Source organism: Artemia sp. Qi Xiang Cuo, chromosome 2, assembly GCF_049724085.1.
Source record: "Artemia sp. Qi Xiang Cuo chromosome 2, ASM4972408v1, whole genome shotgun sequence".
Taxonomy (NCBI): Eukaryota; Metazoa; Arthropoda; class Branchiopoda; order Anostraca; family Artemiidae; genus Artemia; species Artemia sp. Qi Xiang Cuo.
The window spans coordinates 65,920,231-66,168,948 of NC_142795.1; the positions used below are offsets into that span (position 1 = coordinate 65,920,231).

The 248,718-nt window shown below is 35.8% G+C and overlaps 4 protein-coding genes across 13 annotated transcripts; 3 read left to right on the plus strand and 1 right to left on the minus strand.

The window, feature by feature from the left end:
• Positions 1–15,731: 15,731 nt before the first annotated feature.
• LOC148955511 (uncharacterized) lies at positions 15,732–24,240 on the plus strand. The gene is made up of 3 exons (XM_089102628.1): positions 15,732–15,757; positions 19,993–20,135; positions 23,947–24,240. The coding sequence occupies exons 2-3, from the start codon at positions 20,010–20,012 to the stop codon at positions 24,127–24,129; spliced, it is 309 nt and encodes a 102-aa protein (XP_088958754.1). The 5' UTR covers positions 15,732–15,757; positions 19,993–20,009; the 3' UTR covers positions 24,130–24,240.
• A 25,150-nt stretch (positions 24,241–49,390) lies between these two features.
• Positions 49,391–175,732, minus strand: LOC148955512 (uncharacterized). 5 transcript variants are annotated; one of them, XM_089102547.1, is made up of 8 exons: positions 175,645–175,732; positions 119,929–120,167; positions 97,763–97,917; positions 75,211–75,355; positions 72,888–73,148; positions 55,156–55,374; positions 52,528–52,635; positions 49,391–49,644 (listed from the first exon to the last, which is right to left on the minus strand). In XM_089102547.1, exons 3-8 carry the CDS (start codon positions 97,849–97,851, stop codon positions 49,468–49,470), a joined length of 999 nt encoding a protein of 332 aa, XP_088958673.1. In that variant the 5' UTR covers positions 97,852–97,917; positions 119,929–120,167; positions 175,645–175,732; the 3' UTR covers positions 49,391–49,467. The 5 variants fall into 5 exon arrangements, with proteins under 5 accessions (XP_088958673.1, XP_088958668.1, XP_088958679.1 ...); XM_089102542.1 differs by lacking the exon at positions 175,645–175,732 and adding an exon at positions 169,468–169,802; XM_089102553.1 differs by lacking the exon at positions 175,645–175,732 and adding an exon at positions 169,468–169,802 and having other exon boundaries at positions 75,211–75,363.
• On the plus strand, positions 107,793–192,901 carry LOC148955513 (uncharacterized). 2 transcript variants are annotated; one of them, XM_089102648.1, is made up of 4 exons: positions 107,793–107,994; positions 180,429–180,667; positions 185,957–186,194; positions 192,775–192,901. In XM_089102648.1, the coding sequence occupies exons 1-3, from the start codon at positions 107,985–107,987 to the stop codon at positions 185,963–185,965; spliced, it is 258 nt and encodes an 85-aa protein (XP_088958774.1). In that variant the 5' UTR covers positions 107,793–107,984; the 3' UTR covers positions 185,966–186,194; positions 192,775–192,901. The 2 variants fall into 2 exon arrangements, with proteins under 2 accessions (XP_088958774.1, XP_088958766.1); XM_089102640.1 differs by lacking the exons at positions 107,793–107,994; positions 185,957–186,194; positions 192,775–192,901 and adding an exon at positions 170,239–170,972 and having other exon boundaries at positions 180,429–180,545.
• Positions 192,577–211,985, plus strand: LOC148955514 (uncharacterized). Of its 5 annotated transcripts, none has more exons than XM_089102585.1 (6): positions 192,577–193,013; positions 198,890–199,106; positions 199,667–199,847; positions 204,499–204,776; positions 207,587–208,099; positions 211,706–211,985. In XM_089102585.1, the coding sequence occupies exons 1-3, from the start codon at positions 192,738–192,740 to the stop codon at positions 199,684–199,686; spliced, it is 513 nt and encodes a 170-aa protein (XP_088958711.1). In that variant the 5' UTR covers positions 192,577–192,737; the 3' UTR covers positions 199,687–199,847; positions 204,499–204,776; positions 207,587–208,099; positions 211,706–211,985. The 5 variants fall into 5 exon arrangements, with proteins under 5 accessions (XP_088958711.1, XP_088958719.1, XP_088958726.1 ...); XM_089102593.1 differs by having other exon boundaries at positions 207,587–208,008; XM_089102600.1 differs by lacking the exon at positions 207,587–208,099.
• The last annotated feature ends 36,733 nt before the right edge of the window (positions 211,986–248,718 follow it).

The window sequence follows — 248,718 nt, forward strand, 5'->3', positions numbered from 1 at the left end:
TTTAATACGCAATTATTGAACACCTGATAGAAAATACAATTTTCTTTCTGGAACATTTTTAACCCCCCCCCCAAAAAAAAACAGCCAACGGTTGAGACAAAATTTAGCTATAGACTAAGCTATGTACAAGGTTGGGGAATTAAAGATTGAACCGGAAGTTACCCCAAAAATATGATTCATAAATAAATTTTAAATTACTGCCTATAGGGGGGGGGGATGGGGGCTGTTATTTTTAAATGATATTACCTCATTTTTTTATTGAAATCAGGGATGCCAAAAAGATAATTATTTTTTCATTTAAAGTGGAGACAGAAGAAAATGATATCAAATTCCCTGGGAAACCATTGAAATATTTTGATAGACCCATGGCCCCCCATTAGGACTTGTTCATTGTCTTGGGTATTTTGCAATTTCTCATAGGCTACTGGCCTTGTTTGGCTTTTGTGTGTGCTCCCTTTTAATTAGATTCTTTGGATCTTATGGAATACCATGGCGAGTCAATCACTCATTTTTACAATAATTTGATGTATTTATAAATAATTTATTCATTTTTGTTGTTTTCTATGTACCCCTTTACTTATACACTCATTTTTTTTTTCAAGTAACACTAAGCTGTTTAGAGTTATTTTGCGTGTTCGTTTGAACCGTATAGTGACCTTGTTAATTATTCAGTAAATTATTTTTCCAATGAAAGCTGAGACGGTATCCTATCAAGGTGGTAGCCTATCCAGAGAGAGGGGGGTAGGGAGGTATTATATTTAAATGATAATAGCTCGAAATTTTATTTATTGAAAGCAGGGATCCCAAAAAGTTCATTTTTTTTAATTTAAAGCAGAGACGGCATCCTATCAAGGTGGTATCCAGAGGGGGGGGGGAGTATTGAGCTATCATATTTAAATGATAATACCTTGATTTTGTTTTAAAGCAGAGGTGCCAATAAGTTAATTATTTTTTTTTATTTAAAGCAGAGACGGTATCCTATCAAGATGGTATTCAGAAGGGGGCATAGGGAGTTATTATATTTAAGTGATAGTACCTTGATTTTTTTTTATTGAAAGCAGGGATGCCAAAAAGTTGAAAAGTTGACAAAGTTAACAAGATTTTCGTGAGTAATAGTTGATACAGCACTTGCATGGTTTTATCGTTCAAAGGGAAAGGGACATATGCGTCCAATCCGGTTTTTTTTCCTATTGATGAAACGGGTTTACTTTGAAAACATTCATTCATATACCAGGCAGATTCACACTAAAACGAATTGGTGTGACGAAAGCGATATCGACATCCCCACCTAACGTTGCGCTCGAGTAACAATGACCTTGGTCCAGTGCCCAAGTTACATTAAAAGTCCAGGTCATAATAAAAGCTTTCAATTTGGGAGGTTCAAGGAGGAGTCTTTGACAGTCTTGTGACCTCAGGGTACTAGATGTTGCAACGTTCTTACGTATCTATAGTGGTTTAGGAAATTCGATCACCCCACAAATGATTACCAAAAATATGCACAAATTTAACATTCGGAATATTATAACACTTTTTTCAAAGCTTTGAAGAAAAGAAAAAGTCTAAATACCCCTAACTACGCTTGAAAGCTATTTCAAAAAGAAACTCTTTGGAGATTTCCATGGAAATGACCATAGCAGAAGCTTTGAGTCTGGGTGGGGATCAAAGAGGTGTCTAAGTATTTTCGCCACAGGTGACTTATTGTTGTGACTTTCTTAAATTTGGTAATTCTTGTGAGCACTTGGAAATCAAAGCTTAAACTCAATAACTGATACTAAGCGTCTTAACATTTTGCTTGGATTAAAAGTGACGAACTAGGATAAACATTTCAACATCTTCCTGGAGCTACTTCAGTCTGCATATTATTTCATTTAATTACACTTAAAACGGATGAGCTTTTCATTTTTACCTAAGAAAATAGCTGGCACTTCATTTTTCTTCATAGCAAATAAACTATTAAGTGTTTTTTTGTGTCATTGTAATTGAAGTGTTCTTATGTGAAGTGTCTATCATGTATTTTTCAATTTGATAAATTTACTCCTTTTAGATGCAGTTTATAATTTGACTGATATTAGGTATTTATCAGTTTATAATTTGGAATGGATCCCCAAAAGAAAAAAATGAATAATATCCAAAAAAGCTGTCAAAACCGATAAAAAAGCAGCAGTTTAGACTTACCCTACATGACATATATTCTATAAAGAAGCAAAAAAAATCTTTAAATACGTTTTTTTAAAATTGTTATTATAAGCCAGTTTTTAGCAAAAGAAGGCCTTTTAGGAATCCAAAAAAAAAACAAAAAAAAATCAAAGTCGCCCATTTCAACTGTTTTAAATGTGACAAAACAGATATAGGCAAAGGCCATTATGAAAAAATTAAGCTTCTAAGTTCAAAGTTATATTCAAAGTTTTTACCCAGATAACTGACGAATTTTGTGATACGTTATTTGAAGTTTTGTATGCAGTAATGCTCGATGAAAAAAAATACTAATTTTGATAATTATTTATGTTAATAATACATAGCTAATAGATACTTCAACTACTCGTATTATGCAAGGGTTCTGAAACGCCACAGCCATTTCGTTTCCACCACATTTCTACTTCTCTTAATGAATAACGAAGAAGACCAGTTTCCAGCCAGCGGCTTGTGAATTTTTGAACTCATGAACAGGCTCGAATCTGTTGTAAATTGAAGCTGTGATTTGAGAAAGACTGATGAAAACATTAATGTTTGCGGTCAACATTGTCGCGCTGGCGGCGCGCCGCCGACATCTTACCGGTGGCGCGCCGCCAGCATCTTACCGGCGATGCGGCGCGGTGTGCTGTTTTTCGCCCCACCATCGCCGGTCTTCCCTCATCGGCGCGGCGCTGGGGTCTAATTTTATCCCTAAAGACATAGTTATTGGGCCTTCAAAATATGTTGAAGAAAAAGACTATTTCAAATTTTTGATTGGACGATTTTAGGAAAAGGGTGGCGTGGGTGGGGGCCTATTTGCCTCCAATTGTTTTGGTCACTTAAAAAGGGTACTAGAACCTTTCATTTTCATTAGAACGAACCCTCTCTCGACGGTCTAGGCCCATTGGATCAATACAAGCACCCCTAGGGAAAAAATAAACAAACAAAAAACAAATAAACACGCATCCGTGATCTTTCTTCTGGCAAAAATTACGAAATTCTACATTTTAGCAGGTATGAGCTTGAAACCTCTACAGTAGTGTTCTTTGATACGCTGAATCTGAAGGTGTGATTTTCATTAAAGTTCTATGACTTCGAGGGGGTTTTTCCCCCTTTTTTTTTAGAAAATCAGGCAAATTTTCTCAGGTTCGTAGGTTTTGATGGGTAAAACTAAACTTAATGAAACTTATATATTTGGAATCAGCATAATAAACCAATTCTTTTGATATATCAATTGGTATGAAAATTCAGTTTTTTAGAGTTACGATTATTATTGAGCCGGGTTGCTCCGTACTTATTTACCACGAACATTACCACGAACTGTTTGATTGTCCATCAAAATCCAAACAAAGATCTTTGAAATATGAAATATTTTGTTTTTCTTTTGCTATTGTATTTTTTTTTAATGTCTGAATATATTAGGGATATAAGTTCGAGGGGGAGAATTATCCTGTTCGGAAACAGGTACATTTTACATGACTGTTATAAAATCAACACGTGGTATATGTTGAGGCAGGATGATTTTTTTTTTTTAGTATCTCTACTCCTTCTGTAAACTATTCTAAGGTGTAGGAAATTGCATAAAGACAAGTCTACATCTATTATAATCTACGGAAGCCATCTTTCTGTAATTTAGGTTTGAGTATGGTTTTAATTTAAGATTAAATACATTACAATTAAATATATTATTGATTAAACAAATTGATCTGTTTGCCAGGAATCCTTGCGGTTTTAAATTTACTGTATTTTGTTTCATTTTGCATGCACTTTAATTGCTCTTTTTATTTGAGAATTTTCCTAAAAGTATTTAAAAATAAACTTATTCCAACGTAAAAAATACTTGAAATTTATTTCCTGTCATCCAACCGCCACTGATATTTTGGCATTTGTCCCCCCCCCGTAATTTTCCGCCTAGGCCCTTGGTGTCTAGGGTTAATTTAAAGCTGGGATTTCGGAAGGATAACTACCTCCCGAGAGGTTATTACGTTGGTAGACTCCAGGATGAAAATTTGAGAGAAACTTTCCAGGAACTGTAGAATACTAAACTTAAAAGTTTAAAATCCGAAAATGTGGAACATGGTTAGAATAAAATTAGAAAAATAATTTGTGAAGTTGGTGAAGGTGTCTTGGGGAAGAAAGCTAGGATTGCAGCTAAGAATATTAGTGAAAAAGCTTTATGTTTAATTGAAAGATTCATCCTATTTATTTTTATTTCCTTAGTATTAACAAAACTTGACTTTATAGAAAGGCCCATATAATGCCTAAGTATAAGAGAGATATTTATTTCTAGAAATTGCTATCACAAGCCCTGAAGGGCCGAATTCGAATTTCGAAGTCCATAAAAAACAAACAAGCAAGAAAATCATAACAAAAGCACAACAACTTAAAGATTGGCAACCAATGAAAAAAAAAATTAAAATAAATAATCAAATATCGGAATGCTATATGATTCCTTTGTCACTTATATTAAAAACTTCAAAATGGCAACTAGTTAACAAGATACAAAAATAATAAAACTGAAAAAAAAAATAAATAATATACACATTAGCAAATGTTTAAAAAACAACATAAAAAGGGGATAGGGAACAAAAAAAAGAGTATAGAGGAAACTAAGCTTTTTCTTTTATTATATAAAAGAAAATACAGAATTTATGTTCATATTAACCACTATTTATTAAATCGGTAAAAAAAGGGATAAAAGATTATTTATACCGCAAGGTAGTACAAAGACTGGGAGATAAGGTGGGGATAGGCTGGGACACAGTTCGTGGAGGACGATTTCTATCAGGTACATGGTATTCAGGGAAAAGGTTCGCAGTACGGGGGTTCAAAAGTGCCAACTTACCAAAACGGAGGCACAAATTAATTCTTTGTCTCTCGAGGGTCTCTAGGTTTGAAATATTTAACAAATACAAATACGGTATCTTGCCCTCTTTAAAAATAATTCTTAGAGCTCTCTTTTGGACATTTTCAATTTTTCGTGTTGCTTCATTAGAGAGGCCAGGGTGCCACACAAGACAAGCGTACTCAATAAGGGACGCACAAAAGAAATGTATACTTGTAGTAAATGTGATTGGGGGCAACTGAATTTATTTAAAAGTTTAAGGAGGGAAAGCGAGGAGTTTGCTTGTTGTAGGATATTGTTTATATGAGCATCCCATTTCAAATTAGAAGAAATTGTATAACCAAGGAGTTTAAGATATGTGATAGAGGTTTCAGGAGGTATAGAAGCAAGAAAAAGCTGAGAGGATTTAAGAAGAGTTCCTGAAACTGTTTCGGATCTAGAAGGGCTAACTGTCATGTCAAGGGACAAGGCCTTACAGGCAATATCTTGGAGTATGCCCATTGGGTTGCTAAAGATGTTTTTATGACATATCTCTAAAACTGTCAAGTCATCGACAAATTTCCATCTATTGTCATAAAAGATTGAAAGGCTATTAATCAAAAGAGAAAAATGGAGAGGGCCTAGAATAGTCCCCTGAGGAATGTCATTAAATATGGGGAGACGATCTGAGAAACAATTTAGATATTTTACTGCTTGAGATCTATTAGAAAGAAAAGAGGCAACGAGTTGAACAAGGAAAGTTTCAATGTGAAATTCATTTATAAGTTTATCAATGGGTAAATTGTGGTTAATCAAATCAAAAGCTTTTTGAAGATCAATAGAAATCAGATTAAGTATAGTATTAGAGTTTTCAAGTAACTTCCCCATGGAATCAACAAGATTGATTAGTTACTGAAAGGTTGACGCGGATTTGAGATTACTAAAATGACTAAGATCAATTAGAGAGAGGACTTTCACCTTAAGCCAGTCTACGAGAAAACTTACATACAAACGTAGCTCAACTACTTCCCAAGACACCAATAAGCCTCTCAATGAGAACTTAACCAGAAGTTTACTTATAAATATTCTAGCATTAATTGACAGCCAAAAAATCAACTTTCTGTCTTAATTTTTTCTATGTGACTTAAGAATACTAAGGTCGATAACATTGACGAAGGCAATTTTAAGCATTTTTTGCTCTGTTTGCTAACATCAGTGAGCTGTAAAAGATCAAACAGTTCGTGGTAACGAACTGTAAGTAAGGAGCGACCCGGCTCAATGTTAACCGAAACTCTAAAAAACGTCAATTTTGAATCAGATTTTGATACATCAAAAGAATCAGATTTTAATTCTGATTTCAAATATATAAGTTTCATCAAGTTTAATTTTACCTATCAAAAGTTACGCGCCTGAGAAAATTTTGGCTGATTTTCGAAAAAAAAGTGAAAGACCCCCTAAAAGTTATAGAACCTTAATGAAAATCACACCATCATATTCAGCGTATCAGAGAACCCTACTGTAGAGGTTTCAAGCTCCTATCTACAAAAATGTGGAATTTTTCATTTTTTGCCAGAAGAAAGATCACGGATGCCGTGTTTATTTATTTTTTTTTTTTTTTCCCAGGGATGATCGGATCGACCCAGTGGTCCTAGAATATCGTGGGAGGGCTCATTGGAACGGAAATTAAAAGTTCTAGTGCCCATTTTAAGTGACCAAAAAAATGGAGGGCAACTAGGTCCCCTCCCACACTCATTTTTTTCCCAAAGTCATCTGATCAAAATTTTGAGATAGCCATTTTGTTCAGCATTGTCGAAAATATGATAAATATGTCTTTTAGGATGACTTAATCCCTCAAAGCCCCCAGGAGGAGGGCTGAAAGTTATGAACTTTACCCATTGTTAACATATATAGCCTATTGGTTATTGGGACCTGGCTCAATGGTAACCGAAACTCTAGAGAACGGTATTTTGATACAAATAGATACATCAACAGAATTGAATTTTAATGCTGATTTCAAATATATAAGTTTCATCAAGTTTAATCCTACCCATCAAAAGTTACGCGCCTGAGAAAATTTGGCTGATTTTCAAAAAAAGGGGGAAAGACCCCCTAAAAGTTATAGAACCTGAATGAAAATCACACCATTATTTTTTTTCCCAGGGGTGATTGTATCGACCCAGTGGTCCTAGAATATTGTGGGATGGCTCATTGGAATGGAAATTAAAAGTTCTAGTGCCCTTTTTAAGTGACCAAAAAAATGGAGGGCAACTAGGCCCCCTCCCACGCTCCTTTTTTTCCCAATGTCACCCGATCAAAATTTTGAGATAGCTATTTTGTTCAGCATGGTTGAAAATATGATAACTATGTCTTTTAGGATGACTTAATCCCCCGAAGTTCCCGGGAGGAGGGCTCAAAGTTATGAACTTTACCCAATGTTAACACATAGTATTGGTTATTGGGAAGTATACAGTACAGACGTTTTCAGGGGACATTTTTCCTGGTAGTGGGGGGGGGGGGTCGGGCAGGGACGTACGCAGGGGGGGCCTCCGGCCCCCCCCCCCCCGAAATCACACGATTTTTTTCATTTACCCATAATTTTCTAATTTTTCTCACAGAATAATGGGTTTGAAGGATTTGGCCCCCCCTCGAAACAAATTGCCCCCCGAAACAAATTCATGCGTACGTGCCTGGGGTTGGGGGTTATGCAGGTGGATCTTTCCATGAAGGACGTTTTCATGTGGGACGGGACATTTCTCTGACGGGGACGCCGGACATCCCAGCATTATTTAAAAAAAGATCAGAAATTAAATATAAAAAAACAAGTTTTTCAACTGCAACAGCAGCAACATCAAAACTTTAAACGAACAGAAAATATTACATATATGATTGGGTTCACCCCCTAGTCAATACCTCACTCTTTAAGCCAGAGATTTTTAGTACTTTCATAAGAGCTATTTATTCTAATTAACAGCCTTTGTGATTAAGCGGTCATTTTTAAAGAACTGGAACAAAATTCGAACTTTAGCTTAATGAGCAAGGTATTGACTAGGGGGCGAACCTTCTAATATATATATTGAAAATATATGAATATAGAAGTTCGTTATGTAAATTAATTCGGAAGGTACGTATATTTATTACTAATAATAACGTTCGTAAATAAAATGAAACAACTTTCGAGAAAGCCATTTAACCAAATAAAAGTAAATTAATATGAAAATTTTGTTTTAGTTATTCATGTAATGTGAGCCAAGATCAAAACCTGCATTTATTCAAAAACTTTCACAAATTAAATAAAAAAAACAAGTTTTTTTTAACAGAAAGTAAGGAGCGACATTAAAACTTAAAACGAACAGAAATTATTCCGTATATGAAAGGGGCTGTCCCCTCCTCAACGCCTCGCTCTTTACGCTAAAGTTTGACTTTCTCACGACTCTATTTTTTTTTAACAATAAAAAACTTTAGCGTAAAGAGCTAAAGTTAAAGGGAAAGGGACATATGCGTCCAATCCGGTTTTTTTTCCTATTGATGAAACGGGTTTACTTTGAAAACATTCATTCATATACCAGGTAGATTCACACTAAAACGAATTGGTGTGACGAAAGCGATATCGACATCCCCACCTAACGTTGCACTCGAGTAACAATGGCACCCTTGGTCCAGTGCCCAAGTTACATTAAAAGTCCAGGTCATAATATAAGCTTTCAATTTGGGAGGTTCAAGGAGGAGTCTTTGACAGTCTTGTGACCTCAGGTTACTAGATGTTGCAACGTTCTTACGTATCTATAGTTGCTTAGAAAATTCGATCACCCCACAAATGATTACCAAAAATATGCATAAATGTAACATTTGGAATATTATAACACTTTCTTCAAAGCTTTGAAGAAAAGCAAAAAGTCTAAATACTCCTAACTACACTTGAAAGCTATTTTAAAAAGAAACTCTTTGGAGATTTCCATGGAAATGACCATAGCAGAAGCTTTGAGCCTGGGTGGGGATCAAAGAGGAGTCTAAGTATTCTGACCACAGGTGACTTATTGTTGCGACTTTCTTAAATTTGGTAATTCTTGTGAGCACTTGGAAATCAAAGCTTAAACTCAATAACTGATACTAAGTGTCCTAACATTTTGCTTGGATTAAAAGTGACGAACTAGGATAAACATTTCAACATCTTCCTGGAGCTACTTCAGTCTGCATATTATTTCATTTAATTACAGTTAAAACGGATGAGCTTTTCATTTTTTACCTAAGAAAATAGCTGGCACTTAATTCTTCTTCATAGCGAATAAACTATTAAGTGTTTTTTGTGTCATTGTAATTGAAGCGTTCTCATGTGAAGTGTACATAATGTATTTTTCAATTTGATAAATTTACTCCTTTTAGATACAGTTTATAATTTGACTGATATTAGGTATTTATCATTTAGTAATCTAGAATGAATCCCCAAAATAAAAAATGAATAATATCCAAAAGAGCAGCCAAAAGCGATAAAAAAGCAGCAGTTCAGCCTTAGCCTACATGACATATATTCTATAAAGAAGCCAAAAAAAAACTTTAAAATGCATTTTTTTAAATTGTAATTAAAAACCAGTTTTTAATACAAGCAGGCGTCTTAGGAATCCAAAAGAGCAAAAAAAACAATCAATATCAAAGTCGCCCATTTCAACTGTTTTAAATGTGACAAAACAGATATAGGCAAAGGCCATTATGAAAAAATTAAGCTTCTAAGTTCAAAGTTATATTCAAAGTTTTTACCCAGATAACTGACGAATTTTGTGATACGTTATTTGAATTTTTTTATTCAGTAATATTAGATGAAAAAAAAATACTAATTTTGATAATTATTTATGTTAATAATACATAGCTAATAGGTACTTCAACTACTCGTATTATGCAAGGGTTCTGAAACGCCACAGCTATTTCGTTTCTATCAGATTTCCACTTCTCTTGATGAATAACGAAGAAGACCAGTTTCCAGCCAGCGACTTGTGAATTTTTGAACTCATGAATAGGCTCGAATCTGTTGTAAATTGAAGATGTGATTTGAGAAAGACTGATGAAAACATTAATGTTTGCAGTCAACATTGGTCGCGCTGGCGGCGCACCGCAAACATCTTACCGGTGGCGCGCCGCCGGCGTCTTACCGGCGATGCGGCACGGTGCTGTTTTTTGCCCCGCCGCTGCCGGTCTTCCCTCATCGGCGCGGCGCCGGGGTCTAATTTTATCCCTAAAGACATAGTTATTGGGCCTTCAAAATATGTTGAAGAAAAGGACTATTTCAAATTTTTGATTGGACGATTTTAGGAAAAGGGTGGCGTGGGTGGGGGCCTAGTTGTCCTCCAATTATTTTGGTCACTTAAAAAGGGTACTAGAACCTTTCATTTCCATTAGAACGAACCCTCTCTCGACGGTCTAGGCCCATTGGGTCAATACAAGCACCCCTAGGGAAAAAATAAACAAACAAAAAACAAATAAACACGTATCCGTCATCTTTCTTCTGGCAAAAATTACAAAAACCTCTACATTAGGGTTCTTTGATACTCTGAATCTGATGGTGTAATATTCATTAAAATTCTATGACTTTCTATGACTTCGAGGGGGTCTTTACCCCTTTTTTTTAAGAAAATCAGGCAAATTTTCTCAGGTTCGTAGGTTTTGATGGGTAAAACTAAACTTAATGAAACTTATATATTTGGAATCAGCATAATAAACCAATTCTTTTGTTATATCTACTAGTATCAAAATTCAGTTTTTTAGTGTTACGGTTATTATTGAGCCGGGTCGCTCCGTACTTATTTACCACGAACATTACCAGGAACTGTTTGATTGTCCATCAAAATCCAAACAAAGATGTTTGAAATATGAAATATTTTGTTTTTCTTTTGCTATTGTATTTTTTTTTTAATGTCTGAATATATAAGGGATATAAGTTCGAGGGGGAGAATTGTCCTGTTGGGAAACAGGTAAATTTTATATGACTGTTATAAAATCAAAACGTGGTATATGTGGAGGCAGGATGATTTTTTTTAGTATCTCTACTCCTTCTGTAAACTATTCTAAGGTGTAGGAAATTGCATAAAGACAAGTCTACATCTATTATAATCTACGGAAGCCATCTTTCTGTAATTTTGGTTTGAGTATGGTTTTCTTTTAAGATTAAATACATTACAATTAAATATATTATTGATTAAACAAATTGATCCGTTTGCCAGGAATCCTTGCGGTTTTAAATTTACTGTATTTTGTTTCATTTTGCATGCACTTTAATTGCTCTTTTTATTTGAGAATTTTCCTGAAAGTATTTAAAAATGAACTTATTCCAACGTAAAAAATACTTGAAATTTATTTCCTGTCATCCAACCGCCACTGATATTTTGGCATTTGTCCCCCCGTAAAATTTTCTGCCTAGACCCTTGGTGTCTAGGGTTAATTTAAAGCTGGAATTTCGGAAGGATAACTACCTCCCGAGAGGTTATGACGTTGGTAGACTCCAGGATGAAAATTTGAGAGAAACTTTCCAGGAACTGTCGAATACTAAACTTAAAAGTTTAAAATCTGAAAATGTGGAACATGGTTAGAATAAAATTAGAAAAATAATTTGTGAAGTTGGTGAAGGTGTCTTGGGGAAGAAAGCTAGGATTGCAGCTAAGAATATTAGTGAAAAAGCTTTATGTTTAATTGAAAGATTCATCCTATTTATTTTTATTTCCTTAGCATTAACAAAACTTGACTTTATAGAAAGGCCCATATAATGCCCAAGTACCAATTTGATTTAAGGTAATAAACTGGAATGGATATGAAAGTGACCTAGTTTAGAGGGTAGAAATTTCCCAAAGAAGCAATTATGATTGACTTTACCAAAGGTTATTCAAAAGTATAAGAAGGGAATTAGGTCTTGTGAAGGAGATTAATTGAGAAAAGGAGATTTTGCAAATTTTTTTACTAACAAGAAAATATGAGTAAAATATAGATTAGTGGCTTCTGCTGATCTTAGAAAGCAATTAAGTAGGATATATAAAACTCAGCAATGAATCCAGAGAACTAACGATTTTTAGAAAATAGCTACATACACATCTACTCCTTCTCCATCAAAGTAAACTTATCTTTTCTAGCACTATACTATAAAAGACAAATCTTAAGAAAAAGATCTGCTGCTAAATTGCAGCACAAGTAAAAATTCTTGTGCCTCAAATGTTTGATAAATTCTGATTTATAAGGATTTTTATATCTATTTATTAAATTGTTGAAAAAGATCCTTAATATGGCTCAAAGTTCTATAAAAATAATGAAACTGGATGTATCTGTCAAAAGTTAGACCTACTTAAAAAGAAACACCATAAAATCATGAAAGCATCATTACAAGCCCTATAGTAGGCTACTTACCTCCATCATTTATACAACCACTTCACTTTACTTTACAAACACTCCCTCCCTAATGTGCAAATATATAGCCTATATTTTCAATAGTTTTTCATTTTTTAATTTTTTTAATTTTTCTTCTTTGCTGCTTAATCAATAAAAAAAAGTATTTATTCATGGCAAAATCTATGGAAGATAAATAATTTGAGCAATAAATTTGTACAATAGGGGGGGGGGGTGAAGTATTTTCAGGGATGATCCAGGCTAAGCAAGTATTTTATAATTCTATTTATATTTAAAAAAAAAAACAGAAGTCTAAATGGGAAATTGAAAACCCAAAAATTGGTATAAATTTTTATTTTGCTAAAATTTAAATAAATAGGCTAGTGACTTAGGCTATCATATATGCAGTCCTTGAAAAGAGATGTTAGCTTGGCAATACCTTCCTGAATACATTTCATACCTCAGATCCTGAAAGTCTTATTTGCGCAGCTCAACTACTTCCCAAGACACCAATAAGCCTCTCAATGAGAACTTAACCAGAAGTTTACTTATAAATATTCTAGCATCAATTGACAGCCAAAAAATCAACTTTCTGTCTTAATTTTTTTCTATATGACTTAAGATTTTAAGAATACTAAGGTCGATAACATTGACAAAGGCAATTTTAAGCATTTTTTGCTCTTTTTGCTAACATCAGTGAGCTGTAAGATCAAACAGTTCGTAGTAACGAACTGTAAGTAAGGAGCGACCCGGCTCAATGGTAACCGAAACTCTAAAAAACGGAATTTTGATACCAATAGATATATCAAAAGAATCAGATTTTAATTTTGATTTCAAATATATAAATTTCATCAAGTTTAAATTTATCTATCAAAAGTTACGCGCCTGAGAAAATTTGGGTGATTTTCGGAAAAAGGCGGAAAGACCCCTAAAAGTTATAGAACCTTAATGAAAATTACACCATCATATTCAGCGTATCAGAGAACCCTAGTGTAGAGGTTTCAAGCTCCTATCTACAAAAATGTGGAATTTTTCATTTTTTGCCAGAAGAAAGATCACTGATCCGTGTTTATTTGTTGTTTTTTTTGTTTTTCCCCAGGGGTGATCGTATCGACCCAGTAGTTCTAGAATATCGTGGGAAGGCTCATTGGAACGGAAATTAAAAGTTCTAGTGCCCTTTTAAAGTGACCAAAACAAATGGAGGGCAACTAGGCCCTCTCCCACGCTCATTTTTTCCCCAAAGTCACCTGATCAAAATTTTGAGATAGCTATTTTGTTCAGGATGGTCGAAAATATTATAACTATGTCTTTTAGGATGATTTAATTACTCAAAGCCCCCAGGAGGAGGGCTGAAAGTTATGAACTATACCCAATGTTAACATATAGTGACCAATTGGTTATTGGGACCCGGCTCAATGGTAACCGAAACTCTAGAAAACGGTATTTTGATACAAATAGATACATCAAAAAAATTGAATTTTAATGCTGATTTCAAATATATAAGTTTCATCAAGTTTAATTCTACCCATCAAACGTTACGTGCCTGAGAAAATTTGGCTGATTTTCGAAAAAAGGGGGAAAGACCCCTAAAAATTATAGAACCTGAATGAAAATCACACCATCATATTCCGCGTATCAGAGAACCCTAATGTAGAGGTTTCAAGCTCCTATCTACAACAATGTGGAATTTTGCATTTTTTGCCAGAAGAAAGATCACGGGCGCGTGTTTATTTTTTTTTGCCCCAGGGGTGATGATATCAACCCAGTGGTCCTAGAATATCATGGGATGGCTCATTGGAATGGAAATTAAGTTCTAGTGCCCTTTTTAAGTGACCAAAAAAAATGGAAGGCAACTAGGCCCCCTCCCACGCTCTTTGTTTTCCCAAAGTCACCTGATCCAAATTTTGAGATAGCCATTTTGTTCAGCATGTTCGAAAATATTATAAGTATGTCTTTTAGGATGACTTAATCCCCCGAAGTTCCCGGGAGGAGGGCTGAAAGTTATGAACTTTACCCAATGTTAACACATAGTATTGGTTATTGGGAAGTATACAGTACAGACGTTTTCAGGGGAGATTTTTCCTGGTAGTGGGGGGGTCGGGCAGGGACGTACGCAGGGGGGGCCTCCGCCCCCTCCCAGAAATCTCACTATTTTTTTCATTTTCCCATAATTTTCTCATTTTTCTCACAGAATAATGGGTTTGAAGGATGTGCCCCCCCCCCGAAACAAATTCCTGCGTACGTGCCTGGGGTCGGGGGTTTTGTAGGAGGATTTTTTCATGAAGGAAGTTTTCATGGTGGAAGGCACATTGCTATGAAGGGGACACCGGACTTCCCAGCATTATTTAAAAAAAGATCAGAAATTAAATAAAAAAACAAGTTTTTCAACTGCAACAGCAGTAACATCAAAACTTTAAACGAACAGAAAATATTACATATATGATTGGGTTCACCCTCTAGTCAATACCTCACTCTTTAAGCCAGAGATTTTTTAGTACTTTCATAAGAGCTATTTATTCTATTTAACGGCCTTTGTGATTAAGCGGTCATTTTTAAAGAACTGGAACAAAATTTGAACTTTCGCTTAAAGAGCAAGGTATTGACTAGGGGGCAAACCCCCTAATATACATATTAAAAATATATGAATATAGAAGTTCGTTACGTAAGTTAATTCGTAAGTTACGTATACTTATTACTAATAAAAACGTTCGTAAATAAAATGAAACAAGTTTCGAGAAAGCCATTTAACCAAATAAAAGTAAATTAATATGGAAATTTTGTTTTAATTATTCATGTACTGTGAGCCAAGATCAAAACCTGCATTTATTCAAAAATATTCAAAAATTAAATAAAAAAAACATTTTTTTTTAACTGAAAGTAAGGAGCGACATTAAAACGAACAGAAATTATTCCGTATATGAAAGGGGCTGTCCCCTCCTCAACGCCTTACTCTTTACGCTAAAGTTTGACTTTCTCACGACTATTTTTTTTAAACAATAAAAAACTTTAGCGTAAAGAGCGAGGCGTTGAAGAGGGGACAGCCCTTTCATATACGGAATAATTTCTGTTCGTTTTAAGTTTTAATGTCGCTCCTTACTTTCAGTTAAAAAAACTTGTTTTTTTTTATTTAATCTTAGAACAAAGATGAGTTAAAAAACGATAATCTTTGCTGAAAGATGCAAGATAAGTGCTAAAAAACGGGCCTATTTATTCAGGTTAACAATGCAAGCGGAAAAAAAGTAACTTCTAGTTTTTGAGATTTGAAGATGGACAATTTTTGCTAAGAATGAAGCACTTTTGGATACTCAGACTAGTTTATGATAACGCTGGTTTGAAAGACGCAAAAATATTAAAAATATATTTAATGATTTTGGACCTTTATTTATAAATAATTTGGCACAGGTAGTTCAACATAGTAACATCAAAATGATGTAAAGATTTACAGGGGCACATCTTCCCTAAATAATGTTGCTCTTCTACAGGATGATTTAAAAGTGTTGGTTAATTGGGTTAACTTAAATTCAATGACAAAGCCAGTGGTTGGCAAACTTATTAGCCTAAGAGTCAAATGTGAACATTACAAAAAAATTTAAGGAATTGTTAGCCATACCTGCTTGTTTAGTGAACTTTTTTTGCACTAAATAAGTAAGCCTAATTGGCTACACTAAATAAAACTAAATTTCAAAGATTCCAAGTTCTCATCAATAAGATGACTTCTCAGTTTATTCTTGATAATATTTATGCTTAAAAACAAAATGTTTGCATATACATGCAAGACCAAAAAAGGAGAGACCACAAATGCTCATTTTATTGTAAGAGTCAGGAATAGGCCTACTATTCAAAACATTGAAACTAGGCTACTTGTGTCTTCCTTCTCCGGGTCATTTAAAGCAGACCACTTGTGCTGTAAACTAAGACTATGTTTTTTGTTCTCGAATATTTCCAATTCAACACAGAGACATTTGAATTTAGAGTGCCATATCTCCTTGTTTTTTTCAGTTAATTAAAAAAACTTTTTCCACAAAATAAGTTTTTCAAAGAAATGTAGCTTAGAGCTCCATTAAACCAAAAATGAGCAAAAATAAAATCAAATAATCTACCAAGCATGACACTACCACAAATCAGCATCAATAAATAAATGAAACCCAAAACAAACAGAAATTACAATAAATAACCAAGTCAAACTCAAAACATGCATAAATTAACATGAGAAATGCTCAAAACCCCTATGCCTTCCCAAGGCCAGAACAAAATTTGCACTTTACTGAGAAAATATAAATGTTTTTACTTTTATAACTTTAATAAATTAAGTAATATTAATATTTTCATTATTAAATATCAGTATAATAATAATAATAATAATTTTATTATAAGCCAAAAAACAGGCCATACAGAACAGTATTCTTAATTACACTCCACAAGAAAAATAACATAAATATCAAGTTTCACTCATTGATGTCAACACTTCATTTACATATTTACATAACTGCCTGATTGACCTTTTTACTGTCGTTTTCAGGATCCCCGGGAACTCCAAGTTACCACCCTCAAAATATTTTCCCTTAATATAGAAAGTTGCTGGCACTCGGTGAGAATATGGGCCACATCCTCAATACCTAGGTTACATCTGGGGCAAGAGTAATCCGCATTTGCATCTGGGGCCACTCTATTTCTTTCAAATACTCTTTTTCTATTTTTTAGTGGCAGGCAATTCGCTCGAATCCGAAACCAAGTCCTCAATGTCTCCCCCAGTAATCCTAGTTTAAAATAATATTCCAATCCAAATATCTCTTTTACATGGGAATAAAACTTCAATGTTTCAGATGTTTTAACTGCCTGGGTCCACATTTGGACTTCCTGGTCTTTTATTCTTTCTACAATCATAGCCAAAAACGTATCACCCTGATCTGAGGGTCCTAGCCCCTCATTCCAAATATATGATAATCCTAATCCATCTAAAACATTTTTTATTTGATTTATATATATATATATATATATATATATATATATATATATATATATATATATATATATATATATATATATATATATATATATATATATATATATATATATATATATATATATATATATATATATATATATATATTATATATATATATAAATCAGACAATGGACATTCATTTGTATTTTTTTGTGCATTCACTATTATTGAATACATAATAGACATCCTTCAAGGAACTGGGCACCCGAAAGACATTTCTAATTTCCCTTTGAAGGAGCTGTCAAATGTCTCCCTGATTTTGTGTTAGCCTGTTAGCCCTACTAATGTTGCAGTAGCCTACTGGTGAACAAACAATTTTTGAAACTTAAAAAGGGGGCTGGGAGGGGGATAAGGACCTACAGACAAACCATTTCTAATATAATCAACAGCCTTCCTTATTGCAGCCAACTCAATTGAAAAAAATGACAATTTTCCCTTCTTTTAAAACTACAAGCAACATTTAGTCTTGGTATGGTAAAAGCACACCCAGAGTTAGTATCAGTCTTAGAGCCATCAGTAAAAATTTTAGTATGTCCAGTCCATTGTTAGGCCCATCTAAACCAAAGATTTCTTATTTATAATCTAAGCTCATCAAGTCTCTTACCTAATGGTGGCATAACCTTAATTAACCTACCAAACCCCTTAGATCCCTGACTACTAATATCCACAAAATGTTCCACCTTTGGCAGGGGGAGACCACATTGGGTTATGTTTTTTATCATTTGGTAAAATGGGGGACTCTGTTCTTGGGGTACTGATGCTAGCTTTTGTGTGTCTACTATGGTTACCCTATAATTCTTTGCTCTTCACTTTTGAAATGTTCTGATTCCTGCTCTGCTGTTGCTTGTAATTCTTGTTACTGCTTATCTTCTAACTACACATATTTCTTTGTTCTCACTGCCACATATCTTCTAAACACATATTTATTTGTTCTTCTTTTTCATTTTTGATTTGTTCTGATCATTATTGTTGCATTTTTTTGTTGCATTATAGTAGATTGAGAAGCAGTTGTATAGCCTAAGTTGATGAGGAAGGGTTAGTTGGTAAGACACTATGTGTCTTTGTTTTGAAGCTAGTCTTCAAACACTTTCACCATGGAAATAAGCATAGCCAAGGCTACTTGATACTCCTTAGAATAAATTTGTTATATTATTTATTCTATATCAATTGGAATAACCATTTTTGAGGAAAAAGTAGGTGTTAAGTCTATCCTGTAACAAAGAAAGAATATATACATATAGATCCCGGTGCCACGCTGATGAGGGAAGACTTGTGGTGGAGGGGCTAAAAAAAACCACGGCGGTGCGCCACTGGTAAGATGTCGGCAGCACGCCGCCAGTGCAATCAATGTTGACCACAAACATTAATGTTTTCGTCAGTCGTTCTCAAATCACAGCTTAAATTTACAAGTTTAATTTCTCTACTCATTGACAGTACACTTTCATAGGATACTCCACCTAGTAGCTACTGGTAGCAACCAAACTGTCATATTCTTCCCTAATACTTCCCTCGCCCCTTCTCCCCTGTGGATAACACCTTGATAGGAAACCGTCTCTGCTTTAATTCAAATGATAATTAACTTTTTGGCATCCCTGCTTGAAAAAATAAATAAATTTGAGATATTATCAATTAAATATATATATATATATATATATATATATATATATATATATATATATATATATATATATATATATATATATATATATATATATATATATATATATATATATATATATATATATATATATATATATATATATATATATATATATATATGTATATATAAAACAGGGTACATCTTCATTTGGATCAAGAAAAAAAAAAAAACAAAGCACCTTTTCTTCCAGATGTCATTTTGGTCTTGGAAAGGGTTTTTTAGAACCATTCTTGTGTAGTTTTTTTTTATTACTAATTCATTGTTTATCATCCCTAATTTTTACTTTTACTATTGTAAATTTTTACTTTGTTTCCCCCTTGACATGGTAATAGTAAAATAATTTGTAAGTTGGAAAAACCCAACATAACATCAAATCTGACCATGCTGCATGGAAACCTATCGGATTCATTTGTTTACTAATTTTTGCCCTATCATCCTTTAGTTTGTCTCTTTAGTTAATTTTATTGTTGTATAATTATTGTGTATTTTCTCTTTTCTCATTATTTTACTCCACAGATGTCATCTTTGTATGTGACATGGGTGAAAAAAAATAACTAATCAGACAATTATTACTTAAATAATTTCACGATATGCTCCGTATCTCACAGGGATATATGGCGGGAGAAGGATCTTGAAGTTTTTTACTGTTTGTTTCCAAAATACCTAAAATTTTAATTCAAGGTAGCCTCCTACCAGTGTGCAAAAAAAAAAAAAAACAATCAGGAAAACATTTGCGGGATAGAACAGCTGACCCGAAAAGGTTATGCACTTTCTGTCTAAGATCAACCTGAAAATTTAGGAAAGCAATTTCTAAACAAAAATTTTGATATAAAAAATGCTGAAAGATTATAATTCAGCGAGCTCAAAATGTGTAAGCTATATGAGTAATTATTGTGACTTTAGTGATGTTTGGTTTCTTTTTTTGACTAAATATTATTGCTCTTATTTTTAGTTCATATATTTTAATCATAGATTTTTAGTTCCTCATTATGCCCAAAGTTCCAATGAAAAAAGCCATGGTCCAGAAGAATGAAGATGATCTTAGCATTGAAATGGGTTATCCTGAACTACTGAAGATCCAAATGAATTTCGATAATGCAGAAGAAGAGAAGAAGGTATTTATGAATTTGACCTAATATTTTGCCAACATTTTTTTTCTAAGCGTAGAGAAATGATGACTATTAACAAAATAGTAATAATGTACTAAAAACTGCTGGCTCTAGAATCTTTTGAGGTTTACTACTATCTCTTTGGTGATAAATAAAAATAATAATTTGTTCCTCATCTTAAGAAATGATTTTGAATCAGGAGCTATATAGCTTGCACTTATGTAATTGGCAAGACTAGCAATATATTACTTAGTGTAAATCTATCTTTGCTGTAAGGTTAGCTAAAATTTTGCGTATATGCCTGGTCTTATTTTTATTTATATCAAAACAATTTTAGAGCCTGATTAAGATACACCAGAAAAAATCAATTCAGCAAAGAAGATGCTATTGCAAAACTGAATATAGAAATTACCTTAATATTTTTGTCGACTTAAGGGAAAGGAGCAAAGGAAGGAACTAGGCTAGTCTAAATTGACAATGTGCAGATCATTAAATGTCGAAGCTTTTACTGAACTTCCCTAAGAATTTTATAAAAAAAAAAAACCACCAAAATTATCAATAGGGATCAATCTCTTATTATCGATTCAAATGTTCCATAATATGGCTGCTAATCAGCTGCCTTGTTATTGTGGTTTCAAACAGTTCGTGGTAACAAACTGTCAGTAAGGAGCAATGCTGCTCAATAGTAACCGAATCTCTAAGAAGCAGAGTCTTGATAACAATGGATACATCAATTGAATCAAATTTTGATGCTTATTCAAAATATGTAAAACTAATCAAGTTTAATGTTACCCATCATAACTTCAAAGCTTGAGAGAATTTGCCCAAGTCTTGGAAAAAGGGATGAAACACCCTAAAATAATCAAGTGATCTTAATGAAAATCACACCATCAGATTCAGCATATCAGAGAACCCTAATTTAGAGGTTTCAAGCTCCTATATACAAAAATACGAAATTTCGCACTGTTTGCGAGAAACAAGATCATAGACGCGCGTTTATTATTTATTTTTTTTTGGTGTGTGTTTTTCCCTGTTGTGATCGCAGCAAACCAGTGATCTTAGAAGATCGGGAGAGGGTTCATTTGATCGGAAATCTAAATTTCTAGTGCCTTTCTGAAGTAATCAAAAATATTGGAGGGCAGCTAGCCACCCTCCGTGCTCCTTTTTTTCCCAAAGTTGACCGATCAAAATTTTTAGATATCTATTTTGTTCAGCATAGTCAAAGATCTAGTCTTTGAGGATGACCCCCCACAGCCCTCGGGGGAAGGGCTGCAAGCTACGAATTAACCTATTTATTACATATAGTATAGACTATTGTGAAGTATACATATGGGCGTACGTAGATTTTTCTCTAGGGGGGGGGGAGCCAATGTTGTGATGAAGGGCGGGGTCTGAAGTAACATTGGTAGTTCACAAAACCTTACATTGCCAGCAAGTTCTATCATACTTATGAAATCTTTATTAATAAGTAATCACTAAAAATCATAAATCATCAATAAGCTTCAGCATTAATCAATCTTCTTGGATTAGAGCTAAATTTTTCCAAGACATTATTGATAGTTGCTTTTTGTTTGACTTTTATTCTGTCATTCCATTTTTTCAGCCATCTACCTTTTATCAACTGTTTTTTTAGCCATCTACCTTTTTTCAACAGCTTTTTCAGCCATATCTAGTGTAAATTTTAAGTTCTGGGGGGGCAGCTGCCCTCCTTCCCTACGCCCTTGAGTATACGGATATATATATGTATATTTTTTTGGGGGGGGGGATTCTGGCAGGGGAAGGGGGGGGGGGGGTAAGTCGGAGGATCATTCCATGGAGAATTTTTTCGTGGGGTAAGGAAATTTTCAATGGAGGGGGAGCTGGATTTCTCGGCATTATTCAAAAAAGTGATCAGAAATTGAATTAAAAACAAACACGTTTTTTTAATTGAAAGTAAGGAGCATCATTAAAACTTAAAACGAACATATATTATCATGGATGTGATGGGGTTTGTCCCCTCCACAATACTTTGCTCTTTACGCTAAAATGTTTTTTAGAACTTTAAAAAAGCTTATTACGGTACCTAATTAAACTTTTCTTATTGTGTTTCAGGAGACATTCTTAAATAATTGCAATAAAAAGTCAAACTTTAGTGGAAAGAGCAAGGTGTTGAGAAGGGGGCAGCCTCCTTCATATCCGTAATGATTTCGGATCGTTTTAAGTTTTAATGTTTCTCCTTACTTTCGGTTGAAAAAACTTGTTTCTTTATCTAATGCCACCATAACACTACCTAGTTAGGTAGCACTGCTTCATGTAAATTGGTGTTCATAAATTTAATAAATCATAAAGGGTTATAATAAATATTCTTCAATCCACTAACAAGCCTTTTTGTTGTGTTGATCTTTCCTGCTGGTCCTGTAAATAAAGACAACCCTTTAAGGACGAACTTGTAGTCATTGATATGATTTTTTTTAACACCAATGGGCTCCCGAAAATAGAAAATCACAAAAATATTCACACAGAAACAATTCATTGCAGCCGTTGAAGCGCAAAAACTACTAGTGACACACTAATGAGACATATGAGATATACATTTATTAAAAAAGAAAAAAACACTATTCGCCTGCCAAGAGAGGCAATATGCTTGGAATAGTAATATTTATTTTTAGTATAGGAATGTTAACAGACTAAATAAACTTCTTGATTCAACAAAAATATTCAAAAGGCTAGCCTGTATTAGGTTAGGCCCGCTATGCCAAATCGTTTTTCCCAAATATAATTTTCCAGGTTAACTCTTTTCTATCAAGAGACTAAAACAGTATCAACTATATGCATTTTTATGGAGTTTGCCCAAGCCTACGGCTGTTTATATATATATATATATATATATATATATATATATATATATATATATATATATATATATATATATATATATATATAAATAAAACCCCAACAGCATATACCTTCACATTATGATTATTATGAGAACCAAAAGATCCTCCCTCTTCCTTTTATTATATCTAAAAGCATCAAAGCGAATTTTTCTGATGTTGTTTTGTTATACATTCAATTATAATAGAATGTTCCGTTTTTGCAAAATAAAATTGACTGCAAAAAAAAAAAATTAACGTTTAGAATTTGATTTCAAAAACTGTGAAGAACTTAATTTCAAAGAACGAGCAATCGACGTAACCACTGCAAAAATGAATCCGTCAGTTTTTAGAGCTGCCTTAAAAAAAAAAATAATGATGCCAAGGGAAAGAATACATGCAACTTGTGTTGTCTTGTCGTGTGGCATGCCACGCTCATTAGCAGCTGAAAAGAGGCAGTTTTTGTTGCTCATTAATATTAAGACCAAATTATGAAATCACTCTCTGATGCAAACAACTAGCTGTTTAATGCTTGTAAAGCAACTTATCTGGCACTCTGAAACGCCATTTGACTCCAAAATTGTACCTCCTGACGTTCACAAAGAACACTCTGATTAGCATAGAGATAGAAAAGAATGTAAAAATACTGACGTTGATGCTGATCATACCCATCAAGAGGAATTTTGGCTGGAAGATGAGCCTTAGGTTTCAAAGCCACTTTTCTTGATTTTCAAGCTGATATATTTTCCTGGTTATTCAGGGTTTCGGACAGGTCGGTTCTAATATAATACTTCTTGTTTTGAATTGACTCTATTTTTAGGAGTTATTACATTTCTTAGAACAGACGTAATCGTCTATTACTAGGTTACTATCTACCGCTGCAACCTGGATAGAACGATTACCTGTCGAATAAAAAGATTTGTCCTTATTGAACTGTTATTTGTAGATCTTTTATTTCTTTTCAGATTGAAGCATTGGTTTGCGTAGCACGTCCAGACGCATATGTTAAAATGGAAAATGATCTTTCAATCCAAGTGGAGCGATTTAGTAACTATCAAACTACAGTTTGCTTGATTGCAATAATTGCCGTTGTTTTTATTTTTATTTCTGCCGTTGTTGTGTATTATTTTATATTACATAAAAATTAAATGATGTTTTTTTTTAGTTTTTTTCCCTCTTAATTTTATTATATGTAAAAGCATCAAAGCGAATTTTTCTGATGTTGTTTTGTTATACATTCAATTATAATAGAATGTTCCGTTTTTGCAAAATAAAATTGACTGCAGTATTTTTCCTTCAGTTTTTTCATAATACTATAATTATAGGCTAATTTATATTGGCAATTTATATATTGGCAATTTCAAAAGATTTACGCATTGGTTGAGAGCATGGCAAAAATTGTAATTTTTTTCTTTTAAGTTGAAAAAAAAGGATTTTTAGAGGAAAGACTTGATGATAAAGGTTCTCCCATTGGATAATATGTTAATTAGGAGCATTATACATATTTTAAAGTAAGAATTGTTTTCTTGACATGTCTCCTTGTCATAAGTACCAATTCTAAATTTATACCGCCTAATTACTTTTAGGTCTCCTTTATCTGCCCATTTCTCTGTTATTCTAACCATATATCAGTCGACAGTATTTCCAAATAATAGTGGTAAACTTGAGGAAAACCATCAGACAATGGTTCCGGATTTTTGCTCACTACAAAAAAATGGGCACTTCCTCGTCAGTGTGCTCATGCAGACTTCTCTTCCAGTACTCTTCAATACCACTTTACCTTCAGAACAGAATAATTCAATCAAATTTCAGAATGTTTACTATCCATGTGCCGAAGATTCTAAACTTTTTGCGAAATCCAAAAGGGCGCACATAATTGCGTTCGTTATCGCCGTCCGTCGTTCTTAGTTCAAACTAAGATGTCTCCGTTTTACTCGTAGTACGTTTTATTTCTTCATCCTACCAACGGCGTTCTAAATTCAAAAAACGTCTTATAATGCAACTTATCCACAAACACAGATACAAAAGATATCTTACCCTAGTAAAGAAAAAATATCCTACTCAGAAATTACCTCAAAGTCAAACAAAGGAAAATCTCTCACTATTTGTTAGTCTATTTGAAAGTTAGCGCCAAAAGTAAAACTAAACAAGTAAAACCGATATAAACGCTCAGTTCTTCATCCATACGACGACGGCTGGATGAAGTTTCAAACAACGGCTTATAAGCGCGAACTGAAACGTCGTTTTACAAAAAAAAACGGCTTATTAGAAAGCCGAGGTTTTGATGGCAGCTGGATGGCGAAAACGAACGCAGCTCATGTGAAGGTTTTGAAAAAATTGGACTTAGGTCCTTTCGGCGTAACGCTTTTTCACGAATTTGAAATTATGCCCTTTTGGCAAAATTTTTATCTCGGTCAGAACTGAAGATATGCTCATTTTGAATAGACGAATCGATAGATCTCTTCGAACCATGTGCTTAACTCATTTTCGAAAAAAAGTGGACTTACGCCCATTTTGCTTAACGCCACAGATATATGTCTCCCTTAAATTACGGGTAATAGGTAGCGAGGACCTACGCTTGTGCTCAACATGGCACAGACGTCTCTATATCTCAAACCAATCCTGAACTTTCTCCAGTCAAACAAAAAGTTGGATCTAACGTTGCTGTCGAAAATGACATGCGACTTCTTTGATTTAGCAGCATTACGCGACGCTAAACTCGAACTCTTTCAACTAGCATTTCCTGAAAGAGTAGCTTTAGCCACAAGAAGCCGCACAAAAAACCCAGCAACATCGGAAATAATAGATTTGCTAGCTGAATGTGATAGGAATATCCCACTTTCGTCATCACTCACCCATCTCAAGTTCCACAGGTCCCCAAGACCAACTTCTCTATTCTGCTAGGTGAAATTTGAGATCTGAAGAGCTCAGTGTCCGTGATAAAGCAGTATACGATGGGTGTTAAATTGACAACTTGCCCAGATGCTTGAGCTACAGCCTTAGCGAACAACAAGCCTCCAACGTGTACTGTCAAGGAGGCACACTTGCTAGCATGCCTCTATAAAGAGGTGACCCACCACAATGTTAAGCGATTTCCGGTCCTAGAGGTCGCAGAGAGACAGCGGTAATTACATTTTGTAGCCCAAGCTCAAACTAAGAAACATGCAAAATTTCACCCCCCTGCGACTTTATCTTCATGGGTAAAAGTGGGCCGGAAGTTTCGACCCTCCGACTACAGCCCCCCTTTAAAGTTGTCCGATTGAAATTTATAGGATAAGCTTTCTTAGGGTCCGGGAGCTTATCCTCGAGATTTAAGATAAATCCGATTATTTCTACCCTGTTTTCCAAAAAACAAACATATCCACTTAATGTTAATTTTTTTTTCTTGTTAGCCTCTCGTACAGGTCACATTTGGAAACTGATCCGGGTGAACGAGGACTCATTCGATGCAGAACTCGACTTTTTAGGCCCTATTGATATTTTCAGACCGAAAAAATTATCTTCTAAATTTACATTAGCGAAAAACCTCGTTTACCTATAAGAGCCCATGTTAAATTTTCCCACCACAGCCCCCCTTTAACTTTGTTTGACTGGGCTGAAATTTAAAGGATAAGCTTTTCTGGGGCGTGGGAGCTTATCCTCGAAATTTCAGCTCAATCTGATCACTCCTTCCCTGTTTTCCAAAAACAAAACCTAAATTTTCGTGTGGGTGTGCGTGTCTCAAATGTAGAGTCCGCATGCTAAAAATATAAGTAAGCGTGTGTGTTTTTGGTGCCGGGATCGAGCCTGCAGAAAATTAGAGTGACGACCCAGATTCAATAGCCTGTCTGAGGAAAATCTTTGTATAGCGAAAACAAAATCTAAAAAAGAAGCTCGATTTCTTTTGAATATTATTTGAAAAAAATTACGTTTTCTAAAGAGTTAAAGAGGCTGAGTTACAAGGTCGAACCTTAAAGCACCCTGTCGAGAAAGAAAAGAATAATACACAATCATCTAACAGTTAGTCAAGCAATAATAGGTAATAAACGATACAAAAACGTGCAAAAATTATTTGAAAAAAAATATGTTTTCAGAAGAGATAAAGAGGCTGAGTCATACGTTTGAACCTTGAAACGTCCAGGGATTAGCAGGTCGAGTTTGGGGGGTGGCCCCCCCTAAACCCCCCCTTTCGCAGCCTTTAAAAAAAAAAAATTTTTTAAACTGAAAGTAAGGAGCGACATTAAAACTTAAAACGAACAGAAATTATTCCGTATGTGAAAGGGGCTGTGTCCTCCTCAACGCCTTGCTCTTTACGCTAAAGTTTTTATTGTTTAAAAAAAAGAGTTGTGAGAAAGTCAAACTTTAGCGTAAAGAGCGAGGCGTTGAGGAGGGCACAGCCCCTTTCATATACGGAATAATTTCTGTTCGTTTTAAGTTTTAATGTCGCTTCTTACTTTCAGTTTAAAAATTTTTTTTTATTTAAAGGCTGCGAAAGCGGGGGGTTTGGGGGGCGGTACCTTCTAATCAACTGTACCTTCTAATCCCTGTACGTTTTAAGGTTCGAACTTGTGACTCAGCCTCTTTAACTCTTTAGAAAACGTAGTTTTTTTCAAATAATAATTATAGAAGACGCTTTGTCAATGGATCCCCTGACTAGACTACAAACACTTAGTCAACTTCAGTCCAAAGATGGGATTCAGGAGGTCAGGCAATTAAGAAACAATAAACTACAAGTTAAATTCAGCGATGTTGTAAAAGCAAAAGCTTTTTGTGTTGAAGCTCCTAGTGTCCTTTCGGAAAATTTACCAAGTGGCAGCAGCATCAAATGCAAAATCAGGGAAGAATAATCTTATGGCATAATAAGAGGACTTCCTATAGAAGGGGATGCTCACGAAGTGGCCAAACATAATCCAGGCCTCATCGAGGAAGCTTTCCGTTTTGGACAAAGTAAAACGATCAGACTGATTTTCAAAAATAGACAGACCATGAGCTTAGTAATGTCTAACAGAATTAAGCTTGGATACGACTTTTCCCGGGTAGATAAGTACATGGAGGCCCCTCGAAGGTGATTCAGATGCCAGAGCTTCGATCATCTCATTGAAAACTGCAAAAACAGTCCCAGATGCGCAAGATGTTCCGGACCACACTCTAGTAACAAGGATAAACCCTGTAACGGAGGTCTCAAATGCTTTTCTTGCAATGGACCTCATGTATGCTTTAGCCTAAGATACCCTAAATTGAGAGAGATTCTGGGAAACAAAAATAATCAATGGATAGATCTTCTAAAGTTTTTAGTCTGAATATCAATGGTTGTCGCAACAAAGGCCCAGAAACTATTTCTTCATATGAAATATTTCTGTATATGAAAAGAACCCCACACGGGTTAATTAGATTCCTCTATAATAAAATATCTATCAAAAAGGGGTACAAGTATCATTTTGGCTTACTCAGTCATTGAAAGCTAAATCCCCTGGCAACAGTTCTCTTTCCATGCTTATAGTTTTATCCATAATATCTTTTTTTAAGGTTAAAAATTGACCTTTTCGGTCAAGAGCCAATTATCAACTTCATACACTGTTAAACTAAAACTGGGTTCAAACCTAAAGCTGCATGCAACTGTGATTCAAAACCGAAAAGGATTTATCTCCAAATTATTGTAGTGAGGAACGAAAGGGTTCAATTCCGCCCTCCTGCCTTTAAATATGATACAAAATAATATAAGGGAATTCTTTCTACGTTGGTTTGTTACAAATTTTTGCAACATAGAATAACTGCCACAAAAAAAAACAAAGTTTACAAAACTGTGGAGATTTGACTTGAACAATTTAAATATCCGGATTAAAATCTATCCGGTTTTTGGGTTTGGCATTTGATTCCAAAGAGAGAAAAATATTCTAAGAAAATCGCTTTCTAGGTTTAACGTCATGTTTTCATGTTCTAGCTATGATGTAAATTCAGTTTCCAAGAATTAAATTTAAAGAATAACGAAGGTATATTTGGTATTTATTATCCATATCGAAATGATCAGATGTGTGTTTTTTCCATGATTCATTTTAATAAGCCGATTTTTGAATGCCAAATCCCCAGACACCCCTTAATACCACAGATTACTTCTTAATACCACTTAGGTTTAGCTTCCTTGATTAATAATGCTTAAAATATTGGTCAATCAAAAAAACGAGGGAACTTTGAACCCAGTCCAAGACTTTGACGATTACTCTATGGATTTCAAATAGTTTTCATTTTATGAGCTTTCTTTAAGTCTTTTTAAATCTCACCCCCTCTCTTTCAAGACAAAACAACAGACATAAAGCCCGACTCATACCTTTTTCTAGATGAAAACCAAACATAAATGGTAAAACCAAACATGGAAAGGGGGGGGGGACAGAAGAACACGTTTATAAAAAAAAATCTTGTACTCAAAAGTTGATTCTTTTGGCGGGGCTAAGTTGTCACACAGAAAAATCAAGAAGCAGAATTCAACCTTTCACTCAATTAATTAGCTTAGCATATTACAGGTAACGTATACTATAAAGGTAGCTTGAAAATAAACTTATATCGAAAGTGAAAACTAAAATTCAAATCATATTCATAAGCTTAAAGATTATCAAGGGCTGTTTTTCTATTTCCCAAAATAGCAATTCAGAAAAAAATAAGAGCAATTGAAAATTTTTATTTTGCATATTGCTATAGATAAAGGTGTTCAACTCAAATTTCATCAAAAACCTTTAGACATTGAAAACTAGAAGGACATTATTTTACTTAACAATAGATTTCCCAAATTATCACAAACAGTTCAAGAACGAAAACACGGGTTAAGTTGTCACACAGAAAAATCAAGAAGCAGAATTCAACCTTTCACTCAATTAATTAGCTTAGCATATTACAGGTAACGTATACTATAAAGGTAGCTTGAAAATAAACTTATATCGAAAGTGAAAACTAAAATTCAAATCATATTCATAAGCTTAAAGATTATCAAGGGCTGTTTTTCTATTTCCCAAAATAGCAATTCAGAAAAAAATAAGAGCAATTGAAAATTTTTATTTTGCATATTGCTATAGATAAAGTTGTTCAACTCAAATTTCATCAAAAACCTTTAGACATTGAAAACTAGAAGGACATTATTTTACTTAACAATAGATTTCCCAAATTATCACAAACAGTTCAAGAACGAAAACATTAAAAGCTTAAAACTTAGCGAAATACTTAAAAACTTACTCTTCAATTTTCCTATTGCCATTTTCCTCCGTTTATTAAAGGTCCTGAAATGGATGAAACGACATTAATAAACATTGTAACAGTTGTGTTTCTGCAGCTAATAATACAAGAGAATCAGAGAGGTATTATAATCAAACAAGAAACATAAACACAGACCAAAATTAGAATCATCAGTAATTCCTTTTCTTAGCTAAATGGCCTACAGGCCAGCTAGGCTAGCTTGATTTTCAAAAATTTTCAGATGGTCTTGTTCGAGCAAAATATGTGAAGACACAAAAAGATTTATTTTTACCGCTATTTCTATCTTTCTTTTATTAGAAATGTGTGTTCGATTTTACTATTAGTTCTTTTTTCAGTTATTCACTTATTTTTTCTCCAATCTTGACTATTGTATTCGCAGAGAGCAACATGGAAATATCTAGGGCTAAGATGGAACAAATGAAGGTCCAAAACAATTCTTAACTATGTAAAAAGGAAACTGTTTAGGGCCAAACGAAAAGTGTGTAGTCCCTCATTAGGGTAGGAGGATGTCGCAAGGAAAGATTTAAGAGAATACAAGTTTCTTGGGAGGATGTAAAGAGAGAGGCTTTGAATAGATTAGGATGGAGGAAAGCGTGCGTAGCTATGTCGCCCTCAAGAGGTTTGGTGAGGTTTTGTTAGTAGTAGCTGCTTTGAGTTGTTAGTAGTAGTAGTAATATAGCTTCACAATTATAAGTCTAGAGATGAGAGTAGCATTAGTATTACAAGATTTGTATTTCAACATTAGTTTACATTTAAACTAGTTTTAGACATAGAATTTTCGGCGTGCATTCTCGCCAAAAACATTAATAAAATTTTAATCATTTTCACTTTGTACTGTTTATCTGGTTGTTAGTCAAAATGAATTAAGTTTTGCAGAAAACTTAAGGACCTTTAGAAGAGACAGGCAGAGATACCTCAGGTATATCGTATGCAACCAAACAGAAATAGACATTTAAACGAAAACTAAAGTGCCAAAGAATAGTCGGAAATTTATCTAGAAGAAAACTAGCATAGCGGTGTTAGAATCCACTTGGCATATACTATCATTCAGAGCTTAAACTCCATGAAAGGAATTTTAGAAAAAGACTCATACTTTAATCCCCATAAAATGCCATGAAAACTTTCGATATTCGATTGGCTATATAAGACATATATCTAAATATATCAATAGAAATGGATAAAAGAAACTCAAGATTAACCTCATAGAACAGAATTTCAAACAAAGAAAGTTATGAAGTCCTTAGCAAGAAATTAAATCAACGTACCAAATTATAATAAGAAATAACTTATTATTCATATTTAACAAGCAAAAGCTTTACAAAATCGCAACTTCCTTTCTAATTTCTTTCAAGTTCAATTGCTCGTTAATACCACCTCGCACTAAAGTTATAGCAATGGTAATATATGACTCAAAACCAAATTTCAAACAAAATCCCATAAAACGACCGTTCGTAGTTGTAGTATATTCAAAAATAAATTTTGCCTTGAGAGCAAAACTTTTAGGATGTACTTTTAGGATGAAAGGAAAGGACCCACCCTCACCTCCCACAACGGTACGAGAAAAAAAAACTGAAAGTACGATTTAAAGATATTTGAGAGCCCTCACACCATCAGAAATATCATGATCTCCTTCCCCAAGTGAATAACTTTGGCTGCGCCCAAAAAAAAGGCTGGAAATAAACAGAAATTTCCAAATATCGTTTGCGATATCAACATTTACGTTTCGATCTTCAATATTGATTTTCGGTCCGATATACAGATAGGAGACTGGCCCACGATCAGCTGATTTTGACTTGATTAATTCTCCATGAATTGATTCAAATGATAAGTTGCTGAGCATGTCAAAGCAAAAGTAACTCATTCAATACCATCCTTGAAAAAGACAATTAGAAATACTCCGCCATTTTTCCACCTGGATGTCTCTCTATCCAAGTGGTCAAGAGTGCCAAACCTGGGCCATCCCAGCACTGGTTCAGTCGTCTCGGCCTTACGTTTGGCCTCCGGACAAAAGAAAAAGAAAAGTGACCAGGGGAACATTAAAGCTTGTTTTTTCGGCTATAAAATTAAGAAAGAATATGGTCAGCAAAAAAAACTACAAAATGAATTTCATTAAGGTTTTAAAAAAAAATGAAGAGTATTAATTTCAAATCATACATTGAATGATTGACACCAAAAGTAAGCCGCTCCGCTATTCTTGGTGTTCTACCTTTCAGTGGAGGCAGTTTTATTTCAACTTCTGTCTTTAAGACACTATTCATCTCGTCAGTTAGCACAAAGTCTCTTGCTTCAGTCATCTTCCAAAAGAGGACCTTACGTTCTTCAGTTGCTACTTTTAATAATGATAACATTGTGAACAGAATTCCCTTTCTTGCTCTTCTGCTCAATCAGAATGTAATCACCAGCCTTGACTTTCTCAGTGTCAAATTAGAAGTTACTGGTAGGGGGCTTGTCTTCAATGTCTATGCTAGGGCCTGAAGAGTTGTTGCATACAGGATCATCTATGTCAGAATTGTCACTCTAACTGTAACTCTTGTTGGAAAAGACACGCCTTTTGCTTTTTAGTCTTTTCACTTGTCTGACTTTCTTCTGTTCCAGGACTAGGGCTTTTTGGCAGATACAGCTTTTATCCTAGCAGTAATGCATTCTTTCATAGGGGTGTCAGTGAGCACATTTGAGTTTTTCATATTTTTTTTCCCGTTGATTTTTTGGGTTTGGGTTGATTGATAAAATGCTGCAAGTAAAGCAAATAATGAGAGGCAGTCATCCAGCCAGAAGTATTTTCTAAGCTGATCATGATGGTTCCTGGTAAAGCTCCCCTGAGTAAAATTTCCGGACCCTGTTTTTGTGGGGAAATAAGTAGAGGAGGGACTGTGTTCCCAACACATTAACACCAGCACAAATCGTGGTCAACTGACCTCTTTCTGCTGACGTGACCTTCCCAACTCACTTCTAACCTCGCTGTGCAATGATTTTACCAGGCTTGTAGATTTTTTCAGACCTGAATCGTCAAAACTTCCAATGTCTTGTGGTCTGAACATGTGTTTATATAGGCCTCAATCCTGGTTGTTAAAGAAAGCTCCTACGCTGTGACAGTTGAAAGCAGTTGTCCGTCATAGGCTTGTACTTATTGGCGTTCTTACTGATAGAGTTTTAAGTCAATCCATAAAACCACGGAACCAATCTTTACCTGTAATTCCTCCACTGTTTCGACTACCTTTGCAGTTCCTTTATCCGGTACTTTTATGCTCTTAATAATGGCATAAGTGTATGCAAATTTTCACGCTTCTAGGGGAATACAGTCGAAAACATATAAGCTATCGTTTTCAAGTAAGTTTTTAGTCTTTGTGCTTGTTCCTCTGTACATAGTGATAATGGGTTGTAACAGGGTGTAAGGAAATTCAGGTCCAGACTTTTTAGAGGGATATTCAGCTTCTCAACTTTTCTTTTTATGTTGTCTTGAAGGATGAAAAAATACTAACAGCAAACTGTTGAAGATGGCACGTCTCGGACGCTGCCAAAAACAGGCAAATAATAGGAGAATACAATGTGAGTTTACAACGCGAGTTTTCTAGTATTCGTAACTAGACGTAGGCTTTCAGACAAAATTGAACAAAATTCTAGAGTTAATCACTATAAAACCTGATCCAATCTGAAATTTTTGGTAAAACTATTAATTAAGGTCAGACTTTCTAAAAAAATACACTACAATCTGTCAGAGCGTTTATAATCCACCAGAAGCCCCAGAGGTTTTGTATTGAAACTGTTTGCTTTGGCTAGAAGTGGGCCGGTCTCCCCTATACTAATTTTAATATTTAATTTTGCCCAACTGTAAACTTTTGAGTTGAATTCTTAGAAGAAGCTTTTATCCAACCATAATGTGATTTGTGTCAAATCGGTTTTGTGGTGTCTAAGTTTTCTGGAAATTGGAAGTAGGATAGTGGGTCTCTTATGTTATACTGTTGCAGGAAAAGTAGAACATGGAGAATGTTAAAGGCCGAGTTTTAGTGAAATATAGAATGACTATTTTCTAAAGACCTATATTCAAAGGACCTCGGGAAGTATTAGTAAGATCCCTCCCCCCTCCATCACAGAAGCGGCTGCCCCCCTCTCCCTACACAAGATGCTGCCTACGTCCATGCTATTGACATATCAGTCCTTTTCTTCTTCTGATTCAAAAAATATTCCTTTTCTTACTTAATTTTGACTTATTTTACTGGCCAATATTTATTCGATTGAAAAGGGTTGTATTGAGCAAAGGGTTGTATTGACTATTCACATATTTGAGTATATGATGAAGTAGTAAATTTGGCGGTACAATCGTTCGGTTTGGCTTTTTGTGTAAACAGGAAAATTCCGCTCGTTTCTTTTCATGATTTAGTGTGACAACAAAGAGAATTTAATAGCTGTATAAAAATCAAAAGAAAAATAGCAGAAAATAGTTCAGGTATGAATACACCGAAAATGGAGCCAGGGGAGCAAAAATTGTTTTCAGTTCGATGTCAAAAGTACTTTAATTGTAAATTCTTTAATTGTTGCATCTGCCCCCCCCTAAACCTTCAAATTTACATTAGATATGGCTGAAAAAGCAGATGGTTGGAAAATCAGTTGATAAAAGGCCCTCCATCACACTATCGACTGCTTCCCCCCCCCCTAGACAATATGCTGGCTACGCCCATGGTCAGGTTCAATTTTTTTTTTATCAAGTTCAGTCAGGTAATGCATGCAAAATATATCATTCAAGAAGCTAAAGACAAATGTCTTTTCTTGGAAGAGCAGGTCAATATTAACTATTTGACATCCTTCGGTCATAGCTAACATCGGACAAACCGGTCAAAGATCACTCTTTTTCGGAGTCACGAAAAGCAATTAGTAACGAAGTTAATTAATAAAAACAGTAATAATCTTGAAGCATGTCTATCTGAAAGAGCATGTCTATCCGAAATAATGGTTAACATTCCTGAGGCAGTGTCAGATGGGAAATTTTTTCACTAGGCAGTTTTTCTCAAAACGCATTTTTTAACTTTTGGCTACTATGTGCTGTGGTTCACTCTTTACTAGGTTGCAGCTACCGCTGCAACCATGATACCTTGCCGGGACATGCTTTAAAAAATGAACCTAGAAAATTACTGAAAAAAAAAACAAAACAACAACAGATGCCGATACCAATAATCTTGATACGATAAATGCGATACCAATACGCGCAACATCGATACCACATAAAACCGTTCCCCAGGGACTATGGAGGGCCATATCATCATCAAAACCATATATATTGGACATTTGGACTATGTTAAACAAACTGGCTATCTCAATATTTTTTTTGGACTAGTTTGGGGGGAGGGGGCCTGCAGGGAGGGGGGCTATTTGCCCTCCAATCTTTTTGATCACTGAAAAGGGGCACTTACAAATTTAATTCGTTTTCAAATGAGCTATTGCACACCTCTCTATGATGCTCTGGCCACCCCCTAGCTCTTCTAGAAAAAAAAACGAAAGTAAAAAAATAAAAAAAAAACGACCACTCTGATTCCAATGGTGCACTTTTAATTTTGATCTGATGCTATTTTCGATGGGTTTCAGGCTCTTTTTCGAAATCACCATAAATATTTTTTCGCAATAAACTTTTACTTCTAGGATTAATCGAAACAATAGCTACCATTCCTGATTCAGTCTCAGATGGCAATTTTTTCTCACCAGACAGTTTTTTTTTAAAACACATTTTTCAAATTTTGATTACTATGGGCTGTGGCTCGCTCTTTACTAGGTTGCAGCTGCCGCTGCAACCATGACAACTAAATTCAGTTCATTAATCTTGCCTACATAAGCCCTAGGCATATTTATGTATCCAATCGAGGTCATTATGTTGCAACTACTGCCGCGACCATGATGCAAGACTGAAGGTCTAGCTAAAATGATTTGGCCATGGAATGTCGAACAACTATCTCGGAATGTCCCCTGGTCTAAATTTTAGCCCTATTTGTAAATTTCTATTTTGTGACGCGAAACGGTATTAAATCATCACTTTGCTGTATCTTGGATGTCTTTCGTTACTTAGAAAGGGTTAGCATTTCAAACATACTTTTCAGATGAACCTTCTCCAGACATTCTACGAGCAAGAGTTCCATACAATCATATCAAAAAAAAAAATGATACAGAACATTTCTACCTATACCCAAATACAAATTTCTTTGGTTTGAAAAGTTGCAAGACAGTAAACCTTCAATTTAATGGTGCAAGGAAAAATGAAAAAAAAAATACCTTTTAGCTCAAATTAATGACTAGAAACAATTGCGTTTCGTCGGTACAAGTGATGGTAGTGATAAGAAACATTTTTTAGGGAAGTCGGATTTCTTGAAACTGATCCCGAATGGGACAAGCTGATTTTATTAATGAGCTAAATGGACTTATGTTCCAAAGTTTCACTTTTTTCCTCGCCTGCTGGAAGATTCATTCATTTTATAGAAGAGGAAGTTGATACAAATGTTTATTTCTTCCACAGTGCCTCGGAAAGGGAAATGCTTATTTATTTGGATCCGCTTTAAACACAAAAGTTTTTAGTTCAATTGTCGAAAGGCAATACATATAGTCGCTCCTTACTTTCAGTTGAAAAAACTTGTTGTTTTTTTTTAATTTCTGAACGTTTTTGAATTAATGCATCTTTGATTTTGGCTCACCGCAGATGAATAAATAAAACGAAATGTGCATATTATTTATGCTTTTTTTTTGCTAAATGGCTTAGTTGAAATTTCGTTCCGACGGAACTTTCGAATTAACTTACGTAACGAATTTCTATATTCGTGTGTTTTTATTACGAATATAAAGGAGCTTGCCCCTTAGTCAATTCCTCGCCTTTTACACGCAAGTTCAAATTTTGTTCGAATCGCAAACCCCTAAGTCACAAAGGCCGGTTAATTAGAATAGATAGCTCTTTTGAAAGTACTAAAAAAAAAAATAGCGTAAAGAGCAAGTTATTGACTTGAGGGTAAAACCCCCTCATATACGTAATATTTTCTGTTCGTTTAAAGTTTTAATGTTGCTCCTTACTTTCAGTGGAAAAAACTTGTTTCTTTTTAATTTTAAAATTAAAAAGGAATCCGACACCCCTTCATAGAAATGTCCCTTCCCCCAAGGAAACATGCTCCATGAAAAGATCATCCCCCGTAAACCCCTTCTCCACCCGCCCACCCCCCCCCCGCCTGAAAAAAATCCCTCCTGAAAACGTCTGGATACTTCCCATTAACCAATACTGTATGTAAACAATGGGAGAAGTTCATAAATTGCAGCCCTTCCCCCGATAACTTTGGGGTATTAAGTCATCCTCAAAGACATATTTATTAGATTTTCGACTATGTTGAACAAAATGGCTATCTAAAACTGCTATTGGGTGACTTCGGGAAAAAATGAGCGTGGGAGGGGGCCAAGTTGTCCTCTAAATTTTTTGGGTTACTTAAAAAAAACACTAGAACTTTTAATTTTCGTTCGAATGATCCCTCTCACGATATTCGAGGAATACTGGATCGATATGATCAACCTTTTCATCAAAGCTCTTTGAATTCTAGGGGTTGTTTCCCCCTTTTTTCGAAAATAAGGCAAATTTTCTCCGGTTCCGGAACTTTTGAATGATAAGACTAAGACGGATGAAATATATGTATTTGAAATCAGCATGGAAATGTGATTCTTTTGATGTATCTATTGGTATCAATATTTCGTTTTTTAGAGTTTCAGTTACTATTGAGCCGGGCCGCTCCTTACTTACAGTTCATTAGCATGAACTGTTTGATAGGATACTATTACGGATTCTGGAAATAGGCTATATAAAAAGAAGCGTCAGTTGAACTACACCCAGTTTATCTCGGTTCGAATCTAGTATTCATACTTTAAAATAATTTTGGCTGAATTTGAATCATGTCAATATGGAGGTGATGTTTATCCTGGATATGAATTCGATTGCAATCTACTTAATTCTGAAAATCTTCTATTAATTCTTCTCAAAATCTAACTAGGAAGTTTTATGACCAGCTTTATGTTTTGACCAGGATTCGAACCATTTCCAGGGAGAGGGCGTTAAGCTCTCCCCTAGCTTGGTCAATTCGGGTAGAAACGGTAATTACACCTCGGTAACTGTGGGAGGGGGGTTCAAATCGCTCAAGAATTCTTGAACTGAAGAAACATTCAAAACATCTGTTTTCTAAAATCTATTGCGAAAAGGGAGCAGAGGTTGTTGTGGTCTTAACTAGTGGTTGCAGCAACCCAGAAGGAGTTACGTTTCACAAGAGACTGGAAAGTTTGAGAAAAAATTGAAAGTGCAATTGGATTTTTAGGAGTATTGCTGACGAGCAGTGGTTTGTTGAAGAATGTTATCTAGCCTTCTAGACAAGACAAATCGAATGTGAACATCAACAGCTGATTATTCCAATTTTTATGTATTTTAGAAAAAAGGATACATGAAGCATTTTGGGGAAATATTTTCTATTTCGAAATCCAAGAAATTCGGATTCGAACAATCAATAAAGCGCATTTGGTATAGACTGAAACTAGTTTTCTGAAATATAAGGAATTTTTAGGGTTAGATGGACGTCATTTTTGAGGCATTTAGTTTAGTATCTCAAAACTACAACACATAGGAATCTTCAAAATAAGGTAATTGGAGCTTTAATTTCCAATCCAAGATAAAAGTAGAATATCTAGTCTTACTTCAGTCTTATTGGCATAACTCCAGCAGTTTCTTATTTTTTGATGATCAATTTAATCATCCTTATGAGAGGTTCCATTTTACTTTAAATCCATTATTACGACCTATTCCCGCCTAATTTGGGGACGACCTGCTTTTTGATTGGCTCTGGATGTTCACTTGATATTTTCGGAACTGGCGAGAGAAAGTCAAATAATGTAAACCTTCACTATTTGCGATGAATGAGAAAATTAATTCAGAGATTGGTTCTTAGAAATAATCAGGAATCAGCAATAGCCTCTAGATTGTCATCACATTAACTAAAATAGACATTACCATAATTAGTTTCTGCAGAACAACTGGAATATTGGGAAAGAATAGAATTTGGGGAAATCTAAAAATCTATACTTCTATTGTATTCTAAAATCTATTCTATACTTTATAACGTGAGTTTCGATAGGCAGGTTAGGTTTGCCTTCGATATACAGGTTAGGGATACTATGATTCAAAGTATTTCAAGACATTTCAGGGATATGACCCAAACTTATGCAAATGATTAATTTCAAATGAAAACGTTTACCAGGTTTGAGACTGGAAAAGTGAAAATTCATCTTATTTGTAATTTATATCTCAGATATGAATTTTATCGAAAAAATTTTAGGAGCCAAGAATTGCTTCTTTCTTACGCAAGATAAAGAATTCCGCAAATTTCATATTCTAGACCTAAGAGCTAATTAATATCCTTATGAAGAAACATCACCATTCTGTAAATTGTGTTATATACCCCTTAAATTGTGGAAAACATTGAACATGTTATACGTATTCATTAAATGAAGTGAATTTACAATCGATGTATATATATATATATATATATATATATATATATATATGAACGGTTTTATGTGGTATCGATGTTGCGCGTATTGGTATCGCATTTATCGTATCAAGATTATTGGTATCGGCATCTGTTGTTGTTTTTTTTTTTTTTCAGTTATTTTCTAGGTTCATTTTTTAAAGCATGTCCCGGCAAGGTATCATGGTTGCAGCGGTAGCTGCAACCTAGTAAAGAGTGAACCACAGCCCATAGTAGCCAAAAGTTAAAAAATGCGTTTTGAGAAAAACTGCCTAGTGAAAGAAATTCCCATCTGACACTGCCTCAGGAATGTTAACCATTATTTCGGATAGACATGCTCTTTCAGATAGACATGCTTCAAGATTATTACTGTTTTTATTAATTAACTTCGTTACTAATTGCTTTTCGTGACTCCGAAAAAGAGTGATCTTTGACCGGTTTGTCCGATGTTAGCTATGACCGAAGGATGTCAAATAGTTAATATTGACCTGCTCTTCCAATAAAAGACATTTGTCTTTAGCTTCTTGAATGATATATTTTGCATGTATTACCTGACTGAACTTGATAAAAAAAATATTGAACCTGACCATGGGCGTAGCCAGCATATTGTCTAGGGGGGGGGGAAGCAGTCGATAGTGTGATGGAGGGCCTTTTATCAACTGATTTTCCAACCATCTGCTTTTTCAGCCATATCTAATGTAAATTTGAAGGTTTAGGGGGGGGGGCAGATGCAACAATTAAAGTATTTACAATTAAAGTACTTTTGACATCAAACTGAAAACAATTTTTGCTCCCCTGGCTCCATTTTCGGTGTATTCATACCTGAACTATTTTCTGCTATTTTTCTTTTGATTTTTATACAGCTATTAAATTCTCTTTGTTGTCACACTAAATCATGAAAAGAAACGAGCGGAATTTTCCTGTTTACACAAAAAGCCAAACCGAACGATTGTACCGCCAAATTTACTACTTCATCATATACTCAAATATGTGAATAGTCAATACAACCCTTTGCTCAATACAACCCTTTTCAATCGAATAAATATTGGCCAGTAAAATAAGTCAAAATTAAGTAAGAAAAGGAATATTTTTTGAATCAGAAGAAGAAAAGGACTGATATGTCAATAGCATGGGCGTAGGCAGCATCTTGTGTAGGGGGAGGGGGCAGCTGCTTCTGTGATGGAGGGGGGAGGGATCTTACTAATACTTCCCGAGGTCCTATGAATATAGGTCTTTAGAAAATAGTCATTCTATATTTCACTAAAACTCGGCCTTTAACATTCTCCATGTTCTACTTTTCCTGCAACAGTATAACATAAGAGACCCACTATCCTACTTCCAATTTCCAGAAAACTTAGACACCACAAAACCGATTTGACACAAATCACATTATGGTTAGATAACAGCTTCTTCTAAGAATTCAACTCAAAAGCTTACAGTTGGGCAAAATTAAATATTAAAATTGGTATAGGGGAGACCGGCCCACGTCTAGCCAAAGCAAACAGTGTCAATACAAAAACCTATGGGGCTTCTGGTGGATTATAAACGCTCTAACATATTGCAGTATATTTTTTAAAAAAGTCATTACCTTAATTAATACTTTTAACAAAAATTTCAGATTGGATCAGGTTTTATGGTGATTAACTCTGGAATTTTTTTCAATTTTGTCTGAAAGCCTACGCCTAATTACGAATACTAGAAAACTCGCGTTGTAAACTCACATTATATTCTCCTATTATTTGCCTGTTTTTGGCAGCGTCCGAGACGTGCCATCTTCAACAGTTTGCTGTTAGTATTTTTTCATCCTTCAAGACAACATAAAAAAAAAGTTGAGAAGCTGAATATCCCTCTAAAAAGTCTGGACCTGAATTTCCTTACACCCTGTTACAACCCATTATCACTATGTACAGAGGAACAAGCACAAAGACTAAAAACTTACTTGAAAACGATAGCTTATATGTTTTCGACTGTATTCCCCTAGAAGCGTGTAAATTTGCATACACTTATGCCATTATTAAGAGCATAAAAGTACCGGATAAAGGAACTGCAAAGGTAGTCGAAACAGTGGAGGAATTACAGGTAAAGATTGGTTCCGTGGTTTTATGGATTGACTTAAAACTCTATCAGTAAGAACGCCAATAAGTACAAGCCTATGACGGACAACTGCTTTCAACTGTCACAGCGTAGGAGCTTTCTTTAACAACCAGGATTGAGGCCTATATAAACACATGTTCAGACCACAAGACATTGGAAGTTTTGACGATTCAGGTCTGAAAAAATCTACAAGCCTGGTAAAATCATTGCACAGCGAGGTTAGAAGTGAGTTGGGAAGGTCACGTCAGCAGAAAGAGGTCAGTTGACCACGATTTGTGCTGGTGTTAATGTGTTGGGAACACAGTCCCTCCTCTACTTATTTCCCCACAAAAACAGGGTCCGGAAATTTTACTCAGGGGAGCTTTACCAGGAACCATCATGATCAGCTTAGAAAATACTTCTGGCTGGATGACTGCCTCTCATTATTTGCTTTACTTGCAGCATTTTATCAATCAACCCAAACCCAAAAAATCAACGGGAAAAAAAATATGAAAAACTCAAATGTGCTCACTGACACCCCTATGAAAGAATGCATTACTGCTAGGATAAAAGCTGTATCTGCCAAAAAGCCCTAGTCCTGGAACAGAAGAAAGTCAGACAAGTGAAAAGACTAAAAAGCAAAAGGCGTGTCTTTTCCAACAAGAGTTACAGTTAGAGTGACGATTCTGACGTAGATGATCCTGTATACAACAACTCTTCAGACCCCAGCATAGACATTGAAGACAAGCCCCCCTACCAGAAACTTCTAATTTGACACTGAGAAAGTCAAGACTGGTGATTACATTCTGATTGAGCTGAAGAGCAAGAAAGGGAATTCTGTTCACAATGTTATCATTATTAAAAGTAGCAACTGAAGAACGTAAGGTCCTCTTTTGGAAGATGACTGAAGCAAGAGACTTTGCGCTAACTGACGAGATGAATAGTGTCTTAAAGACAGAAGTTGAAATAAAACTGCCACCACTGAAAGGTAGAACACCAAGATTAGCGGAGCGGCTTACTTTTGGTGTTGATCAGTCAATGTATAATTTGAAATTAATACTCTTTATTTTTTTTTTAAACCTTAATGAAATTCATTTTGTAGTTTTTTATGCTGACCATATTCTTTCTTAATTTTATAGCCGAAAAACAGGCTTTAATGTTCCCCTGGTCACTTTTCTTTTTCTTTTGTCCGGAGGCCAAACGTAAGGCCGAGACGACTGAACCAGTGCTGGGATGGCCCAGGTTTGGCACTCTTGACCACTTGGATAGAGAGACATCCAGGTGGAAAAATGGCGGAGTATTTCTAATTGTCTTTTTCAAGGATGGTATTGAATGAGTTACTTTTGCTTTGACATGCTCAGCAACTTCTTATCGTTTGAATCAATTCATGGAGAATTAATCAAGTCAAAATCAGCCGATCGTGGGCCAGTCTCCTATCTGTATATCGGACCGAAAATCAATATTGAAGATCGAAACGTAAATGTTGATATCGCAAACGATATTTGGAAATTTCTGTTTATTTCCAGCCTTTTTTTTGGGCGCAGCCAAAGTTATTCACTTGGGGAAGGAGATCATGATATTTCTGATGGTGTGAGGGCTCTCAAATATCTTTAAATCTTACTTTCAGTTTTTTTTTCTCGTACCGTTGTGGGAGGTGAGGGTGGGTCCTTTCCTTTCATCCTAAAAGTACATCCTAAAAGTTTTGCTCTCAAGGCAAAATTTATTTTTGAATATACTACAACTACGAACGGTCGTTTTATGGGATTTTCTTTGAAATTTGGTTTTGAGTCATATATTCCCATTGCTATAACTTTAGTGCGAGGTGGTATTAACGAGCAATTGAACTTGAAAGAAATTAGAAAGGAAGTTGCGATTTTGTAAAGCTTTTGCTTGTTAAATATGAATAATAAGTTATTTCTTATTATAATTTGGTACGTTGATTTAATTTCTTGCTAAGGACTTCATAACTTTCTTTGTTTGAAATTCTGTTCTATGAGGTTAATCTTGAGTTTCTTTTATCCATTTCTATTGATATATTTAGATATATGTCTTATATAGCCAATCGAATATCGAAAGTTTTCATGGCATTTTATGGGGATTAAAGTATGAGTCTTTTTCTAAAATTCCTTTCATGGAGTTTAAGCTCTGAATGATAGTATATGCCAAGTGGATTCTAACACCGCTATGCTAGTTTTCTTCTAGATAAATTTCCGACTATTCTTTGGCACTTTAGTTTTCGTTTAAATGTCTATTTCTGTTTGGTTGCATACGATATACCTGAGGTATCTCTGCCTGTCTCTTCTAAAGGTCCTTAAGTTTTCTGCAAAACTTAATTCATTTTGACTAACAACCAGATAAACAGTACAAAGTGAAAATGATTAAAATTTTATTAATGTTTTTGGCGAGAATGCACGCCGAAAATTCTATGTCTAAAACTAGTTTAAATGTAAACTAATGTTGAAATACAAATCTTGTAATACTAATGCTACTCTCATCTCTAGACTTATAATTGTGAAGCTATATTACTACTACTACTAACAACTCAAAGCAGCTACTACTAACAAAACCTCACCAAACCTCTTGAGGGCGACATAGCTACGCACGCTTTCCTCCATCCTAATCTATTCAAAGCCTCTCTCTTTACATCCTCCCAAGAAACTTGTATTCTCTTAAATCTTTCCTTGCGACATCCTCCTACCCTAATGAGGGACTACACACTTTTCGTTTGGCCCTAAACAGTTTCCTTTTTACATAGTTAAGAATTGTTTTGGACCTTCATTTGTTCCATCTTAGCCCTAGATATTTCCATGTTGCTCTCTGCGAATACAATAGTCAAGATTGGAGAAAAAATAAGTGAATAACTGAAAAAAGAACTAATAGTAAAATCGAACACACATTTCTAATAAAAGAAAGATAGAAATAGCGGTAAAAATAAATCTTTTTGTGTCTTCACATATTTTGCTCGAACAAGACCATCTGAAAATTTTTGAAAATCAAGCTAGCCTAGCTGGCCTGTAGGCCATTTAGCTAAGAAAAGGAATTACTGATGATTCTAATTTTGGTCTGTGTTTATGTTTCTTGTTTGATTATAATACCTCTCTGATTCTCTTGTATTATTAGCTGCAGAAACACAACTGTTACAATGTTTATTAATGTCGTTTCATCCATTTCAGGACCTTTAATAAACGGAGGAAAATGGCAATAGGAAAATTGAAGAGTAAGTTTTTAAGTATTTCGCTAAGTTTTAAGCTTTTAATGTTTTCGTTCTTGAACTGTTTGTGATAATTTGGGAAATCTATTGTTAAGTAAAATAATGTCCTTCTAGTTTTCAATGTCTAAAGGTTTTTGATGAAATTTGAGTTGAACAACTTTATCTATAGCAATATGCAAAATAAAAATTTTAAATTGCTCTTATTTTTTTCTGAATTGCTATTTTGGGAAATAGAAAAACAGCCCTTGATAATCTTTAAGCTTATGAATATGATTTGAATTTTAGTTTTCACTTTCGATATAAGTTTATTTTCAAGCTACCTTTATAGTATACGTTACCTGTAATATGCTAAGCTAATTAATTGAGTGAAAGGTTGAATTCTGCTTCTTGATTTTTCTGTGTGACAACTTAACCCGTGTTTTCGTTCTTGAACTGTTTGTGATAATTTGGGAAATCTATTGTTAAGTAAAATAATGTCCTTCTAGTTTTCAATGTCTAAAGGTTTTTGATGAAATTTGAGTTGAACAACTTTATCTATAGCAATATGCAAAATAAAAATTTTCAATTGCTCTTATTTTTTTCTGAATTGCTATTTTGGGAAATAGAAAAACAGCCCTTGATAATCTTTAAGCTTATGAATATGATTTGAATTTTAGTTTTCACTTTCGATATAAGTTTATTTTCAAGCTACCTTTATAGTATACGTTACCTGTAATATGCTAAGCTAATTAATTGAGTGAAAGGTTGAATTCTGCTTCTTGATTTTTCTGTGTGACAACTTAACCCCGCCAAAAGAATCAACTTTTGAGTACAAGATTTTTTTTTTATAAACGTGTTATTCTGTCGTCCCCCTCTTTCCATGTTTGGTTTTACCATTTATGTTTGGTTTTCATCTAGAAAAAGGTATGAGTCGGGCTTTATGTCTGTTGTTTTGTCTTGAAAGAGAGGGGGTGAGATTTAAAAAGACTTAAAGAAAGCTCATAAAATGAAAACTATTTGAAATCCATAGAGTAATCGTCAAAGTCTTGGACTGGGTTCAAAGTTCCCTCGTTTTTTTGATTGACCAATATTTTAAGCATTATTAATCAAGGAAGCTAAACCTAAGTGGTATTAAGAAGTAATCTGTGGTATTAAGGGGTGTCTGGGGATTTGGCATTCAAAAATCGGCTTATTAAAATGAATCATGGAAAAAACACACATCTGATCATTTCGATATGGATAATAAATACCAAATATACCTTCGTTATTCTTTAAATTTAATTCTTGGAAACTGAATTTACATCATAGCTAGAACATGAAAACATGACGTTAAACCTAGAAAGCGATTTTCTTAGAATATTTTTCTCTCTTTGGAATCAAATGCCAAACCCAAAAACCGGATAGATTTTAATCCGGATATTTAAATTGTTCAAGTCAAATCTCCACAGTTTTGTAAACTTTGTTTTTTTTGTGGCAGTTATTCTATGTTGCAAAAATTTGTAACAAACCAACGTAGAAAGAATTCCCTTATATTATTTTGTATCATATTTAAAGGCAGGAGGGCGGAATTGAACCCTTTCGTTCCTCACTACAATAATTTGGAGATAAATCCTTTTCGGTTTTGAATCACAGTTGCATGCAGCTTTAGGTTTGAACCCAGTTTTAGTTTAACAGTGTATGAAGTTGATAATTGGCTCTTGACCGAAAAGGTCAATTTTTGACCTTAAAAAAAAGATATTATGGATAAAAACTATAAGCATGGAAAGAGAACTGTTGCCAGGGGATTTAGCTTTCAATGACTGAGTAAGCCAAAATGATACTTGTACCCCTTTTTGATAGATATTTTATTATAGAGGAATCTAATTAACCCGTGTGGGGTTCTTTTCATATACAGAAATATTTCATATGAAGAAATAGTTTCTGGGCCTTTGTTGCGACAACCATTGATATTCAGACTAAAAACTTTAGAAGATCTATCCATTGATTATTTTTGTTTCCCAGAATCTCTCTCAATTTAGGGTATCTTAGGCTAAAGCATACATGAGGTCCATTGCAAGAAAAGCATTTGAGACCTCCATTACAGGGTGTATCTTTGTTACTAGAGTGTGGTCTGGAACATCTTGCGCATCTGGGACTGTTTTTGCAGTTTTCAATGAGATGATCGAAGCTCTGGCATCTGAAACACCTTCGAGGGGCCTCCATGTACTTATCTGCCCGGGAAAAGTCGTATCCAAGCTTGATTCTGTTAGACATTACAAAGCTCATGGTCTGTCTATTTTTGAAAATCAGTCTGATCGTTTTACTTTGTCCAAAATGGAAAGCTTCCTCGACGAGGCCTGGATTATGTTTGGCCACTTCGCGAGCATCCCCTTCTATAGGAAGTCCTCTTATTATGCCATAAGATTATTCTTCCCTGATTTTGCATTTGATGCTGCTGCCACTTGGCAAATTTGCCGAAAGGACACTAGGAGCTTCAACACAAAAAGCTTTGCTTTTACAACATCGCTGAATTTAACTTGTAGTTTATTATTTCTTAATTGTTTGAACTCCTGAAGCTCGTCTTTGGACTGAGGTTGACTAAGTGTTTTTAGTCTAGTCATTGACGGAGCGTCTTCTATAATTACAGTACCCGTTGGGGGCTTGTTGTTCGCTAGGGCTGTAGCTCAAACATCTGGGCAAGTTGTCAATTTAACACCCATCGTATACTGCTTTATCACGGACACTGAGCTCTTCAGATCTCAAATTTCACTTAGCAGAATAGAGAAGTTGGTCTTGGGGACCTGTGGAACTTGAGATGTGTGAGTGATGACAAAAGTTGGAAGTGGGATGTTATTCCTATCACATTCAGCTAGCAAATCTATTATTTCCGATGTTGCTGGGTTTTTTGTGCGGCTTCTTGTGGCTAAAGCTACTCTTTCAGGAAATGCTAGTTGAAAGAGTTCGAGTTTAGCGTCGCGTAATGCTGCTAAATCAAAGAAGTCGCACGTCATTTTTGACAGCAACGTTAGATCCTACTTTCTGTTTGACTGGAGAAAGTTCAGGATTGGTTTGAGATATAAAGACGTCTGTGCCATGTTGAGCACAAGCGTAGGTCCTCGCTACCTATTACCCGTAATTTAAGGGAGACATATATCTGTGGCGTTAAGCAAAATGGGCGTAAGTCCACTTTTTTCGAAAATGAGTTAAGCACATGGTTCGAAGGGCTCGAAGAGATCTATCGATTCGTCTATTCAAAATGAGCATATCTTCAGTTCTGACCGAGATAAAAATTTTGCCAAAAGGGCATAATTTCAAATTCGTGAAAAAGCGTTACGCCGAAAGGACCTAAGTCCAAATTTTTTCAAAACCTTCACATGAGCTGCGTTCGTTTTCGCCATCCAGCTGCCATCAAAACCTCGGTTTTCTAATAAGCCGTTTTTTTTTGTAAAACGACGTTTCAGTTCGCGCTTATAAGCCGTTGTTTGAAACTTCATCCAGCCGTCGTCGTATGGATGAAGAACTGAGCGTTTATATAGGTTTTACTTGTTTAGTTTTACTTTTGGCGCTAACTTTCAAATAGACTAACAAATAGTGAGAGATTTTCATTTGTTTGACTTTGAGGTAATTTCTGAGTAGGATATTTTTTCTTTACTAGGGTAAGATATCTTTTGTATCTGTGTTTGTGGATAAGTTGCACTATAAGACGTTTTTTGAATTTAGAACGTCGTTGGTAGGATGAAGAAATAAAACGTACTATAAGAGTAAAACGGAGATATCTTGGTTTGAACTAAGAACGACGGACGGCGATAACGAACGCAATTATGTGCGCCCTTTTGGATTTCGCAAAAAGTTTAGAATCTTCGGCACATGGATAGTAAACATTCTGAAATTTTATTGAATTATTCTGTTCTGAAGGTAAAGTGGTATTGAAGAGTACTGGAAGAGAAGTCTGCATGAGCACACTGACGAGGAAGTGCCCATTTTTTTGTAGTGAGCAAAAATCCGGAACCATTGTCTGATGGTTTTCCTCAAGTTTATCACTATTTTTTGGAAATACTGTCGACTGATATATGGTTAGAATAACAGAGAAATGGGCAGATAAAGGAGACCTAAAAGTAATTAGGCGGTATAAATTTAGAATTGGTACTTATGACAAGGAGACATGTCAAGAAAACAATTCTTACTTTAAAATATGTATAATGCTCCTAATTAACATATTATCCAATGGGAGAACCTTTATCATCAAGTCTTTCCTCTAAAAATCCTTTTTTTCAACTTAAAAGAAAAAAATTACAATTTTTGCCATGCTCTCAACCAATGCGTAAATCTTTTGAAATTGCCAATATATAAATTGCCAATATAAATTAGCCTATAATTATAGTATTATGAAAAAACTGAAGGAAAAATACTGCAGTCAATTTTATTTTGCAAAAACGGAACATTCTATTATAATTGAATGTATAATAAAAGGAAGAGGGAAAAAAAAACGAAAAAAACATCATTTAATTTTTATGAAACAGAAAATAATACACAACAATGGCAGAAATAAACATAAGAACAGCGGCAATTATTGCAATCAAACAAACTGTCGTTTGATAATTGCTAAATCGCTCCACATGGATTGAGTTGTCCATTTTAACATATGCGTCTGGAGTTGCTACGCGAACAAGTGATTCAATCTGAAAAGAAATAAAAGATCTACAAATAACAGTTCAATAAGGACAAAGCTTTTTATTCGACAGGTATCCAGGTTGCAGCGGTAGCTAGTAACCTAGTAATAGACGATTACGTCCGTTCTAAGAAATGTAATAGGAAACTAAAAATAGTTTTTTACCCTCAAAACTCCTAATTGTCTCCTCCCTCAAAACAACGCCACTGATAGTATACTACCTCAATCACGTTAGCCTCTAGAGCGTTTTCAATGTATGTACATTGTGTCTTAAACAAAGTTACTTGGTTCAGAGAGATAATTGCCTGTGCGTGCACACAATATTTGAAATAGAAGAAGAAGAAAGAAACTAAAAAGGTGAGACAAAAAAGTAGATAAAAAGTAGATTCGACTCGACGAATTTGATCCAGCAGAGCCCATCCATTAAGATGGAAAATCAAATTTAACAAAGAAAATATTAAAAGTAAAATAAAAAATGCAGGGACTGCCTTGATTTTGAAGAAAATTGCGCACTGGGAACATTAGTTCAGATGGCCGTGACTCAACATATAACTTCCACATGAATATATATTATTATAATATTATTATAAAAATATATATATTTTTATATCCCCTGATGTTTTGCTATCGTTTGGTCGTTTTTTGTAGGGCCATAGGGCCGACCTTGTGCCTTCTAAAAAATTACTCAAGACTGCAATTGCCAAATCCCTCCGTAATTGCCAAATTACGGTTTGCGTCATAAATACATATCATAGGTCAATGTGTCATAAAGATACATCATATTAAAACATAAAAATACACAAATAAACATGAATAAAGATGCTGCTTTTTAGAGGGTAACATTGTACTCGTTCACGAAACTGGGAACATCCTTCGAAAAAAAAATCCCTCGAAAGTTCTTTCCAAGCTTTAAGTTTTACTGATAGTTGTTAATTAAACAATTTCAGCTCAGGGGTGCAAATTGGATGTGGGGGGGGGGGGCAAATGGCCTCCTAGGTTTTACTACTCCTTCTAGTTACAGAAAGGTGCAAATTTTGTATTTTCATTGAAAACAATCACCCTCCCCCAATATTTTGAAAAATACTTTTTTTTTTCATTATAAGTAAAAAAATCGACATTTGCGTGAACTGGGACTCATAAATTCAGCTATATGAATATTTCAGCTCACAGCTGGATTTTAGCAGAGTTCCTTGTTACTAATTATCAGTTTTACAGCCTATAACAACAAAAAGTTCATAAACAGAATTTATTCATACTTTTTAGCAAAATTGTATGTTCCAATCACCGATAACCTATAAGCCTGGAACCTAACTCCTAAAAATAGAGTCAATTCGAAACAAGAAGTATTATATTAGAACCGACCTGTCCGAAACCCTGAATAACCAGGAAAATATATCAGCTTGAAAATCAAGAAAAGTGGCTTTGAAACCTAAGGCTCATCTTCCAGCCAAAATTCCTCTTGATGGGTATGATCAGCATCAACGTCAGTATTTTTACATTCTTTTCTATCTCTATGCTAATCAGAGTGTTCTTTGTGAACGTCAGGAGGTACAATTTTGGAGTCAAATGGCGTTTCAGAGTGCCAGATAAGTTGCTTTACAAGCATTAAACAGCTAGTTGTTTGCATCAGAGAGTGATTTCATAATTTGGTCTTAATATTAATGAGCAACAAAAACTGCCTCTTTTCAGCTGCTAATGAGCGTGGCATGCCACACGACAAGACAACACAAGTTGCATGTATTCTTTCCCTTGGCATCATTATTTTTTTTTTTAAGGCAGCTCTAAAAACTGACGGATTCATTTTTGCAGTGGTTATGTCGATTGCTCGTTCTTTGAAATTAAGTTCTTCACAGTTTTTGAAATTAAATTCTAAACGTTAATTTTTTTTTTTTTGCAGTCAATTTTATTTTGCAAAAACGGAACATTCTATTATAATTGAATGTATAACATAACAACATCAGAAAAATTCGCTTCGATGCTTTTAGATATAATAAAAGGAAGAGGGAGGATCTTTTGGTTCTCATAATAATCATAATGTGAAGGTATATGCTGTTGGGGTTTTATTTATATATATATATATATATATATATATATATATATATATATATATATATATATATATATATATATATATATATATATATATATATATATAACAGCCGTAGGCTTGGGCAAACTCCATAAAAATGCATATAGTTGATACTGTTTTAGTCTCTTGACAGAAAAGAGTTAACCTGGAAAATTATATTTGGGAAAAACGATTTGGCATAGCGGGCCTAACCTAATACAGGCTAGCCTTTTGAATATTTTTGTTGAATCAAGAAGTTTATTTAGTCTGTTAACATTCCTATACTAAAAATAAATATTACTATTCTAAGCATATTGCCTCTCTTGGCAGGCGAATAGTGTTTTTTTTCTTTTTTAATAAATGTATATCTCATATGTCTCATTAGTGTGTCACTAGTAGTTTTTGCGCTTCAACGGCTGCAATGAATTGTTTCTGTGTGAATATTTTTGTGATTTTCTATTTTCGGGAGCCCATTGGTGTTAAAAAAAATCATATCAATGACTACAAGTTCGTCCTTAAAGGGTTGTCTTTATTTACAGCAGGATTACCAGCAGGAAAGATCAACACAACAAAAAGGCTTGTTAGTCCATTGAAGAATATTTATTATAACAGGTATTGAAAAAGCAAATAAAATTGCTGATACACTCCCCCTTGAAAGGTGAGAAACTATATTTTAATATTAGTGTTACTCTTCCTAGACTGGGAAACTGGGAACTGGGAAAGTGAGGGCTACCAATCTATTGACATGAGAGAGTGCACCTAGTACTGAAGGACAAGCACACAAAACAAGAAGAATGAAAAAAGGAAAATGTGATTCCTACTTACACAATCAAACCATCCTCGACGGTGATCAGACCTTGGCTCTTTGGGATCTCGGATCATGGCTCCTTGGCTCTTGGGGATCAGTTTTCCTTCAGGAACCGTTTCAATAACCTGGAAGGTAATTCAGTTTGATAATCTGAATCTTTTGCTCAAGGGTTTTACTGTTTATTTGGAAACATGCGTACATAACAAATGGACTGAACATAGAGAGAATTAAATAAAAAAACAAGTTTTTTAAGCTGAAAGTAAGGAGCGACATTAAAACCCAAAACGAACAGAAACTATTCCGTATATGAAAGGGGCTGTCCCCTCCTCAACCCCTCGCTCTTTACGCTAAATTTTTTTTTATTGTTTAACAAAAATATAGTTTTGAGAAATTCAAACTTTAGCGTAAAGAGCGAGGCGTTGAGGGAGCGAGGCATATAGGGAATAATTTCTGTTCGTTTTAAGTTTTAATGTCGCTGCTTACTTTCAGTTTAAAAAACTTGTTTTTTTATTTAATTTCTGATCGTTTTTAGTTAATGCAGCTTTTATTTAACTAAAAAAAAAAACTAAAATTATAACTGAAAAACCCCATCCTAAAATATATTTAGTTTTCAATATAGCGCAAATGACACTATGGCCTTTAGAAGGTTTAGAGACGTCCCCCAAACTGTTCCAAGATTTTGAAGATGAAGTATTACGATAAGCTAGAGGCTTATAGTGTCTTTTGAATTAGCAATACCCTCTCCCCCCACGATATAGCTAAACGTCCACTTGTATCTCATCCCTGCTTAAACCCTCCCTACTTTGCAGGCACAGCTAGTCTTAAAACTTTGCAGGCATAGCTAGTCTTAAAACTAGTTGTCTTAAAACTTTGACAAGACAAAGGGGGAACGTGAGCAAAACTGTTTTACAGTACGCTGGTCAACGATTAGATCATTTCGCTTTAGTGCATGTCTTTTTAATTTCTATAAGATTTACTTCAATTTCTATAAAGTTTGATATACAAAATATTTTACAGCAGAGGCCAGTTTAGTTCGAGCAGCATGAAAAGTGACACTGGTATAGCCCACACTGGAAAAATGATTCTACAATCGGCTAAATGGTTGCAGAGCCCTAACACATGGTTGGAAAGTTTTCCTGGATTGTATTAGCCTGAAAGGTAAGATTCTTCTGCCACAAATTGGCGCCTATTTCGTCCTTTTTTCTTCTTTTTCTATGGAACTGATTGTTTCCGAGTTGGACTAATTGCTAATGATTTCACCAGTCAAAAATTTTTTTCTAACCTAATTGACCACTGTATCGGAAAAATGATTTCTGTTGACCTCTCTTTCCCAATTACTGGTTAAGGGTAATTCGTCACCTGTGTCGACACCCCTAGTGTTTTATCACTATTTCTAGAGATTTTTTGTCTAGTGATCTTTTTCTTTTTTTGACTTGTCATTGTAAGTGATTTGTTCTAAAACAAGTGATTTTTATGGTTTAGCGTAGATTCAAGCAAATAAACCATATAGGAAGCTCATTATTGAAAACAAAAAGGGACGCTTTAGTGAAAACTTCACTGGCAGCCAATGAAATCCAAAAGCTATTCTCTTTGCTGTGTCTCAGAAACCATAGTTAACCGAGACTGGGTTAATAGAGTTTGACAGAAACTGGATTGACAAAATTTATGAACACCAATTTACATGAAGCAGTGCTACCTAACTAGGTAGTGTTATGGTGGCATTAGATAAAGAAACAAGTTTTTTCAACCGAAAGTAAGGAGAAACATTAAAACTTAAAACGATCCGAAATCATTACGGATATGAAGGAGGCTGCCCCCTTCTCAACACCTTGCTCTTTCCACTAAAGTTTGACTTTTTGTTGCAATTATTTAAGAATGACTCCTGAAGCACAATTAGAAAAGTTTAATTAGGTACCGTAATAAGCTTTTTTAAAGTTCTAAAAAACATTTTAGCGTAAAGAGCAAAGTATTGTGGAGGGGACAAACCCCATCACATCCATGATAATTTCTGTTCGTTTTAAGTTTTAATGATGCTCCTTACTTTCAATTAAAAAAACGTGTTTGTTTTTAATTCAATTTCTGATCACTTTTTTGAATAATGCCGGGAAATCCAGCTCCCCCTCCATTGAAAATTTCCTTACCCCACGAAAAAATTCTCCATGGAAAGATCCTCTGACTTAACCCCCCCCCTCCCTTCCCCTGCCAGAATCCCCCCCCCCCCCAAAAAAAATATACATATGGGAAAGCTAAATAATGCAAACATTTGAAAATAACTTTGGGAGCAGTACCTCAAAAGGCCATAAGTTACAATTCAAGGATATAATGGAAAACACTTTTATGGACGAAGGCAAGGCCGTATCCAGGGGGGATAGGAGGTTTTCACCCCATTGCCTTGAAAAAATGTTTGTTTGACTCGCAAAACATAACAAAAGGGAATTTAAACAAATTTTTAATGCATTTTTAATTGACCTTAGCTTAGTAATATGGGACCCAGCGATAGAACCTTGCTGTAGCAACAGACTGCAGGGCCGACGCAGGGACTATAGTAGTCAAGAAGCGTCGTTAATTCGATTACATTATATTACAAAGTTAAAATAAAATTAACAAACAGGCAACCTATATAAGATGAAAGCCAACAATCTTACCTGGATATCATTCAAGGACGGCACAGAAGAAATTGACGCCGCCGGTGCGGAAACAGGACCCAAGTCGGGAGAAAGTGATGTACTTTGAGAAGGTCTCTGAATCCTACTTACTCGATCAAACCATCCTCGACGGTGATCAGACCTTGGCTCTTTGGAATCTTGGATCTTGGCTCCTTGGCTCTTGGGGATCAGTTTTCCTTCAGGAACCGTTTCAATAACCTGGAAGGTAATTAAATTTGATAATCTGAATCTTTTGCTCAAGGGTTTTACTGTTTATTTGGAAACATGCGTACATAACAAATGGACTGAACATAGAGAGAATTAAATAAAAAAAACAAGTTTTTTAAGCTGAAAGTAAGGAGCGACATTAAAACTTAAAAAGAACAGAAATTATTCCGTATATGAAAGGGGCTGTCCCCTCCTCAACGCCTCGCTCTTTAAGCTAAAGTTTTTTTTTGTTTAACAAAAATATAGTTGTGAGAAAGTCAAACTTTAGCGTAAAGAGCGAGGCGTTGAGGGAGCGAGGCATATAGGGAATAATTTCTGTTCGTTTTAAGTTTTAATGTCGCTGCTTACTTTCAGTTTAAAAAACTTGTTTTTTTTTATTTAATTTATGATCGTTTTTAGTTAATGCAGCTTTTATTTAACTAAAAAAAAAACTAAAATTATAACTGAAAAACCCCATCCTAAAATATATTTATTTTTCAATATAGCGCAAATGACACTATGGCCTTTAGAAGGTTTAGAGACGTCCCCCAAACTGTTCCAAGATTTTGAAGATGAAGTATTACGACAAGCTAGAGGCTTTTCTCAGTGAGAATGAAAAAACAGGAATTTTCTCACTTGGAAAAACAGGAATTTTGTCACATTTATGGTTGTTTTCATGGATGGTTATGTGTGTTGTTCGATTTATTTGATGTTTTTCTCGGATGTCAACATCAAATTATGGATGTTTTATGGTTTTTGTCAGTGAGAATTTGAAAAACATGAACTTTCTCACATTTATGTCTGTTTTCATGGATGGTTATGTGTGTTGTTCGATTTATTTGATGTTTTTCATGTCTGTTTTATGGATGATCCAGAAATAGTATTTGATGTTGTCACGAGTCAGAACACCTGTGCTGTCGACCTCAATTCACCTATCGTGAATCAATAATTCCCCTTAGAAACAACAAATTAATTTCCCCTTTCTTGACAGATCAATCAATCAATGACATCATCTGTCAGACTTTAAAAATTTTCGCCTAGAAACGATTCTCTAGGAATAGATCCAAGTCATTAATGTCTTTGCCTCGGGAACAACTCTTTTGGTCGAACTCCAAAGGATATTAATAACCAAAGGCCATGGAAACAATTAGGCAAGAAACATCTTAGCGATAAATTATTTTAGCACGCGAAAAGGTTTCTTATTAATTTGAAATGCGTTGGCGCAGAGATGCCAATAACAAAGGAACACGCTGAATTTACGTTTAGGGATTATTTGGGCGAAACCGTTTTAGACAGGTTATGGAACTATTTCGGCGAAACAGATAGAGACATTTTAAAAGAAGATTTTTGAAGAGATTTTAGAAGAGAATTTAATGGTGAAACTCTGTGGTCGTTATAATACACAAGTTTCATTTGAACAGTGTTGTGAGGTCCTCTAACCCAACCCCAAAGGGTTCCAATCCTCCTACCCCAACCCCGAAGGAAGCCCCCGGTCCTCAAAGGCCCCCCAAGCTCCCACAGGGCCACCGGTGCCCCCAAAGGGCCCCCCAGACCCTCAAACGCCCTCCCCGGGCCCCCCAAAGGCCCATCGAGCTCCCAAAGGACCAACGGGGTCCCAAAGGCCCTCCACCGGTCCCCAAATGTCCCCCAGGCACCCACAGGCCCTCCCTGTGCCCCAAAGGTCCTCCCTGTGCCCCCAAAGGCCCTCCCTGTGCCCCAAAGGTCCTCCCCCGGCCTCCAAAGGTCCCCCGGACCAGAGAAGCGCTGCCGGGATGCGCCGTGGGCCAGGAAAGCGCCGCAGGGATGCGCCGCGGGTCAGGAAAGCGCCGCAGGGGATGTGCCGCAGGGAGGCACCGCAGGAAAGCGCCGCAGGATGCGCCGCAGGGATGCGCCGCAAAAAAAATAAACTAAAAAGTAAAAATTTCGATCACAGAAGGACACCCTCCCCCAAGGGTCCCCCAAACCTCCTCCCCGGGCCCCCCAAAGAGGTCTCGCTCCATTTTTTTTAATACTTTTTTATGGCTTTATTATATACTTTCTGAACAAGTTCCATTCATAATGTCATTCCTAAGCCCATTTTCCAACCTCAAAGAGTCCCCTCCCCAATTCATAAATACTTTCTTGAATTTTTTAACATGGTATTTTTTAACTTTTTACGTATCTTAAAATAACATGAAATATGCGTACGGCTCTACCAATCGTACTCTATGCTTGTTCATGGACACGACGCGGCTTTTCCACTGGTACTCTATGACAGGTTATCGACACTAGCGAGTTTATTGCATGCATTAAATCAATATTTTTTACGCAGTGGAAGGATCAACACACAATTCATATCTGTAAAAAGTGAAGATGAATTATTCGACGAAAGTATGTGCACATGAAAAAATCATTGTCGTGTTGAACGCTGACAAGGAGAAATACCTGAACTATGAAACGAGTGCAAGTGGAGATCTTATTGGCAATGTATGCATACGTTGTCATGACAGTGAGGAGTTAAATTCCTTTGGTATACCCAAGAATTTCCATCATGCAAGTGGTGGATATGCGAGAGTAACATTACCAGAGAAATTAGTAGTCAAAGAGAATGCCAACTTAAAAACAATAGTTGATGAAGAGGGACAACTTCTAGCTAATGGTTCTGGTAGCATGTTAGCCGTTGATAGATCTTATCGCAATTCTTCCGGTGTTAGCATTCGAATGAAAGCAAAAGAAAAAGAAGACATGCATACAGCTGCATCAACATCATAAATCATATCATGTCAATGTGCCAAAACTGCTATCTATGTAAAAATAATGTGACAATAGACAGTGAAATCGCAGGCAGAATAAAAAGGACATTAGCAGACAATATCATCAATGAATATAAAGATGAATTGACGGGAAGTGAAGCGCAAGTGTACTAATAATGTATAATAATGTATTTAACATATTTTTATATCATTATTCTACTTGTCCTTATTTCATTAAAAATATCTTATGCATTATTTTGTTAAGTGTTCATTATTTTTAGGGTATGCTAGAACGTCAAACGTTCAGAATATCTATTAAAAAGGTCAGAGATGTAAGAAAAATAATTTTAGAGATGATGATACTACTAGCAGGCTCAATTTTTCATAGAAGATAGAAAAGTTCAAGTTCTCTTCTGAATTTTACCAAAGAACACAATTCAATTCTAATTTCACCAGAGAAAATAAAAAGCTTACTCGTCACTTTTAAGTTCACCAAGACATAAAAAAATTAAAGTTCACTTCTAAATTTTTCCGTAGAAGATAGGAAAAGTTATAATATGATAGTGATTATTTTCCATGAAGATAGAAATTTTCACTTTAATTCTAAATAATCATAAATACAGTTCAAACCTGTCTCAAAGAAATGAGAAGGTTGAAATGTCTATTCCGAATACGTCACCACAATAATAAAATCTCGACTGAGAATCCTAATTTTCTCAATTAACATGACATATGTTATTGATCAATTACATTTCCCCACAGTAAAATAAAATTTTCCACTTCAATTCAGATTTTTCTCAAAGAGATGAAAAAATTTAAAATATTGTTCCAAATTTTTCTTAGAAGATAGAAAATTTCAAGTTCTAATCTGAATTTTACCAAAGAACAAAATTCAATACTAATTTCTACAGAGGAAATAAAAAGCTTCTACTTCAGTTTTAAGTTTACCAAGAAATTAAAAAATGTAAAGATCAGTTCTCAATTTTTCATTATAAGATAGGAATAGATATACTTTGATTGTGATTATTTTCTATGAAGATAAAAAGTTTCACTTTAATTCTAAATTTTCTTAAATTAAGTTCGGACCTTTCTCAAAGAGAGGGAAAAATTTAAAGTTCTGTTCAATATATTTTCTCGGAAGAAGAAAAGTTCAACTTCGATTCTGAATTTTCTCATTGAAAATGAAATAAGTTATTGATCAATTCTATTTTCCCAAAATAATATAAAAATTTTCCACTTCACTTCAGATTTTCTCAAAGAGATGAAAAATTTTAAATACTATTCCAAATTTTTCATAGAAGATAGAAAAGTTCAAGTTCTCTTCTGAATTTTACCAACAAACACAATTCAATTCTAATTTCTGCATAGAAGATAAAAAGCTTCCATTTCAGTTTTGTGTTCACCATGACATAAAAAATTTAAAGTTCTGTTCTAAATTTTTCTGTAGAAGATAGGAAAAGTTATACTATGATAGTGATTATTTTCCGTGAAGATAAAAAGTTTCACTTTAAAACTAAATTTTCTTAAATTCAGTTCAGACTTTTCACATAGAGATGAAAAAAATTTAAAGTTCTGTTCCAAATTTTTCATAGAATATTGGAAAAGTTATACTTTGATCGTGAATATTCAAGTTCTCTTCTGAATTTTACCAAAAAACACACTTCAATTCTAATTTCTCCAGAGAAAACAAAAATCTTCCACTTCAGTTCATTATTTCACAAAGACATAAAGAAATTTTAAGTTCAATTCTAATTTTTTCGGTGGAAGATGGAAAAAGTAATACCATACTTGTGAATATTTTCACGGAAGATAAAAAGTTCTAGTTCAATTTAAAATTTTCTCAACGAAGTCAAGGAAAGTTCAAGTTCTCTTCTGAATTTTCTCAATGAAAAAGAAATTAGTCATTGATTATTTCTATTTTTTCCAAATAATATAAAAATTTTACCCTTTAGTTCAGATCTGTCTCGAAGAAATGAAAAATCTAAAATACTGTTCCAAATTTTCTCAACGAAACGAAGAAAAGTTCATGTTCTCGTCTGAATTTTAGCAAAAAACACACTTCAATTCTAAATTTCTCCAGAGAAAATAAAAATCTTCTAGTTCAGTTCCTTATTTCACACAGACATAAATAAATTTAAAGTTCAAATTTAAATTTTTCTGTGGAAGATAGAAAAAGTAATACCATACTTGTGAATATTTTCCTGGAAGATAAAAAGTTCAAGTTCAATTTAAAATTTTCTCAAAGAAGTGAAGAAAAGTTCAAGTTCCCATTCTGAACTTTACCAAAGAACACACGTCAATTCTAATTTCTCCAGAGAAAACAAAAATCTACCACTTCAGTTCATTATTTCACAAAAACATAAAGACATTTAAAGTTCAATTGTAATTTTTTGGTGGAAGATAGAAAAAGTAATATCATACTTGTGAATATTTTCACAGATGATAAAAATTTCTAGTTCAATTTAAAATTTTCTGAACGAAGTCAAGGAAAGTTCAAGTTCTCTTCTGAATTTTCTCAATGAAAAAAAATTTAGTCATTGATCATTTCTATTTTTCCAAATAATATAAAAATTTTCCACTTTATTTCAGATCTGTCTCGAAGAGATGAAAAATTTAAAATACTGTTCCAAATTTTTCACGGAAGATAAAAAAGTTCAAGTTCTCGTCGGAATTTTATCAAAGAACACAATTCAATTCTAATTTCTAGAGAGAAAATAAAAATCTTCCACTTCAGTTCTTTATTTCACAAAGACATAAAGAAATTTAAAGTTCAATTCTAAATTTTTCGGTGGAAGATAGAAAAAGTAATACCAAACTTGTAAATATTTTCCTTGAAGATAAAAAGTTCTAGTTCAATTTAAAATTTTCTCAACGAAGTGAAGAAAAGTTCAAGTTCTCTTCTGAACTTTACCAAAGAACACACTTCAATTCTAATTTCTCCAGAGAAAACAAAAATCTTCCCCTTCAGTTCTTTATTTCACAAAGACATAAAGAAATTTAAAGTTCAATTCTAATTTTTCGGTGGAACATAAAAAAAGCAATAGCATACTTGTGAATATTTTCACGGAAGATAAAAAGTTATAGTTCAATTTAAAATTTTCTCAACAAAGTCAAGGGAAGTTCAAGTTCTCTTCTGAACTTTACCAAAGAACACACTTCAATTCTAATTTCTCCAGAGAAAACAAAAATCTTCCACTTCAGTTCTTTATTTCACAAAGACATAAATAAATTTAAAGTTCAATTATAAATTTTTCGGTGGGAGATAGAAAAATTAATACCATACTTGTTATTATTTTCACTGAATATAAAAATTTATAGTTCAATTTTAAATTTTCTCAATGAAGTGAAGAAAAGTTCGTGTTCTTTACTGAATTTTACCAAAGAACACAATTCAATTCTAATTTCTACAGAGAAAATAAAAATCTTCCACTTAAGTTCTTTATTTCACAAAGACATAATGAAATTTAAAGTTCAATTCTAAATTTTTCGGTGGAAGATAGAAAAAGTAATACCATACTTGTGAATATTTTCCCGGAAAATAAAAAGTTCTAGTTCAATTTAAAAGTTTCTCAACGAAGTGAAGAAAAGTTCAAGTTCTCTTCTGAATTTTACTAAAGAACACAATTCATTTCTAATTTCACCAGAGAAAATAAAAATCTTCCACTTCAATTCTTTATTTCACAAAAGACATAAAGAAATTTAAAGTTCAATTCTAAATTTTTCGGTGGAAGATAGAAAAAGTAATATCATACTTGTGAATATTTTCACGGAAGATAAAAAGTTCTAGTTCAATTTAAAATTTTCTCAACGAAGTGAAGAAAAGTTCAAGTTCTCTTCTGAACTTTACCATAGAACACACTTCAATTCTAATTTCTTCAGAAAAAATTAAAATCTTCCACTTCAGTTTTAAGTTCCCCGAAAAAATAAAGAAATTTAAAGTTCCATTCTAAATTTTTAGATGGAAGATAGAAAAAGTAATACTATGACTGTGATTGTTTTCCATGAAGATCAAAAGTTTCATTTTATTTATAATTTTTCTTAAATTCAGTTCTGATTTTTCTCAAAGAGATGAAAAATTTAAAGTTCATTTCTAAATTTTTCTCTATAAGATATGAAAAGTTATAATACGATTGTGATTATTTTCCAGTGAAGATACAAAGTTACACCTTAATTCTAATTTAATTAAGTTCACTTCCGATTGTTTGAGAAGAGATGAAAAATTTAATGTTCTGTTCCAAATTTTTAATAGAAGATAAAAACAGTTATGTATTATTTTGAATATTTGACATGAATATATGGACCATATCTTTATGGCTTTGTTGTATCGAATAAGTGCAAAAATCTCTTTTTATCTGCTGAATTTCCATAAATAAGTAAAAAAAGATGTCTCATTCAAGAATTTTAACAAGTAAAATGAAAAAAGATTAAAATTCAGTTCATAAGTCCTAAAAGACAGAAGAAATTCAGAGTTCTCTTTTAATTTTTCCAAGAATTCAGTTCTGATTTTTCTCAAAGAGATGAAAAATTTTAAGTTCATTTCTAAATTTTTCTCTAGAAGATAGGAAAAGTTATACTACGATTGTGATTATTTTCCAGTGAAGATAAAAAGTTACACTTTAATTCTAATTTTCTTAAGTTCACTTCCGATTTTTTGCAAAGAGATGAAAAATTTAAAGTTCTGTTCCAAATTTTTCATAGAAGATAGAAAAAGTTATACATTGATTTGAATATTCGACATGAAGATAAGGAGCATCACTTTATTTCTGAGTTTTCTCGAAGAATTGCAAAATGTTCAAGTTCTCTTCTGAATTTTCTTAAAGAAGTAAAAAAAGTTAGCTCAATTCTGAATTTTACCAATGAAAATGAAAAAAGCTTCCACTTCAGTTCTTAATTCCTCAAAGACATAAAAATTCAAAGTTCTCTTTTAATTTTTCCAAGAAAATAAAAAGGCTCCACTTCAGTTCTGTTTTTTTTTCTCAAAGAGATGAAAAATTTAAAGTTCTATTCTAATTTTAAATTAAATTTTGGTTCCCTTGTCTTATGGATTTAACCATCAAATTTTTAAATTAGAAAATGAGTGACTCGTTCTATTATTAAAGACAATCGTTCAAACTCCTTCATCTAACCTCCAAAACAATAGGTTAGGTTAAGTATAAATAAATATTAATAAATAAATAGAAACATTTCTACATGTTTAAGTTAGGTTAGGTTAACTTATCATGAGTGCTCTTGATAAGTTAACCTAACCTTTTCCGGCGAGTATGGTTAGGTTAGGTTAGATTAAATTAGGATAGATCAGGTTAGGTTAAGTTAGGTTAGGTTAGTCTACATACGCTTCACTTAGGATAGCTTAGGTTAGGTGAGAGACAGGCAAAAAGTTAGGTGTATGATTAGGTTAGATTAAGTTAGGTTAGGTTAAGTTAGGTTAGGCTAGGTTAGCCTACGTACGCGCGCGGCCTTAGGCTAACCTAGCCTAACCTAACTTAACCTAACCTAACTTAATCTATCCTAATCATACACATAACTTATTGCCTGTCTCTTACCTAACCTAAGCTAACCTAAGTGAAGCGTCCGTAGGCTCACCTAACCTAACTTAACCTAACCTGATCTATCCTAACTTAATCTAGCCTAACCTAACCTAACCATACTCGCCGGAAAAGGTTAGGTTAACTTATCATGAGCACTCATGATAAGTTAACCTAACCTAACTTAAACATGTAGAAATGTTCCTATTTATTTATTAATATTTGTTTATACTTAACCGAACCTATTGTTTTGGAGGTTAGATGAAGGAGTTTGAACGATTGTCTTTAATAATAGAACGAGTCACTCCTTTTCTAATTTAAAAATTTGATGGGTAAATCCATAAGACAAAGGAGCCAAAATTTAATTTAAAATTAGAATAGAACTTTAAATTTTTCATCTCTTTGAGAAAAAAAAACACAACTGTAGTGGAGCCTTTTTATTTTCTTGGAAAAATTAAAAGAGAACTTTGAATTTTTTATGTCTTTGAGGAATTAAGAACTGAAGTGGAAGCTTTTTTGATTTTCATTTGTAAAATTCAGAATTGAGCTAACTTTTTTTACTTCTTAAAGGAAATTCAAAAGAGAACTTGAGCATTTTGCACTTCTTCGAGAAAACTCAGAATTAAAGTGATGCTCCTTATCTTCATGTCGAATATTCAAATCAATGTATAACTTTTTCTATCTTCTATGAAAAATTTGGAACAGAACTTTAAATTTTTCATCTCTTTGCAAAAAATCGGAAGTGAACTTAAGAAAATTAGAATTAAAGTGTAACTTTTTATCTTCACTGGAAAATAATCACAATCGTAGTATAACTTTTCCTATCTTCTAGAGAAAAATTTAGAAATGAACTTAAAATTTTTCATCTCTTTGAGAAAAATCAGAACTGAATTCTTGGAAAAATTAAAAGAGAACTTTGAATTTTTATGTCTTTGAGGAATTAAGAACTGAAGCGGAAGCTTTTTTCATTTTCATTGGTAAAATTCAGAATTGAGCTAACTTTTTTACTTCTTTAAGAAAATTCAGAAGAGAACTTGAACATTTTGCACTTCTTCGAGAAAACTCAGAATTGAAGTGATGCTCCTTATCTTCATGTCGAATATTCAAATCAATATATAACTTTTTCTATCTTCTATGAAAAATTTGGAACAGAACTTTAAATTTTTCATCTCTTCGCAAAAAATCGGAAGTGAACTTAAGAAAATTAGAATTAAAGTGTAACTTTGTATCTTCACTGGAAAATAATCACAATCGTAGTATAACTTTTCCTATCTTCTAGAGAAAAATTTAGAAATGAACTTTAAATTTTTCATCTCTTTGAGAAAAATCAGAACTGAATTTAAGAAAAATTATAAATAAAATGAAACTTTTGATCTTCATGGAAAACAATCACAGTCATAGTATTACTTTTTCTATCTTCCATCTAAAAATTTAGAATGGAACTTTAAATTTCTTTATTTCTTTGGGGAACTTAAAACTGAAGTGGAAGATTTTTATTTTTTCTGGAGAAATTAGAATTGAAGTGTGTTCTATGGTAAAGTTCAGAAGAGAACTTGTACTTTTCTTCACTTCGTTGAGAAAATTTTAAATTGAACTAGAACTTTTTATCTTCATTGAAAATATTCACAAGTAGGATATTACATTTTCTATCTTCCACCGAAAAATTTAGAATTGAACTTTAAATTTCTGTATGTCTTTTGTGAAAGAAATAACTGAAGCGTATGATTTTTAAGTTCTCTCGAGAAATTAGAATTGAAGTGTGGTCTTTAGTAAAATTCAGAAGAGAACTTGAACTTTTCTTCACTTTATTGAAAAAATTTTAAATTGAACTAGATCTTTATATCTTCCGGGAAAATATTCACATGTATGGTATTACTTTTTCTGACTTCAACCGAAAAATTTTGAATTTAACTTTAAATTTCATTATTTATTTGTGAAATAATTAACTTGAGTGGGAGATTTTTATTTTCTATGCAGAAATCAGAATTGAATTTTTTTCTTTTGTAAAATTCAGTATAGAACTTGAACTTGTCTTCACTTCATTGAGAAAATTTAAAATTGGACTAGAAATTTTTATCTTCCTTGAAAATAATCATTAGTATGGTATTAATTTTTCTGTCTCCCATCGAAAAATTTATAACTGAACTTTAAATATCTTTATGTCATTGTGAACTCAAGAACCGAAGTGGAAGATTTCTGTTATTTTTGGAGAAATTAGAATTGAAGTGTGTTCTTTGGTAAAGTTCAGAAGAGAACTTGAACTTTTCTTCACTTCGTTGAGAAAATTGTAAATTGAACTTGAACTTTTTATCTTCCAGGAAAATATTCACAAGTATGGTGTTACATTTTCTATCTTCCACCGAAAAATTTAGAATTGAACTTTAAATTTCTTTATGTCTTTGTGAAATAAAGACCTGAAGTGAAAGAATTTTATTTTTTCTGAAGAAATTAGAATTGAAATGTGTTCTTTGATAAAATTCCGACGAGAATTTGAACTTTTTTATCTTCCTTGAAAAATTTGGAACAGTATTTTAAATTTTTCATCTCTTCGAGACAGATCTGAAATAAAGTGGAAAATTTTTATATTATTTGGAAAAATAGAAATGATCAATGACTAATTTTTTTTTTCATTGAGAAAATTCAGAAGAGAACTTGAACTTGCCTTGACTTCGTTGAGAAAATTTTAAATTGAACTAGAACTTTTTATCTTCCGTGAAAATATTCACAAGTATGATATTACTTTTTCCATCTTCCACCGAAAAATTATACTTGAACTTTAAATTTCTTTATGTCTTTGTGAAATAATGAACTGAAGTGGAAGATTTTTGTTTTCTCTGGAGAAATTAGAATTGAAGTGTTCTTTGGTAAAGTTCAGAATAGGAACTTGAACTTTTCTTCACTTCGTTGAGAAAATTTTAAATTGAACTTGAACTTTATATCTTCCAGGAAAATATTCACAAGTATGGTATTACTTTTTCTATCTTACACCAAAAAATTTAAATTTGAACTTTAAATTTCTTTATGTCTTTGTGAAATAAGGAACTGAAGTGGAAGATTTTATTTTCTCTGGAGAAATTTAGAATTGAAGTGTGTTCTTTGCTAAAATTCCGACGAGAACTTGAACTTTTCTTCGCTTCGTTGAGAAAATTTGGAACAGTATTTTACATTTTTCATTTCTTCGAGACAGATCTGAACTAAAGTGTAAAATTTTTATATTATTTGGAAAAAATAGAAATAATCAATGACTAATTTTTTTTTTCATTGAGAAAATTCAGAAGAGAACTTGAACTTTCCTTGACTTCGTTGAGAAAATTTGAAATTGAACTACAACTTTTTATCTTCCGTGAAAATATTCACAAGTATGGTATTACTTTTTCCATCTTCCACCGAAAAATTAGAATTGAACTTTAAATTTCTTTATTTCTTTGGGAAATAATGAAGTGAAATGGAAGATTTTTGTTTTCTCTGGAGAAATTAGAATTGAAGTGTGTTCTTTGGTAAAATTCAGAAGAGAACTTGAATATTCACGATCAAAGTATAACTTTTCCAATATTCTATGAAAAATTTGGAACAGAACTTTAAATTTTTTTCATCTCTATGTGAAAAGTCGGAACTGAATTTAAGAAAATTTAGAATTAAAGTGAAACTTTTTATCTTCACGGAAAATAATCACTATCATAGTATAACTTTTCCTATCTTCTACAGAAAAATTTAGAAACGAACTTTAAATTTTTTATGTCTTGGTGAACTTAAAACTGAAGTGGAAGCTTTTTATTTTCTCTTGAGAAATTAGAATTGACTTGTGTTTGTTGGTAAAATTCAGAAGAGAACTTGAACTTTTCTATCTTATATGAAAAATTTGGAATAGTATTAAAAATTTTTCATCTCTTTGGGAATAATCTGAACTGAAGTGGAAAATTTTTATATTATCTTGTGAAAATAGACTTGATCAATAACTTATCTCATTTTCATTGAAAAAATTCAGAATCGAAGTTGAACTTTTATTCTTCCGAGAAAATATATTGAACAGAACTTTAAATTTTTTCCTCTCTTTGAGAAAGGTCGGAATTGAATTGAAGAAAATTTAGAATTAAAGTGAAACTTTTTATCTTCATAGAAAATAATCACATTCAAAGTATAACTATTCTTATCTTCTAAGGAAAAATTTAGAACTGAACTTTAAATTTTTTAATGTTTGGTAAACTTAAAACTGAAGTGGAAGCTTTTTATTTCCTCTGGAAAAATTAGAATTGAATTGTGTTCTTTGGTAAAATTCAGATTAGAACTTGATCTTTTCTATCTTCTAAGAAAAATTTGGAACAATATTTTTAATTTTTTCATCTCTTTGAGAAAAATCTGAATTGAAGTGGAAAATTTTATATTACTTTGGGGAAATGGAATTGATCAATAAAACTTTTAATGTTCAATGAGAAAACTAGGAATTTCAGTCGAGAGTTTATCAGTCTGGGGAAGTATTCGGACTAGACCTTTAAATCTTTTCATCTCATTGGGACCGGTCAGTCCTGTATTCAAGATTATTTAGAATGAGATTGAAATTTTTTAACTTCACGGAAAATAATCCCTATCATAGTATAAATTTTCATATCTTCTACGTAAAAATTTATAAGTGAACTTTAAATTTTTTATGTCTTGGTAAACTTAAAAGTGAAGAGTAAGCTTTTTATTTTCTCTGTGAAATTAGAATTGAATTGTGTTCTTTGGTAAAATTCAGAAGAGACCTTGAACTTTTTTATCTTCTATGAAAAATTGAGCCTGCTAGTAGTATCATTATCTCTAAAATTATTTTTCTTACATCTCTCACCTTTTTAATAGATATTCTTAACGTTTGACGTTCTAGCATACCCTAAAAATAATGACCACTTAACAAAATAATGCATAAGATATTTTTAATGAAATAAGGACATGTAGAATATTGATATAAAAATATTTTAAATACATTATTAAACATTATTAGTACACTTGCGCTTCACTTTCCGTCAATTCATGTTTATATTCATTGATGATATTGTCTGCTAAAGTCCTTTTTATTCTGCCTGCGATTTCACTGTCTATTGTCACATTATTTTTACATAGATAGCAGTTTTGGCACAATGACATGATATGATTTATGATGTTGATGCAGCTGTATGCTTGTCTTCTTTTTCCTTTTGCTTTCATTCGAATGCTAACACCGGAAGAATTGCGATAAGATCTATCAACGGCTAACATGCTACCAGAACCATTAGCTAGAAGTTGTCCCTCTTCATCAACTACTATTTTTAAGTTGGCATTCTCTTTGACTACTAATTTCTCTGGTAATGTTACTCTTGCATATCCACCACTTGCATGATGGAAATTCTTGGGTACACCAAAGGAATTTAACTCGTCACTGTCATGACAACGTATGCATACATTGCCAATAAGATCTCCACTTGCACTCGTTTCATAGTTCAGGTATTTCTCCTTGTCAGCGTTCAACACGACAATGATTTTTTCATGTGCGCATACTTTCGTCGAATAATTCATCTTCACTTTTTACAGATATGAATTGTGTGTTGATCCTTCCACTGCGTAAAAAATATTGATTTAATGCATGCAATAAACTCGCTAGTGTCGATAACCTGTCATAGAGTACCAGTGGAAAAGCCGCGTCGTGTCCATGAACAAGCATAGAGTACGATTGGTAGAGCCGTACGCATATTTCATGTTATTTTAAGATACGTAAAAAGTTTAAAAAAATACCATGTTAAAAAATTCAAGAAAGTATTTATGAATTGGGGAGGGGACTCTTTGAGGTTGGAAAATGGGGTTAGGAATGACATTATGAATGGAACTTGTTCAGAAAGGATATAATAAAGCCATAAAAAAGTATTAAAAAAAAGGGAGAGAGGCCTCTTTGGGGGACCCGGGGAGGGTGTTGGGGGTACCCTTGGGGGAGGGTGCCCTTCTGTGATCGAAATTTTTACTTTTGAGTTTACTTTTTTTTTGCGGAACATCCCTGCAGCGCATCATGCAGCACTTTGCTGTGGTGCCTCCCTGCGCTACATCACCTGCTACACTTTTCTGACCCATGGCGCAGCACGGCAGCGCCTCCTGCGGCACTTTCCTGGCCCATGGCGCATCCCGGCAGCGCTTCTCTGGTCCAGGGGACATTTGGAGGTCGGGGGAGGGCCTTTGGGGCACAGGGAGGGCCTTTGGGGCACAGGGAGGACCTTTGGGGCACAGGGAGGGCCTTTGGGTGCCTGGGGGACATTTGGGGACCGGTGGAGGCCCTTGGGGACCCCGTTGGTCCTTTGGGAGTTCGATGGGCCTTTGGGAGGCCCGGGGATGGCCTTTGGGGGTCTGGGTGGGCCTTTGGGGGCGCCAGTGGCCCTTTGGGAGCTTGGGGGGCCTTTGAGGACCGGGGGCTGCCTTCGGGGTTGGGGTAGGAGGATTGGAACCCTTTGGGGTTGGGTTAGAGGACCTCACAACACTGTTCAAATGAAACTTGTGTATTATAGCGACCACAGAGTTTCACCATTAAATTCTCTTCTAAAATCTCTTCAAAAATCTTCTTTTAAAATGTCTCTATCTGTTTCGCCGAAATAGTTCCATAACCTGTCTAAAACGGTTTCGCCCAAATAATCCCTAAACGTAAATTCAGCGTGTTCCTTTGTTATTGGCATCTCTGCGCCAACGCATTTCAAATTAATAAGAAGCCTTTTCGCGCGCTAAAACAATTCATCGCTAAGATTTTTCTTGCCTAATTGTTTCCATGGCCTTTGGTTATTAATATCCTTTGGAGTTCGACCAAAAGAGTTGTTCCCGAGGCAAAGACATTAATGACTTGGATCTATTCCTGGAGAATCGTTTCTATGCGAAAATTTTTAAAGTCTGACAGATGATGTCATTGATTGATTGATCTGTCAAGAAAGGGGAAATTAATTTGTTGTTTCTAAGGGGAATTATTGATTCACGATAGGTGAATTGAGGTCGACAGCACAGGTGTTCTGACTCGTGACAACATCAAATACTATTTCTGGATCATCCATAAAACAGACATGAAAAACATCAAATAAATCGAACAACATACATAACAATCCATAAAAACAGACAAAAAGGTGAGAAAGTTAATGTTTTTCAAATTCTCACTGACAAAAAACATAAAACATCCATAATTTGATGTTGACATCCTAGAAAAACATCAAATAATTCTAACAACACACATAACCATCCATGAAAACAACCATAAATGGAACAAAATTCCTGTTTTTCCAAGTGAGAAAATTCCTGTTTTTTCATTCTCACTGAGAAAACCATAAACCACGTGGTACGTTCTGTAGTCAATAAGGCCATTCTACTAGTGTCTTTTGAATTAGCAATACCCTCTCCCCCCACGACATAGCTAAACGTCCACTTGTATCTCATCCCTCCTTAAACCCTCCCTACTTTGCAGGCACAGCTAGTCTTAAAACTTTGCAGGCACAGCTAGTCTTAAAACTAGTTGTCTTAAAACTTTGACAAGACAAAGGGGGAACGTGAGCAAAACTGTTTTACAGTAAGCTGGTCAACGATTAGATCATTTCGCTTTAGTGCATGTCTTTTTAATTTCTATAAGATTTACTTCAATTTCTATAAAGTTTGATATACAAAATATTTTACAGTAGAGGCCAGTTTAGTTCGAGCAGCATGAAAAGTGACACTGGTATAGCCCACACTGGAAAAATGATTCTACAATCGGCTAAATGGTTGCAGAGCCCTAACACATGGTTGGAAAGTTTTCCTGGATTGTATTAGCCTGAAAGGTAAGATTCTTCTGCCACAAATTGGCGCCTATTTCGTCCTTTTTTCTTCTTTTTCTATGGAACTGATTGTTTCCGAGTTGGACTAATTGCTAATGATTTCACCAGTCAAAAATTTTTTTCTAACCTAATTGACCACTGTACCGGAAAAATGATTCCTGTTGACCTCTCTTTCCCAATTACTGGTTAAGGGTAATTCGTCACCTGTGTCGACATTCCTAGTGTTTTATCACTATTTCTAGAGATTTTTTGTCTAGTGATCTTTTTCTTTTTTTGACTTGTCATTGTAAGTGATTTGTTCTAAAACAAGTGATTTTTATGGTTTAGCGTAGATTCAAGCAAATAAACCATCTAGGACACTCATTACTGAAAACAAAAAGGGACGCTTTAGTGAAAACTTCACTGGCAGCCAATGAAATCCAAAAGCTATTCTCTTTGCTGTGTCTCAGAAACCATAGTTAACCGAGACTGGGTTAATAGAGTTTGACAGAAACTGGATTGACAAAATTTATGAACACCAATTTACATGAAGCAGTGCTACCTAACTAGGTAGTGTTATGGTGGCATTAGATAAAGAAACAAGATTTTTCAACCGAAAGTAAGGAGAAACATTAAAACTTAAAACGATCCGAAATCATTACGGATATGAAGGAGGCTGCCCCCTTCTCAAGACCTTGCTCTTTCCACTAAAGTTTGACTTTTTGTTGCAATTATTTAAGAATGACTCCTGAAGCACAATTAGAAAAGTTTAATTAGGTACCGTAATAAGCTTTTTTAAAGTTCTAAAAAACATTTTAGCGTAAAGAGCAAAGTATTGTGGAGGGGACAAACCCCATCACATCCATGATAATTTCTGTTCGTTTTAAGTTTTAATGATGCTCCTTACTTTCAATTGAAAAAACGTGTTTGTTTTTAATTCAATTTCTGATCACTTTTTTGAATAATGCCGGGAAATCCAGCTCCCCTCCATTGAAAATTTCCTTACCCCACGAAAAAATTCTCCATGGAAAGATCCTCTGACTTAACCCCCCCCTTTCCCCTGCCAGAATCCCCCCCCCCCAAAAAAAAAAATATACATATGGGAAAGCTAAATAATGCAAACATTTGAAAATAACTTTGGGAGCAGTACCTCAAACGGCCATAAGTTACAATTCAAGGATATAATGGAAAACACTTTTATGGACGAAGGCAAGGGCGTATCCAGGGGGGATAGGAGGTTTTCACCCCACCCCCCTTGAAAAAATGTTTGTTTGACTCGCAAAACATAACAAAAGGGAATTTAAACAAATTTTTAATGCATTTTTAATTGACCTTAGCTTAGTAATATGGGACCCAGCGATAGAACCTTGCTGTAGCAACAGACTGCAGGGCCGACGCAGGGACTATAGTAGTCAAGAAGCGTCGTTAATTCGATTACATTACATTACAAAGTTAAAATAAAATTAACAAACAGGGAACCTATATAAGATGAAAGCCAACAATCTTACCTGGATATCATTCAAGGACGGCACAGAAGAAATTGACGCCGCCGGTGCGGAAACAGGACCCAAGTTGGGAGAAAGTGATGTGCTTTGAGAAGGTCTCTGAATAGGCCATAAGTGAATAGGAGCAGAGTGCCTTGTTTCTGGTGAAAGTAAGCCTTGAGGAAGGATATGAATTTCTTCTTCGTGGAGTATTCTAATTGGCAGTGGTCCAAGAACGGGAGAGGGGCTCTTGTTGTCATTTTCTATAAACGTGGAAACACAACTCTGCAAAGGATAAATCAATTCAAACTTAAATGAATGTAAAATATTTGGGACGTTTTTGACAAAAATTTTAATATCAAACTTTGGCACGCATGTAATGTGGGAACTTTGGATCAGTATACCCTTTCCCCCTTAAAAATTTGGAAGATTCTGCAATAGTTTTCTAATTTCCAGCATTCACCATACAATTTGTCTCCCCCCCCCCCGACAAAAAAAATAAGACAGAAGATTCCTAAGCACTTGGCAGACAAAGCTCTTAAAATAAAATTTACCACTTCTATCCGTATACTCATGGGCGTAGGGAAGGAGGGCAGCTGCCCCCCCAGAACTTAAAATTTACACTAGATATGGCTGAAAAAGCTGTTGAAAAAAGGTAGATGGCTAAAAAAACAGTTGATAAAAGGTAGATGGCTGAAAAAATGGAATGACAGAATAAAAGTCAAACAAAAAGCAACTATCAATAATGTCTTGGAAAAATTTAGCTCTAATCCAAGAAGATTGATTAATGCTGAAGATTATTGATGATTTATGATTTTTGGTGATTACTTATTAAAAAAGATTTCATAGGTATGATAGAACTTGCTGGCAATGTTAGGCTTTGTGAACTACCAATGTTACTTCAGACCCCGCCCTTCATCACAACATTGGCTCCCCCCCCTAGAGAAAAATCTACGTACGCCCATATGTATACTTCACAATAGTCTATACTATATGTAAGAAATAGGTTAATTCGTAGCTTGCAGCCCTTCCCCCGAGGGCTGTGGGGGTTCATCCTCAAAGACTAGATCTTTGACTATGCTGAACAAAATAGATATCTAAAAATTTTGATCGGTCAACTTTGGGAAAAAAAAGGAGCACGGAGGGTGGCTAGCTGCCCTCCAATATTTTTGATTACTTCAGAAAGGCACTAGAAATTTAGATTTCCGATCAAATGAACCCTCTCCCGATCTTCTAAGATCACTGGTTTGCTGCGATCACAACAGGGAAAAACACACCAAAAAAAAAATTAAATAAACGCGCGTCTATGATCTTGTTTCTCGCAAACAGTGCGAAATTTCGTATTTTTGTATATAGGAGCTTGAAACCTCTAAATTAGGGTTCTCTGATATGCTGAATCTGATGGTGTGATTTTCATTAAGATCACTTGATTATTTTAGGGTGTTTCATCCCTTTTTCCAAGACTTGGGCAAATTCTCTCAAGCTTTGAAGTTATGATGGGTAACATTAAACTTGATTAGTTTTACATATTTTGAATAAGCATCAAAATTTGATTCAATTGATGTATCCATTGTTATCAAGACTCTACTCCTTAGAGATTCGGTTACTATTGAGCAGCATTGCTCCTTACTTACAGTTTGTTACGACGAACTGTTTGAAACCACAATAACAAGGCAGCTGATTAGCAGCCATATTATGGAACATTTGAATCGATAATAAGAGATTGATCCCTATTGATAATTTTGGTGGGTTTTTTTTTTATAAAATTCTTACGGAAGTTCAGTAAAAGCTTCGACATTTAATGATCTGCACATTGTCAATTTAGACTAGCCTAGTTCCTTCCTTTGCTCCTTTCCCTTAAGTCGACAAAAATATTAAGGTAATTTCTATATTCAGTTTTGCAATAGCATCTTCTTTGCTGAATTGATTTTTTCTGGTGTATCTTAATCAGGCTCTAAAATTGTTTTGATATAAATAAAAATAAGACCAGGCATATACGCAAAATTTTAGCTAACCTTACAGCAGGCATATAGGCTATTTAGGAGAGAGACCACAGAGCTATGATAAGAGGATATTACCACACTAAAAGATAGATTTACACTAAGTAATATATTGCTAGTCTTGCCAATTACATAAGTGCAAGCTATATAGCTCCTGATTCAAAATCATTTCTTAAGATGAGGAACAAATTATTATTTTTATTTATCACCAAAGAGATAGTAGTAAACCTCAAAAGATTCTAGAGCCAGCAGTTTTTAGTACATTATTACTATTTTGTTAATAGTCATCATTTCTCTACGCTTAGAAAAAAAATGTTGGCAAAATATTAGGTCAAATTCATAAATACCTTCTTCTCTTCTTGCAACTTTTGAATTTTGCTCTTCATATTTGATATCTCTTGCTGTGTTTTATTGATCTTCATAAGTACTTCATAATCACCCATTTCTTCATCTTCATTCTTCTTGACTTTTTTCATCTGAACTTTGGGCATACTAAAAATCTATGATTAAAATATATGAAATAAAAATAAGAGCAATAATATTTAGTCAAAAAAAGAAACCAAACATCACTAAAGTCACAATAATTACTCATATAGCTTACACATTTTGAGCTCGCTGAATTATAATCTTTCAGCATTTTTTATATCAAAATTTTTGTTTAGAAATTGCTTTCCTAAATTTTCAGGTTGATCTTAGACAGAAAGTGCATAACCTTTTCGGGTCAGCTGTTCTATCCCGCAAATGTTTTCCTGATTGTTTTTTTTTTTTGCACACTGGTAGGAGGCTACCTTGAATTAAAATTTTAGGTATTTTGGAAACAAACAGTAAAAAACTTCAAGATCCTTCTCCCGCCATATATCCCTGTGAGATACGGAGCATATCTTGAAATTATTTAAGTAATAATTGTCTGATTAGTTATTTTTTTTCACCCATGTCACATACAAAGATGACATCTGTGGAGTAAAATAATGAGAAAAGAGAAAATACACAATAATTATACAACAATAAAATTAACTAAAGAGACAAACTAAAGGATGATAGGGCAAAAATTAGTAAACAAATGAATCCGATAGGTTTCCATGCAGCATGGTCAGATTTGCTGTTATGTTAGGTTTTTCCAACTTACAAATTATTTTACTATTACCATGTCAAGGGGGAAACAAAGTAAAAATTTACAATAGTAAAAGTAAAAATTAGGGATGATAAACAATGAATTAGGAATAAAAAAAACTACACAAGAATGGTTCTAAAAAACCCTTTCCAAGACCAAAATGACATCTGGAAGAAAAGGTGCTTTGTTTTTTTTTTTTCTTGATCCAATTGAAGATGTACCCTGTTTTATATATATATATATATATATATATATATATATATATATATATATATATATATATATATATATATATATAGTGGCGTATCCAGGATTTTGTTTCGGAGGGGGGGGGGGGCGACAGTCTACGACTATTAAAACGGGCACTAGCCTGTTGAATTTCCAATCGAATGATTATTTTTTAAAGTTTCTACGACAACGCCTTCTATAAAAACCTTATATGCCCCCAGGGCTTAACTTAAAACCCTTGCCCCGAGGGTTATGGGGGAGTGTCCTCCTCAAAAAGAATATTTTCTACCCGAAAATTAACTATGCCGAACAAAATAGCTATCTCAAAATTTTGATTGGATGTGTTTGGAGGAATGATGGGCTTGGAGGGGGGAGGGGGCTAGTTGCCCTCCAATAACTTTCGACTATTAAAAAGGGCAATAGCCCTTTGAATTTCCAATCGAATGAGCCTTTTTTGAAGTTTCTAGGACAACACCCTCTATAAAAACCTTATAAGCCCCCAGGGCATAACTGATAACCCTTGTCCCAAGGGTTGTGGGGAAGTGTCCTCCTCAAAAAGATATTTTCTATCTGGAAATCAACTATGCTGAACAAAATGGCTGTCTGAAAATTTTGACTGGATGTGTTTGGGGGAATGATGGGCGTGGGGGGGGGGGGGCTAGTTGCCCTCCAATCACTTTCTAGTATTAAAAAGGGCCCTAGCCACTCTAATTTCCAATTGAATGAGCCCTTTTCGAAGTTTCTGCGACAACTCCTTCAGTACGAAGTGCCCAGGTGGAGAAAAAAAAAACACATTGTGCCCACATCGGCGCTGCCTATGATTTCGCGTGTTTGTTTGAACCATATAGTGACCCAGTTAATTATTAAGTAAATTATTTTTTAATGTAAAGCTGAGATGGTATCCAAACAAGGTGGTATCCAGAGGGGGAGGGGGTAGGGAGGTATTACATTTAAACGATAATTTTTCAAATATTTTTATTGAAAGCAGGGATGCTAAAAAGTTACTTATTTTCTTTAATCTAAAGCAGAGACAGTATCCTATCATGGTGGTATCCAGAAGGGGGGTAGGAGGCTATCATATTTAAATGATAATACTTTAATTTTTATGGAAAGCAGGGATGTCAATAAGTTAATTACTTTTTTAATTTAAAGCAGAGACGGTATTCTATCTAGATGGTATACAGAGGGGGGGGCATAGGGAGTAATTACGTTTAAGTGATAGTACCTTGTTTTTTTTTTATTGAAAGCAGGGATGCCAAAAAGTTTTTTTTTATCATTATTTAAAGTAGAGACGGTATTCTATCAAGGTATCCAGAGGGGGGGGGGGGGGTAGGGAGGTTTTTTATTTAATTGATAATATCTCAAATTTATTTATTTTTTCAAGCAGGGATGCCAAAAAGTTAATTATCATTTGAATTAAAGCAGAGACGGTTTCCTATCAAGGTGTTATCCACAGGGGAGAAGGGGCGAGGGAAGTATTAGGGAAGAATATGACAGTTTGGTTGCTACCAGTAGCTACTAGGTGGAGTATCCTATGAAAGTGTACTGTCAATGAGTAGAGAAATTAAACTTGTAAATTTAAGCTGTGATTTGAGAACGACTGATGAAAACATTAATGTTTGTGGTTAACACTGATTGCACTGGCGGCGTGCTGCCGACATCTTACTGGCGGCGCACTGCCGTGGTTGTTTTTAGCCCCTCCACCACAAGTCTTCCCTCATCAGCGTGGCACCGGGATCTATATGTATATATTTTTTCTTTGTTACAGGATAGACTTAACACCTACTTTTTCCTCAAAAATGGTTATTCCAATTGATATAGAATAAATAATATAACAAATTTATTCTAAGGAGTATCAAGTAGCCTTGGCTATGCTTATTTCCATGGTGAAAGTGTTTGAAGACTAGCTTCAAAACAGACACATAGTGTCTTACCAACTAACCCTTCCTCATCAACTTAGGCTATACAACTGCTTCTCAATCTACTATAATGCAAAAAAAAAAATGCAACAATAATGATCAGAACAAATCAAAAATGAAAAAGAAGAACAAATAAATATGTGTTTAGAAGATATGTGGCAGTGAGAACAAAGAAATATGTGTAGTTAGAAGATAAGCAGTAACAAGAATTACAAGCAACAGCAGAGCAGGAATCAGAACATTTCAAAAGTGAAGAGCAAAGAATTATAGGGTAACCATAGTAGACACACAAAAGCTAGCATCAGTACCCCAAGAACAGAGTCCCCCATTTTACCAAATGATAAAAAACATAACCCAATGTGGTCTCCCCCTGCCAAAGGTGGAACATTTTGTGGATATTAGTAGTCAGGGATCTAAGGGGTTTGGTAGGTTAATTAAGGTTATGCCACCATTAGGTAAGAGACTTGATGAGCTTAGATTATAAATAAGAAATCTTTGGTTTAGATGGGCCTAACAATGGACTGGACATACTAAAATTTTTACTGATGGCTCTAAGACTGATACTAACTCTGGGTGTGCTTTTACCATACCAAGACTAAATGTTGCTTGTAGTTTTAAAAGAAGGGGAAAATTGTCATTTTTTTCAATTGAGTTGGCTGCAATAAGGAAGGCTGTTGATTATATTAGAAATGGTTTGTCTGTAGGTCCTTATCCCCCTCCCAGCCCCCTTTTTAAGTTTCAAAAATTGTTTGTTCACCAGTAGGCTACTGCAACATTAGTAGGGCTAACAGGCTAACACAAAATCAGGGAGACATTTGACAGCTCCTTCAAAGGGAAATTAGAAATGTCTTTCGGGTGCCCAGTTCCTTGGATAATGTCTATTATGTATTCAATAATAGTGAATGCACAAAAAAAATACAAATGAATGTCCATTGTCTGTTTAATATATATATATATATATATATATATATATATATATATATATATATATATATATATATATATATATATATATATATATATATATATATATATATATATATATATATATATATATATATATATATATATATATATATATATATATATACATATATATATATATATATATATATATATATATATATATATATCAAATAAAATGTTTTAGATGGATTAGGATTATCATATATTTGGAATGAGGGGCTAGGACCCTCAGATCAGGGTGATACGTTTTTGGCTATGATTGTAGAAAGAATAAAAGACCAGGAAGTCCAAATGTGGACCCAGGCAGTTAAAACATCTGAAACATTGAAGTTTTATTCCCATGTAAAAGAGATATTTGGATTGGAATATTATTTTAAACTAGGATTACTGGGGGAGACATTGAGGACTTGGTTTCGGATTCGAGCGAATTGCCTGCCACTAAAAAATAGAAAAAGAGTATTTGAAAGAAATAGAGTGGCCCCAGATGCAAATGCGGATTACTCTTGCCCCAGATGTAACCTAGGTATTGAGGATGTGGCCCATATTCTCACCGAGTGCCAGCAACTTTCTCTATTAAGGGAAAAGTATTTTGAGGGTGGTAACTTGGAGTTCCCAGGGATCCTGAAAACGACTGTAAAAAGGTCAATCAGGCAGTTATGTAAATATGTAAATGAAGTGTAGACATCAATGAGTGAAACTTGATATTTATGTTATTTTTCTTGTGGAGTGTAATTAAGAATACTGTTCTGTATGGCCTGTTTTTTGGCTTATAATAAAATTATTATTATTATTATTATACTGATATTTAATAATGAAAATATTAATATTATTTGATTTATTAAAGTTATAAAAGTAAAAACATTTATATTTTCTCAGTAAAGTGCAAATTTTGTTCTGGCCTTGGGAAGGCATAGGGGTTTTGAGCATTTCTCATGTTAATTTATGCATGTTTTGAGTTTGACTTGGTTATTTATTGTAATTTCTGTTTGTTTTGGGTTTCATTTATTTATTGATGCTGATTTGTGGTAGTGTCATGCTTGGTAGATTATTTGATTTTATTTTTGCTCATTTTTGGTTTAATGGAGCTCTAAGCTACATTTCTTTGAAAAACTTATTTTGTGGAAAAAGTTTTTTTAATTAACTGAAAAAAACAAGGAGATATGGCACTCTAAATTCAAATGTCTCTGTGTTGAAATGGAAATATTCGAGAACAAAAAACACAGTCTTAGTTTACAGCACAAGTGGTCTGCTTTAAATGACCCGGAGAAGGAAGACACAAGTAGCCTAGTTTCAATGTTTTGAATAGTAGGCCTATTCCTGACTCTTACAATAAAATGAGCATTTGTGGTCTCTCCTTTTTTGGTCTTGCATGTATATGCAAACATTTTGTTTTTTAAGCATAAATATTATCAAGAATAAACTGAGAAGTCATCTTATTGATGAGAACTTGGAATCTTTGAAATTTAGTTTTATTTAGTGTAGCCAATTAGGCTTACTTATTTAGTGCAAAAAAAGTTCACTAAACAAGCAGGTATGGCTAACAATTCCTTAAATTTTTTTGTAATGTTCACATTTGACTCTTAGGCTAATAAGTTTGCCAACCACTGGCTTTGTCATTGAATTTAAGTTAACCCAATTAACCAACACTTTTAAATCATCCTGTAGAAGAGCAACATTATTTAGGGAAGATGTGCTCCTGTAAATCTTTACATCATTTTGATGTTACTATGTTGAACTACCTGTGCCAAATTATTTATAAATAAAGGTCCAAAATCATGTAATATATTTTTAATATTTTTGCGTCTTTCAAACCAGCGTTATCATAAACTAGTCTGAGTATCCAAAAGTGCTTCATTCTTAGCAAAAATTTGTCCATCTTCAAATCTCAAAAACTAGAAGTTACTTTTTTTCCGCTTGCATTGTTAACCTGAATAAATAGGCCCGTTTTTTAGCACTTATCTTGCATCTTTCAGCAAAGATTATCGTTTTTTAACTCATCTTTGTTCTAAGATTAAATAAAAAAAAAGTTTTTTTAACTGAAAGTAAGGAGCAACATTAAAACTTAAAACGAACAAAAATTATTCCTTATATAAAAGGGACTGTCCCCACTTCAACACATCACTCTTTACGCTAAAGTTTTTTATTGTTTAAAAAAAATAGAGTTGTGAGAAATTCAAACTTTAGCGTAAAGAGTAAGGCGTTGAGGAGGGGACAGCCCCGTTCATATACGGAATAATTTCTGTTCGTTTTAATGTCGCTCCTTACTTTCAGTTAAAAAAACTTGTTTTTTTTATTTAATTTTTGAACGTCTTTGAATAAATGCAGGTTTTGATCTTGGCTCACATTACATGAATAATTAAAACAAAATCTTCATATTAATTTACTTTCATTTGGTTAAATGGCTTTCTCGAAACTTGTTTCATTTTATTTACGAACGTTTTTATTAGTAATAGATATACGTAACTTACGAATTAAATTATGTAACGAACTTCTATATTCATATATTTTTAATATATATATTAGAGGGTTCGCCCCTAGTCAATACCTTGCTCTTTAAGCGAAAGTTCAAATCTTGTTCCAGTTCTTTAAAAATGACCGCTTAATCACAAAGGCTGTTAATTAGAATAAATAGCTCTTATGAAAGTACTAAAAAATCTCTGGCTTAAAGAGTGAGGTATTGACTAGGGGGTGAACCCAATCATATATGTTATATTTTCTGTTCGTTTAAAGTTTTGATGTTACTGCTGTTGCAGTTGAAAAACTTCTTCTTTTATATTTAATTTCTTATCTTTTTTTAAATAATGCTGGGAAGTCCGGCGTCCCCTTCATAGCAATGTCCCTTCCCCCATGAAAACTTCCTTCATGAAAAAATCCTCCTACATAACCCCCGACCCCAGGCACGTACGCAGGAATTTGTTTCGGGGGGGGGGGACATCCTTCAAACCCATTATTCTGTGAGAAAAATGAGAAAATTATGGGAAAATGAAAAAAATAGTGAGATTTCTGGGGGGGGGCGGAGGCCCCCCTGCGTAAGTCCCTGCCCGACCCCCCCCACTACCAGGAAAAATCTCCCCTGAAAACGTCTGTACTGTATACTTCCCAATAACCAATGCCATGTGTTAACATTGGGTAAAGTTCATAACTTTCAGCCCTCCTCCCGGGAACTTCGGGGGATTAAGTCATCCTAAAAGACATACTTATAATATTTTCGAACATGCTGAACAAAATGGCTATCTCAAAATTTGGATCAGGTGACTTTGGGAAAACAAAGAGCGTGGGAGGGGGCCTAGTTGCCTTCCATTTTTTTTGGTCACTTAAAAAGGGCACTAGAAATGAATTTCCATTCCAATGAGCCATCCCACGATATTCTAGGACCACTGGGTTGATAAGATCACCCCTGGGAAAAAAAATAAACACGCACCCGTGATCTTCCTTCTGGCAAAAAATGCAAATTTCCACATTTTTGTAGATAGAAGCTTGAAACCTCTACATTAAGGTTCTCTGGTACGCGGAATATGATGGTGTGATTTTCATTTAGGTTCTATAGCTTTTAGGGGGTCTTTCCCCCTTTTTTCGAAAATCAGCCAAATTTTCTTATCCACGTAACTTTTGATGGGTAGAATTAAACTTGATGAAACTTATATATTTGAAATCAGTATTAAAATCCGATTTTTTTTATGTATCTATTTGTATCAAAATACCGTTTTCTAGAGTTTCGGTTACCATTGAGCCGGGTCCCAATAACCAATAGGCTACTATATGTTAACATTGGGTAAAGTTCATAACTTTCAGCCCTCCTCCTGGGGGTTTCGAGGAATTAAGTCATCCTAAAAGACATAGTTATAATATTTTCGACCATGCTGAACAAAATGGCTATCTCAAAATTTTGATCAGATGACTTTGGGAAAAAAATGAGCGTGGGAGGGGGCCTAGTTGCCCTCCATTTTTTTTGGTCACTTTAAAAGGGCACTAGAACTTTTAATTTCCGTTCCAATGAGCCCTCTCACGATATTCTAGGACCACTGGGTCGATACGATCACCCCTGGGGAAAAACAAAAAAAAACAACAAATAAACACGCATCCGTGATCTTTCTTCTGGCAAAAAATGAAGTGTAGATAGGAGCTTGAAACCTCTACAGTAGGGTTCTCTGATACGCTGAATATGATGGTGTGATTTTCATTAAGGTTCTATAACTTTTAGGGGGTCCCCCTTTTTTCGAAAATCAGCCAAATTTTCTCAGGCGCGTAACTTTTGATAGATAAAATTAAACTTGATAAAACTTATATATTTGAAATCAGAATTAAAATCTGATTCTTTTGATATATCTATTGGTATCAAAATTCCGTTTTTTAGAGTTTCGGTTACCATTGAGCCGGGTCGCTCCTTACTTACAGTTCGTTACCACGAACTGTTTGATCTTACAGCTCACTGATGTTAGCAAAAAGAGCAAAAAATGCTTAAAATTGCCTTTGTCAATGTTATCGACCTTAGTATTCTTAAAATCTTAAGTCATATAGAAAAAAATTAAGACAGAAAGTTGATTTTTTGGCTGTCAATTGATGCTAGAAGATTTTTAAGTAAACTTCTGGTTAAGTTCTCATTGAGAGGCTTATTGGTGTCTTGGGAAGTAGTTGAGCTAGGTAAATAAGACTTTCAGGATCCGAGGTATGAAATGTATCCAGGAAGGTATTGCCAAGCTAACATCTCTTTTCAAGGACTGCATATATGATAGCCTAATTCACTAGCCTATTTATTTAAATTTTAGCAAAATAAAAATTTATACTAATTTTTGGGTTTTCAATTTCCCATTTAGACTTCTGTTTTTTTTTTTTAAATATAAATAGAATTATAAAATACTTGCTTAGCCTGGATCATCCCTGAATATACTTCACCCCCCCCCCCGATTGTACAAAATTATTGGTGAAATTATTTATATTACATAGATTTTTCCATGAATCAATAATTTTTTTTTATTGATTAAGCAGCAAAGAATAAACATTAACAAAATTAAAAACTGAAAAACTATTGAAAATAAAGGCTATATATTTGCACATTAGGGGGAGGGAGTGTTGGTAAAGTAAAGTGAAGGGGTTGTATAAATGATGGAGGTAAGTAGCCTACTGTATGGCTTGTAATGATGCTTTCATGATTTTATGGTGTTTCTTTTTAAGTAGGTCTAACTTTTGACAGATACATCCAGTTTCATTATTTCTATAGAACTTTGAGCCATATTAAGAATCTGTTTCAACAATTTATTAAATAAATATATAAATCCTTATAAATCAGAATTTATCAAACATTTGAGGCACAAGAATTTTTACTTGTGCTGCAATTTAGCAGTAGATCTTTTTCTTAAGATTTGACTTTTATAGTATAGTGCTTGAAAAGATAAGTTCCCTTTGATGTAGAAGGAGTAGATGTGTATGTAGCTACTTTCTGAGAATCATTAGTGCTCTGGATCCATTGCTGAGTTTTATATATCCTACTTAATTGCTTTCTAAGATCAGCAGAAGCCACTAATCTATATTTTACTCATATTTTCTTGTTAGTAAAAAAATTTGCAAAATCTCCTTTTCTCAATTAATCTCCTTCACAAGACCTAATTCCCTTCTTATACTTTTGAATAACCTTTGGTAAAGTCAATCATAATTGCTTCTTTGGGAAATTTCTACCCTCTAAACTAGGTCACTTTCATATCCATTCCAGTTTATTACCTTAAATCAAATTGGCACTTGGGCATTATATGGACCTTTCTATAAAGTCAAGTTTTGTTAATGCTAAGGAAATAAAAATAAATAGGATGAATCTTTCAATTAAACATAAAGCTTTTTCACAAATATTCTTAGCTGCAATCCTAGCTTTCTTCCCCAAGACACCTTCAGCAACTTCACAAATTATTTTTCTAATTTTATTCTAACCATGTTCCACATTTTCGGATTTTAAACTTTTAAGTTTAGTATTCAACAGTTCCTGGAAAGTTTCTCTCAAATTTTCATCCTGGAGTCTACCAACGTAATAACTTCTCGAGAGGTAGTTACCCTTCCGAAATCCCAGCTTTAAATTAACCCTAGACACCAAGGGCCTAGGCAGAAAATTTTCCAGGGGGGGGACAAATGCCAAAATATCAGTGGCGGTTGGATGACAGGAAATAAATTTCAAGTATTTTTTACGTTGGAATAAGTTCATTTTTAAATACTTTTAGGAAAAATTCTCAAAAAGAGCAATTAAAGTGCATGCAAAATGAAACAAAATACAGTAAATTTAAAACCCCAAGGATTCCTGGCAAACGGATCAATTTGTTTAATCAATAATATATTTAATTGTAATGTATTTAATCTTAAAAGAAAACCATACTCAAACCAAAATTACAGAAAGATGGCTTCTGTAGACTATAACAGATGTAGACTTGTCTTTATGCTATTTCCTACACCTTAGAATAGTTTACAGAAGGAGTAGAGATACTAAAAAAATCATCCCGCCTGAACATATATCACGTTTTGATTTTATAACAGTCATGTAAAATTTACCTGTTTCCCAACAGGACAATTCTCCCCCTCGAACTTATATCCCTTATATATTCAGACATTAAAAAAAACAAATACAATAGCAAAAGAAAAACAAAATATTTCATATTTCAAACATCTTTGTTTGGATTTTGATGGACAATCAAACAGTTCCTGGTAATGTTCGTGGTAAATAAGTACGGAGCGACCCGGCTCAATAATAACCGTAACACTAAAAAACTGAATTTTGATACCAATTGATGTATCAAAAGAATTGGTTTATTATGCTGATTCCAAATATGTAAGTTTCATTGAGTTTAGTTTAACCCGTCAAAACCTACGAACCTGAGAAAATTTGCCTGATTTTCTAAAAAAAAGGGGGAAAGACCCCCTCGAAGTCATAGAACTTTAATAAAAATCACACCTTCAGATTCAGCGTATCAAAGAACACTACTGTAGAGGTTTCAAGCTCATACATGCTAAAATGTAGAATTTCGTAATTTTTGCCAGAAGAAAGATCACGGATGCGTGTTTATTTGTTTTTTGTTTGTTTATTTTTTCCCTAGGGGTGCTTGTATTGACCCAGTGGGCCTAGACCGTCGAGAGAGGGTTCGTTCTATTGGAAATGAAAGCCTTTAGTACCCTTTTTAAGTGACCAAAATAATTGGAGGACAACTAGGCTCCCACCCACGCCACCTTTTTCCTAAAATCGTCCGATCAAAAATTTTAAATAGCCCTTTTCTTTAACATATTTTGAAGGCCCAAGAACTATGTCCTTAGGGATAAAATTAGACCCTGGCGCCGCGTCGATGAGGGAAAACCGGCGGCGGCGGGGCAAAAAACAGCACGCCGCGCCGCATCGCCGGTAAGACGCCGGCGGCGCGCCACCGGTAAGATGTTTGCGGCACGCCGCCGGCGCGACCAATGTTGACCGCAAACATTAATGTTTTCATCAGTCTTTCTCAAATCACATCTTCAATTTACAACAGATTCGAGCCTATTCATGAGTTCAAAAATTCACAAGTCGCTGGCTGGATACTGGTCTTCTTCGTTATTCATCAAGAGAAGTAGAAATCTGGTAGAAACGAAATGGCTGTGGCGTTTCAGAACCCTTGCATAATACGAGTAGTTGAAGTATCTATTAGCTATGTATTCTTAACATAAATAATTATCAAAATTAGTATTTTTTTTTCATCGAACATTACTGCATACAAAAATTCAAATAACGTATCACAAAATTCGTCAGTTATCTGGGTAAAAACTTTGAATATAACTTTGAACTTAGAAGCTTAATTTTTTCATAATGGCCTTTGCCTATATCTGTTTTGTCACATTTAAAACAGTTGAAATGGGCGACTTTGATATTGATTGTTTTTTTTGTTCTTTTGGATTCCTCAGAAGCCTTCTTGTATTAAAAACTGGTTTTTAATAACAATTTAAACAAATGCATTTTAAAGTTTTTTTTTGGCTTCTTTATAGAATATATGTCATGTAGGCTAAGGCTGAACTGCTGCTTTTTTATCGCTTTTGGCTGCTCTTTTGGATATTATTCATTTTTTCTTTTGGGGATTCATCCCAGACTATTAAATGATAAATACCTAATATCGGTCAAATTATAAATTTTATCTAAAAGGATTAAATTTATCAAATTGAAAAATACATTATGTACACTTCACATGAGAACACTTTAATTCCAATGACACAAAAAACACTTAATAGTTTATTCGCTATGAAGAAGAATTAAGTGCCAGCTATTTTCTTAGGTAAAAAATGAAAAGCTCATCCGTTTTAAGTGTAATTAAATGAAATAATATGCAGACTGAAGTAGCTCCAGGAAGATGTTGAAATGTTTATCCTAGTTCGTCACTTTTAATCCAAGCAAAATGTTAGGACACTTAGTATCAGTTATTGAGTTTAAGCTTTGATTTCCAAGTGCTCACAAGAATTACCAAATTTAAGAAAGTCGCAACAATAAGTCACCTGTGGTCAGAATACTTAGACTCCTCTTTGATCCCCACCCAGGCTCAAAGCTTCTGCTATGGTCATTTCTATGGAAATCTCCAAAGAATTTCTTTTTAAAATAGCTTTCAAGCATAGTTAAGGGTATTTAGACTTTTTTGCTTTTCTTCAAAGCTTTGAAAAAAGTGTGATAATATTCCAAATGTTAAATTTGTGCATATTTTTGGTAATCATTTGTGGGGTGATCGAACTTCCTAAGCAACTGTAGATACGTAAGAACGTTGCAACATCTAGTACCCTGAGGTCACAAGACTGTCAAAGACTCCTCCTTGAACCTCCCAAATTGAAAGCTTATATTATGACCTGGCCTTTTAATGTAACTTGGGCACTGGACCAAGGGTGCCATTGTTACTCGAGCGCAACGTTAGGTGGGGATGTCGATATCGATTTCGTCACACCAATTCGTTTTAGTGTGAATCTACCTGGTACATATGAATGAATGTTTTCAAAGTAAACCCGTTTCATCAATAGGAAAAAAAAAAACGGATTGGACGCATATGTCCCTTTCCCTTTAACTTTAGCTCTTTACGCTAAAGTTTTTTATTGTTTAAAAAAAATAGAGTCGTGAGAAAGTCAAACTTTAGCGTAAAGAGCAAGGCGTTGAGGAGGGGACAACCCCTTTCATATACGGAATAATTTCTGTTCGTTTTAAGTTTTAATGTCGCTCCTTACTTTCAGTTAAAAAAACTTGTTTTTTTTATTAAATTTGTGAACGCTTTTGAATAAATGCAGGTTTTGATCTTTGTTCACAGTAGATGAATAATTAAAACAAAATTTTAATATTAATTTACTTTTATTTGGTTAAATGGCTTTCTCGAAACTTGTTTCATTTTTTTTACGAACGTTTTTATTAGTAATAGATGTATGTAACTTACGAATTAACTTACGTAACGAACTTCTATATTCATATATTTTTAATATATATATTAGGGGGTTCGCCCCCTAGTCAATACCTTGCTCTTTAAGCGAAAATTCAAATCTTGTTCCAGTTCTTTAAAAATGACCGCTTAATCACAAAGGCTGTTAATTAGAATAAATAGCTCTTATGAAAGTACTAAAAATGTCTGGCTTAAAGAGTGAGGTATTGACTAGGGGGGGAGTCCGATCATATATGTAATATTTTCTGTTCGTTTAAAGTTTTGATGTTGCTGCTGTTGCAGTTGAAAAACTTGTTTTTTTATATTTAATTTCTGATCTTTTTTTTAAATAATGCTGGGAAGTCCGGCGTCCCCTTCATAGCAATGTCCCTTCCCCCATGGAAACTTCCTTCATGGAAAGATCCTCCTACATAACCCCCGACCCCAAGCACGTACGCAGGAATTTGTTTCGGGGGGGAGGGCAATTTGTTTCGGGGGGGGGGCAAATCGTTCAAACCCATTATTCTGTGAGAAAAATGAGAAAATTATGGGAAAATGAAAAAAATAGTGAGATTTCTGGGAGGGGGCGGAGGCCCCCCCTGCGTAAGTCCCTGCCCGACCCCCCCCCCCACTACCAGGAAAAATCTCCCCTGAAAACGTCTGTACTGTATACGTCCCAATAACCAATACTATGTGTTAACATTGGGTAAAGTTCATAACTTTGAGCCCTCCTCCCGGGAACTTCGGGGGATTAAGTCATCCTAAAAGACATACTTATAATATTGGGAAAACAATGAGCGTGGGGGGGGGGCCTAGTTGCCCTCCATTTTTTTTGGTCACTTAAAAAGGGCACTAGAACTTTTAATTTCCATTCCAATGAGCCATCCCACGATATTCTAGGACCACTGGGTCGATACAATCACCCCTGGGAAAAAAAATAATGGTGTGATTTTCATTCAGGTTCTATAACTTTTAGGGGGTCTTTCCCCCTTTTTTCGAAAATCAGCCAAATTTTCTCAGGCGCGTATCTTTTGATGGGTAGGATTAAACTTGATGAAACTTATATATTTGAAATCAGCGTTAAAATTCAAATCTTTTGATGTATCTATTTGTATCAAAATACCGTTTTCTAGAGTTTCGGTTACCATTGAGCCGGGTCCCAATAACCAATAGGCTACTATATGTTAACATTGGATTGAATTTCATAGTTTTCAGGCCTCCCTCAGGAAGCTTCAAGGGATTAAGTCATCGCAAAAGACATAGTTATAACATTTTCAACCATGCTGAACAAAATGGCTATCTCAAAATTTTGATCAGATGACTCTGGGGAAAAAATGTGCGTGGCAGGGGGCCTAGTGGCCCTCCATTTTTTTGGTCACTTAAAAAGGGCACTAGAACTTTTAATTTCCGTTCCAATGAGCCCTCCCACGATATTCTAGGACGATATTTATTACTTACTTACGATTTTATCATGATTTATTCAATTAAATAATTGTATTGTGTCCAGGAATCGAATTCAAGAAAGCGATTGTTACTTAATTACAATTTCTTCATTATTTAATGAAATGAATGGAACTATTATAAAGAATAAAGACGGGTTAATCTTAAATGTATTTATTACTTAAATGTATTAACAGATTTTTTTTTTTAGAAAAAAAAACAACACGTATTTAAACAAAATTAGTACATAAGAGTTCAATCTTAAACATCTAGAACAGATGGCTCCATTATATTGGATAGTTTTTATTGTATTTTTTGCCATTATCGCGATCTTATATGTCATCATGTGTCCACTTCGTGAGAGGAATCGCCTTTTCTTCGGGACGGTGATAAGCCTCATCAAATGTAGTACACTTTATTTCTTCTAGATTGAAAATTGGAATCTAGGGTCACATTCTTAAATCAAAACTTTTTTTGTAGGTAAGTTACCATCTACGTATAGCGCTTCAACCCCAAAAAAGCTGCAAATTTCATTGACTTCCTCCTAAAAATTTTTTAGTTCCTGATCAGTATTATTAAGTGGTGTAATAGTTCACTATCCAATGATAACAGTCAATTTCTTCGTGTTCCATAGACAATAATAAAAATGCACATTCAAATATAACACCACAAGTTGATTTTTTCAAACCGATAATTTCGGTGTCATACAGTCCTATCAACTTGGAAGCAATTAATGTAGTTGTTAAGTAGAGAAATACTTCATCAAACTTTTATACCTTCACTCAAGGTTGAATGAAGTTATGGCTAAAGGGATGAGTCCTAAAACCATCTGAATTCATTGTGGGGAGGAGTCATAAAACCCTTAGAAGTCATTGCGGGGAGGAGTCATAGAATCCTCGGTATCTATTGCATGTAAATGAAGTCTGGAAATTACAATTTTTTTTTATAATATCTGTATTATGTATCCATGACTTGAATTCAAGAAAAAGTTTGCTACTTACTTACTTACAATTTTTTCATAATGAGAAATCCGACAATGGATGATGGTAGAGAATTTATTCATTGTAATAGATTGAATTTGTCAATGTTATCTGACGTATCCGACATATGATATCGATAAAGAATGTTAATAATTTGTTCAATTTGATACTTAAATTATGCCACGTTTATCAAACCTATCTGTGAAGGGACATCAATAATGAAAGCAGTCATTCTGATACTTTTATTATGTCAGTGCTATCACAATTATCTTTCACTGTATGTTGAAAGAGAATTTATTTCATTCTTAGACTAAGATTTTCTCTATGTTAGCCTATCTATCCGATACATGATGCATGTAAATTACTTGCCTTACATCTCCGATGTTTTAATAGACATTCTAAACGTTCGATATGCTAGCTTACTCTAAAAATAATGAAGACATAACAATGTAATGCATAATATATTTTTAATGAAATAATGTCATGTAGAATATTAATACAAAAAATATATATTATTATATATTATTAATATCAATGAACAACTTTGGACATTTTGAATCTGTTCCATAAAATGGTTCACCATGTTCTCTCTTGATACTTTAGCTATTGTCTTCTCTTAGTTCGTAATCAGTAGAATAATCATTATTTCCATTTTGACTCATACACAATTTTTATAGGTGTGTCATCGACAGGGTCAATATGCTTTTCGTCTTTGGTATTATTTGATTCATTGACTGTTTGATCAATGGCAGTAACGTTTGCTGGTACTTTGTTTTTCATCGATTCATCTTTATATTCCTTAGTGATATTTTCTGCCAATGCCCTTTTTATTTTTCTAGCAATTTCACTGTCTATTATCACACTATTTTTACACAGGTAACAGTTCCGGCACGTAGACAGGAATATATATTAGACAGGAATATATATGGTTTATGATATTAGTAGAAGAGTAGGCCTTTCTTTTCGTCTTTGCTTTCATTTGAATGCTAATACCCAAAAGCTGACGATATGATTTAACACTGGGTAACATGTTACCACAAGTACTATCAAGAAGATACCCCTCTTCATCAACTATTATTTTTACGTTGGCATTCTCTTTAAGTGCAATCATCTCCGGAGATCTCAATCTCGCATATCCACCATAATAAGAGTTGAATTTTTTTGGTACTCCAAAGAAATTCAATTCCTTACTGTCATGACAATGCATGCATACGTTTCCGATAGTGCTACTACTTGTACTTATTTCATAGTTTAAATACTTCTCCTTGTCAGCATTCATTGCTACAATAACACTATCCTGTGAATACACTTTCTTAAAATGCTTCATCTTCACTTTTTTAGAGATATTAGTTATGTGTTTATCGTCCCACTGTGTAAAAAATACTGATTCAATACATGCAATAAACTAGGTAGTGTCGATAACCGGCCATAGAGCAATAGTGGGAAAGCCACATCGTGTCTCTGGGCAAGCATAGAGTACAATTGTTGGAGCCTTAAAAATATCGGTCGAGCAGGTATCATTAGCAATAACCAAATTCTAATGAAGCATATCAAGTCACCTGTTTACCGGTACTAAATAACTACCATTTTTACTCCCCCTAGAATTATATTGGCTTACACTGAAAATAATTGAACGAAAAAAATAAAAGCCCGATAAATATTTACTAGTTGGTGTGACAAACACAGCGCAACGTTTAGCTAGATAAGACTAAGAAGAATACGGAGAATTAATAGTCTTTTGTTCACCATTATACATGAATAAACTGATTTAGTCGAGGGAATGAATCCTTATTCTAGAAGTCCTATTTTTGCAAGTTAAGTTAGAATAAAAGAATGAGGTAATTATATTGACTTAAACTAAAAATAATTGAACAGAAAAAATAAAAACCCCGATAAATATTTACTAGTTGGTGTGACAAACACAGAGCAACGTTTGGCTAATAGCTATAAAATACAATAAAACAAATATCTGTCGAGGAAGTATCATTAGAAATAAACTATTTCTAATGAAGTATTTCAAGTCACCTGTTTACTGGGTACTAAATAACTACCATTTTTACCCCCTTCAAAACTTAATTTACCCCACACGTACCATTTTTCCGCACCAGCCACAAAACTCAATTCCTCCTAGAATTATTTAAACTAAATAGTTGGTGTTTGTCACACCAACTAGTAAATATTTATCGGGCTTTTATTTTTTCCGTTCAATTATTTTCAGTGTAAGCCAATATAATGCTAGAGGCCCTCGCCTCTCACAGAAAGTTCAGAAAGACACAATAGCCTTATTTATAGTCGAATGTTTACCCGAATATTTAACACATACCATTTTTCCATACCATCCATAAAACTCAATTCCTCCTAGAATTATTTAAACTAAATAGTTACCCCCGCCCTAGAAAGTTCAGAAAAACAATAGCCTTATTTATAGTGAAGCGTTTCTTAGTCGTATGTTTACCCGAATATTCAACATGTACCATTTTTCCACACCAGCCACAAAACTCAATTCCTCCTAGAATTATTTAAACTAAATACTTAACTTCACCTTTTAGAGAAAGTTCAGAAAGACACAAAAAGCAATTTTAAAAGGTATAATAGTTATTTATTTAACAGAAATCCTCGATTTTTGAATGGCCACCAAGTAAAGAAAAAATCACACAGAATAAAACAACAGAGTCTCAAACCCCGTAAAGCTATTTTAAAATGTATAAGAATTATTTATTTAACAGAAATCATCGCTTTTTGAATGACCGCCAAGTAAAGAAAAAATAACACAGAATAAACCAGCATAGTCTCTCGATCCCCGTAAGGCTATTTTGAAAGGCATACGAATTATTTATTTAACAGAAATTTTCGTTTTTGAATGGCCACCAAGTAAAGAAAAAATCACACAGAATAGAACAACAGAGTCTCTCAAACCCCGTAAGGCTATTTTAAAATGTATAAGAATTATTTATTTAACAGAAATCCTCGCTTTTTGAATGACCATCAAGTAAAGAAAAAATTACACAGAATAAAACAACAGAGTCTCCAACCCCGTAAAGCTATTTTAAAAGGTATAAGAATTATTTATTTAACAGAAATCCTCGCTTTTTGAATTGCCACCAAGTAAAGAATAAATCACACAGAATAAAACGACAGAGTCTCTGAAACCCCGTAAACCTATATTAAAATGTATAAGAATTATTTATTTAACAGAAATCCTCGCTTTTTGAATGGCCACCAAGTAAAGAAAAAATCACACAGAATAAAACATCAGAGTCTCTCAAACCCCGTAAAGCTATTTTAGAGTTTATAAGCATTATTTATTTAACAGAAATCCTCGCTTTTTTAATAGCCACCAATTAAAGCAAAAATAACAGAATAAAACAACAGAGTCTCTCAAACCCCGTAAACCTATTTTAAAATGTACAAGAATTATTTATTTCACAAAAATCCTCGCTTTTTGAATGGTCATCAAGTAAATAAAAGATAACACATACTATAACGACAGAGTCTCTCAAACACCGTAAGGCTAGTTTAAAATGTAATTATTAAAATGCAATTAAATGTAAATTATTTATTTAACAGAAATACTCGCTTTTTGAATGGCCACCAAGTAAAGAAAAAATCACACAGAATAAATCAACAGAGTCTCTCAAACCCCAGCTATTTTAAAATGTATAAGAATTATTTATTTAACAGAAATCCCCGTTTTTTGAATGGCCTCCAAGTAAAGAAAAAATCACAAAGAATAAAACAAGAGAGTCTCTCAAACCCCCTAAAGCTACTTAAAAATGCATAAGAATTATTTTATTTAACAGAAATCCTCGCTTTTTGAATAACCACCAAGTAAAGAAAAAATCGCACAGAATAAAACAAAAGTGTCTCTCAAACCCAGTAAGGATATTTTAAAAGGTATAAAAATTATTTATTTCACCGAAATCCTCGCTTTTTGAATGGCCACCAAGTAAAGAAAAAATAACACAGAATAAAACAACAGAGTCTCTCAAACCCCGTAAAGCTATTTTAAAATGTATAAGAATTATTTATTTAACAGAGATCCTCGTTTTTTGAATGGCCACCAAATAAATAAAAATTACACAGAATAAATCAACAGAGTCTCTCAAACCCCTTAAGGCTATTTTAAAATGTACAAGAAATATTTAATTCACAGAAATCCTTACTTTTTCCATGGCCACCAATTAAAAAAAGATCACTAAGAATGTAACATCATATTCTATCAAACCCAATGTATATATTTTAAAATTTCTAAGAATTATTTATTTAAATTAAATCCTCACTTTTTGAATGGCCACAAAGTAAAGAAAAAATAACACACAAAAAAACGACAGAGTCTCTCAAACCCCGTAAAGCTATTTTAAAATGTATAAGAATTATTTATTTAACAGAAATCCTCACTTTTTGAATGGCCACCAAGTAAAGAAAGAATCACACAGAATAAAACAACAGAGTCTTTCAAACCCCGTAAAGCTATTTAAAAATGTATAAAAATTATTTATTTAACAGAAATCCTCGCTTTTTGAATGTCCACCAAGTAAATAAAAAATCAAAAAGAGAATAACGACAGTTTTTCTCCAACCCCTTAAGTCCTTTTTATATTGTACAAAATTTAATTAAGTATCCAGGCTCATTGTTTTTTGAACGTCCGACATGTACATAAAATTTAAAAAGTAAAAGAACGTAATATTCTCTCAAACCCCGTGAAGCTATTTTAAAATGTATAAGAATTATTTATTTAACAGAAATCCTCGCTTTTTGAATGGCCGCCAAGTAAAGAAAAAATCACAGAGAACAAAACAGCAAAGTCTCTCAAACCCCGTAAAGCTATTTTAAAAGGTATAAGAATTATTTATTTAACAGAAATCCTCGCTTTTTGAATGACCACCAAGTAAAGAAAAAATCAGACAGAATAAAACAACAGAGTCTCTCAAACCCCGTAAAGCTATTTTAAAAGGTACAAGAATTATTTATTTAACAAAAATCCTCGCTTTTTGAATGACCATCAAGTAAAGAAAAAATCACACAGAATAAAACAACAAAGTCTCTCGAACCCCGTAAAGCTATTTTAAAATGTATAAGAATTATTTATTTAACAAAAATCCTCGCTTTTTGAATGATCCTCAAGTAAAGAAAAAATCACACAGAATAAAACAACAGAGTCTCTCAAACCCCGTAAAGCTCTTTTAAAAGGTACAAGAATTATTTATTTAACAGAAATCCTCGCTTTTTGAATGACCATCTAGTAAAGATAAAAACACACAGAATGTGGCATCGATACATCTTGCCTCCTATCAATTCTGAGTTTCTGACTAGACTTAGACAAAGCCCGTCTTAATCACCAAGCTTTTGTTTTCAGATACGACACGTTTGAAGTTTGGTTCCAAAAAAGGACCCTTTTCTGTAATTATAAACACATGGTTTTAATCTCTGTGATAGCATGAGCGTGCGAAGCCTGTTCTCTAAAAGTGACCGTTTCTTGTAACACAGATGCTTCTATTTAGATCGGAAAAAGATTTTTGATAACTGGAATAACGGGCATTTTTGAACGTAATTACTATTTCTACAGAGCAGGGTGGGCGTGGTTTTTGTTTACATAGAGGAAAAAAGCGTACTTTGCGTTTTCTAACAAGTATACTATTGTATGGGTTTTTATTGTTGGGGGTGGGTGGGGGGAGGGGGGCTAAGTCCCCCTGAAATTTGAATTTAGTAGTAAAACGATTTTTTTTTGGAAATAAAGAATGAAAGTATACTCATATTGAAAATAGAAATATCCATTGTTCCAAAGTTAATAAAATACAGTGTGCTATGCTTGAACTGTTAAAACATAATGAAAATTAAATTCTAATGCATGAACATTTTATACGGGATTTCAAGGATGAATTGTTATGCAAAGGGAAAATCATGTGTAAGCGATTCTCTGATTGGCTGCCTAAAAAACAGATGTCGGCTCAAATAACAGTCTGGTTGGAAAAACTTGGAGTTGAAACAAACTTGTGTGGGGAATCCCCGTTCATACTGCTATCTTTTTTGCAATGTTTAGGAACAGGCGGGGAATACCCGCTCGTTTGGAATGGTACCAACGGGACATAAGCATATAGCACGTAGTTTCATAACGTGTTTAATCACGTGTAGAGGTCCGATAGAATAACATGATATTTCCTATAGCTTCCATAGAAGTATAAGGCCATGTGAGAGGATACTCACTCTCTTTGAAAAGGTGTAGAGCTTCTATAGAAATGTTTTCCTATAGCTTCTATAGAATTCAATAGATACATTCTACTAGTAGGATCTTTTTTTTGTCCATACGATATGGGAAGTGTAAATTTGTGATATTTATTTTGCAGTTGATATTCTATTGCCTTTTGGTAATGAAATAATCTCTTAGAATCAGATTTTGTCTTGTGAATTGTTTTCATGCCTATTGTCTAGCCGGGACTGATGCTAGTTACTTAATAAAGTATCCCATGGCCAAATTGTTTTTTTGCTTATTTCGTAGATTGTTTTCGTAAATACGATTGGTGTCTTTACTCTGGAATCCAAAATATGGCTAGCTACGAGAATTCTGAATAAAAATTTGTAATTTTTTAAAAAGGAAATTGATAAATCAATCTTTTGGAGGGTTTCATTCGTATTGTTTTTTTGTAAAATCTTTTAATTAATAGTCGAATTAGAAACAAATTTAGAGAGAATAAAATATGATTAAATATATATCACTTCAGACTGTTGAAGACTAGAACTTTGCAAGATCAGTATTAGGAGGACGAGCCTGCAGATGCCGTGCAAAACTTGCAGATATTTATAAAATTCTGTTTTTAGGTGTTATAGGACTGAATCAAAGAATGCGGATTGATAGTCTACAGTATAATATAGTTTACCCTATGAAGCCAATGGTGAAATCGAGGACAATCGACTTGATTAATTTTGAACAGCTCCCTGCTGGACAGAATGCCATTGTTGCTGTCATGAGCTACTCTGGATATGACATTGAAGATGCCATTGTCTTAAACCAGGCATCTGTTGACAGAGGTATCTGCAATTACCAATAATATACCACTTGTTTGGTTTTTTTTTTTTTGTGAAGAGGAGAATGTTCTTCACCATTCATTATTTATCACTATCTTGAAATTATTTTCTTGTGCTACTGGCAGTAGCTTATTGGACTACGAATTTTGGAAAAATTATGTTGAGAAATCCAAAACGGTTTGGACCTCCCGTGTGCAGAATATTCATGAGTTACATTTTATGGCCCGTTTTCTCTATACGCTATATTTAAAGAAAAAAGAAAAGGATCACTAATTGATCATTCCCTACTTTATCTGTCCAATTCCTCTCTAGCTTGATTATTGCACTTCTAAATTTATATTTGAGATATGTATTAATTACCATGCTAAGATATGTGAAGTAAGTAAATAAATTCATTTAATAACCCAGTATATGTGAAATAGTTTAGAAGTTCTTTGAAAAACAAAATTTAGTGTCGATGCGTATGAAAACCATAATAAAAAAAGACAGTAGTAAAATAAATTATCGGCTTTTTTTTTATTTAATGGCTAAAACTTGCGCCTTCAAAGTCCTTTCCTGCAGAACGAAATCTATCTTTTTCCAATTGATTTCCAATATTTCTTGAACCTGTGCCGAACCGTGCTATTAAGTTCGTTCTAATTCTGAAGAACCTATATTCAACGTGCTTGGGACACGCGACATGAAAACGCTTTAAATCGTCATCGGGTTGAACATAGATATTATGAAAACTGTTTCTCCTGAGCCCTTGTAGAATAAACCTCAGAGCTGATGCCTCTGAATGCATCTTGGTAAATCATAACGCACTATTCGTTTTAGCTTTGTCCTTCAAGAATATATCTCGGCTTAGAGTACAAAAATAAAATGTTTTTGAATGCATTTTTGTCAATTTTAATAAGAAAAAAGCTAGGTCATTATAAAATATGATGCAAGGTAAAATTCTGGTTTTGTTTCTTTTGATAGTAAACAACAATGCTAAGACATGATATGGGCAGTAATTATCCCTAATGAGAGAGTCTCTCAGCTCTTGGCGATAAAATATACCTTGTACTAAGAATAATGTGAAAATTCCAATTTACAAACGTGTTTTTTTTCAATGGACAAGAGGACAAATGTGTTGAAAGGCACTACCGTAAAGGGCGTAACAGTAGGCTTCTCTGTATATTGTTTTCTTTTCGAGTTTAATGTCATTCTTTATTTTCATGTGAAAAAATTCCAAATCTAAGAAAATTAGAAATTTTCAGATATTAATTGTGTTTATTCTTAATTTGTGATTGTTCGAAAGAGGAGACTTCCCAAGAAAAGTAGGCAAATTTGAGCCTACACAAATACTTTCTGAAACTTTGAATTCCCCCCCCCCTTCCATTGACTCTTTTTCTGATATTCCCGTCACACGCTGACGTGTAATTGCAAAGTAAAAATTATTCTGTGTAATCGCTGTCAAGACCGTGTCCAGGTTTTGCTCGGGTAGAGAGAGGGGATACAGCCTTGATAGTTGTATATAGATATTCCCACAAACGAGTGAAATTTTCAAGTTATTGTTTGGAGTGATATATTCCATCATGTAGAAGTACGCTGCTGATAGCTGAGAGTCCAGCATTTGGTTGCCTTATTGCTGTATTTTAGAAAAATGGCGTTTTGTGGCAAAGAGTGGCTTAAATTGATTGCAATCAAGAGTGCTTGATTGCTTTGATTACTTGAAAAGGGTACTTCAGCTCGAAATTTTTATTCCAATGAGCCCTCTCCCAGTTTTCCACGACTAGCGACTTGATGCGGTCACTTGGCAAAAACAAACAGCAACAAAAAAGCAAGGAATCTACTAAGCATGCATGCATGAGTAACTGTTTGTTTCTATTACTGGCTTGTTATTCCTTATCTACAGGTCATAGTAACTTAATTATTCACTTTAAGGTGCTTGTGAACAAGAAGGTCCCTTTGGCCAGCTCCTTGAACTTGTCTTTTTCTGAAGCCCATTTCGCGAGGTATCAAGATGTTCCAATTTCGTAAGTATTTTTTTTTCCTTTCATGTCAATTTCATTCCAACTAGTAGGATGCAAAATGACAATGTAGTAACATTTTATAGAAATACATATAGATGTATTTTTTTTTCTTTGCAACTTGAAATCATCGAGAAAGCAAATATGTAGGTAGACAAATGACCTGTGATCTAAAAAAGTTTCTTTTTTCTTTTTTTTCTTTTTTTTTATTCTGCCGGATTTTGAAAATCTGTATTAATGCTAGTTTTACTCCTAGTCGAGTAGTTGGTGTGCTGGATTTGAAATCCTTTGTCCGAAGGGCGGAGGTTCGATTCCTGGTGTCGCCAGTTTTTAGTTTGGGACGGGGATCATTGGCTTCTATCCGTAAGCTCAGCCAGAGTCGACCGAGCCCAAAATGGGTACCTGAAGAAATCTGGGGAAGGTAAGAAGGAAGGGTATGCGAAAGCAGAGGATGGCTGGCCCCCAACCCCCAATACACTTTCTGGCTGAAGGGCCTTGACGCCGAGATCAGTACTGCCGGTTTGGACTTTAAAGGGTCTAGTGTCATTTCCTTTTTTTCCCTTTACCTAGTTTTACTGGGCAGTACCAAGGGAGCGAGCTTTGCTCGGGGTTTTTAGACATGAAAACGGTGGCTGGCGTATTCACCCCTCTACAGCGGAAATTCAATCCCCTTATACTCTGCCTCACACAAGAAAAACCTCCTGTATAATTTTTCTAGACCTTTTTTTTTATTTACATTTGTTTTATTTTTTGCTTCATCAGTTCATGGATTGTTGGCCTCTAAACCATACAAAGAAAAACAAACTGAATTTCAGTCAAAAGTAACGATATTTCTAGTTTAATATCTAAGATCACTCTCAAAGTTCAATTGACTGTTTTGTTAACCTGCAAAGTTCAGTTGACCCACTAAGCGGCTAATTAATAAAAAAATCGTTAATCGCTACATATGAACTTGATACAAATAGGAGATCGAATACGGTGCAAAATTAATCTAGGTCGGGACGTTTAAGAATAGTAAAGTCGTGATCGACATTTAGTCACTCGGGTCCATCTGTCAAACTTCATTTTGACATTTTTTTTTCTTCTTGAATTTTAGGTAAGAGAAGGTTTAAAAGCAATATATTAAGTGCGATGAATATCGTTGACCAAGGTGGAACCAATATGGTCACCTGGAACGTCCTGACGCTGAACCAACCCGGTTCGAAGCTTCTTTTAGCAAAAGAACTAAAAAAAATATAAAGTCACAATAGCTGGAGTCACCGAAACACACCTCCCTGGACATGGTGAAGAGGACATAGGTGAAGGACGCACATTGCTGTGGTCTGGCGGTAGCCAAAGAAGAGGAGGCGTTGGCCTAGTACTGAACAGTGCTGCACGTAGGGCCCTCCTGTCATTCAAACCAGTATCGCCTAGACTCCTGTCCGCAAGACTGGATGGGAAGCACGGCAAAATAACTGTCATTACGTGCTATGCCCCCACAAACGACGCTGATGAAGAAGACAAAGACGATTTCTATAACCTGCTTAGTTCTGAACTATCTTCTGTACCTCCCCATGACTACATCCTCCTCCTAGGAGACTTGAATGCAAGTGTTTCAAACGAATCAGGCCTGTGGGATCTCGCTGTTGGACCTGTTACAGTGGATAGCCTAAATGATAATGGAGAGAGGCTGCTGAATTGTTGTCTGGCCCATAATCTAACGATTGCGAACACATGGTTCCAGAGACCAAATATAGCCAAGTACACCTGGTATAGCAATGATGGATCAACAAAGAAGACGCTCGACTACATCATCTTACGTCGACGATGGCTGTCGTCTGTCCAGAATTGCCGCACCTACCGTGGTGCCGAGCTCGGGAACACCGACCACCGGCTGGTAGCAGCCAAAATTAAGCTCCGCCTCAAAGCTATGAAGAACAGCCAGTCTTCTCGGAAAATTGATGCCAGTCGCATCCAATAGGACCCCGCTCTAGCTGAGCGGTACCATGTGGAGATATCCACAAGATTTGAGGTCCTTGGCCAATGCGATGATAGTGAAGTTGCATGGAAGTCCTTCAAAGAGAACACTCTTGCAGCAGCAACTGACGTTGTTGGAATGAGGCAACGGAAGAAAAAGGACTGGATCAGTAATCACTCCCTTGCCATCATAGAGCTCAGGCGAGAAGCACGTCTTGGCGGGGACATGGCTACATACAGACTGCTAAACAAAGAGCGCCATTCCATGTTGCATAAAGACCGCAAGGCTTTTATTGACAGCAAGGCATCCGAACTGCAAGAGGCCGCCAAGAAAAAGGACAGTGGAGCCACCTACAGGATTATTCGTGAGCTTTCAGGTCAGCACACTCAAACTACGCCATACCTTCGAAGCGCTAGTGGTGAGAATATCTACGACCAATCACAATGCCTCCGCCAGTGGGAGGACCACTTTGAGAAACTGCTCAACTCAGATCCACCAGACCAGACGGACCATGAGCTAGCAGCTGCTGCGGCTAATACCATACCTGCTCCTGATGGTCCTGAATTTACAGCGGAGGAGATAAAAGCTGCCACCCGCAAGCTAAACAATAACAAAGCGCCAGGAATATGTGGCCTAACATCGGAATTCCTTAAAAATGGGGGTCCAGCCATGATCCTCTGGCTACAAATGCTGTTTAACCTTGTGTGGCAGTCTGAAAAAATCCCCTCAGACTGGAAGAAGGGCCTACTTGTGCCAATCTACAAGAGGAAGGGGAGCAAAGCAGAATGTATCAATTATCGTGGCATAACTTTACTCTCAGTTCCTGGAAAGCTCTTCGCTATGCTGCTTCTCAAACGGGTAACAAGATACCTCCATGCCCTGCGTCGCCCCCTGCAAGCTGGCTTCATGCCAGGCAGGTCCACCACCGAGCAAATCCATACGATCAGACAGCTAGTAGATTAAACTCTTGAATATAAGAGGAAGGCGTACATTGCCTTTGTCGATTTTCGATCTGCCTTCGACAATGTTGATAGGCAGTCACTATGGATAATCCTCCAGTCTGCTGGCGTACCCACGAAAATCGTCCGTCTTCTCAAAGAGCTGTATAATAACACTGAAAGTATGGTGATCGTAAATGGACGGCCTTCTGGATATTTCAAAATTAAAAATGGTGTCTGGCAAGGATGTGCCGCTGCACCTGAGCTCTTTAACTGTGTAATAGACCACATCCTTAATAAAACACAGCAGGTGCAGCCGTTTGGCATAGGCTTTGCTGGAAGAGTTCTTTCAGACGTCGACTTTGCCGATGACGTGGCGCTAATATGCGAAAACATTAGTGACCTCAAAACTACACTGGAAACACTGGCCTCTGCCACTGAGAAATTCGGTTTGAAAATAAATTGGTCCAAGACCAAGATAATGCCCGTTGAGAAAACGCCGTCCAACCCCCTGTCATCTGTGGAAATTTGTGGCCAGACTGTAGAGGTAGTCAAGCAGTTTACCTACCTTGGTTCAATTGCCTGCTCAAACGGAAGCCTAGATGCCGAAATTTCAGCAAGAGCGGCAAAAGCAAACTCTGTCTTCGGTCGCCTTCTAAAAACAGTCTTCCATAAACCCCAGATCAGCCGTCTCACCAAAGCACGAATATATTCTGCTTCGGTTGCCAGTGTTATGCTCTATTCTGCCGAGACTTGGTCGCTGACTCAGACACAAACGCTGAAGGTAGACGTCATCCAGACGAAATACCTCCGAAAAATCGAACGCTCCCAATGGCCCGACAGGGTACGAAATTAGGAAATCCTCAGGTCCTTCAAACTCCCACCCCTGTCCGAGCAGCTTGAGTCTCGCTCGCTGCGTTGGTATGGTCATCTGCTCCGTCTGCCTGCCCAAACACCTGCCCGGTTCATCTTCGATTTCGACCCAGCTGCAAACGGCTGGAGGCGTCCTAGGGGAAGACCACGCACCAGATGGGCGGACGTCATCCGTGATTGGCTCGCCTCCAGAAACATCAACCCGGCTGAAGTGACAACCCTCGCCCTGAACCGACCACTCTGGAGAAGACTGACGGCGCTGACGACTGGTTCCCTCTACCCTGGCGACGCTGATCTTGTTGAGTCGTGTTAAACTCACGCCTGCTTTTTAAAGTTTGCTGAGGAGACCGTATAAGCCCTAAAATTTATTTCCTAACTATGCTTGAAATACCAGAATTAATAGCCTACAAATAAAAAGTTCCAAGTTGTCGTTGTTATTTTTTATTAGCTTTACTTCTTTTCTTACTTGTTTCTTGCTGGCTCGAATGTTTACATGTGAATGAGCTAAAATTGGCGCATCTGGGTTTTTATTCGGAAATGGAATGCAAATGTAGCAGCAGAACTGGTCTTGGACGTTTCGTTTTGTTGGTGGTACTAGGCCAGTTGCTGGTGAAAGTCGGCAATTTTTTTGTATAGACAGAAACTGCCATTTGTCTAAAATGTTTCTATAAAATTTTCTTTGCGATTAGGAACAAAGGTACTATGAGCATTCAGGTACTGTATAACAGATTTTATAATAGCCAACTCTCCTACTTTATCTTCGTTAAGTGGAATTTCATGCTACCGAATAACAACACATCTTAATTGGGGTTCCTCATACTCTATCAATGAAGTCTCGTTCAGCATCTTAAGGAGAATATTAGGGAATTTCCAATCAATACTTGAGTTTTTTTCGGGTTTCCACTGGTGTTGATGTATGGATTAGGCTAATAATGGGATACTATCCTGCCTTGCTTATGATGTTAGGGATTTTTGAGATGGATGCGATTTATATTTTTTATGTATTTCTGTATTTAGTATGTTGTATTTCGTTTTTCTTTGTTTTTTTTTGTATCTTGTTCTTCCTCAGGAAGGTTACAGGTAAACAAATTACAAAAAAACATCTGACTTCAGATGCCAGGTGAGGTAGAAAACAGCTGGTCTTGCTGCACGATCGAAAAGAAGAAGATCGAAAGAAGCCTCGGGGGGGGGGGGGGGCAGACCATATCTAAGTTCATTTTTTGAGCTGTGAGTTTATTATTATTAATTTATTTTGTTGTGAAGTGGACACATAATCCTATCTTTCCTTTCTTTTTTTTAACCTTTCCTTTTTCATTTTTCTCTATCACTCGTTTTTTAATTCAATATTTATAGCAGTTGTGTTTTGCAGGTATAAGCGCGATGTTGAGTCTTTTGCAGAACAAGTGTTGTTATCCTCCAATAAAGAGTCAAGTATGCTAGTCAAAATCAGTTTACGTCAGGTTAGAATACCAGAACTTGGGGACAAATTCAGCTCCAGACACGGACAAAAGGGTGTCACTGGTTATTCCTAATAATGTACTGTCCTTTTATGGAAGCTCCTTTCTATCCCTTCTCGTGTTTAATCAGTAGTTACCTTCTTCCTGTTATTTAATCAATTGCTAGCTCAAAAAGTAACTTCAAAAAGAAGAGAAAAAAGATGCAGTTTTCTCGAGAGTCTGCCACTTTCCTTTGTGTTTTAACATATAAGAGTTTGACAATAAAAAGAATAGGGAACAGTGGAAATGATAGTTTTTGTCTTATTTACCTAATTGATAACTATCTTATTGTGCCAATGCGAAAGTCTTTATAAAACAAAGGACACCGTAAGTTGTTGTGGCATCTTTTATTTAAATCAAACATTCAACATAATAAATAAACTACCAAGAATCAGAGCTTGTCGATGAGGTGGGAAATACTTCGTTAACATAATAAAAAAAAGGAAATGCGAGAAATAGCTCCTTGTTGTTGTCCAAACGTGAAACTTGTGTTCTAAACGTGAAACTTGTGTAGGCTTGAATCTGTGGGTCAGGGGCGAATCCAGGAGGAAGATAACAGGGCTACACCCCCCCCCCCGAAATTTGGAAAATGTATCCCGTAGGGTCGACATTCTTATTGATCTTGAGTAATACAAAAACATAATGAAAGCTGTAAATCATATTGTGATGAGGATAAAACTGAATGATTTATTCATTTTATCAAATAAAATTTAATACAAAACTATCGTAAACGCTAACCAAATTCTTTATATATAAGTCTACGCCCCTGTTTGTTAATTAGTCGTCCATCATTCCAAAACGGAAATCAACTATTATAGACTTTTTCAAAAAGAAATAGTTGTTTGATAGCAGACCTTGGTTGGTTGATACAAACCTTAGTTGGAACGAGAAGCAATTAAAATACTTAAGGGGGCAAGGTTATGATCAAGCTTAATCTGTGAGCGGCCAGTTTTAAGATTTCGCTGCTATACTCTGTGAAATTGTTTCCCATGCAGTCTATGTTCACTGTGCAAGCCACTCCTTAAACTTAGCCCTGTGTCATTCATACAACATACCTGTTATAAGAAATTATCTAGGAACTTCAAAAGAAGTATAATTTCTTTAGAATTTCACCCAAACGCTCTACAATTTTCAAACAAATTGTTCAAGAAAGTGATCTTATCACAGGGACAAAAATAATGAGATTGAGCACATTTTGTGAGACTAGATGGGTGGAGCACTTAAAAGCAATCATTTTGTTTAAAGAGATGTTCATTATTATCTGTAAGACTACGAGGGAAATTCAAGAAATTCCTGATTCAGATTCTGAATCTTCAAGCAAAGCTTATTCTTTGCTGTCTGCTATTGAGAGATGCAATTTGGTTGCAGCTATGGTTGTTGTCAGTAAAGTTTTTAGTCTGTCTTACAATTTGTTGACATCTTTGCAATCAGAAACAATAGATCTCGTATACTTTCTTAAACACGCTGACGAACTTAAGAGCAAGGTTAGAGACATGAGAAAGAGAGTAAAGCTATGTTTCATCCACTTTTTACTGAAGGGACTGAACTGTGTCAAGATTATGAAATCAGCATTAAAGTGGCCAGATGAGCTCCAAAACAAAAGTATAGGAATAATTATGCAACAGCGTCGGAGGATCCTGAACCGCATTACCGACTTCTTGTGTTTATCCCATTTATGGACCACTTTCTGCAGCAGCTGCATCAGCGATTCCTTACTCACAGAAAGTTGCTGGAGTCACTGCAATACCTGCTTCCTCAGCACTGTATTTCCTTCGAGGAAGAGAAAATATCGGATACATCAGATACTCTGACTAATTTTTGGTATCTTGATGCAGACAACTATAGGGGAAACTTGCAAGCTGAGTTAGCTCTGTGGAGGAGAATGTGACTACAGTCGGTAAACGGGGCACCAAAATATTTCATAACCTGCTTAAAAGAATGTGATAAGAACATTTTCTTCTCTCTACATCGATTTTTGAAGATCGTTGCAAGAGTTCCCGGCACTCCTATGCCAGGAGTGCCTCAGGTCAGGAACATCATGCGAGGCACCATTAGAAATACTGAGAATACTACTCATTGCCTGTTAAGGGAGGAAGAAAGGTGTGCGCCTCCCTAATATTGAAGACTTATGTTGGTTTTTGATGATGTATAGCTTGATGGGAAACAACTTTTGGTTAACTCGTGCTTATGTAACTTATGCAAGTTAGACAGCTAGTGTCTGATTTTAATGCTATTTTGTTTCAATGTTTGAAGGTCTAGAAATTTTGATAAGAGCGTTTTCAACAATTATTTTAAGATAAATAACTGTCTAACTCTTTTTAAATTCTTCACTTTTGCTTACCACGACATTCACAATGCAACATTTGTCGAAAGGCATCGTAGAAATGAGCAAATACAAAAACAAAGTAAAAGAACAGATTAAATATGGAAAAGAGTAAGAAATTAAAATTTTCTCCTTTGTGTCCATGAATGCTCTAGTATAGTGTGTATTTATCTTTTTCCGAAGTGGAATCAGTTTGACTTTTATAAGCCTATATTTAACTGGCAGGTAAAAGACGTAAGTGATGACTAGATACGCCACGGCTACAACTACCTTGGGAAAGAAGTTCTCACCTGTGGTTTAACTGGCGAGCCCTTAACTGGGTATATTTATTTTGGACCTGTTTATTATCAAAAATTGAAGCACATGGTTCAAGATAAAATGCATGCTCGAAGTTCTGGCCCTGTGAAACCGCTGACACGTCAACCAGTTGAAGGTAGAGCTAAAGAAGGGGGGCTACGTGTTGGTGAAATGGAAAGGGATTGTCTCATTGCTTATGGCTCCAGGTGAGTATTAGTTAGGATATATTTAAGTACTCTATTATCAGGGAAAGGGATTTCTTAGTGTTTGCCATTTCGTTTAGCATGAGAAATACTGTCGAGTGTATCTGAGTTTGAAAATTGATGATGAGAAAAATGTCGAAAGATGAAAAAAAAAATTATACGTATTTTGTTACTTTTTACAAATCAGAAAAAAATTTTGGAGTGTAGGGGGAGGGGTCAAACCGAGTAACCCCTTCCCCTGGATATGGCCCTGGCCTTGGTAATTTAGCTAAACTTTGTTTGCCAAAAGACATATTTGGAAACAGTGAAGTTAGGTCCCATAACGAGAATAGTAAATTGAAGATACACAGTCGTCACCCTCCCATTCAAAGCTTGAGGGAATATTTAAGGAAACTAATTTTTCTAAAGAAAAATTTCGGTATCTTTTTGTAGATAGGTATTCAAGGATGTTTTTTCCTTTCTATCTTTTTTTTTAGAGATTTTTCAGGAAGTATACAGATAGTTTCGCTTTTTATCATAAATACCAGTTATAATTCTGGTAGTAATATCGCTGGGCGTGTTTTTTTAGGTGTTTTCACGAGAAGCTTATGACAATTTTGCTTTCAATGTTATATACCATCCAGAGAGTTTTAATAGAAATATCGGTTTGTCATATTGCTTAATAAATTCGCCGCTATGAGCTTAGGTTTAGAGCAGTGATTCAGTCGAATCGATTTTTTTTTTAACATTATTTAATAATATTTTATCAGCTAAATGATTCACCGAATTAATACATTTTGGTGAAATGAAATGAAATCCTCTTATTGTTTATTACTCAACATGAGTATTAGTCATGACATATTAGTCACTTTTTTATCTGTTGAAAGAATTTTTGACCCCGTGTTCGATAAGATTATTGCAATGGATTTTAAAAATTTTTGCGTTCGATAGCCAGTTAAATTTTGTAATTGCGTTCAAAACTACGTATTACAATGAATTATTTGCTTCTTGTTCTTCAGAGCTCAATAAGCTACGATTTGTCCTTTTACAGATTAAACAAAGAGAAACAAAAATTACAATGAAAATAAGGAGCAATAATAAAACTTAAAACGAACAGAAATAATATCATATATGAGGGGGCCATCAAATGACTGTCTTAGAAAAAAAATCGGATGTCTGGGGAAATATGGGAACTAGTTGCCTTCCAATCTTTGCTCACTTAAAAGGGTCACTAGAATTTTTTATTTCCCAGTGAATGAGCTCTCTCTCTATCTTCTATGACCTTTGGTTCCATACGATCACCCATGGGGAGTAATAATAATATAAAATAAACGCTCATCCGGATCTTTCTTCTGGCCAAAAAATACAAATTATACATTTTGTAGATAGGAGCTTGAAACCTCTACAACATGGTTGTCTAATATTCTGAATCTACTGGTGTGATTTTCATTAAGATCGCTTGAAATTTTGGGAGTGTTTTCCCCCTTTTTCGTAAATCAAGCAAATTTTCTCCGGCTCATAGCCTTTGATGGGTCAAATTAAACTTAAGTAATTTTATATGTTTAATTCTATTTTTTAAAGTTTTGGTTACTATTGGTCCGAGTCGCTCCTCATAGTTCAAGGTAAACTGGCATAAAATCCATTTTAATGTTCAAACCGATTGAAATAGAGAACAGTGTTTACGCTTATTCAATAATATGCTGCAATTAATTGCAATAAATTGTTAATAAGCTTCGTTGTGTTTGCTGATTTGGTTGAGTATGAAAAATTCGCTTGAGTGCAATTTGATATGGGCTCGGTCAAATGACTTTCAAAAAAGATTATTGGTGGTGTTTTTGTATAGATAAACATTCAAGGATTTTTTTTTCTTTCAGTGGAATTTTTCAGAAAAAAAAATAATTTCCATTTTAATCATATATACCCATCCTAGCCCTAAGAGTAATATTGCTGGTTTTTGTTTTTTTGTATTTCTTTTAATTTGAATTTTTGTTTTGAGAAATGTCTTTTTCAATGTAATATGTCAGCTAGAGATTTTCAATAATAATGTCATTTTTCGTATTCGGTTGATAAATTTGCAGGTTTCGCTCTGAGTTTAGCTTTAGAGTGTAGATTTACTAAAAATTAACTCATTTTTTCAACATTATCCAAAATATTCTTTGTTTATTTGAAAGGATTTTCTAAATTACGCTATTTAATCACTCATAATAAGAATAATCACTGGAAATGATATTATAATAAATCCCAAAGTTATTTCTATAATGATTTATAATGAGATGATTGTCTAAAGCCAATAAACTAAAAAAGAAAAACATTTATAGGTTAGTAGAAAATGTGATCAAAACATCATCCAATCGATCTGATTTAGCTCAGAAAAAAGTGCAATATATGAATTGATTCTGAATGGTTATGAAGGTTTTTTCTTCTTTTTATTTATCTTTTTTAGTGTACATTTAAATGCCTTACTTTTAATTTAAACTTTTCAATAAAATCTGATTTACCTTTTGTTTTGATAATTCTGATATTTTTGCCCCTTCTTCTTCTTGAATGACTTAGTTGAGAGTAGAACCAAAATATTTTATCAATTTTTGTTTTTGTTGATTATCTTTAATTCTCGTTGATATTACTATTTGCGTGTCCCGAGCGCTGGTATTTCCACCACGATTTCTCAGCCCAGCAATAGCTCTCCAGTTGCTATAGGACGAATTCCTGTTCGTAAGGAAACCAGGCAGGTGCCTCTCACTGCTTTTACCCTCTTAACAGTTACGTTTTTGATGCAAAGGGTAAATGCCAAACACATTTCCTATCATAGGCAGCGGGCAAGCGCTGCCTAATTAAAGAATGATGTGACCACAAAGTATTTTTTTTTCTTTCTTCGACAGGCACTTCGTATCGAAGTAGCTGTCATAGAAACTTGGAAAAGGGCTCATTCGATTGGAAACTGGGGCGGTTAGTGCCCTTTATAATGGTCGAAAGTGAATGGAGGGCAACTAGCCCCCCCCTCCCCACGCTCATCATTCCCCCAAACACATCCGATCAAAATTTTGAGGTAGCCATTTCGTTCAGCATAGTTGATTTCCAGATAAAAAATATCTTTTTGAGGAGGACACTCCCCCACAACCCTCATGGCAAGGGTATTAAGTTATGCCCTGGGGGCATATAAGGTTTTTATAGAAGGCGTTGTCGTAGAAACTTCAAAACAGGCTCATTTGTTTGGAAATTAAAGGGCTAGTACCCTTTTTAATAGTCGAAAATGTTTGGAGGGAAACTAGCCCCCCCCCCCCACGCCCGTCATTCCCCCAAACACATCCAATCAAAATTTTGAGATAGCAATTTTGTTCAGCGTAGTTGATTTCGAGATAAAAAAATATATTTTTTAGGAGGAAACTCCCCCACAGCCCTAAGGGCAAGGGCATTAAGTTATGCCCTGGGGGCATATAAGGTTTTTATAGAAGGCATTGTCATAATTGAAAGGGCTAGTACCTTTTTTAATAGTTGAATGTGATTGGATAGCGAACAACACCCCTCACACCCACCATTTTCCCAAACACATCGAATTAAAATTTTGAGATATCCATTTTGTTCAACGTAGTTGAAAGTTCTGGAAATTAGGTCTTTTATAATGATAGCCCCCTCATAGCCTCAGTGCAAGGGTTGTAAGTTGTTTCCTGGGGCATATAAAGTTTTTATTGAAAGCGCTGTCATAGAAACTTCAAAAGGGTTCATTCAATTGAAAGTTGAAAAGGCTAGTGTCTTTTAACAGTTGAAAGTTATTTTATAGTGAATATTGCTCCCTTGCAATCTACCATTTTCCCAACCACGTACACTTCAAATTTTGATATAGCCACTTCGTTCATCGATCTCTAAAGCTTCGGACGTTGTGTCTTTCAGGATGATAACCCTCTCAGAGCCCTCAGTGCAAGAAATGTAAGTTATGCCCTTGTGGCATATAAGGTTTATATAGAAAGTTGTTGAATAAATCATAGGCAGCGCGATCGCGCTGCCTAACTAAAGAACGGGGACACTCGAGAATGAGACAAGAAACGGGGACTAAGTACAGATGAGGACACTCCCCAACAGTCCTCAGGGCAAGGGTTTTAAGATATGCCATGGGGGTATGTAAGAACAATGTTGGCACAATGTATTATTTATTAATTTTTTCCTTTTGAGCAGGGCATTTCGTATCGAAGAAGTTGTCGTAGAAACTTCGAAAAGCGCTCATTCAATTGGAAATTGGAGTGGCTTGTGTCTTTTTTAATAGTCGAAAGTGATTGGAAGTTGACTATCACCCCTTCCACGCCCACCATTTCCCGAAACACATCCAATCAAAATTTTGAGATAGCCATTTTCCTCAGCGTAGTTGATTTCCAGATAGAAATTATGTTTTTGAGGACAGTCCCCCTCAGGAAAAAGGGTTGTAAGTTATGCCCTGGGGGCATTTAAGATTTTTTATAGAAGGCGTTGTCGTAGAAACTTTAAAAAAGGCTCATTCGATTGGAAATTCAAAGGGCTAGTGCTCTTTTAAATAGTCGATAGTAATTAGAGGGCAACTAACCCGCCTCTCACGCCCACCTTTTCCCCAAACACATTTAATCAAAACCTTGAGATAGCCATTATATTCAACGCAGTTTTAAGTTCTGGAAATTATGTCTTTGAGAATGACAACTCCCCACGGTCCTCAGGGCCAGGATTGTAAATTATGCCAAGGGGGCAAGAAAGGTTTTTATATAACGCGTTGTCGTAGAAACTTCAAAAAGGGCTCATTAGATTGGGAATTGAAATGTCTAGCGCTATTTTTAGTAGTCGAAAGTGATTGGAAAGCAACTAACACCCCTTCCACGCCCACCATTTCCCCAAACACATCCAATAAGGATCTTGAGATAGCCATTTTGTTCCACGCAGTTCAAAGTTCAGGAGATTATACCTTTGAGCAGGACACTCCCCCCACAGTCTTCAGGGTAAGGGTTATAAGTTATGCCCTGGGGTTATATAAGGTTTTTATTTTATCTTTGTCGTAGAAACTTGAAAAGGGGCTCATTCGATTGGAAATACAAAGGGCTGATGCCCTTTTTAATAGTCGAAAGTGATTTAAAGGCAAATAACCCCCCTCTCATGCCCAACTTTTCTCAAAACACATCCCATCTATTTTTTAGATAGCCATTTTATTCAACGCAGTTGAAAGTTTTGGAAATTCGGTATTTAAGGATGACACCCCCCCCCCCCACAGCCCACAGGGCTAGGGGTGTAAGTTATGCCCTGGGGCGTATAAGGTTTTTATTGAAAGCGTAGAAAATTCAAAAGGGCTCATTCAATTGGAAATTAAAAGGGCTCATTCAATTGGAAATTGAAAGGGCTAGTGCCTTTTTTTTATTAATAGTTGAAAGTGATTGGAGAGCGACTAACGCCCCTCTCACGCCCACCATTTTCCCAAACACATCCAATCAAAATTTTGAGATATCCATAAATACAAATGAATGTGCATTGTCAGTTTAATATACATATACTGATATTTAGTAATCAAAATTTTAATATTATTTGATTTATTAGAGTTATAAAAGTAAAAAATATTCATGTTTTTTCAGTAAAGTGTAAATTTTGTTCTGGCCTTGGGAAGGCATAGAGGTTTTGCGCTCAACTTATGTTAATTTCTGCTCATTTTGAGTTTGACTCGGTTAATTATTGTAATTTCTGTTCGTTTTGGGTTTCATTTATTTATCGATGCTGATTTGCGGTAGTTTCAAACTTGGTAGATTATTTGATTTCATTTTTGCTCATTTTTTGTTTAATGGAGTTCTTTACTTTTCTTTGAAAGACTTATTTTGTGGAAAAAGTTTTTTAAATTAATTCTTCAAAGCATCAATATGTCTTTTGTCTCATATGCCAATGATATCCTCAACCAAAATTTGACTGCCGAGCGAATTAAAAAACAAAGAAAAGATATCCTTCCATCTGATAATACACTGTCTCAACCACGAATTCAACTTACTACTACTACTAACAACTCACCGTAGCATCAAGCCGCCTGAAGCCAACACAGTTACCCACCCTCCTCCTCGATCCCAATCTATTCAAAGCCTCCCTCTTTACACCCTCCTAAGAAGTTCCCATTTCCTTTAAATATTTCTTTATAACCTCCCCCACCCCGAACGCGGGCGACCTGCTTTCCGTTTAGCCCTAGACGGTTGGCCGAAAAGGACAATATCCGGCAATCTGTCATCGTTCATCTGTAGAATGTGTCCTAGCCATCTCAACCTTTCTCTCATTATAGCCCTAGAAAGCAGGATTCAACCACACTTTTCGTATAGCCCACTGTTTGAAATATGGTCAGTCAGCCGGGTACACAGAACATTCCGTAGGCAATTTCTCTGGAAAACATCTAGTAAATCTTCATCCACTTTTCCGAACGCCCATGCTTCAGAACCATATGTGACCACTGTCAACACTGTAGCTTCGAAAATTCTAATCTTGGTTTGCAGACTTATCTTCCTATTTTTCCAAACTTTGTTTAACTGTGAAAAACATCCTGAGCCTTGGCTATTCTACTTTTAAGGTCTTCACTGCTTCCACCGTCTTTACTAATAATACTACCAAGGTAAGTGAAACTGTCCACCTGATCAATCTTTTCGTTACCCAACGTCAAAATTACATCTTCATTTATTCCTAGCCTTAGTGACTTAGTCTTCTTAACATTAATTTTGAAACCTATTCTTGCACCCTGAACTCACAAAACCTCTAAAAGTTAATTCATTTTGCTCACACTTTCATCCAGGATGCTCAAATATCAGCATAATCCAAGTCGAGGACAGTTTTTCATCCCCATTTGATTTCGTGGTCTCCCATTGCCTTTCCAGTATTCCTTACGACAAAGTCAATCAAAATGATCCATGCAAAGGGGGATAGAACACAGCCCTGTGATTTATCCCCCTGAGAACACAGGGCTGTTAAGGTCCCTTAAGGTAGGTTAAGGTTCCTACCTTAACCGCAGCAGTGTTATTCTCGTAAATAACACTAATCACTTTAATGTATTTGTCTGGTATACTATGCAAGGATAAGACCTTCGCTAAAGCTGTTATATCAACAGAATCGAACACTTGCTCATAATCTATAAAACTGAAGACCAAATGATTTGACCACTCACACTTCTCAATTATTAACCTAAGGCGTTGTCGTAGAAACTTTAAAAAAGGCTCATTCGATTGGAAATTCAAAGGGCTAGTGCTCTTTTAAATAGTCGATAGTAATTAGAGGGCAACTAACCCGCCTCTCACGCCCACCTTTTCCCCAAACACATTTAATCAAAACCTTGAGATAGCCATTTTATTCAACGCAGTTTTAAGTTCTGGAAATTATGTCTTTGAGAATGACAACTCCCCACGGTCCTCAGGGCCAGGGTTGTAAATTATGCCAAGGGGGCAAGAAAGGTTTTTATATAACGCGTTTTCGTAGAAACTTCAAAAAGGGTTCATTAGATTGGGAATTGAAATGTCTAGTGCCCTTTTTAGTAGTCGAAAGTGATTGGAAAGCAACTAACACCCCTTCCACGCCCACCATTTCCCCAAACACATCCAATAAAGATTTTGAGATAGCCATTTTGTTCCACGCAGTTCAAAGTTCAGGAAATTATACCTTTGAGCAGGACACTCCCCTCCCAGTTTTCAGGGTAAGGGTTATAAGTTATGCCCTGGGGTTATATAAGGTTTTTATTGTATCTTTGTCGTAGAAACTTGAAAAGGGGCTCATTCGATTGGAAATACAAAGGGCTGATGCCCTTTTTAATAGTCGAAAGTGATTTAAAGGCAAATAACCCCCCTCTCAGGCCCATCTTTTCTCCACACACATCCAATCAATATTTTAGATAGCCATTTTATTCAACGCAGTTGAAAGTTTTGGAAATTCGGTATTTAAGGATGACACCCCCCCCCACAGCCCTCAGGGCAAGGGTTGTAAGTTATGCCCTGGGGCGTATAAGGTTTTTATTGAAAGCGTAGAAAATTCAAAAGGGCTCATTCAATTGGAATTCAATTGGAAATTGAAAGGGCTAGTGCCTTTTTTTTATTAATAGTTGAAAGTGATTGGAGAGCGACTAACGCCCCTCTCACGCCCACCATTTTCCCAAACACATCCAATCAAAATTTTGAGATATCCATAAATACAAATGAATGTGCATTGTCAGTTTAATATACATATACTGATATTTAGTAATCAAAATTTTAATATTATTTGATTTATTAGAGTTATAAAAGTAAAAAATATTTATAGTTTTTTCAGTAAAGTGCAAATTTTGTTCTTGCCTTGGGAAGGCATAGAGGTTTTGCGCTCAACTTATGTTAATTTCTGCTCATTTTGAGTTTGACTCGGTTAATTATTGTCATTTCTGTTCGTTTTGGGTTTCATTTATTTATCGATGCTGATTTGTGGTAGTTTCAAACTTGGTAGATTATTTGATTTCATTTTTGCTCATTTTTTGTTTAATGGAGTTCTTTACTTTTCTTTGAAAGACTTATTTTGTGGAAAAAGTTTTTTAAATTAATTCTTCAAAGCATCAATATGTCTTTTGTCTCATATGCCAAAAATATCCTCAACCAAAATTTGACTGCCGAGCGAATTAAAAAACAAAGAAAAGATATCCTTCCATCTGATAATACACTGTCTCAACCACGAATTCAACTTACTACTACTACTACTACTAACAACTCACCGTAGCATCAAGCCGCCTGAAGCCAACACAGTTACCCACCCTCCTCCTCGATCCCAATCTATTCAAAGCCTCCCTCTTTACACCCTCCTAAGAAGTTCCCATTTCCTTTAAATATTTCTTTATGACCTCCCCCCACCCCGAACGCGGGCGACCTGCTTTCCGTTTAGCCCTAGACGGTTGGCCGAAAAGGACAATATCCGGCAATCTGTCATCGTTCATCTGTAGAATGTGTCCTAGCCATCTCAACCTTTCTCTCATTATAGCCCTAGAAAGCAGTATTGAACCATAATTTTCGTACAGCCAACTGTTTGAAATACGATCAGTCAGGCAGGTATCCAGAACAATCCGTAGGCAATTTTTTGGAAAACATCTAGTAAATCTTCATCCGCTTTTCCGATCGCCCATGCTTCAGAGCCATATTTGACCACCGTCAACACTGTAGCTTCCAAAATTTTAATCTTGGTTTGCAGACTTATCTTCCTATTTTTACAAACTTTGTTTAACTGTGAAAAACATCCTGAGCCTTGGCTATTCTACTTTTAAGGTCTTCACTGCTTCCACCGTCTTTACTAATAATACTACCAAGGTAAGTGAAACTGTCCACCTGATCAATCTTTTCGTAACCCAACGTCAAAATTTCATCCTCATTTATTCCCAGCCTTAGTGACTTAGTCTTCTTAACATTAATTTTGAAACCTATTCTTGCACCCTGAGCTCACAAAACCTCTAAAAGTTAATTCATTCTGCTCACACTTTCATCTAGGATGCTCAAATATCAGCATAATCCAAGTCGAGGACAGTTTTTCATCCCCATTTGATTTCGTGGTCTCCCATTGCCTTTCCAGTATTCCTTACGACAAAGTCAATCAAAATGATCCATGCAAAGGGGGATAGAACATAGCCCTGTGATTTATCCCCCTGAGAACACAGGGCTGTTAAGGTCCCCTTAAGGTAGGTTAAGGTTCCTACCTTAACCGCAGCAGTGTTATTCTCGTAAATAACACTAATCACTTTAATGTATTTGTCTGGTATACTATGCAAGGATAAGACCTTCGCTAAAGCTGTTATATCAACAGAATCGAACACTTGCTCATAATCTATAAAACTGAAGACCAAATGATTTGACCACTCACACTTCTCAATTATTAACCTAAGACTAAACATTTGGTCGACACATCCTCTACCTTTGCTAAAACCGCATTGTTCTGCTCTTATTACATTGTCTACAGCATCTCTCAGCCTAAAACGTATCATATAACTAAGCAATTTCCTACCTAACGAGACCGGACTAATGTATCAATAATTACCACACTCAGTCTCGTCACCTTTCACATACAATGGTTTAATTACGGTTTTTCTAATATTCCTACGTACTTCCCCCTTTTCAAAAATTATATTCATAACCTTCAATAGCTTACATCTAACACCAGAGCCACTACATTGAAGAAACTCAATTACCACACTATCAGCACCTGGAGCCTTGTTATTTATTAATCCTGTAAGTTCTGTCACTAATGCTTCGTCACAAAACAAATCTTCCTTCACGCGCAAAGTATCACAAACTTTTTCATTTTTCTCTATATCATTTCCCACAACTCTATCTTGGTTTAGCGCATTCTCAAAATGCTCTGCCCATCTCTCTTTAACTCTTGACTTACCACTAACTGTGGCCCTGTTCCTATCCTAAACTGGGACGAGTTCGGATCGACTATTTCCACTCAATTTATTAACATACTAGTACAATATTTTATTATTATGCTGTCTAGCTGCATCTTCCAGATACTCAGCAATTTTATCGATGGTTTCCACTTCACACCTCCTTAGTTCATATTTTAATGCTTTCTCCACTTTATTTAAATTCCTTTTGTTTTCATATGATCTATTTATCACTCAGATAATTCTTGTACAAGCTTCTTCTTCTGTCTATTAAGCATAAAGCTTTTTCACTAATATTCTTAGCTGCGCTCCTAGTTTTCTTACCTAAGACACCATCAGCAATTTTACAAATTGTTTTTCTAAAATCATTCCATCCATCTTCCCCATAGTCAAATTTTAAACTCAGATAGTATTGGTTATAACTAGATTGTTACACCTACAAAATTCCAGCAGTCTGTAGCCATAACTGTTTTCTTTCCCTACACCAAAATTACCCAGACTAGGATACGATCTATCCCTATTTCTACTAGCCTGGGTGTTAAACTCTCCTAATAAAAACACCATATTTCTACCTGGACCCTGTCTATTTGCTCCTGTAATTGTAAATAAAATTTATATGAGTCATTAGTATCTCCGTCAGTCGGTTCTACAGGGGCACATGCTACTATAACTTATAGCCTGAGCTTCCTAGTCATAAAATGAGCGATTAGTAATCTATTAGTAATACCTTCTCAGCAAAAACAAGACATAGCAGCTTCCTTAATCATCATGAGCCCTACTCCCTGTCTTTGTACACCAGTCATCCTGCCTGAGTCTGTAAATTCTATATTACCTAGCTTCATGCTTCCTACCCCCTGGGATATGAGCTTCTGGAACTCCTGATGAGTTCAATTTTAATCGTCTGAATTTGTCAGTCAAAATGTCAATACAATATTTATTTTTTAAAGTCGTAACATTCCAAGTTCCAATCTTCATATTCTTTAAATCATTGAAATTATTTTTGCCTCAGAAAAAGCAATGGTGCCGGATACCAGTGCAGAACGGGAACCAGCGCATCTTCTCAAGTCTACACCGAAGCCCTTAAGCCGGCTTAGAACCGGACAGTAAGAAGTCCCTGGGACCTCCAGTTGACTTGACGAATCAGAACTTCAGAGTAAATTTTAAGCTTAAAAAACAAATGTCAATAGAAAATCATAAAACGCGAGAAAAAAGTCAGAAAAAGAATGGCGACACAAAATCACGATTACTAAGTGGTACTTCTGATTCTGTTTAGAAACAAAAATGGGGACCAATGAAGTTGCTAGTTAACAATGACGAATAAAATACCCTACAAAGGAATTACGGCATCTTTCCGTCGTTAATGAGGATTTTTTGGTAAAAACCCTTAAGTCAAATAATTGCCTTTTTAAGGACTTGTTGTTAGTTAATATTAGTACTTACTAAGTAAAATATTTATCATTAAACGAAACATCCTGATTTTAACGTAGAAACGTACGATTAATCTGAAAAGTACCTAGTTCTTATAATTGTAGCGACAATCTTGAATCATTTGTCAATAATTACTGATTAGAAAATATAGTCAAGCAAAGCATAAAAAGGAAAACAACCTGAAATGCAGTCTTTCCATTTGACAAGTATTGGATATGTTGAGCATTAACTTTGGGTTTTCCATTTTCTACAATTATATAAAGACGACAAAGACGACCACCATCAGTTGCAATATAAACACATCGATGTCTGTTCTCCAGATAAACGGACACAAATGGCGAACCATGGCCTTTTCGTCGAAGATGTCGAACAGCTCTCACCAAAGCCGCAGGTTTATCTGTAGCTGCTACTAACGAACCTAAAAAGATATGAATTTTGAGGAACCAAATATACATAAATTTGAACCCCGTGATTGCTCAAATATAGTACGGGATCATACATACCTTTCCAGACAGCAGCTGTCAGTTCTATGCCAGCAATCCAAAGATTAAAATAGCTACGAAGACCACCACACTGCCTTTCCATAACAAACAACAAAAGTACGAAGAACAATAAAGAAATCTTTTTGCAAGACAGTGGAGATAATTTGAATGGATATTTCGGCCCTATGTCCAAGGGCCGTCCTCAGCAAGACAAAAATATATGAAAAATATTTATTCTCATCTAAATGACGAGACAACATATAGAACTACAACCCACGATCATACTGATCAATTTGCAAACAAAATTATAAATGTTTTAAAAAGTTTAAAACAAAATTGTAAAATTACTCCACAGCTATACAATAAATTTTTCCCCCGCGGTAGCTTTTGCCCAAAGTTTTATGGTCTACCAAAATTACACAAGCAAGGCATTCCTTTAAGGCCCATAGTAGCTTTTACAAAATCCCCCACATCCAATGTTGGGAGATGGTTATGTACAGCCTTTAAACCTTTGCTTTACTCTCAAAAATCATATATATGTAATTCGGTAGATTTAGTTGAAAAAAAACGTAAATATCTCAGAAAATACAATTATAAGTGGCTTTGACATTGTTTCAATGTATACAAATATTGATGTCACAGCATCTGAACAGTTATTAGAAAATAAAATCAAAGAAAATTATCACTTAATAGAAGCTTCAGCAGCAGGAATAGATGTGATGTCTTAATGACCTTGGTTAAACTGTGTAACAAGTACTCAATGTATTTCCAATTCCGTAAATCTTTTTAACCAGCAAATTAATGGCTTAGCGATGGATGCGCCCTTTCTGGATTACTGACGAATATTTATGTGGAACATATCGAACATTGGGCATTAGATTCGTATTTTTTTAGACATATCTTTTGGGGACGTTACATGGATGACGTAATTTCACTCTGGAATTATGGGGAAAATGAACTTATGGGTTTTTTTAGATCACCTAATACATACGATAGAAATTTACAGTTTACTTTAGAAATCGAAATCGCAAATAAAATCCCACTTTTAGATATGTTAATTATTCATAGCTTTGATAAACTCAATTTTACTATTTATAGAAAACCAACACAAAATAATAGATATTTGCATTTTACATCAAACCACCCACCCCAAGTTAAAAGAGCAGTCGTAATATCCCTCGTCGATCGTGCCCTGAATATTTGTTCTGATTCCCACATCACAGCAGAATTAAACTTTATCAAGGACATACTTTTTGGAAATGGGTATCCTATTTTATTTATTAATAGTGTAATAAACTGTAGACTGAAAACACATTCCCATAAAATTAATGATAGTTTACCATGTGAGATTTCTGACAAGCCCTTAAACATAATTTACCTCCCCTACATCCCAAAAAATAACTACAAATCTTAAAAAAGTTTGCACAAAAAACAATCTGTATGTAGTATTCACAAATAATTTTAGAATCATAAATTTTCTAAATTCTGGTAAAGATAAAACCCCAGTTACTCGCCAAAGAGGGGTCTATCAAATACCATGCGTACTAATGCGTACTAATTTTTTACTTTTTCGGGGGGGGGGGTTACTAATTTTTGACTCAGTCAAAAAAAAACTTTCCACAAAATAGTTTACTAAGAAGGTAATGAACTCCATTAAACCAATATGAACAAAAACAGAATTAAAAAAAAAAAAAAAAAAAAAAAAAATCTATTTTGAAGTCTCTACGGTAGGGTGTCTGATATGATGTTTCTTATAAAAAGATTTTCAATAAGATCAACTCCTTTTTTGGGGTGTTTCCCATTTTTTCAAAAATCAGGCAAATGTTCTCAGATTTTTTCTTTTGGGTGGGTAACAATAAACTGAAAGAATTTTGTATATATAGAATCAGCATAAAAAGCCAATACTGCCTGTATAGCAATTGTCAAGAGAATTCCATTTCCAGTTTTGGTGAATATTTGCCCTTAGTCACTTTTTACTTTCAGTTTTTTATCACAGACTATTTGATAAGATTCTCTTATGTTATCAAATAGAAAAGATCATGATCAACAAGATCAATAGATCATGCGGGAAATTTGTAACTCAATTTAAGCCTAGGAAAACGCCAGTAAAGTTTATTTTTATCCGATCAATTTGAAACTTCCAGCTATCCGCCTAATGACCAGGAGGCATCAATGACCAATTTGACAGCTGGATTGTTAAGTTTAAATTTCGTTTTTCTTCCGCAATTCTATTTTTTATGTCTGAATACATAAGGGATTTAATTTCAAGGGGGAGAATTGTCCTGTTATGAAAGAGGTATATTTACATGGCCGTTTTAAGATCAAAACGTGATATTTATCCAGACAGGAAGATTTTTGAGTATCTCTACTCGTTTGGTAAACTATCCTAATGCGTAGGAAATAGCATAAAGACAAGTCTACATCTGTTATAATCTACCAAAGCAATACATCTTTTTGTAATTTTGGTCTGAGTTTGATTTTCTGTTAAGATTAACTGAATAATAATTAAGTATATTATTGATTTTAATAAATTGACCCCTTTTGCCAGGAATCCTTGTCCTTTAAAATTTATATTTTGTTTCATTTTGTATGCAATTTAATTGCTCTTTTTATTTGAGTTTTTTCCTAAAATTTTTTATAATAAACTTATTTCTTCGAAAACATATCCTGAAATATATTCCGTCACCCAACCAACATTGCTATTTTGGTGTCTGCCCCCCTCCCCCCTGAAAAATTGTCAGACAGTGCCCTTGTCCACCAAAACATTCTAGCTGGTAACGTCCTTGAAGACAAGAAACTATTCCTAAGATCAATTAGTATAAAGAGATTTGATACAGCCTAGGCCTGCAAGATGTTTAAGAAAGCAAAATAATCTTTTCCCCCAAGGGTATGGATCCGTTTTGGAAACTATGGCTGAGTATTCAGTTTTCATGCTTACGATTTCAAGAAAAAATCATCAGAAGTTGTTATTTATTTATTCTGACGCATCAGTCTTGCAGTTATTATGACATCATCTCAAATATTGTGCCATTTTAGATTCTAGCTAAATACATAAAGTTCAAGTTGTATGACGTCACTTCGTACAAACACCGCAACAGCGATGACGTGACGACGTCATTTTAGACACATAAGACGAGTTACCGACCTATTACTGATAGTATAAAAATGACCAATGAAGATAAAATGAATAAGGTACGCGCATTTGGGAGAAAAGTTTTGAGAAGAACTTGTGAGTTTGTGAGAAAGTTCGGGAGAAAAACTGAATATCTACCAGAGAGAGTAGACCCTAATTTGAAGGATGAGATGTGGAGAAAAGGTTCAAATATTGCTCCTGACGACGGTAGACTGTATACTTGTCAGCCACTGGTTTCAAATGGTGCAAATATAGATGCTTTAGATTACGAGAATAAGACATATGAAAAGAAACCTCTCTTAGAAAAAGGAACACAAACAGAAAAGGAACACATACAGAAAACGTTCATACCCAGAAAAGAACAATGTGCTTGTAGGTATATCTCCAACCTTGTAAGGAGTGAACCCCAGTCCTTCTTAAACGTGAATCCAAAAACTTTGGATGTACTTCCGTTTCTACATCCATCCTTTGGAGTCTTTTACTGGTATCCCGTACTTCGGATAGTTAGGAACGAAACAGTTATCAAACAGAAATTAGTAGCATTTTTCCCTTCTTGGATTACAACAGAAAGGACAGTTGAAAATACAACCATGACGTTTCTTGAAGACTTAGTTGAAGCCACTATTTTTGTTGAAAATGGTGTCGTGAAATCCCAAACTGTATTATGCACAAAATGTGGTTTCACATATGCACGAAAACTGGTTTCACAAACTACATTGCGAATGTGGTGTTTAGCCATTCATTTAAGGTCATGGATAACAATAAGTTCAGCTCCCGTGCTGTGAACATCTATCCAAATAAATAGCATTTGTAAGTGACAAAAAGGATTATTTATTGCGAACCCAAGTATATTTCATAAGGAATGTAAGTGATTCCAATCCCTGACCTAGATTCAGTATGAGATTATTTTTTTTAAGATTTTGGAATTTCATTAACTCAGTGACCTTCAAAGAAATTCCTCGGATTACAACGCTATAACTCCACTTTGACGTCTCGAGCTGCTTGATTGGATTGAGTTTATATTGGCAACGGTTTTTGGCATTGATTTGGAGTGGATTTTTATCTATTGAATATTATTACCGTAAGTCCAATATTGAATTTTATTTCTCGATCGATGATCGATGGTATCAAAGTAGAAACAATAATTGAAGTCGACAAGCTTTTTCAGTCATGAAACCATTCTAAAGGCAAAGGAGGTCTTACATCAGGTGCTAGAAATTGGAACACGTTTAATTAAATACCAAAAAGACGACGAAAATGTCCTTGACATTTGTAAGTGGTTATCTACGGCATCGAATAAAAAACGGAAGATCCCAAAATTTGTAATTTATTCACCATGTGAAATCCCAACAATTAGTGATACGATTGCTGCAACATTAATCTGACACATGAATGAACTTCTCTGTAAAATTAAGAGTTTTTCTGAGCGAAATAAGCAACATCTAGCAGTAGAGGCAAGTTCTGCCTGGCCCTCTTCCGCTCAGTCGTCTTGCACCAAGGACCAATCCAAGCCTCCTACCTATGCTGTTGTGCTAAGAAATTGCCCGTCCAATCTTTCATCTCCACTATTAAGGAAAGATTTTATTGATAAAATATGTCCTGAAGCTGCAAATGATATTTCAGAGGTGAAACGTTCTTCATCAGAATGGAAAATTTTCGTAAAAAGTAAACCCGCTGCCTCCTCAATTGCTGACCAGATGAAAAAGTTCCAACCTGGCCTTTTAGCCTCTGTTAAATCTCCCGCCTTCATCGGTGTAATAAAAGGCGTTCCGACAGAAATGAATGAAAAAGATCTAGAGAAAATTATTCCAAAGTGTGTCAAAGCTTTGCAGTGTGGCAAGTCACGCGTCTACAAGATTTATTTTGAACAAAGGAGTGATCTCGATTCTTTTCTGAAAAATTCTGTGAAGGTGGGTTATGAAAAGTTAACTGTCCAGAATTTCATATTCATACCTAGATAGTGTTTCAGATGCCATCAACAAGGACATTTTGCTGCTGATTGTAAGAATGCAGAACTGTGCTCTTGCTGTGGCTCCACAGAGCACTCTTCCGCCAGGGATAATCCATGTGTTCGGAACGTGTTTTGCATTACATGTAAAGAGTTTAATCACACCTGTTACCGTATCAAATGCCCTGGCAACGCTCAAACCGATAAACGGGCAGCTAAGTAGATAAATGGATATTCGTTTTCTCTCTTGGAACATTAATGGTGGTCTTATAAAAAAAAGACCTATTCTTGAAAATATACTTCATAATCATGATATTCTTTGTTTGCAGGAACATTTCCTGACCAACCACAGCCTTAGTTTACTTGACATTAGTGCCACTTTCAAAACTTTCTCGGTTCCAGCTAAACGTAGTGCTTCTAAAGGCAGAGCTTCTGGTGGTATTGCTACTTATGTAGCATCGAATCTTAATTCTAGTGTTTTCTTTTCTTGTGAGAGTTTTTTAGCTGTTAGACTAGGTGATTGCGCAATAATAAATCTGTATTTACCCACAGATTACAAAGATGAGGATTCGGAGAGATATTTCACATTAGCAGCTAGTAAACTTAGCTCTTGTCTTTATGTTGTCCTTAAACTGAAAATCCAGTGTTTGATCATAAGTGATTTTAATTGTGATTTAAATTGCGGGTTGTCTTCAGCTTCTATCCGTGCTTCTTTACTATTAGGAATATTTGGTGATGATTTTAAAGTTCAACAGAAATCTGCTCAGTTTACTTACATTCATTCTTCCTCTTGCACATCTAATCTCGACCATGTTGTGTCATATAACCTGATATACCTTGTGTTGAGGTAGTTTCCAAATTTCAAGTTTCAGACCATCTTCCTATTGCTTCTAGTTTCAAACGAGAAGCTTCTCAGATTCCAGTGTTACAGGCTTATACAGCTCACCAGCACAAGTGGTATACTTCTTGCGATTGGAATAAAATTGACACATCTCAGTACATTGAAATTTCAGATAGTATCCTAAACAAGATCCGGGTTCCATTTCATCTTCTGCAAAAGTCCTCTAATAGACATTAATGAGGTTAGATTAACTTTTGATATATACTCCGCAGAAATCTGCCATGTACTTTTGTGTGCTGAAAAAAGGGCAGTTCCTCTTAAAAAAATACGTGTTGGTACCCAAGTTGCCGGGTGGTTAGGAAATCTTGCGATGTCTGAAGCTTGTGACCGTGCTAAATTATGGCATAAATCATGGAGAGATTGCCTATGTCCCCGTCAAGGAATAGTCAATGAACTGAGAAATGTGTCAAAAAAATGTTTTGCTAAGGATCCTGCCCTTCATTCATCTAAAATGCAGATCCTTTACTACGAGAAGATCAAGAATTCACCTGATCTACTGTGGAAGCTATTACCTCATACCAGCTCCTCCAATTCGACAGACCCGAATGACATTCCTTTGTCCGAGTGGATATCCCATTTTTCAAATGAATTTTCTGAGCCTGATCCTGTTTTAGAGTCACAATTTTGTGAAGAGCTCTGCAAATTCATTGATGAATCTCCTGACCTTGATTTTGTTGTTACTTGTGACACTGTTATAAAAGCCATTTCCCAACTTAAAAAGAAAGTGTCTTGTGGGATAGATGAGGTGAGCACTCTACACATCATTAATGGAAGTTATCTTTTGGTGCGTCACCTCAGCCTTGTCATGCAAATGATATTTGTTACATATATTGTTCCATCCTCGTTCTGCATTGGGGATCTGACTCCGATTCCCAAAAAACGGAAATCTGAGCTGCAACGTTCCTCTTTCCGTCCCATCACCGTATCTACTACGACATGCAAACTTTTCGAGCTTCTTTTTCTTGATGAGTTAAGACAGGAATGTTACGTTCCCCCATATCAGTTCGGTTTTCAGGCTAATCTTGGCTGTTCTCATGCTCTTACAGGAGTTTTTACTGCCCTCGCCGACGCTGAATCTTCGGGAGAAAGTATGATCCTCGCCGGACATGACATTAGACGTGCATTCAATTCCTTAATTCATTTGTCCATGCTTCTTCATAAGGCGAGGCGTAAACCCATCAGTTGTCCGTGTTCTCAGGGATTTATATAGGAATCTAAAAGTGCGTTTAAAACTTCCATCCTGTTTTTCCGAGCAGTTGGCTCTTCATCCTTCGCTATATAATTGCGTTAATTCTCGTGTGAGGCCAAACTCTTCGATTCCCTCGAATATGCTTGTGAATCCTCAGTACCCCATCCTCGTTAAGAAAGGGACAAGACAGGGAGCTATCACTTCCCCAACCCTGTTCAATAATAGTGTCCTGGAAGCGCAGGCAAAGTGTCTCTTTCTTCATGCATTCTTGGGAGAATCGATATGTCTCTTATTTGTTATGCTGATGACATCCTGAATCTCAGCCGTACGATCCAGCGCATTGAGCAGAATTTCAAAATCCTCGAAGATGAATATTCAAAAATCGGTCTGTCTTTTAATCCTGAGAAATCCGAAGTAATCCTTTTCAATTGGCGAAATTCCTCTACTTCTCTTATAAATATGGACGGTTCTCTTGTTAAACCCTCAGACCATATTACATTTCTGGGCCTCCCAATTGGCACATCTATAGGCCACACCCGTCGTTTGCTGATTTCTCACGTTGAGCGTAAAATTAGCATTTCTTACGCTGTAATCGTAAAAAGCAAACTACGTTTCAACCATTATATTCTAGCTTCCATTTACAACGCCACAGCCCTTCCTCATCTGCTTTACATTGCTCCTTTCTGGAGATTCTTTACAGTTACAGATAAAAAGCACCTACAATCAATCTTCTTCAGATTTGCTAAATATCTTCTACATTTGTCCCCTTGGACAAGAAACCGTAAAATTATTCATTTGTATAAGCTATCTGACCCTAATATTAGCATTAATAAATCTCTATCCCGTTTTCAAAGTAAGTTTAATCATCCATGGTCAACAATTTGTTCACAATTGTTTTTTTTTATTTATTAATGTAATGCATATAGTCACTGTTCGTATTAATGTAATGAAGAGTTTTCTTTTATCATGTATTTGAATTTTCAATGTGTGTTTGTGTCCTTCTTTTTCTTCTTTTTTTTTCTTTTTTGTTTTCTTTACTGATTACTCCGTCTACTGTACCTTTTGTATCTTTTTTTTGACGGGCAATAAATGAATAATAATAATAATAAGGAACTAAAAAAAATATTTTTTTTTTATAGCCATCTAACTTCACAATAAAGCACATAATTTCTCAAAAGATGAGTTAAACCAAAATAAGAACTTGTATTTGGTAACACGACCTCTGGTAAGCAAAAGACCACTTAATCTAATTTATCTTATTTATTGTAAATAAAAAAATATTCCCAGTAAAACAGAAAACAGACCAAGATGACGTAATTAAATATCTAGAGCTAAATAGCAGGACGACTTTTATCTGTCATTTTGGATAAAAGCCAACACAAAATGACTCATCAAATTCCAGAGAAATTCATAAATTGCCGGAGTCTGCCTAACAAAAAGCAGAAAACAGGCTAGCGGATTGATTAGTTGATTTTCAGCGTTTGATAAAGCAACAAGAGTGATAAGACATATATGAGTATAAGTAGCGTGGATTAAATATTCAGTGCTGTAGATGGAGATTATGAAAGCTTTTACTTTAACACAGATTGGCAGCTAGTGAGCAGCAACAAGCAAAGAAAACGTACTGGACAGATTATGTGATAATTTAGAATTGGATAAGGAATTCAGTCAATCTCAACATAGAGCAAAGGACAATGTATGCGAAGGCAAAGAAATCGCTGTCAAGAGATCTGCAAATTGCCTCCAAGCCGCTGTAAAAAGACCCAAAGAAAGAAAAAGCACCTCTCCAAAAAAAAAGAAATGGCGAAAAGAAACCTTCAAACATTCACCAAGAACGTAAGAAAAGTGTAAAATAAAGAAATAAGGAAGCCACACAATGGTACAGGCTAAGAAAAAGAATCCAGAGTCCAGAAGTTATAGAAGAGTTAAAACTATTAAAAAATAGATATGCTGCGCTCAAAGAAGAGTTGAGATCTCTTAAAGCGACTCTTCACTTGGGCAGCGCTATTGCACTGCCTGTGATTAGAGAGATCTCTGAGTGAGATTGATATTGAAATTTCCGACGATTTCGCTCATCTACTTAGCTCACCGATAGCTTTTATGATTATTTTCTGTTTTATATGCTTATAGTATTGCAAAACATTATACAGAGTAGAAAAATTATGAAGTCAAAATTCGAGCTTACTTGATTTCAAAATTATTCATTCCAGAGGCTAGTTTTTAAATTCTTTGTAGATTTGTTTTTGATAACATGTTTGTCATTCTTAAAAATAATCTTTTTGCCTTAACTTTGGATAAATAGAGAAAATTCACTTGTCTTAGATTAAATCTATCCAAGGCTGTCTATGTTCATGATTGGGATATGTTGTTCTAACTTTTAAGATCCTGTGTCAAAGATTAGATTGTATTTTTTAAGATTAGGCTTAAGCTTTAAATGTGTGACCAAGATTAGGCTCCACTGTTGTCATTCAGTGCATTTGAATTGTAAGTGTTATATATGGTTAAATTATGCAAGCAAATCATATACTTGTAAGAAGATTATGACACATCTAATGGTGAAACACTCTACTTTCTATGTGGTACAACAGAGATTTTACAATGATTTAGTTGTTAAAGAATGGGTTAATTGGCTGACTACAGGGTATCTTATCCTAGAAGTACAACCTTGAAAAATTACATGACATATTCAAATATGCTTGAAAAGAGTCCTGACATCCTTTTATCTTTACTCAATCATAATTCACAAGGTTATAAACCTAGAATTAAGGGGCTGTTGAGAAGGAAATATATTAAGAAAACAATTCATAGCCTACTTTGACATGCAGAAAAATAGTGTCTAAATTTTGAAAGCAACTCTACTATAGTTTACCCCTACCCCCAATGTGTATATATAGGCTATAGTCAAAATCACTTATTTCCTATGCATTTTGCTGTATCAATCTTGTGTTATAAGGGTAAAATCAAAGAATTTGGGGCTATTAAGAAGAAAACATTATAAGAAAACAATGCATACTTCATAATATGCAGAAAAATTTTAGTTAAAATTAAAAAGTTTATTTAAATTTCTACAGACTAAAGTATGTTCTGAGAAGGTATCTTGAAAAATATATCTCTCCTCTTTCTCTCTCTAGAGGGCCCTGACCTTTAAAAGTTTTGTGTTATAAAATTTAAACCTTGCAAATATATCTTCTGCTTAAATTATGTACAAGAACTCTTTTCAGTTTTACACCTTTGCTCAAGCCCAATTTATGAGGTTTCAAAGATCTGTAAATACATCTCACAAATTTAGAAAAAAATGGTAAAATTCTACTTAGCAACTTTTGGCTATCAGAGGCAGCGCTGTAGCGTTGCCTATACTAAAGGCCATATGGCTCCAAAGTTTTATTATTATTATATTTTTTTTTCCCAGGGGCATTTCATATGGAAGGGGTCGTCGTAGAAACTTCAAAGGGGGCTCATTCGATTGGAAATCGAGAGTTTTAGTGCCCTACTTCATAGTCGAAAATGATTGGAGGGCAACTAGCCCCCCCCCCCCTCCCCACCCATCATTCCCCCAAACACATCCAATGAAAATTTTGAGATATCCATTTTGTTCAGCGTAGTTGATTTCCAGATAGAAAACCTATTTTTGAGGAGGACACTTCCCCACAACCCTCAGGGCAAGGGTTTTAGGGTTTTAATTTATGCCCTGGGGGCATATAATGTTTTTGTAGAAGGCATTGTCATAAAAACTTCAAAAAAGGCTCATTCGACTGGAAATTCAAAGGACTAGTGCGCTTTTTAATAGTCGGCAGTGATTGGAGGGCAACTAGCCCCCCTCCTATCTTGTTCAGCGTAGTTGATTTCCAGATAGAAAACATATTTTTGAGGAGGACACTCCCCCACAACTCTCAGGGCAAGGGTTTTAAGTTATGCCCTGGGGACATATAAGGTTTTTACAGAAGGTGTTGTCGTAGAAACTTCAAAACAGGCTCATTCGATTGGAAATTAAAGGGCTAGTGCCTTTTTTAATAGTCGAAAGTGATTGGAGGGCAACTAACCCCCCCCCCCCCCATTTTGTTCAGCTTAGTTGATTTTCAGATAGAAAATATGATTTTTGAGGAGGACACTCCCCCACAACCCTCAAGGCAAGGGTTTTAAATTATACCCTGGGGGCATATAAGGTTTTTATAGAAGGCGATGTTGTAGAAATTTCAAAAAAGGCTCAGTTGATTGGAAATTCAAAGGGCTAGTGCCCTTTTTAATAGTTGAAAAGGATTTGAAGGCAATTAACTCCCCTCTCATGCCCACCTTTTCCCCCAACACATCCAATCAAAAATTTTGAGACAGTCATTTCATTAAATGTAGTTTTAAGGTCTGGAAATTAGGTCTTTGAGGATGACAACTCTCCCACAGCCCTCAGGGCAAGATTTGTAATTTAAGGATTCTCCAAATCCTTCATATTATTTTTTATGGAAGGGATACTTGTATAAACTTTAGAGAGGGCTCATTTGATTGGAAATTGAAAGTTCTTGTTCACTTTTAAGAGTCAAAAGAGGTTGGAAGGCAACTAGCCCCCTCCCCCCTCCTCCACGCCCTAAATGCATCAGATAAAATTTTGAGCTAGACATTTTGTTAAAATAGTTCAAAGTTCTGAGAACAAATAACTCCGGTGTCGACACAGCCCACCAGGGCCCGGGGGTAGGCGTTGTAAGTTATGCCCTGGGGGCATATAAACAATCAAACAATCATTAAATAAACAATCAATGCAAACAAACCTACAATAGATATTAAAGTAAATTAATAAATAAATTTAGTGCTGATATTAATGTAAATTAATAAATAAATTTCTGCTGGGTGGAATTTAATGCGGAAAAGAAAATGTTCTTTGAGGGGGGGGGGGAGGAATTTCCCAGGGGGTGGGTTTTCCAAATGTGAATTATTCAGGGGGGGATGACTAAACCCATTTGATAATATTCTAAATTTTACATCTGAAAGTAACGGGAATAAAGAATCAATGGAAATGTCAGAGATAGCACTTCAGGTTCCTTTAGACGATTTTGTTCCTGTCTTTTGAAAAAAGACATTTTCAAAAGACAGATTATTTTTGTTTGTATTACATTCTCTGAGCCTGCTCAATTATGCATGTGAGGGGGAATACTTCCCCCCACCTCTGTCTACGCTAAGGTTTCAGTTTTTATCTCAAGGCTTGAAAATGAACACAATGCAATAAAAGTATAACTCAAAATAACATGTATAGAATAATATATGTAAATAACACAGAAAAATTAATCAAAATTGCATATTATGAGTTGAGGCTCACCCAAATGATGGCCCAGGGGGCTTACCAATCCACAATCTATTATATCAATCCTGCAATAACTGAAAATATAAAGTATTTTTGAGTATTTTAATGTCTTCCACAACTCAAACGGTCCAACATTCTATAGCCCAACAAGTCTGTATAATGTCCTAAATCGGGAACAGAGGAGATAAGTGAAGTTCCGCCTCGTATTGGATGACCCAACCTCACCCTCCCCCTCTCCTTCTGTCTACGCTAAAGTTTTCTTCTTTATGCCAAGTACGCCGCCCCCATCCCAAAGAGCTAACATACTTTTACTGAAGACACACAAATTTCTCTTAGAAATAATATTTTTTATCAGTGCTAACACTTTTTTGTTCTAACTAGCAAGTTTTCTGTCAAAGATACTTTTTTTTCTTAGAAGTAATAATTTGTTGATTGTGATAACAAGTTTTATGTCAGAAGAAGCAAGTTTTCTGTCAAAGATATCAATTCTTTCTTAAAAGTAACAATTTTTCGTCACTGATAACACAATTTCTGCTAGAACTGGCAAGTTGTCCAGCAAAGATAACAAATTTTTCTTAGAAGTAACAAATTTCTTCTAACAGCACCAAGTTTTCCGTCAAAGATAACAAATCTTCTCTTAGAAGTAACAACTTTTTCCTTAATACTAACAAACCTTTACTTAACACACCCCAATTTCTCTTGGAAGTCACATTTTTTCATCAGTGATAACATGTTTTCTGCTTGAGCTTACAAGTTTTCTCTCAAAGATACCAATTTTTTTCTTAGAAGTAGCAATTTTCATTATGATGACAAATTATCTGTTAGAAATAACAAGTTTTAAGTCAAACATACCAAATTTTTCCTGGAATTTACAATTTTTTCGTTGATGATAACAATTTTTTCTGTCAGAAATAGCAAGTTTTGCTTAACACTAACAAATCTTCGCATCGAAGTAACAGCTTTTTCTTAATACTAATAAACTTTTACTTGACACTATCAAATTTCTCTTAGAAGTAACAGGTTTTTAACAAGTTTTCTTTCAAAGTTAGCTTTCACTACGTTTAAGTTAGTTTCATCTAACCTCCAAAACCATAGGTTAGGTTAAGTATAAATAAATATTAAAAATAAATAGAAACATTTCTCCATGTTTAAGTGGTTTCTCTACATTTAAGTTAGGTTCATCTAACCTCCAAAGCCATAGGTTACGTTAGGTATAAATAAATATTAATAAATAAATAGAAACATTTCTCCATGTTTAAGTTAGGTTAGGCTAGCTTATCATGAGCGCTCATGATAAGCTAACCTGACCTAACTTAAACATGGAGAAAGGTTTCTATTTATTTATTTATATTTATTTATACCTAACCTAACCTATGGTTTTGGAGGTTAGATGAACCTAACTTAAATGTAGAGAAACCACTTAAACATGGAGAAATGTTTCTATTTATTTATTAATATTTATTTATACTAAACCTAACCTAGCCTATGGTTTTGGAGGTTAGATGAACCCAACTTAAACGAGTGAAAGCTAACATTGAAAAAATACTTGTTAAAAACCTGTTACTTCTAAGAGAAATTTGATAGTGCTAAGTAAAAGAAAAAGTTGTTACTTCGATGTCAAGATTTGTTAGTGTTAAGCAAAATTTGCTACTTCTGACATAAACAATTGTTATCATCAACGAAAAAATTGTTAATTCCAAGAAAAATTTGGTATGTTTGACTTGAAACTTGTTATTTCTAAAAGATAACTTGTCATCATAATGAAAATTGCTACTTCTAAGAAAAAAATTGGTATCTTCGAGAGAAAACTTGCAAGCTCAAGCAGAAAACGTGTTATCACTGATGAAAAATTGTGACTTCCAAGAGAAATTGGGGTGTGTTCAGTAGAGGTATGTTAGTATTAAGGAAAAAGTTGTTACTTTGAATAGAAGATGTGTTATCTTTGACGGAAAACTTGGTGTTGTTAAAAGAAATTCGTTACTTCTAAAAAAAATTTGTTATATTTGCTGGACAACTTGTTAGTTCTAGCAGAAATTGTGTTATCAGTGACGAAAAATTGTTACTTTTAAGAAAGAATTGGTATCTTTGACAGAAAAATTGCTACTTCTGACAGAAACTAGTTCGAACAGAAAAAGTGTTATCACTGATGAAAAATATTATTTCTAAGAGAAATTTGAGTGTGTTCAGTAAAAGTAAGTTAGTATTAAGGAAAAGTTGATGATTCGAAGTGAAAATCTGTTAGTGTTAAGTAAACGTTTGGTAGTATTAAAGAAGAATGCTGTTACTTTGAAGAGAAGATTTGTTAGTGTTAAGCAAAACTTGCTACTTCTGACAGAAAAGTTGTTGTCACAATCAAAAAATTGTCACTTCTAAGAAAAATTTGGTATCTTTGGTAGAAAACTCGCTAGTTCGAACAGAAAGCGTGTTATCACTGACGAAAAATATTATTTCTAAGAGAAATTTGGGTGTATTAAGTAAAAGTTGGGTAGTGTTAAGGAAGAATGTTCTTACTTTGATGAGAGGGTCTGTTAGTGTTAAGCAAAACTTGCTACTTCTGACAGAAAACTTGTTATCACAATCAAAAAATAGTTACTTCTATGAAAAAGTTTGGTATCTTTGGTAGAAAACTTACTAGTTCGAACAGAAACAGTGTTATCACTGATGAAAAATATTATTTCTAAGAGAAATTTGTGTGTGTTCAGTACAAGTATGTTAGTTTTAAGGTAAAATGCTGTTACTTTGATGAGAAGGTTTGTTAGTGTTAAGCAGAACTTGCTACTTCTGACAGAAAAGTTGTTATTACAATCAAAAAATTGTTACTTCGAAGAAAAAATTTGAAATCTTTGGTAGAAAACTTGCTAGTTCGAACAGAAAAGGTGTTATCACTGATGAAAAATATTATTTCTAAGAAAAAATTGTGTGTGTTCAGTAAAAGTATGTTAGTTTTAAGGTAAAATGTTGTTACTTTGATGAGAAAATTTGTTTGCGTTAAGCAGAACTTGCTACTTCTGACAGAAAAGTTGTTATCACAATCAAAAAATTGTTACTTCCAAGAAAAAATTTGAAATCTTTGGTAGAAAACTTGCTAGTTCGAACAGAAAAAGTGTTATCACTGATGAACAATATTATTTCTAAGAAAAATTTGTGTGTGTTCAGTAAAAGTAAGTTAGTTTTAAGGTGAAATGTTGTTACTTTGATGAGAAAATTTTTTAGTGTTAAGCAGAACTTGTTACTTCTGACAGAAAAGTTGTTATCACAATCAAAAAGTTTTTACTTCTAAGAAAAAATTTGGTATCTTTGGTAGAAAACTTGCTAGTTCGAACCGAAAAAGTGTTATCACTTATGAAAAATATTATTTCTAAGAGAAATTTGTGTGTGTTCAGTAGAGTTTGTGTGTGTTCAGTAGGGAGAGGGAGGGTAAGGTTACTTTACCCCCACACCCTTCTAATATGCAAATATATAGCCCAGATTATATTAATATATAAGCTAAAGTATTATATTTGTATCATATTTTGGTATATTTCATTAGGACTAACCTAACTTCACATCTCGAGAGTGTTCTGAATAACACAGGAGTACCAAAAATATATTGGAGAGACGCCGCCCTTTTCCAAGTCACCGCTTTTGCATTGAGTGTGATATCTAGCTGTTAATCTTAAAATTTTATTTTTTCTTCAAAGTTGCATTTTTTTTTAAGATTCAGGGGTGATCTAATCATTGTTTTTCGTCTTTTGTAGGATCATTATGCCAACACCGTTTCACCACACAATCCTCGTCATTTAAAAGGAAGTGAAGAGATGGTGACCTTGTCAAGGCATATCTTATTTTTTGGCAATTTTCCTATATCTCTAAGAATGTTCTTGGAAAGAATAGTTTTTGGCACAAAAGTTCTTGGACTTCCTTATCTAACTCGTATGTGTTTTCTTTAAACCTGCAGATTTTTGTGTAAACGCTGGGGACAACACATATTTTTGACAATTTTGTTGAAGCATGAAAACTAAAAATAAGAGTATTATGGGATAAATATCAATAATTATATTATCAATGTACAATTTTCCTGGCGAAATATGGAAAAATAATATTTATATCCTATCGTGTTTCATAATATCTTTATTATTTGATCACAAGCTCTTAACTGTTTTAATCTTCATATCCGTAAATTTCCTTTCTATTAATCACCTCCCGTGCCCCATCGCAAAGATGGCGATTCTGTGTCCCTTTCATGACCAATGCGAAGTATTAGTCTCAATTTGTACTTGAAGCTTTGGATTTAGCTTTTGACTTGCCAAAAAACTACAGACACTAAACATCATTATTTCAATGAGCCCCATGTGTCTTTTCTTTATGGACGGAGAGAACTGTTTAGAGGTATATATTATAAGAAAGAGGGATAGTGAATTACGACAAAATTCACTAACCTGAGCATGTAAGGTGAGACTTATCAAGACACAAAGAATCAGACACAAAATGGTACTTGTCAAAAATCCAGAACCACGCGAGAAGTGAAGTTTCGTTAATGCTAATGAAAAAAACAAAGTAGGATGAAAATATAATACTTTAGAAACAAATTTTGGCTATATACGATAGGCGGATACTATATAAGACTATATATACTATATAAGACCATAGGCGGATGTGCCTTGTTTGACTCTTTTTGAATTCTTGATCAGCATGCCTAAGACTCTCGGCAGGCATGCCTTTCCAAAGACTAACCTGACAAGTATGTGTCCAATAAGAGTCATGCATACTCCTGCCATTTACCCGTGCCCCAGCCATTTAAACATTTGCCTCTCAATTACTTTGGTCTATCTGTCTTGACTTTTCTCTGTCCTACAGTTACCCAGCCCAGTCTTGATGTAACCTATACAACCTATTGTAAAATACTTGATAACTTCAATTCAAAATCAACGGACTCGTATTTGCACATTAGGGGCGGGGGGTGTTCGTAAAGCATAGCATATATTAAATACGTAACCTAACCTAACCCAACCTAGGTACCTTTTTTTACCCCTTCAACCCAAAAAAAAAAATGAAGTTTAAATCTTTGCTACGGAGTGAGCAACACCTTAAAAACCTGTTTTTAATGTAACATCTCGGTCTTTCTCGATACAATCTTTCTCGCGTGTTTCTGGATTCTTAACAAGTACCACAAAATACATACGCGGCTCTGTTCATGATTGTGGCAATCGCTCCAACCTAGTAAAGAGCGCAATCTAACCCATAGTGACGTCGGTAAGAGCCTAAAAAGCGCTTAAAAAAACAACAAAAAAAGTGAGGAAGAACTTCCATTTGAAGCTGATTCATGAATGATCTTATAAAGTAACCATTATTTTGATCAAGGGCGGATCCAGGATTTTTTTTGTGGGGGGGGGGGGGGTTGCAAAATAGGTTTATCCACAAAACTTGCGTTAGAAGCAAGTTTAATTAACGCAAACTTGTGTTAATTAAGTAAATTACACTGCTTTAGACTACGTTAGGGGGGCGCGCGCCCCCTCCTCCTGGATCCGCCACTGATTTATGGTAAAAGGTAAAATTTTCTTAATGGTAAAATTTGATTATGAAAAAAATTATGGAAATTTCGAAAAATGTCTGATACCCCACTAAAATGGGGTCAAATCAAAATAAAACTGCACCATTGAAATCTCTATAGCCGAAAACCCGGGGTATTACAGTTCCCAATCTTCAGCAACAAGGAAAATCACTTGTTCGTATGGGGAGCTGTGATGAGTCTCCTTTTTATATTCTCCTCCAATTTTTTTTGCCATTACTGTGGTGCTGAAATCCCCTTAAGTATCCTTGGTCCTTTTTTTCAGCCGGTTGTTCCACGGTATATATGTAATTTTATCCACATCTGGAGTTTAGTAACATGAAGTCTAGTAAGCAAGTCCGTTTAGTCTCATTAGTTCGTGAAGCAAGAAAGCTCATTTCCGGTCTTTTTTCTTTAATGTAATATTTGTTAAGAACTTGACTCTACACAGTAAATACTGCTACTGTCAGAGGTCAATACGGAAAATTTACAATTTTGCGACAACTGGGTGTTGCAAATTATATAGTTTACTAGACATTTTAAGGCGTGTTTGACTTGCAGGGACCGGTCTGCCCTAAGCACAAAACGGTTTTTTTTTATTGCAAATATCGTGTTTTTCTTGTCTAGTCAACTGGTATATTCATGACTTGGGTATGTTTCTCGAGTATCTTAGTTGAATCGTTTAAAAGGGTTATAAAGTCAATCAATTTCCAGTTAATTATACTTTTGAATTCTTTGAGATCGTTTTGGAATAAATTTGAGCGTTATATGGCTCTTCTCCTATGTTATACTTTAGTACTTTCATAATATATAGCTGTCCTTATGTAGCCCCATACTTTTGAAAAATTGAACTGAAGGCTCCCCCTCCATCAAAAAGCCTGTATTAGCGAACTGTAAATAAAGAGTAACTCATTATAACAGTAACCAGGACTCTAAAACATAGATTTTTGATGACAATAGGTACATAAGAAGTAGTGGATCCGAGCATTAACTCCAAACTAATAAGTGCCGTCAAGCTTTATCTTGTCAATATAAACTAACGTGCCTGAAAAAAAATACCTTATTTTCAAATAAAGGGGGAAACAACCCCTAAAAATCAGAGAAACTTAATGAGAATCACACCATAAGATTCAGCTTATCAGAGAACCCTACTGTAGAGGTTTCAAGCTCCTATCTGCAAAAATGTGGAGTTTTGTATTTTTTGTCAGAAGAAAGATTACGGGTGCGTGTTTATTTATTATTTTTTTTCCCAGGGGTGATCGTATCGGTCCCTGGAATATCGGGAGAGGGTTCATTCGAACGGAAATTAAAAGTTCTGGTGCCCTGTTCAAGTGACCAAAAAAATTGGAGGGCAACTTGGCCCCCTCTCACGCTCATTTTTTTCTCGAAGTCACCCAATCAAAATTTTTAGACAGCCATTTTGTTCATCATAGTCGAAAATCTAATACATACGTCTTTGAGGATGACCTAATTCCCCACAGTTCCCGGGGGAAGGGCTGCAAGTTATCAACTGTTTCTATTGTTTAAATATAGTTTTGGTTATTGGGAAGTATACAGGTGTATTCAGGAGGAATTTTTTTTCTAGTGGGGGGTCAGGGTCAGAGTAGGGGTTACGGGGAAGGTTCTTTCCATGGAGGATATTTATTTGGGGGAAGGAATATTTCTATGGAGGCTGCGCCAGATTTCCTACCATTATTTAAAAAACGATCAGAAATTAAATAAAAAAACAAGTTTTTTTTCAACTGAAAGTAAGGAGCAATAATAAAACTTAAGACGAACAGAAATTATTACGTATATGATGGGGTTCACCTCCTAGTCAATGTCTCGCTCGTAGTGCCAAAGTTTTTTTTAGTTCTTTAAAAAAATCGATATATTCTAATTAAACAGTCTTTGTGATCAAGGGGTTTGTGATTCGAACAAAATTCGAACTTTAGCGTAAAGAGCGAGGTATTGACTAGGAAGAGAACTCCCTAATATACGTAATAAAAACATACAAATATAGAAAGTCGTTAGGTAACTTAATTGGTAAATTACGTCAGAACAAAATTTTCAGAAATCAAGAAAGCCAAAAAAGGAAAATTTATTACGTGAATTTCATTTTAATTATTCATTTAAAGTAAGCCAAAATCAAAGCTGCTTTAATTAAAAAACGCTCAGATAGTAACTTAAAAAAAAAAAAAATTTTAACAATAAATAACGAGTCACATTAAAACTTATAACGAACAGAAATTATTCCGTATATGAAAGGGGCTGTCCCCTCCTCAACGCCTCGCTCTTTACGCTAAAGTTTTACTCTGTCTCACAGCTTTTTTTTAAACAATAAAAAACTTTAGCGTAAAGAGCGAGGCGTTGAGAAGGGGATCCCTATAAAGGACTTCCTGAGCCCGATTCATCTGGAAAATACCCAGTCGTCTAACGGCCCTTCCTCCTTAGAGTGTATGGTTGTTCCAGTCAACAGATGAAGGTTCTTTCTTTTATTAGGGTTCTCCATTACTCTTTGTATAAACTTTCCCATTTTCTTTGTGTTTTCGAATATCGTCATTTCCACAGTCAAAGGGTGTTCCGGATACTTGCCAAACCCTTTAGCAGGTATTTCTCAACCGGATTTTGAGACAAATTTTCTTCATTAAAGGGAAGGGATACCTATGTACTATGCATTCAAATATAGCCACCTTATCTACCCACATACTGTATTTTTTGTATTTCCTAAGAAAACAGATTCACAGATAGTATTTTACTCTCACTTAATCTTCTGGAAATGTCAGATACGCCAATGAAACTAGGGCGGAACGAAAATTGTCATTGGATTCTGTTTTAAAGAAAGTCTGGTTCAGACACATGTACTATTTCTGAAATCGTTTCACTTTTCCAGATTAGCCTTTTTTCCTAATTTTCAGTCCTTTCTTGACCATCAATGAAGGGCATAGGGTCTCTCCCCTTTACGCTAAAGTATGTAACTCAACAATGAAGTCTGCTGTTTCACTGAGTAGACAGATCAATAGATAAATATAGCTCACTCAATAACAAGAAAATTCTAACAATAAAAGCACATACAAATAATACCCTGTGGTTGGTAATGCATGGTTAAAGAGGATTTTAATAATAATACAACTACAGCTGTATAAAGGTTTACACCTTTGGGTAGGGGTTGGAAACGACTAGAAATTTCATTTTTAGACTACATTTTGTTCCAATAGGGTTTCTTCTCATCAATCTCAAATGTATTCCTCATACCCCTTCACTTTTATGAAGGTATGGTGTAAGCTCTCAGTTACTGGGCTTATTAATGAGCTCCTAAACCAAGGCTCTATCCAAGTGAGGCTACCAGGTTTGACCCTCCCTCTTCCAAAATTTGTGTCTGACTCGTAAAAATTAACAAAAATGCATATAAACAAGTTTTTGTGCGTTTTGTGAAGATTTTTTTGTACCCCCCTCTCTCCGAATAAAAATATCTCTCGCCCCCGAAAAAAAAAATCCTGAATACTTCCAGGCAGGAACATACCATTCGTTTCTTATAATTATAATGACTAAAAATTATTGCTCTCCCTAAAAATTGTCAAGCTTCTGGAGCCCGAAAACTTAAAAATTATAAAACATGAATCACAGGTTTGCTACAGATTGTTTAAATAACCCATTGAATCAAAGCTGGTGGATTCTACCCCATGTTGACTTTGACAACCTCAAAATGATACTGTATAAAAAGAATGTTCAATTCGCAGTCCATAAGCTATAGATGAATATGTCGTTCCACATTGAGCTGCTATGTTTTATTTAGAGGGACTAGTTTTTCGAGTGCGAGCTTTTTTTGATATGCTGTAACTTATTAACTGACATCGAAATTGACAAACCTATGCTGATCGATTGTTTGGCATGGGGTTTTGAAGGACGCCTTATCAAAGATGGATTTAGTCTGAAAGAATCTATTGCTGTGGAAAATAGATTTGCAATAATTTGCATTTAGGGAGGGGTCCATGAAAAAAAGTGGTGTAGGGTTGAAGGAAAACGAGTATTACCACTGTTGACATCAGGTGGGCTGAAGCTGGTACAATTTCGTCAAAGTTTTAATAGAAGACTGAACAGTGTTATCAGTGATTTTCTTATTTAATTTGTCAGTTCAACTTGAAAAATACGTCACTTTGGACTTTAGGGGAAGCGTTCGGCCCCCTTTATCCTCGCTGTTGACTTTGTATTGTTGACTAAAAAGTAAAGTTTCATTTCCAATTGAACATCACTAAATTTGAATAAACTGTTGGAACTATTATATTCAAACGGTTTTTAGAGAACTTTGCAAAAATCTCTGTAATTATAATACAGAAGTACAATCAATTGTGTTGGAATAACAAAAAAAAAAATGGTAAAAACGGTGAAAATTGTAAATAAGACTGAAAAGCCTGCTTGAACGTCATTACTGCAAAATATTTTTTGAATAAAAATAGAATTTTTTTTATCTTTTGGGGTACGTAATCAGGTGTCATTGCAGCTATAAACAGCGAAGTTGATTAGACGAAAACACGAAAGATTAAAAAACTACATATATAGATTTCAACATTGATATCTACAAAAATATCATTTAACAAGAAATAGATGGCGCAAAAATCGATGTCATTTGCCTTGGGTTGAGCATAGATAACGCAATAACGTAAAATATAATTTGATTACCTGGTTCGTCGGTGGGTTTTTTCTGTAAGGTATAGAATGTACAGATAAGCTATATTTCAAACGAAATCGTTCAATAAATAAAATCGCTAATTCCTTCAAAGGCCACTGCAAGTATTAACCACCAGCTGATGTATGCAGAACAAATGTGGGATGAAGTGGTTAAACTAAATTATATTCTTTTTTTTCCAATAACAGTCTATTCCCCTTCCTTCCCTATTTAGGTTTCATGGAGACGTCTTGCCATGGCAGCACTCTTCCTCTATTCACATACAATTTTTCAGCATTCAAACAAAATTTTGCCGAAAATTAGACAAAAGGACAAAACAGGGTCAAATTATCGTGCCTACATTTTTTTGAAACGTTTGCAGTATTTTCCGTGAATCATGCCGGCTTCAAATCGAACTGCCCTGCGGTTGTTTAAGAATTTGCTATTATATAGATCTTTTTTATTAGTGAGTTTTCCACGAAAATTTTCCTCAAAAATCTTATCTGCTATTAGTAATGAGAGGATTTTAGTAAGAAATTATTGTTCTTTATCTCATTTTTTTCTCTGTCAAGTCTTGTGAATATTATGAAGTAATTAAATTAAAGTAATTAAATGTACACATTTAGATTAATACAAAAAGTCAAAATTTATTGAGTGTGGTTATTGCCCAAGTCGAGCTCGTCAAGGCATATCGACAAAATTTTCGGCTAAACTCTGCTATTGCTTTGACCTGCAAAGTTTTCTTGAAGATTTTTGGTATAAAATACCAGGTTATTCTATTGAAATTTCCTAGTTACCAATTGTAATTTTTTAATAAAATGCAGACTCTAAATTTTCATAATTCATTTATAGTTTCATCAAAGAAAAAAAAAGGATTTGTTCAACACTTCCGTCTTAAAAGTGTGCTTTACTTCCATTCGTCTTTTTGTGATGTTTTTCAAAATCAATCATGTTATTTTTTATTTCTAAAAAAACAAACAACAGTTTTTTAAAACTTGTTTAATTAATGTTGAGGGACAAATTTAGACTGACAAGGAAAGGCGATTTCTGGAAAAACAAATAACTCCGCTTTTTTAAAATCGTATTGGCTCTTTTGTGAGAGATTTTAAGCCAATAAAAAGAACAATAATCCTCGAGTCAGAGCATTTTAAACGAATAAACGCTCTGTTTCTTTGTGGTTTATTCCTACAAATTTCGTTTGTTCCAATTCAACTCACATGTCGTTGAGTTTAAGGATAACAACTTTACTTCACTTGCACTGATCCTTAGCTGATGCTCAGATTCAGCTGACGCCCAGATTTTAGCTAGTTCCGGATCCATTCATAGTAAGACTTTATGAAAATACGGAATGTTGCATGAAGACAGAGAATGGAACAACTAGATACTTCAAAATTATGTCAGAAGTGCGACAGGGATGCATTTAATCACCCTTTTTATTTCCAATTTTAATGGACTATGTTTTGAGAGAAGCGGCTGGCTTCGGAATAACAGTCGTAAATAAAATACTTTCGGACCTTGACTTTACGGATGATGTGGCACTTCTGGAAATGACAAAGCAGCGACTCCAGGAGCTCCTTAATAAAGTTAGCGTTAAAGCGGAGAAAGTTGGCCCAAACATCAACATAGACAATACTAAATAAATGGCAACATCAGGCTCGCCAGTCGAGCTCCTGCACAAAAATCGTAGAGTCGATCAAGTCCATGAATTTAAGTACCTCGGAAGCTTGGTCGATTACACAGGAGAGGTGCAAAATGAGGTCAAGAGAAGAATTGGCATGGCAAACGCTGCTTTCAACAAACTTAAGCCAGTATGGAAATCAAAGAAGTACTCGCTTGCACTAAAGCTGCAACTTCTTAATAGCAACGTTTTCTCCGTGCTATTGCAACGTGTTATTTTTTTTATTTTTTTTTTATTTTTTTATTATTTTTTTATTATTTTTTTATTTTTTTTAATTTTTTTTTATTATTTTTTTTTTATTAATAGCAACGTTTTGTCAGTGAGTGCTGGAAACTAGATTTTGGGACAGAGAAAAGACTCACAGCTTTCGAAAATATGTGCTTGAGACGCCTGCTGAATAACGGTTGGCGTCAAAGAGTCAGCAAAATTGAGGTCTATAGAAGAACTGGCCAGCCACTTATTGCTGATGTGATTAAAAAAAAGAGATGGGGCTATCTTTGTCATGTCCTTTGGATGAAGGACTCAAGAATTCTGAACCAAGTTCGACAATGGCAACTGCGTGGGCGTCGAAAGAGGGGAAGACCGAGAAACACGCTCAGACGCACGTACGATCGTGATCTACGCAGTGCTCAAACATCACTACAACCCCAGTTGGAGGATATACTTGCCGCAGCGCCAATACGTGACATTTATCGAGGCTTCGTCGATGCTCTATGCGCCCCAGATGGCTCAGGAGGACCTAAGTACTAAGTAAGTGAGTGTGTCCTATAGTGGCGTAGTGGGATCGGTCTCAGCTTGGTAATACAGAATCCATAGTCCGAACTCAGCTGCAGCAACACACGTCAGGACCTAGGATTAGGTCCCGGTAATTACATTATGTGAAAGTTTCTCCATAACAATCCAAGTAAGAAGAAGAAAACACCCAAACAGTGGGATTGGTCTCTGCTTTGTAATACAGGAGCTAAAGTTCGAAAACGGAGTACGAGCAGCCCACTGCAGGGCCTAGAATTTGATTCTAATAACGGGATTATTTGAAAGAATTTCCAAAATAATCCAATCAAGAAGAAGAAGAAAATAGTCGTGACAGTAAAATGGTAATGACATTCTCCTTCTTTGAAGGAGGATTCAAGTTCAAGCCAGTCTGGGGCAAAATATTGTATGTTCTTTTCATGTCCCTTATCGGGCGTTTTTTTTAAACCCTGTGGTGGTAAAGTGGGATTACTCTCTACTTTGTATTACGGGACCTGGATTCCGACTTCAGCTGCTGCAGGGTGTGGAATTGCATGGGGATTGTTCTCAGCTGTTTCATTGCTTTTCTATCTTACCTTACCTGAACTAGCCACTCAGATAAATCTTACTATGAAAGGGTCTGATGTTAGTTAAAATCTCGACGGTAGGTAAATCTTACCGAATGAGCCGTTAATTTTCAGCTGAGCTCCAAGAGTTTTTTGGCTTTCATTGTCACCTCAGAAAATTTGAAATGGAGAGTGTGATTTATTCTCACTTGCTTTCTACATAGTGTCTGATAATAAATCGCTAGTGTAACCAAAAAGATAATAGAGATCCAATACAAATGGAACCAAGTTTCTCCTCAGATGTAAAAAAAAACTAAAAAACAATTTGATCGTTTGCATGAATACTTTTATCATGTCCATGAATACGATGGTCCATAATCGAGCCTAGAGATGTGCTTTAATGGTGAACTTCTGAATTTTCTCTGGCAAAAGATAATAGCGGAAACATCAGCTATCTTAATACATTTTTGTGCAAGGTTTATTCTCGATGTCTATAAATTTTTTAGGTTTGATTAGTAGGAGTGTTCCAAGGGGGATGAGGAGGGGCGCCCCCTCAAACGTTTATGGCACAGAAATTTCGCCAAATCGGCGAAAATTTAGCAAAATTCTTGATTTCTGCAGAAATTTCGGCATAAGTCAGTTAGCGATTCGGTGAAATTTACGAAGATCGTCCCCCTCCCCCAATGAAATGAGCTTTGGGACGCTCCTGTTGATTAGGTCTAAATTTTAGGTCTGATCAAACAATACCTTTGATTGGGTTATGCTAGTTCATCTTAGGACTGAATGGTCATAGAATTTTCGTGCTAAAAACGGCTTTTTTTATTCAACACAGCTGTTTTACGACAGGTTTCGAGCTTACAAATTGTTTCTAGTTCAACATACATTGTTAGCGGTTTTTAAACTGAAAATTTGGCTCAGTAAAACTTAATATTTTCAATACCGCATTTCCCGAAATACTTTCTATAGAAGTTTAAGCTCATCTGATCTTGCTGCTTTTGGGTAGCTTTGCTAAAGGGGTTTTCTTCTTTAAGCTTCCATATTTTATAGATTTATAATATTTGCTAAGAAATCGCTGCCTTTCTCTCTGAAAATAGTCATGTTATCTTTCACTTGTGTAAGCTCTTAAAAATGCCTGAAGAAAAATCTAAGACTGTTCAGCCCTTTAATCAAAGGTAATAGAGACCTTACGAACATGCAGCAAAGCAAAAAAAGTTAAAAAATTAAAAAAAAGAAGAAAAGTTCCAAAGCAGAAAAGAGTTAATAGTCCCCATGAATACTTTTATCCTTTCTATGACAAGACGATTCACAATTGAGTGACTGCTGTACTTCAGTGTTGGATTTGTTTTCAGGTCTATATAGAAATAATTCCATCTACTTTCTCAGAGGGATGTTCTTTTACAAGTTTTATTCTTGACTTCACATTTTTTATATATGTATAATCTTTGCTATTAACAACAAAGCCAATTTTTATTGGTCTTTGAATTATTTTATTGGGGATAAAATTGCGGAAGAATTTTACCATCGAATGGAAATTTTATAAAACTTCATAATTGCCATATCACAATATCCTATAAAAGCTTTCTTTCAAAGAAATTGATATTTTTATCGGAACTTTTTAATTGTTATGTAGATTTTTATTCATTGAATTTTATGGCTGGTAGGTTTTATGCCCCTGGTCGCACAGATGAGCTGACAACCTCTAGAATGTAAGATGTAAAAGAAGAGCAAGATATTTCTTTCATTGCTTTTCAAGATACGTTGATGGGCTTAATTATAATATACAAATATCAGAATCGACTTCAGAGGACAAATTATGTTACGGGAAGATGTTTTTGAAATCCCCCTTCCCCCCAAACTCAAAATTTTCCAAAATTCTACTTGAGAAGCTTTTTAAATATTTCTAAAGCACTAATAGATATAGTGCTGAAAACATCAGAATCGACTTCAGATGACACGTCATATCACAGGAAGAGGTTTTTAAAATCCCCCTTCACCCCAAACTCAAAAATTTCCAAAATTTTACTTTAGAAGCTTTTTTAAATATTTATAAAGCACTAATAGATAGAGCGCTACAAGTTTCAGAATCGACTTCAGAGGACACGTTATATCACGGGAAGAGGTTTTTAAAACCCCCTTCACCCCAAACTCAAAATTTTCAAAAATTCTACTTTAGAAGCTTTTTAAATATTTCTATGGCATTAATATATAGAGCGCGACAAATATCAGAATTGACTTCAGAGGACAAATTATGTTACGGGAAGATGTTTTTGAAATCCCCCTTCCCCCCTAACTCAAAAATTTCCAAAATTCTAGTTCAGAGACTTTTTAAATATTTCTAAAGCACTAATAGATAGAGCGCTAAAAACATCAAAATCGACTTCAGAGGACAAAATAAGTTATGGGAAAATGTTTTTGAAATCCCCCTTCCCCCCAAACTCAAAGTTTTCTAGAATTCTACTTTAGAAGCTTTTTAAATATTTCTAAAGCACTACTAAATAGAGCGCTACAAATATCAGAATCGACTTCAGAGGACACGTTATATCACGGGAAGAGGTTTTTAAAATCCCCTTCCCCCCAAACTCAAAATTTTCAAAAATTCTACTTTAGAAGCTTATTAAATATTTCTAAAGCACTAATAGATATAGCGCTACAGATATCAGAATCGACTTAAGAGGACAAATTATGTTGTGGGAAGATGTTTTTGAAATCCCCCTTCCCCCCAAACTCAAAATTTTCTAAAATTCTACTTTAGAAGCTTTTTAAATATTTCTAAATCACTAATAGATAGAGTGCTAAAAACATCAGAATCGACTTCAGAGGACACGTTATATCACGGGAAGAGGTCTTAAAAATCCCCTTCCCCACAAACTCCAAAATTTTACTTTAGAAGCTTTTTTAAATATTTCTAAAGCGTTAAAACATAGAGCGCTACAAACATCAGAATCAACTTTAGAGGACAAATTATGTTATGGGAAGATGTTTTCGAAACTCCCCTTCCCCCCAAACTCAAAATTTTCCAAAATTCTACTTTAGAAGCGTTTTAAATATTTCTAAAGCACTAATAGATAGAGAGCTACAAATATCAGAATCGACTTCAGAGGACAAATTATATTATGGGAAGAGGTTTTTAAAATCCCCCTTCCCCCCAAACTCAAAATTTTCCAAATTTTTACTTTGGAAGCTTTTAAAATATTTCTAAAGCACTAATAGATAGAACGCTACAAACATCAGAATCAACTTCAGAGGACAAGTTATATCACGGGAAGAGGTTTTTACAATCCCCCTTCCCCCCAAACTCCAAATTTTCCAAAATTCTACTTCAGAAGCTTTTTAAATATTTCTAAAGCTCTAAGAGATAGAGCTCTACAAACATTAGAATCGACTTCATAGGACAAATTATGTAAGGGGAAGATGTTTTTGAAATCCAACTTCCCCCCAAACTCAAAATTTTCTAAAATTATACTTTAGAAGCTTTTTAAATATTTCTAAAGCACTAATAGAGAGAGTGCTAAAAACATCAGAATCGAATTCAGAGGACACGTTATATCACGGCAAGAGGTTTTGAAAATCCCCTTCCCCCCAAACTCCAAAATTTCCAAAATTTTACTTTAGAAGCTTTTTTAAATATTTCGTTAAAACATAGAGCGCTACAAACATCAGAATCAACTTTAGAGGACAAATTATGTTATGGGAAGATGTTTTCGAAATCCCCCTTCCCCCCCAACTCAATTTTTTCAAAATTCTACTTTAGAAGCTTTTTAAATAATTGTAAAGCGCTAAGAGATAGAGCGCTACAAATATCAGAAACGACTTCAGATGACAAATTATATTATGGAAAGATGTTTTTGAAATCCCCCTTCCCCCCAAACTAAAAATTTTCCAAGATGATACTTTAGAAGCTTTTTTAAATTATTTCTAAAGCGCAAAGACATAGAGCACTACAAACATCAGAATCGACTTTAGAGGACAAGTTATATAACGGGAAGATGTTTTTAAAATCCTCCTTCCCCCCAAACTCGAAAATTTCCAAAATTTTACTTTAGAAGCTTTTTTAAATATTTATAAAGCACTAATAGATGAGCGCAAAAAATATCAGAATCGACTTCAGAGGACACGTTATATCACGGGAAGAAGTTTTTGAAATCCCCCTTCACCCCAAACTCAAAAATTTCCAAAATTTTACTTTGGAAGCTTTTTTAAATTTTTCTACAGCACTAATAGATAGAGCGCTAAAAATATCAGAATCGACTTCAGAGGACACGTTATATCACGGGAAGAGGTTCTTAAAATCCCCCTTCCCCCCAAACTCAAAAATTTCCAAAAATTCTACTTTAGAAGCTTTTTAAAATATTTCTAAAGCACTAATAGAAGCTCAGAATCGACTTCAGAGGAAAAATTATGTAATGGGAAGATTTTATTGAAATCCCCCTTCCCCCCAAACTCAAAGTTTTCTAAAATTATACATTAGAAACTTTTAAAATATTTCTAAAGCACTAATACATAAAGTTCTAAAAACATCAGAATCTACTTCAGAGGACCCGTTATATCACGGGAAGAGGTTTTAAAAATCTCCTTCCCCCCAAACTCCAAAATTTTACTTTAGAAGCTTTTTTAAATATTTCTAAAGCGTTAAAACATAGAGCGCTACAAACATTAGAATCAACTTTAGAGGACAAATTATGTTATGGGAAGATGTTTTCGAAATCCCCCTTCCCCCCAAACTCAAAGTTTTCCAAAATTCTACTTTAGAAGCTTTTTGAATATTTCTAAAGCACTAATCGATAGAGTACTATAAATATCAGAATCGACTTCAGAGGACAAATTATATTATGGGAAGATGTTTTTGAAATCCCCCTTCCGCCCAAACTCAAAAATTTCCAAAATTCAACTTTAGAAGCTTTTTAAATATTTCTAAAGCACTAATAGATAGAGCGCTACAAATATCAGAATCGACTTCAGAGGACACGTTATATCACGGGAAGATGTTTTTTAAATCCTCCATCCCCCCAAACTCAAAATTTTCCAAAATTCTACTTTAGAAGCTTTTAAAATAACTCTAAAGCACTAATAGATAGAGTGCTAAAAACATCAGAATCAACTTCAGAGGACACGTTATATCACGGCAAGAGGTTTTGAAAATCCCCTTCCCCCAAACTCCAAAATTTCCAAAATTTTACTTTAGAAGCTTTTTTAAATATTTCTAAAGCGTTAAAACATAGAGCGCTACAAACATCAGAATCAACTTCAGAGGACAAATTATGTTATGGGAAGATGTTTTCGAAATCCCCCTTCCCCCCAAACTCAAATATTTCCAAAATTCTACTTTAGAAGCTTTTTAAATATTTCTAAAGCACTAATAGAGAGAGCGCTAAAAACATCAGAATCGAATTCAGAGGACACGTTATATCACGGCAAGAGGTTTTGAAAATCCCCTTCCCCCAAACTCCAAAATTTCCAAAATTTTACTTTAGAAGCTTTTTTAAATATTTCTAAAGCGTTAAAACATAGAGCGCTACAAACATCAGAATCAACTTTAGAGGACAAATTATGTTATGGGAAGATGTTTTAGAAATCCCTCTTCCCCCCAAACTCAAAATTTTCCAAAATTCTACTTTAGAAGCTTTTTAAATATTTATAAAGCACTAATAGATAGAGCGCTACAAATATCAGAATTGACTTCAGAGGACAAATCATATTATGGGAAGATTTTTTTGAAATCCCCCTTCCCCCCAAGCTCAAAATTTTCCAAAATTCTACTTTAAAGCTTTTTTAAATATTTGTAAAGCACTAAGACATAGGGCGTTACAAACATTAGAATCGACTTTAGAGGACAATTTATATCACAGGAAGAGGTTTTTAAAATCCTCCTTCCCCCCAAACTCAAAAATTTCCAAAATTTTACTTTAGAAGTATTTTTAAATATTTCTAAAGCACTAATAGATAGAGCGCTACAAATATCAGAATCGACTTCAGAAGACACGTTATATCACGGAAAGAGGTTTTGTAAATCCCCCTTCCCCCCAAACTCAAAATTTTCCAAAATTATACTTTATAAGCTTTTTAAATATTTCTAAAGCACTAATATATAGATCGCTACAAATATCAGAATTGACTTTAGAGGAAAAATTATGTTACGGTAAGATGTTTTTGAAATCCCCCTTCCCCCCAGACTCAAAATTTTCCAAAATTTCAATTTAGGAGCTTTTTTAAATATTTGTAAAGCACTAAGACACAAAACGTGCAGAAATTATTTGAAAAAAAACTACGTTTTCTAAAGAGTTAAAGAGGCCGAGTCACAAGTTCGAACCTTAAAACGTACAGGGGTTAGGAGGTAAAGTTGGGGGGCTGCCGCCCCCAAACCCCCGCTTTTGCAGCCTTTAAATAAAAAACAAAAATTTTTAAACTGAAAGTAAGGAGCGACATTAAAACTTAAAACGAACAGAAATTATTCCGTATATGAAAAGGGCTGTCCCCTCCTCAACACCTCGCTCTTTACGCTAAAGTTTTTTATTGTTTAACAAAAATAGAGTTGTGAGAAAGTCAAACGTTAGCGTAAAAAGCGAGGCGTTGAGGAGGGGACAGCCCCTTTCATATACGGAATAATTTCTGTTCGTTTTAAGTTTTAATGTCGCTCCTTACTTTCAGTTTAAAAAACTTTTATTTTTATTTAAAGGCTGTAAAAGCGGGGGTTTGGGGGCGGCAGCCCCCCTACTGTACCTCCTCAATTTTTTTTTAATGCCATGCAAAACAAGCTAATACTGTGCAACTCTGACTAAAAACATAAAACTTAAATAAATCTTGGTTGTTATTCCTGAAATGCAAAATATACAAACTAAGGCAACAGCAGCCTAATTTTGCTCCTTACAAAATTCCTTTGTCAATCACCAAGTGATTACCATACAAACAATGTACTAATAAATGTGAAACTTTGCAATTGTGTTGTACTATCACTTATAATTACTGTGGAACTACTTCAACAAAGACAAATTTCCTCTCTTAAAATGTTTTGGAACTGAATAGCTGTTTAATTAATCAGCACAAGCATATAACTCTCGCACCTGAAGGTAAAGATGATATGTGATTCTTTCTCATAAGCAACTCTCAGCAACAGATAAGAAATCCCAAAATAATGAGGTCTTGAATCATTTTAGGTCCTGGCCTGTAAAAGTAAATGATCTACAATGACAAGACCTTGGCTTTAGGTACATGCCTACCTCATTTAAAGTGAATCTAGATACTTAATGTATCCGTCTGAAACAGGCATCTTTATGACAATCCTGCAGCTGTACCTTGCACACAAATAACGATTTACTTTCATCATTGGATTCATTAGTCTTAGATCCATCCAGTTACCAAGCCAGAATTATGATAGTATTTAGAATTTTTCTTGGGGAAGACTTTAATCTTGCTTAAGAAATAGGAAAATGTCATTTTTTTCAAAAATTTCAAAGTATTTTCAGTCTAAAGAATCATGTCCATGTAATTCCAAAAATGTAATTCAGCAGATGGATGAAGTTGAATGTCAGATATGAAATGAAATCAAAATTGATGTTTTTCATGGGCATATGAAAACCATAGGAGAGCAGAAAAATACCATACTAAAAACCACAGATAGAACATAAGCCTTAAACATAGAGTTTTTAATAGATCACCTACACAGGGTATTCAAATCACGGAAGGTATACAGGTAGCCAACCTGCATACCTTCAGGTCATTTGAAAGCGGTTTTATAGTTAAAATTTCACTACGTGTGAAATCATTGACAAAATAAAACAGAAGAGTACTACCCTAAGACAACAGCCTTTGCAGGACTCGAATTGTCATCAGCATATGGGATGACAAAGCATCTCCTACTGCGACTTCTTTGATTCTATTTGTAAGCTAATATGTAATCCAAGCTTTAGCCTGTAGGCAGATAACATATAAATGACATTTCTTGATCAGAAGTTGGATGGAACTTTTGTCAAATGCTTGGGAAAAATCAATATAAATACAATCAAATGAAACTCCATTATCTGCCATTGACTAAAAATCACTAATTACTTCCAGAATCTGCATATTGCATGAATACCATTTACTGGACCTATGCTGACCTGTGTGCCATAAATCATTTTCTTCAAAGTGGGCCTGGATTCTGCTTGCCAGAACTTTCTCCATTATACACAAAGAAATGCATGTTCTTGAAATCGGTGAATGTTTTTTAAAATTAGACTTTGAACCATTATTGAACAGTGGTCTACTGAATATCCAGGCAAGAACCTTTAACTCATTCAAGGCAGGTATTTATAAAGATAGAAAGGAAGCTGAACCTAATTTGAACTGGGGTGCCGCCCAAATATAATGAAGCCACTCAAAAAGCAAGTTGTCTGTAAGAGGTTTTATCTTGCTGGGAAGCATAACAGAACCATGACACAAAAACTCTTTAACTCCTTTCCTTATTTCAAGGACTTAAAAGATTGCATGGACAAGAGGTTTTCTAGAGCGCTGCCTAAGTAAAGAACATTGTGGGCACATTTTTTTTCAGCTGGGCACTTCCTATCAAAGGAGTTGTTGTAGAAACTTCGAAAAAGGCTCATTTGACTGAAGTTTCAAAGGACTAATGCCCTTTTTATAAGTCGAAACGGATTGGAAGGCAACAAGCCCCCTCCCCATGCCCATCAAACCCCCAAACACATATAATCGAGATCTTGATATAGCTATTTCGTTCAGCATAGTTGATTTCCAGATAGAAAATATGTTTTTGAGGAGGACACTCCCCCACAACCCTCAGGGCAAGGGTTTTAAGTTATGCCCAGGGGGCATATAATGTTTTTATAGAAGGCATTGTTTGCTGTAGAAACTTCAACTCATTCATTGTCTTCAACAGACTCATTCGATTGAAAATTCGAAGGGCTAGTACTCTTTTTAATAGTCTAAAGGGATTGGAGGGCAACCAGCCCCCCCTGCCCATCATTCTACCAAACACATCCAATCTAAATTTTGAGATAGGTATTTTATTCAGCATAGTTGATTTCCAGATAGAAAATATGTTTTAGAGGAGGACACTCCCCCAAGACCCACAGGGTAAGGGTTTTAAATTATGCCAAGGGGGCATATAAGGTTTTTATAGAAGGTGGTGTCGTAGAAACTTCAAACAAGGCTCATTCAATTGGAAATTCAAAGGGCTAGTGCCCTTTATAATAATTGAAAGGGATTGGAGTGCAACTAGCCCCCCCACGCCCAGCATTCCCCCACACATCCAGTAAAAATTTTGAGATAGCCATTTTGTCCAGTGTAGTTGATTTTCATATAGAAAATATATTTTTAAGGAGGACACTCCCCAACAACCCTCAGGGCAAAGATTATAAGTTATGCCCTGGGGGCACACAAGTTTTTTTTATTAAAATCTTTGTCATAGAAACTTGAAAAAGGGCTCATTCAATTTGAAATTCAAAAGGATAGTACCCTTTTTAATAGTCAAAAGTGATTTGAGGGCAACTAAACTCCCTCTCGCGCCCACCTTTTCCCCAAACAAATCCAATCAAAATATTTTGATAGCCATTTTATTGAACATAGTTGAAAGTTTTCGAAATTAGGTCTTTAAGGTAGAAAGCACTGTCATAGAAACTTCAAAAGAGCTCATTCAATTGGAAATTGAAAGGGCTAGTACCTTTTTTAATATTTGAGAGTGATGGGATAGCAACTAACGCCCCTCTCATGCCCACCATTCTCCAAAACACATCCAATCAAAATTTTGATATATCCATTTTGTTCAACATAGTTGAATTTTCTGGAAATTAGGTCTTTTAGGATGATAATCCCCTCAGAGCCCTCAGTGCAAGGGTTGTAAGTTATGCCCTGGGGGCATATAAGGTTTCTATAGAAAGTTGTTGTATAAATTATAGGCAGCACGATTGCACTGCCTAAGTAAAGAACAGGGACACTCAAGAACAAGACAAGAAACAGGGACTAAGTAAAGAGGAGGACACTCCCCCACAACCCTCAGGGCAAGAGTTTTAAGTTATACCCTAGGGGTATATAAGAACAATGTTGGCACAATGTATTATTTATTAATTCTTTCCTTTAGAGCAGGTCACTTTGTATCAAAGAAGTTGTCATAGAAACTTCAAAAAGTGCTCATTCAATTGAAAATCCCTTTTGTGCCCTTTTTAATAATCAAAAGTGATTGAAAGGTGACTAACACCCCTCTCACACCCACCATTTCCCCAAACACATTCAATCAAAATTTTGAGAAACCCATGTTGTTTAACATAGTTGAAAGTTCTGGGAATTCGGTCTTAGAGGATGACAACCACCCTAACAGACCTTAGGGTATGGGTTGTAATTTATGCCCTGGGGGCATATAAGGTGTTTATAGAAAGCGTTGTCATTTCCAAAAAGGCTCATTGGAAATCGATAGGCCTAGTGCCCTTTTTAATAGTCAAAAGTGATTGTAAGGCTTGACATTTTTATAGTAAAGATCAAAGTGGGTATAATGTATTATTTTTTGTTGTTGTTGTTGTTTACACCAGGGCACTTTGTGTCAAAGGAGTTGTCATGGGAACTTCAAAAACGGCTCATTCTATTGAAAATCGAAAGGGCTGATGCCCTTTTTAATAGTCAAAAGTGATTTGAGGGGGACTAATCCCCCTTCCACTCCCACCCTTACATGACAACCCTCCCATTTCTGCTCTTAAAATTTAATCAAATCAAAATATACTTTTAGTGTCCAGATTTTTAAAAGGGTGTATGTTGTTAAAAATTGCTGAAAATTTTTCTCCAGCATACAAATAGCAGGCCAAACTATTAAGTCTTAAAAAAACGAAAAAATTTAAAGTATTAATTTCTTCTTCCCTGAAAAGAATATGTCAATATAAAATGAACAAAAATGAATTTTAAAAACCTTTTCCACAAAATAAGTTTTTCAAAGGAAAGTAAAAGAACTCCATTAAAAAAAAATGAGAAAAAATAAAATAAAATAATCTACCATGCATGAAACTACTACAAATCAGCATTGATAAACAAATGAAACCCAAAACAAACAGAAATTACAATAATTAACTGAGTTAAACTCAAAACGAGAAGAAATTAACTAAGTTGGGCACAAAACACCTATGCCTTCCCAAGGCCAGAACAAAATTTGCACTTCATACTGAAAAAATACAAATGAATGTGCATTAATATATATTTTAATATATTTTTTAGTTTAATATATTAAACACACAGTTTAATATATATATATATATATATATATATATATATATATATATATATATATATATATATATATATATATATATATACTGATATTTAGTAATCAAAATGATAATATTATTTGATTTATTAAAGTTATAAAAGTAAAGAAATTTATGTTTTTTTAGTAAAGTGCAAATTTTGTTCTGGCCTTGGGAAGGGATAGGGGTTTTGCACCCAACTTATGTTAATTTCTGCTCGTTTTGAGTTTGGCTCGGTTAATTATTGTAATTTCTATTCATTTTGAGTTTCATTTATTTATTGATGCTTATTTGTGGTAGTTTCACACTTGGTAGATTATTTGACTTTATTTTTGCTCTTTTTTTGTTTAAAGGAGTTCTTTACTTTTCTTTTAAAAACTTATTTTGAGGAAAGTGTTTTAAATTAATATTGTAAAAGATCGTCAAAGGTCACTAGCCTTAGGGTGGTATGGGGTGGAGGTAGGTGATTTAAAACACCATCCCAGGGAATCATTGAGGGTCTATATTCTCATTGAGGGTAAAATAAACTATATGTCCAGAAATGCATAGCAATCCAATATGGTGAAAAAAAAAAAAAAAAAAAAAAAAACAACCATTGGAGTCAGCCAGCCCATTATGGGTAGCCAAGCCAAACAAGACTTGGGTGCACTAGTTTACAAAGAGTTTAAATTCAATTTATATGATAATACTGCTGCTGCAAAGGCTGGTCAGACTCTGCATAGTTGAGAGAACTTTCAGTAGTTGTTCCCCCTCAGATGTTTCCAAGCTTCTTTAAAGGTTTAATTTGACCTAAGGTAGAATTTGGTATATGCATTCCCAATTAATAAATCTGACCAAGAAACTCAAGAATCACTTCAGAAATGTACTATTAAATGCATCAGACGTCTCAATGACATCCCTTACCCCTCAGAGTTAGAAAAATTTACCCACACTGGCTTATTGCCACAAGAGAGAGGATATGATTCTGAATTAAAGCTGCTCAACCATGAAAAGCTTATTTCCAAAATTTTTCAACTGGATAATTCTTTAAGAACAAAATGACACAATCAAAAACTTTTCAAGAAGCATGCCAAACCAAGCTTGCATAGCAAATTCTTTCCCAATTGGGTGTTGAGTCTATGGAACTTGTTAGACCAGGATATGGTCTCTTCTACGAATTTGATTCATTCATACCTTCATTTGACAAGGAATAGTGCAGCAAGCCATTGCAGGTGGTTTGGGACTAACCTGATTATTTGGCTCACCAACTATCTTCACTGACTGGCAACTACAGGTTCTACCTACTGTTGGCAAGTGTGATTTAAGTTAATAATACCTGATGCATTATTATAGATCACTACACATAATTTCATAACAAATTAAAAAAAATTTAAATCTCATCTTTTTATGCTCTATGTAAATAAGATAGTTCTTTTGCTTGAAAATACCCTGTAACGATCCATAAAATAATAATGATCCATAGCAATAAAAAAAGCAAAAAACAAAATCATTACTTTATGATATGCAGCATGTTTTTACTAATCACACTATCATGTTTACTTTCAATCTTGTCTGTATTTATTAATTCTTTTTAAATTAATATTGAATAACCAACAGATCTGGAATTCTTTTACAATCAGATATAGACCTAATGGTTTTGATGGGTCAGGGAACCTGTTCAAAAAAAAGAAGCATCAAAAAACACACAACAACAGAAATACTTTAATTAGGGCTACAGCCTATAAAGAACGTCAGAAGGGATGAGATGGATTTGCTAGGAAAATGATTGTTATATTTAGAAAGTGCATAAAAAAGTAGCCAATACATACGGGATTTTACAACTGACAGAGACAAAGGTGAGCACACTGTTCACTTTCTTTTTTATGCCCTTTCCAAATATACTGATCAAATCACTTGTTAGAAAACCCCCCCCCCCCCCACACTCTTGATGGTACCACTTATAGCCCTAATAATAAATTTCTCTGTTAGACCAATGCAGTTATATAATATAGCTCCGATATTAAACCTGATATCTTTTAAGTCTGTGATTTTTCTTGTGTGTGATTGAGCATACAGTTCAACAAAATATTATTTGAAACCATTTTAAAAGTATAATATAATAGAAGGTGACATCATAATCTGATTAACAAAAACATCCTTTTATTGTAAAGCAAGAATTTCATTGTTTTAGTGATTTCTTTCAGTTGTTAGATATTAATTGGGCTATATATGGGACCATCAGGGTAGGGGTGCATTTGTGAGTGAATTGATTATTATATTTGGAATGGGCTTAAAAAGGCATCAAGTAGTGTGATTACGTTGTCTGTATATCATTTATAGAACCTTGTATATGCAGACAAAAAAAGCACAGTAAATTTGTGATATATTTTCATTACTGAGCTATAAATTAGATGAACATATGGCTTGATGCCTTTTTTTATGATCTTTCAGAATATAATAATCATTTTACTTGGGAATTCAATCTTAAGCCCTTTATGGACCCTTGAAGATGATACATTTTTCTGCCATTTTTGGCTATACAAAAGGGTTAAAAACTAGTGTTGGGTGATATTTGATATCAATATATTGGACCAAATATCAATATCGAATATCGAAACGTATTATCAGAGCCGATATTTTTAGGAGTGTCTAGCCCCCTATATTCCCTGCAGAAAATCCACCACATGAAAATTCTTCAAATTTTCAGCATACATCTTCAAGATTCTTTGCAGGTTTGAATTCTTTTATTGATAATTGATTTTATTTATCCTTATCTTACATCTTACCCTGGCATCTTTTTTTGCCAAAATTCACTTTTGGCTCCCAAGTCAGATATTTTTGAATTATTACCAACTGAGAATGAAAAGCTCACAACAAATGATGTTATAATGATAAGTTCTTATTTTGAATATTATCAAAGCTAAACTAGCCAATCAGACAGGGTGAATTTTCTCAGTCTGATAAAAATACATATCAGCTACTGTTGATCCTTTTGAGGCTCACCTTATGAAAATTGCCATTGAGTGGGGGATCAAGGAAAAGGTTGTTGCTGTAGTAACTGATAATGGAGCAAATGTAGTTTGGGCTGTAAAGGATGCTGCATCCCAAGTAGGTGCAGGATGGACACATGATTTGTGCTTAATATATACTCTAAATTTGATGTGGGGGTGCTATTAATTATACTGCTGAATTGTTGCCTCTTGTCCAAAAGGCTAGAAATATCGTCAGCTTTTTAAGATGTAGTGTTGTAGTTACTGACAAGCTGTGCCAGTTTCAAATCTCTATTGACAATATTCGCACCAAAAACTAAAACCTGATGTGACAACTAGATGAAATTTGCTTCTCACTATGTTGTCTAGTCTAAAAGATTTGAAAGAGTCAGTAACAAGCCTGCTTGTGCTTCTTGGTAAAGTGGACCTCATACTCACTGACAGTGAGTGGGGTGTTATTTCAAATGTGATTGTAGAGCTTACACCCTTTGATGAGCCAACTATTGAGCTCTCTTCTAAAAGCTATCCCCCATCTCAAAAGTCCTGCCTTTGTCTAAGATTTTGAGATGCCATCTTGTTCAGGCAAATTTTGGTGGATTCTCAGATTTGGCTGATGAGCGTTGAAAGGCTTGGCTGAATAAAATGCATTGTATGTTTATAAGCCTTGGTCAAGTCTCACCCTTTGCAATTGCCACATATCTTGACCTGCATTTCAAGAAAATGTATATTTCACCTGAATATCTCCTACAAGTTGAGAGCAAAATTGCAAACAAGATAAATTTGGCCTTGCTGGCTGCTGAATCCCAATCAGAAGATACAAGTACCGTCGCAGTCCCTGCGATGCAGTCATATCAGAATCAAGCCAATTTGTGGGGTTCACATGATGAAGTCCTTATAGTCAATACAGGACATGCTTTGACAGCAGCCAAATATATTATGGCTCTGCAATCTTCCAACAGGGAGCCAACAGTTTCAAGAGAAACTTGTCCACTCAAGACGTGGAAGTCTCATGCTATGGGATCCCAATAACACCAGTACAAAGTTGCAATGAAATTCATGTCTGTGCCCACTGCCAGTGTCCCTTCTGGAAGTGTTTTCCAAGGCTGGTCAGATAATCACTGAATGGCAGAACCAACTCTCAGGGAAAAACATTGACAGGCTGCTGTTTTTGAATAGTCAGTAGTGTATTTTTCTCCTTTCCTGAGCCCAAATAATTCCAAATCTAGGTTTTTATTATATTAATTTACATGATCAAATTTTACTTTTATTGTTTGATTTTATATTATTTGAATTTTGAAAAAAAGTCATACAAAATACCCTTTATTTACCATTTGTGTTGCTGAACTTCAGCAAATCCATGAGATAGCAAAAAAACTGATCTGAAATATTGATAATGATACAAGGCATGTTTTTTTAAGTAAGAGCATATCTTTCCCAGTCAATGTGGCTCTTCTAAAGGATGATTTAAATGCCTTGGTCAGTTGGTGTAATTTAAATACAATGATTAGGGAATATGCAGCTGGCCAAAAAAAAAACAACAACCCTTTAAATCTAGGACTGACAACTGTATTTATATTTTCACTATAGTTTACTTAGTACCAGTAACTGAGAAGGGGTACCTAAAAGGTTTTGTGGGTAAAAAGGGGTATAGTGTCTTAATAAGTTTGAGAACCACTGATCTAGTGAATGCAGTAGCACACCAGTATTCTATTGGTGGTGTAGTGACATCTTTTGTTGATTTGATTAGGGACATTGGTGTTGTTTTCAATAATCAATCAAGGTTTGATAAACAGGTATTAGCTGTATCACACGTAACGCAAACTAGTTTGCTTTGCATCAAAAGAATGATTAGAAGATTTAATCTGAAAAGCTTTACTGTGCTGTATAAGGCAATGATGTGACCAATAGTTGAATAGTGCACATCTGTGTGGTATCCAACAAAAAAATCTGATTCAAAGCTTATTGAAAAAGTGCAAAAATAGACATCAAAATTTGTTGCTTATTTGAAGTACTCATCTACAAGTTTAGACTAAGATGTTGGAGCCTACCATCTCTGCAAATCAGGAGGAATAGATGAGACTTAGTTAATACATTTTGAATTTTTAAAGGTGTTGATAATTTATCCGTTAGTGATTTCTTTCAGTTAAGCCATTATTCACCCAAATGGCAGAACTCCTTAAAATTGTATCAGAAAAGAGTTTTAAGAAAGGTTGGACAGGTTTCTTTTGTAAATTGGTCCATAAAATCATGCAACATGTTACCTGATCATGTTGTTTCAAAAAATAGTGTTACAGCTTTTGTTGGAACCTCTTTTTATGATGGGTAGTATACAGAACCATAATCTTCATGGCCTTAGTATGATACGTTTTACTCAGCGCCCCTAAAATGAGTTTTGTGAATTTGTCTCTTTGTGTATTTGTTTATTTTTGTAATGTGTTCAGCCTAAGGAGTTTATCTGTTATAATGGCACAAATCATTACCTAGGGTTCCAATTCTTGGTTATTGTTGTTTTGTTAATCGCCTACTTTCAATGAAACAAGACCATGGCTTACTCTGTATTTTTGTTAAAAATAAAAATAAATTAATACAGATGGAATTTTTTTCTAAATCCAAACAATTTATCTGTAGATCTTTGAAACCTCATAAATTGGGACTGAGCAAAGTTTGTGATGCACTTAAGCAGAAGATCTATTTTGCAAGGTTTCAGTTTTATAAACAAAAAAAAATAAAGGACAGCACCATCTAGAGAGATGGAGTGGAAGTATGTATTTCAAAATACCTTCCAATGACATATTTTAGTCAATAGATCCTACCCTGAAAGTTTCATTTTCCTAACCATACCACTTTCTAAGATAGCAAAAAGTAGCTTGTTGGTAAAATTCTAGTTTAGTTACTTTTCACTATCTTGGAAAGGGGTTAGGTTAGGAAAATGAAACTTTCAGGGATGGGTCTACAGGCTAAAGTATGTCCCAGGAAGGTATTTTGAAGTATTTACCTCCACTCTTTCACTCTCTAGTCTTGACCTTTGATAACCTTTAAAAATCTGTGTTTTAAAATTGAAACCAAGCAAAATAAATCTTCTGCTTAAATGAAGTACAACAAAATTGTTTTCAGCTTCACAACTTTGCTCAATCTCAATTTATAAGTGAAGACTCAATTATCAATCTCAAGTATCAGTGATGATAGTGATGAAGTATTGGCCCAGAGGCTAAATTTTTAATAGTACAGAATCACTGCTTTTTAGGTGTGACCAAGTATTCTATTTATATATAAAGTTATATCAACGTGTTCAGAAAAGTCTTATCTATCATAAGAAATTGACTTGAAAATAAAATATTTATCCATTGCCTGGATATAGGGTACCTCATTGCCTGGATATAGGGTACTAAATGGATAGATAGCGCTGCGGACAGCTCTTTTCTTCAACAGATGATTCATAGTGCCATCATAATCATCATTGTTTACACAAACAACGAACAACAACAGCAACCGTACAAGAAAATCGAAATATATTTTCTTGATTATTATCGCTTCTAATCAGTAGTTGTACCAAACCTATCCTGCTCAAGTCATCCTCAGGGCTATACTGTGGTGTTTATCCTTCCCATAGTATAGTGCAGACAGTTTGATATCATCTATTTTCCCTTCTTATTTTAGTTTTATATTTGTTTTTAAAGATTTTTCCAATGGGCAATGTTCAGAAGTCCTCCAAAAAAAAACGTCCCCCCAGATCCCAAATCAAATTCCATAGTGAAAGATACCCATCCTAGCTGGTCAAGCACATTATCTGAAAGTTCTAATGATGGCTCCGATTCGGAGAATATGACAATGATAACTGTAGGTCCTAATGCAACCATAAATGATGATAATGGGTTTCAAGAGGTCCTCTCTAGAAGCTCTAAAAAAAGAAAAAAAATCTCCCCAATTAAAAGCATTTCCCCTCTCCCTGCCCAAGATCCTCCCTCCAAAAACTTACGAATTTACCTTAAAATTACTCCCACTACCCCCTTTGAAATAAAAATGATCACTGCAATAACAGTTGCAATTTTTAAATTGCTAAAATCAATGTTCTCTCTTAACATTAACCGTGATGGATCTCTGCTTATAGCTGTAGAAGATCAAAAATCAGCAGATACAATAATTACCCTTAAATCCCTTCTGAATATCCCAATTATTGCATCTAATTGGAACCCAAAACAATCACCAACAAAAATTGTAGTTTATAATGTTCCCCCAGAGATATCTACTCAGGAGTTAAAAGAAGGCCTCTCAGATAGGGCTGGAAACACAATCCCAGTTGAGGATGTTACCCAACTTGGAAAACCTAACTCTACTGGCCTAAAAACTAGTAGATCCTTCTTATTCACACTAAAGGATAAAATTGATATCCCAGAAAAATTATTCCTATTTGGGCAAATCAAACCACACAAGGAATACAAACCTAAGCCTATTCAGTGTCAGAAGTGTTTCAAACTGGGACACACGACAAACAAATGCAATGAAATTCTCCAAGAGTGTAGTAATTGTAAATCTTTCCATCCTAAAGAGCTGACAACTTGCAAAAACACCCAGCCTACATGCATCAATTGCAAAGGTCCTCATGAATCTACAAATAAATCATTATGCCCTGCATACAAGAAAAGAGCTCTAACACTCCAAATATCAACAGAGAAGGCCAGCCCATACCCCTTTGCAGCAATGGAAGCAAATGCTGCCCAACAATACCAAATAAAGCCTGTAATGAAACCAACCAAAACCCCCAAGTCAAATGCCCCAAATGCATCAAGCACCCCATATAAAACAACATCTTCTAAGCCCCCTAGCTCAAATCCCTATCAGAAGGAATCACCAAGCCAGCAAGCCTTGTTTTCCGGTGAGATGAGGCCAGCCTGGCCCTCCCTCCCAAGAAGAAACAAACCAGAAACACTACCTGGAATCAATCCCTTAAACAACAAACAGGATGCACTACCAAAAATGCAATCCCCAAATATATGCTTATTCATTCTAAACTGTAACGCAGTTCAGGCCATGAACATACATCAACTACAGAAAACAAAAATTATTGCAGAATTGGCAAAAATCTACATCCCAGATGATATGCTCATTCAAACAAAAAAAGATCTTGCTTTACTTTTAACAAAGCTGAACATTGATACACAGTCATATGAAGAATAAATCAACAACACAACATTTATCAATACTCCAATGGAATGTAAGATCACTCACAGAAAATAAGCTAAATGAACTAATATCATTTATGAATAATAATTCCATTAATATTGCTTGCCTCCAGGAAACTCATTTAACCCAAAATCAACAAATTAAGTCTCTGGGATACACTATCCTGAGAAAGGATAGATCTTCAGAGAGAAAAGGAGGTGGTGTAGCTTTATTAGTTAATAATAATATAAAATTTTGTGGCATCAATTTTCCAGATTTTGAAAATGATGTTGATGTAATTGGTATAAGTGTTTGGCTGAATAATTTAAAAACCTACATAATAAGCTTTTATAACCCTAATGGCCAAACTTCAGATGCCAAGGATTTCTTTAATTATATAAATAATTCTAATATGTTAAAAAACATCATTATTTGTGGTGATTTCAATGCCCACAGCCTTTTGTGGGGGAATAAACCAGCAAATAAAGCTGGTAAATTTATTGAGCATATGATTTCAAATAATAATGAATTAGCTGTTGCTACCCCTCCAAACCTAAATACATATTTTAACCCCAAAAGTGCCAAATTCTCCACAATTGACCTACAAATTGTGTCTTTGAATTTTTTGAACAAAATTTACATAAATAAAATTGATAGTCTGTGTACAGACCACTTTGCTATAGTTTGCTCCCTAAATGAACCTGCTGAAACTTCTTCTCATACTTCCAAATATATCAACACTAAAGCAAATTGGTCTATTTTCCAAAATAAGCTAAATGATGAAATTACAAGTTTCACCCAAAGTTCATGCATTTCTAACACAACAGTTGACACACATGCTGAAGCCTTGACATCTTTACTAATAAATACAGCTAATCATGCTATCCCCAGGACAACACCTAAGAAAACATTCCCTAAACAAATTCCTAAAGCATGGTGGACAAATGAGTGCCTAAATAAATGGAAGATAAAAAAGGCAGCTAGGACAGAATTCATAAGAAAACCAACACCTACTACATATTTAAAGAAATTACAAGCAGAGTCTAATCTAAAAAGGACTATAATAGATGCTAAATATAAATACTGGAATAATTTTGCAAATAATCTCTCCAGAGAAACGCATGAGCCAATTATACGTAAAGTCATAAGCCACATATGTGGGAAAAAGACTTCTCCCAACCCACTCCTGTATGAGCTTATACATAATAATACCCATTATGACAATGATATTGAAAAGGCTAACCTATTTGCAACTCTTTTTGCTAATAAGCTAACATCAAACAATCAAAGCAATCTGTCCACAATTCCTATGAACCCTCGTTACCAACCACGCCCAGGATCCGAGTACATAACTAATCCATTTTCAATCCAGGAATTGAATAATGCAATACATCATATTAGGTCCAAAACTAGCAGCAGCTATGACAATATACACCCTACATGGATAAAGAATCTCACACCTTCATACAAACAAGAACTGCTAAATTGTTATAATCACGCTTGGGCATCCTCTAGGTTCCCCAATATATGGAAATGTTCGTCCCTCCTACCAATCCTAAAGAAAAATAAACCAAAAGATAACCCTGAGTCTTATAGGCCCATAATGATTACACCTGTGATGGGGAAAATAATGGAGAAAATGATTTATCACAGACTCCTCTGTTTTGTTGAGAAAAATAACATGATACCACACACTCAAACTGGATTCAGGAAATACCACTCCTCAACAGATGCTTTCATATTGCTAACAAAAGCAATAAATGAATCTATCTCAAAAAATAATATCCTAGTGGCAGCTTTCCTTGATTTTGAAGGAGCATATGACAATGTGAACCACCAAATCCTTTTAAATAAACTTGCAAACCTTGGAGTACCTCCCAAGCTAGTATCCTTTATTAAATCCTTCATAGAAGTGCGAAGTTTCATTGTTTGTGTTGGTTCAGCCTCTTCACCCCAAAAGACAATATCCAAAGGCCTACCTCAGGGAGCAGTCCTCAGTTGCCTCCTATTTGCCCTATATCTCTGGGACATGAACCTACCCCACACGAATCTACAATATGCTGATGATCTGGTGCTATGGTCATCTGGCAACACCTTTCAGATAGCACAGTCAAATCTGCAAAAGTCACTTTTCCAGTTTGAAAAATTCTCTCAACATTCAGATTTACCCATTGCACCCACCAAGTCAAAAATAATCCAATTTCACAGGAAGCGAAACCATGTTAATGCAAAACTAACTCTAAATAAAACAACTATTCCAGAAGATAATAATATTAATTACCTAGGTCTCATGCTTGACCAAAAACTTAATTTCCACCTCCACATTTCAAACACAATAAAAAAATGTTATAGAAAAGCAAATATACTAAAAAGACTTCTTTCCACACCCTGGGGTTGTAAGGAGAAAACCTTACTCAAGTTTTATAAATCACATATAAGACCCCATATTGACTATGGGCTCATTGTCTATGGTGCATGTGCAAAGACCCAGATGTAAAAAATTGAAACAACACAAAATGATATAATACATCTCATATTTGGTCTTAGGAAACCCACAAGCACCAAGTTTCTGCTTATGGAGAGTGGATTAACAACAATAAGGGAGAGACGTAGCTTTCTCTTGATAAAACATCTTACAAAAATTGAATCAAATAGCTCACACACATTACATAATTGGTTAAGAAATCCAGCCATGTATAGAGGTATTGCAGATGAGTATGCCAATATTCAAAAGAAGTTCCCTGTACCAGCAAAGTCTATTGCACCTACTTTCCCCCAATCCCCTCCATGGACTTGGTCATTTCCCATAATAAATACTGAATTTTCAAAATGGAATAAAGATTTAACCCCCATTGCTTTTGTTCAGAATAAATTTGCAGAACTTAATACAATTACCTATAAAAATCACTTCCAAATATTTGTTGATGGGTCAAAAATGAATGAGAAGGTTGCAAGTGGTGTTTTCCTTCCTCACCTGAAAATTGCAATGGGCGAGAGATTATTTAATAATTTATCTATAATGTCTGCTGAGTTAAATGCCATAATCATGGCATTAGAACACCTATAAGCAAAACCAATCTTTGATTGAAAATTCGAATAATATTATCATTTATTCCGACTCTTTATCAAGCCTTGAGTTGCTGGCCTCAGCTCCTCAATATAAGTTGGACATTGACACTTATCATTGTCTCAGTATTATTGATAATCTTGCTTCAAGTGGCATAAAAACTTACTTTCAGTACATTCCTAGCCACTCTGGCATAAGTGGTAATCATCAGGTTGATGAAATAGCAAAAAATGCTATAAATATTGACCAGCCAAGTGAGAGACCAATCCCGATTAGAGATATTTACCGATGGAGGCTATCAGATATTAATTATAATAATAAGAATCCTATTCTTTACCCCTTTCCCAATAAGTATCTTTCCAAAATTTATTATAGAATTTGTTCTGGAAAAAATGAAGTAAATTTCCTTGCATTCTCATATAAGCTTTCTAATTCAAGTGGTTCATTTCCCCTGTCCCCTCTTTGCAGGCATTGTAATATGAATAATGAAACAATTGACCATTGCCTATTTGAATGTAATATGCTGACGTCTGCACAACATACCTTGCTTTCTAAACTGTTAAAATACTTCAAACACCACAAAATCCCACTATCAGCCAAGAGCCTAGCCAACTATACCTGCACACAGAGTATAGAAATCGACATCTATCATCTTATATTTGAACTCCTAGAGTCGAAAGATCTGCTGAAAGATATCTGAATATATCTAATAAATATGAGGCAATCAAGCCAGTAGCTCTGTAGCCCACAGAGTGAAGCAAAAGGAAAAGGGCTAAATAGTGTTACTGAAAAGCCCGCCTGCTGTTAAATAGAAGAAGAAAGCAATAAAAAATATCAACAATTAGCCTATACTTAATAGCCTACCAAATTGAGTTAATAAACCAATTTGAGTAAAAAAGAGAAGTATTTTTCTTTGTTTTGTTGGATATAGTTGATTTTTTAGAAGTGATCTTCTTTCAGGTAGTAGCCTAGCTTTGATAGGCCTAGCATATAGCCTGAACCTATTTGGTTTGTTCCCTGATTATGTTGAAAAAAGGATTATAAGCCCAATTTATATGTTAAAGACATTTTTCCTACATATTTTGTGATAGTGATGTAAAACACGGCAGACACCTATCAATACACCTCTTAAATAGTGAAAAATTAACATGGACAAAGTGAGCCTACTCCATCAAAAAGTGACATTCAAGGATAGACTAAGTTTAATTTAAAAGTTAACCTCACCATCAAAGTATTTCTGGACATTTTAACCATCATAAATATCTAGCTTGCGTGAAGCGGTGTTGCCGACTCAAAACAAGTTAGAACAGCGTTGCCAGCGCGATGCCACCAAAGAGACATCGCGAGAGCCAAAAAAAAGGGACCGATAAGTAAGCGACATGTGATGAGAACTTGCATGAGGATTCATGCGCTATGAACTGTGATGGCTGTGGCCTCTGGATATGCATTGACTGTCTAGAAATGTCAGAGGCAGAGTACTCTCTACTGACTAAAATGACACGACGAGTTGGCTGTGAGTGGAAATGCCCACTTTGCAAAAGTAACCCTCAAGTGGCGAGTGGGGCATCTTTGAACAATATTCAGAAGATTATGGATAAGAATCTTAAACCATTCCGGTCTGCTCTTAATACTGTAAAGGAACTGGACACTAAAGTTAAGGATGCAGTGAAAGAAGCATTTGCCGAACTAAGAGACCAGCTAACCACTGATATTGATAACCGCTTTAGTGGTGTTGAAAGTCAGTTGGCTACTATCGAACAGTGCACCTCATTTGACCAGGCAGTAGTTCAGAGATTGGTCGAGTCAGAGATTCGGACATTGAAAAATGATCTTGAGGTGCAGCTTGAAACTAAAGTTAGACACATGATTGCAGACAACAGGGACCGGCAGCGCCAAAAGCTTAATAGTGTCGTCTTCGGTGTCCCCCCTCAGACAAGTGATGAACTGTACATGAAGAGATACCTTGCGAGTGATTATGGGCTGCCAAACGTGAGCATCTCAAATGTCTGTCGTCTGAGTAATCTGCAAACCCAAGGACAAGCTGCAACCACCAGCACCGGAAACAAGCCTGTTCCTATAATGTTCTCGGTCCCTGATTTTAAGACTAAGAAACAAATCCTTCAAAAGTCTTATGAAAGAAAAGGGTCAGATACGATCCAGTTCCGTAATGATGTCTCAAAGACTGACCGTGAGAAAAGAGCAAAGTTATATGAGGAGTTGCGGGCTAGACGAGCACAAGGCGAAACCAATTTGGTTATCCGAGGCAACGCTATAGTTCCAAAAAACGTGCCGACTTGTGCAATCCTGCCGGCTGCAATGGAACTCTAGAAGATATACCAAGTGAAGTAACTTATGTAAATAGTCAGTTAGATGGTAGTGATTTTCGAAGTACAGTGTATACAAGTGATAATTATAGTGATGCAAACCCAGAGACTTCTATGCCTTCTTATGGACTTAGTACAGATGCAGGCAACAGTCATTGCAAGAAAATTACTGGACTTAGTGTGGTGTTTAGCAATGTTGATTGCCTAGCCTTGAAATTTCAGGAGGTCAGATGTGTCCTCTCCGCAAATGAGGCTGATATTTATGTGTTCTGTGAGATTAAACCAAAGCAAACCTCCCTACCCCTGATAGAATCCCAGATACAGATTTCCGGATACAGACTGATGACAAACTTATTGACGGATGGTGGCAGAGGAATAGCCATATATGTACGAGAAACGATTCAGGTAGGCACTATTGATATTAAGTCAGAACATGAGCCATGTGTAGAACAAATTTTGATATCTATTAACCTACCTGGGGGTCCCATTATACTTGGTTGTTTTTACAGAAGTCCCACCTCGACGAGTCTGGAGAACTCACTCTCGGCTATATGCTGGTCTATTGATGGTGCTGCTCGACAGTGTAAGAATCTAGTCATAGTCAGCGACTTTAACTTACCTATGATTGAGTGGACTGAGGGGTACGGCCACATGAGTAACGCGGTTACGCAGTCTTTTCTTGACTGCTTAGAAGCACACTCGCTGTTCCAGGCAGTGACATTCCCGACCAGATATCGAGAGGGACAGAATCCTTCACTCCTTGATCTCGTTTTGGTAAATGATCCTGAGTCACTCATTGATATAGAATCGCAACCCCCATTTGGAAATAGTGATCACATAGCTATAAAATGCCAATTTTGATTGTACCCACAGACATCGAATCTAACCAGACATGTGTATACAAACTACAATCAAATCAGGCATGAACTCTGTCAGTGCGATTGGTCATTTGTCGAAACGATGGAGGTAGAGGACACGTGGGAGAAATTGAAAAATATGATTTTAGACACCATCAGTAGAAATACAACTACCACTTGGAGACAAAAACCAAGAACTCTTCCTTTTATGACCAGAGAAATGAAAACTGCAAGGAACAAGAAGAAGAAACTGTCCAAGCTCATAAATCTGGCCCCCACAGAACGGACTACCTGGTAAAGTTCAAAGCCGCAAGGAACAAAGTTCAAGCCCTGTCCAGAGAACTGATAGAGAAATACAAGGAGGCCATCACAGCAACCTCAAAAACCAATCCCAAGAAGTTCTGGAAATATGCCTCGGCACATAAGCCTGGTAGACACATGGTTTCGGAGCTGGTTTGTAATGGAGCCCAGTCAAACGACCCCCAAGAAATTGCTGATGCCTTGAACCACCAGTTTACATCAGTCTTCACACCCGCAGACAAAGCCCCCCTGCCAACCCCACCATGCTACGAAATCACCACTCAAATGTTACCATTAAGAGTGGATCAGGCTGAGCTCGAATCTCGGCTTAAAAAGCTTAATCCAAATAAGTCTGTTGGGCCAGATGGCATACATCCACTACTCTTAAAGGAAGCTCATTCCCAACTAGCAATCCCCCTCTCAAGACTCATCCAGAAATCTATTGACACTAAAGTCATACCAATGGACTGGAAATTAGCCCATATCTCGCCAATACATAAAGGAGGAGACAAGAGCAAAGCCTGCAGTTATCAGCCAATCAGTATTACGTCTGCTGTTGGGAAAATCCTAGAAGGTATTGTCAACACTGCCGTTCTTAGACATTTGATCACAAATAACCTTCTATCAAAACAACAACATGGTTTCCGACCAGGCAGATCAGTCAAAACCAATCTGATTGACTCGTATAATTACATAACTGAGCTCCTTGATCAAGGTCTCCCAGTGGATATGGTCTTGCTAGACTTTGCTAAAGCCTTCGATAAAGTCTGCTATTGAAGGCTTCATTTGAAACTGAAGGCAATTGGAATTCAAGAGGGAGTGGTGGACTGGATCACGTCTTTCCTCAAGAGAAGAAAGCAGCAGGTCAGAGTTTTTGGTGAAGGTGGCAGAGCTTACTACTCCAAAATGGCTGAGGTCTTAAGCGGGGTTCCTCAAGGAACAGTTTTGGGACCTACACTCTTCAATGTATATATTAATGACGCTCCAAGAACCATTACAAGCAAGCTTAGCCTGTACGCCGACGACTCGAAGCTCATTGGTCCTGTCGGAACTCAGCAAGGTGTTACCTCAATACAGTCAGATCTTGACAGCTTTGGCGAATGGGCCAAGATATGGAGGCTTGAGTTTAATGTCAAAAAGTGCAAGGTTCTCCATTTTGGAAGAAATAACCCACGATGGCAATACTTAATGTCAGCAAATGCTGAGAGTACCTCTGAAAGAGATCTGGGGGTCGTTGTAGATGAAGACCTTAATTTCAACTGCCACACCCGAGCTGCAGTAGCAAAGGCGAACCAAACTTTCGGTCTCATCAAATGTACAATGACAAGTAGATCCCCTGCAATAATCACAAAACTTTACAAGAGCCTGGTGAGACTGAGATTAGAATTTAGAATGTGTGTTGCCACGCCAATTAATAAAACAGACCAGATGGCTCTCGAGTCTGTCCAAAGACGGGCGTCAAAATGTATAAAGGGGCTCAGAGACAAAGAGTATGCATGCCAACTGCAGAGCCTCAAGCTATCAACTCTGACATACCGTCGGCAAAGAGGTGATATGATAATGACCTACAAACTGCTCAAGTCTGACGACAAGGACCTCTTTCAGCCTGCCCAATCATCAAGAACCAGGGGTCATTCAGCAAAGCTTTTTGGAAGCGTGCTAATACAAGGAAGAGGAACCATTTCTTCTCCAATCACATCATAAGCCTCTGGAACGATCTGAGCAAAATGACAGTGAGTTCACCATCCGTTGACAGTTTCAAAGCCAATCTCGATAAGGAATGGGAAACCAAACTATGGCTCACACAATGGGATGAAGCTGATGTCCCGCGGCCCTATCATCACTAACTGGCGTACACTGGACTCGTCCATATCGCTAGCAAGTGCGATTTAAGGTAATTTTTAAGGTAATAAGGTTTTAAAGATATGCAGATACATTTCCTATCATTAAAAAACATTGATATGGCTTGAAATTTTCCTCAAACAATAGGAATTGTATCTTCAGAACAAAAGCCAGAGAAAAAGAAACTGATAACCAAAAATTAAGGTAAAATATTGTTTTACCAAATTTCAATAGTTATAGACCAGTCAAGTGGGCTAAAATTTATCATGGGTATTTTGATGGTCCTACCTCCACTCCTTCTTCCTCTAGAGGATCCTGAGAATTGCCTACATGACAGGTACCTATTGAAATTTTGACAAAACAACATTTTACCTTAATTTTCAGTTGTCAGTTTCTTACTTTCTGGCTTTAGTTCTGAAAATACAATTCCTGTTATTTGAGTAAAATTGTAAGCCATATCAATGGTTTTTTTCAAAATTTAGAAGATATATTTACATATCTTTAAAACCTTATAAATTGGGATTGAGCAAAGTTGTGAAGCTGAAAACATTTTTGTTGTACTTCATTTTAGCTGAAGATTTATTTTGTAAGGTTTCACTTTTCTAATGAACATATTTTTAAAGGTCATCAAATGTCAGGGCCCTCAAGAGAGAGAGAGAGAGAGGAGGTAGTTACTTCAAAATCCCTTCCAAGGAAATGCTTTAGCCTGTAGACCCATCCCTGAAAGTTTCATTTTCCTAACCTAACCCCTTTCCAAGATAGCCAAAAGTAGTTACAGTGGAATTTTACCTTATTAGTTTATTGACTTACCAACAAGGCCTTCTTTTTGGAAATACTAATTATTCTATTTTGATGTAGCCTATATTTATATACTTCTGTTCTTTCAGTTTTAATGACATATTAACAGAAAGCTGACTTTCTTTTGATTCTATAAATGTAACTTTTATTGCTTGATATTTATTCCTTAAATCACATATATTAAATGTATTTTTCTTTTAAATTGCTTGTCAAAACAAAGGCCACATTTTAAATGGACGCTGACAAATTATTGTTGAAAGTTTGTCTAAGAAGGGAGAGTTGTTCTTACTGCACTCACATTGCATCATGCTGTAGTAAAATAGGGATGGTCCAAAAAGCCATTGCTATTTTTCCAGAATGCCAAAGAAAAATGGTCTTTCCCCAAAAAAAGGTCTTTTTACCATACCAATTATGGGTATATATTTGCACATTAAGGGGGGTGGGGTAAAGTTTATTTCTGATGCACATGAGAGGTAAGTTTAAACTTTACCCCCCCCTAATGTGCAAATAGGCCATATAGACCAACCCTGAATTGGTATATATATATAAGGGTGGGGGTAAAATTCATTTCTGACAAAAATGATTATTATATTTGTAAAGAACATAAAAAAGGCATTGAGTAATATGTTCACTTTATTTGTAAGTCAATAATATGAACTGCATTAATTTAACAGAAATCTAGCCTAATAGGCTAGTATCCTAGCCAACTAATTTAATTTGCTTAGAATGTTTTCTTCTGGAGAGAGTAACACCTAAACAAGTGCTGAAATAGAGAAGATGCAAGGTAAATTTTTACCAAATCATATTATTGACTTACAAATAAAGTGAATATACCACTTGCCTTTTTTATGCTCTTTCCAAATATAAAAATCATTTTTGTCAAAAATGTATTGTACCCCCACCCCTAGCCTATATACCAATTCAGGGTGTATATTTGCACGTTAGGGGGGTGGAGGTAAAGTTTAAATTTACCTCGCATTTACAACAGAAATAAAATTCCCCCCCTAATGTGCAAATGTATACCCTGAATTGTTATATATGTGGGGGGGGGGGGTAAAATTCATTCCTCAAAAATGATTAGCCAATTTGGAAAGAGCATAAAAAAAGGCAAGTGGTATATTCACTTTATCATTGTTATTGTTGATCAACAAACCCATGTGATCCTGTGAAATTTAACTTGTGAATTATTGGCTCAAATTGAGTGTCTAAGACATTTTCCAATCCTAGTGTATTATTTTCATAATCATTAGACCCTAAAGTGTTAAATTATAGTTACTCACTTTGGAGTTTTATTCGATTTATGTGTTTTCCAACTAATAATACGTAAGTTTAATTCCCTGGAGATTTCAACGTCTATATATCTAAAATATCTTGAATTTTTTTCTGTCGGTGTTGCCAATACAATTTCCTGTTGGTGGAAAATTTGTTCATGCCTGAAATGCGACCAAAATCAAAACGTCCCAGAGAGAGCCCCCAGAAAAATTTGGACAGATGCCTGTTATGTACTTCAGACCTAGAAGAGGACTTTAAAGCATTAATTTGTGATGGGTGTGCAAAATGGATATATTGTGACTGCCTGAAAATATCCGATACAGAGTATGAACTTCTCGTGAAAATGCAAGAGAAAAATGGTTTCAATTGGGACTGTGCTTGGTGCAAATAAAATGTGACCACCCCTAGATTCATTATCCCTCCCCAACCTGCAGCTACTATCCAAGATATTACTACTGTGATCACGCAAGCAATAGGAAACCTTCAGAGTAGTCTCTCCAATACCATTGCGCAAACTGAGAGTGCACTTAGAGCTGAGCTAGGTTCTATAAAAGACAAAGTAAATAGTGTGGAAGTGGCCCTATCCTCAAAATGTAGCGTGGATGAAACGAAGCAAATTGTGCAAGCAGAAGTCAATGCACATAGTGCTAACTTTCAGCAGTAGTTACAATCTGAAGTACAACAGATCATCCGTGATGAAAAAGACCAAGAGTCACGAAAAAACAACATTGTTGAATACGGTATCGACGCTTCCATTGATGATACTAACACTCTCAAGCAGTTTTTATCAACCGAGTACGGAATTAATTGCGGTCCCATAACTGATGTCCGTCGCCTAAAGCAGAATATACAGGCTAGCAATCCAACCCAGAATACGGCACCGCCCCTTTTGTTTACTGTGTCATTCTTTCAAATTAAAAAACAGATCTTGAAAGAGTCTCTCTCAAGGAAAGGAGCAGTACAGTTCCGCCATGATCAATTGAAACAAGATCAAGAGAGATATAAAGCACTTTTTGCAAAGCTTAAGGACAGAATAGCTGGTGGTGATCAAAACCTTGCAATCCGTGACCTCTGTATTGTGTCCAAAAAACCAAAAAGCAAAGGAGAAGTCCCTCCTCCAAACCTAATGCAAATGTGAAATTCCAAGTTGAGAACCGTGTAAATAATGTAAATATGGGTGTTACCGAACATGTTAGTGCTTTTTCTACAAAAAGACTCTCATCCATGACTAGTGACAGCTCATTGGAGAACGAAACAAGCTCTGGAAGCTACTACACTGCTAACTCGAAGGCGCCAGCGACCACTTTAGGCAAAACAGATGAGGACTCGGGTCATCCGGGAAACGGGACCAACGACCGGAGTAAGCAACACCAAAAACGAGTAAGTGCAGACTTTTATGCTCTAATTACTAACGTTAACCAACTTCTTAACAAATTGAATGAGCTGAAATCCATGATTTATTCCAAAAATTATGATTTGGTCCGATTGACTAAGGTTGGTCCCAAGTCCAGTAGAAATAAAATTGAAAATTCCCATGTTAAGATTCCAGGGTATGATGTCATGTCAAACCTACAGTCTTCTGAATGCAGGTGTGGTACGTTGGCGTTATTCAAGACATGTTATACTATACGATCATTATGTCTCCCAGGTAACTCACAATTTGTCGAATCTGTATGGTTGGACCTATGTGATGACGGTGGTGGAGTAATAACCAGAGTAGGCTGTATTTACAGAAGCCCATCTGTCTCTGATTGCCAAGAAACCGAGCGGACAATAGCAACAATGCTGCATAAAGCAACTATGAATTACACGGGGAACCTTTTTATAGCTGGTTATTTCAACTTCCCTGACCTCATATGGAAGGATGGATATCCGTATATACCTTTACTTACTAACATAAGCAGAAGCACTAATATATTCACAGACGGCCTTCACGACCTTAATATCTACCAGATTGTCGAACAAGCTACTAGAGGCCGACTCTTCCAGAGACCAACTCTACTTGACCTAGTGTTCTTACGGGATAAAGACCAGCTTCAGAACATAAATTACTTACCTCCTCTAGGAAAGAGCGATCATCTAATCCTAGAAGTGAATGTGTCATTTCGTAAGATAAAAAATGATTACATAAAGAAAACTTATGTAGACTACGGGGCAATCAGAAAAGAGCTGGAAGGCGTAGTTTGGTCACCTTTACTTCAAGGGGACGTTGACCAACAATGGGCTAACCTAAAGGACGAGCTACTTACACTTAAAAAAAAACACACGTCAGTAAAACTCACGCCAAAGCCCAAAACACTGCCTTTCATGACCCCCGAGATACGCAAGGAAAGAAACAGGAGGGGACGGTACTGGAGAAAGTACAATAAAGGAGGGAAGGAAGAACACTACCAAAAGTTTGCGAAAGCTCGAAACAAACTAAGAAGCCTAACTAAACAACTTTACGCACGGTACGAGTCCAAGCTAGCTGATGATAGTAAGAATAACCTGAAGAAGTTCTGGAAGTACGTATCAAGTAAGGACCACAGCAGACGGTCAGTAAAAGCACTCAGTACAGATGATAGCAAGGAAGTGACCAACTTGAAGGACATCACCGAACTCCTCAACAGGCAGTTTGCGTCGGTTTTCACCAATGAACCAGATGATCCTCTTCCTCATAGCCCACCATAGGACATCCCTAACCCGATGCCACCTATTCTACTCTCCCCCCTGTCGTCCAAAAGCGACTTGAAGCGCTAGACATCAATAAGTCCGCCGGTCCTGATAACTTGCACCCAAGACTATTGAAGGAGCTTGCCAAAGAAATTGCACAACCACTATGCAATATATTCCAACTGTCGCTTGACTCAAAAAAGGTACCCATAAACTGGAAGCTGACCCATTTCACCCCCAATATTCAAGAAAGGTGACCGCACCAAAGCCATAAACTACGGACCCATCAGTCTGACCTCAGCGGTGGCAAAAACCCTTGAGCGGATTGTGAATGCTGATATTTTGACACATCTCCGTAATAATAATATACTTTCCCCCGACCAGCACGGATTTCTGCCAGGAAAATCGGTTGAGACCAATCTCTTTGAGACATACAACACCATAACAGATCACCTGGAGAAAGGAATCCCTGTGGACCTGATTTTACTGGACCTAGCCAAGGCTTTTGACAAGGTACCACACAACCGTCTCAGATTGAAACTTTCAGCAGCAGGTACCCACCCGGACGTGGTCGATTGGGTCATGGACTTTCTGACTGGTCGGAGTCAGCCGGTTCGACTCTTCACAACTAATGGCGACAAGGTCTTCTCCGAACCATGTGATGTTGTAAGCGGAGTCCCCCAAGGTACTGTTTTGGGCCCTACCCTATTCCTTATATACATCAACGATATGATGAACGGAACAGAAAACAACATCACTCTCTATGCCGACGACTCCAAGCTGTTTGGGCCTGCAAACCAACAAAGTCTGCAGCATGACCTTCATAAATTCCAAACATGGGCACAAGACTGGCTACTTGAATTCAAAACATCGAAGTGCAGTGTCCTTCACTTTGGAAGCAACAACCCCCGTCACCAGTACAACATGTCCGATCCCAATTCACTGGCTAGCTTAGAACTAAAGAAAAGTCCCGAAGAAAGAGGTCTAGGAGTGCTGATAGATGAACAACTGAAGGTCCACGGCCACTGGCAACAAGCAGCTTCAAAAGCTAATTCAAGCCTTGGTCTCCTCAAACGCACTATAACCAGCCAATCCTGTGCAGTCTTTCTACGGCTCTATAAGGCTATAGTTAGACCCGTTTTGGATTTTGGTACGTGTCTCAGTTCCCCTTCTTATAAGAATGATACCAGTCTAATCGAAGGAGTTCAGAGACGTGCCACGAAGTGCATAGCTGGCCTACGAGATCTCCCATACAACAAGAGACTGGAACGCATGCAGCTGCCAAAACTCGTCTTCAGACGCCGCCGTGGTGATATGATGCTGACCTACAAGTATAACGCACAACCAAATAACCCCCTCTTTACCAAACATTCAAGTCAGCACCATACAAGAGGACACTCACATAAGCTGTCAAAACGATTTGTTAAAACACGAACGCGGCAACACTTCTTCTCCGAGCGTGTTGTCAACGATTGGAATAGCCTTAAAGCTGAAACGGCGACTGCACCTACGGCTGCGTCCTTCAAGTCCAGACTTGACAAGGAATGGAATAACAAGCCTGTACACAAAAATTTAAAGGCTGTACACAACCATTTCTCAATATTGGATGTAGGGGCTTTCGTACAAGCTACTATGGGCCTTAAAGGAATGCCTTGCTTGTGTAATTTTGGTAGACCAGAAAACTTTGGGCAAAAGCTACCGCGGGGGAAAAATTTATTGTATAGCTGTGGAGTAATTTTACAATTTTGTTTTAAACTTTTTAAAACATTTATAATTTTGTTTGCAAATTGATCAGTATGATCGTGGGTTGTAGTTCTATATGTTGTCTCGTCATTTAGATGAGAATAAATATTTTTCATATATTTTTGTATTGCTGAGGACGGCCCTTCGACATAGGGCCGAAATATTCATTCAAATTATCTCCACTGTCTTGCAAAAAGCTTTCTTTATTGTTCTTCGTACTTTTGTTGTTTGTTATGGAAAGGCAGTGTGGTCTTCATAGCTATTTTAATCTTTGGATTGCTGGCATAGAACTGACAGCTGCTGTCTGGAAAGGTATGTATGATCCCGTACTATATTTGAGCAATCACGGGGTTCAAATTTATGTATATTTGGTTCCTCAAAATTCATATCTTTTTAGGTTCGTTAGTAGCAGCTACAGATAAACCTGCGGCTTTGGTGAGAGCTATTCGACATCTTCGACGAAAAGGCCATGGTTCGCCGTTTGTGTCCGTTTATCTGGAGAACAGACATCGATGTGTTTATATTGCAACTGATGGTGGTCGTCTTTGTCGTCTTTATATAATTGTAGAAAATGGAAAACCCAAAGTTAATGCTCAACATATCCAAGACTTGTCAAATGGAAAGACTACATTTCAGGTTGTTTTCCTTTTTATGCTTTGCTTGACTATATTTTCTAATCAGTAATTATTGACAAATGATTCAAGATTGTCGCTACAATTATAAGAACTAGATACCTTTCAGATTAATCGTACGTTTCTACGTTAAAATCAGGATGTTTCGTTTAATGATAAATATTTTACTTAGTAAGTGCTAATATTAACTAACACAAAGTCCTTAAAAAGGCAATTATTTGACTTAAGGGTTCTTACCAAAAAATCCTCATTAACGACGGAAAGATGCCGTAATTCCTTTGTAGGGTATTTTATTCGTCATTGTTAACTAGCAACTTCATTGGTCCCCATTTTTGTTACTAAACAGAAACAGAAGTACCACTTCGTAATCGTGATTTTGTGTCGCCATTCTTTTTCTGACTTTTTTCTCGCGTTTTACGATTTTCTATTGACATTTGTTTTTTAAGCTTAAAATTTACTCTGAAGTTCTGATTCGTCAAGTCAACTGGAGGTCCCAGGGACTTCTTACTGTCCGGTTCTAAGCCGGCTTAAGGGCTTCGGTGTAGACTTGAGAAGATGCGCTGGCTCCCGTTCTGCACTGGTATCCGGGACCATTGCTTTTCCTGAGGCAAAAATAATTTCAATGATTTAAAGAATATGAAGATTTGAACTTGGAATGTTACGACTTAAAAAAATAAATATTGTATTGACATTTTGACTGACAAATTCAGACGATTCGAATTGAACTCATCAGGAGTTCCAGAAGCTCATATCCCAGGGGGTAGGAAGCATGAAGCTAGGTAATATAGAATTTACAGACTCAGGCAGGATGACTGGTGTACAAAGACAGGGAGTAGGGCTCATGATGAATAAGGAAGCTGCTATGTCTTGTTTTTGCTGAGAAGGTATTACTAATAGATTACTAATCGCTCATTTTATGACTAGGAAGCTCAGACTATAAGTTATAGTAGCATGTGCCCCTGTAGAACCGACTGACGGAGATACTAATGACTCATATAAATTTTATTTACAATTACAGGAGCAAATAGACAGGGTCCAGGTAGAAATATGGTGTTTTTATTAGGAGAGTTTAACACCCAGGCTAGTAGAAACAGGGATAGATCGTATCCTAGTCTGGGTAATTTTGGTGTAGGGAAAGAAAACAGTTATAGCTACAGACTGCTGGAATTTTGTAGATGTAACAATCTAGTTATAACCAATACTATCTGAGTTTAAAATTTGACTATGGGGAAGATGGATGGAATAATTTTAGAAAAACAATTTGTGAAATTGCTGATGGTGTCTTAGGTAAGAAAACTAGGAGCGCAGCTAAGAATATTAGTGAAAAAGCTTTATGCTTAATAGACAGAAGAAGAAGCTTGTACAAGAATTATCTGAGTGATAAATAGATCATATGAAAACAAAAGGAATTTAAATAAAGTGGAGAAAGCATTAAAATATGAACTAAGGAGGTGTGAAGTGGAAACCATCGATAAAATTGCTGAGTATCTGGAAGATGCAGCTAGACAGCATAATAATAAAATATTGTACTTGTATGTTAATAAATTGAGTGGAAATAGTTGATCCGAACTCGTCCCAGTTTAGGATAGGAACAGGGCCACAGTTAGTGGTAAGTCAAGAGTTAAAGAGAGATGGGCAGAGCATTTTGAGAATGCGCTAAACCAAGATAGAGTTGTGGGAAATGATATAGAGGAAAATGAAAAAGTTTGTGATACTTTGCGCTTGAAGGAAGATTTGTTTTGTGACAAAGCATTAGTGACAGAACTTACAGGATTAATAAATAACAAGGCTCCAGGTGCTGATAGTGTGGTAATTGAGTTTCTTCAATGTAGTGGCTCTGGTGTTAGATGTAAGCTATTGAAGATTATGAAATATAATTTTTGAAAAGGGGGAAGTACGTAGGAATTTTAGAAAAACCGTAATTAAACCATTGTATGTGAAAGGTGACGAGACTGAGTGTGGTAATTATTGATACATTAGTCCGGTCTCGTTAGGTAGGAAATTGCTTAGTTATATGATACGTTTTAGGCTGAGAGATGCTGTAGACAATGTAATAAGAGCAGAACAATGCGGTTTTAGCAAAGATAGAGGATGTGTCGACCAAATTTTTAGTGGTCAATAATTGAGAAGTTCCTGAGTGGTCAAATCATTTGGTCTTCAGTTTTATAGATTATGAGCAAGTGTTCGATTCTGTTGATATAAGAGCTTTAGCGTAGGTCTGATCCTTGCATGGTACACCAGACAAATACAATAGAGCGGTTAGGGTTATTTACGAGAATAACACTGCTGCGGTTAAGGTAGGAACCTTAACCTACCTTAAGGGGACCTTAACAGCCCTGTGTTCTCAGGGGGATAAATCACAGGGCTGTGTTCTATCCCCCTTTGCATGGATCATTTTGATTGACTTTGTCGTAAGGAATACTGGAAAGGCAATGGGAGACCACGAAATCAAATGGGGATGAAAAACTGTCCTCGACTTGGATTATGCTGATATTTGAGCATCCTGGATGAAAGTGTGAGCAGAATGAATGAACTTTTAGAGGTTTTGTGAGTTCAGGGTGCTAGAATAGGTTTAAAAATTAATGTTAAGAAACTAAGTCACTAAGGCTAGGAATAAGTGAAGATGTAATTTTGACGTTGGGTAACGAAAAGATTGATCAGGTGGACAGTTTCACTTACCTTGGTAGTATTATTAGTAAAGACGGTGGAAGCAGTGAAGACCTTAAAAGTAGAATAGCCAAGGCTCAGGATGTTTTTCACAGTTAAACAAAGTTTGGAAGAACAGGAAGATAAGTCTGCAAATCAAGATTAGAATTTTGGAAGCTACAGTGATGACAGTGGTCACATATGGTTCTGAAGCATGGGCGATCCGAAAAGTGGATGAAGATTTGCTAGATGTTTTCCAGAGAAATTGCCTACGGAATGTTCTGGGTACCCGCCTGACTGACCATATTTCAAACAGTGGGCTATACGAAAAGTGTGGTTGAATCCCTCTTTCTAGGGCTATAATGAGAGAAAAGTTGAGATGGCTAGGGCACGTTCTGCAGATGAAGGATGACAGATAGCCGAAGATTGTCCTTTTCGACCAACCGTCTAGGGCTAAACGGAAAGCAGGTCGTCCGCGTTTGGGGTGGTGGGAGGTCATAAAGAAACATTTAAAGGAAATGGGAACTTCTTAGGAGGGTGGAAAGAGGGAGGTTTTGAATAGATTGGGATCGAGGAGGAGGGTGGGTAACTGTGTTGGCTTCAGGCGGCTTGATGCTACGGTGAGTTGTTAGTAGTAGTAGTAGTAGTAAGTTGAATTCGTGGTTGAGACAGTGTCTTATCAGATGGAAGGATATCTTTTCTTTGTTTTTTAATTCGCTCGGCAGTCAAATTTTGGTTGAGGATATCATTGGCATATGAGACAAAAGACGTATTGATGCTTTGAAGAATTAATTAAAAAACTTTTTCCACAAAATAAGTCTTTCAAAGAAAAGTAAAGAACTCCATTAAACAAAAAATGAGCAAAAATAAAATCAAATAATCTACCAAGCGTGAAACTACCGCAAATCAGCATCGATAAATAAATGAAACCCAAAACGAACAGAAATGACAATAATTAACCGAGTCAAACTCAAAACGAGCAGAAATTAACATAAGTTGAGCGCAAAACCTCTATACCTTCCCAAGGCCAGAACAAAATTTACACTTTACTGAAAAAACATAAATATTTTTTACTTTTATAACTCTAATAAATCAAATAATATTAAAATTTTGATTACTAAATATCAGTATATGTATATTAAACTGACAATGCACATTCATTTGTATTTATGGATATCTCAAAATTTTGATTGGATGTGTTTGGGAAAATGGTGGGCGTGAGAGGGGCGTTAGTCGCTCTCCAATCACTTTCAACTATTAATAAAAAAAGGCACTAGCCCTTTCAATTTCCAATTGAATGAGCCCTTTTAATTTCCAATTGAATGAGCCCTTTTGAATTTTCTACGCTTTCAATAAAAACCTTATACGCCCCAGGGCATAACTTCCCACCCGTGCCCCGAGGGCTGTGGGGGGGGTGTCATCCTTAAAGACCGAATGTCCAAAACTTTCAACTGCGTTGAATAAAATGGCTATCTAAAATATTGATTGGATGTGTGTGGAGAAAAGATGGGCATGAGAGGGGGGTTATTTGCCTTTAAATCACTTTCGACTATTAAAAAGGGCATCAGCCCTTTGTATTTCCAATCGAATGAGCCCCTTTTCAAGTTTCTACGACAAAGATAAAATAAAAACCGTATATACCCCCACGACATGACTTATAACCCTTGCCCTTAAGACTGTGGGGGGAGTGTCCTGCTCAAAGGTATAATTTCCTGAACTCTGAACTGCGTGGAACAAAAATGGCTATCTTAAACTTTTTATTGGATGTGTTTGGGGAAATGGTGGGCGTGGAAGGGGTGTTAGTTGCTTTCCAATCACTTTCGATTACTAAAAAAGGGCACTAGCCATTTCAATTTCCAATCGAATGAGCCCTTTTTGAAGTTTCTACGACAACGCGTTATATAAAAACCTTTTATGCCCCCTTGGCATAATTTACAACCCTGGTCCTAAGGACCGTGGGGAGTTGTCATTCTCAAAGACATAATTTCCAGAACTTAAAACTGCGTTGAATATAATGGCTATCCCAAGGTTTTGATTAAATGTGTTTGGGGAAAAGGTGGGCGTGAGAGGCGGGTTAGTTGAACTCTAATTACTATCGACTATTAAAAAGGACACTAGCCCTTTAATTTCCAATCGAATGAGCCTGTTTTGAAGTTTCTACGACAACGCCTTCTATAAAAACCTTATATGCCCCCAGGGCATAACTTAATACCCTTGCCGTGAGGGTTGTGGGGGAGTGTTCTCCTCAAAAAGATATTTATAATTTTTAAAACATTTATAATTTTGTTTGCAAATTGATCAGTATGATCGTGGGTTGTAGTTCTATATGTTGTCTCGTCATTTAGATGAGAATAAATATTTTTCATATATTTTTGTATTGCTGAGGACGGCCCTTCGACATAGGGCCGAAATATTCATTCAAATTATCTCCACTGTCTTGCAAAAAGCTTTCTTTATTGTTCTTCGTACTTTTGTTGTTTGTTATGGAAAGGCAGTGTGGTCTTCATAGCTATTTTAATCTTTGGATTGCTGGCATAGAACTGACAGCTGCTGTCTGGAAAGGTATGTATGATCCCGTACTATATTTGAGCAATCACGGGGTTCAAATTTATGTATATTTGGTTCCTCAAAATTCATATCTTTTTAGGTTCGTTAGTAGCAGCTACAGATAAACCTGCGGCTTTGGAAGAGCTGTTCGACATCTTCGACGAAAAGGCCATGGTTCGCCGTTTGTGTCCGTTTATCTGGAGAACAGACATCGATGTGTTTATATTGCAACTGATGGTGGTCGTCTTTGTCGTCTTTATATAATTGTAGAAAATGGAAAACCCAAAGTTAATGCTCAACATATCCAAGACTTGTCAAATGGAAAGACTACATTTCAGGTTGTTTTCCTTTTTATGCTTTGCTTGACTATATTTTCTAATCAGTAATTATTGACAAATGATTCAAGATTGTCGCTACAATTATAAGAACTAGATACCTTTCAGATTAATCGTACGTTTCTACGTTAAAATCAGGATGTTTCGTTTAATGATAAATATTTTACTTAGTAAGTGCTAATATTAACTAACAACAAGTCCTTAAAAAGGCAATTATTTGACTTAAGGGTTTTTACTAAAAAATCCTCATTAACGACGGAAAGATGCCGCAATTCCTTTGTAGGGTATTTTATTCGTCATTGTTAACTAGCAACTTCATTGGTCCCCATTTTTGTTACTAAACAGAAACAGAAGTACCACTTCGTAATCGTGATTTTGTGTCGCCATTCTTTTTCTGACTTTTTTCTCGCGTTTTACGATTTTCTATTGACATTTGTTTTTTAAGCTTAAAATTTACTCTGAAGTTCTGATTCGTCAAGTCAACTGGAGGTCCCAGGGACTTCTTACTGTCCGGTTCTAAGCCGGCTTAAGGGCTTCGGTGTAGACTTGAGAAGATGCGCTGGCTCCCGTTCTGCACTGGTATCCGGGACCATTGCTTTTCCTGAGGCAAAAATAATTTCAATGATTTAAAGAATATGAAGATTTGAACTTGGAATGTTACGACTTAAAAAAATAAATATTGTATTGACATTTTGACTGACAAATTCAGACGATTCGAATTGAACTCATCAGGAGTTCCAGAAGCTCATATCCCAGGGGGTAGGAAGCATGAAGCTAGGTAATATAGAATTTACAGACTCAGGCAGGATGACTGGTGTACAAAGACAGGGAGTAGGGCTCATGATGAATAAGGAAGCTGCTATGTCTTGTTTTTGCTGAGAAGGTATTACTAATAGATTACTAATCGCTCATTTTATGAATAGGAAGCTCAGGCTATAAGTTATAGTAGCATGTGCCCCTGTAGAACCGACTGACGGAGATACTAATGACTCATATAAATTTTATTTACAATTACAGGAGCAAATAGACAGGGTCCAGGTAGAAATATGGTGTTTTTATTAGGAGAGTTTAACACCCAGGCTAGTAGAAACAGGGATAGATCGTATCCTAGTCTGGGTAATTTTTGTGTAGGGAAAGAAAACAGTTATAGCTACAGACTGCTGGAATTTTGTAGATGTAACAATCTAGTTATAACCAATACTATCTGAGTTTAAAATTTGACTATGGGGAAGATGGATGGAATAATTTTAGAAAAACAATTTGTGAAATTGCTGATGGTGTCTTAGGTAAGAAAACTAGGAGCGCAGCTAAGAATATTAGTGAAAAAGCTTTATGCTTAATAGACAGAAGAAGAAGCTTGTACAAGAATTATCTGAGTGATAAATAGATCATATGAAAACAAAAGGAATTTAAATAAAGTGGAGAAAGCATTAAAATATGAACTAAGGAGGTGTGAAGTGGAAACCATCGATAAAATTGCTGAGTATCTGGAAGATGCAGCTAGACAGCATAATAATAAAATATTGTACTTGTATGTTAATAAATTGAGTGGAAATAGTTGATCCGAACTCGTCCCAGTTTAGGATAGGAACAGGGCCACAGTTAGTGGTAAGTCAAGAGTTAAAGAGAGATGGGCAGAGCATTTTGAGAATGCGCTAAACCAAGATAGAGTTGTGGGAAATGATATAGAGGAAAATGAAAAAGTTTGTGATACTTTGCGCTTGAAGGAAGATTTGTTTTGTGACAAAGCATTAGTGACAGAACTTACAGGATTAATAAATAACAAGGCTCCAGGTGCTGATAGTGTGGTAATTGAGTTTCTTCAATGTAGTGGCTCTGGTGTTAGATGTAAGCTATTGAAGATTATGAAATATAATTTTTGAAAAGGGGGAAGTACGTAGGAATTTTAGAAAAACCGTAATTAAACCATTGTATGTGAAAGGTGACGAGACTGAGTGTGGTAATTATTGATACATTAGTCCGGTCTCGTTAGGTAGGAAATTGCTTAGTTATATGATACGTTTTAGGCTGAGAGATGCTGTAGACAATGTAATAAGAGCAGAACAATGCGGTTTTAGCAAAGATAGAGGATGTGTCGACCAAATTTTTAGTGGTCAATAATTGAGAAGTTCCTGAGTGGTCAAATCATTTGGTCTTCAGTTTTATAGATTATGAGCAAGTGTTCGATTCTGTTGATATAACAGCTTTAGCGTAGGTCTGATCCTTGCATGGTACACCAGACAAATACAATAGAGCGGTTAGGGTTATTTACGAGAATAACACTGCTGCGGTTACGGTAGGAACCTTAACCTACCTTAAGGGGACCTTAACAGCCCTGTGTTCTCAGGGGGATAAATCACAGGGCTGTGTTCTATCCCCCTTTGCATGGATCATTTTGATTGACTTTGTCGTAAGGAATACTGGAAAGGCAATGGGAGACCACGAAATCAAATGGGGATGAAAAACTGTCCTCGACTTGGATTATGCTGATATTTGAGCATCCTGGATGAAAGTGTGAGCAGAATGAATGAACTTTTAGAGGTTTTGTGAGTTCAGGGTGCTAGAATAGGTTTAAAAAATAATGTTAAGAAACTAAGTCACTAAGGCTAGGAATAAGTGAAGATGTAATTTTGACGTTGGGTAACGAAAAGATTGATCAGGTGGACAGTTTCACTTACCTTGGTAGTATTATTAGTAAAGACGGTGGAAGCAGTGAAGACCTTAAAAGTAGAATAGCCAAGGCTCAGGATGTTTTTCACAGTTAAACAAAGTTTGGAAGAACAGGAAGATAAGTCTGCAAATCAAGATTAGAATTTTGGAAGCTACAGTGATGACAGTGGTCACATATGGTTCTGAAGCATGGGCGATCCGAAAAGTGGATGAAGATTTGCTAGATGTTTTCCAGAGAAATTGCCTACGGAATGTTCTGGGTACCCGCCTGACTGACCATATTTCAAACAGTGGGCTATACGAAAAGTGTGGTTGAATCCCGCTTTCTAGGGCTATAATGAGAGAAAGGTTGAGATGGCTAGGACACATTCTACAGATGAAGGATGACAGATTGCCGGAAATTGTCCTTTTCGGCCAACCGTCTAGGGCTAAACGGAAAGCAGGTCGCCCGCGTTTGGGGTGGGGGGAGGTCATAAAGAAACATTTAAAGGAAATGGGAACTTCTTAGGAGGGTGGAAAGAGGGAGGTTTTGAATAGATTGGGATCGAGGAGGAGGGTGGGTAACTGTGTTGGCTTCAGGCGGCTTGATGCTACGGTGAGTTGTTAGTAGTAGTAGTAGTAGTAAGTTGAATTCGTGGTTGAGACAGTGTCTTATCAGATGGAAGGATATCTTTTCTTTGTTTTTTAATTCGCTCGGCAGTCAAATTTTGGTTGAGGATATCATTGGCATATGAGACAAAAGACGTATTGATGCTTTGAAGAATTAATTAAAAAAACTTTTTCCACAAAATAAGTTTTTCAAAGAAAAGAAAAGAACTCCATTAAACAAAAAATGAGCAAAAATAAAATCAAATAAACAAATCATCTACCAAGTGTGAAACTACCGCAAATCAGCATCGATAAATAAATGAAACCCAAAACGAACAGAAATGACAATAATTAACCGAGTCAAACTCAAAACGAGCAGAAATTAACATAAGTTGAGCGCAAAACCTCTATACCTTCCCAAGGCCAGAACAAAATTTACACTTTACTGAAAAAACATAAATATTTTTTACTTTTATAACTCTAATAAATCAAATAATATTAAAATTTTGATTACTAAATATCAGTATATGTATATTAAACTGACAATGCACATTCATTTGTATTTATGGATATCTCAAAATTTTGATTGGATGTGTTTGGGAAAATGGTGGGCGTGAGAGGGGCGTTAGTCGCTCTCCAATCACTTTCAACTATTAATAAAAAAAGGCACTAGCCCTTTCAATTTCCAATTGAATGAGCCCTTTTAATTTCCAATTGAATGAGCCCTTTTGAAGTTTCTACGCTTTCAATAAAAACCTTATACGCCCCAGGGCATAACTTACAACCCTTGCCCGGAGGGCTGTGGGGGGGGTGTCATCCTTAAATACCGAATTTCCAAAACTTTCAACTGCGTTGAATAAAATGGCTATCTAAAATATTGATTGGATGTGTTTGGAGACAAGATGGGCATGAGAGGGGGGGTATTTGCCTTTAAATCACTTTCGACTATTAAAAAGGGCATCAGCCCTTTGTATTTCCAATCGAATGAGCCCCTTTTCAAGTTTCTACGACAAAGATAAAATAAAAACCTTATATAACCCCAGGGCATAACTTATAACCCTTGCCCTGAAGACTGTGGGGGAGTGTCCTGCTCAAAGGTATAATTTCTTGAACTTTGAACTTGCTTGGAACAAAATGGCTATCTCAAAATCTTCATTGGATGTGTTTGGGGAAATAGTGGACTTGAAAGGGGTGTTAGTTGCTTTCCAATCACGTTCAACTACTAAAAAGGGCACTAGTCATTCCAATTTCCAATCGAATGAGCCCTTTTTGAATTTTTTACGACAACGCTTTATATAAAAACCTTTTTTGCCCCCTTGGCATAATTTACAATCCTGGTCCTAAGGACCGTGGGGAGTTGTCATTCTCAAAGACATAATTTCCAGAACTTAAAACTGCGTTGAATATAATGGCTATCTCAAGGTTTTGATTAAATGTGTTTGGGGAAAAGGTGGGCGTGAGAGGCGGGTTAGTTGCCCTCTAATTACTATCGACTATTTAAAAGAGCACTAGCCCTTTGAATTTCCAATCGAATGAGCCTTTTTTAAAGTTTCTACGACAACGCCTTCTATAAAAAATCTTAAATGCCCCCAGGGCATAACTTACAACCCTTTTTCCTGAGGGGGACTGTCCTCAAAAACATAATTTCTGTCTGGAAATCAACTACGCTGAGGAAAATGGCTGTCTAAAAATTTTGATTGGATGTGTTTCGGGAAATGGTGGGCGTGGAAGGGGTGTTAGTCAACTTCCAATTACTTTCAACTATTAAAAAGGGCACAAGCCACTCTAATTTCCAATTGAATGAGCCCTTTTCGAAGTTTCTACGACAACTTCTTCAATACGAAGTGCCCTGCTCAAAAGGTAAAAATTAATAAATGATACAGTGTGCCAACATCGTTCTTATATACCCCCAGGGCATGACTTAAAACCCTTGCCCTGAGGACTGTGGGGGAGTTTCCTCCTCTGTACTTAGTACCCGTTTCTTGTCTCGTTCTCGTGTGTCCCCGGTCTGTGCTTAGGCAGCGCGATCGCGCTGCCTCTGATTTATGCAGCAACTTTCTATATAAACCTTATATGCCCCCAGGGCATAACTTACATTTCTTGCACTGAGGGCTCTGAGGGGGCTATCATCCTAAAAGACCTAAGTTCCAGAACGTTCAACTACGTTGAACAAAATGGATATCTCAAAATTTTGATTGGATGTGTTTTGGAAAATGTTGGGCGTGAGAGGAGCGTTAGTCGCTATCCAATCACTTTCAACTATTAAAAAAGGCACTAGCCCTTTCAATTTCCAATTGAAAAAGCTCTTTTAAAGTTTCTACGACAGTGCTTTCAATAAAAACTTTATATGCCCCAGGAAACAACTTACAACCCTTGCACTGAGGCTATGAGGGGGCTATCATTATTAAAGACCTAATTTCCAGAACTTTCAACTACGTTGAACAAAATGGATATCTCAAAATTTTAATTCGATGTGTTTGGGAAAATGGTGGGTGTGAGGGGTGTTGTTCGCTATCCAATCACATTCAACTATTAAAAAAGGTACTAGCCCTTTCAATTATGACAATGCCTTCTATATAAACCTTATATGCCCCCAGGGCATAACTTAAAACCCTTGCCCTGAGGGTTGTGGGGGAGTGTCCTCCTCAAAAACATATTTTTTATCTCGAAAGCAACTACGCTGAACAAAATGGCTATCTCAAAATTTTGATTGGATGTGTTTTGGGGACTGGTGGGCGTGGAGGGGGGGGGGCTAGTTGCCCTCCAATCATTTTCGACTATTAAAAAGGGCACTAGCCCTTTAATTTCCAATCGAATGAGCCTGTTTTGAAGTTTCTACGACAACGCCTTCTATAAAAACCTTATATGCCCCCAGGGCATAACTTAATACCCTTGCCATGAGGGTTGTGGGGGAGTGTCCTCCTCAAAAAGATATTTATAATTTTTAAAACATTTATAATTTTGTTTGCAAATTGATCAGTATGATCGTGGGTTGTAGTTCTATATGTTGTCTCGTCATTTAGATGAGAATAAATATTTTTCATATATTTTTGTATTGCTGAGGACGGCCCTTCGACATAGGGCCGAAATATTCATTCAAATTATCTCCACTGTCTTGCAAAAAGCTTTCTTTATTGTTCTTCGTACTTTTGTTGTTTGTTATGGAAAGGCAGTGTGGTCTTCATAGCTATTTTAATCTTTGGATTGCTGGCATAGAACTGACAGCTGCTGTCTGGAAAGGTATGTATGATCCCGTACTATATTTGAGCAATCACGGGGTTCAAATTTATGTATATTTGGTTCCTCAAAATTCATATCTTTTTAGGTTCGTTAGTAGCAGCTACAGATAAACCTGCGGCTTTGGTGAGAGCTGTTCGACATCTTCGACGAAAAGGCCATGGTTCGCCGTTTGTGTCCGTTTATCTGGAGAACAGACATCGATGTGTTTATATTGCAACTGATGGTGGTCGTCTTTGTCGTCTTTATATAATTGTAGAAAATGGAAAACCCAAAGTTAATGCTCAACATATCCAAGACTTGTCAAATGGAAAGACTACATTTCAGGTTGTTTTCCTTTTTATGCTTTGCTTGACTATATTTTCTAATCAGTAATTATTGACAAATGATTCAAGATTGTCGCTACAATTATAAGAACTAGATACCTTTCAGATTAATCGTACGTTTCTACATTAAAATCAGGATGTTTCGTTTAATGATATATATTTTACTTAGTAAGTGCTAATATTAACTAACAACAAGTCCTTAAAAAGGCAATTATTTGACTTAAGGGTTTTTACCAAAAAATCCTCATTAACGACGGAAAGATGCCGTAATTCCTTTGTAGGGTATTTTATTCGTCATTGTTAACTAGCAACTTCATTGGTCCACATTTTTGTTACTAAACAGAAACAGAAGTACCACTTCGTAATCGAGATTTTGTGTCGCCATTCTTTTTCTGACTTTTTTCTCGCGTTTTACGATTTTCTATTGACATTTGTTTTTTAAGCTTAAAATTTACTCTGAAGTTCTGATTCGTCAAGTCAACTGGAGGTCCCAGGGACTTCTTACTGTCCGGTTCTAAGCCGGCTTAAGGGCTTCGGTGTAGACTTGAGAAGATGCGCTGGCTCCCGTTCTGCACTGGTATCCGGGACCATTGCTTTTCCTGAGGCAAAAATAATTTCAATGATTTAAAGAATATGAAGATTTGAACTTGGAATGTTACGACTTAAAAAAATAAATATTGTATTGACATTTCGACTGACAAATTCAGACGATTCGAATTGAACTCATCAGGAGTTCCAGAAGCTCATATCCCAGGGGGTAGGAAGCATGAAGCTAGGTAATATAGAATTTACAGACTCAGGCAGGATGACTGGTGTACAAAGACAGGGAGTAGGGCTCATGATGAATAAGGAAGCTGATATGTCTTGTTTTTGCTGAGAAGGTATTACTAATAGATTACTAATTGCTCACTTTATGACTCGGAACCTCAGGCTATAAGTTATAGTAGCATGTGCCCCTGTAGAACCGACTGACGGAGATACTAATGACTCATATAAATTTTATTTACAATTACAGGAGCAAATAGACAGGGTCCAGGTAGAAATATGGTGTTTTTATTAGGAAAGTTTAACACCCAGGCTAGTAGAAACAGGGATAGATCGTATCCTAGTCTGGGTAATTTTGGTGTAGGGAAAGAAAACAGTTATAGCTACAGACTGCTGGAATTTTGTAGATGTAACAATCTAGTTATAACCAATACTATCTGAGTTTAAAATTTTACTATGGGGAAGATGGATGGAATAATTTTAGAAAAACAATTTGTGAAATTGCTGATGGTGTCTTAGGTAAGAAAACTAGGAGCGCAGCTAAGAATATTAGTGAAAAAGCTTTATGCTTAATAGACAGAAGAAGAAGCTTGTACAAGAATTATCTGAGTGATAAATAGATCATATGAAAACAAAAGGAATTTAAATAAAGTGGAGAAAGCATTAAAATATGAACTAAGGAGGTGTGAAGTGGAAACCATCGATAAAATTGCTGAGTATCTGGAAGATGCAGCTAGACAGCATAATAATAAAATATTGTACTTGTATGTTAATAAATTGAGTGGAAATAGTTGATCCGAACTCGTCCCAGTTTAGGATAGGAACAGGGCCACAGTTAGTGGTAAGTCAAGAGTTAAAGAGAGATGGGCAGAGCATTTTGAGAATGCGCTAAACCAAGATAGAGTTGTGGGAAATGATATAGAGGAAAATGAAAAAGTTTGTGATACTTTGCGCTTGAAGGAAGATTTGTTTTGTGACAAAGCATTAGTGACAGAACTTACAGGATTAATAAATAACAAGGCTCCAGGTGCTGATAGTCTGGTAATTGAGTTTCTTCAATGTTATGGCTCTGGTGTTAGATGTAAGCTATTGAAGATTATGAAATATAATTTTTGAAAAGGGGGAAGTACGTAGGAATTTTAGAAAAACCGTAATTAAACCATTGTATGTGAAAGGTGACGAGACTGAGTGTGGTAATTATTGATACATTAGTCCGGTCTCGTTAGGTAGGAAATTGCTTAGTTATATGATACGTTTTAGGCTGAGAGATGCTGTAGACAATGTAATAAGAGCAGAACAATGCGGTTTTAGCAAAGGTAGAGGATGTGTCGACCAAATGTTTAGTCTTAGGTTAATAATTGAGAAGTTCCTGAGTGGTCAAATCATTTGGTCTTCAGTTTTATAGATTATGAGCAAGTGTTCGATTCTGTTGATATAAGAGCTTTAGCGAAGGTCTTATCCTTGCATAGTATACCAGACAAATACAATAGAGCGGTTAGGATTATTTACGAGAATAACACTGCTGCGGTTACGGTAGGAACCTTAACCTACCTTAAGGGGACCTTAACAGCCCTGTGTTCTCAGGGGGATAAATCACAGGGCTGTGTTCTATCCCCCTTTGCATGGATCATTTTGATTGACTTTGTCGTAAGGAATACTGGAAAGGCAATGGGAGACCACGAAATCAAATGGGGATGAAAAACTGTCCTCGACTTGGATTATGCTGATATTTGAGCATCCTGGATGAAAGTGTGAGCAGAATGAATGAACTTTTAGAGGTTTTGTGAGTTCAGGGTGCTAGAATAGGTTTAAAAAATAATGTTAAGAAACTAAGTCACTAAGGCTAGGAATAAGTGAAGATGTAATTTTGACGTTTCTACGACAACGCCTTCTATAAAAAATCTTAAATGCCCCCAGGGCATAACTTACAACCCTTTTTCCTGAGGGGGACTGTCCTCAAAAACATAATTTCTGTCTGGAAATCAACTACGCTGAGGAAAATGGCTGTCTCAAAATTTTGATCGGATGTGTTTCTGGAAATGGTGGGCGTGGAAGGTGTTATAGTCAACTTCAAATCACTTTCGACTATTAAAAAGGGCACAGGCCACTAGAATGTTCTATTGAATGAGCGCTTTCTGAAGTTTCTGCGACAACTTCTTGGATACGAAGTGCCCTGCTCTAAAGAAAAAAATTAATAAATAATACATTGTGCCAACATCGTTCTTATATGCCCCCAAGGCATAACTTAAAACCCTTGCCCTGAGGACTGTGGGGGAGTGTCCTCATCTTTACTTAGTCCCGTTTCTTGTCTCATTCTCGAGTGTCCCCGTTCTTTAGTTAAGCAGCGCGATCGCGCTGCCTATGATTTATGCACCAACTTTCTATATAAAACCTTATATGCCCCCAGGGCATAACTTACATTTCTTGCACTGAGGGCTCTGAGGGGTCTATCATCCTAAAAGACCTAAGTTCCAGAACTTTCAACTACGTTGAATAAAATGGATATCTCAAAATTTTGATTGGATGTTTTTTGGAAAATGGTGGGCGTGAGAGGGGCGTTAGTCGCTATCCAATCACTTTCAACTATTAAAAAAGGCACTAGCCCTTTCAATTTCCAATTGAAAAAGCTCTTTTAAAGTTTCTACGACAGTGCTTTCAATAAAAACTTTATATGCCCCAGGAAACAACTTACAACCCTTGCACTGAGGCTATGAGGGGGCTATCATTATAAAAGACCTAATTTCCAGAACTTTCAACTACGTTGAACAAAATGGATATCTCAAAATTTTAATTCGATGTGTTTGGGAAAATGGTGGGTGTGAGGGGTGTTGTTCGCTATCCAATCACATTCAACTATTAAAAAAGGTACTAGCCCTTTCAATTATGACAATGCCTTCTATAAAAACCTTATATGCCCCCAGGGCATAACTTAAAACCCTTGCCCTGACGGCTGTGGGGGAGCATCCTCCTCAAAAACATATTTTCTATCTCGAAATCAACTACGCTTAACAAAATGGCTATCTCAAAATTTTGATTGGATGTGTTTGGGGGAATGATGGGTGTGGGGGGGGGCTGGTTGCCCTCCAATCATTTTCGACTATTAAAAAGGACACTAGCCCTTTAATTTCCAATCGAATGAGCCTGTTTTGAAGTTTCTACGACAACGCCTTCTATAAAAACCTTATATGCCCCCAGGGCATAACTTAATACCCTTGCCATGAGGAATGTGGGGGAGTGTCCTCCTCAAAAAGATATTTTTTGTCTGGAAATCAACTATGCTGAACGAAATGGCTACCTAAAAATTTTGATCGGATGTGTTTTGGGGAATGATGGGCGTGGGGAGAGGGGGCTAGTTTCCCTCCAATCACTTTCGACTATTAAAAAGGGCACTAGCCACCTCAATTTCCAATTTAATGAGCCCTTTTCAAAGTTTCTACGACAACTCCTTCGATACGAAGTGCCTGTCGAAGAAAGAAAAAAAACACATTGTGGCCACATCGTTCATTAATTAGGCAGCGCTTGCGCGCTGCCTATGATAGGAAATGTGTTTGGCATTTACCCTTTGCATCAAAAACGTAACTGTTAAGAGGGTAAAAGCAGTGAGAGGCACCTGCCTGGTTTCCTTACGAACAGGAATTCGTCCTATAGCAACTGGAGAGCTATTGCTGGGCTGAGAAATCGTGGTGGAAATACCAGCGCTCGGGTACATATTTCTTAGTGGTGTGCAGGACTGAGCAACATTATTCACAACATAATGGCATGAATATGGCAATCGAAAGCACACTTTAGGGTGTTTCCTCCCAGGATCTATAGAGAACTAGGGACATTTGTTTCAATGAGTTTATTAGCAACTACTGCTGAAACATATATATACTCAATGCGTTGTTGAAACCCAAATTAGTGTGAATAGAGTATAACAACTCTTCTCTAACTCATCAATATATAATATTTTATAAAGTTTGCAGTGTAGTAGAAACAGTAATAGGGTGGAAGAGAGCACATCAAACCGTGATTTACTTTTCTTTGGAAAGACAGTCAAATGGAGATCCTTTCGGAAGGAAATTGAAGAAGGGTCAAATGCTCAATCATAGCGCAACTACCATATTTTAGATGTAGAACACTGGTACTATCAAAATATTGGGAACTATGTGGTGGGACTTACAGCTGGACGTTTGGCTTTAGGCGGTAAAACTGTAACATTTTCCTTGAAAAAAAAAACAAAAAAACTACCTGTTCTACAAAAATAATTGCAATAATAAAGTTCATGTTCGAATTTAGTTTCTAGGACGGAATGAGGTGCAGAGAATTCAGATGCCAATTAAGGAAGCTCCTTATTTTTGGGGATTTCTACTGCAGAAATAAGAGGTAGATTCAGGTTAATGCCATTAACCTTTCCAGATAAGATTCCGGTAACAAACAGTTTTCGAGCAGGTCTCGTCAACTAGATACTTACTGGGGAGAACGAGCTACAGGAGAATTTTTCTCTTGTTATAATTTGCCAAATATTTATTTACCCCGATCTTAGACGTCCACATTTCTTGTTCAGGCTTGACCACCAGTTGGCGGAATAGCAACTAAAAATAATGGAACAATAGTTGAATTTTCAAGTCAATCATGGACAGAGGGCTTCTGAATTTTCTTTAGGGAAGTAGCAGTTTTTTAGCAAATAAAAAAACGTGACAACTTTCTGCAGAACAGATCGTCAAAAGATGATGAACTTCCGGTTCCGTCGGAGACTCGTTTGAGGTTAGCAGATAAATAGGATGCTGATTTTTCGTGAGGATTCGGGAAGAAATAAATAAAAAGAGTCCACTATCAATCATGGGCTTATAGCTTTGGGCTAACTTGTGGGGATGGAAAGCAGCTGAAAATTCAACAGAAAGGATTGTCGAAGGAATTTATGCACTGTGCAGTTTTGGGGCTGAACTCATGACAGTAATGTTGCATGTTGCGTAATGAGAATAACTAGTTAATATTTATTGTAAATAAATATTTCTATAACAAAAAGGAAATGTCTTTAATTATGTAGGTAGTTTTGGCTTTGTACTTTCTAATTCTTTTGAATACAATTCAAAGGATAAATTTTTACCTCAACTGATTCATATTTTCTAGGACTTTGTTGACGGAGGCTTGGTTGAATATCTAGATGTCAACGAAGAGAATCTGTCCCTGGTCGCTGTTTCAGAGTTTGAAGTGACGCCATCTCATACTCACATGGAAATTGAGTCATATACTATATTAGGCGTCGTTGCTGGTCTCATTCCCTTCCCGCATCATAATCAGTCCCCAAGAAATACTTACCAATGTGCCATGGGTAAACAAGCCATGGGTAAGTATCCTAAAAGAAACGTATTCATCTTATTAGTTCGAAGTTTGCCAATCATTATTAATTTGTCACTAATTAGTAATAAAGTCAACAGCAAAGGCATATAGGTCCGAGCATAATGGGGTTAAAAGCAGAAAATAAGGATTTGTAGATCTCAGTGGATGTGAAACTACTGCGAGGTGAAACTTCTTCGCTCTAATATGAGCTTAATAAGAATTATCATTCTTAGCTTCCAGACTATTTAGTTATTTAATATAATATAGTTGGGATTAGGCTGTTTCACAGAGCATAGCCGAGTTCATAAAAACACGAAATATACCTTTTGTGCCCTAATATCAAAAGTGTTTTTTTTTTTAATTGCGACTTAACATAAAGTAAAAATACGGAGAAAGTAAATAAATTCAAACTAATAGTCAAATTTTGATTTTTGTTATCAAATTTTTAGTTAACATATGCTAGATGGCGTTCGTTGCTGATTGCTTTTTCATTTGAGAAAAAAAAAACTAGACTTCCATGTTCTTTCGTTTGGTTAATATTGTGATTCATATGTTTGGAAATTTCAGAGTCCCTACCAATCATGTAGTGTTATGTGGTGGCTGAGGAGTCCCCGAATATGTAACATCCTAACCTGAAATGCCAGGATGTTTCCGATAATCATCAGTGAGCATACAGTTCATCTTCAATGATCTCTCTGATTGAATACAGCCAGGTATCAGATTGAATACAGCCAGGTATCATTCAAAGGTATTGTATTTTATGGTTTGTTAAGTCATTTTTTTTTCACGGTTGGATCGAATTGAAGCTTTGAGAAAAAGATGTTTTTTAAGGGGAATCCAAATTTTCGCTTGGGGGATGGGGCAAAATATTTTCTCTCTGGGCCTTATAAAAGAATTTGCACTACTTTTTTTTAGTGTTGTTTGTCCTATAGGCTATAGGCTCTTTAGCTAGCTTTCAATGTTAGAACGAATACATTTTTTAGTGTTTTTGTCCTACAGGCTATAGGCTTTTTACTACTACTTCTACTAACAGCTCACCCCAGCACCAAACCACCTGAGGTCAACACAGCTACGTACGCCTCTCCTCCATCCCAATCTATTCAGAGCCTCCCTTTTTACACCCTCCCTGAAAGTTTACATGTATTTTAATTTTTTTTTTATGACATCCTCCCAAGACGAAGACGATCTGCTTTCCGTTTAGCCCTAGACGGTTGGCCGAAAAGGACAATCTTCAGCAATCTGTCATCCTTCATCCACACAACGTGCCCTAGCCATCTCAACCTTTCTTTCATTCTAGGTCAAGAAAGCGGGATAGACCCACATTTTTCGTACAACCTATTGTTCGAAATACGGTCAGTCAGCCGGGTACCAAGAACAATCCGTAAGCAATGTCTCTGGAAAATATCTAGCAAATCTTCATCCGCTTTTCAGAGCGCCCACGCTTCAGAGCCATATTTGACCACTGTCATCACTGTAGTTTCTAATATTCTAATCTTGGTTTGCCGACTTATCTTCGTATTTTGTCTAACGTTTTTTAACTGTGAAAAAAAACAAAACACCATAAGCCTTGGCTATTCTACTTTTAACATTTTCACTGCTCCCACCGTCTTTACTAATAATGCTACCAAGGTAAGTGAAGCTGCCTACCTGGTCAATCTTTTCGTTACCCAACTTCAGCTTTTCATCTTCACTTATTCCTAGCCTTAGTGACTTAGTCTTCTTAACATTAATTTTCAAACCTATTCTAGCATCCTGAACTCCCAAAACCTCTAAAAGTTCCTTTATTTTGCTCACACTTTCAACTAGGATGGTTAAATCATCAGCATAGTCTAAGCGCAGGAGACTTTTTCCTCTCCCTTTGATTCCGTAGTCTCCCATTGCCTTTCCTGTGCTCCTTCAGACAAAGTCCATCAAAATAATCCATATAAAGGGGGATAGGACAGAACCCTGCTTAACTCTTGATTTAATACAAAACCAGATGCTAACCTCATTTCCTACCTTAACCGCAGCAGTGTTATTCCTGTACATAGCCCTAATCACTTTAACACATTTGTCTGGTATACCATACAAGGATAAAACCTTTGGTAAAGCTCTTCTATCAACAGAATTGAACCCTTGCTCATAATCTATAAAACTGAGGACCAAAAGTGTTTGACCACTCAGGCACTTCTCAGTTATTAACTTACGAGTGAAAATTTGGTCGACACATCCTCTACCTTTTCTAAAACCCCACTGTCCTTCTCTTAAAACTTAATCTACAACATCGCTCAGTCTACAAAGTATTATATTACTAAGTAATTTGCTACCTACAGATACCAGATTAATACCTTGATAAAAGTGGCTTAATTAAGGTTTCCCTAAAATCGTTAGGTACTTCCCCTTTTTCAAAAATCATATCAATAATCTTCAGTAACTTACTTTTAACCTCAGAGCCACTATATTTAAGAAACTCATTTACCACGCTATCAGCACCTGGTGCCTTATTATTTTTTAATCGTCTTAGTACTGTCGCTAATTCTTCCTCACAATACAAATCTTCCTTTACATCAAAGGTATCACAAACTTTTTCCTTTTCCTCTATATCTTTTCCTGCAACTCTATCTCGGTTTAGCACATTCTCAAAATGTGCCGCCCGTCTCCCTTTAACTCTTCTTATCACTGATTGTAACCCGCTCCTATTTTTATCTGGGATAAGTCCAGATTGACTGCTCCCCCTCAATTTGTCAACATGCCAGTACAATATTTTGCTATATGCCGATTATCTTTCAAATAATTAGCAATTTTATCCGTAAAACCTCCGCTTCACACCTCCTTAGTCCATATTTTAATGTTTTCTCCACTTTCTTTATATTCCTCTTGCTTTATATGATCAATCACTCAGGTAACTCTTGTACAAGCCCCTTCTCCTCTTTCAATTAAACATAAAGCTTTTTCACAAATATTCTTAGCTGCAGTCCCAGCTTTCTTTCCCAAGACACCTTCAGCTACTTCACCAATTGTTTTTCTTAAATTATTCTAACCATGTTCCACATTTTCAGATTTTAAACTTTTTAAGTTTAGTATTCTACGGTTCCTGGAAAGTTTCTCTCAAATTTTCATCCTGGAGTCTACCAACGTCATAACCTTCCGGGAGGTAGTTATCCTTCCAAAATTCCAGCTTTAAATTAACCCTAGACACCAAGGGTGCAGGCAGAAAATTTCCGGGGGGGGGGGTGGCAAATACCAAAATATTAGTGGTAGTGAGGTGACAGGAAATAAATTTCAAGTATTTTTTACGTTGGAATAAGTTTATTTTTAAATACTTTTAGGAAATATTCTCAAATAAAAAGAGCAGTTAAATTGCATGGAAAATGAAACAAAATATAGTAAATTTTAAACCGCAAGGATTCCTGGCAAACGGATTAATTTGTTTAATCAATAATATATTTAATTGTTATGCATTCAACCTTAAAAGAAAACCATACTCAAACCTAAATTACAGAAAGATGGCTTCCGTAGATTATAATAGATGTAGACTTGTCTTTATGCAATTTCCTACACCTTAGAATAGTTTACAGAAGGAGTAGAGATACTAAAAAAAAAAAAAATCATCCTGCCTCCACAGATACCACGTTTTGATTTTATAACAGTCATATAAAATGTACCTGTTTCCGAACAGGACAATTCTCCCCCTCGAACTTATATCCCTTATATATTCAGACATTAAAAAAAAATACAATAGCAAAAGAAAAACAAAATATTTCATATTTCAAAGATCTTTGTTTGGATTTTGATAGACAGTTCCTGGTAATGTTCGTGGTAAATAAGTACGGAGCGACCCGGCTCAATAATAACCGTAACTCTAAAAAACTGAATTTTGATACCAATTGATGTATCAAAAGAATTGGTTTATTATGCTGATTCCAAATATGTAAGTTTAGTTTAGTTAAGTTTAGTTTTACCCGTCAAAACCTACGAACCTGAGAAAATTTGCCTGATTTTCTAAAAAAAGGGGGAGAAGACCCCTTCGAAGTCGTAGTACTTTAATGAAAATCACACCTTCAGATTCATTGTATCAAAGAACACTATTGTAGAGGTTTCAAGCTCATATCTGCTAAATTGTGGAATCTTGTAATTTTTGCCAGAAGAAAGATCACGGATGCGTGTTTATTTGTTTTTGTTTGTTTATTTTTTCCCTAGGGGTGCTTGTATTGACCCAGTGGGCCTAGACCGTCGAGAGAGGGTTCGTTCTAATGGAAATGAAAGGCTTTAGTACCCTTTTTAAGTGACCAAAATAATTGGAGGACAACTAGGTCCCCACCCACGCCACCTTTTTCCTAAAATCGTCCGATCAAAAATTTTAAATAGCCTTTTTCTTTAGCATACATTGAAGGCCCAATTACTATGTCTTCAGGGATAAAATGACCCGCTACAGCCCATGGGGAAAAGTTTTTAAGTTATAAAATGGACATATTGTTTTAATTGGTATTGGGAATATACACACGTTTTTCGGGTGGGGAGGGGAGGAAGAATTTTCTGCTGGGAGAATTTTACACTGGGAAAATTTTACATGGAGAGGGAAGTTTCCAGCGGGTGAACTTTTCAGGGGAAATTTTACGCTTGGTGAATCTGCCAGAACTCCTATACAAAAGTTCTTTATGTCTTACTTTTTCTTTACCGACTCAATTTTAGGCGTGGAGATGTTAAGGGTAATGTCTGGGTTAAATTTTCGCGAGGATTAAATTGTCCAGGGGAAATTTCTATGGGGATTTTTTTTCAGTAGTTATTTTTAAAGAATTGAGACAAAATTTGAACTTTAGCGTAAAGAGCGAGGTGTTGAGGACGGAACAACCCCCTCATATACGTAATAATTTCTATTCATTTTAAGTTTTAATGTCGTTCCTTACTTTCAGTTAAAAAAACCTGTTTTTTTTAATAGCTGACCGTTTTTTTAATAACGCCAGCAGGAGCGGATCCAGGATTTTTTTCGGGGGGGGTTACTAATTTTTGACTCTTTCGGGGGTTTTTACTGATTTTTGACTCAGTTTTCGACTAATTTTACTGATTTTTACCTAGGTTTTACTAATTTTCGACTTATTTTCAACTCGGTCAAAAATTTCGGGGGGGGGGGTGTTCAAACCGGGTAAACCCCCCCCCCCCTGGATACGGCCTTGAATGCCAGGATACCTGGCTCCACCTTTACAGAAAAATCCACGACATTCACAGTGCAATATTTGTCGAAAAGCATCGTAGAAATGAGCAAATACAAAAACAAAGTAAAAGAACAGATTAAATATGGAAAAGAGTAAGAAATTAAAATTTTCTCCTTTTGTGTCCATGAATGCTCTAGTATAGTGGGTATTTATCTTTTTCCGAAGCGGAATCAGTTTGACTTTTATAAGCCTATATTTAACTGGCAGGTAAAAGACGTAAGTGATGACTTGATACGCCACGGCTACAACTACCTTGGGAAAGAAGTTCTCACCTGTGGTTTAACTGGCGAACCCTTAACTGGGTATATTTATTTTGGACCTGTTTATTATCAAAAATTGAAGCACATGCTTCAAGATAAAATGCATGCTCGAAGTTCTGGCCCTGTGAAACCCCTGACCCGTCAATCAGTTAAAGGTAGAGCTAAAGAAGGGGGGCTACGTGTTGGTGAAATGGAACGGGATTGTCTCATTGCTTATGGCTCCACGTGAGTATTAGTTAGGATATATTTAAGTACTCCATTATCAGGGAATGGGATTTCTTAGTATTTGCCATTTCGTTTAGCATGAGAAATACTGTCGAGTGTATCTGAGTTTGAAAAATGATGATGAGAAAAATGTTGAAAGATGCAAAAAAAATTATACGTATTTTGTTACTTTTTACAAATCAGAAAAAAATTTTGGAGTGTAGGGGGAGGGGTCAAACCGAGTAACCCCTTCCCCTGGATATGGCCCTGGCCTTGGTAATTTAGCTAAACTTTGTTTGCCAAAAGACATATTTGGAAACAGTGAAGTTAGGTCCCATAACGAGAATAGTAAATTGAAGATACACAGTCGTCACCCTCCCATTCAAAGCTTGAGGGAATATTTAAGGAAACTAATTTTTCTAAAGAAATTTCGGTATCTTTTTGTAGATAGGTATTCAAGGATATTTTTTCCTTTCTATCTTTTTTTGAGAAATTTTTCAGGAAGTATACAGATAATTTCGCTTTTTATCATAAATACCAGCTATAATTCTGTTAGTAATATCGCTGTTTTTTTTTTTTTTAGGTGATTTCACGAGAAGCTTATGACAATTTTGCTATCAATGTTATATAACATCCAGAGAGTTGTAATAGAAATATCGGTTTGTCATATTGCTTAATAAATTCACCGCTATGAGCTTAGGTTTAGAGCAGGGATTCAGTCGAATCGATTTTTTTTTTAACATTATTTAATAATATTTTATCAGCTAAATGATTCACCGAAATAATTCGTTTTGGTGAAATGAAACGAAATCGTCTTATTGCTTATTACTCAACGTGAGTATTAGTCATGACATATTAGCCACTTTTTTATCTGTAGAAAGGATTTTTGACCCCGTGTTCGATAAGATTATTGCAATGGATTTAAAAAAATTTTGCGTTCGATAGCCAGTTAAATTTTGTAATTGCGTTCAAAACTACGTATTACAATGAATTATTTGCTTCTTGTTCTTCAGAGCTCAATAAGATACGATTTGTCCTTTTACAGAACAAAGAGAAAAAAAAATACAATGAAAATAAGGAGCAACAATAAAACTTAAAACGAACAGAAATTATTTCATATATGAGGGGGAGCATCAAATGACTGTCTTAGAAAAAAAATCGGATGTCTGGGGAAAAATGGGGACTAGTTGCCTTCCAATCTTTGGTCACTTAAAACGGGCACTAGAATTTTTGATTTCCCTGTGATTGAGCTCTCTCTATCTTCTATGACCTTTGGTTCCATGCGATCACCCATGGGGAATAATAATAATATAAAATAAACACTCATCCGGATCTTTCCTCTGGCCAAAAATGCAAATTATACATTTTGTAGATAGCAGCTTGAAACCTCTACAACATGGTTGTCTAATATTCTGAATCTACTGGTGTGATTTTCATTAAGATCGCTCGAAATTTTGGGTGTATTTTTCCCCTTTTTCGAAAATCAAGCAAATTTTCTCCGGCTCATAGCCTTTGATGGGTCAAATTAAACTTAATTAATTTTATATATTTAATTCTATTTTTTAAAGTTTTGGTTACTATTGGTCCGAGTCGCTCCTCACAGTTCAAGGTAAACTGGCATAAAATTCATTTTATCCATTTTAATGTTCAAACCGATTGAAATAGAGAACAGTGTTTACGCTTATTCAATAATATGCTGCAATTAATTGCAATAAATTGTTAATAAGCTTCGTTGTGTTTGCTGATTTGGTTGAGTATGAAAAATTCGCTTGAGTGCAATTTGATATGGGCTCGGTCAAATGACTTTCAAAAAAGATTATTGGTGGTGTTTTTGTATAGATAAATATTCAAGGATTTTTTTTTTCTCTTTCAGAGAAATTTTTCAGAAAAAAGTATAATTTCCATTTTAATCATATATACCCATCCTAGCCCTAAGAGTAATATTGCTGGTTTTTGTTTTTTTGTATTTCTTTTAATTTGAATTTTTGTTTTGAGAAATTTCGCTTTCAATGTAATATGCCAGCTAGAGATTTTCAATAAGAATGTCATTTGTCGTATTCGATTGATAAATTTGCAGGTTTCGCTCTGAGTTTAGCTTTAGAGCGTAGATTTACTAAAATTAACTCATTTTTTCAACATTATCCAAAATATTCTTTGTTTATTTGAAAGGATTTTCTAAATTACGCTATTTAATCACTCATAATAAGAATAATCACTGGAAATAATATTATAATAAATCCCAAAGTTATTTCTATAATGATTTATAATGAGATGATTGTCTAAAGTCAATAAACTAAAAAAGTAAAACACTTATAGGTTTGTATAAAATTTGATCAAAACATCATCCAATCGATCTGTTTTAGCTCAGAAAAAAGTGCAATATATGAATTGATTCTGAATGGTTATGAAGGTTTTTTCTTCTTTTTATTTGTCTTTTTTAGTGTACATTTAAATGCCTTACTTTTAATTTAAACTTTTCAATAAAATCTGATTTACCTTTTGTTTTGATAATTCTGATATTTTTGCCCCTTCTTCTTTTCTTTTTCTTCTTGAATAACTGAGTTGAGAGTAGAGCCAAAATATTTTATCAATTTTTGTTTTTGTTGATTATCTTTAATTCTCGTTGATATTACTATTTGCGTGTCCTGCGGTGGCGCAGTGGGTTTGATCTCAGCTTGGTAATACGGGACTCAGAGTTCAAACCCAGCTGTAGCAACATACTGCGGGCTGACGCAAGGACCATAGTAGCCGAGAAGCGTCTTTAATCCTTTACTATTTGCAGTGTCAGGCTAGTGATGTCCTTGCAAATCATCTCCCTTTTTCCCTTGTAGGAATTTATTGAAGGAACGTTTGATGATCTCCGCTGATGCCTTCGATGTTTTCATCTGTTCGAATTGCGGTTTCCTGTCTCACAAGAAACTATGTTGGACCTGTAAAACTAGCAAGCATCTCACAGAAACTACATTGCCCTATGCCTGCAAGTTGCTGTTGCAAGAACTGCAGTCTATGAACATTACCCCGAAGATACTTATTGGGGGCTAAATATCAATCCCTTGGTATCCTCTCCGACAAGGAATACCAATGCTAAACCTTGGAGTCAACAGTCCCAAATTAAATGAATCGTAATTATTTCTTTTGGGGGGGGGGTGTTTGGAGGAGATGCTGTTTCGGTGAGCTTTCTATTTTCCACTGAAGCCAAACAATTGGAATTTTAATGAGTACAAAAGAAACTTTTAAAAAATGTATTCAAAATGTGAGATTGATATTTAATCCCTCTTAATTTCTGGGAATACTTCTGGTCTGCACTGTTATTATGAAAGTAAAGAGTAATATTAAGGCCCAATGTGAGCAAAATCTATTCCGTATAGGACAAGGACTGCCGCTTCCTCATCCCCACCTCCGCCTCGTCAAAAATTGAGAGTTCTAGTCCTTTTTTATTAGTTGAACGTGCTTGGAGACCAACCAACCAAAGGGGAAGGGGGTAAACGTCCAGACCCCTTATCTAGGAAACCGACTTAAAATGTATCTAAGAAGCAATGAATGCTTATTTAGGAAACATACTTAATATGTATTTAAGAGGTAAGGGATAACAGCCTACAATCTATACTAATCACAAAGAATAAGCTAAAAAAGTTTGAAAAAATGTAGAAAGTAGAAAAAGCTAAAAAAAAAAAATTAATGAGTTTTGCGATGAATATTAAATTCTAGTTGTAAAAAATGGTGATTTATAACTTCGAAATTACGCATAATTTAATCTCAAGGAATTTACGAAAAAGGAAAACGGAGTTTGCATAAAGGAAAATGGAGTTTGCGGAAAGGAAAGAAGGTGTTTTTCTGAAAAATAATTAGATGTCAAAGAACACCCAGTAACGCGAAATAGAAAAGAAAAATTATGTAGCCAAGGGCTATACCTAGGCGTTAGAGGGAATGGAGAGGGATGAGACGCAGTTAAACTGGAAATGATTCTTAAAATTCAATATAAAAAAATTCCAGAGTCTGATAAACTAAGGATTTTGTTATTTATTTCTTCGATGAAAATACAATAAGTGCTATGGCTTGTCACACAATAACATTAGGACATAGTTTTGTAACACTGCTTGACAATTCTCATAACTAATAGATAAAGGAGCTATATCAAGTGAAAAAACAAAAATGGAATCTCCTGAAACACAATACGAAAAAAAATACAATCGTTTGAAAAGGACAATATAAATGACTTTCGTAAGTACCATGGTAAAAACATGTACCTGCAAGGAATGTCTTGAAAGCCCTAATTCAACATGAACAAACTGTTTCTTCTGGTAAATTATAAACCATGTTCCGATAATCGTGGTTCAGTTGTGTTTAACCCCTTTTACCTTACCTTAGACCTTAGTTCCCCCATGGCCAGGTGTGGCACATAGGGCATCAACGAAGCCTCGCCAGACGTCCCGGAGCGGAGCAGCAGCCGTGACATCCTCTCACTGTGGTTGCAACGACAGCTCAGCTCTCCGCAGGTCTCGGTCGTACTGTCGTCGGAGGGTGTGTTTTTGTCGCCCTCGTTTTCGCCCACCCCGGTTGCCACTCGTAGACAGCTACGCAACCCCTTTCAGCTAGTTTATAATTCATTTAGTCTGTGTCGAAGCACGGTTGTTTTTTCTCAATGGCGAGTAAAATTGAATATCATAGGCAGCACAGTAGCGCTGTCTAAGTAAATAGCCACAAGTGTTGTGAATAGTGCATGATTGGGTTTTCCCTGGCCACTCCTTTTAGAAAGGGTGGTCGTAGAATATTTAGAGGGGTATTTCACTGGAAGTTGAAAATTGTAGTTCCCTTTTTAAGAGTCGAAAGCGATTGAAGGATAACCAGTCTCCTTCTCATTCCATTTTTTTTTCTCGGTCATCCATTAAGCCCCCCAAAAGCACGAGGTGAAAATTTGAGATAGTCATTTATTTCAAAATAGTTGAAAGGTTCAATAAAAAAAAACCTCCGCAGATGACGTGACCCCTAAGGCCCTTGGGGGGCTGTAAACAATGCCTATTTCTAATGATTTAAACGTAGGTTTCTCAATAGAAGGGGGGCTGGTTTGATGTTGAGTGGGTGTGGGATTGGCTTGAAACTTTTAGATGTCCTTTTGTGGGTCAAAAGGGTCCAACTTTTCGATGTGGAAGACCTGGAAATAGGTTTAAAAAAGTTTTGTCTCTGATAAGTTTGAAACTTATTGTCATAAGTCTTCAACCCAAGGGGACTCTAATGTTCAAAAAAGAATTACTGGCCCTCCCGAAAAAAATAGGGCCCAAAAAAGGACATACAACTTTGTTTTTCCTTAATGGGGCTTGTAACTTACATCCTTAAGTCCTTCGGCTACGGGAACCCCAATGCAAAAGGAAAAATCGAAAAAAGTATATTGCCTAAAAGTAGGCTCGAAGAGGGCAAAAACTTTTTTTCCCTGCCACTTCTCAAGGAAAGGCTGTCGTAGAATTCTGATAAGGGGCTCATTTGATGAAAGTTCTAATTCTTTTTTTAAGGATCGAAATTCATTTGAGGTTCGTCAGTTTCCCTTTTCTTTTCTCCCTATCCCACCTCGTAACTCCAATTATATTAGATTGAGATAGTCATCTTGTCGAGAAACGCTGAAAGATCTAATAAGCGGGTCTTGGGGTCAACATAGATCCCACAGTTTTGGGGAGAAAGGCCCTAAATGACGTAAATTAGTCATTGTGCACTATTAGGTTTTAGTAGAAAAGCTCCTAGGGATTGTTAACTCGGCCGAGACTCCAAGAGTTTCGCATGAGTATGATCTAGAAACAACACAAGGCACTGTACACCCAATTTCTCAAATTATCTGTCTCAGGAATGAAGAGGATCAATTTGAACCATTCAGGGAGTGTTTGGGGGGGGGGGGGTCTGGTCAAGCGGATTTCAAGTTCTGTCTTGGGGGGGGGGGTAGACAAAAATAAACACTGTGTGTCCAGGGCTTCGGAATAGCATATTCGTAATATCTTGGAAACAGCTTATGGGATGAAGTTGAAACTTTCAGGCACTATGGGAGGAGGAAGGAAGCAGGTAGGGCAATTGAATTTCAAATATTATGTTTGGGGGAGGGGGAAGAGGCTTACTAATTTTGTGTCCGGTCCGGCAAAATATTTTCGCACTATAAGCTTTTCTGGTACTCAAAAGGCACAACTGGAAAACCAGTTCTTACTTATGTCCATTTTCATCTATTGAGTCCTTCTAGTAAATATGTGGACAATATTCTGAGAAACTGCAGTATCCATGCCCTCTATCCCTCCTTCGGGATGTCTCAATTGGATTTTAGCCGGATATTTATCAGTCCATTTCTGGGCCGAAGCTTTATTATTGATGAAAACCCATAATACAAAAATAAATATAATTATATTTTCAACACAAGCCTGACATTACGTTATCCCTGTGAAGCTTACGTCCAGAGCTAGAAACGTTCCGTTTTTTATTTCCATGCGATGTCTTAGGCTAGAAAAAAACATGATTTGTTCTCCCTATGGAAATTTACTGGATATTATATTGTAATTCAGAGGTTTTATTCTCCATTTCATGGTCCCGTTCGGTATTCTCCATTTGGTATTCTCCATGGTATTCATGGTATTCTCCATTTCTTTCAGCATGTTCTGGCATGTTTCAGCTTAGCTATTCTAATATTTATGTTATCGATAATGGCCAGTTTAAGTCACAGTCCCTATCTTTCGGAAGAAAAAAATTGTCAGAACCTAGAAGCTTGCGTTTCCTCGTCTGCGGGGCAAATATTCAGATAGATATGTTTTTTCGTCTGTGTGCGTGTTGTTGTTTTTCTTTTCTTTTTTATTAACACGGGAAGTTTTTGTTTTACCAAGTTTGGAAAACTCTCCACCCATATCACCCCCCTCCCCCCCTGTGTACAGGCAACATAATATTTTCAAGTTCCTAATTACATGCATTTTATTTGATTCTTTTAGGGTCTTATTGATATACTCCTGCTTGATGTAGCTGCTGCAGCCACGGCTTACAGCTTTTTCAAAGTAAATTCTACAGCAGGCTGGATTCTGGCTCCCTACCTTGCCTGGCTATCAGTTGCAGCGGCATTGAATTACTATGTATGGAAGAATAATAGTGACACGGATGCTGTTGCTGTTGTTAAGAAAGGAGAATAGAATATTCTTTATTCCTACTAGTCATTGAATTCCTACTGTTTATTTTATTGCTTATACTTTTGAATAAAAATCCGATGGGCTTCGCTTTATTTTGTTTCGTGTTTAAACAAGTATTGTACCGGAAAGTTGTTAAGTCAAAACAGTTGTTAAGTAACAGTTGTTAAGTCAAAGTAACCGGAAAGTTGTTAAGTCAAAACAGTTGTTAAGTAACAGTTGTTAAGTTAACCCAAAGAATATTAAAGCCGGAATAGTTAAAGATCAATCTGGGTTGTTACTGGGAAACCTTTTCGTCCATCTATAAGCTCTATGGTTAATTCAGTACAACTTTTACGTTCGAGATTATTAATTTGTAATCCAGATTGTCTCTGGAAATACCTCGAGTCATATATTTCAGAAAGGAGATTTTTTAAATAAACTGCTGGATATTTTTTAGACATATTACAAGGCGTACTAAAGGATTTTTTTCTGGCGAGTAAACCATAATTATTGGGCAAATATGACAGTAGTTGATGCCGAATTTGAAGCCTAGATTAGTTTATCAACAGTGCACTGAGAATTAGTGACTGTACTAAAAAGTCTTAAGAATATGGCTAAACAGTTATCAAACAATAGCCAACAGGTAAGTTATTCATTTGAACTTTATTTTTCGAATAACTTTAAATTAAAAATTCGGTCGCTATTTTATGTGTAGGTAAAATTTACAGGGGAGTATTTTCCATGGAGGAGAATTTTCCGCAGGGATGGAAGGTATTTTCCAGGGGAACTTATTCATTGGAGAAGATCCTTTTTCGTTTAATCCCCTTTACTTTTTTTTCATTGGGTGTTCAGTATCCATTATAAGACAATTTCCCAAAATAAGTTTTCAGGTATCTTAAAAAGACATTTAGGCATTCACTGGCAGTAAACTGAGTAAAAAAGCGATTGAATGATTAAAACCACGCAAGAACATAAAGATAACACCTTGTTTCCAAATAGAAATTCAAAAGAAATGTATATGTCATTGAACAGCTATAAATCTAAGCTACACATTAATATGACTAATATTAAAATTCTTCAAATTGAACGTTTTAAATTATTCATTAATTGACAATTAACGGACTACAGGAGAATATGTTTAGAAATACTAACTAGGCTATCTTGTTTAGATAATTTCGGAGACCACACTGCCTTTCCATGACGATAAAATAAAAGTTCAAAATAGGGATAAAATCCTTTTTTAATAGACAGTGTATAGAAAATTCACAAAAATATCAGATATTTTGTGAATATACTATGGGGACCCCTTTATCCCCTTTGTTAGCTAATATTTTTGTGGAGAATATTGAAACAATTGCGTTAGATTCCTATTTCTTATAACATATTTTCTGGGGCCGGTATAGGGATGACAATATTTCAGTATGGGATTATGAGGAGGAGGAATTAAAAGGATTTTTGGAAAATCTTAATTGTTTGGGGGGGGGGTTTAAAGTTGACTGTTGAATTAGAAGAGAATGGGAAACTTCCTTTTCTTGATTGTATTCTTTTGAAAAATCAAAATAGTCTCGATTTTAAAATTCACAGAAAACCGACAAATAACAATAGATTTTTGTCTTTTAGTTCCGGTCACGCTCGCCAATTAAAAATTTGTTTGATCATTTCTTTAACTGACCGGATATTTAGTATTTGCTCTCCAAAATTTTTTGAGGAGGAGTTGTCTTTTCTAAGCAAAATACTGATAAGTAACATGTGTCCAGAGTGGTTAATTAACCAGACTTTTTCAAAGAGAAGAAAAAGGTTTCTAGCGGTTTCTAAGGAAGTCTTGGAAACAACCCGGGAAAAGGGTATTCTTTGTTCCTTACCAGATGTACCCGGGCTAAGTGAAAAACTTAAAAGAATTTTACAGAGTAATGGTTTAAGGGTAGCTTTAAAGAGTAATAATACTTTGGGTAGTTTTCTAAATTCTGGGAAGGATCTAATTTCATTGGGGCATTAAAGTGGGGTTTATCAGATCCCATGTACTTGCGGAAGCTCATATGTGGGACGTACTAACCAGACTTTGGAAATGAGATTATTACAACATTAAGATTATATTGCTTTGGCTTTAAAGCAAGATTCTAAGTCGGAAGAACTTACTTCAGCCCTTTCAAAACATATTTTCAATTTTCCAGACCATTTTATTTTGTTCGAGAATTTCTCTTTGATTTCTAGGGATCGGGGTTTAAAGCAAAATTTTCGTGAAACTCTTGAAATAAAGAAAATCTTATTCAAGAATATTGCTTTGAATCGGGATACAGGTGAATTTGGGCTGAACTCTATCTATGATAATTTATTAAAATCTAACAGATTAAATTTTAATTAATCCAATATAGTTCAACTTTTTCTAAGTTTTATAGCACTGAATGCTACTGAACCGCATCCGAGAAGGTCAGAGATGCTAGCTCAACCTTTAAGATGAAAAAAATTAGAAATTTAAACAATATGTAGTTTTATTTGATTTCGTATATAAACTTTTGTTTTAAATTGTTTTAGTTAAGTTTTACTACTGATGACGGTCACTGTATATGTGACCGAAATATCAGGTATTTTTTGAGAAATTTCTATACACTGTCTATTGAAAAAGGATTTTATTCCTATTTTGAACTTTTATTTTACTATCTTGTTTTGTTATATTTGGGTAACCGTTATATTTATCTCTAGTTGACAATTGACATATTAATAGAATCCCTTTTCTCACCTGCTCCCAAAAACTACTTTTCTTACTTAAGTTTGAAATGTTCTGACTTGCTTATCTTTGTTCAATAGCAAACGTTTGTACCACTCTATCGATTGTTGAGATACTTAACTAAGTGATGCACGTAAATTGGGCGGTGCAATTGCTCGGTTCTGCTTTTGGAACAATTCCAAAGTTTCACCTTAAGAGCCTTGGCCTTTTCGGATAAACCCAGTTCAAAGGGATCTATTCTTTTGAAAGATTCTTTTTTTTAGCATGGAAAGATTCAGGATGACATAGGTGACAGCAAACTGTACGTTTTTGTTTCTTAACCACAAAAGTAAGGTCATTGACATAAATCAAAAACAGAAACGGTCCAAGAACAAAGCCTTGAGGAACACCAAACTCAACTTCAGGCAAAAAGCAGGAAAAGGAATCTATGGAGAAAGTTCTACCTGACAAATAGGAATCACAGCAAGCATGAGCCTGTCCTCTTAAACCAATGTGTGATAGCTTATACAGCAGAATCTCTTGAATTTTAGAATCAAAAGCCTTACAAAAATCTAGGAATATAGCAGCAGGAATCAAACCAGAGTCAAGCGCGGTGTGGAGAAAATTTAAAAGAGTTATACGTGCATGCTCCGTAGAATATTTTGCTCGGAGGCCAAACTGAAAATCATGAAAAAATCTTTTAGCCTCTAGAAAAGAAAGTAGACGGGAAAGCATGGTCTTTTCAATAATTTTGCTAAAAATAGACATCAAAGATATAGGACGATAATTGGCTGGATAATTTCTTGGTCCACCTTTATGCAAAACAATTACTCTAGCTCGCTTAAGAGAACTAGGGAAAATTCCATTTTCAAAAGAAAGATTTATAAGCTTCGTCAATGGAGAAATACTTGAAGGAAGAATGAACTTAACTACCATAGTTGGAATACAGTCAGGGCCAGACAACGAAGAACCTTTCAAGCTATTTACAATCTTGGCTACTTCAACATCAGTCGCAGGATATAACACCATCGATTTCAGACAAGGCGGACCAAGATAAGATTTGTAATCTGGTTGTGACTGCGAAGACCTGACTGAAGAAGCAGTGGTTTTCCCAATATTGGCAAAATATGATGTAAATGGTTCTTGAACAGATGAAACAGCCTCAACAACCACTTCACCAAGTACAAGACTTGGAGGGATAGAAGGAGCCGGAGACGAACGTTTGAGGACGGAATTGATCACTTGCCAAGTTTTTCGAATATCTTTCCCACAATCCGAGAATTTTTTGGAACAGTAAAGGAATTTGGGTGTGCGTTTAACTGAACCCCTGTGTAACTGAATCCAAAGCAACTGAACCCCTGTAACTGAACCCCCGTATAACCGAACCGCGGTGCAACTGAACCCCCGTCCAACTGAACCCCCGTGCATCTGAACCCTCTGGCTACTGAACCCTCATGCAACTGAACCCTCGTGCAACTCAACCCATTTAACTAAACCCCCGTGTAACTGAACCCCGTGCAACTGAACCCCCGTGCAACCGAACCCTCGTGCAACTCAACCACCGTACTTACATTGGGTAAAACACAATAGGGTTATGAACCATAGTTATTTAACCTTTAAACTCTTTAAATAAATGGACATCCCAAAATTTAGATCGGATTTATTTGGGGTAAAATAGGGTGGGGTGGAAGCCCTTCGATCCCTTTTAACTCTGTAAAGTGCATTGGAAATTTTGATTTCCAATCGAATAAGCCCCCCCCCCCTCCCCCACAGTTCATACACAAATTTTTCTACTAAAACCTTATGTTTTAGCAATGAGCAACTAGCTTAACTTACAGCCCTTGCCCCAGATGCTGCTGGTGAGGTTGTTAACCCCAAAGGCATGGTTATTTGATCTTCAGACTATTTTGAACAAAATGTTTATTTTTATTTTAATCGGATGTATTTGGGGGGGGGGGGGAATGTCGGTTAAGTGGGAAAGGCTGATTGTCATGTGATTACCTATGATTCTTCGAAATTGAACTTGAAATTTCAATTTCCAATCAAAAGAGCCACCTTAGAATTTTTTAAGACCATCCCTTTTGTAAAAACATTAAATTTTAACAATTTATAAGTTGCAATAACATACAGATTGCTGATACAGGTGTATCGGCATTTTTTTTTGGAACAGCTTAGCGTATCAACATGAAAATTCTGGGGCATCTACCTGCTACTACTACTACTACTAATTCAACACTATTATTACTTTTACTGCTCCTGCTACGACCTCTGCTACTATTAAACTAGCACTATTAAGGCTACGCATATCAGGTTGAAAATTTGACAGAATGAGGTATTTGAAGTGGAACACGAACTAAATTAAAAGACACTATGTGCATGTAGATTTTCAAAATGGCATATCTCAAAAAGGGATTTTTGTATTAAGTTGGAACTTTCAGAGAGTGCGTAAAGGGAAAGTCAATTCATCAAAAGGAAATATGTGCACACTCAAGCCTGGATTTACCACTAGGTCCCTAGGCCCGGACCTAGAAGCGCATAATGCTAGTGGGAGCAATAAATTATCACTGAGTAATTTTTTCCTGACAAAAACTGGACTGGTGTGGTTTATCGTCGCCAGGTGCACTCTGCGGCCACGCTGCCTATTCACAGAAAAGTGACTAAAACAACACAGATATTCAATGGTCACTTATAAACTGTCAGTAGTCTCCCAAGAATGGTAGCTGAGAGTTCGGTATTACCCCTCTCTTTCATCACTTTTCGCTCATCAGTTGTGTTCTGTAAACACACAGTTACATGGTTACATGGTTACACACAGTTACAATTACATGGGGATCCCGTCACACGGGGGTATAGTTAAATGGGGCTGAGTTGCACGGGGGTTGAGCTGCACGAGAGTTCAGTTAAAAGGGGTTCAGTTGCATGAGGGTTCAGTTGCACGGGGGTTCAGTTATACGGGGCTTCAGTTACACGGGGGTTGAAATGCACGAGGGTTCAGTTGCATGAGGGTTCAGTAGCACGAGGATTCAGTTGCACGGGGGTTCTGTTGCATGAGGGTTCAGTAGCACGAGGGTTCAGTTGCACGGGGGTTCGGTTATACGGGTTCAGTTACATGGCGGTTTCAGTTACAGGGGTTCACTTACCCGGGGGTTCAGTTAAAATGGAACAAGGAATTTGGCCTTCCGTCATACAGAGTTGAAAACATTCCTGTAGAGTTTGAATCGCTGAAGACGTGCAGCATTCAAGGGTGGGTTTGCTGACTCAAAAGCTTTCTAAAGGTTATTTTATCTTCTCCAACTCTTTAGAAGACCAGGGGACATTCATGGGTTAATGGGAATAGATCTTTTTGATCTTGAATAAGACCCTCACTTGAGCAGGCATAGAAGAATTCATTCCGGATTTATTAACCGTATGAGTGAGAAATATGTGAGAAAAAGATTTGATTCCTTTGTTTTGTATAAGCACAGAGAATAAATATATCAATAGATAAACCATTTAAATGCAAGAAAAAGTTTCTTATTGTTCTCATTTGGAAAGGCATAGAAGAGTTGATAACGAAGATAAACCGTATGAGTGTGAAATTTGAAAAAAAAAAGTTTTATAACAGTTACGATTTGAACAGATAGAAAAATCCATACGGGAGACAAATTTATAGTTTTCTGCCGGTTCTGCGTCGAGTAAACATCAAAATGTGGATGCACGACACAAACCATTAGATTTGCTTTATATTCAGGGACTTCTCTGAAACCTCTACCAAAGTCACTCGATTGTGACTAGAAGCACTAAATATAGAATACACATTTCCCCCGTAGTTCTCACCGAATTTTTGCTTCAAATACTAAAATTCTCACTATACAATATAATAATAAAAAAACAGATTTTTAATCTTATGCTCAGCCGGTCCTATGTCTATTTTTGCTTTAACAAATCCCTCGAAATGGGATCTGTTAAGATCCCATTTCGAGGGATCCAAAGAATTGTTCCAATTGGTATGACATAACCCTTTACAGCTTTGGAGAGAATGCCGAACACAATCACAACATACTATGTGCCTGCTGGTTGTCGGAAAGGTGTATTATCAATATCTAAGAAGTGAGTAAAGGTCTGAAGTTGAAACTTACAGGGTGTGAATGAAATTGGAAAAGTGACTCTATTCAAAATAGCCGAAGTGTCTAGTAACTATGCCTCCGAGGATGCAATACCCCCAAAGCCCCCAGGGCAAGGATTGTAAATCCTTTACATTTTATTCTTCATGTTTACTCTTTTTTAGTTGCAGGACTTGTCATAAGGAAAAGAAGAAATATTTTTAGGATAAATTTATTCATCTATATTAGCGCCTATTATCTGTATGTTTCTTATGATAGTTTATTTTAATTTTCTTTTTTCTTGGGTTTCATGTATTCAATGGTATTTTTTGGTAGTTTTGAATTTGAATTTTTATAGGAATTTATTTCTGCTGGATTTAAGTTTGATATGGCTCTTTAAGTTTATTTGAAAACTTCCTTTCGGAAAGGTTTTTTAATCAGTTTTTTTTACATATGGTGCATTCATTCATACTACTACTACTACTAACAACTCACCGCAGCACCAAGCCGCCCGAGGCTAACACAGCTACGCACGCTCCTCCTCCATCCCAATATTTTCAAAGCCTCCCCTTTTAGACCCTCCCAGGAAGTTCCCATTTCCTTTAAATCTTTCTGTATGACGTCCTCCCGCCCCAGACGAGGACGACCTGCTTTCCGATTAGCCCTAGACGGTTGACTGAAAAGAAAAATCTTCGGCAATCTGTCATGCTTCATCCGCACAATGTGCCCTAGCCACCTCAACCTTTCTATTCTCCTAGAGAGCGGTATTCAACCACATTTTTCGGACAGCCTGTTGTTTGAAAAACGGTCAGTTAGTCGGTTATCCAGAACAATCCTTGAACAATTTCTCTGGAAAACATCTAGCAAATCTTCATCTGCTTTTCGAAGGGCCCATGCTTCAGAGCCATATTTGACTACTGTCATTACTGCAGCTTCTAATATTCTATTCTTGGTTGACAGCTTTATTTTCCTATTCTTCAAAACTTTTTCCAACTGTGAAAAAACACCCTGAGCATTGGCTATTCTAGTTTTAACATCTTCACTGCTCCCACCATCTTTACTAGTAATACTACCAAGGTAAGGGAAGCTTCCCACCTGATCAATTTTTTTATTACCCAACGTCACCTTTTCATCTTTGTTTATTCATAGCCTTAATAACTTAGTCTTCTTAACATTACTTTCCAAACCCATCCTAGCAACCTGAACTCGCAAAACCTCTAAAAGTTAATTCATTTTGCTCACACTTTCCTCTGGGATGCTTAAATCATCAGCATAATCTAGATCCAGGAGACTTTTTTCCTCCCCATTTGATTCCTTGATCTCGCATTGCAGCGTTATTCTCATACATAGCACTAATCACTTTAATGTATATTTCTGGTATCAGAGGCAACTCTATTTGTTGCCTATAGTAAAGATCATGCGGCTCCGATGTTTTATTATTATTATTTTTTTCTCCCAGAGGCACTTCGTATGGAAAGGGTCGTCGTAGAAACTTCAAAGGGGGCTCATTCGATTGAAAATCGAGAGTTCTAGTGCCCTCTTTAATAGTTGAAAGTGATTGGAGGGCCACTAGCCCCCCCCCCCACACCCATCATTCCCCCAAACACATCCAATCAAAGTTTTGAGATAGCCATTTTGTTCAGCGTAGTTGATTTCCAGATACATTTTGAGGAGGACACTCCCCCACAACCCTCAGGGCAAGGGTTTTAAGCTATGCCCTGGGGGTATATAAAGTTTTTATAGAAGGTGTTGTCGTAGAAACTTCAAAACAGGTTCATTCTATTGTAAATTCAAAGGGCTAGTGCCCTTTTTAATAGTAGAAAGTGATTGGAGGGCAACTACCCCCCCCCCATACCCAACATTCCCCCAAACTTATCCAATCAAAAATTTGAGATAGCCATTTTGTTCAGCGTAGTTGATTTCCACATATAAAATATGTTTTTGAGGAGGACGCTCCCCCACAACCCTCAGGACAAGGGTTTTATGTTATGCCCCGGGGACATACAAGGTTCTTATAGAACGTGTTGTCGTAGAAACTTTAAAAAAGGCTTATTCGATTTGAAGTTAAATGGGTTAGTGCCCTTTTTAATAGTCGAATGTGATTGGAAGGTAACTAGACCCCCCCCCCACAATTCCCCCAAACACATCCAATCAAAATTATGAGATAGCCATTTTGTTCAGTATAGTTGATATCCAGATAGAAAATATGTTTTTGAGGAGGACACTCCCCCACTACCCTCAGGTCAAGGGTTTCAAGTTATGTAGTGGGGGCATAACTAAGGTTTTTATAGAAGGCGTTGTAGTAGAAACTTCAAAAAAGGCTCATTCGATTGGAAATTCAAGGGGTTAGTGCCCTTTTTAATAGTCGAAAGTGATTGGAAGGCAACTAGACCCCCTTCACGCCCGTCATTCCCCCAAACACATCCAATCAAAATTTTGAGATTGCCATTTCGTTCAGCGTACATGATTTTCAAATAGATAATATTTTTTTGAGGAGGACACTCCCCCACAACCCTCAAAGCAAGGGTTTTAAGTTATACCCTGGGGCCATATTAGGTTTTTATTTAAGGTATTGTCGTAGAAACTTAAAAAAAGGCTCATTTGATTGGAAATTCAAAAGGAGTGCCCATTTTAATAGTCAAAAGTGATTTGACGGCAATTAGCCCCCCTTTTACGCCAACCTTTTCCCCAAACATATCCAATAAAAATTATGAGACAGCCATTTTATTAAACGTAGTTTTAAGGTTTGGAAATTAGGTCTTTGAGGATGACAAATCCCCCACAGCCCTCTGGGCAAGGGTTGTAAGTTATGCATTGGGGACATATATGGTTTTGTATAGACAGCGTTGTCGTAAAAACTTCAGAAAGAGCTCATTCGATTGGAAATTTTAATAGCTAGTTCCCTTTTTAATAGTGGAAAGTGATTCTAAGGCAACTGACATTTCTTCCACGCCCACCTTTTCTCCAACCACATCCAATCAAAATTTTTATATAGCCATTTTATCCAACGTAGTTGAAAGTTCTGGAAATTATATGTTTTAGCAGGACACTCCCCCCACAGTCTTCAGTGACATGGGTTATAAGTTATGCCCTGGGAGCATATATGGTTCTTATGGTAGGAATGGTCGTGTAAACTTCCGAGAAGGCACATTTCATTGGAAATTGAAAGCTCTAGTTCACTTTTTAAGCGTCTAAAAATATTGGAGTGCAACCAGCTTCCCCCCCCCCCCCAAGCCTTTTTTCCCTAATGCATCCAATAAAAATTTTAAGATTGCTATTTTGTTAAAAATAGTTCACAAGGATTATATAACAAACATTCCGGTGTCGAACCAACCCCCTAGGGCTCGGAGGAGGCGTTTTAAGTTGTGCCCTGGGGGCATACATGGGTCTTATGGAAGGGATGCTCGTATTAACTTCAAAGAGGGATCATTTGATTGGAAATTGAAAGTTCTAGTTCACTTCTCAAGAGTGAAAAAAGATTGGAGGGTGCCTAGCCCCCACTCCACGCCCTTTTATCCTCAAACCCATCCGATAAAAACTTTGAGATGGCTTTTTTTTTTAAATAGTTCAAAGACCATATAACGAAAACTCAGGGGTCAACACAGCATCCCAGGGCCCGAGGGTAGGTGTTGTAAGTTATGCCCTGGGGGGAATGTATGGTTCTTATTGAAGGGAGGCTCGTAAAAACTTCAGCGATGGCTCATTTGATTGAAAAGTGAAAGTCCTAGTTAATTTTTTTTAGAGTCAAAAGGGAATGGTGGGCAACTAGCCGCCTCCCACGCCCCCTTTTCCCCGAATGCATCCAATAAAAGTTTTGACATAACCATAAAGTTAAAAATTTCTCAAAATTCAGATAACAAAATCTCAGGTGTCGTCACAACCCCCAATGGCCCGGGGGCAGGCGTTGTAAGTTGTACCCTGGGTCATATATTGTTCGTATGAAAAGAATGCTCGTATAAACTTGAGAGGGCTCATTTGATTGGATATTGAAAGTTCGAGCTTACTTTTTAATAGTCAAAAGAAATCCTAGGGCAGCTAGCCCCCTCCCCCCCCCCCACACCTTCTTTTTCAAAACCCATCTGATGAAAATTTTAAAATAGACATCTTGTTAAAAATAGTTCAAAGGTCGGATAAGAAAAAATCTGGCGACAATAGAACCCCCCCAGGGCACAGGGGAAGGCGTTCTAAGTTATGCCCTAAGGACATGTAAGGTTCTTATGAAAGGGATGCTCGTATAAACTTCATAGAGGGCTCATTTGATAGGAAATTGAAAGTTCTAGTTCACTTTTTAAGAGTCAAGAGAGTTATATTAGCCCCCCCCGTGCTCTTTTTTCCCCAAACCCGTCCGCTACAAATTTTGAGATTGTCAGTGTTTTGTAAATTGTTCAAAAATTAGATAACAAAAACGCCCCCAAGAGCCCGGAGGATAGGTGTTGTAAGTGTTGTCCTGGGGGCGTATATGGTTTTTATGAAAGGGATGCTCGTATAAAATTCAAAGGGGGCTCATTTGATTGGAAATTGAAGGCTCTAGTTCAATTTTTAAGAATCAAAATATATCCAATGGCAACTAGCCACCCCCCCCCCACACCTAACCCTTTTTCCCCAAGCCCATCCGATAAAATTCTTATAATAGCCATTTCATTAAAAATAGTTCACAGGTCAGATACGAAAAATTCCTTTGTCGACGGAACCCGCCAGGGCCCTGAGGCAGGCGTTATGAGTAATGCTCTAGGGGCATTTATAGTTTTTATGGAAGGGATGCTCGTATAAACTTCGGAGAGGGCTCATTTGATTGGAAATCGAAAGTTCTTGTTCACTTTTTAAGAATCAAAACAGATCGGAGGGCAACTAGCCTCCCCCTCCTTCACGCCCTAAATCCATTAGATAAAAATTTTGATATAGATATTTTTTTTTAAAATAGTTCAAAGTTCAAATAACAAAAAATTCCAGTGTCGACAAAGCCCCCCCCAAGGTTCAGAAGGGTAGGCGCTGTAAGTTATGCCCTGGGGGTATGTGTGGTTGTTATGGAACGGATGCTCATATAAAATTCCTAGAGGGCTCATCTGATTGGATATTGAAAGTTGTAATTCACTTTTTAAGAGTCAAAAGTGATTGGAGAGCAGCTAGCCTCCCCCCACACTCCATTGATTGTTTTTCCCAAAGGCTCTTCATATAGAAGGGGTCGTCATATAAATTTCAAAGGGGCTCATTCGATTGGAAATTAAGAGTTCTAGTGCCCTTTTTAAGAGTCAAAAGTGATAGAGTGCGACTGGCCCTCTAAGCCTTTTTTCCCCAAATACATCTGATAAAAAATTTGAGGTAGCCATTTTGTTAAAAATAGTTCAAAGATCATATAACAAAAACTCCTTTGCGTATGGTCATTTCGTTAAAAATAGTTCAAAGATCAGATAAAAAAATCCCCTGTGTTGACACCTCCCCCCCAGGGCAGGGGAAGGCGTTGTAAGTATTGCTCTGGGGTATATATGGTTCTTATGGGAGGTATGATCGTATAAACTTCAGAGATGTTTTATTTGAATAGAAATTAAAAGTTTTAGTTCATTTTCTCAGAGTGAAAAAAGATCAGAGGGCAACTAGCCCATCCAGCCCTCCACGCCTTTGGGTGTATCAGATAGATAAACCCATCCCATAAAAATTTCAGGTGACCATTTTGTTAAAAATATTTCAACCATCAGATATTAAAACTCCAGGGTCAACACAACCCCCAAGGCCCAGGGATAGGCCTTGTAAGTTATACTCTGGGGATATATGGTTCTTATAGAAGAGCTACTTGTATAAACTTCAGAGAGGGCTAATTTGATTGAAAATAGAAAGCTCTAGTTCACTTTTGAAGAGTCAAAAGAGGCTGAAGCTTAATCTAGTTCCTCGACGTCCTTTTCCCCCAAGCCCATCCGATAAAAGTTTTGAGATAGCAATTTTGTTAAAAATAGTTCAAACATCAGACAATAAAAATTCCGAAGTTGACACAACGCCATTTTTTCACTTTGATATTGTTACTTTGATATCAGTTTTGATACTTTGATGAATATTAGATTTTTTTTAAGTCTGATTTTGAAATAAGGAATTTTTAAAAACTTGAAATTTTCTGCCATCAAAAACGATCAAAAATTAATTAATATTTGTAAAAAAGTTTTATGTTTAATAGAAAGGACTTAGGACTTGTACAAGAATTATCTGAGTGATAGATCATATGAAAACAAAAAGAATAGCAAAGAAAGCGGAAAAGGCATTAAAATATGAACTAAGGAGGTGTGAAGTGGGGACTATGGATAAAATTGCCGAGGATCTGGAAGATGCAGCTAGACGGCATAATAGTAAAATATTGTACTGGCATGTTAATAAATTGAGAGGGAGTAGTCAATTCGGACTTGGCCCAGTTAAAGATAGGAATGGGGCCACAATTACCGATAAGGAAAAACGAGAGATGGGCAGAGCATTTTGAGAATTTGCTAAATCAAGATAGAGTAGATTATGAGCAAGCGTTCGATTCTGTTGATAGAAGAGCCTTAGTAAAAGTTTTATCCTTGTATGGTATTAATTAAAAAAAACTTTCCGAAAAATAAGTTTTTCAAAGAAAAGTAAAGGCCATTATAAACTTTAGCTCAGCAGATACAAATACCTTTTAAAATTCAAACTTAAAACGACCAGAAATTACTATTAAAGAATAAATGAAACCCAAAACGAACAGAAATTAAATAAAGAATTATAGCAAAAACATGCAACAAGTAATAATATAAATGAATAAATAGATCTTAAAGCGAGTAATGTCTAGATTGAATATGAATATCAAACTTAAAACGAAAAACAATATTTCCCTATTGAAGCATAAATGAAACTTAAAACGAACAGAAATTAAATAAACAATCAATGCAAACAAACATACAATATATATTATTGTAAATGAATAAATAAATCTTAAAACAAGTAAAACTTGAATTGAATATGCAAATCCAGCTTGAAACGAACAAAATCACTACAAACAAGAGTTTGGGTATCGCCTCCTTCTCTCACTGTAAAAGCCTGAAACCTACTGCGTCATTGGCACTTTAATGAAAACCAATTTTATGACAAATATTTTCTTTTGTAATTAATATTGAAAATAAACATTAAAATTGAAGTAACATTTTGAACTGATGAGCTTTCAGCAATTAATATCATTATGCATCAAATATTCAGTTCAATTTATTAGCTTTTTTTAAGGTTGTTAAAGACGAACATAGTTTCCCTATACAAACAACTGTTTGGATATTGCCTCCTTTCCTAATTGTAAATAAAAACCAAAGCCTACTGCGTCATTGGCGCTTAACTGAAAACGGATTATATCACAAATATTTTCTTTTCCAGTTCTTACAGTATTGAAAATAAAAATACAACTACAGTAAAATAAGTTCTTGAACTGACGGATCTTTCAGCAATTAATATCATTATACATCAAATATTCCAAGACTGTTCAAGACGCACATAGTTTTCAATAAAGCGCCAATGACGTAGTAGGTTTTAGACTTTTACAGTGAGAGAAGGAGGTCATACCAAAACTCTTGTTTGTAGTGACTTGTGTTCCTTTCAAGCTTGATTTGCATATTCAATTTAAGTTTCAATCGTTTTAAGATTTATTTATTAATTTACATTAATATTTATTGTATGTTTGTTTGCATTGGTTGTTTATTTAATTTCTGTTCGTCTTAAGTTTCATTTATACTTCGATAGGAAAATATTTTTTTCGTTTTAAGCTTGATATTTATATTCAATCTAAGTATTACTCGCCTTAAGATCTATTTATTCATTTTTATTATTGCTTGTTGTATGTTTTTGCTATGATTGAGTATTTAATTTCTGTTCGTTTTGGGTTTCATTTATTCTTTAATAGTAATTTCTGGTCGTTTTCAGTTTGAATTTTAAAAATTTTTTTTATCTGCTGAGCTAAAGTTTATAATGGCCTTTACTTTTCTTTTAAAAACTTATTTTTCGGAAAGTTTTTTTTAATTAATACCATAAAAGGATAAAACTTTTACTAAGGCTCTTCTATCAACAGAATCGAACGCTTGCTCATAATCTACTCTATCTTGGCTTAGAAAATTCTCAAAATGCTCTGCCCATCTCTCGTTTTTCCTTATCGGTGATTGTGGCCCCATTCCTATCTTTAACTGGGCCAAGTCCGAATGGACTACTCCCTCTCAATTTATTAACATACCTCTCAAAACTTTTATCGGATGGGCTTGGGAAAAAGGACGTGGGGGCCTAGATTAAGCTTCAGTCTCTTTTGACTCTTTAAAAGTGAACTAGAGCTTTCTATTTTCAATCAAATTAGCCCTCTCTGAAGTTTGGGTTGTAACTTATGGGGGCATATAAGGTTTATATAGAAAGTGGTTGTATAAATCATAGGCAGCACGATCGCGCTGCCTAAGTAAAGAACGGGGACACTCGAGAACGAGACAAGATACGAGGACTAAGTAAAGAAGATGACACTCCCCCACAACCCTCAAGGCAGGGGTTTTAATTTATGCCCTGGGGGCATATAAGAACGATGTTGGCAAAATGTATTATTTATTAATTTTTTCCTTTAGAGCAGGGCACTCCATATCGAAAAATTTGTCGTAGAAACTACGAAAAGCGCTCATTCAATTGGAAATTGAAGTGGCTTGTGCCTTTTTTAATGATCGAAAGTGATTGGAAGGCGACTAACACTACTCTTACGCACGCCATTTCCCCAAACACATCCAATCAAAATTTTGAGATAGCCATGTTGTTTAACGCAGTTGAAAGTTCTGGAAATTCGGTCTTAGAGGGTGACAACAACCCAAACAGACCTTAGGGTAAGGGTTGTAATTTATGCCCTGGGGACATATAAGGTGTTTATAGAAAGCGTTGTCGTTTCCAAAAGGGCTCATTCAATTGGAAATCGATAGGCCTAGTGCCCTCTTTAATAGTCGAAAGTGATTGGAAGGCTTGACATTTTTATAGTAAAGGTCGAAGTGGGTATAATGTATTATTTTTTGTTGTTGTTTAGACCAGGGCACTTCGTATCGATGGAGCTGTCCTTTCGAATCGAATGAGCCTGTTTTGAAGTATCTACGACAACATCTTCTATAAAAAAAACCTTATATGCCCCCAGGGCATAACTTAAAACCCTTGCCCTGAGGGTTGTGGGGGATTGTCCTCCTAAAAAAAATATATTCTATGTGGAAATCAACTACGATCAACAAAATGGCTATCTCAAAATTTTTATTGGATGTGTTTGGGGAAATGATGGGCGTGGGAGGGGGACTAGTTGCCTTCCAATCACTTTCGACTATTAAAAAGGGCACTCGAACTCTCAATTTCCAATCGAATGAGCCCATTTTAAATTTTCTACGACGAGCGCTTCCATATGAAGTGCCCAGCTCTAAAGGAAAAAAATAATAAATAGTACATTGTGCCAACATCGTTCATATATGCCCTCAGGACATAACTTAAAAACCTTGCCCGGAGAGTTGTGGGGCAGTGTCCTCCTCAAAAAAATATTTTCTATATGGAAATCAACTACGCTGAACAAAATGGCTATCTCAAAATTTGTATTGGAAATGTTTTGGGAAAATGATGAGCTTGGGGGGGGGAGCTAGTTGCCCTACAATCACTTTCGACTATTAAAAAGGGTACTAGCCCTTCGAATTTCCAATCAAATGATCCTTTTTTGAAGTTTCTACGACAACACCTTCTATAAAAACCTTACATGCCCTCACGGTGTAACTTAAAACCCTTGCACTGAGGGTTGTGGGGGAGTGTCCTCCTCAAAACATATTTTCTATTTGGAAATCAACTCCGCTGAACAAAATGGCTGCCTCAAAATTTTGATTTGATATAGTTGGGGGAATGATGGGTGTGCAGGGAGGGGGGGGGGGGCTATTTGCCCTCCAATCAGTTTCGACTATTGAAAAGGGTACTAGCCCTTCGAATTTCCAATCGAATGAGCCTTTTTTGAAGTTTCTACGACAACACCTTCTATAAAAACCTTTTATGACACCAGGGCATAACTTCAAACCCTTGCCCTGAGGTTGCGGGGGATTGTCCTCTTCAAAAACATATTATCTACCTGGAAAACAACAACGCTCAACAAAATGGCTATCTCAAAATTTTGTTTGGATGTGTTTGAGGGGATGATGGGCGTGGGGGGGTTGCTAGTTGCCCTCCAATCACTTTCGACTATTAAAAAGGGCACTAGAACTCTCAATTTCCAATCGATTGAGCCCTTTTCGAAGTTTTTACGACAACTCCTTCGATGTGAAGTTGCCCGGCTGAACAAAAAAATACATTGTGCCCACGTCGTTCTTTACTTAGGCAGCGCTAGCGCGCTGACTAAGATTCAAATTTTATCCAGAATTGAAATTGCAAATTTAAACGTAGGACGGTACTAATCAACGTACAATTATTGATTTACACATTTTAGAAGCAATTGACCAGGGATTTAAGGGACCGGTACCTCAAATTATATCTTGGTTTTGTCTGGGTATGATTCGGAAAACAATAAGAAAATAAATAAAAAAAAAGCGGTTTTCAACTGAAGTCAAGGAATAGGTTTGAAACCTATGTGAACAGATTATTCTTTGTATGAAAGAGGCTGTCTCCTCCTTAGCTCCTTACTCTTTACTGTGAAGTTTTCTTTTTTCCAAATTTCTTAAGAAAATTTGTAATTAGAAAAAAGATATTCTAATGGAAAAGAAAAGTTCGTGTTCCCTTCTTAAGTGATCAAAAAACTTGTACGGCCGCTAGGCACCCTCCCAAGTGACTTTTTTCCCAAATTGTCAGATCAAAATTTTGAGATAGCTTTTTTCTTCAGCATAGTTGAAAGGCCCAATAACTATGTCTTTGGATATAAAATGACCCCCTACAGCCCCTTGGGAAAGGTTTTTATGTTATAAGAATTGCCCTTTGTTTTATTTGTTGTTGGGAAGTATGCATACATTTTAGGGACTGGAGGGGAGGACGAACTTTTTGCTGGGAGAATTTTCAATGGAAAGGATAGTTTCCAAGGTGTGAAATTTTCAGAGGAAATTTTACACTGAGTGGATTTACCAGAATTCATATACGAAATTTGTACATATGTCTTGCTTTCTCTTTAACGATTCAATTCTACGCGTGGAGTTGTTAAGGGTAATCATCCGGGGTAAATTTTCGCTAGGATCGAATTGTATGGGGAGGGGGATTTTTCCGTGGAGGTGGAGCCAGGTATCCTGGCGGTATTTCAAAAACGATCAGACATAAACAAAAAACAAGTTTTTCAACTAAAAGTAAGGAGCAACATCAAACGAACAACTTAAAACAAACATTAATTAATACGCACATGGGGGGGGGGTGTCCCCTCTCCAACACCTCGTTCTTTGTACTAAAGTTCAAATTTTGTCCTAATTCTTTAAAAACGATTTCACAAAAGTCGTTTAATTAGAACAATAAGTAACTCTTTTTTAAAGTGCCAAAAAACTGTAGCTTGAAGTGTTGAGGAGGGGGGCAACCCCCTTCATATAAGTAACAATTTGTGTTCGTTTTAAGCTTTAATGTTGCTCCTTACTTTCAGTTGAAAAAAAAAACGTTTCATTTTCTTTATTTAATGAAGCTTAGAGACAAACAATTTTCTAAAGGCAATGGAAAAAGTATGTCAATTAAGGTAAAATTATTTAAAAATGAAAAAAGTAAGTAGTTACAAAAAATAAAAAAACAATAGCCTACTTACAAAAACTGTTTGATTCTTTGACTGAATGTTATCAATAGTTAGGCTTTCATGCTTTGTTATTGAAAAGGATCGCTATTTACTTACCAGTCATTACTGTGAAGAATTTGATTTTTTTTTTTTGCTCCAACAAAGTCATATAGAAAAAATGTTTGTGTAAAACTGGTTAGAGGTTACTGTCAGTCACAAATTAAAGCTTATATTTTCCTTATTACGGGTCAAAATCTATTGACAGGCAGCCAACAATGGGGCAACAAAAAGTTTTCCACGGTTTTCCTTATTCTGCTCTCTTTCCTTTGGTCTCCTTATAATTACTTTATAGTCCCAAATTTCCAGGGGGGACATGGCCCCCTGCCACCTTCATCCCATTGCCAGCGCCTATAATCTGCAATATGTGGAGAACAGCTAAGAGTATGAAGTTAGATGTGTTGGGGAGTGTTGGGAGAGATGCTGAACTACTTCAAAAGAAAATACAGGCATTCAGATTGTCAAAAGAGTATATCTACACTCACGGGCTGAATCTAAATTTTTTTTTTTTTTGGGTGGGGGGCTGGATTTACAGAAAAAATATAAAATGCATAAAAAAAAGGTTTTTATGCCCTTTTATTACGTTTTACGGGACAGATAAGCATTTCAGGGGGAGGGGGTTTCAGGAGGATTACGGCCTTGTCTGCAATATCTATGAAACGGTTGAAACTTTAACGGTATGTTGAGGAGAACGTTGAACTAAATCCAAATATTTGGGTTGAACGTCTTAATGGAGCATTAAGTTGAAAACCTCTAGGAAACGTAAAGTGATGGTGAACGAAACCAAAAGACACCATGCTCATCTGGGCTGTTAAAAAGGTGATCATTCAGAGACTGTGTTAGTGATCACTTATGATCACTTGTAAATCTTAGGATTTCCTTAAGATCACAATCTAACGGTCCTAAAACAAAACATACCAGTTCCCTTTTCAAAACAGTATCAAGAATAGAACTAATGCAAATTATATAATAAACTATAAAAATTTAAGGGAACACTAAAAAACATCGAGACTGACTGCAGGAAGGCACAGTTTTGAAGCTCAAACTTGCTCACGGGAAAGTGAAGCCATGGGTCTGAGATATAATAATAAGAAAAAAATATTCAGGGAAATCGCTATTGATTAAAAAAAAAAAAAAAAATTGTTTCATAAATATTACGGAAACAAATACAAGGGATTCCATGTGGAAATATGGTATTTTCATCAGGAGATTTTAATGATCAGGCTGGCCAAAATATAGAGAATAACCTAGCTTAGCTAAATTTGGTATGGGAAAGGAGTAGAGATATAGTGGACCTTAACAGATAATTGCAAAACTTAGCTTTTGATGACGAAGTAAGAATTAGCTTCGTTTTCTTAGCAAATCAATCTACTAAGACCAGGCATCTTTTGACAGCAACAATTTTTATAAAACCTAGGGATTCTGATCTTCTTAGGCTATTTTCTTTTTTCATGAACATCAAGTTTCTTCCTTCAAGGTTCTATTTGCCAGAAATATTTCAATTTTTGAAAAGATCAGTGCTAGGAGCTATAAGTAAGCAACTAAGTAGGTGTATTTGTCACCCGCAATATAAAATAAATGTGGAGTAAGAAAAGAAATAAAGAAAATAATATAATTCACAAGGAAATAAAAAGGAAAACACAACATAAATAACGTAACAATATCCAATGAATCACTGATCTGGAAAAAAATAAGCGAGAGGATTACTGGCACATATCTTCTTTGGAGTATTGGTCCTCAGATCCTTAGCGATGTTGTCAAGCAGCACTAGAGGGTCAATAAGTCAAAAGTAAAAACGATCTTGAGATTTCTGTACCAGCTTGGTAAATATAGCAGGAATTTAAAATATTTAAAATAGCCTCTCCTTACCTGAAGACGGTCTTTTTCCCGCAATAGAGGCTGAAAACCGGAAAGAAAAAGAATTGTAGGAGAAAAAAAACTATGGTAAGACTTATATAAGTCTCGGTGGTTGTATCTTCTTCTATGAGGCAAGATTTTACTACATGAGATGCGAATACACTGCAGGGCACTGGCAACCAGAGACAAGCATGTAGTTGAAAATGTATCAGAAAAAGTAATCCCAAGCCATTTCAACTTTGAGACACACTCGAATAGTACTGTATCCACATGTAAAGGAGGAACCGCACAGAAACTCGCATTTTGAAGCATTTACAGAAAGTCCAATCATACTCAAACCATTAATCAGAACAATTAGATTCTTTGCGACCTAGACCTAGTATGGCCTGACCTAGTATGACTAACTAGCAGTGCATCATCGGCACATGCAATGTGACTAACGACAGCATTTTCTAAAAACAAGGAGGAGACAGCGTTCGCAAACAGTCCGCAAGCACAGTTTTAAAAATATATGGAAATAGCACACCACCTTGCCTGATTCCCTTCTTTTTTTTAGATAGGCTCAGATATATAAGGCATCCATTTTAACCGAACCAACGAACTGAAATACCAGTATTGAAGAACTTTTACAACTGAAAAATTGACTCCTACTCTAACTAAGCATGAAGCGCTTGCGAATGTACAACGTTGTTAAAAACGCCCAAGATATCAACCGAGCAAAAATAAAGTGGCCCTTTTTGCATTTTTGCCAAGACTAGCAACTGACCAAGTACATGATGGGCTTGAGAACAACCAAAACCAGCTCTGAACCCAACTTGATAATCAGAAAAATCACATTTAGTCAAAATTTCAGGCAATACGACATACTCGAACAGCTTGCTCATGAAGCAGGACACTGTAATTGGTCGATAACTGGAACAGGTATCTGCGTCATTTCCCTTTTTCAAAACTGATGTTATAATTCCCTAAAGAAAACTATCTGGAACTAACGACCAGGCTAAACACATTTGGAAAAGGAGCTGAATGTGTGTTAACAATAATGGACACTTACTGGCGAAGTGATTGTAACACAGACCATCCATATCAGGAGCATTTCATTTCTTAACCCTCTTTAAAGCCCGATAGATATTAGCTTCTAGTATTTCGATGAAGCAAAAAACGATATTTTAGCAGAAAGAATTAAGATCTTACATTTAAAAAAATTCCATTTACATGAAGCAAAAAAACAAAAAACAAAAAAAAAACAAACAAACAAAGAAGAGTACATGAAGATTTGTGGGACGAAGATGCAGATTATTTTGACTGAGCCAAAACGAAAAAGCTGTGCGAAAATGGCTCTCAATTGAGTAAATTGAGAAAACATGAACCCTACGTGGATAAAGAATCTCACCCCTTCACATAAAAAGGAACTCCTAAATTGTTATAGGCATGCTTGGGCTACATCCACATTTGGAAATGATCATCCCTTTTACCAATTAAAAAAAAAAAATAATCCTAAATATAACCCTGAGTCACATAGGCCAATAATGATTACGCCTGTGATGGGAAAAGTAATGGAGAAAATAACCTACCATCGACTTCTCTGGTTTAAAAAAAAAATAGAATACCTCATACTCAAACTGGTTTCAGGAAAGACGACTCCTCAACAGATGCTTTTATATTCTTAACAAATGCAATAAATGAATCCCTATCTAAAAATAATGTCATAGTTGCAGAATTCCAAGACTTTGAAGGGGCTTATCAGAGGCGGACTGGGCCGGGGGGCAAGGGGGCAATTGCCCCCTGGGCTGGTCGGTTTTGAGCCGCTTCGGGCCGGTCGTTTTTTTCTACGGACAAAAGTGCAGTCGACAAAATGTTCAACAAAAAATTAAGCTTGACAATTTTTCGGCTCTGTTATTATAGGCCTACATACAGATTTAGCGTTGATACCAGCATCGTGCCCTATGAAGGGACGGATGCTGCTGTCAAACAGGTTCGTTCATGGGCTGAAATGTGATAAATATAACCCGGAGGTTGTCACTTGACCCTAGGTTCACACAGATGCGATTTCACGAAAAAATGCGCATTTTTGCTCGACCTGGCAAGTTCCATGCGTTGTCCGATGCCCATTTCTGCGTTGTGACGGCTCGACGCATGCATTGAAATATTTCAACTCATCCGGCAAAACGCATGCGTCATAGTGTTTAGAGTTGGTGGTTAGCGCTTTGACGGATGTACCTGACTGGTTTGGTATGAACAATTTTGCATTTTAGCTGCATCCGTTATGATTTTTGTTGGATTTTTGTGAGTCATTCTGTCTTTGCCCGATTCCGTTACATGCTAGTAGAAGAGTCAGTGCATACTGGAGCGCTGGGATGCCAAATGGACACTTTTAGTGCCTTTTGGACTCTTTTTTACTCTGAAGGACATCGGGACACTATTGGATAAAAAAAGGCAGCTTTTTGAAATAAAGGACACTTTTTGGGCATTTTTCCAAATCAAATGTCTTTATTTTCTTCTTTTTTTTTAATTTTTTTTTAATTTGTACTTTACTTTTAAGCTTTGGTAACGGCTTGGGGGGTTTTCTTAGATGTTTTTGTGCCCTGCGCAAGCACCATTTATCAACCGAATAGGACCTAAAGTATTAGCCAATATAGTATGCTAGAACTATCGAATCCATCTTTTTCTTCTATCCTACGGTTGACCTTTGTCATCAAGTCGGTCAACTTCAAGGACCTACCTACTGCTGGTGGCAAAGTCACCAAGGCCACTGAGAAGGCTGGAAAGAAGAATTGAATGGCCATTCCCTGCCGGCACATTCCGCGTAAATCCCTGTGGCATGTAGCCGTGTGCATATGGCTGATATTATTAGCCTTCTGAATCCTATTACTGATTCTAAGTGGGAGCAAAGGGGTAAATAGATTCCCAGACGACACTGGCTATACATGACAAATTAAACTCAGAGAGGAAAGAAACTAACAAAATCAAAAAAAAAAAAAAAAAAAAATCAAAAATCAAAAATGAATTGAAGTTATCAAGTATTTTACAATAGGTTGTATAGGTTGCATCAAGACGCTGGGTAACTGTAGGAAAGAGAAAAGTCAAGACAGATAGTCCAAGTAATTGAGAGGCAAATGTTTGAATGGCTGGGGCACGGGTAAATGGCAGGAGTATGCATGGACTCTCTTATTGGACACATACTTGTCAGGTTAGTTTTTGGTAATGCATGCCTGCCTAGAGTCTTAGGCATGTTGATCAAGAATTCAAAAAGAGGCAAACAAGGCACACCCGCCTATGGGTTTAAGAAGCTTGACCAAGAATTTAAAATCGACATAGGACCATAAATTTGCTTGAAATAACAGGCAAACAATCGTTTAAAGCCATCTTTATCTTTCAAATAGAGGAAAGAAACAGAGAGATAATGTTTTTAAAAAATTTTCAAAGTTTATCGCCAAGTTTCGGGATGTATGGTAAAACGATGAAAGTTTTTTCTCAATCGCCGGGGTAACTAAATCAAGGGGGACAAGCTCCTTATTTTGGTCTTTTATCTTTTTTAATCGTCTATCTATGATATTTTCAATGAGTTTGATTGGGTAACCATTCCAGAACAGAATATCCTTGACATAATTTAATTCAGAATTTATATTATTACGGGAACAAATTTTTTAAACTCTGTCGACTAAAGAAATTATTACCCCTCTTTTCTCAGAAGGAGGGTGATGGGAAGAGAAATGTAGATATTGATCATTATGAGTCGGCTTTCTATATATAGAAAATTCAAGACTAGGATTAGTTTTTATAATTAAAACATCCAAGAAAGGCAGCTTACCTGAATCTTCGAGTTCAATTGTGAACTGGAGATTCGAATCAAAAGAGTTCAAATGTGCCAAAAAATCTTTTAGAGAGTCTTGTCCATGTTCACAAGCAGAAAGGATATTCTTTCAAAATTTCTTTTGTTTCTTTCACAACCGAACAAAAAGTTGAAAACTTTTTCAACTCAGGGAAGGATAAAACTGACCCTGTACTGGGTAGTGGTGTCTACAGAATCCCGTGTTCATGTCGGAAATTTTACATTGGTAGGACCCATCAACAACTAGGTAAAGTTTGCATGAGGACAAAATTACAATAGAAAAGTCCTGATATTAAAAAATAACAATGACAACTTTGATTCGGCATTGGCTTCGCATATTTTTGTAAATCCGACCCATCTGGTTCTTTTTGACGAGGCAACCTTAATATCAACTGTAAATGGCGTACCACAAACTTTTAAAGAGGTAATTGAGATTAAAAAAATATATGAACCAAAATTTAGCAATAAATAGAGATACTGGAGATATTTCATTAAGCCCAATTTACGACATTTTAATCTTGAAGAACTCAATCAATGTTTTCACCCGGCATAACTTAAAAGAACATATTTACATATCTAATGAAAACCAGAATTGTAGATCAGCTAAAACTATCGCAAGGCAAAGGCTTCTTGCTCAATCATCTTGTTAAATTCTTTTTCATTTATTCCTGCCTGGTTTTTATTCAGTGTCTGTTCTGTCTTTGTAAGGTAAACTTCGAAAGGTTGGATCTTCGTTTTTTTTTCTTTGTCTTCTTTTTTGTTTAGCACTGAGGACGACTTGGCAGAGGTCCATGTCGAAATATTTGCTTATATTTTGTCTTCTTCATGGTTCGCCACTGGCTGACAAAATCCTCGGTTTTTCACCCTTTTTGATTTTATTTTTCATTTTGTTAGTTTCTTTCCTCTCTGAGTTTCATTTGTCATGTATAGACAGTGTGGTCTGGGAATCTATTTACCCCTTTGCTCCCACTTAGAATCAGTAATAGGATTCAGAAGGCTAATAATATCAGCCATATGCACACGGCTACACGCCACAGGGATTTACGCGGAACGTGCCAGCAGGGAATGGCTATTCACTTCTTCTTTCCAGCCTTCTCAGTGGCCCTGGTGACTTTGCCCCCAGCAGTAGGTAGGTCCTTGAAGTTGACCGACTTGATGACAAACGTCAACCGTAGGATAGAAGAAAAAGATGGATTCGATAGTTCTAGCATACTATATTGGCTAATACTTTAGGTCCTATTCGGTTGATAAATGGTGCTTGCGCAGGGCACAAAAACATCTGAGAAAACCCCCAAGCCGTTACCAAAGCTTAAAAGTAAAGTACAAATTAAAAAAAATTTAAAAAAAGAAGAAAATAAAGACATTTGATTTGGAAAAATGCCCAAAAAGTGTCCTTTATTTCAAAAAGCTGCCTTTTTTTATCCAATAGTGTCCCGATGTCCTTCAGAGTAAAAAAGAGTCCAAAAGGCACTAAAAGTGTCCATTTGGCATCCCAGCGCTCCAGTATGCACTGACTCTTCAACTAGCTTGTAACGGAATCGGGAACAGACAGAATGACTCACAAAAATCCAACAAAAATCATAACGGATGCAGCTAAATGCAAAATTGTTCATACCAAAGTACATCCGTCAAAGCGCTAACCACCAACTCTAAACACTATGACGCATGCGTTTTGCCGGATGAGTTGAAATATTTCAATGCATGCGTCGAGCCGTCACAACGCAGAAATGGGCATCGGACAACGCATGGAACTTGCCGGGTCGAGCAAAAATACGCATTTTTTCGTGAAATCGCATCTGTGTGAACCTAGGGTCAAGTGACAACCTCCGGGTTATATTTATCACATTTCAGCCCATGAACGAACCTGTTTGACAGCAGCATCCGTCCCTTCATAGGGCACGATGCTGGTATCAACGCTAAATCTGTATGCAGGCCTATAATAACAGAGCCGAAAAATTGTCAAGCTGAATTTTTTGTTGAACAATATGTCGACTGCACTTTTGTACGTAGAAAAAAACGACCGGCCCGAAGCGGCTCAAAACCGACCAGCCCAGGGGGCAATTGTCCCGTTGCCCCCCGGCCCAGTCCGCCTCTGATAAGCCCCTTCAAAGTCTTGGAATTCTGCAACTATGACATTATTTTTAGATAGGGATTCATTTATTGCATTTGTTAAGAATATAAAAGCATCTGTTGAGGAGTCGTCTTTCCTGAAACCAGTTTGAGTATGAGGTATTCTATTTTTTTTTTTAAACCAGAGAAGTCGATGGTAGGTTATTTTCTCCATTACTTTTCCCATCACAGGCGTAATCATTATTGGCCTATGTGACTCAGGGTTATATTTAGGATTATTTTTTTTTTTTAATTGGTAAAAGGGATGATCATTTCCAAATGTGGATGTAGCCCAAGCATGCCTATAACAATTTAGGAGTTCCTTTTTATGTGAAGGGGTGAGATTCTTTATCCACGTAGGGTTCATGTTTTCTCAATTTACTCAATTGAGAGCCATTTTCGCACAGCTTTTTCGTTTTGGCAGTCAAAATAATCTGCATCTTCGTCCCACAAATCTTCATGTACTCTTCTTTGTTTGTTTGTTTTTTTTTTTTTTTTTTTTTTTGCTTCATGTAAATGGAATTTTTTTAAATTTAAGATCTTAATTCTTTCTGCTAAAATATCGTTTTTTGCTTCATCGAAATACTAGAAGCTAATATCTATCGGGCTTTAAAGAGGGTTAAGAAATGAAATGCTCCTGATATGGATGGTCTGTGTTACAATCACTTCGCCAGTAAGTGTCCATTATTGTTAACACACATTCAGCTCCTTTTCCAAATGTGTTTAGCCTGGTCGTTAGTTCCAGATAGTTTTCTTTCGGGAATCATAACATCAGTTTCGAAAAAGGGAAATGACGCAGATACCTGTTCCAGTTATCGACCAATTACACTGTCCTGCATCATGAGCAAGCTGTTTGAGTATGTCGTATTGTCTGAAATTTTGACTAAATGTGATTTTTCTGATTATCAAGTTGGGTTCAGAGCAGGATTGGGCTGTTCTCAAGCCCATCATGTACTTGGTCAGCTTCTAGTTTTGGCAAAAATGCAAAAAAGGCCCTTTATTTTTGCTCGGTTGATATCTTGGGCGTTTTTAACAACGTTGTACATTCGCAAGCGCTTCATTGCTTAGTTAGAGTAGGAGTCAATTTTTCAGTTGTAAAAGTTCTTCAATACTGGTATTTCAGTTCGTTGGTTCGGTTAAAATGGATGTCTTATGTATCTGAGCCTATCTAAAAAAAAGAAGGGAATCAGGCAAGGTGGTGTGCTATTTCCATATATTTTTAAAACTGTGCTTGCGGACTGTTTGCGAACGCTGTCTCCTCCTTGTTTTTAGAAAATGCTGTCGTTAGTCACATTGCATGTGCCGATGATGCACGGCTAGTTAGTCATACTAGGTCAGGCCGTACTAGGTCTAGGTCGCAAAGAATCTAATTGTTCTGATTAATGGTTTGAGTATGATTGGACTTTCTGTAAATGCTTCAAATTGCGAGTTTCTGTGCGGTTCCTCCTTTACATGTGGATACAGTACTATTCGAGTGTGTCTCAAAGTTGAAATGGCCTGGGATTACTTTTTCTGATACATTTTCGACTACATGCTCGTCTCTGGTTGCCAGTGCCCTGCAGTGTATTCGCATCCCATGTAGTAAAATCTGTCCTCATAAAAGAAGATACAACCAACGAGACTTATATAAGTCTTACCATAGTTTTTTTTCTCCTACAATTCTTTTTCTTTCCGGTTTTCAGCCTCTATTGCGGGAAAAAGACCGTCTTCAGGTAAGGAGAGGCTATTTTAAATATTTTAAATTCCTGCCATATTTACCAAGCTGGTACAGAAATCACAAGATCGTTTTTACTTTTGACTTATTGACCCTCTAGTGCTGCTTGACAACATCGCTAAGGATCTGAGGACCAATACTCCAAAGAAGATATGTGCCAGTAATCCTCTCGCTTATTTTTTTCCAGATCAGTGATTCATTGGATATTGTTACGTTATTTATGTTGTGTTTTCCTTTTTATTTCCTTGTGAATTGTATTATTTTCTTTATTTCTTTTCTTACTCCACATTTATTTTATATTGCGGGCGACAAATACACTTACTTACTTGCTTACTTATAGGTCCTAGCACTGATCTAATCAAAAATTGAAATATTTCTGGCAAATAGAACCTTGAAGGAAGAAACTTGATGTTCATGAAAAAAGAAAATAGCCTAAGAAGATCAGAATCCCTAGGTTTTATAAAAATTGTTGCTGTCAAAAGATACCTGATCTTAGTAGATTGATTTGCTAAGAAAACGAAGCTAATCCTTACTTCGTCATCAAAAGCTAAGTTTTGCAATTATCTGTTAAGGTCCACTATATCTCTACTCCTTTCCCATACCAAATTTAGCTAATCTAGGTTCTTCTCTATATTTTGGCCAGCCTGATCATTAAAATCTCCTGATGAAAATACCATATTTCCACATGGAATCCCTTGTATTTGTTTCCGTAATATTTATGAAACAATTTTTTTTTTTTTTTAATAAATAGCGATTTCCCTGAATATTTTTTTATTATTAATATCTCTCAGACCCATGGCTTCACTTTCCCGTGAGCAAGTTTGAGCTTCAAAACTGTGCCTTCCTGCAGTCAGTCTCGATGTTTTTTAGTGTTCCCTTAAATTTTTATAGTTTATTATATAATTTGCATTAGTTCTATTCTTGATACTGTTTTGAAAAGGGAACTGGTATGTTTTGTTTTAGGACCGTTAGATTGCGATCTTAAGGAAATTCTAAGATTTACAAGTGATCATAAGGGTAATTCACTAACAAAATCTCTGAATGATCACCTTTTTAACAACCCAGATGAGCATGGTGTCTTTTGGTTTCGTTCACCATCACTTTACGTTTCCTAGAGGTTTTCAACTTAATACTCCATTCAGACGTTCAACCTAAATATTTTGATTTAGTTCAACGTTCTCCTCAACATACCGTTAAAGTTTCAACCGTTTCATAGATATTGCAGACAAGGCCGTAATCCTCCTGAAACCCCCTCCCCCTGAAATGCTTATCTGTCCCGTAAAACGTAATAAAAGGGCATAAAAACCTTTTTTTTATGCATTTTATATTTTTTCTGTAAATCCAGCCCCCCCCCAAAAAAAAAAAAAATTGTAGATTCAGCCTGGAGTGTAGATATACTCTTTTGACAATCTGAATGCCCGTATTTTCTTTTGAAGTAGTTCAGCATCTCTCCCAACACTCCCCAACACTTCTAACTTGATACTCTTAGCTGTTCTCCACATATTGCAGATTATAGGCGCTGGCAATGGGATGAAGGTGGCAGGGGGCCATGTCCCCCCTGGAAATTTGGGACTATAAAGTAATTATAAGGAGACCAAAGGAAAGAGAGCAGAATAAGGAAAACCGTGGAAAACTTTTTGTTGCCCCATTGTTGGCTGCCTGTCAATAGATTTTGACCCGTAATAAGGAAAATATAAGCTTTAATTTGTGACTGACACTAACCCCTAACCAGTTTTACACAAAAAATTTTTCTATATAACTTTGTTGGAGCAAAAAAAAAATCAAATTCTTCACAGTAATGACTTGTAAGTAAATAGCGATCCTTTTCAATAACAAAGCATGAAAGCCTAACTATTGATAACATTCAGTCAAAGAATCAAACAGTTTTTGTAAGTAGGCTATTGTTTTTTTATTTTTTGTAACTACTTACTTTTTCATTTTTAAATAATTTTACCTTAATTGACATACTTTTTCCATTGCCTTTAGAAAATTGTTTGTCTCTAAGCTTCATTAAATAAAGAAAATAAAACAAGTTTTTTTTTCAACTGAAAGTAAGGAGTAGCATTAAAACTTAAAATGAACACAAATTGTTACGTATATGAGGGGGGTGGCCCCCTTCCTCAACACTTCAAGCTACAGTTTTTGGCACTTTAAAAAAAAGTTACTTATTGTTCTAATTAAACGACCCTTGTGAAATCATTTTTAAAGAATTAGGACAAAATTTAAACTTTAGTGCAAAGAACGAGGTGTTGGAGAGGGGACACCCCCCTCCCCATGTGCGTATTAATTTATGTTCGTTTTAAGTTGTTCGTTTGATGTTGCTCCTTACTTTTAGTTGAAAAACTTGTTTTTTTTATGTCTGATTGTTTCTGAAATACCGCCAGGATACCTGGCTCCACCTCCATGGAAAAATCCCCCTCCCCATAGAAATATCCTCTGTACAATTCAATCCTATCGAAAATTTACCCCGGATAATTACCCTTAACATCTCCACGCGTAGAATTGAATCGTTAAAGAGAGAGCAAGACATATGTACAAATTTCGTATACGAACTCTAGTAAATCCCCTCAGTGTAAAATTTCTTCTGAAAATTTCACACCTTGTAAACTATCCTTTCCATTGAAAATTCTCCCAGCAAAAAATTTGTCATCCCCTCCCTGCCCAAGAATGTATGCATACTTCCCAATAACAAATAAAACAAAGGGCGATTCTTATAACTTAAAAACCTTTCCCAAGGGGCTGTAGGCGGGTCATATTATCTTCAAAGACATAGTTATTGGGCTTTTCAACTATGCTGAAGAAAAAAGCTATCTCAAAATTTTGATCAGACAATTTGAAAAAAAAAGTCACGTGGGAGGGGGGTCTAGCTGCCATACAAGTTTTTTGATCACTTATGAAGGGCACACGAACTTTTCTTTTCCATTAGAATATCTTTTTCCCAATTATAAATTTTCTTGAGAAATTTGGAAAAAAGAAAACTTCACAGTAAAGAGTAAGGAGCTAAGGAGGAGACAGCCTCTTTCATACAAAGAATAATCTGTTCACATAGGTTTCAAACCTATTCCTTGACTTCAGTTGAAAAGCTCTTTTTTTATTTAATTTCTGATTGTTTTCCAAATCGTACCCAGGCCCAACCAAGATATAATTTGAGGTACCGGTCCCTTAAATCCCTGGTTAATTGCTTCTAAAATGTGTAAATCAATAATTGTACGTTGATTAGTACCGTCCTACGTTTAAATTTGCAATTTCAATTCTGGATAAAATTTGAATCTTAGTCAGCGCGCTAGCGCTGCCTAAGTAAAGAACGACGTGGGCACAATGTGTTTTTTTGTTCAGCCGGGTAACTTCGCATCAAAGGAGTTGTCGTAGAAACTTCAAAAGGGGCTCAATCGATTGGAAATTGAGAGTTCTAGTGCCCTTTTTAATAGTCACAAGTGATTAGAGGGCAACTAGCCCCCCCCCCCACGCCCATCATTCCCCCAAACACATCCAAACAAAATTTTGAGATAGCCATTTTGTTCAGCGTTGTTGTTTTCCAGATAGAAAATATGTTTTTGAAGAGGACAATCCCCCGCAACCTCAGGGCAAGGGTTTTAAGCTATGCCCTGGTGTCATAAAAGGTTTTTATAGAAGGCGTTGTCGTAGAAACTTCAAAAAAGACTCATTCGATTGGAAATTTGAAGGGCTAGTACCCTTTTCAATAGTCGAAACTGATTGGAGGGCAATCAGCCCCCCCGCCTCCCTGCACGCCCAATATTCCCCCAACTATATCCAATCAAAATTTTGAGATAGCCATTTTGTTCAGCGGAGTTGATTTCCAGATAGAAAATATGTTTTTGAGGAGGACACTCCTCCACAACCCTCAGTGCAAGGATTTTAAGTTAAATCTTGAGGGCATATAAGGTTTTTATAGAAGGTGTTGTCGTAGAAACTCCAAAAAAGGCTCATTTGATTGGAAAGTGTAAGGGCTGGTGCCCTTTTTAATAGTCAAAAGTGATTGTAGGGCAACTAGCTCCCCCCAGGCCCATCATTTTCCCAAAACATTTCCAATCAAAATTTTGAGATAGCCATTTTGCTCAGCGTAGTTGATTTCCATATAGAAAATATGTTTTTGAGGAGGACACTGCCCCACAACTCTCCGGGCAAGGGTTTTAAGTTATGTCCTGAGGGCATATATGAACGATTTTGGGACAATGTACTATTTATTCTTTTTTTCCTTTAGAGCTGGGCACTTCATATGGAAGCGCTCGTCGTAGAAACTTTAAAATGGGCTCATTCAATTGGAAATTGAGAGTTCGAGTGCCCTTTTTAATAGTCGAAAGTGATTGGAAGGCAACTAGTCCCCCTCCCACGCCCATCATTCCCCCAAACACATCAAATCAAAATTTTGAGACAGCCATTTTGTTCAGCGTAGTTGATTTCCACATAGAATATATGTTTTTGAGGAGGACAATCCCCCACAACCCTCAGAGCAAGGGTTTTAAGTTATGCCCTGGGGGGATATAAGGTTTTTATAGAAGATGTTGTCGTAGATACTTCAAAACAGCCTCATTCAATTCGAAATTCGAAGGGCTAGTATCCTTTTTAATAGTCGAAAGTGATTGGAGGGCAACTAGCCCCCCCACACCTATCATTCCCCCAAACACATCCAATAAAAATTTTCAGATATCCATTTTGTTCAACGTAGTTGATTTTCAAATAGAAAATATGTTTTTGAGGAGGACACTTCCCCAAAACCCTCAGGGCCAGGATTTAAGTTATGCCCTGGGGGCATATAAGGTTTTTATAGAAGGCGCTGTCGTAGAAACTTCAAAAAAGGCTAATTCAATTGGAAACTCAAAGGGCTAGTGCTCATTTTAATAGTCGAAAGTGGCTGGAGGGCAACTAGCCCCCCCCCCCCCACGCCCATCATTTCCCCAAACAAATCCAATCAAAATTTTGAGATAGCAATTTTGTTCATCGTTGTTGATTTCCAGATAGAAAATTTGTTTTTGAGGAGGACACTCAACCACAGCCCTCAGGGCAGGGGTTTTAAGTTATACCCTGGGGGCATATATAGTTTTTAAAGAAGGCGTTGTCGTAGAAACTTCAAAAAAGGCTTATTCGATTGGAAATTCAAAGGGCTTGCGCCCTTTTTAGTAGTCGAAAGTTATTGGAGGGCAACTAGCCCCCCCCCACGCCCATCATTTCCCAAAACACATCCAATCAAAATTTTGAGATAGCAATTTTGTTCAGCGTTGTTGATTTCCGGAAATAAAATATGTTTTTTAGGAGGACACTCCACCACAGCCCTCAGGGCAAGAGTTTTAAGTTATGCCCTTGGGGCATATAATGTTTTCAAAGAAAGCGTTGTCGTAGAAACTTATGCCCTGGGGGCATATAAGGTTTTATTGAAATCTTCGTCGTAGAAACTTGAAAAACGGCTCATTCGATTTGAAATTCAAAGGGATAGTACCGTTTTTAATAGTCAAAAGAGATTTGAGGGCAACTAACCCCTCTCTCACGCCCACCTTTTCCTAAACACATCCAATAAAACATTTTAGATAGCCATTTTATTCAACGTAGTTGAAAGTTTTGAAAATTAGGTCTTTAAGGATGACAACCCCTGCCCCCAAAGCCCTCAAGGCAAGGGTTGTAAGTTATGCCCTGGGGCATATAAAGTTTTTATTGAAAGCGTTGTCGTAGAAACTTCAAAAGTGCTCATTCAATTAGAAATTGAAAGGGCTAGTGCCTCTTTTAATAGTTGAGTGATTGGATACCGACTATCCAATCCGGATCCGAATTGGATCCAATCCGAGTGATTGGATACATTTTCTAAAACACATCCAATTAAAATTTTGAGATATCCACAACTTTGAAGGAGGCTCATTCGATTAGAAATTGAAAGTTCAAGTTCAATTTCGACGAATCAAAGGTAATCACAGGACAATCATCCTTTCCCTCTTAACCGACATCCCCCCCCCAAATACATCCGATCAAAATAAAAATTTTGTTCAAAATAGCCTGAAGATCAATAACCATGCCTTCGGGGTTAACAACCCCACTAGCAGCATCTGGGGCAAGGGCTGTGAGTTAAGCTAGTTGCTCATTGCTAACACATAAGGTTTTTGTAGAAAAAATTTTGTATGAGCTTTGGGGGGGGGGGGGCTTATTCGATTGGAAATCAAAATTTCCAGTGCACCTTTTTAATAGTCAAAAGAGATTTGAGGGCAACTAACCCCTCTCTCACGCCCACCTTTTCCTAAACACATCCAATAAAACATTTTAGATAGCCATTTTATTCAACGTAGTTGAAAGTTTTGAAAATTAGGTCTTTAAGGATGACAACCCCTGCCCCCAAAGCCCTCAAGGCAAGGGTTGTAAGTTATGCCCTGGGGCATATAAAGTTTTTATTGAAAGCGTTGTCGTAGAAACTTCAAAAGTGCTCATTCAATTAGAAATTGAAAGGGCTAGTGCCTCTTTTAATAGTTGAGTGATTGGATACCGACTATCCAATCCGGATCCGAATTGGATCCAATCCGAGTGATTGGATACATTTTCTAAAACACATCCAATTAAAATTTTGAGATATCCACAACTTTGAAGGAGGCTCATTCGATTGGAAATTGAAAGTTCAAGTTCAATTTCGAAGAATCAAAGGTAATCACAGGACAATCAGCCTTTCCCTCTTAACCGAAATCCCCCCCCCCCCGAATACATCCGATCAAAATAAAAATTTTGTTCAAAATAGTCTGAAGATCAAATAACCGTGCCTTCGGGGTTAACAACCCCACCAGCAGCATCTGGGGCAAGGGCTGTGAGTTAAGCTAGTTGCTCATTGCTAACACATAAGGTTTTTGTAGAAAAAATTTTGTATGCGCTTTGGGGGGGGGGGGGGCTTATTCGATTGGAAATCAAAATTTCCAGTGCACCTTTTCAGAGTTAAAAGTGATCGGAGGGCTTCCACCCCACTCTATTTTCCCCCCAAATAAATCCGATCTAAATTTTTGGGACGTCCATTTTATTTAAAATAGTTTAAAGGTTAAATAACTATACCATAGTTAAATAACTATGGTTCATAACCCTATTGTGTTTTACCCAATGTAAGTACCGTGGTTGAGTTGCACGGGGGGTTAGTTAAATGGGAATGAGCTGCACGAGGGTTCAGTTGCACGGTGGTTCAGTTACACGGTGGTTCAGTTACAGGGGTTCAGTTGCTTGGGGATCAGTTACACGGGGGTTCAGTTACACGCACATCCAAATTCCTTTACTGTTCCAAAAAATTCTCAGATTGTGGGAAAGATATTCGAAAAACTTGGCAAGTGATCAATTCCGTCCTCAAACGTTCGTCTCCTTCTATCCCTCCAAGTCTTGTAGTTGGTGATGTGGTTGTTGAGGCTATTTCATCTGTTCAAGAAGCATTTACATCATATTTTGCCAATATTGGGAAAACCACTGCTTCTTGAGTCACGTCTTCGCAGTCACAACCAGATTACAAATCTTATCTTGGTCCGCCTTGTCTGAAATCGATGGTGTTGTATCCTGCTTCTGATGTTGAAGTAGTCAGGATTGTAAATAGCTTGAAAGATTCTTCGTTGTCTGGCCCTGACTGCATTCCAACCAAGGTAGTTAAGTTCATTCTTCCTTCAATTATTTCTCTATTGACGAAGCTTATAAATATTTCTTTTGAAAATGGAATTTTCCCTAGTTCTCTTAAGCGAGCTAGAGTAATTGTTTCGTATAAAGGTGGACCAAGAAATGATCCAGCCAATTATCGTCCTATATCTTTGCTGTCTATTTTTAGCAAATTTTTTGAAAAGACCATGCTTTCCCGTCTACTTGCTTTTCTAGAGGCTAAAAGATTTTTTCATGATTTTCAGTTTGGCCTCCGAGCTAAACATTCTACGGAGCATGCACGTGTAACTGTTTTAAATTTTCTCTACACCGCGCTTGACTCTGGTTTGATTCCTGCAGCTATATTCCTAGATTTCCGTAAGGCTTTTGATTCTTAAATTCATGAGATTCTGCTGAATAAGCTATCACACATTGGTGTAAAAGGACAGGCTCATGCTTGGTGTGATTCCTATTTGTCAGGTAGAACTTTTCCGTAGATTTCCATTCCGGCTTTTTGTCTGAAGTTGAGTTTGGTGTTCCTCAAGGCCCTGTTCTTGGACCGTTTCTGTTTTTGATTTATGTTAATGACCTTACTTTTGCGGTTAAGAAACAAAAACGTACAGTTTGCTGTCGCCTATGTCATCCTGAATCTTTCAATGCTAAAAAAAGAATCTTTCAATCTTTTAAAAGAATAGATCTCTTTATTTCTTAGTTATTTGGGCATTTATGTGTCAACGAGAGCGGTCCAGGGGGGGCTCTTGGGACTAAAGCTAGTCGTGGGAGAGGGCTCGGTCCCAGGCATGGTCGAAGAACCAATAGCTGGAACTTCCGTTCCAGGAAAGTTATATTCTTGGTTCATTTCTAAAGGCAGTCCATCTTTCGCCTTCGTCGTAGCTAGTTGTTCTTGTGCTACCTTATTTTCTCTACGTGTATTCTCACGTTATTTAATATAGACCATGTACCAAAGTTTATCGTCTATTTTTGGAATTTACGTAAACCATTACATCTGCCAATATAAAAGGCATACAAATAAAGAACTAAACAGAGATTTACAGAGCTGGGTTTATCCGAAAAGGCTAAGGCTCTTAAGGTGAAACTTTGGAATTGTTCCAAAAGCAGAACCGAGCCATTGTACCGCCCAATTTACGTGCACCACTTTAGTTACGTATCTCAACTCTCGATAGAGTGGTACAAGCGTTTGCTATTGA

What these genes read in the sequence shown, in the direction of transcription:
- LOC148955511 (XM_089102628.1), top strand. Translation starts at nt 20,010, where the DNA reads ATGCCCAAAGTTCCAATGAAAAAAGCCATGGTCCAGAAGAATGAAGAT. An exon ending in ATGCAGAAGAAGAGAAGAAG is followed by an intron (nt 20,136 to 23,946) that starts GTATTTATGAAT and finishes ATTTCTTTTCAG; the next exon opens with ATTGAAGCATTGGTTTGCGT.
- LOC148955512 (XM_089102547.1), bottom strand. Translation starts at nt 97,851, where the DNA reads ATGACAGCAACAATGGCATTCTGTCCAGCAGGGAGCTGTTCAAAATTA. An exon ending in AGTTGCAAGAAGAGAAGAAG is followed by an intron (nt 73,149 to 75,210) that starts GTATTTATGAAT and finishes TATCCTTTGCAG; the next exon opens with AGTTGTGTTTCCACGTTTAT. An exon ending in CGTCCTTGAATGATATCCAG is followed by an intron (nt 52,636 to 55,155) that starts GTAAGATTGTTG and finishes ATTACCTTCCAG; the next exon opens with GTTATTGAAACGGTTCCTGA.
- LOC148955513 (XM_089102640.1), top strand. Translation starts at nt 170,682, where the DNA reads ATGCCTTCTTATGGACTTAGTACAGATGCAGGCAACAGTCATTGCAAG.
- LOC148955514 (XM_089102585.1), top strand. Translation starts at nt 192,738, where the DNA reads ATGTATATTTGGTTCCTCAAAATTCATATCTTTTTAGGTTCGTTAGTA. An exon ending in ATGGAAAGACTACATTTCAG is followed by an intron (nt 193,014 to 198,889) that starts GTTGTTTTCCTT and finishes CATATTTTCTAG; the next exon opens with GACTTTGTTGACGGAGGCTT. An exon ending in CATGGGTAAACAAGCCATGG is followed by an intron (nt 199,107 to 199,666) that starts GTAAGTATCCTA and finishes TGGAAATTTCAG; the next exon opens with AGTCCCTACCAATCATGTAG.